Source organism: Callionymus lyra, chromosome 1 (genome assembly GCF_982586985.1).
Source record: "Callionymus lyra chromosome 1, fCalLyr1.hap1.1, whole genome shotgun sequence".
Taxonomy (NCBI): Eukaryota; Metazoa; Chordata; class Actinopteri; order Syngnathiformes; family Callionymidae; genus Callionymus; species Callionymus lyra.
This window is the reverse complement of record NC_141818.1, coordinates 18,399,534-18,648,502: the sequence shown is the minus strand read 5'-3', so window position 1 is coordinate 18,648,502 and position 248,969 is coordinate 18,399,534. Positions and strand designations below refer to the sequence as shown.

The 248,969-nt window shown below is 37.6% G+C and overlaps 4 protein-coding genes across 5 annotated transcripts; 2 read left to right on the top strand and 2 right to left on the bottom strand.

Moving 5' to 3' along the window:
• The first annotated feature begins 2,378 nt into the window (after positions 1-2,378).
• adamts13 (ADAM metallopeptidase with thrombospondin type 1 motif, 13) lies at positions 2,379-16,098 on the top strand. Its single transcript, XM_087795948.1, has 29 exons — positions 2,379-2,474; positions 3,553-3,610; positions 3,680-3,813; positions 3,886-3,969; positions 4,041-4,165; positions 4,223-4,369; positions 4,434-4,568; positions 6,155-6,305; positions 6,366-6,470; positions 6,531-6,682; positions 6,744-6,807; positions 8,433-8,559; positions 8,618-8,766; positions 9,723-9,843; positions 9,919-9,999; positions 10,067-10,251; positions 10,321-10,468; positions 10,522-10,651; positions 11,551-11,730; positions 11,796-11,994; positions 12,051-12,153; positions 13,037-13,166; positions 13,268-13,444; positions 13,510-13,714; positions 13,798-14,080; positions 14,913-15,056; positions 15,122-15,301; positions 15,603-15,778; positions 15,848-16,098. Exons 1-29 carry the CDS (start codon positions 2,397-2,399, stop codon positions 16,001-16,003), a joined length of 4,107 nt encoding a protein of 1,368 aa, XP_087652074.1. The 5' UTR covers positions 2,379-2,396; the 3' UTR covers positions 16,004-16,098.
• LOC148088283 (carnitine O-acetyltransferase-like) lies at positions 16,055-24,583 on the bottom strand. Its single transcript, XM_087795957.1, has 14 exons — positions 24,436-24,583; positions 22,940-23,209; positions 22,673-22,791; positions 21,269-21,322; positions 21,016-21,181; positions 20,781-20,955; positions 20,528-20,706; positions 19,327-19,427; positions 19,143-19,262; positions 18,957-19,079; positions 18,729-18,864; positions 18,603-18,665; positions 18,396-18,533; positions 16,055-16,346 (listed from the first exon to the last, which is right to left on the bottom strand). Exons 1-14 carry the CDS (start codon positions 24,460-24,462, stop codon positions 16,143-16,145), a joined length of 1,875 nt encoding a protein of 624 aa, XP_087652083.1. The 5' UTR covers positions 24,463-24,583; the 3' UTR covers positions 16,055-16,142.
• A 1,442-nt stretch (positions 24,584-26,025) lies between these two features.
• On the bottom strand, positions 26,026-27,288 carry LOC148088282 (immediate early response gene 5-like protein). The gene has a single exon (XM_087795934.1). It carries the CDS (start codon positions 26,969-26,971, stop codon positions 26,093-26,095), a length of 879 nt encoding a protein of 292 aa, XP_087652060.1. The 5' UTR covers positions 26,972-27,288; the 3' UTR covers positions 26,026-26,092.
• A 28,439-nt stretch (positions 27,289-55,727) lies between these two features.
• LOC148088281 (transmembrane protein 132C) lies at positions 55,728-240,927 on the top strand. 2 transcript variants are annotated; one of them, XM_087795911.1, is made up of 13 exons: positions 55,728-56,097; positions 57,133-57,308; positions 57,519-57,625; positions 57,697-57,805; positions 57,880-57,966; positions 101,419-102,307; positions 149,279-149,425; positions 183,262-183,448; positions 214,916-215,059; positions 222,638-222,846; positions 231,880-232,153; positions 236,584-236,775; positions 239,458-240,927. In XM_087795911.1, exons 1-13 carry the CDS (start codon positions 55,988-55,990, stop codon positions 240,610-240,612), a joined length of 3,786 nt encoding a protein of 1,261 aa, XP_087652037.1. In that variant the 5' UTR covers positions 55,728-55,987; the 3' UTR covers positions 240,613-240,927. The 2 variants fall into 2 exon arrangements, with proteins under 2 accessions (XP_087652037.1, XP_087652029.1); XM_087795903.1 differs by lacking the exons at positions 55,728-56,097; positions 57,133-57,308; positions 57,519-57,625; positions 57,697-57,805; positions 57,880-57,966 and adding an exon at positions 72,075-72,445.
• Positions 240,928-248,969: the final 8,042 nt, after the last annotated feature.

The window sequence follows — 248,969 nt, the reverse complement described above, 5'->3', positions numbered from 1 at the left end:
CCATAAGTTAGACACATGACCACACAAGGTAAGTGACATCATTTGAAGCTAATTTGTTATTTAAACAATGATCTCATAAGATTGTGTGCAGAGCTTTATTTCCATTGCTTTTGCTTTTGTTGTTTCAGGGAGAAAAATAATTGCTTCTTTTCTTGTGGTTTTGTTTTTCTAAAGCAATTGAATAAATCAGACTAACTACAAAAGCAACTTAGCTAAAGATTCTGTGACGTAAATTCCTTTTAACATACATTAATTAATTTATCACTTTTGAGAATTGACTGACAGAATTGAAACTATTTGAAGCATTTACTTGTAAGTCCTCAAAACCCCCCATCGTGATGAATCGTCCAGCATATTTAAAGATTTTCCGGAGACTTTGAGTTCAGTTTCACTTTCAAGGGGATCATAATGAGCTCCTGGAGTTCAAAATTTCAAACAACCCCCTCCCCAAAAAATCATTTGTTTAATGACTGAAAAGTTAGTTTTTCAAAAGTTTTTTCCATAGATATGGTATTAAAGTATTAATAAAGGGACAGGTAAAGGAACTGTTAACCTTTTAAAAAATGTATCACCACAAATCTGTATCTTTTAACTAAATCCAGTGCAACACTTTCCACTTCGGAGTAACCCACGTCGTCAATTCTTGAGGGGATATAACTACACCACTGAGAGATTTCTGCTCGTTGCAAACATTTTCCTGAGGCATCATCTGTTGTGCCCGCCTGCGTAGCCCATATGGCAAGATATATATTATTGAGTACATCATAAATACACAATCTGTACCCTGTTCACAGGAGACGGCGGTTCGAGGATCCCTCCCTTATAAACAACCTATAAAGTCTCAGGGCTCAGAGGTCTGCGAGGCCTGTGATATCCTGCTGTTAACTCACACTGACACCAGCCAGATATCTGGCAGACTAATGGCAGATGGAGCTTGAATACATCTTTTATGGAGATGGACTGTATCCCGCAGGAAGAGTGGGAGGAGTGTGGCACTGGAGGAGGGAGGGGTTGATCACGGATTTCTTGTCACCCGCAGTATTGAGGGACCAAATCCCCCAACGTAAATCACATGGTTGTAAAATAAATCCTCACAACATTTCTACACCAACATGTGAAACATGTCTTGCATGCAACATCCAATATATATGTATTAGTAATCTCAATTGAAATTAAATGCTTCTAACCATTACAACCACTCACACACAAACTCATTCCTATGGACAATTTTACCCAAGTTCCTCATCAACCTATATATGTTTCTGGTCTGTGGGAGGAAACTGGAGTGCCCAGAGTATTAGTAGTACTACTTTGTTATTGTACTAGTGGACAAAAACCTTCACAAGTAGACACAAATTTACGTACTCAAAAGACTCTACTGGTACTACTACTAAACAACCAATGTTTAGTTGTGCTTGGCTACTAGTACTGCTAGTTGAGCTAAAAGTGGTTAATAATATTCCATGTAAACCTAATGCAAATAGACGGAGAGGGATTGTTATGGAAAACTGTTTGGTCATATTCAATAGTAGATATCAATAATAACAACTGTGTTTTAGCTCTCCTAGTACGCAATCATTGGTATACTAGTTTGCAAAAAAGACTTTAGCAGTAACACTAAAAAAAACACTATTCATTATAAATACTTTAATACAAATGCTATTTGCATTAAGACCACTATATTACTACTAGTAACCACTTTTCTTTTGGTTTTGAATTACTGGCAATACTAGACAAATAATGCTCTTATTCTCCTTGTCAGAATTTGTGTTTTATCAGTGTCACTAATACTCTAAAACTGAGAACCCATGGAGCTAAAACATGGTCGGTAACACTGATATTTAAGATTAAAGACATATCATAATCTCTGAATGGTTAAAATGTTTTCAGGAGCCAATTGGAAGACAGAACTTTCCCCTGCTGCCTTATTATCAGATCAGTCTTACTTTTAGTTACAGTGAACGTGTTTTTGTTTAATAAAATTCAGAAAAAGTATACAAGTAGTACTAATGACGTTTTATATGTTTACTAAGATGACTGATTTCTATGTGAGAGTGCATGTTTGTGCCGTCAGTGGGCAGGAACAAGTCTGCCCTCTATTGACTTTTAACAGCAAGCACACACAGTAAAATAACCTTGTATTAAGATAAATATAACATTCATCAACTCTCAATTGAATTGCTTTTTATATCTTTTAAAATACAAGTTTGATTTCTATCATGAATCCAAATGATGATGTTCTTGTAAATAGTTAAGGAAGTTACTAGTTACTCATCAGATCTGCCTCAACTATTTACACAAACTCACTGTTGGCTGTGACCCAGTCTGTGTGAGCGGATCACACGCTGGACTACAAGTTCACCAGAACACTTATTTACACAAGCAGGAGAGGAAACATGATTTTAATGCGTCTGCTGTTTCTGCTGTTACTAGATACTGGATCTGTGGCTCTAATGACATCTCCATTGGACGGGGTAGGTGGAAAACAAGGGGGACTGCTGAGGTTCAGTCCTTCCACCGCCTCTGCTAAGTACATTGAACTCTTCAACTTTCAACTGTTTATTGTCCTGTTAAATTCCTAGTCGAGTAAAAGTACAATCCATTATTTCAGTAGTGACTTGATGGAGTTACACAAACCTAAGAACATGTTTTATATAGTGACAATATTCTGAATTTACCTCACTTTCTTTTCTTTTTTTTCAAATATCTAAACTTTTTCTGTTGTTTAAGCGCTTTGTGACCCTGGTCAGAGAAAAGCGCTTTTCAAATATAAATCACTGATTTACTTACTTACTTGTTATCACATGGATTACATACTGTATTTACCTCCTGGACATACTACTTTAGTTTGTGAACCTGAGCTAGAATATGTGGAACTCCATCCCATTCATGAATATACAAGAGAGCTAATCATGAAACTTGAAAGTATTGTGTTATAAGGCGGAAAGCCCTGGTACAAGAAGAACAACCTTCACCTTACATTTTTGTGGTAAATTAAACTAAGCCAATAAAGAAAATATAGTTTCAAATGTCAGTGTTTCAGTCTATGATGTACTGATGAGCTTATATTTTATACAAACCTGCTGTTTCAGTTTTGAGAAATCCCATAACTGTTATATTTTGTTAATAATTAGGGTTAAAATTGGAACTGTTTTTCTTTAGATCAACACAAAAACAAGATTGAAAGCATTGTTTCTGGCTACCCTAGTGTCAGAACAGTGTCGTGAAACATCCTTTGCGCTGTTGCCGTATACCCGCAAACAGTGTATTCTATTTGTCTAAAAAACGAGATGAAGCTCTTGCGTCAGTTTGTACTTTTATCCTCATGGTAACTTAAAATGGCTCTCAGTACTTAATAGAAAAAGAAGTATCTGACTCACCCGTGGTCACATGACACTCAAAGAAAATGCGGTTGTTATTACTATTAATAGTGATCGTGGGTCTGCAAGAAATACCTTTGAATGTTATTATTCTGAGTATTAGTTGACTAAATAAATGTTTGATTTCTTAAATATTTGTATAAAAAACATGATCTCTTTGCTGTATTAACAGGAATTAAATCACTCCAATGATGAACTTAACACTGAAAATTCATCTTCAGAAGTTTCAGGTATAGATATAAACATAAACATTTGAATCCATGTACAGTAATGACTGTTTTATTTTGTTTGTAATCCAGTGAGTGGTCGTCTACGTCGCTCACCTGTCGTACCAGACATCACACACCTGGAACTGCTGGTGGTGGTTGGTCCAGATGTCCAGCAGGTCCATCTGCAGGACACAGAGCGATTCATCCTCACCAACCTCAACATCGTGAGTTGGGCGCCTGTGAACTGGTGTCATCGCTGACTTTGATGAGAGTTAGATTTATTATCCTGCCGCCAGGCCTCGGAGCTGCTGAGAGACACGACACTGGGCGCCAACATGAGGGTGCACCTGGTCCGCATGATCATCCTGTCAGAGCACGAGGTCAGTGGGTTCTGCCGTCGAGTAACACAACACTTGGTAGATGAAGAATAAATGCGTTTGTGATCTTGCAGTCAGAGATCCAAATGTCTCCCAATATTACATCTTCCCTAAGAAGCGTGTGCGACTGGGGACGAAGGATCAACCCCTCCAATGACACGGACCCTCTTCACGCGGACCTGCTTGTCTACATAACCAGGTTTGCAGCAGAATCCAGAATCCATCAAGAGTTAAACCTGATCTTCTACACATGTAGGTATGACCTGGCGTTGCCCAATGGGAACAAGCAGGTCAGGGGTGTGGCACAACTGGGCGGAGCCTGCTCCGGTGAATGGAGCTGTGTCATTGCAGAAGATACGGGATTTGATCTCGGGGTCACCATCGCTCATGAAATTGGTCACAGGTGGAAAAAAAATGAGAGTAAACAACATCTTTGGACTGAATTAATGTTTATTAAAATTACGTAGTTTTGGCGTCAACCATGACGGAGAAGGAAACAGCTGCAGCAGAGGAGGCTTCATGATGGCTTCTGATGGAGGATACAACAGTGTGGACCTCAGCTGGTCGTCGTGCAGCAGACAGCAGCTCATCGCATTTTTCAGGTGAGATCAGCTGCAGTTTAATATACGTGATGATGACAGTATTGGCATTTAATCCAGTAATGCCTTAAGTTACAGTACTTTATACAGACCTTATGTTTTATTTTTATTTTCTGATTATTCAGACCAGGGGTCTTAAACCACGAACTAGCGGGGGACATTTTTTGTGGAGTCTGGGCCACGGTCTGATGGTACTTTCCAGTGATGATCTGTTGAAGCTTCATGGAGCAGTGTCATTATTTTCAGAGGCCAGTAGATGGCTCTTTGCAATATTCTCCTTAGTGTTAAACAGCTGTTCTAATGAAACATCACTTTATTTTTTTATCTGATGGCGCCACCCACTGACCTCTAAACAACATGACACTTCTTCATGAAGCTTCATCACTAGGGCTGCGTCCAAAATCGTGCACTTCTCTGAGTACACTGGTTTATAGTACAATATGTACAATAAGTACACATAAGTGCACGTACTTGGCCAGAATTTTCGACAGGGTATTACTGTCACTACACACTTACCGGAAATGACTTGACAGCTTCTTCTTCTACTACTTTTTAACGCTGATTGCAACCGGAAGTTTTGTTATTACTGTTGTTGTGTTAAATGAGTGTTTTCTTGAGACATTTACACCAGTATCTGCTCCGCAGACCCATCGTCAGTGACGTAGCTTCCGTTTAGCGTCATCTACGTCACTAAGATGGCGTCAAGGGTGCAAAGTGTCCATCGATCCACAATTCCATTTTCTGGGCTTTTTAGTAAACACTACATTTTCGCACACTGCTAAGTGTTTTTTTGGTTTCATTGTTCACAGTCTGGGCTGTATTTGTTAATTGTATGTGTTGTTTAATTGTTTTAATCTGGTCCATTGTTACTATTTAATCAAAGATATACTGTATAAATGCTTACATTTAATGTGTTGATCTTTATTCCTTAACCGTCTGATATAATAAAAAGGGAGTCCCTTGCTCTGCCTTCACACAACAAAATGTATATGACAAGAGAGCTGCAGGATATCACAAGACTGGCTGCAACAGCCCACGGCCAGCAAGTTTGAGATAGATGATTAAGACAGAAGAAAATAGCAATATTCAGCCATACTCGGGGAAAAAAAAATTCCAGGTAAAATTTGTTCAAGTCTACAATAAAACGTCATTTTTAATTTTACATCAATTATTCTCTAGAATTATTATTTTTTTATTTTTATTTTTTAAATGGAATATTCATTAAGCTTTTCTCTGCTATTTTTGGTGAGATGAAAAGATTTGAAAAAGATCTGTTAATTTCATTTTTGTTATTAAAGATTCTAATTTCAGACATATCGAATATGAGCCATGACCGTTAGAGCCTTTAACAAAACTTTTTTTTTATGTGTTGACACAAAAAGATCTTCGGTTTCACATCTGGTAAATCAAGCAGCGTGTTAGTCCAGTGTATGTTTCTCAACATAATGAATAACACAGATATATGGTCGGCTCACTAAATTTATCTGCAGCGCTTTGAAGCTTAAGCTCTGTATTTGGCCATCGTCTTGCACGGAATGTAATATTTATGTCTGAGAAAATAAGAAAATCAAATAGAATTGCATTCACAGCGAGGGCCAGGCTGAATGTGTTAAAGATCTGCCGGCTCTGGGAGGATCTCTGCAGGACTGGAAGCCCGGCCTGTACTATGGAGTCGATGACCAGTGCAGGATAGCGTTTGGAAGAAAAGCACGAGCCTGCACCTTCTCTAACCCTGACCTCGTAAGATAACTGATGATATTTGAACTCATCAAAACACTCACCAACATGTTCTTCCACCAGCCTGTGTGCCGGGTCTTGTCCTGTCATGTGAACCCAGACGACGACAGCGCCTGCAAACGCCTCCTCGTACCCTTGCTGGATGGGACTGAATGTGCACCTCACAGAGTATAAGTCTGATGAGTACCTGTGGTGTAACTCTTGAGAGTCTGACACTATGTTTTCTAGTGGTGTCTGAGGGGGCGATGCGAGTCTCCAGACGACCTGGGTTTTGCCGCGTCTGTTCACGGGTCCTGGTCCAGCTGGACCGAGTTCTCCCCCTGCTCGCGGAGCTGTGGTGGGGGAGTCGCACACCGCACACGCCAATGCAACAACCCCAGGTAAAGTGTTCGACTTCCCATAATGGCTGTATAAATATTATCCTGCCGTCTCGTTTTGCAGACCCGCGTTTGGAGGCAACAGCTGCGATGGAGCAGACATTGAAGCTGAACTTTGCCACCGGCAAGTGAGTGTTTAAAGAGGCCCCGTCTCTCAAACTCTGCTGTTTGTTCAGCGTCTTATTGAAGCATGCCACTGAACACTAGAAAAAAAACAATCATTTAATTACATTTTATTGTCAGTTTTATGCTAAATACAAGACAAAATATTTATATTTAATTGTCCAACCAGTATCATTGAATTTTGTCAATGTCAAGATGGCGACGTATCATAGTACAACTACAGCTCCTGCTTTGATAGTTAATAACAGAATGATTATGGGCTGTTTTGATCAACTACAGTCAGTTTGGACATTATAGCTCCACCTGAGCTCTGAAAGCAAACTGGCTAGCTGCAGAAGCTAAATGCTAGCTACTGTCAATAACAAGAAACCAGGTTAAACAACAACATGTTAGACTGAGTATTTGATGGCCTACAGATCTTCCAGATGGAATACTTCTAAGACTACGATCAGCCTATTCAAGGATTTTTTTTTATCATGGAATCTTCTTCATTACCAGGCGCCAGAAACGTTGCTCCATTCCGAATACCGTATGTAATATACTGGATTATAGGGCAATGAATGTCAGTGTATGGTCTAACTTTGGAAGTTTTTTTAGAAAATGAAATGCTTTTAAATGCACCTTATGGTCCAGATAATACAGTAAATGCCACTGCAATATTAGAAGCGAACATTGAGGAAAGAAAAACAAAAAGTTCTGGTGTTGCAGCCTAATACCACACAGTGATGGATGAGGTGATAATGACTGTTGATATTTCCTGAGTTTACTTACAATAATCCATCTTCCTCTCTTCAAAACTAGCTGATTCTTTCAACTTCAGAGTATAAAGTTAAAAAAATGTCAAGTTGACTTGCTTCACAGATGAGCTTTGCAAGGTAATGGAAGTAAGGTTGAAATTCACCTTCGCTCCAACGTGCTTCCTTTCCACGTGTTCATTTTTCACAAGGAAAAAGAAAGAAAAGAAACATCCACAACAACATCTTAAAATGGCTTCAGGTAGCTAATAATGGACGAGAAAAATAAAAATACATGGTAGAGTTTCTCGGATTTCTTTCTAGTTTAACTGTAATTATGGGTTATTTATTTGGCTGGAGTGCATGAGGCAAAACTAGGGATAAGCGCCTATTAGAGAGTTTTTTTTGGGTGTGTTGCTTTTTAAAAAAAAACATGTTGGTGGAGCCAGTTTTATTAACATTTTTTGCACTTAAATTTGTTATAATTAGATACATTATCCCTTCAAAGTGTCTGTCCCTGCAATTCTGTCTAATTCAAGGTTTTTATTTCTACAGTTCAACAATTAATACAAGATTTCATCATAATTTGCAGTACTTCTTAATACTTTCAATTGTCATGTTATTTATACTACAGTGACTTCTATAGTATGAACATAAAAAAGGCATATCGCAATTGCAATATTGTTTATTTTGAATCGCAATAAAAAAGAAATTCCCAAATCGTTCAACCCTAGGCAAAACCATAGTTTTATTTTTAAACATATCAAAAAGGAGGTTTTTCTTTCTGTATTTTGTAGTTCAAGTCCTTCAAAAATCCCCCCAAAAAACCCTTACATTTGAAGCATAATAATTTAACCATGGCTAACAAAAGACTCTTTCTTCGTCCGTCACTCTAGTCATGTGAAGGCTCCCAGCTGGATTTCATGGTTGACCAGTGCTCCCGAACAAACCTCCAGCCGCTTTACCTTCAAGCAAACACTGCCTCCTTTTATTCCTGGATCCCCGCCGTCGGCTTCACGCGAGGTTAGAATGTCTTGTTGTTTACTTTCAACAAGAATAATTGTGACCCTGTCATCACCAGGAGATGAGCAGTGCAGACTCATGTGCCAAGCGAGGGGGGAGAACTTCATCGTGAGTCGTGGTCCTCAGTTTGTGGACGGGACCCGCTGTGAGTCAGAGAGCCCCCTTTCTTTAGGGACTACAGCTGCGTGTCTGAGAGGCAAATGTCAGGTAGGTTGGACAAAAATACATATATTTCAATTGTACAGTAACAGTTTCACATTGGCATAGTCTTTAAGAGATCAATAGGGGGCGCCCTCAGTTTAAAAAAATATTTGAGTTTTCAATATGATAAGTCAAAGAGGTGGATTATATTTGTAACCTTTATTTGTATTATTTAAGATTTTGTCAAGAGTCATTTGGTCTGTAACGTATAACGTGCCTCTAGAAGGCTATAATTTTTCACAAAGATTCATTTACGCGTCACCAGTCACAACAATTTATTTTTTTTCTCCAACTAAAAATCTGTCCCATTGTAAAAATGTTTTTATGTCCCTTTACAATTAAAAAACTGCTCATATTCTGCTTAAATATAGTAGTAAATGTATATATATAAATAAAGTTATTTGAGTTTGGAATAGTGTCCGAGTCTGAAAAAGTATATAAAAAGAAGTAAATATAAATATGCAAGTTGCAATGTTACATTCAATATTTTTTAGCCAATATTTATTTTTCAATGCCAATTTAAACTGGCGCAGTAAATATTTGACGAGTATTTTTGGACATTTTAAAGGAAGCTGGGATTCCCTTTCATTCTTTGAGCAGCCAACACTGCTCAGAATGTATTATAAATGGTTTTAGTTTAATCTAAATTGGGGGTATTTTCACTTTCCCTTTGCACCCCCTGGACAGACAGATAGTAACATCTAATGTATTTAAATATATATATATATATATGAGTGTAAATATAGGGGCCGGCGAGGATAGGTGGGGATCTGCAAAGTAGTTAGGGGGGAGGTGGAGGGGCCTGAGAAAAGGGGACTGCAGCCAGACTGTCTATCTGTTCGGGGGGTACAGTAACCCACCGTGGCAAACTAACCCTCTAACAACATAGTCCTGAAGGTAGAGAGCAGCAGAAGGATCATTATTGGAACATTTTTTTTCAAAGGACATTTATGTCTCACCAGCTGTTCGGGTGCGACGACCTGCTGCACTCTGGGAAAATGAGGGACGTGTGTGGCATTTGCGGCGGAGATGGGACTTCCTGCGTGGCCAGCTCGGGGTCGTACAGTGAAGGTCAAGCCAGAGGTAGATGATACAGTTCGAGGGAAGATGCATCATCTGGATGAACCTTTACATGTTCGTTTAAATGTTTTTTTTAAGAATACACCACTTTCCTCTCCTTGCCACTCAACGCCACACAAGTCCACATCGTCAACATGGCGCCGCTGTTCACCCACATGGGTCGGTATCTGAATCTTTGCGTGAATTTTCCATGAGACATAAGTGTTTTTGTCGCACACGGTTGCAGCGGTGCTGTTCGGGGATCAGTATATTGTGTCTGGAACGGGTTCCATGGACCTGAACGTGACACATCCCTCGCCGCTGGATGACAGCCGGCTGCAGTACCGCCTTTATCTGACCTCTGACCTGTTGCCGGAGATGGAGGAGCTGGTGGTCCCTGGACCGGTGCAGCAGCAGAACATAAAGATTCAGGTCAGCGCTGCTGGAGGAACGAGTGTATGTTTCTATGGTTACCATTATAATGGTGTTTATGTTTCACAGGTTTATCGGAAATACGGCCGGGAATACGGAGAGAAGACGAATCCGAATATTACCTACCAGTTGTTTGTTCCAGTTCAGCACAGGGAAGCGACGCCTAAAGGCAAATGGAGCATCCTCTCGTCCCCCTGCTCGGCATCCTGTGGCTCCGGTATGTCACGCGTCTCTCAAAAGTAAAAATATAATTTTTCTTCATACACTCAGGCCTGCAGACACATACGCGGGTGTGTGTCGACATAAATACCAAGGAGAAAATAGTGGAACATCACTGTGACACACCTCCTCCAGCTCTGCCACTCCATACCACATGTCAGGCTCAACTCTGCCCCCCCAGGTCAGTCTGATACTGCACTGAAATTCAAAAATCTATCACTGCCCGTTTCACTCATGTGTGTCCATTCCCTACTTCGTGATGTAATTCCCTGCATTATACACACATGGTTGCATCAGATCATCTAACAAATAAGTCAGTAGAGCCTTAGACAACATCTAATCACAGAGTAGCAGTTTGTGTTCTTCATCTGTCCACTAAAGACAGAAAAGAGACATTTTTTTAAATACATTCAGTATTTTTGACTGTATTTTTTGAAGTTGATCATTAATAATTCAGAATTATTTTTGTTATTCTTTAAAAGTTAAATCAAGAAAATGTGCTGGTTTGTAGTTTATAATATAATATTACAGTTATTCTACCCACAGTGGAGACATTTTAAATTAAATATTACTTAAGCCTGGAAATATTTAGACTTATAATCATTATAATACACATAAATTCAACAGTAAATTTTTTGGACTATGGACTAAAAGAGGATTACTTAAATAATAAATAATAAATAGAAATATGTTGTGTGCGTGTGTATGTGAGGTGCGTATAGTAGCTGAGTAAATGTAATAATAATATTGAGAAAAAAGAATGTATATTTTATTAAATCTTCATTTCTTTAATGTCATACTTGTTTTGAATTTGAATCTTCCAATTTTTTGTTCAAATTGAACTTTTGTTATAACACATATTAGAGTATGATTTTATTTTATTGACCAAATAAATGTACTATTTTGTGTTAAATCATTCAGATATTTTAAAATGTAGATGTTCTTCAAATAATTTAATTATTATAATTATTATAATGCAATTATCTCTATTACTTGAATATCTGTGGTCAACTTTATTTAAACCTTAATAACCTAAATAAAGTAATAATTTAAGTAATAATACATTTCTAATTGTTTCAGTTGGGAAACAGGAAAGTTTGGACCCTGCAGCGCCTCTTGTGGCGGAGGGGAGAAAGTGCGCCCTGTATTCTGTGTTCAAAATAATAATGGTGACATTGTAAGACTCAAAGATTCTGACTGTCCGGAAGATTCTGCTCCAAAGTCGATCGAGAAATGCAATACTCACATCTGTCCAGCCAGGTATGGAAATTAAGGGAATGTGAATTTATTGAGTTGTTTTAATGGCTGTGGTTCTGAGTCTACAGGTGGAATGTGACAGACTCAGGTGGATGTTCAGCAGTGTGTGGACCTGGAGAAATCAAACGCACCATATCATGTGTGAGCTCAGTCTTTGGCCAGGAGGTAGAAGTGGACCCGAGTTTCTGTTCGAAGTTACTGAGGCCTGCTGAGTCTGTGCCGTGTGTGGTCAACGTCTGCCCTATCGGGTGGGAGTCAAAGAAAGAGGTGAAGTGAGAGAGTATTGTTTTATAAAATGTTCTTACGTGACCTTGTTTCAACAGGACCAGTCGACTTATAAGTCAGGATTGATGCCGAGAAGCAGGCAGAGCCGTGTGTATGTGTGGAGTCCGGTGATCAGCCGGTGCTCCAAGACCTGTGGAAACGGTAGGAAAATATATATAAGAAACATTCTAACATTTTCATTTTTATTCATCTTCATTAGGCTCTATGATGGAATCTAACATTTATGTTTCACTAAAAATATAAGATGATTTAGAAATTGAACTATGTCAAATTACATATCCTTTTGACAGTTTTACATTAAGTAGTGATACTAACTTCTTAATACAGAAACCTCTTATTGTGTCAGAACATTTTTTTAAACTTCCCAGAATTTTGAACATGAATCTAAACTTATAATAAGTCATTATGTTCATATATTTAAACTAAAGTGAAGCCAAGAAAAAATATTTTGCATCCTTATGATTTGATTTTGATTTTCAAGGAGATTTAGGAAAATAATATCACTTACTGTATATTTGTGAATTATATAACATAAAATGTGTTTATATTAAATGTTGATTTATGAACAAATTGGCATTTAATCAAAATATTTTAAAGAGCAGGTGGAATATTTTTGGATCAAATCTGGGAAGAGCCATTTAAAAAAATATATATTTTAAAGATCAATTTGACCAGAAATAAAACCCATCTTTGGAAAAACAGATTCCCGTTGATTAAAAAATACTGTATATCCTTTTCTTTATCAGTTTATCTGAAGAATTAAAATCACATCAAATCGTGTGGGAACTAGCCTACTCAAAACCTGGGCTCCTGCACAGGGTTTGAATCATTTAATCTGCTCTGATCAGTTATGTCAGTCTTTGTAATAGCCAGAACATCTAAGAGTGGTGCAGTGTGTAAAACTGCAAGGCAGAACTCTATTGTGATTTTTAGAGAAAGTAAGTAATTTTTACTTTTAACCAAAGCAAATGGCACATTTTAAAATACATTTCGACACATGAGGTAAACCTTAACTGACCCACAGGGACCATGGAGGTGTGGTTTACCTGTGTGGACCATCAGACAACACTGGGAATACCTGACGCCTACTGTGATGCTTCAACTAAACCTGCTCCTCATTCTGAGAACTGCAACTTGTTTCCCTGCCCTGCAACGTGAGAACGTCCTCATTTAACAATCCCGTTTCTTCTAAATAAAAAAAGGAGCCGTAATGAAAAATGCTTCTGAAGCTACACCGTGTCACTCTAACCACTAGGTGGCGGTCTAAGCTCGGAGTGTGCAGTTCCACGTGTGGAGGAGGGGTGGCCAACAGAGTTCTTTACTGTGCCACCCAGACAGAAGGAGAAGAGAAGGTTCTGGATGATGCCAAGTGCAGTTTTTTACCAAAGCCTGCAGCCGTGGTGTCGTGCAACACACACAGATGCCCAGCAAAGTAACACAATTAAATATATTAAAAAAAATGCTTTAAACAAAATCCCTGTTCCATCTTCTGTGCAGGTGGAAGGTTGTCAAGAATCTACCGTGCTCTGTGACTTGTGACTTGGGCGTTGCTCTGAGGGTGGTGACTTGCATGCAGTTCGTTCACGGCAAAGAGACTGCAGTGGCCGAGAAAGCCTGTCAGGCCGGCGTCAAACCCGCAACCTCTGTGCCGTGTCTGGTGCAGGTGTGCACGTTCAGGTGGGAGGTGAAGCCGTGGACAAAGGTACTTTGAATGAACCTTTATCGACCGATGAATTTAAGCGACAATAAAGGGACACGAAGGGGTTTATATTGATTTTCCTCCAGTGTTCAGTCACCTGTGGTTATGGGATCCAGTCCAGAGCCGTGTCCTGCATGGGTCCCTCCAGGTCTGAGCCCCTCAGCCCGCTGCTGTGCATGCACATGCCCAAGCCCATCACCATCCAGGGCTGCTCCATGGACAGCTGTGCAGAAGTTCTACCCACCTTTGGAGTTCCTGCTGGAGGAACATCCATGTCACCAACTCTGAGCCCCACATTTGGACCACATGGACTGGCAACACAGGCTGTGACCGACACATTTTCAGCGACCAGTTCTACACCCAAACCCAGTAAGACCTTCTATTGGAGAAAATTGGTGCGGTCAGAATATAGAATTGTTGAATTTAGCATTTAAACGTTTTAATGTTTAATGTTTTTTTGTTTAATTATTTATTTGACCAGATTCATTAAATATTTTCCTTTAAAATTGAACAATCTAATGTTAGTATTTTGAATACTAAAAATTTGAATTTGTGTTACTGAATAATTTGATTAAATATTTTTGAAATTAAATACTTTTTTTTAACAGCATAATTTATGTTGTTTTAATTAAATGATTTACAACAACAAATTAATAATTTTAATATATACAATCTTTTAATTCACTTCAATGTTAAATTAAAATAAATAAAAATGACTTTCAATATACAAAGGATTAAATGATTATGTATTCCAAAAAAAACAACAAAAAAACTTGTTTGAAAACAAATGTACTTGTTTTATCCCTTGTGTTGCTATTGGGTCAAGATTAAAGACCTCCACCTCAGAAGTATTTCTGGAAGCCAGGGAGGTCGTTCACCTTGGACCTCCGGGTCACCCTGACCCTGAGATAACACGAGGGTTAAAAACAAATAATAATTAAAATCAAAATGTCAACATTTGAGTGATAAAATTCAACCATTGAATATTCTGGCTCTGATCCACCTCATTCAGCTCCTGTCTTAACCCTTGTGTTATCTCTGGGTCAAGGTGACCCGGTGTCCCCGAAAACAAATGTGTTTGAGGTATCCCTTAGGTTCTCTCTACCTCAAACACATTTCTTATCAGGCCAACGGGTCACCTTGAACCAGAAACAACACAAGGGTTAAACATCTTAGAACATCTGTAACTGTGCATTCTTAGGTGCATGTGGACGCCTGCTAGTGGACGAGTGTGGCACCGTGGACTTGAGAAACGTAACAGGACGCTGCAAAGTAGCCATCGGTCGACCTCTGGACGAGGTCCTTCACATCAAAATCGAGTCAGGCTCATTAGACTGTAGAAAAAGTGAGTAAAAATATATTCAATATTCCTATTTTATATATGAACCTGCCGGTCATGTTTCCCCTCAGATGAATACGTGGGCTTCTTCGACCGACTGGTGTTCATGAAGAAGTGCGAGCAGGTGTCAGGCAGTGAGCTGACCAGCCGAACCAACGTCCTCCTTGTCGGTCAGCATCTGCTCACATCTGGAAACGGGGTCGTTTTCACCTTCAAATCGATGAAGAACCCCAAAAGAGGCCATCACCAAGGTACGTGCGGAGTCAAGCTATATATGTCTGCGAGTGAAAAATGTACAGAAAGAAAAAAAGGCTCTGCAAGTGTCTAGTCTGGTTTTGTTGTTGTTACAGGGGTTAAGGTTAAGATAGGAGAACTACCTAACTACCAAAAGATAAAAATTATAATCAAATTTGGGACTTCTGCACATTGGAAAGTTGGCCAAGATTTTCTTTTTTCCTTTTTGGGATCAAATGAAAACAAAAGGAAAACTTTCGAATCAAATAAAATATCTTAAATGATCGTCTGTCTTAAGATCACATCTGTTCCCTTTAGATTGCGACATACAGATGTTTTCCCCCAGCGGTGCGTTCGAGAACCCGACGACCTCCGGCACCAACCACACCTGCCGCGTCCTCATCAACGCCCCTCCCTCGGTGAAGATCAGAATCCAGGCGCTCCAAATATCGTTCCCCTTCAACGCCACCAACCTCCAGTCCACCTACATCATGGTGTGATATTATTCATGTGCTCTGACCGACGCTGACCTGACGAGGGCGCTCTCCTCTCTTCTGTCCCAGATACGAGACATGGACGTGCTGAAGACCAACGTCTTCAAAGGACCGCGGCTGTTTCAGTGGCAGTCGTCCGGGAATATGGCGGAGATCGAGTTTCACGGCGACTACTTGAGATCCAAAGGGAGTTTTAAAGCCGAGTACACGTTCAGACGTCGTTGACACAATCGTCCGCTTATTTTACCTCAAGTTTGAAGAAAGACGGCATGTTGTTATTTTGAACTTTTATATATACACGTATAAATAAAAACAATATATTAGAACAAATAGAACATTTCGTGTCTGCTCCGTCCGTCCACAATCACTGACTGTCTTCCAAAAGTGCTTTCATGTCCAACAGAGCGTCTTCGACCGCCTGGGAAAACTTGGCTGCGTTGGTCTCCTCGCAGCTGTTGAAGGCGGTGATGGCGACGTTGAAGTGATCATCCATGGGATTGTAACACACGCCGTAGCCGTCCGGCACCATCGGGCCGAAGCACATCACGCAGTCCGTCTTGGAGCCCACCTGGACACGCCAAACAATCATGGATACTTTGATACTGTCACACCAATCTTTAAATCCAACCAATCAAATTAAATCAATAGAGTGTCCTTTGTAGGCACATACAAAGTGCAACCCTTAAATTATCATTTAATAATGTTATATGTTACTTAATATTTAAATACTTTAAGGTCTTTGCTTTCTTCTCTCTTTTCATTATTTTATTTTCCTTTTAGGGGGATATTTCTAAGTATTTTCTAACATATTTTTAAGATGAAATTTATTTAAAAGAAAATATTACTCATAAAATATATTAAAAAAAACTATTTAGCTTCATTTTATGATGTCACTTAACCTTTTGTTTTTTGTTATAAGAAAAAGGCTTTTCTTTAAATAAAAATGATGGAACATGTATATAATGCATGAAATTATAGCTTTTTTAAATCATTTTTATTACTAGTTTTTTATTTTACATTTACCCATCAAGCTCCTTTCACAGTATATAAAGTACAAAATATGGCCCTTGAGAAAATCTTATTGCCCATTCTTGACCAGGATTGATGGTAAAACTTCAAAAGAAAAATACTTAATTAGCAAGGAATTATATAATATATATGTAATATTTTAAATGCCGTGCATAAGGCTTTAACAAAGTGTAATTAATAATAATAATAATAATAATACATTTCATTTATAAGTTGCCTTTCAGAACACACAAGAGCACCATACAAACAGATTATTAAACAACAAGTTAAAAAGACAACAGTAAGACAGATGTTTTAGAGATAAGAAAGATAAAAAAAAGTTTCTTAAAGGGAACTATAAAACAGGAAATTATCGTGTTACAATGAATAAGCAAGTTTAAAAGTCATGTCAGTAAATAAACAATGTTAAATTTAGGTTTTATACTATATAATTAAATTGAATATACATTTAAAGAAACATAAATAAATTTAAAAAAACTATAGATTTCCTTCTATTTATTTTGGGAGACAGGAAAAAGAAGTCCTTAAACTTGAGCAAAATATATTTGGTGTTGAATTCGTAATGATTAATAAAAAAAGGCGCAAAATCAAATAGTATTCGTCAAAAACCTTACACATACAGTACATACATAAATGCCTCAATGACTGTGAGGGGTGTGTCTACAGACATGCTGGTACAGGTTAAGCAGAGACAGTTCAGTGCTTGTAAGTCTATAGAGGTCAGACTGCTTTTCTTTCTTAGAATAAGTAAAACTTGAAAAGTATAACGACAAAACTATTAACATTAAAAATCAAATGCAGTATGGTCAGTGCAAATATTAAAATAAAGCAAAGACAATTGATTATAATAATTGCAATAATTAAAATAGAGCACTAATAATATGGAGCTAATAGGAATATGAATTATTACAACAATAATATTTATGACGATAATCTAAGCTCTAAATTACAGTATATTGCCAGTAAATACAAATAGGATATAAATAAAAACAACAATATAATAATCAAATACAAAGCAAACTATTGAATAATGAGTTTAAATAAAGAATGTTTTCTGGGTTCTATTTGTTGCAATTAATACCGTTTGTGTTTCTCCTTATAAACACATTTTTGTTTCATATACACTGCATGCACTTCCTGTACCAAGATGGATGTGTGCAGGTGTATCAATAAATATGTACTGTATATATATTTAATGATTGATACTAGTTGATCAATTTCATAGTCTGACCGCAAACCTGTCATCAGAACCTGCTGTTATCCTTCCCTGTCATTCTGCTCTTTCAAGTGAGTCTCAACATCTATTCTGCATGGTCTTCACCTTCTTACCCTCTTCTCCAGAATTTCAGTCTAAGAAATAAGAGCTTGTCTACAGGATGAAACCATAGCAGAACTTGCTGCATCATGTTCGTCCCTCCTCCTCCTCCCCTTCTACTGCTCCCCCTCCCTTTCATTTTCTTCAGCAGCGCATTCTCTTTCTGTTCTCCTGATGATGGTTCATACTTGAAGAGCCAAAACTATCGTTCCTTTTCTAATCTGTGACTGATAGTACAGTACAGAAACATGTCCTTTGACTTCTTGCTCTCACCTGGCTGGTGGAAAGGTTGTAGTGGTGGGCGACAGCATAAGAAGTATCCATGAATATTTCAGGCATGGAAGTCAGTTCTTCAATACTCAGCATTTTCAGTCCCAGAAGGTGTCGGTCTATGGCCTGTCCATGAATGGCCTAAAAAAAACCCACAGAATTAATAAAAGGAAGTGGACGTAAGCTTGTTGTCCAGATGTTGTATCTCACGTTGTATGCGTTGTTCTTGTGCGTTTCAATGGCCTTCTGCAGCACCGACAGCTTCTCCGAGCTCTGTAGAGACACGTCAAGTCAGCCATGTTTAAAAGGAATTACCTGGCAAGTGTGAACCTGCACCTGCTTTGCCGGGTCTTGCATGGCTTCCACAAACTTGCTCGAGTCCACCGTGGTACTGCGTATTGCGTCTGTCCGACCCAGTTTGAACATTCGCAGAGACGAACTCTCGTACGTCGAGCAGCACACGTTATACATCCTGCATGATGAACACAAAACAAAAATAAAGTGATGGAATATTTATGACACGGAAGTGCTGCGTTCAGGGACATAATGAATAATAAGTGTTACCTAAAATATGCAAGTTGGAGAGCCATTTGAAAAAATGAATCTGGACTAAGTTTGTGTTGTTTTGGTAGTTTCTTTCCAAAATGGGAAAACATGAGGACCGTCACATCCAAGTCATGAACCATCCTAGCAACACAGAGTAGAAAACAATTAGACAACAAGTCAAGATGTTCCTGTGTGTTGACGCACATGTTCATGTTTTGTTTGGCTTTCTCAATGTCCCTCTTGATCTCCGGGGTGATGTTGAAGCGCAGTTTCTGGGGCATTGGCAGAGGAACCATTGGGGAGCGGACTATTTCTGTCCTCTGCCTGTCAGAAGATTCATAAATGAAAAGTTAAATACATTAAAATATATATTCTTTTGTAAACTTACATGCATTTGACAACGTAGTCTATCAGGAAGACGATGGGTGGACCTTCAGCTGGAGAATGTTCGTACACAAGACCACACGTTCCATCTTCACCAACAATGAACTGCAAGCAATATTTTAAAAATATATATTATTTAATACTTTGAGGGAGGCAGGAGGAAGAGGAAAGACGCAGGACGTAGAGATTGTATATTACAGTAGTATACAGATTGAACATTTGGGATCCATAGTAATAGATCTAGGGAGGTGAAGAAGAGAGTGAAGTCAGGGTGGAACAGTCAGATAAAGTTTGCAAGGTTGATCTAGAATAAAAGTGTAGCAACTAGATTTAAAGGATGATCGATTTTTTTTTTTAACCCTTGAAAAACAAATGTGTTTGTGGTATCCCTTGTGTTGTCTCTGGGTCAAGGTGAACGACCTCCCTGGTTTCCAGAAATACATATGCAGTTGTGGAGGTATTTTATCAACCAGAGACAGCACATAGGATACCAAGAATTTGTTTTGGGTCACTTTGACCCAGATTTAAGAGGGTTAAATGTTCTTAAAAGTTTTTTGCATTATTGTATTATTTATTTAAATAATTACATTTTAAAAAGTATTATTATAATAGGTTGAATTTGTGTTCATTTAATAATTTTAATATTTGGTATAATATAGGGTTGTTGTTTATTGAAAAATAAAATTTCAATAATTAATAATATATTTCCTGAATTGAATATTTATTAACCCTTTAAATTCAATGTAAAACTGTTGTTGTCACCAGACAAAACTGCTTCTTTGTAATCCTGCTTAATGAAATGAGGCACTGGTGCTCCCATGTCGTCACATGATCGTCTGCGTGTCTCCTGATTGGCTGATAGTGGCTTGGCCTATTCTGGTAACGTTTGGCGGCACTATTATACCAACATTTTTTGGTATAATAGTTTTTTGTTGTTAATAATAGTTTTAGAGTTTACAAGGCTACAAATGGAAACATATTGAATTTTGGAAGAAGATTTTTGGTTATAATTATTATAGTCAGAATATTAAACTCTATGTGTAAAAAAAAAATCATTAATTTGGAAAATGTTCAATTTTATAAAATTCTATTAAAAAACTACTGAAAAGTAATTAAATGCTTGAACCCTTTTTAATGAAAAAAATCAGCTATAAAATAATTAGTTGTCACTAAATCTAAAGTCATGAACAGAAGAGTCAAATGACCTGTATAGTCTTGTCGAACCAGCGGTTGCCACTGTTCCAGCGCGACCCTCCCCCATGCAGCATCTGGGCCGCCACGCGACTCTGGTACTGGCCGTCTGACACGCGAGGCATCGGTGCGTCCAAGCACACGGTGAAGATGCTCTTCTGAATGGCCCGCACTGACTCTTTATTGGTCTTGTCTGTGGGAGGAACCCGACACATGTTATTAAAACATGTATTTCCAGTCGTTTGGAAATAAACCATGTCTGCTCACCGTTGATCAGATTATTGTAGGCTTTCCCCCACGTGTTGCGATGCTGCGACGTCAGAATACCGATCGGCTCCTTGTTTGTCTGCAGCGAGGTGTTCCAGATCTTTTCCAGCTGCATGTAAATCTGATCCACAGTCAGAGGCGTCCCATCACTGTTGTACACGTCCAAGACGAAGAACTGAAGGAATAAAATCAAGTCACGAATCTGCCGATTTAACGAAGCTGATGATATCAATACCTGAAAGTTGTGCACGACTGTGATGTGCGTCGGAGGAGTTTTCCCGATGGCGTAGTTGGCAACAGTGTCTCTCTTTGGACCAGGGATGCGACACGAGGACAGGATCTGGTAGTACTGGTTCATACACAGCGGCTTCTTGCTCAGGAACTCAACAGGAAGGGTCTCACTTTAATAAAAAAAATACTTTTAATTAAGAATCTGAGAATCTTTGTAAAAATAATTTTGAAAAATATGCTGTTTAATTTGAACTCACGTGTCGATCATTTTTTTGAATTCCAAAACCCCTGCAATCAGTTTGGCAGCGAATCTGTGAAACAATATCATTTATATTATCATAACAAACAATTTTCCTGATTCAGGATTTGTTTTTATACATAAAATTCTTGCTTAAAGTTTTTATGTATTTATTGAAAAATATAACAAGGAAGAAAATTCATTTTCCAATATGACACATCTAAATTATGTTTTACACTAAAACAGTGTCAAAATCTGAAAATAAATGTATAAACAAGTTTTTCCCAAACTCTTTAATACTATAATAATCCCAAATATACTGAAATGGGGAAATAACATTTAATTAATTACATTGTTATTTACTTACTTATTTACTTACTTACTTACTTATATTTAATGGCATAAACATGATTTATAGCACAAAAAACAAATAAAGAAAAACATTTTTAATCAAGATTTTATCCACTCGAGCCTCCAGATAACTACTATTAAGCGCCTGTGCATTCTTAATTCCCACAGCTAGTCGGTGTATGTGATGTTTTAACTTACTATTATTACTATTATTACTTAATTTTATAAAGCCAAACATTAATTTCTTTTTAAGCCTTGTTGAATTACCAGTGCCAAGTCCTGGCCCTGCCCAAACACTCTGCAACAACTGACCTTTATTTCTGAATATAAATAAACAACACCGATTTGAACGAGGCCAACATGTCCACTACATATCCTGTGGGTCACAGTCATTGAAAACAGCTGAGCAATGCTAGGGAGAGCCAGAGAGCCGTAAATAGCTGCTATGTGAACGGAAGCCTGTATAAAGGTCGGCTCGCTCCAGTCCATTCTGTCGGGTACTGAGCTACAACAGAGCACAACAAGTTGACTACGTCCATAAATAAATGGAAATTCACACAAAAATACCAGTGGGAGAAAATATCGATAAACTGATTTTTTTTTTTTACAATACTGTAGTATCAATCTTAAATGCTTTCAAATAACTTTTATTTTTATTTTATTGCAGTTTTTTATGGTTTCGATTTCAATAAAGTGTGTATTAAATTGAGTAATTTGTATTTAAAATTAAAATGCAAATATTCACAGCATTTGTTTGTTTTTGTGTTGCAAATAAACATCCAGCTGCTAGATGGCAGCAGTTACTACGCCCTCTTAAGCATGGCGATGACTGAGGACGAGAGGATACAGTCGATTCATTAGCAGATTTTAAAGCTGATGTTTGGAGAAAAAAAAATGAAAGCACTCAAGACTTTGTCAAGAGTCATTTGGTCTATAAATTCTCTAACGCTAGAGTAAAGTACTCGGACAATACTACAAATATACATTTGTTCCTACAGTATCATATCATATCGCCAGATTCTTGTCAATACACATTCCTGCTCGAAACACTAGTGGGTCGCTGGACTCTCACCTCATCTGTCCCTGGCGATCGGTAAAGTGCATACGAGGAAGGACCACACCAGGACTTGTGTAGACTGCGACTGGCATACGGCAGTCCAGATAGGCCGACTGCATCCACCAGTCTGATAACTAAATCAGGAAGACAAGAACCAATGAATGAAGCTAAAGATTGTCTATAGTCGTCTCTCTATGTACAATCGTTACACCAGAATTTAAGGGCCATGTTGTAAATTGATCGATCTCCTGATATTCACTTTTTTTTCCACTCAATGTTTACCCAGTTCTCCGTCTTCCGGGCCCGACGTTCCAGTCCCTTCTGGAGCCTTTCCCCAACACCCCCTTTGAGGAACTCCTTCACGAGCTCCCGGGTGTGATCCATCTCCTCCTCGCTGACCAGAGGCTCGAGGGCGGTCAGGTAGCGCTCACACGTCTGCTTCAAGGGTGGAACCGGTAGCTTCGGCAACGCCTCCTGGTGAATCGTCGACATGTCCTGCATCTGGGTCACGGGTCTGACCAGGTGACATGGCTTCACCATGCCGGGCCGCAGCTGCAACACATATTCTTTGTTGAAGTCACTGGGCTCGTGTTTTTACACCCGCAAAAACTTGTTGAAACATGAGAACATGGGATCTTTTCTGATGACACTAAAAACATCGGTGCAGACCCTGAACTATGGGTTAAGACTTATAAATAGAGTGTTGGGACTGTTGAACTTTTGGAATGGAAGTTAAAACAAACACACATGAAGAGAAGTCATATGAACCCGAGCGTACGTGTGGTTGCATAATGCTAAATGCTAACAAAGACGCAACGCCATTGTCAACAGTTTTAACATTTTAAGTGGAAAGAAATATAGAGATAAATAAAGTTTGACATCAGTTTTTTAACAAAATGTAGTTTGTGATGAAACATTTCTTTGTTGAAATGTGCTGGCTAATGTTTTTGTTGAATTAGTAAGATTTGTATTATGGTGCTAACGTCAAGCTAGCAGCTAGAACAGTAGTTGGCACTACACTACACACTACACTTTCCATTCATTTTATTTAAAGACCATTAATAATAATATTATATTTCACATATTCTGTAACAACATGTAACACAAAGAATTAAGGGTAGAAATGCCATGAAATCTTAAAATAAAGGAAAATAAGGCTTATTTTATAGTTGAATATTTATTTAACACATATATGATTTAATCACTTTATTTTCCAAAATATATTACAACTAAAAAGGACAAATAAAAGACGATCTTAAATAACTAAATGAGTTAAATAATATGAAATCACAGGAATAACTGAACACGATGACAAGATCATAAAAACACTTTATCTGTTGGTATTTTCAAAGTAAATCAGTTCATTTATAAATACGTGTAATCCCGCGTGGTTATTATGAATAAATTATAAATTATTATTCACAAAATAACATAATGACCTTGAGTTTAAGCCACCATCGGTCAGACGTTGTTTTGGTTTATATTTATGTCATCTGTCTGACGTCATGCTAACGGCTAACGGCTACGGCTAGCTACAATGTCGCACTCAGTCAGCAGTGGCGATAAACAAGAATATTTGACGTTTTTTCCCAAACAGAATCGCCGTTATTGACTCTCAATGACACACGTTTAAGGATCCAAACATTTAAAATAAATAATGTTGTTGTTAATACACCACAGCCCCTCCTCCTCCTCCATGCATCGGTCCAACTAGTACTTGACTCCGGATATTTAAAGTCCATTTAAAATGAGATAAAGGGTGAAAAGAAGGTACTCACCGCGGCTCTGACACAAACAGCCAGCATGATGTCAGACAGATGCACACAGGTCGCTGTCGATGGGACACCTTCGGGCAGTCATATCTCAAGGACACACGGGCTGTCTATTCTCAGCCGCCCCCACCCCCTCTGACAAGTGTGGGACCACCACACTCCTGCAGGACCACCACACTCCTGCAGGACTGACTCTAGTCAACACTGTCTGACCGTTACAGTGACCCGCGTTTATTGTGCTGTGTGTTTGTAGACATGGCGTTCTCAAAATAAAATAATGAAATTATTAATTCGGGGGAAAAGGATTTGGAAACTTCCACCATAATCCAAACAGATTATTAAATACAGACTTCCTGCTCAAACATTTCCAAAGTGGTCCTGCATGAGATGTTCCTAATAATAATAATAATAATAATGTAAATCTTAAACCACTTAAAAGTAAAGTGTTTTCCTTCATTGTGGTCATTGAAATTAAAAGATTCAAATAAGAAAGAGAAGTTTTGAAATCAAACAACCTGCTATTTTGAATAGTCCTAATATTTCAATAAAGTATGTGTAAAATAAAATGTGTGTTGCTCAATATTGGTTTGCGATTGAACTTTCCACTGCTAGATCAAACTGTGTTGCGTGGAAAAATCCCTTTAGACTAGAACTACCTTAAAAAAAAAAACAGATCTGAGGATCTCAATTGGACTTTTTCGGTTAAATAAATGTTGAACAGGTAAAGAAACAATTAAATCCTGCAATGTCCAGGTGATGACTGAGGACGAGAGGATACAGTTGACTACAGCAGCTTTTAAAGCCGATGTTTGTACATATTTTGTTTTTTAAAACATATAAAAGCAGATAGGACTTCACCAAGAGTCATGTGGTCTGAACATTTTGCAATGCCAGAGTCAAGTAATCGAACAATACTACAAATACATTATTGATCCTTCAGTGTCCCAATATATTCTCATATATTGTATCGTTACCCCTGTATCGTGATACGCATCATACTGCCAGATGATTGCTAGCTGAGGACGGATTTTTATCTTGCATGCAGCATTGTTTGATCGTGTCCCTAAAAGATTTTAAGAGATTGGATTGTTTTCTTTTTGTTTTTAAATGTTTGTAAAAAATATATATATTGTTTAACTTGAAAGTGAAATAAGGTTTGGTAGATGAACATCAGTGCAAACATTTGGTAATACATGTGGGGATATAAATTGAAATATAAGAAGGAATTTAAATAAAATACATTTTAATTAAAATATCTACATTCATTTTTCTTCTCTTTTGTATTTCCTTGTTTATTTACGTCTTTATTTTCTTAATTATAGCAGTGGTTATATTCCATAAATGCGGGAACATACTTTGCTGCCATGGTACAAATCCATGCACAGTGCAGCTTCTAACACTTGATGGCGCTCTTCCAACGTCCAGCTATTGGAATAGTTGGTTCACTTCTTTCTAAAGGAACCAGATACTGGCGAAGTCGCAGTATTTTCCAACATCTTTGAGTACAATAGTTAAAGTTATCAAGTTATTGTTGAGCAAAACATTTAATTCCCCTGCATGGTGGATGTAAATAACGGGAAAAAGACATACTTTGATTCCGGTCATAGTTTATTTTAAAACAATACAAATGAAACAATTCCAAAGAAAAAACAACGGTACAACATCAGAATGCTTCGATGGCTCTCGTCCAGCCGCTACCTGATAACAATGTCTGTTTCAAACAAATGGTCTGAGTGGTGAAAATGTGCTCAAGGTCCGTCTGCTGCCAACTCACGAACTCACAGAGTCCACCTGAACCCAGCACCGAGATCAGGTTGGAGATGTTGGTCGAGTCCAACTGCTCCGCGTCTGAAAGCGCGTCATCGTCGGTCCTCATCCGCTTGCACGGCACCGGCGCAAAGTCACAAAAATAAAACTCTGGATCAACAATGTGGAAACTCGTGTCCATCTTCCGCTTCTTGCCGTGGCACTGGTGCGCGCCCTGCGGCTGTTTGGGCTGCGCGCAACAGTCCGAGTGGAAGTACCCGTTAGTGACAGTCGTCACCACATGCGTGTCCAAGTCCAGGACAGTCTTTTGGTTGGCTTGCGAGTTCAGGATAGGTAACTCCCACGACGATTTGTCCGCGCAACTCCAACACGCGTCAGAAACCATAAGGTCAGCGTCACTCGGCGCGACCAGAGCGCACGCAGACGCGTCCTGGTGCGCCACCTCCGCCGGCTGACCGCCGCTGGACTGGTGCGCCCCGCAGTGCCAAGTGTCCGACTCCAGCCCGGTAAAGTTACAGTACAGGTCATCCGCCAACTCCGTGAAGCTCCCCGTCAATTCCAGACGCTTCTCGCGGACTGCGGTGCCATCGTCGTAGTGATGAATCCTCTGCGTTTGCGACAAGTTTTTGCTCATGTACAACTGCCGGGCGTTCCTCAGCACGTAGGTCACCAGCAAGTTCTTGTGGAGCTTGATGCCTCCTCGCTGCGTTCGGGAGCTTTGGATTTTCCTCAAAGAAATAGAGATCAGGTTCTGTGCGTCAAAAGCACACTCCATTCTCACCCGAGGCCAGCCTCTCAGTGCTCCCCTGTCTTTCAAAAAAGCAGCTCTGCCTCTCAGAAAGGAATATGTTTGTCCTCAGTTGAGAACCGTACTTGATTCTGGTAGACTGTGTCCATGGCGCTCCATGTCTTCTCGGTAAGGGCATGGGTTTGCAACTCTCATCTTTCCTTGCCACGCCCTCGTGGAAACATTGTCCAATGGGAGAGAGGCGGTGCTTCTGTTCTACGCAAATATCACCACATGCCTAATTCAGAATGCACGTAGGAAGAGACATGCTGCATTTCTCCTCTGTTTTTAAATCCCCGCGTGGACAGGAGTCATCGGGCTGTAGTGTCAGTGTGCAATTGCGCACCACAGAGGGCACAAACGGTACATGATGTTTGTGAATGGCTGTGGAGGGAAATTGTGGCGTTGTGAGTTTAAACATAAACTCTATACAGTGAAAGCATAGAGCAGCTTTGGTTGATTTAAAATAAACACCTATTAAATTGACCAAGCTGTAAAATCTACAACATAAAATAAGATTAACACATTTTATAACATTGCAGTGAAACATATTAGAAATAATACACACATACGAATAATAATAAACACAAATGTATCAATCAAAGTCGAGCAAGAGAGACCTTATATATGTATTTATTTTTGTTTCAATCAACTAGAAATACATTATTTCATTATTAAATTAACTTCATCATCATCGTCATTTTTATTTTTACCTCAGTGTCATTTTTATTACTCTGTTACAGACAAGATTTGAGACATAAAAAACATATAAGACAAAATTCTATACTTAAAAAAAAAAAAATCCCCAAACTACTAGATTTGTTAATCCGTTTAAGGTTTACTGAATTTAGATGCGGACAAATATAACAAGGTAAACATAACCTCATAGTAACTGAGACTGTATAGAATAGACTAGAATATCTAAGCAAGAAAAGTTTTGTTAAAAAAAGTCATAATGATCAAATATATATTATTTATTCAAATAAAAATATATTTCACGATCATATATATATATAGCAGTACACAACTGAAAGATAAAGAAACCTCCTTTTGTGACACTTCAATAATACTATATGATACTATACTATGAAATGCTTATGTTATTCAAAGATCTTCTATAATAATATATACTATATATTCTATACTATATATACTATACTATACTATACTATACTATACTATAATATTTCATACCCTACCCTACCCTATATTACCCTACCCTACCCTACCCTATATTACCCTACCCTGACCTACCCTACCGTACCCTACACTACCCTACACTATACTATAATATTTCATAGCCTACCCTACCGTACCATACCCTAATATACTACACTATACTATACTATACTATACTATACTATACTATACTATACTATACTATAATATTCACTACCCTACCCAACCCTACCCCACCCTACACTATACTATAATATTTCATACCCTACCCTACCCTACCCTACACTATACTATAATATTACATACCCAACCCCACCCTACATTACCCTACCCTGACCTACCCTACCGTACCCTACACTATACTATAATATTTAATATCCTACCCTACCTTACCCTACCCTACCATACCCTAATATACTATACTATACTATACTATACTATACTATACTATACTATACTATACTATAATATTCACTACCCTACCCCTCCCTACACTATCCTACCCTACACCACTATACTATACTGTACTATACTATACTATACTATACTATACTATACTATACTATACTATACTATACTATACTATACTATTCCCTAAACTACCCTACCCTACCCTACCCTACACTACCCTACCCTACTGTACCCCTCCCTACCCTACCCTACCCTACCCTACACTACCCTTGACTACCCTACCCTACCCTACCCCTATTACACCACACCACACCACACCATCATAGGGTTGCAGGGCAATAGCTTCAGAAAACAGCTTTAAACAACAGCTTTTAACCCCAGAGGAGCTCCCAGGCCAGTTTAGAAGCAACATGTCCCGGGTGCTCTGAAGTACACTAATTTCAGCATCTTGTACCCACATACTTTGCTTTCTTTCAATAACTTGTAGATCGACTGGTATTAGTGTTTAGTATGCTATGCTATGCTATGCTATGCTATGCTATGCTATGCTATGCTATGCTATGCTATGCTATGCTATGCAGTATAATGCTTTACTTTACTATAATATTTGCTATAATTCACTCTATTCTATGCTATACAGACCTATAAAGTACAATATGATACTATGCTACGCTGGACTTTGCCTTTTGGCTTAACTCTTTTACACGAAAGATTGTACAACCTAACTGCAGACACCGGCCCAATCCAACTGTATGTCTCACACTACAATCTTCCCTCACTTATGAACAAGACCGAGAGATAATTGCACTCATTCACAAACCAACTGTAGTATACTGTGCAATGCTATGCTGTCCTACATTATTACTTTTACTTTTACTATTACTATTACTATTACTATTACTATTACTATTACTATTACTATTACTATTACAACCTACTTAAACTGGCTATACTATACTATACTATACTATACTATACTATACTATACTATACTATACTATACTATACTATACTATACTATACTATACTATACTATACTACACTACACTACACTACACTATAGTGTATAGTATAGTATAGTGTGCTGTACAGACGTCTGTGAAAAAAGTTCCCCATAACAAAGATATTAAAATGTCAGTTTTCTGTCATCATAAATGTGAAATCTATTCTATTCAATGTATTCATGTTAACCTAACTGGTTGTTTAAAAGCATCTAAATCATATATGATACTTGGAAGGATGTTTGTATTTAAGGGAGGGAGAACTGCCTCCCTATACTTCACTATACAGTCCACGTTTTCCACTTGCATCAGAAGCTTTGTGAAGGGGTTCCAATGGTATGCGTTATATAAGGGTTTCAGCTTCAGAGCTTCTCTCCTTCAGGCAGACCCTAACCCTCGCATAGAAGCCAGGAGGAGGGGGCTCCGGTAGTATTCCACTGCACTGCACAGTAATGTATCATGGTTTGCTACATGTTAGTATCTGCATTACAGAGAAAATATCCATGTTTAAATCACCTGCCTGTTTTTGAAACATGAGTAATGAAAACAAAAGCATTGTCTCAGAATCATGACACAAGCTCGCTCTGCATGGAGGTATCCTGTCATCCCACATCTGTTTGTGTGTACACACACAGATGGCTGACATCATACCGCACACCTGGATGTGACTTTGATTTCCTGCCAAATAGGTGAATCAGGAGGACAGCCGCTATTACTGTTATCATGTTCTCATAATGGTGTAAATGAAGCGCCGCACGTGTGCTGTCACCAGAGTGTGGCGGGGAGGAGGTATTGATGACGGTGTCATTGTTTGCTCGGGCCTGAGCCATCACAAATAAAGTAGAGCGATGGTGACGCCGGTAAAAGAAGCACATGCTCATTGAAGCTTTCAGTTTCAAACCTAATAGAGAAATGTTTTACTATATGTTGAAGAACTCAAACCCAGTGATGATCAACATTATCCCAGAAGATTTTTTAAAGAGGGCCACATTTGATGAAGAAATAGCATTTAGGAATTAGGATGAAGATTTAACAACTTCACTTTGTGGTTTTTTTTAGTTGACTCATGATCCTGTCGTAAAAAACGAAAGAAAAAATATATATATTTTCTTCTCTCCAGTTAAATAATGCAGAAAATCTGCTTAAGGGAAGCAACATTTCAGGACTTTGGCCCAGCCTGACCTAGCGCCATCTATTGACCAAACCTGCATTTTAGACCTCACATGGGGAAGTCACAAGTTTATTCATAACTTTCATGGTTTATTAAGTCGATTTCAGTGATAACAGAAAACAGATTTGAGTAATTAAAGTAATGGAAATTAAATATTAAACGATTATGGGAGTTGGAAACAGATGTTTTAAATTGTCATCAGGGTTAACACATTTTTTAAAAATGTTTTGCTGTCTGTGGTCTAGAAGGAGCTGATGCTCACATGTCGTACAGTGCAAATAAGAGCCAGAAGGCTATTTCCAAATGCTGACTTATTAAGGTCATAAATATTCAGGGTGAAAAATAAAATAATGAAAATTCTATTTCAAATATATGCATTACTTTTAGTTTCTTTACTTAGTTACTCCTGGATTACACCCAATTCTATATAAACTTTTTTTTGTGTGTGTGATCAACATGGTTTCCAACATCCCAAAAGCATTATATGTATAAAAAATCTTCATCATATTTTGGGTTTGAATTGTCCTGAAGATGTTACCATCTACTCAGATAACGAAAAAAAAGTAATTACATTACCTACAGGTGCAGCTATTTCAAAGTTCAAGACCCAGTGATCGGAACAGAAGAAACAAACGCTCCAGTGATAGCACATTTTCAGACAACTGTCATCTCTGACCTTTACCTCTCATTTTGAATACGTTCCCACACCATGCCGTTGTGTGTACCTTGTCGTGCATTAATTTGTTTGCCTGTTTGACTAAATGAAATCTATGCAAAAAAAAAGGAAACTCCACAAGGCGGAGAGGTGCACGAGGTGAGAGCGAGGCTTTCCTTACAGCTTTCTTTTCACAGACAGAATGCAGAGCGTCAGTTCAACTCCTGGTTCATGCGTTTGTTAAGAGAGAGGGTTTATAAAGAGGAGCATCTCCATATGGATAAATGAATCTGCTGTGCTGAATCTGCAAACATTAGGATTTTTGAAGATATTAGATCCGATTTGGAAAACACATTGAGCGAACTGCATTTTGAATTCAAAGATCCCCGTCCTGCTCGTTCAGTCGTGGGTAAAAGGATCCAGAGAGAAAAGCTGATGCGGCAGAGTTTATACAGAGAGTGTTTCTCCAAACTGTGTTTTGCTGGTGTAGTGCTGGATACCGCTCTCTTCCTCTCGTAGCTACTAAAGAACCAAAAAATGAAAGATTTCAAAATGTGATAAAGTCATAGCAGTACTGTTTTTGCTGCTAGCTTAGCATTGCTATATTCCTGTTTTTCTTTGTTGTTTTATCCTCTATAACAAGCCGATCCTAAATGGGTAAATATTGCTTTGTACCGTTGGTTTGTACCCCATATTTATAAAGACAAATTATTTGTCAAGAATAAAGATGGCCACCATCTAGGGAAGTAACTTGACTTGTTTTTACCCCGCTAACATTTATTGTTAACGTTTTCTTTGGGCCTCTGAATTAATTGGTTTCAATCAGGGTCTAAGGGAGGGGGTTAAGTAATGTGGTAAAATATGTTCTTTGAAATAATACTGGACGCTAGATTTAGTACTGTCTACAGTACAGTTTCAGTGTATCTGCCAATCAAATATGGTCTGAATAGGCGGATCTGTTGTGAGGAGTCCCTCAAGGTTCGGTTTTGGGTGTGTTTTATTTTTGCTGTACTTGATTCCCCTGGGTAAAATCATTCAGAGATTTCCCGATGTTTCTTACCACATTTTTGCTGATGACATCCAGCTCTACTGCTCATTTGATCCAACTGAGCCCCAAAGGCTGAACAGTTTAGTCAATTGTTTCCTAGAAATCAAACAATGGCTGAGTTTGAAACACTTTGCAGCTAAATGTGTAAAAAACTGAAACCCTGGTTATTTCGCCTGATGAGGTTCCAGGGTTGAATCAGTACTTAGGTGACTTAGGTCAGTCTGTCAAACTGAGCCTGAGAAACCTGGGTGTTGTATTTGACAAAGACATGTCTCTAGTTCAACACTGCAGGAAACTGACCAGAAACTGAAATTTAGGAAAATGTTGTCACAACATGATCTGGAGTTTATAATCCATTCGTTTGTGTCTTCTCGTTTAGACTATTGTAACAGTTTATTTTCGTGTCTGAACAATGAGGAGCTGTCCCGCCTGCAGTTAAAACAAAACTCTCCAGCGAGAATTCTTACTCGCTCTAGTAGAAGAACTCACATTTCCTTAAAACTCTTCACTGGCTGTCAGTTTCTTTCAGGATCCATTTTAAAATTCTGGTTCTTACTTTCAGATCTGTTCATGGTCAGACTCCTCCTTACATCAGTGATCTGATCCAGCCTTACACCCCAGCTTGGGCTCTGAGGTCTGTGGATCAGAATCTACTGATGGTTCCTGAACACGCTTCCGGACCAGAGAAGAGAAATCCTTCCAGGCTGTTGCTCCCGAGCTTTGGAACAATCTTCCACTCCCTCTGTGTTTGATGGATCTACTGACTCCTTCAAGAAACATCTTAAGACATTTTTATTTGTGAAGGCTTTTCCCTGATTTTCTGGGACTCCTGTCTTTGTCTTATGTGTCTTCATCTTTTATAGTATGTAGTGTTAACTGTGTATCAACCTTAAATATTAAGAGAAAAATTCAGAATGAAACGTTTTTCCATACTGTGTATTGTTTTGTTGTTTAAGTGCTTTGTGATCCTGGTCTGTGAAAGGTGCTTTATAAATAACCATTCCTTACTTACTTCCTTTGTTTTTCCAATGAGTCATTTGGAGGTGGAGAATTATGGGATTGGTGCGGTGGCAAACCCTGATGCTTGACCAATCACAGCAGAGTGGGCGTGGTTATAGCAATCACTATTTAATCTCCAGAATATGAAAAGTGTTTTCAGTGGGCGGGGCTTAAGCATATTTTCTAATGTAAATATTTCAATGAAAATAAAGTTTTGTACAAACAGACACACACTGATACTACAATAGAGGTCCAAGATATATTTAAGACACACTTAAATCACACTTAAAATGAAGGCAGTTTTGTATTTGAGAACTAATTAAGTCTTCCTTTGTAACTCTCTTGTGAACCCCCGATCACTGCAGAGACTCCTGCAACTAAGAATCAGAAATAAACCATTGATGTTGTGAGTGACTCACATCCTTCCAGGCTACAGTGGCGTGTGACGGACCAATCGTTGTCCAAGCTGTTAGCTGCGTGACTCCGTTCACTAGCTTAGACCTCTTTTCATCAAAGGCCGAATAATATCATGCTTTGTAAGGATTACCTTTTTAAGTGAGTGACAAACACTATGAAATTAAATGGATGCCGGATCTAGTGAGAAGCAAACCAAACCAATCACAATTGTTGCTTATGGTTGAAGTGCATTAATATGATCAAATATTCCACTGATTCTTTAGGCTTATGTTCTTCGTGTTTAAAATGAAAGATGTAATCAGGACAGTGGCTGTGTTTTTGCGACTGGTGTTTTACTCCTAATGTGAAAAGTGAGTTAGTCATTTAAGTATGTGCATGGGCTGAATTTTTAAAACCTCGGCAGTGGCATTCTAAAACCTGGTTGTGTGGAAAATTCCAGCCCCAGTTTTTAGAGGTTAATTGAGCTCAGAATGAAATTAGCTTGAGTTGAAATTCTCTTTTTTTTAATTTTAGTTAGGGAGGCCGGACTCCATTTTAGAGGAGAGACAGTGGGCAGGCTGGACTAAGAATGGGTAAAAGAAGAAGAGGAAGACAACCTCGGGTCCTCGGGTGTGCTTAAATGAGGACATGAGAAGAATAGAAGTGACTTGGGAGGATGTGCAAGATGAAGGTGGAGGAGGCTCACTTGCTATGGCAACGGCTGATGAGGCCAAAAGACCGAAGCAGACATAAATGTTTTTTCTATAATTAACAGCGGAGGTTTTTAATATAGTAAACCTGAAACCTTATAGCAAGCAATCTTAAATGTCTGAATTTATGTATTTAATGACAGAAACTACCATTACATTTCCATGTATGTGAATTAATCTCTTGTTTTTATGTGACAACCAGAGAGTATCGATTTGCTCCTAGGGAAACTTTTCATTTGTTTGGTAGCTATGAGAGCAGAGTTTATTCAGTACAAGCTTTGATTTGGTAAGTAGGTGACTGAAACCAAAGATTTGTTCAAATCATTTAAATGTATTTTATCTTTCTTTTTTTACATTTGAAAATTACAATATTATTTTTCTTTTGGCAAATGAAAAAGTGGAAAGTCGTAAGATAAGTATTTTAGGCATATGTGTTTCTTTTAAGTAAGCCTTATGAACATCAAAAAAAAAAAAAGGTATAATTTAAAAAAGAAAAACATGTCCTCATAAAGTTTTGATTTGGTTCGAGATGAAAATTGTTTGATATTGAAACAAAATCATGAGCCTCAAATATCTAACATTAAATATTGGCAAACATTTGCAGTAAACATTATTTTAATAGCATCATAGAAGCCTTATGCCAGAACTATCAGGATTTTAGCTAGTCATTCAGCTTTAAATCTACAATTTTAAACATTTTTTTGGTCAATATTTCCTCTCAATTTGTATCATTTAAACTAAAGTTAATAATGAATTTTATTTTCAGGATAAACGATGAGTCTACTCAAATTAAATGAAGGATAAAACTGCATAAATATAAAACAATAAAAGAGCCTAGCTTTCGTTAAATAATTCACTTCAAATTGAATGTATCTTCGATTAAGTGCACACATGAATTCAAACTACTAAAGCCAACAAAAGGTAATGAGTTAAATAACTGATCATGCAGTTCTTTTAATCAATTTATTAATATTTAACTTTATCTTATTAATTTGTACTTACCATTACTGTGACATATACCTGATAAATAGTGCACATATGCTCTTGATCTCATTAAAAAAAAACAATACAAATCATATTATTTATTTTGGGCAATCATTTTACAAATGAATGTTGGTCAAATAAAGTAAAAAAAAAGTTATTTAATTCCAAATGTAACTAATGATATGTATCATTTCATAGATGCACGTTCAAACTTTGAATGTTTAGTTCTTCGCTAGTGTGGATTATTCATCATTAAATGTGGGATTTGCATGTTTTGAAAGATGATAAATAAATCAGTTTTCAACAAAATAAGAAACAAAACAAGAGGTAAAGATAAAAAAAAAGATATTAACTAGTTAACGCAGGTGTAAATGTAATTTACATCAACAGATTTCAATTGAACACACTAGAAAAGGCAACAAAAGGGTCCTCCGTCTGGACGGCGCGGCCTCTTAAACAGAGCGCAGATCTGCGGCTCTGTGGAGGATGCACACAATTACTTCAGAGGCGTGGTGCTTTATTTACATATGCAATATGCATAAGCAAGGTTACTGCGAGGGTGAAATAACCGCGAGATGGAAGGAGAGAAAGAGGGAGGGGTTTGCTCCGTGTGATGTGTGTGCTGGATGTGCTGGTGTGTGTGTGCTGCTGACGGAGAGAGAGGGTGTGTGTGTGAGGAAAGCAGAAAATTGGTGTTATCAATATTTAAGCAACCCTTCCAGCATATTTATGGCAGACAATAGCGCCGACATGCAACTGTCTCATGTGAGTGGAAGTGTATTTATTACACTTAAAATCCTCTAAATAGTGTTCATTGACAGATCGCTGCTGCAGCCCGTGAGCCAGGCAGCTCTTATAAAACCTCTCCAGCTAAATATCTACTAATTGTTTCTCGCCACTGTTGAGAAATAAAATTGATCATTAGGAATGCACATGTGGAGAACAGATGTATAGAATTAAAGCAGTTCATGAGAAACAGATGCCAAGAAACTATCGAGAGGAAAAATAGTTTTTTTTTTCGGTCGTCTCTTGAAGACTCACGGCCTCCAAAAAATGTTTCCATGTGTTGTGTCTGAGCAGAGGGAAAGCAAAGAAGGAAAACATTCTCTCCTCCAGACCACATGCAACAGATTCTTTCTCAAGCCAAATAAACCGAGGCAGTGTTGCAGATCATGTGACAGTTTGGGAGCTTTGTGTTATTCCCAACGTATCCGGTTTCCAACCCTGATATCACAACAGCACGAGGGCCACATTCAGAGTTTCCACATCCTGTGCGTGAATTCACCTGTGCAGACGGATGCCGCGCTGAGACGGGGACGTGCTCGGGCAGGAAAACAGGAAAGGGAGTTCAAGAGAGTCCAACTTGAAATACTCGCTGTGTGAGGGAAAATCCAGAGTTCGTTGCGACAGCCTGCAGGCTCTTAGTAACTTCATTTTACACCATTTTTTTTTTGACGGACTATTTATGCAGACGTAGAATCAAATCTCAGAGATATATGTTTGCCAGTTGAAACTCTCGCAGTGGTTTATGAGACGTGACTTTTTGCTTCAGTTTGCCTGAAGACTGGTTCTTTAGGGAGGATCTAGTTCTGTTTACCAACAGCTAGTCTCCATTCATCAGAGAACAAAGGGTTTGTTTGTATTTTGAGGGCCAATGGGGGCCAATGGATACAAAACCACAAAACAATTTTATTTTACTTCTTTTATCTAGTTCATCTCTACTCCTCAACATAATATATTTTTTGATTGATATATTATACAATTAATTTGAATGAATTGAAATTTCTTCATCCCTTCCTTCTTTCTGCTTGGCCGTCCCTTACAGAGGTCACAGTATAGAATGTGGGCCCTGAGGAAATGGAATTCCTCACAACTCATCTACCTACGGAATCAGTCTTTTTGGTCCATTCAAGATGATTTGAACAGAACTGTTTTTTTGCTTTTTTGGATCTCATAAAAAATAGGCCTCTGCTTTTCCCGTGAAGGGCAGTATTAAGGACTATATAGGACTGATTATTTTGGGGGCATTTCTGGTAACATTGGTTGCCCTGTGGGCATATTTCCATTAAAGCAAATGGCTCCCCATCCCCTTTTATAACTGAGACTGAAGTTAAGAGAAAAATACTTAAGCGAGTGAGCAATATACTGTATAATTTAAACCACACTTAAAACACAGGGGCCAAAACCAGTTGGCTCAAGGTAGTCAATGTTCATGTTGAGGTTGTGACTCATAAATAATCCAGTTTTAAGCCAAGTAAGGAGCAGAGATGATTTGTGTCAACAGCTATACAATTCTAAAAATAGTCAAAATGACTGTGATTTGATTGTAGGACAAACAATGAGATGATCCAGGCTCGTAATTCCTGTTAGGAATGTTTAGTGAATACACATTTTGTTTGTCCCCGCAACTAGACTGCTAAATTATTTTTATCCTCCTGTGTGATTGAAACCATGCATTTCTGTTGTTTTTCTATCCCGGCTTCATAGGGTAAGAGGCAAGGGACATCCTGGACATAAAGCACAAAGAAAAATGTAAAATATAACAAGGAATTTACTCATACAAACACATTTAGAATTAAACTACAGCCAGTTTATAATACGCAAGAACATATAGAAAGGTCACAGGTTAAATCTAAACTCAGAGTTTCCTCAACCTGAATCCTGGATCTTCTCGCTCTGAGGCCACATTGCTAACATGCAAAGAACAGAAAGATATAAAGGTGAAATAAAGAAGTGAATAATCTTCTATTTAGAATAAGAAGGTAAACATGGCTAAAACATATTAGTTTGATGCGTAAGTCTTGAATCAAGATGAGCCATGATTCGTTCCCTCTTTATGAGGTGTCTTTGAATGCAGCGCGGTTGTTTCATTCACACATTTACATACAAACATAATAATTCTTAAACACTTTCTGAAAATTCTTAGTTTTCTTTTCTGCACACAATATTTGGGAATCACTGTATTATCATGTACTTACCTGAGCACTTGTTGTATGATCTTCGTCATTGTCACATTTAAACACAGTTAGTATTTTTAACTTTAATTCTGAAGTCACAGTATCTTCGTCTGTACGCATAATAAGAGCAAGGCTGAACTGTGCTATGACGATATTTTTCCTACCATCTGCTAAAATTAAAATTGTGTATTGTCTGATTTTAAAATGTGTGTGTTATCTGGTGACATGTGATTTGTTTTTGTTTTTGCCACGTTACACCGTTATGTAAGATGAACCATTTTATTAATGCGGACAAGATGATATAGAGTTTCAAAATATTTAATGGAAGACTTTTACTTCCTAGCCCTAGAAAGGTCGCCAGGGCAGCAGCTTCAACAACGAGGCCCAGATGTTACTCTGCTCTGCAACTTCTTCCAGCTCTTCCTGAGGGACCCCAAGGTCCCCAAGCAGGCTGAGAGACCTGGTTTCTCCAACAAGCCCGTGAACCCCCTACTTGTGAGGAACACCCCAAACATCTCACCAGCGAGCAGTCCACTCAAAACTTCTTAAACTTCAAAACTAATAGAATATTTATTTTTTTCTATGTGGTTAGAAGGGCAGCATTACAAACAGTAAAACATGTTGCTGAGCTAAGCTAACTACAATTTTCTCCTCTTTATGTTAAATGTGTGTCATTCTGTGGTGAAGATCATACAATACATGATTTTTTGCAACAAAATTATAGAAGAAAATGTTGTTTGCTATTATTGGTTGGTAGACGATTAAATGTATTATGGGCATGAAAACTAGTTTCTATTGTTTCAATGTTAAAACTGTGATTTTCTTTGAATATTCTCCTTCTCAGGTTCAAAACCTCATCATTTTATTCCAAGCCAGTAAGCAAATAGTTGTCTCTAGTTGGTCACTATGATGTTTTCCACAACTTGATTTAGCCCCCCTTAAACACATGTATATCAGGTGTAAAGGGGAAACTGAAGGTAAGTCGGTAGGTCAGGGAGAGTTTATCTATGACCAACATTTTATCTAAAACAAGTAATAGTATGAATCATTGATCACATTAATTCTCAAAATCAGGGCATTTTGTCTTCACTTTTGTCAAGTTGAAACATGACACCGTAATTTCAGCGATGACTAGGAGCTTCCGAGAAGAACCACGATTTGGATGGACACACTTTTTTACAACTCACAACTGCATAACTCACTGCATTTCTCTAACTTCACAAGCTGGGCAAAAAATCCCTTTCCCTGGAACACTTTAAAGTGAAGTTTCACTCCAAAAAAATTTACTTCACTCATTTTTTACTCACCCCCACTCCCCTGTGGACTAATGTTGGGCATTATTTTCAGAGTAAGAGTTTACTGTGAATGTGTAGACCGGGAGTGCTTACGATATTTACCCAATGTACTTCCTGTCTGTGTATTATTATAGACGTTAAGCTTCTGCTACAAACAAGCTTAAAATAAAGACCTTTAAAAAATACTTGCAGAAAAATTCCTCGTGCCAAGGCTTCATTACAGGAGGGACGTTACAGATGAGCAGTATGGAGGTATATGGATGTTTTTAAAGGTCTTTTTGAATGAAGATGAAGACAAATAAACCTTAGCTACCGTCGCTACATTAAAATGGAAAAATCTTTCCATATAACTCTTAAAAGGAACAAATTACTCTGAAAATAATCCCAACCATTAGTCAACATGTGGGTGAGTAGAAATAGATTGAATTTTGGGTGAACTATCACTTTAATAATTATCTTGATTCAACCACTAGATTGTATTGATTCATTTTCCTTGTCATCTTTCTTAAATTGATTTTTTGAGACTGAGTATTATAAATAAAGTTGTGTTTTTTAATGCAATGCACATGCACACGTGGATTACTGTTTTTTCTAGCTCATGTACTACAATACTAACATACTCTGTTTTATGTCTGAATCGGGTTGCCATAAAAAGATGGCGAATCAAGACACACCAGCCTGTTCAGGGATCAGGCCGATTTCCCTGAGCGTATACTCAAACACTCTACCATGACATCCAAGCATATCGCAACAATAGCAAACCTATGCAAGCAACTTCTATACCAACCATTTGTCTTCATGTAGGATTCCCACTCATACTTCTTATGTTGTCTTTGGGCGTTTCCTGTCAGGAGTTGCCTCTACATTACCCAGTCTTAGTCACCGCCATCCTCTCCACTGAGCTGCTAAATATAGTTGACTTTCCAATAGACTAACTAGTCCAAGTGTCGTAACACTTTGGATGGTACGCCACCCTGATCAATCCCTCTTCTTTTCTTTGTGGGGTAGAGCCGAGTTCCCCCAATGCATCTGACAGCCCACCCTAGCCCATTTGCTGTCAAGCGGGCTCTGCTCACTTTCCTCGGAGCTCAGATGCAGATTTATGCCAGAGCAATGCCGGTTCTTGCATATTAGATGAAAGCCTTGTTTGCATATACCCGCTCCCCCCCCCACCCCCCGCCTCCCACCCCTCTACTCAATTTCCCCCCCTCCCATCCTTTTTCTCTCTTCCTTTTTTCTGAGGCGTCACTTTAATATGTATGCAAATGGGCTTCGCTCCACGGGCAGATATGTGTGGAGTCCTGTCCTGCAGTCAGGAGGTGTAGGAGAGATTGTGTTTGTATTTATGAGGCATGGGCCTCGTCGCTCTTGGGAGAAAATGCTGTGTGTATCATGGTGGTGGAAGCTCTGCAGTGCAGGCGGAATGCAGATATGCCAATAACAGAGGTCACGGCTGTCACTAATGATAAGGGAAGACAATTAGAGTATAGTAGAGCTGTAATGTAACCTCCTCTACACGCGTGTGCACATAAGTGCGCACATATTCACACTAACCCTGAGCGGCGTAGTGTACACTGATAGGATTGTTACGAGGATTCCTTCTCCCCAATGTTGGTCCACATTTTTTTGGTCCTCATGGGTGATGCATGAGAGGAAAAGACAAATCTATTGATCCATGTATCCCGGAGGGAGGTGAGGATCACTGTCAGGGGCTGAGGCGGGGAAGACAAGGTCGGGTCACCCTTAACCCACTTCATCTGTCTGATGCGTCCCATCAGACGCTGCTCAAAGGCGCGTGGTCAATAAAGTCCTGGAAGCAGTACAGTCCAAACAGAATAACAACTCATGTCTTACCTATGCATGGTATAGAAAAGAAGGTCCAGGTGTTGCTGTAGGTAACGTGACTATTGGGTCAATTAAATCCTTTTTGTTTTCTCAAATATCGACAGTACGTCTTATGTATTCGTTCTGATTGTGTTTACTGACCTGGAACCAGTTTTAATTTTTGTACACTTTGGCACTCAAACATTGACCAAATATTTTGGTATGGCTTTATTGAGAAAGCTGCACCGGGAGGCCCCGAAGTGTTACCTTGCAAGGCTCTGTAGTACTACTCCACGAGGCTCCACCATACCGCGATGGTTTTTGGCTACTGTATCAGACTTTTCGGCACACTCAAAATCCTTACATATTTGCCAAAACTGACAATGCTTTGTATAATATGGAGATGTATTAATTCTGGTACACTTGGCTCACATTGGTCAAAACGTTTTACTCCAACTTTGGTAAGCTACAAGGCCACATTGTGTGGTTCCATTGTATTACTTTGCAAGGCGCTGCAGCACCACAAGGCTCCATAGTATTATTCTGAGAGGCTCCGAAAAATGTTACTCCCTGAGGCTCCGCCGCACCGCAGGTCCAGATATTGTTTTTTGATACTGTAGTACTATAAGGTGCACTTAAAATCTTGGAAATTTCTCAAAAATCAACATTGCACCTTTTTTTTCCGATATGCCTTATTCATTTTGGTTTTACTTACTTACTCGGTTCTAGGCGGTACACAGCACCCAAAATCGGTCAAAATGTTTTTATGCAACTTTGGTTAGCTAGGAAGCCGCAAAGTGAGGCTCTGTAGTGTAACTTGGTGAGGCTCCGTAGTATTACTCCACAAGTCTCTGTCGCACTATAAGTCCAGATATTGTTTTTGGATACTGTATCGGACTATAAGGTGCACTTAATATCCTTTAAGTTTCTCAAAGATCAAAATTGCGGCTGGAGCGCCTTATGTATTCATTCTGGTTGTGTTTACTGACCTTGAATTGGTTTTTGCGTGGTACAAGGCACTGAAAATTTGGTCAAAATGTTTTAGTACGGCTTTAGTAATTCTAAGGACACTTAAAATCATTTAATATTCCCAAAAATTTAAATTGCACCTTTTATTTTGATACGTCTTATGTGTTCATTTCGGTTGTACTTACTGACCTAGAAATGGTTTCATAAGACACACAGTACTAATAAATTAATTTAAAAGTTTTAATACAACTTTTGAAAACTACAAAGCCACATTTCAAGGTTCTATGGTGCCGTAGCACCGCAAAGCTACGAAATGTTACAACCCAAATGTTAATGCCACAATACAAGTACAGATATTGTTTTTGGCTACTGTAGTACTACAAGGCGCACTTAAAATCCTTTAATTTTCTCAAAAAATTGACAGTGTGCCTGTTCATTTTGGTTGTACCTACTGACTTTTAACCAGTTGTCTGGGATAAAAACCCCTTAAAAATCAGTCAAAAAGTTTGACTTTAACTTTGGTAAGCTACTTTGTGAGGCGCAGGGCTCTATAGTATTATTCCGAGAGGCTCCGTAGTGTTCTTTGTATTCTATGAAGCTGCGCTGTACCACAAATCCAATATTCTTTTAGCTACTGTATCATAATACAATATATAAAATCTTTTTTTTTTCTAAAAAAAAATCACATTGCACATTTCATTCTAATATAGCCTTATTTGCTCATTTTGTCTGTACTTGTGACCTCAAACTGGTTTTATGTGGTACACAGGGCACAAAAATCGGTCAAAATGTTTAGGTACAACTTTGGTAAGCAACAAAGTCGCATCGAAAGGCTCCTTAGTGTTACTTCACAAACGCTGCATTTCTGCAAGGCTCCGTAGTATTATTAAAGGAGGCTCTGAAATGCATCTCAAGTCCAGATTTTTTTTCTGGCTACTATATGTAGGCTATAATACACAGATAAAAACCTTACATTTTATCAAAAAATTAACGGCGCGCCATATAATTCTTACGGTTGTACTAACCAACCTCAAACAAGCTTTATGTGCTACACGTCGCTCAAAATCACTCAAAAAGTTGAAGTAAAACTTCGGCTAGAAGCTATGAAGCTGCATCTGAGAAGCATGGCAGTGTTACTCCTTGAGGCTATACCACAAAGCATGTCCAGATATTGTTTTTGGGTACTGTAACACAAACCTATGCAGCAATCCATTGCTAAGTTTGTTCAGTAGTGTTACTCCTCTAGGCTTCAACTCATCTCAAGGCTCCGTAGAATTCAACCACGAGGCTCTGTAATATTGGCAAGACTCCGTATAATTCCTGTGTGAGGGTCCACTGCACCCAGAGTCTCTGTAATATTGAAAGACCATTTGAGTAAGGGGAATAAAGAGTAATAATACCTAATGGGCACTGTTTTTTAGACATAATATTATGGTGTGTGTATAAGAACCGCAAAATGGCACCTGTTCAGGGATATTCTTTCAGTCACGTAGTAGAACACCATATGCATTATAATCCAGTGTAACATATCGTCCATATAATATGAAAAATCTTACCCTAGCTCGCTTGCTAGCACAAGTAGCATGTAGCAAATAGCAATAACTAATTTTACCGCATATTCCTTTCAAAACATTTCACAAAAAATTGAAGTCACTATAAAACTAGTACATGTTTATGTGTTCACAGAAAACTTTCAGTAGATCCGTGATCTGACTCCGACACAAACAGGCGCGTGCACGCACACACACATACATGTAAGAAACACACATGTATGAGCAAAACTGTGCGTAAATCAAATGTTCCTCTCTTTTCTCTCTCTCTCTCTCTCTCTCTCTCTCTCTCTCTCTCTCTCTCTCTCACATCCCTTCCTCCATCATGAATAAACCATACTGTGTCTATGACTCATATACCACCCCCACATCCCTCTAAACTCACTCCCCCTATTCGCCAGTAGAAACGCTAATTAGCGTGATGGCTAGCGCCGGCTCCTGTCAGCAGCTTGTGGGGGCCTCTCTCTCAAGAAAAAAAAACCCATCCCCGGCTCCTCCAGTCTCTGGCGCTCACCGGCGCTCTCTCTTTCCCCGGCCCTCCGTCTCAGGAGGAACAGGGGCCCCTCATTTATATTCGATAGCAGTCATAGGCACCTGGAAGCAGCCAGCACTCCCACCCCCCCTACCCACCCCGCGCCATAACGTCTATCAGCCCCCCAGCCGAGCCCACCTCCTGTCAGATACTGCATCCCACCCCCATCCTGCCTGCAAAACACACACACACACCCCCCAACCACACACACATACATTGAAGGCCGAACTCAAAACTCCATTTAGGAGATGGTGTGTCTTAAACCTCCATCTAGGAGATGACACAACCCAACTGATGGGTTGAATCACCCAACGCTAGGAAAGGGAGGAGGAGGTGGAGAGAGAGACGGAGGGATAGAGAGAGAGAGAGGGAGAGGAACTGCCTTGCTGGGCCAGTTTCGGTAACTATAGCAACACAGCCAGGAGAGCGAGAAACAGGAACATTCAGAATGTGTTTCTGCTGAGACTTGCACATGTGGCACAGTACTGCTCCTCCGAGAAAGAAATGAAGGGAGGGTGTGTGTGTGTGTGTGTGTGTGTGTGTGCGACCTTATGAAACATACATAGCTGCCTCTCATGCGAAACACCTCGTTTAGTCAGAAAAGATATTTAAGCAACATTTTCTAGGCAGAAACTCGTTGGAAGAAGAAGAAAAAAAAAAACAGACAGAAAAAGAAAAGTCTCCTCCGCAGCCTGTTTTCTTTCCCCCTGCGCCTGCTTGCTGTTCCCCCCTTTTCTGCCTGTCTTTTCTCTTCCCTCTCTCTCTCTCTCTCCCTCCCTTCTTTTCTACAGGCTCCGTCTAACCTCCCCCTCCCCTTTCCTCAAGGGAATAAAGGTCGTAACGCAAATGATTACTCAAACCCGAGTTGCCATAGAAACGGGAGTCACGTGACTCGAGCAGGCATGCATAGACCACAACAAAGAAGGTTGGATCAGGAAAAACCGAGCTGCTGGGGAAGAGCTGTAGCTCGCCTTGCTGGTGCCTGAGTGCATTTCACTTCAATTCATTCTTCTTTTTTTTTTAAAACACAAAAATAGGCTGAAGACGGGAGAGAGAGAGGAGCTCAGAGAACGACACTCTCAAAGAGTCGGTGGGAGACGCTGGAGCGAAACTAGGGCTGCAAACACTGCAGCGCGCCTCACCAACATACCAAAGGGTGTTTCCTATTCAGCTTGTCCTTCTCGAAAAAAGGCAGAGCTCAGGCGCCAGTTGTCTGGAATTTCTGAGAAATGGCGTCAGTCGTAGGATTGAAGAGTGCGGTGCTTTTAAAGCAGCAGCTGAAGCTGTTGCGTTTTAGTGAGATGATGAAAGTTGTGGCGCTTATAGCGCATTGAAAAAGAAAAGTTAGGATTAAAAAAACTTTTTTTTTCTTGTAAAGTCAATAGAGTTTCACAGAATGATAATTTAAAAAAAGCCTACGTTATTAATAAGATGTAAGAACAAGTCGTGATGTTGGGATATGGCCTATGGTGTCATTACTTTTATTATCAACCAGAGAATGAAAAAAAACCATTGTTTTTTTAGATTGTAAAAAGTTTTTTAAACGTCAGACAAGCTATTAATGACAAGATCCTATTAAAACACATCAAATTGAAGTTGCTAAGCATTGTTGCTGATTCTTAAGAGCACATGGAAAATAAGTTTTAATTGAACTTAAATTATTTTTGTTGCCTACCGCATTTTGCCCCAACTTCTTATGAAATGTCTTTTAACAGTGGTGGAAAATAAAATGTCCTCAGGGGCGACATTTTTTACAGTGGTTGTTGTGAGGGGCTGTCGAACAACAATACAGGTGATAAAGGGAGAAAAAAAAAGCTTTTTTTCATTATGTAAAAGCATTTTTTCAGACCTATTTGTATGTATCTAAATCTTTTTGAGGGACAGTAAATATTCCTTGAAAAACATTTAGTTTCAACATACTTTTTTGACATCATGAGGGCAACAGAAATACAGTCAAAGGGCCATAATGTCCAAAAACAGCAACTATAGGGAAGTAGGGATTCTACAAATAACACCTCAAATTGAAGGTGCTAAGCATTGTTGCTGATTCTTAAGAGCACATGGAAAATAAGTTTTAATTGAACTAAAATTATTTTTGTTGCCTACGGCATTTTTGCCCCAACTTCTTATGAAATGTCTTTTAACAGTGGTGGAAAATAAAATGTCCTCAGGGGCCACATTTTTTACAGTGGTTGTTGTGAGGGGCCGTCAAGCATCAATAAAGGAGATAAAGGGAGAAAAAAAGCTTTTTTTTCATTTCAGACCTATTTGTATGTATCTAAATCTTTTTGAGGGACAGTGAATATTCCTTGAAAAACATTTAGTTTCAACATACTTTTTTGACATCATGAGGGCAACAGAAATACAGTGAAAGGGCCATAATGTCCAAAAACAGCAACCATAGGGAAGTAGCGACGCTACAAATAACACCTCAAATTGAAGGTGCTAAGCATTGTTGATGATTCTTAAGAGCACATGGAAAATAAGTTTTAATTAGTAGTTGAACTAAAATTATTTTTGATGTCGACGGCATTTTTGCCCCAACTTCTTATGAAATGTCTTTTAGCAGTGGTGGAAAATAAAATGTCTTCAGGGGCCACATTTTTTACAGTGGTTGTTGTGAGGGGCCGTCAAACAACAATAGAGGAGATAAAGGGAGAACAAAAGCAATCAAATCAAGCTAAATATACTCACATTTGTTTTTTTTGTATTTTATATAAGCTTTTTTCATTATATAAAAGCATTTTTTCAGACCTATTTGTATGTATCTGAATCTTTTTGAGGCACAGTAAATACTCCTTAAAAAACATTTAGTTTTAACATACTTTTTGACATCATGAGGGCAACATAAATACAGTCAAAGGGCCATAATGTCCAAAAACAGCAACTGTAGGAAAGTAGCGACGCTACAAATAACACCTCAATTAGTTTAATTAATAAGGTGTTGAACTAGATGGAGTTAGGGTTAATGTTAGGGTTAAAGTTAGGGTTCTTCATTCCAACGGCATGATGTCACTGTCAACTTCTTATGACCTCATTACATGTGGCCCTCCTTGAAAGAGGCACCATTGGTGAAGCTACTAACTTCCAAGAATTTTTCTAATTGTAAAAATTTGTATGTACATTTTCCAGCGACCGTAGAGGTATAAACATAATACACAGTTGTTCGAAACAGTGTTTTGCGATGATAGCTGGGATTTAAACTACATAAAACGTGGAGTACTAAATTGCTCAGTGTTTGCATTTCTTTTTTTTCATTTGTTTTAGTCCCTTTAAATAGCTCATTGTTTAAGTGAAAATGTTATTGTAACATTTTAGTAATATTCATACTTAACAAACAGTCAAGACTCATAAAACTGTAGATATTATTTTTAAAAGTTACACTTAAATAAGCAGGAAGGCACCACAAGGCCCACACATTGCTCTACAGCAGTGGGTTGGAGACGGCGGTTTCATTCATTTAAAATGATGGCTGAACTACTGAGAGAACGTCTTTATGTATGTATATTTAGGAGAAAGCAAACCAAAAACAAAATCATTTCTCTCATTGTGTAAATAAAAATGCTTGACTGGTTTGGTTCGAACTGTGGGGGGCATTAACTCTTGGCCTCTGGGTCACCTTGACCCTAAGATAACACAAGGATTAAGTACAATAGTTCTTGAAACCACTAAAGATGTGAAAAAACATCAAATTGACATTAAATTGATTTTCTGTTCATTCATATCAGCAAGTAACATTGGTATAAACTTATTTAAAGAGCTTTGTCTGTTCTTGTCAATGAATACCAATAATGGTATGATTTCATTTTACTGGCTTTCTTTCTTTTTTTAAAAGACTCAGGCCATTTATTATTTTATGGTGTATCAAATGTGGCCCTTTCCGTTTCACATTATTTAAAAGAAAGTACAGATACTTGATTTTCATTCAGAAAACAAACTATAAAGCATCAAAAATACTATCATAGTGTGATATAAACTATATGTTCACTGTTGACACTGTGATGTTTTTCTGCCGGAACAGGAAGCAACACCTGGAGCAAAGGAGAAGGTTGTCTTCAGGAATCAGCTCTCCACCATCCAGTCCACCCCCACCGAGATTATTCCTGTTCCCCCGGTGAACTCGTCGACCTGCAGCCATCCCTCAGAGCTCCGAGACCTTCCAACAACCCCCACAACACAAGCAATAAGAACTACAAGTTAAATAAGAATGAAAATCTTTGGTTAAAGTCTGTGAACCCACCGTCCTTTTTTCCAGCAGAAAATAACTCGTTTTATTTGTGCGCTCACCGTCGGCTCCATCGCAGGCTCCAGGACGGGGTACATTTTTAACTGATGAAGTCACCACATCTGCGGTTAGGAACACTTGGTACTGTGTGCTTCGAAAATACGCTCTGCTCGCCTGCTCTCCCACACACACAGGAAGCCTCACCAGCAAAGAGCTCGCACCAGCAAACATACAGAGTTTGATCTCCAAACAAACAAACACGTCGTCTTAAAAAAAAAAGAAAAAAAGTGGGGGGTTAGCCAGTGTGACCCCCTCCATGATGGCTGACCATTTCTCTTCTAGTCCACCTTCAACTCCCACGAGGTTTTCCGGCAGCAGCTGAGTGTTCAGTGATGTCTGCAATTATCCCGTGTCTAGACGATGTCTAGCAGAGGACCAGGAGATGCTCGGAGATGTAAGGGGAGTAGACGACATTGGTCTTTGCTGGTTGGGTGACGTGGTGCTAAATTAAATGCAACGGTACAGCCAATACACATGAGGAAATGTGTAGAATCGTATCCTACTTTTAATTTGAGCCGATGATCTGGCGATCTGAGGGGATTACCGGAGTTATTTTCATGCTTACTCTTGTTGAGTTAAAGTTTCAGTGACGCTTTCTAAGCTCGAAAGGTCCTTTAGCAGTGGTGGAAAATAAAATGTCCTCAGGGGCCACATTTTTTACAGTGGTTGTTGTGAGGGGCTGTCGAACAACAATAAAGGAGATAAAGGGAGAAAAAAGCAATACAATCAAGCTAAATATGCTCAAATTTTTATTTTATAGTATTTTTTTTATATTTTATATTCAAAAAATTTTGTATTTTATATAACCCTTTTTCATTATTATAAAACCATTTTTCAGACCTATTTGTATGTGTCTAAATCTTTTTGAGGGACAATAAATACTCCTTAAAAAGGATTTTAAATACAAAAAAAAATTAATAGTTTCAACATAATCTTTGACATCATGAGGGCAACATAAATACTGTCAAAGGGCCATAATGTCTTAAAACAGCAACTATAGAAAAGTAGTGACGCTACAGATAGCAGTTCATTACATATCTATTATTTTACATCATAAAAACAAAGCCGGTAGCATGATTGCAACAATTTATTTACATCAAAATATGCGCCAAAAATGTCGAACATACGCTTTTCAGTAAAAAATGAACAGTAGAATAAGGAAACTATCATCAAAAGCTGCATCTTAAGCTGAACTTTTAAGCGTTAAACAAGGCTTGACATGTTAAAATAGGGACATAAATTGGAAATGGAGGTAATAATGAGACTTCAGACCCAATCAGACTGTCCCAATGAGAGGAGCAGTGACAGCCATTTGGATAGTTTTCTCAGGTTTCACATCCAGATGCTGGAGAAAGACCGAGATCGGCAGTAAAAATATTGGCTTATTCATAAAAAATACATGAAAATAAGTGCCAAACTCTCGACTCAGGGGGCAATTCAAGCCCATCGAGTTATTGTATCTGGCCTATAGGAAGGTTTGATAAAAAATACATTTAGATTAAAGTCCTACTGATATTGTTACCAATAAATGAAAAGTGTTGAAGACGAGATAAGAGCCGAAATGATTGTTTTCCACAATTATACAGAAACTTCCAATAAGAGAAAATGTGATGCTGAAGATCTGATTTTCTGGGAAAGTTTGGTGAAGAAGGACAAACAATGATGTGACGAAGACAATATTAGACTTCCTGTTGAAGAGAGTTTAGTAAATAAACATCTTGTTCGGCCGATGACCTTGACCACTAAAAGATATTTGGCCCCTTGGGGGATTGAGTTTGACATTCTTTCTTTATAATCATATCAGAATTACATTTGAAAAAAAAAAAAAACAGACAGATAGTGATTGTCTAACTTAAAAAGAGTAAATTCAACTTATGGTTCATTTTAACTTTGGCCTATACTTTTTGAAAGAATGCTCTCTCTACCACCTTTGTCAACACCAAAGAAGAACATATTGATAGATTTTTTTTTGTTTTTGTCTCTTTAATTCGAATATATTCCGTTAATTCTTCTTTTTTTATATATATATATGTTGCTGTTATACTTAGACTAGTGCTGCCTGTCAAGAGATTAAAAAACAAGATATTCATTTACAATAATCTGAAATTAATTGACCTTTTTTCTTTTGTTTAACCTTAAAACTGACGCTAAAACCCTCAATTCATTGTGACAAATCATAATATATATATATATAAGGAAAAGTATATTAAATAAAGTTATGTATTGTTTTTGAACAAATGCAGTTTTTCTCATTCAGATTCTGCTGTAGTTAAGACTAGTTTGAAAATACAAGTCAAACATCAGGTCTTATATAAAGTTAACATATTAAAAGAAAAATCAATGTCCACTTAACCCATGTTTTATTTCAGGGTCAAGGCGATACCATACCATATAAAACAACAACAACAACATTTGTTTTCAGGCCTTCGGGTCACCTTGACCCTGAGATTACACAACGGTTAAGGGTGTGACTGATCATTGTTTTCACACTAACAACTAAACAACACACAAATACATTGTACATACAGACAACATTCAAACAGAAACAATGGATACATTTAAAAAATAGATGAATGTGATCAAATAAAATAAAGAATGAGTTGAATCTTACTTTAGTTAGCCTATTTTAAATGATATAAACTACAGTGTTGCACACACAGTGTTGCTACATGCGGAAACTTAACAAAGAACTTTACAACACTTCCTTGAAACACGCCCACAGTGGGGATTTTCTGTTGCTCCGGAGAAGTCTGTCTGGTTTAGATTTCTCTGGTAACTGGGTGGAGTGTGTATAATTGGATACGCTCTAAACTGAAGTAGCATGGTCCGACAGCATGTGACTGCTCTGATACGTACAAGAGAGAAAGAAGCGAACAATCATTCATTTCATCTTGAAAAAGAAGGAAGTGGATTTTCATTAATATATAAATACATGATTAACACTTTAACATGTAACCTTTATAGTATATAGTGGTGAGGCTTTTTTGTTATTGTGTTTCTGAACAATAATTAGGGAAGAAGAGACATAAAAGTACATAAAAATGGTTCTTATTACTTTGCTATTGGGTTTCTACAAAACCATCTTATCATTTAAATATTTACATTAGAAAATTTGATTAAGCCCCGCCCACAAGAAGTATGTTTTTCTGGTGATGAAATCTTGTTTACCAGAACCACAGCCACTCTGCTGTGGGTGGTCAAGCATTGAGGTTTGTCAACATGTGTCATCATTCCAGGAAGTCTCCAACTCCAAGTGACTCATAGTATAAACAAAGTGGGGTATGATCACAGCTGGCTGGAGGCGGAGTGAAGCCATTATTACGTCGTAATGGACTGTGCTCTCGTTACCACTCGTTCACCAAGATTTCAGACGAGAGAGAACTTTATAAAGTAATAAATTCAAAACATGGTCATAATGACGGACTTACGGCATCTTGGAGAGGAAGACTTGAAACATGTGAGTGAGTCAGAAAAAGTTATTGGTTTTGATGTCAGTTGCCCTTTCGACATTGGTTTAGTTTTTTTAAATCACAACTAATGTTGTTTTTTTTACGGCAGTGGGCCGACAATAAACGAATGCAGATGCTGGATCCGGCAGTGGCGCAACAGGGATTTTACTGCAATGCAGTTACACTTTTCCGACACCAGGGGAGCCAGAAACCATCTTTTAAAACTTACTTATTGTTGCTTTAATGGCAAACCTTTCAAATCACAATTCCAAACCACCACCACTATCAACTCTTCCTGAAATTTCGGCCGATCTACACGTTTGTTTTGCTAAACCAAGACAGATTTTGACAAAAACATTACCTTCCTGACACGTATACCACATCTGGGAATTAAAGGATAAAGTATTGTGGGAATCACATTTAGGGAAGTAAACATATACAGCAGTGTGAGAAACGAGGTGAGAGACCAGACTAGCTGCTGTGAAAGAAAACGCTATGAGAGAATAAGCAGGTGTGGTGGGAAAGACCTATGGGCTTGAGGGAGAGAATAGATCAATAACTAATTTCAGTACCAAGCTTCACTCGCACTGTTTTCCAATAAATGCTGGACTGAGAGTATGGCTTAGCCCTCCCCCCTACTATCTCTATTCCATCACCTTGTGCAAGAAAAGGAACTGGGAAAAGAAGCCTTTCTTTTTTTTTTTAAAGTGTTGTGATTGGTGGTTGTGCAGATTATGTTCCCCGGCAAGTTTTATTGTCGAGATATAATCCCACGTTGTGCTTTCCATGTGTCCTCTCGCAGTCATATGTCATCTGTGTATCTTTCAAGTCTGGCTTTTTTCCCCCCCTTCACCATTCCGCCTCCCCTCCCCTCCCTCTCTCCCTCGCTCCCTCATCCGACTGGGGCCAGTGTTGAGGTTTTGTCAAGACTATGCAGGGAGATTCAGACGGACAGGAGAGTGAAGCGAGTGTCATGCAGGGCTGCTGCTGCTGCTGCTGAGCCTCTTCTCCTCAGAGGCTGTGACCTAGATAACCAAGAGGAGCTGGAGCGCCTGCAAGCCTTGGAGCCACTCCAGCTCCAGCAATGTCAGGAAGGGGTTAGTTGTGTAACACAATGTCCTATTTAGTTGGCGTGTCACACACAAACACTGGCGTACCCCGACGTTAATGGCAGGGGGTACTCCAGTGGACGACCAAGGACGACGTGAAGATTGGATGGGTCTCACAGCACCATTCGAATTTTAAACATTATTAATAATGCTTGGTCGAACTTTCCACACCAGCGGCTACATCTTCATTCACTAGAAGTCTGAAGGTGCAATTCCCCCCCCCTCTGGATCCACATATAGATGCTCTTCTTCTATACAAGCTGCAGTTCGATCAACATATCCCTGGCAATGAAACGGGAAAAAAAACTGCTGAAACATCTGCTTGTCTCAGACATGGCGACACCTTTTATGGGTCCATCTTCTGGTGGAGCAAGAAGATCACAAGTTTCACAGCACATAACCATCGTGTTCAGGAGATAAAATATAAATGGTTCCTACAGAGCTGGAACAACTTTAATAGGCTGTAGTGTGAATAACTGAATTTCTGACCCCAACAGCTGTATTGCATCTAGCGGGCCGGAGCAACACTGCCATCTGGTGGACAGAAGTCTTTATTGAGAGGAAGACGCGTGTTGGTACAGAAGCTGCTAAACTCAAACAAATCGTAATACTGCACTTCGGAGAAGCAAAAGGAAGACATAGGTCCCACCAGATATGAGTGCATTACTATTTTTTTTATATTTTACATCTTTTATTTATCAGGATTATTATCTTACAAGAGAAAACAATCGTATATCTAATTATATTTCAATTTATTACAATCTAGTAATTTATCAGTTAAAACAGTTTGTTTTATATTCATCCAACATATACAATTGTTACATTTTCCTCAACCAATAATAACCTGCAATCAACTGATATCAAAAAATTTTAAGTCGATCATTCAGGATGTTTTTGAGAGGAGAAGAAGCAGAGAGATTAAGTGTTCTTAACATTCCTTTCTCCTTATTCATACTTTTCCACTTCATCGAAAATAATGTTAACTTTATCCTTTAATTTATTTTACTATTTAGCAGGGAAGACCAGATCATGACTGCCACTTGCTAACTCAAATAAAAATGTATTTTTAACAACTATAGCAAGTAGGCATAGAAGCAATTGAATCAAGGGCAGAAATGTATGTAGTAATGACATTTTGATTTTAAAATGTTTCATTTTTTAAATGTACATGTTATTGTGTATTCTATTTAAGTTTAATTTTCAACATGTGTAGTCGAGTCTTGGCATCACAATGAAGATCCCGGGATCATGTAAACATTCATTCTCAAGAGCTGTTACTTGAAGCACCTTGAAAACTGGAACCTACAGATCTAAAACAAGATGGCCATGAAAGGTAAACAATGATTCCACACTTAATTGCCACAAGATAGCACAGGTAAAATTATCCTTTCTTCAGTCAGTTAGGATACAATATGCACTAAATCATTGCTTGTCAAGCAGCAGTTACAAAAAGTGAAGTATTCTCAGGTTTGGATCTTCATCCTGCTGATAATATTGTGTTGTTATGTAACAATAAGCTCCTACTCAGTGGAAGAGAACAACGGAAACAAGGATAAATTATTAGTCATAGAAGATTTTCATCTGTATGTTTTCCTCCTTCTAATGATGATTGAGAACCTGTCAATGAAATCCAACCACGATGGACTCACATATTCCATTTTTTTTTAACAAATTGATCTAAAAAGTTAACCCACTGTGAAGAAAAGTATGCAATAAAGGAATATTTTAGGAATAATATAAGGAACAAAAAATCCTAAAACTCTCATTTGTTTGTTTGTTTTTATGCAAAATAATATCCCCCAGTTGCTGCAGATGAAAGCCCACAAAGAGCTTTAGCTTTATGCAATTTATCCATGATACTGGTGAAATTTGGGGTTCATTTAGATTCAATGAATAACAACAAATGCAGGAATAAAACTCTGGATTCCGGTCAGAGAGCATATTGCAATGAAAGGTAAACTTCCAAGTACGGTTGTGAGTCTCAAATTAATATTAAATAATGACAAGTAGTCGTTTTTGAAATAGTGATTAAAAAGCCATAATTTAATAAAGTAAAATTATTATTTATTTGCAACTAGTTTACTTCAACTGTACTACATTTTAAATCCACATCTAAAATAATCAACAACTAAAGTTCAAGTCGCTCTAAAGTTTTCTCATTTCTTTTGACCTAATAGACTCGCCGTAGTCACTTGTCTCCAAACAGCCACACTGCGCATGTGCACACGATGATAACCGAGTCCCTTAGTTTGTCTCGTTTACAACAGCAACTACTTTTAATTCAAGTATAAACGCTTCATGTTTGGTTATTGGAATAACGTCTAAAATGAGGGAAAATATTTTGAGAAAATGTTTTTGTTGAGATATTTTGTCGATAGAAGCTTTGAGTTGAGTGTTAGCATAGCCTCCAATAGCTAACCTAGTTATCCACGCATGTTTGTCTAGATTCTGTATTTTATTTCTTTATTTAAGAAGCAAACATGGCTTTTCTTCACGGCTTTCGAAGAGTTACTTACGACTACCAGCCTCTGGTCGATTCTATCATGGCAGTGTTTGGTTTCGAGGAAGGAAACAACAGCACAGCTGAGCGGTAAGGAACTCCAAACATCAGGTTAACTTGACCCTTGACCCTCAACATGCTCGTGTTCTTATCCAGAAATGGATAAAATCGATTCCCAATTTTGAAAGGAACATTTTTAGTAAGGAAATGCCATAATAACCTGTAAGAACACGTAACAATCATCGGAACAACAAGTGAAATATTTATATTTATTTATTTTTAATGTGCAAAAAAAAACCCACACTATTTTGAGGTTTTATGTTGTGCAAATCTAAATATTAGGCAATACAGCAAAATTGACTTAAGCTTTCATTCCCTGACATTGCTTTACATTCATAAAAATGATGCAAACTAGAGGGAAATGCATGCCTTTGGTGTTTGCTGCTTGGTACGTTCTTGGTATCAATACTTTGACATTAAGAATCATATCCTGATACCACATCTTAGTGTTTATACTTTTTGAGTTTTAATACTTTTGACAATCCTACTGATGCCAATATTTTTACTTTGACACTGTTTACTGAGTGATCCTTTTTCTTCTGACACCAATTTTACAAGATGCATTCAAACAAAAAGAACATTAATTTGGCACAGTACAAATCTTGAGTTCTATGTTGAACCTTTGGTAATATATATATATATATATATATATATATATATATATATATAAATCTACATACTATAGATGCACTGCAGTGTTTCCTTAACTAAAGGGGAAAAAAACTTCTCCCATTACACACAATTACAACGTGAGTACCAAATGTAGATCTATATACCACTAGATGCTTCAACCTTTAATGGTGGGAAAACAAACCTTGTGACCATCTCCGTCCCTGTCTGTGGGTTTAAGCACAAAACGTATGCGATAAACACTTATTTTTCCTGCATGAGAGAATCTAACAAACGTTGAATTTAATCACGGGCAGTATCAAATCGTCATCACATGATCAACCTCTGGGTGCTGGATCATTAATTTGCCTTTGGAACGGTCTCCCACAATTGATCTCAATCCCTGATTAATCTTTGTTTTGTACAATAAAAAAATTTTTTACCCTCTTTTTTCAGACTGCCTGAGGAGATTGAGGCAATGTGTAATTCCCTCGTTGAGCTTCTCGAGCAAGAGTCCCAGTCTGAGTTTTTTTCTCAAGGAATCAGCTGCGCTCTTTATAAGATGGCGGAAAAAGGGATAGTCGAGGCTGCAGAAATCCTCCTACGATATGGAGCAGACATTCATTTTGAAGGTGAGTTGGACGACTTATTCTGTCTTTGAATTCGCACTGATACATTTTTTGTTTATCAATTCCCATCAGTATGTTTCGTTCTTTTAATTTTCAGGACATTATCAGCCTAAACGAATGTTACAATATATTTGAACACAACCAGCATAAAAAGAAACATGGAATATAATGCAGAATAAGTTTGATTAATCTAAGTATTGTTTTTGATTCCAGATCCGGTGTCTTACTACAATCCTCTTCACGCTGCAGTTTTTAACAAGAAGCCTGAAATGATAAAACTGCTTGTAGCAAAGGGTGCTGATATAGAAAAGAGGGACAGGGTGAGATGTTGTAACTTTGCAATTTTGACTTGTATCTGTTCTCCATCATCCTTAATCATTTTTCTTTCTAGGTTTATGAGAGCAGTCCCTTAGATCTTGCCTCGGAGGAAGAAGACAAACTCTCCTGCATGCTCACTCTGCTGGATCTGGGCGCCGACGTCGATGCCATTGACAAAAATGGTAAAATCCCCCAAACGGCTGTAAATGGTCATAAAAATTGACTTTTTTAAAATCTGTCCTCTTGTCTCTTGAAGGTAAAACATCTTTGCTTCATGCCATGTTTTGCGTCGTTGGACTGATTGTGCACAATTCTGAAAACATCAAGCTCTTACTGGAGCGAGGTAACTATTGTACATAATTGTGTGTATTTCAGCAGTATTTGCAGCAGTATTTTGTTATTTCATGTTTTTTTACATTCCCTGTAATGATGGTTTACTTTCAAACAATCTTGACTTGTGTAGTAGAAGTCTCTAGCTCTTATTTTAATGACATTCTTCGTGACGTAACTTTGGTTAGAAACGGGTTTAGTGAAAGACCTAACTTAACAGGAAGATAAAACACGAAATCGTCACAATAAGAGCCTTTGTCTCATTGCATGAACTAATCATATTTTTATATTCAATATATAAATAGAGATTATTATTATTATTATTATTATTATTATATAATAGTTTTATAAACTTGTTTCAGTGATGAAAAACTGATATTTTAGTAGTTTTGGCCTAAAAAGACAAATCATCAGACAAATATATTTGGTCATTTGCTGTACATAACAATAAAGGGTATATAACCATATAATTGAGAGCAGATGTACCTTGTCTCACAATAACCCTGATGACAGAAAAGGGCTTTTAATTCCATAAATTTTCTTTTGATGGTTTTTATTTAATTTAGCAGATATTTCTATTGTTTTAAATGTACATATCAGGTCAATTCAAAATTAGGTAATAATTCCGTAAATGCATGACTGTGGTCTAGAAAAGCGCTCTACAAATATTACTTACTTACAGTTGTATGTGGCAGTAGCGCTTACACTTTTCTGACACGTGGGGTCGCCAAAAACAGCAATTCTTGTCTTGCTTTTTTAATGTTGGTCCAGTATCTAATCTCGTTGACATGATTCTAGACACAATTCCATAGGAAAATAAGACAAATCTGTTGATTGTGCAGGTGCGGAGCGGTACGCCGCAACATATGAGGGAGAATCGGCTGACACCTCCTTATTATACATGGTGGACGAAACGATGACGACGAACGACGAGGACGTCATCGAGATGGGAAAATGTTCGGTGAAAATTGCCGAGGTGCTGTTTGCCCACGGCGGCGATCCGAGCTATTGTTTTCCTGAGGGAGACGGACTCTGCGTGACGCAGCTGTGCATGAAGAACTTTGACCTGCTCTTCCCTATGGCCAAGCTGATTGTCCACAGTGGAATGCCTCCACATTGCACCTATCACGGCGAGTCTTGTTATACCATCGAAGGACTCATTTTCAAGCGCCTTGAAACGGCCCTGCGTAGGTGCACCGATCCCAATCACGCCTCGGACCTCCTGTTCCATGCGGAGATGCTGCTGGATCTGGCCAGGATCAACACTCCTAAACTGAACCTACCGTTGAGGCCACTGGTTTCCTCCTCAGGACGAAACGCTCATCCTTATGCAGAAGCTCTGATGGACCTGCATAGACGAGAGTCGGACCAGAACATGACCCCCCCGCCACTCAGATTCATGTGTAGGACATATCTCCGGAGACGTCTGGGACCCTGGCCCATGGATAAGAAGGTGGACGCTTTACCAATACCAGACAAAATCAAGAACTTTCTCCTCCCTGAGCGTACAGTCGTACCCAGACCTGGCTGGGATCACTGCAAGCGCAAGGATGCTGACGACACAGACTGAACATCTTGTGTGAATGAAAACAGTCGCTCTCATACGTGTGTCATTTCTATTGTGTATTTCCAAATGTATATCTTTGAGTTTTGAGGATCTCAAGAGTGTTAGTTGAGTGGTTTTTATACTTGCTGCTGTACTCAATATGATCCAGCAGGGGGCATTGTTGTTCCTGCAGCTCCAGAATCGCCAGTACAAAAGTGTGTCGACCATTATTCATCAGAAGGTGACGCTATATCTCATCGTGTGTTGTTGACTTTCCTATATGTTCTGAAACGTGAACAAAAAAGAACTGAATAAATGTGGGCTTGATAGTGAATCGGTTTGACTTTCTATTTTTAGACCGCCTGTTATTTATGTTAATATGATTATAGTTGTGTTCAAACAAACTACAGCATATTTAAAATGTCTTGACTTTCGAACGACTTCCCAAAATCACCCCCTTTGGATATTTGGAGATCATTTGAAGTGGTTAAACTTGAATCTGGTTTAATAGGCAATACAATAAAACATAAACCATCTGTTGCTGGATTCTGAATAATCATGTTTGTTAGAAACCGAGATGTCATAATTCTAGCAGGATCTGTGTATGTCTAGCAGCCTCTGAATTTGCTTCAAGAATGAGATAAACTGATGGATCAAGAACATTATTATTATTATTATTTATTATTTATTATATAAATAGAAATTGTTGACTGGTCTGTTGTTTATCTTGTCGCCACAGTTACATACATTTAATTTAATTGACATTAGACAGAACATCAGCTTCAATAGTCGGACTTCATTATAGACACTGAAAGGGAGAAAGAAATCAGTTGTTATTCTTTCGGCCTCTTATTCTCACTTTGTTTCTAAACAGAAATGTGTGCTTCTTAAGTTGATTTTGTTTCTGTTATCTTTTTGGTTTAAATTTCTTGTTGCTTTTCTCTTTAGATTCTCTTTACATTTTTTACATTTGAAGAGTCTTAATAAGAGTTTTCTTGCAGGTTTTTTATCAGAGAGAAGTATTTAAAAAACATTCACGTTTGACTTTAAAAGAAAACTCAATTTAAATTCTTAATATGTTTGCAACAATAGGATATATCTTTCTCGTTTTTTAAATTGTTTATTTTCAAAGCAAAATTTATATCAGAATTGTTTCTTTTGTGTTTGTTTGAATATTTTGTCAATAATGTGCTTTATTTTCCACTAGTACACTTTATTAACACAACAATTCAACAATTGTTTTGAAGCAGCAACACAATAGATTTAAAATATTGTTTCTGCTCCCCATAGTGTTAGAACAGTAATGCAATGTTCGTTGCTACACATTGCATGTGTATTCGGTTACAAGATGAGACAAAGTGTTTCTCGTTTTACCTTTCTGTAGAGTTCCAAAAGTCTCTGAATACTTCATATGAAAACACTGTCTCTGACCAACTGACTCAGTTATGTAGTAAAAGAGCCTTGTTTAAATCATTGCTAAAGTTCTACTATATGAGTCAGTATTTGTTCAAATCATTACCTGAAAACAACAATATCTACGATCATTTCAGACATCAGTCAATCCTGATGATTTGACAGTTTGGTGAGAGAAAATAAAGCGCCTGAACCTCTGCAATAATGTCAGAGCTCCGGCATCATTGTGCACAGCAGGTGATAACGTCCCTCTCAATGCCTTTCATTATGAACGCCTGCTGTGGTTGAAACCTCTTATTTGACTTTAAATAAGAGAATAAGAGCCAAAGCTTTATCCACTGAGCTCCACAAAGTCAGAGACTTTCCACAGCCTCAATAATCTAACCTCCCGCATTGCTGTGTGTGCTGAGCCAACTCTTCAAGATTATAGGCATCAAAAGATAATGGCGGGAGCTTTGTAAAAAAAAAAAGTATCACCTTTGTGCCATTTTGTCGTTTTCCTGCCATGCCATCCAATTTTGAGGGGGATTGGTGGGGGGCGGCGAGGACGGGAAATAAGGGAAAGTGGGTGTGAGGCAACTACAATTCCATTATTATACCACCTTACCAGCAAATAGACTCTTTATTAAATTTAGGTCCCATCTATCAATACAAAGAGTGTGATCGAAATTACTTTGTTGGCCACAAATGGTTTGCAATAGAACAAGCCTCTCTTGAAACAAGGCCATCCTTTATCCGCTTCACATTTCCTACTGAGGTGAAGGAGAGATGGGCTTTTATTTTACCCAGAGGTGACCAACGTGACCACAGAAGGCTTCTTGAAAGATGCTTCGACTTTCTGGTCGATCAACAACAAGAGGTCTTTTTTAAAAGCAGCCGGTCATTATACTAAAAGAAAGCCACAATATGTCAGTCACCTGGAACCGAACACATCTTATGCTCCTCCGTTGCTACACCAGTCTTCTTCCTGTCCTAAATCGTGTCTTCCTGTTCTTCTCTTACACAATAGATTGAATGTAGAAAACTAGCTGATCTCAGTAGAAGCAATGCATTCAATGATCGACGCGAAAGGGATCAAACAACCCCCACTGGAATTCAACTAACTACCTGTGGATGTGTGCCTTTTTTATGTGCCTTTTTGATAAACAAGAGGAGGAAGGACATAGAACTTGAAAAAGAAATGGAAAGACATTGTAATTACTTACGTTAATGGAGTATAAGAGGATCTGCGGCGAACACAAGATTCATGATCCCTTCAGGCCTATGAACACCATAAGACACAAGCGGGTCCATCCCAAATTTTATATTATTATTAATTCTAATTTATTTTTGAAAAATTTTACAGTTGTTTTTGTAAACTCTTTTTTGAATTTCAATTATTAATATTGTCGCAAAAATATATATTTCATTTGTTTGTGTCTGAATATTGGGTCCATAATGAGTTACCAGAAAATAGTCACATGTTAACAATTGTTGCAACACCTAAGATTTAAATTTTTGTTTCTGCTCCCCCTAGTGTCAGAACAGTAATGCAATGCAGTGATTACACGTGTGTATTTGGTTACAAGATGAGATAAAGTCTGTTTCTGGTTTTACCTTTCTGAATAGTTGAGTTTTGTTTAAATAATCTCTGGAGTTCTACTACATGTGTCAGTATTGTTCAAAATGAAGGCAGACATTACAGGAAAACAGCATCTAAATGTTACATGTCGCTGCTTTAACTATCTCTTATCCTCATGGACTTATTTTCATTCTTCTTTTCACGATCATTTCAAACATCAGTAAATCATGATGATTTGACAGTTTGGTGAGAGAAAATAAACCCCAGAGAGGAAAAAGAAGCCATCTTTACTAGGCTGGAAAACCCTTCTCTTGTGGGGGTCTGAGTATAACCTCTCAGCCACTTACGATGCAGTGCTGAACTCTCTCCCAGGAAAAAGTCCCCAAGGAACCCCAACAAACATGACGGTCACACCTTGCTGGACCGTGAGCGTCAACGACCCTCTCCAGGTGTTAACGAACCTCACCAGGCCTCGGCACACTAATGGGTTCTACTACCCTCGAAAGGCCAATCACTGTGATGGGTTTCAGCCCATACATTGATTTTAAACCCTCCCTACTGTTCTCTGTTCCTGCCCCTAGCTGGACGTATATTTGCTCCTAACCCCAGCTCATTTGGAACTGAAACGTCTTCATAGAACTGTGGGGATTTTGTGTTCCGATGAACCGACCCCTCCCCAGCCTCGTACGTGGTGGTGGAAAATGAAGGACAGACACATTGATGAGTTTAAAAAAAATGCTTGTTTAGTGAATTATGCAAAAAACGTCTTTGAATTCCAGAACGCAAAGATCTTACAAAATGGTGGATCTTTATAGTACAATATTCAGGTTAACGTCTCTAATCAAATGTGAATGTAGGATTGGTCAGTAACTGTAAACACTTGATTCTAAGATGGCCGTCGCACGTTGTCGTAGTGGAAACTTACCAAAGGTTGTTGTCTATTCTACAGAGAATCTGTTCCCAGCGACTTGCTGGCCTGTTGTGTCTTTCAGTGTGAGTTCTCTAACAGGTGTCCAGAGACTTGCTGGGAATCTGGGATTGTTTAATCTTTCTGTGTGTGTGCAAGGCTTTGTGACCTGGCCTGTGAGTTGTGAACCTGAGTAGTTTGAGTTTAGTTTAAGTGAATGCAATGCAAGACAATGATTATTTAATATGAATTAAATATGAAAGATTATCAGTTAATCAAGTGACTAATTGAAATGTGTGTTAAATCTAGATGATTGATTACAGTAAAGTTGTCATTTCCTTACAGAACTCTACACAGTCCGGTTGGCCTTGCTTTTGAATCACTTGGATAACCATGACCTGATAGACGAATTGGGTCGGCATCAGCAGTTATGCAGATGAAGAACCAAATTTTGGTGGTGAAGAGAGAGTTGACCCAAAAGCAAAACCCTTGCTATACCAGTCGATCTAGTGACATAAAGAACAAGATCATGTCTATGAGCGAATAAAAGTCTGGGCCATCCTGCTGAAAACGATGCCACAGCGAGCCTCAGATTAGTGAAGATGATGAAAACAAAAGTTGAAATCACAACATATGAGTGAAAATGAGCTGCTTGGCTGGACTCTCCACATACAGAGTGCTCTTCTCAACTCCTCGAGTTTGACGAAAAACTTGAAATTGAAAAAAGTCATGAGGACTGAATCACTGACATCTGCAGTGTGTTTTTGTTTTGTTTCTGAACAAGCGTGGAGTGTTTCAACCACTATCTGTCCTGAGATTGTATTCTTTGCGTTACGCTTGTTTTCTCTCAGCATCGTGCTCCTTGTAGTCTGGAGCGGTAAACAATGACACGGTTTGAAACACAAATGCTTGTCTTGTACCGTCTGCACTGTAGAGCAAATATTGTTTTTTAAGGTGAGAACACGTTCAATTAGAAAAAATAAATCGGTGATTGTGTAAAGACACCACAAATATCTATATTTCGGCTTTAATTTTATAATTATTGTTTATTTTCTAGTCTGAGTAGATGTCACTAGTTAAAACGTTATTTTTAAAAAACTTTTTTCCAACCTCTCGGACAGACGAACGTGGGAAATAACGTGTTCTTTTCTGATTGTTATTCAGGAATGCTGCCGGGGTAGGCTAGGGAGGGCCCCGGCGCAGAGGAGATTTACAAAGCTAGTAAGTATTTTAGGGTAAGCAAAGATGTGTAATTCATCCCCGGGGGCTTATGCATAAAAGAGAAGTTAATTACTGTGGCTACTAAGTACTTTATAGAGGTGATAAACCAAAACTCCTCTAGACGGAGCTGCACACCAGGGCGAGGGGTGGCAGAATGCCAATGGCGAGGTGAAGGTGGAGGCAGAGAAATAATAATGGAGCGGGCGACGCGCAGTGGTTTCCTCTTCTTCCCGCTCGCTGAGCTGGAATTATCGGAGCCGCAGGTCTGGCCGTAATATTCTTTTGTGCTGTCGGCGCAGTGCAGAGTGGAGATTGTGCGTGGCAGTAATCAGTCCTTTTAAAGGTCAGGGGAAGTTAAGCACACCTATGGTAGAGCGTGGCACATTCTCTCTGATAAAAAGAAAAAAAATAACTGTCTGTTGAAGGAAGAGTTCACCTTGTACCATTTATGCTACTGTGATTTCCTCAACTGTCAGTCTAAAGTTGGAGCTGAGATAGTGAGTCTGAACACACTGAACTTTTCCTGGCGAATATGATGTTTGACGTGATCATCGCAACGACTATTATTTTTTTTTCTGTCATGCATAAATTATTACTCAATGTTTTGGTCATCCTGATAGACAATGCTCATGATGCCACGAAAATAAAACCTCTCTGTTGTCCTACTGTGGTCCGATGGCTAGTAATGAGAGTGAGTAAAAGAATAGAGGGAAACCTTTCAGCTGCTCTCAGAGCATGTGCGTCAAACTCATGGCGCAGAGAATCGATGTCTCAAAATAAAATTAGATAAATGTTCATTCTGATTTGGTGTCTATTCAAAATGCAAGTGTTTAAGATAAGATAAAGGACCGAGATGATTGATGTCAACAATAAGAGTCAAATTGATTGAGTTTCTCTCTCACAAAGGCGACCTTGAGAAAGACCTTGAAAATGTCTTCAACCAGTACCCTTAACAATTTGAACTTTTTGCCGTGACCAGCGGAGACTCAAGTCGCTGCCAGGTTCGCTAACTAGTCTCAAGGCCGGTGAGATAGGCTGCTTGAAGATGTTGGTCTCTCGCTGATTGAGTTTGACACCCATGTCTTATAAAGCTAGAGAAAATACAAATCTCTTTCCAATCTTTTTTAAAATTTCTCCACCTTGCTTTGCGGGTGTTATCATTAATGATTTATGTATTATTTATGTATTTTCTATTTTGTAAATATGTATAATGTAAATACGTCAACTTGGGTTTGATGGTTATTAATTGAGAAGCGGAGAAGTGGTAGGTTTAAATAAGCTTATGCTTCATCCTACTCCTTTTCGGACATGTTGGGTTAATATTATTATTGTTTTGACTATCGTTATTATTGTTTGACTAATCCCATTGGTTGTTTGTTTAAAGTTTACTTTCTTATGTTTCCCTGCACGTGTTTGAAATAAAACAAAGCAAAGTCTGGTCCATTGAAATCCTCATTTTATCAGTCCATAAAACCATTGCAAAATCATTCTTTAGATAGGTCTGTTCATGTATTGGCACTCTTATGTTCAAGGCCCTGTCCCATTTATCTCCTTAATCCTGGAGCTCATTCCTCAAGCTCAAAATCTGCATATCGGCTGTCCCAATACTAAAAAGTTGAGGAATGAGAAACGAGCGTAAGGGCCATAGAGTCTTAATTTTTATGATTCATCTCAGCCATTCCAAGCTGTTTTTTTTTCTTACCAGAATACAACTCAGGGAATTTGTCAGGACTGGAAGTCAATGGGTCAGTTACCTGGAGCTTCATGCTTAACATTTTGTAAATTAAAAGTCTTCAGATATTTATTTCCACCCCCTAAATGTTTTTTGCCTCGCATGACCACATTTTGTTGAAATTTAGATTGTGCTGCAACTCTAGAAATTACATTTTACAAACCTCTGGAAGGAAAATATTATAGAAATATAGTGAACATCCTTTGCATGGTCACCTCACCTGGTTATCCAAGACTCCTAGACCAACAATATATTAAGTCTGACGTCACTTAAATGCTTAGGAAAGTGAGGAAACTTTTCTACAAAAACAACAGCAGCAAAAACAATCGAATCGATAAGTATTTTGTTTCTCAGCCGCAAACACAAACCAATGAGTGTTTGGACGACATGAAGGTCACCTTCAGACCTCCCCTCAGGACGTCGGTCTTGAGTGACAGGCTGATAAGTAAATACACTTTTAATAGGCGGAGAATGGCCGCCGGTAATCTGAGCAGACCAGCACCAGACGCGGCACAGAGGGCGTTTTTATTAACGCGATCGTAGATCAGATAGGCCAGAAGAGTGAAAGGTGGCAATGAATTAAGGTTTGCTGAGGGATGTGTGCCCACAGCTGGGCGAGGTGACGAAGGGACACATCCTTTACGAGGAGCCAATCACTCAGTTTGTAGCTGAGCAGGGCAGCCTCTTCTTAAATTCCAAATACTCTCTTTAAATGCCTTGACTTTCCAAAGAATGAAGTGAGCTTTTGCCTTGATTGAATGAGGTCCACATTGAACCCAATTACATTTGATGTATTCATAATCCATAAATATATTTGGTCCTACACTTGCTTTCTTAGTTTTCTTCTATGGTTATTTTCACCCACTTTTCAAACAATCATTGAAAGACTCCATCCAGTCGATGATCATGTATAATTAAGAAGTCCTTGTTAAATAATTAAGTCTTTAAGCAGCAATATACAAGATTCAATATGCAATGTGCTGACTCTTACGTTGCACTGTTGCAACATACCACATGTACATTTGTGACCAATTATTATATTTGCATGAGATAAAGTGGTGTCAGTTCTTTATACTATGTTGAGTATATAGTTATCGTCGCTCAAATAATAGTTAAATAATGTTATGCATTGCTATAATAAATATATATAAATACACAGAGCTGCACTTGAATGTACACCTTATTTATATGTTGTTGCCATATGGATCAAGTTTCTGTACATTAAAAATGATACACAGAGTGTTAATACAGTGGATTTTAGACCAATACATCTTTAGTAACTATTTTATACATGAAAATATTGCATATTCAAAAGGTAAATACAAATACAATATCCAGGTTAATAAATACATTTGAAACTAGCAAAACCAGAGAAAAAAAACACATGCAATACCAAAGTACAGCTCCATTTATTTGCAATTTATTTATTTTTAAAGTGTCCTTGTTAGCATTAAACACTTACCTAAACACAAAGTATTTGAAAGTCAACTTTTGAAGATGCATGTCTGTAAAATGTATTCTTTCCTGGACATTATTTCAGGAACACTTGAATCCAACTTGGCTTCTAATCTTTTCAAGAGAATAATGTCATCCAGATTAACTCAAAGCGATGCAGAGCCATTTTATTTTACAGAGATCAAAGTAATAATAAATTCTTCAAAGAGCTCTGCAGACTTCCTGATGTTAATGCTAACGTTTTTTCCCCGTCTATATATGTTGTAAACGTTTTTTCCAAGTCGTTTTAAAAATCCGTTTCAATCTTTTGGTGAGCTTTGTTCTTGTTTTTGTCTCAACGATATCGCCCAGAAAATGTCTTTACCACGGAAGGCACGTTGAGAAGTCATCAACCATCTTTAATGACTCACAGCTTCAGGACTGTAATCTAACCTCCTTGAGTCTGGCGTCCTCTGACTTCCACGAGCTCACAGCGGCGTGGGTGTCAAGAGGACGACGTTTGGAAAGGAACCAACCTTTTTCCTGAGCGATCTTCCAGCCCTGCACCTCAACACGTGTGTCTCCCACTTCTCTAATGGCTTTCCCAGTCGGCATCGGGTTTCGCATGTTTAAGAGAAACACGGATCTTTAACCCGTGTGTTGAAGTCGGAGTCGAGCGTCGACCAATGAAAACGTCTCAAAATAAGGACACATCTGGTGTTGAAGTTGCCTTTAAGCTTCTTATCCATCATTTTTGAAATCACGCTGACAATTAACTTCTGAATAATGTGTAATGCGATCTGCAGCAGGGCTGGAGGCCCCGGCACGACTCGGAGTCCATGTGTGGAAATAAAACTGTATCTGAAGGCAAATAACAAATGTTACCGAAGTTTACTTCTTTAGGCAACAGGCAACATTTAAAGTCCCTTTAAAAACTTGTTGTTTTTGAGGTGATCTTTTTTTAGCTCCATTCAGTGAAAAAACAGACAAACAAAAGGAGCTGTCATTCACATTCAAGTTTTCATGCATAGAGTTTCTTCAAAGACTGCCCCAAATGTCACTCAATGAATTATTCCAAACAGCAGGAGTTGTATTCCCATTCCGCAGCTTCAGTGTCAACTAAACCTGCTGGATATGTACTTGTGCTGATCCAGGCAAATACTAATTTAATATTTAATATTTTCTAAAGAAAGCTAATGTAATAAGTCTTTCTCTCCAAGATGCAGTAAGTCTCTCATCATGATCATGTTTTGTACTTATTACTTTATAAAGTTCTCCCCTGTCTGAAATCTTAGCAAACGAGAAAGACAGAAAAGACAGAAAAAAATGGACTGCAATAGGACAAATACTAGAATTTCATGTTTTAATGCTTAGTGCGGTTCATCCACTCACTGTAAGAATATATATATATTTTTTTTGTTTTACCTTTGAGCTATTTTGAATCTTTCCTGAATTTTGTAGTAGTAGTCATCAGTAAGCAGAGAAGCAGATGGAGTGCACGAATGCTCTTCCCCAGATGCAACACTAATAGACTCAGGGACTCATTCATTCCTCGTGCTATAAGGCTGTTTAATTCTGAGTTTGGGGGCAGGAGCGGAGGGAAACCATGTTAAACTTTGTATCCTTTTCTTTCTTATTTTTCTTTGATCATTGTTCTTTAGCTTAAGATTTAGATTGTGTCATCTTGCACTTCTTTTTATTGCACTTTGTTCTTGATCTTGTTTTATGAATCTATCGACAGTGTTGCTGTGTGCTGGAAAAACAATTTCCTGAAGGAGATCTCCAGAGGGATCAATAAAGTCTAATCTAATCTAATACAGTACAGGTATGTCATCTTCTGGTTGTGTGTTTAACTTGCTTTGACTGATTAATACATATCCATTTGTGTACTTTTCCCTGGTCAAGTTCATTTATCGGCCGTGTCCTTCTCCAATTTTAACTTATTTTACTTTTGTATACAAGAAAAATGTCCAAATTAAAAAAATCTCTTACATGGATTTGTTTTTTCTAGACAACAAGCAGCCACTCAGACACTGAGATCAATTCCGAATTAAATGTTTTACTCGAGGAAACATCAACAAAAAAAATGATAGCAAAGACTACCTTAGCAGGGTGAACTTTCTTGGCGTCTGTGATTTAAGTAAAAAAGTAAACTTTTTAAACAGTTTTTTTTATAGATCTGGTTAATTAAATCACAAATATTTTTGCTATCTAATATTATTATTTCATTTACATTCTTGTATGAAAAAAGATGTAGTCATTAATTATACATTCCTTCTACTTAGAGTATACTACAACATATGTACCAATCAAAAAGAAAAACCAACATCTAATATTGTTCTTTGCAACATATTTCCCCGTGAATAAATTGACTGCTATGAATATTCCGTGTCACCAGCGCAGCTGGAAAGACAGAGAGTCTGTTAAAGCATGATTTGGCAGGAAATGACTCAGGTGGTATTTCTGTATTGAACATCATTGGATCCGTTCCTGCAACTAGAGAACAGACATATTTTGGTTTTATTTCACAGGGATGTTCAACTCAACTTAGAGAAAGTCTGTGGCAGGTTGTCATTTAAGCGGATTTCTTTGTTCTCAATAATCTATAATTGTAATGTTCTAAGACCTACTGTCACTCATACTACACATCCCACAAGGCAATGTGCTTTAATATTCTCTAACTCATGTAACTGTGGTTATGATTATTTTTGCTTAAATCTTTTGTTTTTTTCTTTATATTACATTACATTACACCCCAGCTCGGGCTCCTAGGTCTGTGGATCAGAATCTACTGATGGTTCCTCGCACACGGCTCAGGACCAGAGGAGAGAAATCCTTCCAGGCTGTTGCTCCTAAGCTTTGGAACGATCTTCCTCTCTCTTTGTGCTTGATGGATCTACTGACTCTTTTAAGAAACAGCTTAAGACGTTTTTATTTGTTCAGGCTTTTCCTTGATATTCTGGAACTCCTGTTGTGTTATCAGTTTTATCTTGACCTTTAAAGTATATACTTTATTGAATATTGTTTTGATTGTTTAAGCGCTTTGTGACCCTGGTCTGGAAAAGCGCTATACAAATAAAAATTACTTACTTACTTACTTACTTACATTATACTAATATCATTATATCAATTTCATGAGCTAACATTTACAAACCATTTGATTATTTTTTTCTTCCCCTGTATTTGTATTTTTAGAAGCCAGGGAAGTTTGACCCATACGCAACACAGGGGATACCACAACCACATTTGTTTCCGTCCTTCGGGTCACATTGACCCTGGTATAACAGAAGGGTTAAAAAGATTTGTGGATCCAGATGGTAATCACCGCACAAGTGTTTTCTTTCATTTTGGAGTTTTAGAAGATATACAAATTAAAACCATCAAAAACATTAGCTTTTAAGCTTGTGGTGAAAATCAGGCTTGCTATCATAATCCAACCCATGCTACTTCTTCTTACTGATTTTGCTCCTCTAATCTTCATTAAATACACACTATTTTACGGGTCCTTGAGTAAAGTAGTTATGCTCCATTTAACTCACAACACTTCAATGAACAGCCGTGATCATTTAAACATTTTTTTTAAATGTCAACATTTTATCATGAAATGTTGTAAATGGACGTCTAAATGAAAACAGTAAAACACATGATCTTATACTAAAGGCAGCATGATGCCTTTTTTAAGATGCGTTTCCCTGGTATCTCAGCTCTGATCGCAGTGTACACATCTCGTCACACGGGTGCGCTGCTGGCCTCCAAGTTAAACCCCAACACAACCCACATTTGGCTGATAACTTTCCCCCCCCCCCCTTCACACATGGGGGGCTGCAAAAACTGGACACGCACTTTAATCTGGAGTGACATCCATGTGAATATCACGCATGTAATTCCAGTGCTCGGTTCACAGACGAGTGGTTGAATCCAGGGGCCAGAGACTGTGGAAGTGACTGTGTCATCGCGCGCGTGTGTGTGTGTGTGTGTGTGCGCACGCCTCCTGACGCGTGTGTCAGTGCCACTTATTGTCACAACCGCAGGCTTTTTTTTTTCTGCTGCCTCCCTGCTCCAGACGTCGGTCCGGATGGAGTCCGGGAACAGAAAGACCCACCTCGAGAATATGAAGTGAGTCCGGATCCAGAAGTGGACCTGGTACCAGCGGGAGATCTTGCGCGTGCTGCTGCTGGATTCACCCGGAGTTAGTGAGGAGTGGATGTTTTTATTCGCGGTCTGTTGGAATCGAGTCCCTCTCCTTCCTTTCTTTCTTTTCGTTCTTTCTGGGATTTTTTTGGACTTTCTTCAGAAACGGGATGGGCCACGAGGTCCCGGAGTTTTGTTGCTCCGGAGAAGAGAACTTCCAGGTCCAGATGATGCGGAGGACGCGCTGACAGACAGAAGAATCAAGAGACTTCAACCCAAATAACGAGACTTTAAACGTCAAAATAATCGTAACTGATTTTTAAAATATGATCCAAACAGTGAAGTCGCTTCAGAGAGGGATGATCTCCCTATAAAACAGGGGTTATTGGAAGTTTATTTGACAGATTTAAAGTGACTGGACATTTTTTTTATTTTCTTTAAATCAAGTTGGAATTTCCATTTGTTTTTTTCTTTTAAGTTTCTGATTTTTTCTCCAGAAGAAACATGTTGCTTCTCCTGGGGCTGCAGTGGCTGCTGGCACTCATAGGTAAGTCAAAAGAAGAACATGTCAGTGTTTGCTAATACGAACATGTAGTCAGTTGCATCACGACAGACCCTCTGGCTTCGCAGCGACGCCTCGAGCTACCCTGGACTTTTGTCGAATGAATATTTCAATGTGACACTTCTATTCGGTTGTGGAACAGAAAGCTGCCACGGGTTTAACAACCTCTCAACTTGTATTGTTTCCCCCCAAGATCATGATTATTTCAGAAGGAAAAAAAAAAAGTTCAAGGAGGATAGAGTTATGAATAATTGATTGACAAGATGTAGTATGTTTGTTATACGACATCAGGGAATGAGTGACGTGAATAGTGGTTTGAAGTTTAGTCTTATTGTTTTAATACATGGCATGGTTACTTATCCATTAAGAAAAAAAGAATAACTTTACTTTCAGTCTTGTGGGTGAGTTAGAAATGAGGTGGTAGGGTTAAGAAGTTTAAGAGGCTTTTACGCAAAACTCTTGATAATATTTCTTTGGAACTAAAAAAACACTTGATCAGGAACAATTCAGGAAGTCGGAGTCGTTGTTCTTGAATGATCAGGATCATGCTGGGCTTGAAGATTTATTGTGATTTTCAAAAACTTTGGTAAGGGCTAGGACCAAGAATTATGAGGATAGTATAAGGTACGGTGTTATGCTTTAGCACAGAACCTTTCAGGACTTTTCAAACGATATGATGTCTCTAGAAACTACAAGATTATGCTTATATTTATAAGGATTTCCATAAAGAACTATTTAGGTTTATGAGGACTAAAAGGATATGAACAATAAATGGTTGGAAATATTGAAGAATTCTCAAGATTTGGTTTGGTACTTTGGTAAGAGTATGACAAAGTATTATGAGAAAAGTATAAGGAACTGTTCACCTTAATGTGTGGCGAGAAGCTGTCAGAATATGCCAACAAAATATAGGGTGTATAAGGTACGATATGGGAAGTACTTTTTTATTTTTTTTTGGTAAATGATGGACTTGAAAATGTTAGGAATTGTTTATGCATATAAAGATCTTTGTTCTGAACTGTTAAAGATCGTGATTATTGATCTTAGGATTTGTTTAGGGATTGATCTTCTAAATTTGTAATTCAAATTTTGTCGCAGGTTGTCAATACGTCACTCATAAGGACAATTTATTCAACGGTAGCTACGATATATGAGGAAACACAAACAATCCCCCTTCTTTGATTGACGCTGAAGCAAAGACGGGCGACTGCATCCGGACTCAATGAAAGATCACAAGTCAGACCGTAGGTTGACAGCGCCTCGATTACGGCTGCTGACTCACCGGCTCCAGTCCTCAGTGATGGTGTTTGCCATATGCTTGAGCCCCTCTCAGTAACCAAGCCCAGTATGGTGCTAATGGAGAGCTGTGTGTCATAAAGCTGCAGGACACGGCGTCTCGCTGTGAATAGTGATGACAATTGATAAGATTCTCCAGGAGATGAAAGGATCAAATCCATATGCGAAAATGCCTGCTCAGCATATAGTCGGCGCAATAAAGGGGGGTTAGGGGGGGGAGACAGATTCTAGTGTTCTGGTGGGACCGTGGGGTTCTTGTGTTGTTTTGCTTAGAGATAAAAATCACAGCAATGAATTATCAGACATATAAGCAGATTTTAATTGAAGCCGCTGGGTGTCTTCCTGTTCGAGGCTTCGGTGGGGGGTCTGGAGGAGAAATCTTCTTTTAATATCCCTTCATTTTATTCCTGAGCTTAACAAGATCCAGGGAGGGGATCATGCAAAGACGGCCCTCAGACTAACACTCCTTTCTCTGCTAGTATTCATCTGTATCCATGTCGGGGGATTGGGTTTGACCTGCTAGATTTACCTTCTCAGACACACGCTCCATTTATACACCTGCAGAGATTGTGAGACTTTCTCTCAGCGGAGCGGCTTTATCTGAAATTGTCCTCAGATAGATCCCGGCGCTGAGGTCCGGCTGATGTGGCACGTATCCAGCTGATGTTATTTGCTTCTGGCAAATCGCCGGCAAACTCCGGTCCTTAAGCTGAAACAAAGCTTTCAAGGAAAATCGTGTGTCTCTAAAAGCAGCCGGGGAGGAAAACACGATGTGAATCAATGAAGTCACAGAGGTAGCGGAGCTTTGAGAGACGCTTCGGCCTCTGTTAACTTCCATCTGATATTGACAGACTGATCACGGTGGTCGTTATGCTTTGCCGCCCGTGTTCGATGTAGAACGTGTTTGCATCACCGCCCGTGTCTCATTACTTTAGCTCGCACAGCTTCAAATTGAAATGAGCTATCAGCGCTCCACTAAAAGGCCCGGTTTCATCAACGGTTCAGCGATGTATGTTCTATTTCACTTTGCTATGCATAGCTCTGCATCGCTGTGGGTATTTCTCAGGATGTCTCGTCCAAAGCTTTTAATCCTCAATTCCCTTTCAATCCACTGACATCTTATCAATTATGCTCGTGGCAAGAACACATGTATTTTAGTGGATTTAGAAAAATCGCAGACTCGACAAAGCTTCAGTTGGACTTGCAATGTCATATTCTGTCAGTGGTTGAATTCACAGGAACTCTTGGGTTTTATTATAAATGAGAATTCATCTGTGAGCTGCTTATAGAAAACGTAGCTGTGAATGTAGATCAGTTTCCATGTAAGACGTTCTTTTTGATACTGAAGCATGGGATTGTTCGGACTGGCCACGAATCCCAACGACCATATAGTTAAAAAACAATGTACCATGACATTAGGAAAATAGTCTTTATGTCGTAATATTTAATTAATAAATTAATTTACTTTTAATTGAATACTCCCAATTAAAATGATGTGAAGAAGTGGATATTTTGGTATTAAGTGGTGAATATATTTGCAAACATCTGAATACAACACAAAAAATAAAATAAAATCAATAAGTGTTTGTTTAATGTAAGATACAAGAAATAAGGGTTTGTATTACATAGTATAATAATAATTTACCGACACCACTCATGTAACTATTAATGGCTTTAGGAAAAGAATGAAGGACATAATAGAAAAAGATAGGAAAGACCAAATTAAGTTGTAACACAAAAATGTTCTTGACAAATAGGAAAATCAAGTTGCTGTCATAGTGAATTTAATTATTTCCAACTGACCTCACAAGGGTCAAGTCAATACATGCAAGGGTCTGTAATGGACCTTGCCTGGGTTTGAACTAAATAAAGCTAGACAAATTATTATATGTTTTATACATATACAAACTATAAATACCAAAGGAATATTGATAGGAATATGATTCAATTGAAATAAATATGTATTTTTGAATTATTTCTCCATATTTATTCCTTCTTATTCTCATCATCCTTTATGTATTTCGCTTGAATGCAACTAAAAAGTTAAAAGAAAAATACTACCAAACCATTTTACTGTAAAATACTTGTTGAATAAAAGTGACTCACAATAAATGTTGAGGATTTAAATACACCAGTTTGACAGTTCAATGCCCCGGTGAACATAAGAAATGTACACATATACAACCTCAGGTCGCACACACTTTTTTTTTTAATAACAAACGAAAAGAGAGAAATTGTTTATTTTGTTATCATAGTCTACTAGGTGTCAAAAACTTCACAAATACTGATGGTAAAAACTACAGCAAGACTTTGAACTTACAATGTGCTTGTATAATTAATTAATGTATATTAAAATATTTTCCAAAGTTCATGTAGATTTGTGCAAAACACTAAAAATGCACTCTTATATCTTATAACATATCTTAACTACTAGACCACACATCTCGCTAAAGTTATTTATGTAGAAAGTATTATCTATCTTGTTGTCATTTTAATACTGTCCTTAATTTCAATAAATTCTGATGATCACATAACCTCATTGGCTGAGATAAAAAATAATTCACGTATCAAATACATTCATGACTAAACAGCAATTGCGAGGTCATGCAAAAAGTTTCAGAATACAGAATTATTTTTTTGTATTTAGACGTAAAGTAAGCACCAAAGTTGACATTTTGCACGTCTTTATGTTTTTATGTTTCTCTACTTGAAAACAAGTAAACAATGGAATAATTATAATTATGATTATAATGTATAATTCAAATTTACAATCTTTGTGTTACTGTTTTCATTGGCTCCTGCAAGGAATGTTTGATAAATTATCATACTCGAGTTATCAGACAATGAAAATTTAGTATTTTGCGTTAGATTCAATAAAGACAAGAATGTGACTAGACTTAAATCGCTCTGTCCTTTATAATTTAATCTTCTTAATAGTGTTTTGCTATTAAAACCTAACATCATTTTTTAACTGAGGGCGTCACCTAAAAGGTAGGACAGTGCTTCATGAAGCTTCATCTGTCATGGAATCGAGCGAGAAAAAAAAAATTGAAATCCAAAACGTGTCAAGGAAAGAGTCCAAAAACAAAACGTTTCTCGGAACAGAAAACAGGCGCTCAGACGGGAGGCAGGTCACGGCTGACCGGCAACTTGGTCAGGAGACCTAATACTCTTTTAAATGGGAATAACCCGCTAATCAATCACACCCAGCCGTGCACACCTGCCTGCACAGAGAAAAAACGAAAAAAATAAAAGCATTACATGGTCACCATGACATCATCAACTCATCTGGAGGCGGCGGGTATTCAATAGAGAAGAACGGAGCGACGGAACCACATAAAGTGAAAAGCAGTTGTCTTTAAAACTGCTTCTATCTGGAGCAGATTGGATCATTTTGGCAGGAAGTGAGACACATTGGATTTTTCAAAGTAAAACACTGGTTTAAAATTCATGCTGAAACAAACAATAATAACAAAAAGATAACTGTTAATACAACATCGCATTTATCGGTGAATAACTTTAACACCAAATTTGTAATAAACTCAAATTTATATAAACTAGTCTTTAATGCAATAACATGGATCGTTTAGAGTAGAACGGTTTCCTTATTTGATTATCACGATCCTGGGGCTCTGAAGACATGCTACATATTAATTCAAAAATATTTTAAATTATTGATTTATCATTATTATTATCACCAGAATTGGTAAATGCATCGTTTTCAGACCACCGTCAGAGGGATCGTATGTCACTGTGTTTAAATTGGACCCTGCTGAGAAACATCTTAGGACGTGTCACTTGCATGTTGTAGATCCAACCCAACATGCAAGAGAGGATTCTGTTGACCTCATTCATCATTTAATAGTCAGAACCCTGTTTATTATCTCTGAATAATAGCAGTGATTTTACATCCCTTTTAATCAAACTTAATAATTAAACAAACGCGGGTCGATGAGCAGAAGTTTGTGTGTGTGTGCGTGCTGTGTAGAAGTGTGGGTCTTTGTGTCTCAAGGGTGTGGGCTGCGCATTTGCAGGGTCAATGTAATAGGCTAATTGACAAACATGCTGATGCAGGTGTCTGAGCAGAGGACCTCCTCCTCATAAATTCGCCGGCAAGTTCACCGGCAGAGACACTCCCGACGCCTCGGACCGAAATCATTTCCATCACTTCACAACCCGCGGATCGTTAAGTCACATTGAGAATGAAACGTCATTCGAAGTAGATGTTGTTGTTTTCAAACGTGAAAGAAGCTCTTGTGTTGAAGGCGTGCTCTTGACGAAAAAAACTAGAAAGGCACGTAGCCAAGTGTGAGGCTGCGTGAAATGTGGAATGAAGCGACTTGAATGCCAACATTCAAGGACGTGCACGTCCATCCAAGTGGAGTATCGATCATTCTGTCTAATATTATCATGTGGTACATTTAAGACAAACAACTTTAGATTACACCATGTGAAGTGACTATCCTCGTTTATGAAAAGAGTAGTTGTTCAATATCTTCTTATTTTTCATTTTTTATTTTTCACCCGTTCACGAAAGCGGATTATAATATTTGAATAAAACAATCTAAATCTAATCTAATCTAAGAACCCTATTTCTCAATGGTTGTTTTCATCCGTGATGCTGTGGATACAGTTCATTATTCTCAAGAAAATACTGTTGCAAAAAAATAATTTAAAGAAACACATTGGGAAAATAATGAGGAAGGCACGGAGAGTTTAGATTTACCCTCCATGTTACGGTTTTCACTTTATGTTATACATCTTAATAGTTAGATTCAGTGTTACTGCAGAATTGTTTCTGTGTGTACATTTGTTTTCAGAAACATATACTATTGTTGTAACAGTTATGTTTTAGCTTCCTGTTAACTTCAGAAAATCTCCCAGTACAAAAAAAAACACAGTCTTTGACCCACTGTTGTAAAACAGTTTCATGGTCACACTGAGAGTTACGAAAGTAACGTGTTATATCGATACCAAAATACATTGTAGTATTTATTTCCACGATACAGTATCGATATTAGACACCGCTTAATCGATGAATTGCGGAGCTTTTAAATAATATTTAATTTCATTACATTTTAATTTAGTATTTAAAGTAAAATAATTCGATTTTATACTCACAATTAACCTTCAAATATTCACAAAACGTGTTCATTATCGTGTTGCAATTAAACTACGGCCACTAGATGGCAGCAATCATTACTTACTTCAAAGCTAAAGGAACGATTAAATCCTGTGAGATCACGGTAATGACTAAGGACGAGAGGATACAGTCGGCTTTTGGGTTTATTTTGATGTCAAAACAAAGCAGTTACAACTTCGTCAAGAGTCATGCGGTCTGTACATTCTGCAACACCGGAGTCAAGTACTCGTACAATGCTCCGAATATATTCTTGTACCTACAGTATCACGATATATGGTGTTGTTGTCTCATATCCTAACAACAGATTCTTGAAAAGACCCACCTTTAAAAATTACGCAGTTAAAGAATAGCTAGAGACATGAGTCAATATGAAACCATTCATAAAATAATAACATCCAAATGTTACATATTTTCTCTTCAAAATGCCACTGAAATCCAGTCGGTCATGTTGCAGACAGATAAGTGGCGCTTCTCAGCTCCACAGGTAATATTTTACAGTTCAGAAAACATACAAATAAAGTGTTTGTTGAAGACTGCAAACACATCATTTCGCACACGTTTGCGCCTCACCACTTTCCAGCAGAGTTTCCTCCTTGTCCAAACACATTTGACGGAATGTTATCTCGCAAACATATGTTACTAAATATATTGAGAGTATGAAAATAGAGCCACACAAACACAAAAGCACGTTAGACGTGAACACTTTTCCTGCATCTGGCACGACTCTTGAGCCGGAATGATGAAGCATGAGAAAACGGTTTTGTTTGGTGTTTAATAAAAGCTGCATTACGGTTTAAGTGATATTTATGCACTCGGTAAGTGAGCACGGAACATTGCATACACAGCTTAAATTGCATCATTCCCACAGGAAATGCTTTTTTTTGTAGTTTCTGTACATTTTTCAGGTCACTAGAAATGGTTCCGGTCGGATGTATGACTCAGAACATTTAGATGCAGGAAGTCGAACAAAGGATTGTCACTTCATTTGAGAGAGTATGACGAGAGCTTCCGTGTAGAGCTGTCTGTCTTCAGGAACATTAGCGCTCGCCGTTGATCAGACAGGTACATCGAGTCAAGGGCCATTGACTTCGGCGCGCCGCTGACGGATGGCGGCGACGGCGTTGAAATGTGAATCTCGCAGCTATTTGTGATCGAGATTGAAATAGCCGCGTTTGCGTTTGAGTTCAAAACGGCAGCATGACACGACGAATGGATTTCATTTCCAAATGTATGGCTTTTCTTCTGTCAGCAGTCCATTTTTTTGATTTGGTGAATAATCAGTGAGCCCAAGCCAGACCAAAGAGTTCGCTCCGTTTCGCCGCCTCGTGACGGCGAGGCAAAGCTGCTCGGAGAATGAATTACGGCAGACGGCGAGGCGCCTCTGACACAGCTCATTATCGAATTTAAAACAAAGACCGTCACACGTACACAAGCCCTGCCACAAAAGAAAGTAGTGAAATTCAATTTCACCATTCATTTCTTGTCACTTTGAATCCTGTATATAAGTAAATATTAATTTAAAAAAAGCATTTTTCTTTGCCGCCTGAATCCCTCGGGCAAAGACAAAAACTCAAAAGTAGATTAAAACACCTGAGAGGTTTAATTTGACCAGTGTTTTTATGGACTCGTGTAATTTAAATGGCAATGCATGTGCACATAATCAATCAGTCTTGACGCTCAAAATCACTTCCAGCATGTGTGAAATGAACCAATCACGTTGTCGCTTTGTTTATACGAGTGAGCAGCCTTTGTCTGCTTTAAACTCATTACACAAATGTTAATTGTTTTCTTACCAGCAGAAAACTGCAGATCACATTTGATACCAGCTGGAGTAATTGGAATATTTTCAATTATAGCTAAGAAACAGAAAAAACTAACAGTATCTGCCAATAATTAGAATAATTGAAGTCCAAAGGGCTCAAATGAAATTCAAGTCCAAGATCCAATAACTAAAAGTATCTTATTAATACATATCCAAATCTAAGAAGGTTAAAAAGCCTTCTTCTTGTGTGTCTTCTTCTTTCGTTTGACAGGTTGCAACCATGACTTTGAAGCTGCATATCGCCACCTAGTGAGGGGTTGGTCAGCATCAGTTAAACTGAAACTGAATCATGTTTTATACTTTTGAAAGGTGACTAGATGGCGCTGAAAAATGAAATACAAATATACAAACAGGATGTTGTCGATAATAAAACTTGAGAATTTACAACAATGCAGTTACACTCATCTGACACTGGGGGAGCCAGAATCTTTAAGCATTATGAGGGAACGATGAGGCTTGATTCAGATTGAAAATGATTGGCGGATGTACGGTATTTGTCTTAAGGGTCAATTATGCCGAGCATATCCCTTGAGTTGCCAGTCCTATCTTCACCTTCATGAGCTTTGAGTATTGACCAAAAGGACAACATGTAGGAAGAAACTAATGATGAGTTTTCTTTACAGAAAAGCCGGACTTTCTTACAAAATAAGTTATTTTTTCCACAGAGACTGCTCAGATGGCATTTAAACACAATGTAGGCTGGATGTCTCCCTGGTGAGGTGTTGAATGAGTCCTGGAGCGTTCACAACTTTCACCTTAATATTGAGTCTGAAAAACCTGACAAAGAATGTGCAGAGAGGAATATTTGAGCTACTTCAGCTATTTTCTTGCTGCCTGGTAAAGAAAGTTAATACCTTATTCTTACTTTGATATTGTGATACTTTCAACTTTTGTTTTCTAGATCTTCTTATTTAGTTTTGCCTTTAAAATTCAGAAGTTCTTGTAGACTTTTTAAGTGAGAAGGAATCATAATCCCTTTGACCCATCGAGCCTCGAAAAGCACATATTTTGCGCTTCTTTTTATGTTTTTATGTTAACGGACTTCAGAGCATCACAGCTATTTGAACAGATTATCTTGCAATTGAAGTGGTTACTGAGGCAGTTGCTCTGGTCTGACATGTCAGATACCACTCATATTTCAAAGATAGACACTTTATTATACTTTATTTATTATGGATCACATATCCAAGCAAAATTCAATTTAATGCTCAAATACTCAAAATTCTCTTGACCATTTCATTTTACATTATTTATTTATTTTTTTACAATTTTTTTTTTTTTATGTAATTACAATATCTGTGCAACTCTTGCATTATCTTCAATCTTAATTAATCACATGATTTCCCTAATTAATCATGATGAATCGTATTGTATACCCACAATCCAATAGTGAATTCAATGATGGCCCCTCACAACAAATTTTAATTTTAGTGCTTTTTTACTTTTTCTTAAGCTGTAAATCTTATAATTTAATTTGTTAGGATGAGATTAATATTATGTTATAACATTCTTCTTAAAGGAAAGATGTGGCCCCCAAAATAAAATTTGAGATGGTTATATATTGTATGTACTTGTTTTGTTCTTAAGTGACTTATGTTTTTATCAAAATAATTATTAATTAATTAATTTTCTTTGCCGCTTATTCACTTATGGGAGTAAATGGAATCCTATCCCAGTTTCTTCGAGCGTGAGGCGGGGGACACCCTGGACAGGACAACAGTCCATCGCAGGCACACAAAGACAAGTTATATAAGCTTATATCTACGGACAAGTTCCCGATCAACATCTTTATGTTTTCGGACTGTGGGAGGAAACCTAAGTGCTCGGAGTAATCTCACACAACACAGGGAGAACATACAAACTCCACACAGAAAGGTCACAATTTGACTCCAGCCGGAACATTCTTGCTGTGAGGTGATTGTACTAACTACTGCACGTAGACTGGCCACAATAAATGGCCACTTTAAAATGTTCAGTTGTATCACACAGCACTATACAGATGTTGCAAGTTTTAAGGGAAGCATGCAATTGGCATGCTGACACCAAAGCTGTTGCTTGTGAATTGAATGTTCATCACTCTACCAGCTTCCAAAGGCATTTCAGAGAATTTGGCATTAGATCCAACCGCAGACCACGTGTAACCACACCAGCCCAGGACCTCCACATCCAGCATGTGTATATACAGACATATGTCAAAGTAAATATTGGAATCCCGTAGGATCTGGAGTCCTACTAGTACAGATTGGAATTCCAATCTGCCCTAGGAGGATTCCAGATTCTACTAGTGAATTCCAATCTCTCCAAATAGAGATTGGAATTCATCTCTACTTTGATATAATGTATGTACTTTACATCATTGTTTAAGAAAAATTGGGGGCCCCTGAAACAAAATTACACATTATTTTAGATTTTATATATTTGTTTGGTTCTTGATTGAGTAAATATCAAAAATAATAATTTGCAATATACATTTTTCTAATCCATATAAAATCACAAAAAAATTACATTCTATAATAAAATTGAATTTTTTTCCAGTTTCTTCTTGGTGATCCCCACAAAAGGAAACCTAAATCCAAGCGCAGGAGATGCTCCGTCATCTCGTCCTTGCAGCGCTAGCGTCCTCCGGCGCCCTGAGCTCTTGGCAAGCTGACCGCGTTGATGCTGCTTTGTGTCCCACGCCGGAGGATGTTGAGCTGTTGATGACGGAGGATTAGATTTCTCTCGTCACAACACAGACAGCGTGGCACGCATAAGTCATCGGCCATGTGGTGCTCAGCGGCGTCGCCCCGGCCAGGAGGCACGTCGCTGGCAGCCGTCGCATCCTACCACAGCTTGCTCTCCACCATTATCTGCTCCTGCAGATTCTCCTTTTCACCCACAGGCCCTCAATTTCACACAAATTGGACTCAGCCACACCAAGCTGAGTGGGAATGACCCCAATTGATAAGAGGGATTAGCTAAAAAATATTTCAGTTTAATTTGAGCTGGGAATAAAACTGTACCACGATGTTAATGCAATAATGATTGTCTGCTTGACCACCTGCTTATGCTTTTCATTTAACTGGGTATTTTAGCAATTTTTAACGAAGGAAAATGTATTTTACGACGGCAGAAGTAGTTCGCATGTCACGCTGCTTTAGCATCAATCATTACCACTTCACTTGTGAACAAACAAACCAACTCTTTAAATAGTAAGTCGACGTCAACAGGAATCACTGAACATGTGTTAGTATGCTACTGGAGGAGCTCATGATTTCGACGATTGTTAAAGTTTTAAGCACGGATTTAAAGTCAATCCAGATCATAGGAGCGTTCAGCCGCGGCACAAAAAGTTTCCGATAATACAACACTATCGCGAACAGCACATCCATCTGCCAAATGAGACACGAACTCCGCCGGCGATCCATATGGTCTTTTCATTCAAATGCTTTGTGTCAACACCCGCCACAGTGTTGGAGTAGGTTTTAGCTCAGAATTCATTCCAGCGAAGTGGTACAGATAAGTGCTTTTCCCAAATGGACCACCAACGACCTCATATCGTGTGTTTCCTCTACCATTTACAATAAGCCTCACAGTTTGTTTTTTTTCTCCCTGCGATGCGTGTGATGAAACATTTAAAAAGCAGCTGCTCTCTTCACCTCATTCGTTCGGAACCACTGGCATGGAAGTGGGCTTTGATGTGATTTGTTCAACGGACATACCAACTATGAGTTCCGAGATAAGAGGGAACCGTTTGCAAATATATCTGAACCTTCCTGAACTGCATGGGAAGAAGATTTTGGTTTCAATTTGGGTTGTTATTTGTTTTTACTGACAGTAATACAGATGGTATTTTGATATGAAGTATAAATCATTTAGTCATAGTTAGTCTTAGAAGCCAAAGGTGTCGAACTCATAACACAAGGGGCCAAATTATTTTACTAGTTTATGCTTCAGGCCAAAGAAAGAGATATTTAACAGGAAGTAAGAGTTACATTTTTGAAATTGCCTTTAACTATTTGAGGCTCATTTTATCCTTATCATCTCTGTGTTTGTCTTCCTTTGCTAAAACATTTCCTTTGCTACAGTTTTACTTCTATAGTTCACACCAATTTTCTCATTCCCTATTTTATCTTAAATACTGGCGTCTTAAAAGGCCCCCAAATCAAAGTTAACATTAGCTTGATAAAAGTCACCTAAGCAGTTCGATGTGATACATATATTTTATTTATCATATACTAAAAATCATTATTACATCACTTAATAATTTGTTTAAAATGTGTTATATCTTTTTGCTGAAAAAAGTGACATAATCTGTATTTATTGTTTAAAATAAATAGATAAAATCTCATTTTTGTATGTAGCTATACTGTATATAGAGTGATAACATTTTATGTCCGAAATAAATCTGTTTGGTATCATTTCTCATGACTGTAAAGTCATTCTGAATACGGTCATCGAAAACTACTACTTTACAAATAATAATTACTTAATTGTTAGTTACTATTAAAGCAAACATTGTAATTACTTAGTCAGGGCAATATCAGTTAAAAAAAACAACAGGTTTCATTGAGTTTGTAGATCAGAGCTAAACATTATAATGCAGAGAGTGCCATCTATTGGTCTTTCAAAATCATGACACGGACTCATGATTCAGCTCCAACAACTGATGCTGCATCATGAGGCCTCATCAACCCATTACTAGTGTTTATGGCTCTCTTTAGTGTTAGAATAGTGTTACTGCAATGTCTTAAATTCTCTTAAGTTTTTCTGTGTACATTTGTTGACAAAACAACAAACGTTTTTTTGTTTTAATTTCTTGGTTACTAAGCTTGTATAATAGGTGATATTATGAAGTTTATCACAATGGTAACGTATCCAAAATGAGATCCAAATGTCCATCAATCGGTTCTTTCATATACTTAGATAATGCATCTTAATTGGAGCAAGATGTTAAATGTTTGATAAGATTCAGAGCACACCATCATTGAGTCTCCCTGCTTCCTCCCGTCTGTCAGTCAATCCAAAACACTGCGTCAGTAAGCGCTGGTCCACGGTGCCGCTCTGTCAAACCCATACACGGCACCGTGAAAGGAGTCCATTACTAAAGTTACTGGCGGCCATCGAAATATGTCAGATTGTGAACAGGAATCGATTCGTCAAATGTGAGCTGTTTTGCTCAGAATTGATGGAAGGAGGGCAGTGGTCAGCTGCTGGACGACATCAACGCTGATCATGGGAGCTGATGAATACGATAACATCAGCGACATGAGGGACATGAAAACATGCAAGATTGTCTCAGTGAAGAAATATATTTTGAAGTCATATATTCATTTTATGGGGATTGTCGACACCAGAGGAAATATCTGCTCATTTTCTGACCTGCAGTAACAACAGGAATATGAAGTGACCAGAATGGCAGCTGAACTAAAGGAGGCGTTTGATGGCAGAGACGGAAAATCAAACATATGGCAAATTCTCTTAAAAAATAAACAGCAATAGTATAAGACAGAGATGAATACACTGTTTAAAAAGAAGGTATAAATATATTTTAGATCCGATCCTTTATTTGATAAGCATCTAGAGTCACTGAGATAGAACAGGTGATTTATTTGTGTTGCATCTGCCGGTGGAATAGATTACCTCCGAGATATAAGCTTCGTCATTCATCAGGAACCAGTATTTGTTGTTGTTGTTGTCCACCATTGAAATTCAGCTTCTTTTTTTTCTCCACAAATAACTTCAGGTTCAAGTCAGTACATTAGTTATACCTCACTAATGTTAAATACCATGACACTTTGAATTAAGCCAAAGATTATTCTTTTTATTTAAATATGATATACAATTACTTTATAATAAATATTTGCTCGGAGTAGTCTTTCAAACTATTTATAGGGACTAAATATACTTAAAATGGTTTGCCTTACTGTCGTAAAAATGTCATATCGATGGAATAGTTTACAAGTAAAGTCAATGTGGATTTTGGAATTTAATTGTGTTAATGTGTCAGTACATTTACAACCTTTTGTCACGAAAATAATCTTCGTGAACATCCATCTGACTGGACCAGCCCCGCCAACTAGTGTAAAACTGAACCAGCTTTCTTTGTCTGAGGCCGGCCCATTGAGTCGCGTCGCTAAAATAATTCATAAAATCTGCAAGCTGTCAATCAAAAAAGCTGAATCAGCGTTTCTTGGATCGCTGGATTAAACTAAAGAAATGTTGTGAGCAGACGTTATACACAGAGGGATGCGTTCTGATACTTTTTAAATTTCATTGTACACACTTAACTTCGAACCCTCATTCATCCTGCATAATCCGATAAACATCTCTCCTGCGACGTGATGTAGATAAATTATAAATCAATCCTATTTTAGCAACGCTATTCAAATAGTCAATAACAGTAACAGAGTCTAATATCACTCCATCCAGGCTGTATCGTATAAAATCAATGTGATTAATCCAGATACTAAAGGAATTATCTTTGTGAGGATTTCAAAGTTATCTAGCCAAGTTTTATTTTTTTAACGGTCATTTTCACATCTTTGTCAGAAGACTGTAGGAGCTAAAACGTGGATGTCATTGTACAAAGAGGCATCACCTTCTGGACTCACTGAGCAGCTGCCATGTTTCATGAAGGTCAGTTTGGCCAATGGGTAGAAAAGCTGTTGTTGAATGAAGTTCTGTTGTGTATCAAGGACTAATATTTTTTCAAAAAGAACACCTTTATCAAAATACGGAAGCTCAGAATATGTCCTATTTTTAAATCTACGATGACATTTATCTTGTATATACTTCAATAATGTGAACAGCCACATTTTGAGAAAGATATGCTGATAAAACTTGTAATTCCACATGAATATCTCTTCATGTTGTGTCTGTGTTTATCACGAATAAAAGGTATATTGTCCCCGATTTGATTGAGGAAACAAGCCTTCTGTTAGCGACAGCATCCTTGTCTCATGTTCTGATTTAATACAAGCGATCACGCTGACATACATGCCGTTTATCTACATTCCCGACCAACATTATTGACTCAAACCACAACACAAAGGTTCTTCTTGGTGACTACTGTTGTGACAAGCCTGTTGCTGAATGTTACATTGTGATGTTTGTGCCTTTGTATGGTCAACCTTGAGTCTGGAGAACTTAAGAAAACAAGTTTGTTATAAGTTCTATTATGATCTTCTTTCCCAATGTGTTGCTACTTTAAGAGGGCGCACTTGTTTACACTTGTTTTATTTTCTTCATGTAAGGTTCATTCAGAATCAGAATAATTCTGCTGCTATCAGATCCAGGTTTCATAGCATCACCTAAAAGTCCCAGAGTTGTATTATTGTTAACGATTTTATATTCAAAGCACATAGTTGAACTTTTCAATGAATTCTTTAAAGATCTATGAAGGTTCATGTGATTGCACATTGTGATTTTCACCTTTATTACGAAAGAAAAAACGAAATTAATAAATGAAACAAGTCATAAAAATGCACTTCATCTTCAAGAAATAACACTTTTTAGTGGCCCTTTTAGGCTTTAAAACAAAATTGATGACGTAGCAATGTCTCCTACAGCCTTGCTTTTACTTCATAAATTCTAAATATGATTTATTTCATATATTTTTTATAATTAATTAGAAAAAAACAACTTCTTTCCCATTTTCTGCGTAGCTAAATTAATTTGTTTAAAAAAACCCTGAATGCTTTTGAAAAATGCAAGGATTTTCAAAATGACATTGACATGTTGCCCAATTTATGCAGTTGCACATATATTAAGAATCTTCAAATAAATGTAAAAAATAACTAGTAGTAATGCTTGTTTTTACTGTCGACCATATAAATAGTTTCTCAGTTTTAATACTAACAAATTTTATTTTTGACTGACCCGACATTAAACCCCATACGACCCCTGTCGCAGAAACTTCTCCATGTAGGAATATACTTTCAAGCATGTTCTGAAAGTTCATGAAGTGTCCATGAAGCTCATTTGCCGGTGCAGCTCAACCAGCTTCTCTTGAAGCCAAGGAGCAGCGTTTCTAACCTTGACCTCTACCGGATGATGAAGAGACATTTTTTGTGCCTTTTGGCTCATCTCCTATCCTTCTCAACGACAGACAGAGACACTGATTGATGAATATCTAACTCTCTGTCCTTCCCTTTACTTTTGAATAAGAGTCTAACCTTTGTTTTCCACCAGTAGTGGAAGCGCCACATCCCGGTATTCTCCAGTTCTAACTTGATCATTTGAAAACTGCCAGTGAAACGGGGACGATAAACTGGGACATGATTATTTGACTTTTTTTGTACCTCGTCTCATGTTGTCTTCCTCATTTTCTGTGCAAAAATGATCTCGCCCACGATGCCACGAATCAATTACTTTGTTTGTTTTCGTCAAAAATATAAAGTTTGAAAAACCTGTTTTACTTTTTGCTTCATTTTCTACCGCTCATTCTCTTAGCAGGCGTACAGGGGAGCTTGAGGTTATCCCAGCTACTGCTTTGGCATGGGACACCCTGAACCAGGGAGACACAACCCTTTTTACACAATCACAATACGGACATTTAACAGTTCTCGAACCAACCCAAGGAAACATCCAAGCTTTATGAGGCAGTTTTGCTAACTACTGCACTATTGTGTGCCCACTTTGTAAAATAACCAGATTCCACCCGTGTCCCTCCCTGCTCCGACGATCCACTCTGCTGTGGATTGACAGGGTCAGACCGCCACACAGATAGAAGGCTGACATATTTCTAGCGAAGGGCTGCGCCTCAGAGTAGCAGCGGCACAAAATTGTGGGGTTTGGGAACAATGGTCTTGAACTGAGAGGATCCTCACTGTGGTTTCCCCACAATTGTCCAATTGTCCTTGGATTTTCTAATAGCTCCTGGACTTCCTGCTTTTAAGCAAAAATGAAAACCCTCCTATGTGGAAACCAGTCTTAAAATGGTATGTAAGGTCCCATAAATGAAAGGATAAAGCTCTATCCTTCACGGTTCTTCTTTCAGTCTTCTTTTCAGTTGCAGAGGATGGAGGCCAATCACAAAGCTCCAATCATTCTGCAAAAAAAATATATATAATCACCATCTAATTTTAAAGATTGCATGTAGGCTTTTACTGTAAGACCAAGGGAACCATACTTCGCAAACTCATTTTCCTAAGGCACTTTAGTGCTGCAAAAGCTATGTGTTCTTTGTAGTTCTCTCTATTCAATGGAAGCCCTTTTCTTCCAGCCCACCATCATCGGAGCTGAAAGACCAGACACAACTTTCCTTTGAGAAGCTTTGTAGGGAGCGATTAATGTTTTGAAAACATCCAGAGAAACACACCGTTTCATCTCTGTTCACCGACACCAACTATTCACAGATAACAACAAAGAAAGAAAGAACTGGGATTAAAAAATTGACCATTAATCTTTAATCCGCCGGCCATGTTTGGATGATTATCATCTAGCTGTATAATCGGTTGGATAATTGTGGACTCTCAACCAAACCCAGCAGGATTTGTGTTTGTACACATGGTCGTACATTCTAACTCTCTGAGTTTGCTTTGACTGCCTAATGTTCCTCCAACTATTAGAATTGGACACAGCCTCTGTGTTTAGTATGACTTACTGTGTTGTTCTGCAATTAAGGCGGGAGTTTCGGGGGGAAGAGACCCATTAGGAAGATACTTATTTTACTCACAAGTCAAAAAGATTGCAGAGAAACACATTTGATACACACTGTATATGAGCAAGCTAATCAGAAAGTCAGAAAACAGTTCAGGGATTTACTTTTCTATAGTTGTTGGGTAATGACTTTGGTAGAAAAGTTGAGTCGTAAGGTAACATTCTCGATATATATTTAGACCTCCTTTAGTGGGTGATCATAAGAACAAGGTCCTTCGTACTTGTGGCTGAATTAGTTTTCTCCACACTTTGCCTGGCCTTAAAGGTAGGGTTAGGAGCTGGGTAATCCAAGAATGACTCAAAGAAGAACCATTACTCATGCACATACAATACCTTACTTAAGGTTTATTTTGATAAATACAGAGTCTCCTGGGTGCATCTCAATATTCCACTAGGAGTAGTCCTTAGGAAGCGCTAGTACAAACTATTCCTATGCTATACCAAGTACCAAGTATTGAGCAGCCGTGAACCTTGAGATGCTTGGACTTTGGGCAGGGTTGGAATTTCAACCACGTAAATTGCGGTGACCGTCCTCCACACTGAAAAATCTACCCTCGTTTACGGCAACAATTTGCCGTGATCACCCTTGGCTTTTCACTTGTTAATAAATACTAGTAGTATAATTGTTTCGTCAAATGAACATAATAAAATCGTTTAATAATCAAACCGTAAAAGGTAAACAACATGGGCAGCCATTTCGGAAGCTTGTGTCAAAGGTTAACTTTAAAAATGCAGGCAAGGAAAGGGTGAAAAAAAGGAAAGACGAGGAATTACAGGCTGTTGAGAAAACCTAGCAAATTACACAACTTTTTTAGGTAAGTTTATTTCATTTTTTAAATGTTTGTTTTGTTTGTCCTGGAAACTCGCCATTTCCTGAACCTGTCGATGTTGTTTATGTGTGCCTATTTTGTTTCATGGCTGTCAGCGACCAAGTGTGTAACATACTGAAATGTTTGCCGTGGTGCCCTAAAATGTATGCTCTTCTTTAAAAGCAACACTTGCCTTGACCTTAAAAAGTTTAAATTTGAAGCCTGACAGAGGGAGGTCAGACAATTTTCAAAACTGAAATAGTTTCAACCAGGAATCTCTCAGGGCCTTTACAGCAAAGTAGCTGGTATTATGACCACGAACATCTGTGCAGATGGAGACCCTTAGGCCGGTTGCAAGAATGACAGGGACTAGATCTTACTTTCAGATAGAGACAGACAAAACGATAATGGACCACTTACCGGACATTGAGATCTGATCGTAGAAAAGCAGCAGAGAAAAAATGTATTTGTATACTGTGTACCAGAGAAAGAAAGAACATGATGAACTGGAAAAGTACCAGGTGTTCAAAGAAGGGCCAATGAAAGCCTGGAAGGTGAAGACAACAGTAGTGCCAGTGGTCCCTGGACAAGTGGCTCCAATAGTTCCCTAAAGACATCACTGTCCAGAGGCAAGAGCCAAGATGGCTTTAATTATGTGATTTAATGTAAGAGATTACCTTTCCCAGCATTTCAAATGGTAATAAACTATTGAGAGAAATGTAGATTGATATACAGTAGGCTAGCAATAAATATTAACCCTTGTTTTGTCTCTGGGTTCGAGGTGACCCGGTAGCCTGTGCGGCCACTACATAGGTATTTCTGGAAGACAGGGAGGTCGTTCACCTTGACCCAGAGAAAAGTCAGGGGATACCTTGAACACATTTGTTTTCGGGGCCACCTTGACCTATAAACAACACAAGGGTTAAATATATTATATATTTTTTTAATTTTACCCTTTTTCCCAATTATGTAACACAAGTCAGTTTTTTTTTTTACATTATCAAAACAAACAAGAACCGAAATAGGAAAATATTTACTGATTTAAATGCTCAATAATTTTTTCGAAAATGATTATGATTCCCCTGAATGTGCTGTTTTCACACCAGCTGAAAAAAAAAACGTCTTCTTGAGTCCTTGCGTAGTTTCGGCCTCGGCCTGTTCCCTCGCTTGCTGCGCTGCTGGGATGTATCAAATAATGTGTTGTTGTTTTCCGCTCTTAGGAACATCTAGCTCCTCTGCAGCCTCCTGCTGTGGTGCCAACATCTCAAACATGTCTAGCTTTTAGTTTCTGGTACCTGAAGAGCTTTCTGAGCGTGAGTTAATGACGTCCCAGCTGACCCGCCCAGTCACAAGGAACCAGACACATTTGTGAAGCTTTACAGTTGCGGCTCCTCAACGGTCAATAATCTGCAATCCCCAAGATGATGCTTTCTCTCATGCCCTCAAAATAGCTCTTCCTCCTCACCAGTGAGCCCATTACTCTTCATTAGCTTCTTAAATGTGGCTATCCATTCAGAATGCAACAACCATCTCTGCTCCTGTCGCACACACATAAAGACTAATTTAAATTGACCTGAAATCAAGACTTGTAATTGCGCATGAATTAAGCTGAAGAGGGCGATAAGCATTCACCTGCGCAGCACATTCTCCTTCCAGAACTTTTCATCACGGTGCTAAAGCCTCCTGTGATGGTTCTTACTTATCAGCTACGAGGGCGCCTCAGACCTCTGTCTCCCTGAATGATTCCTCTTCTATGGAGGCTGGCATGAAGTAATACCGTACTGTGTCATGTATTGATTTCTTCTCCTCTCACTCCCTCTTTACTGAATTTCTCGGTGGCTCAAAGGCATAAATCATCCACAAATGATCCTTGAAGGAAATATTGTATTTATTATTCTTGACGCATGGTCAAAAATCCAATAGCTGTTATTAATTGAACATGGTGAGAAATATGATATGGATAATTCAATGAGACGAGGGAGCCTTTTGTCATCCCTCATGCTTAAGGCCATCTTCCTCAGCATGCAGGGCAAAGCACAGAAGGCTGTCGGGCCAAGATGAGAGTGTCATCGCCATCAGACTGCTAATAAACCCTCAAACTCTAGCAGAAATTGGTAATAGTGCCACTTTTTTCTATTGTATCCCAACAAATACTTTTCTGTAGATATGGGTGTAGAAAATGCTGCGGCTCATCAAGTGTCAACTTGAGACTTTTGCAGCATTAAAGGGCAACTTATGTGTTGATTAAATGTGTCTTAAATATATCCAGCACCTCTATCATCAGTATCTGTCTGTTTGTACAAAACCTGAAATATTTACAGAAATAGAAATGTGTTTAAGCCCCGCCCACTGAAAAAGCTTTTTTTTTCTCAAGCTAAAGTCTTGTTCAACATAACCACACCCACTCAGTTGTGAGATTTGTCACAAAGCATCATCAATCCAGGAAGTCCCCTCCTCCAAGGGGCTCGTTGTATAAAGAAAGCAGGGCGTGATTACAGCTGGCTGGAGGAGGAGTGAAGCCATTATTACATCAGAATGGACTCCACTCTCGTAACCTCTTGTTCGCCGAGATTTCAGTCAGGGGAGAACTTTATAAAGTAATAAGTTCAAAATCACGTCATGATGAGGGACTTAGGTTTGAAACATGTGAGTAAGTCGGGAAAGTTGGGTTTTCACTTTAGTTGCCCGTTTAAAAATTACATTTACAGCATTTAATACATGGCTTGGATCCTAAAAACTTTTAAGGTCACGTTGCACAGCAGTTTAATTTCCTTTTCCTTACAAATTTAACCCTCCTGAAGTGTCACCTGACCTGAATCTGGTTGAACTGAAAGTTCACATTTCCGAGATTGTCCAAGACTGAAGATTGGCTTTAAAATCATGGTCCAGTCACAGATACTTTGTCCTTGTTTTATATGATCTAAGGGACCGCTGTAAGCTGCTCATCTAATTTCCAAAATAAAATAAAAGTTTCTTAAAATACAATAATATTATAAATAACTTTATTGTTAAGACATCCTCTACTCTAAAAGCCTTTTCATTTGGCCTCCTTCTAATTACATCAGTCATAATACTGCCCATGATTCCTACTGCGTCATAACAAAGAAAGAAATACTAAAAACTGGCCTCATCAAGCTGCCCCTCATGTCCTTATCCAACCTTATAATTGCCCAAGTGGACAACATGGCCTTTTCTTCCCTTGTGCCCACTATTGTACTTGTTCATTCTCTCAGAGTGTGAAGCCGGCTGTTCGCTTGGTCAGTTTTATTTCAGCTCGACACGATTCTCTGCTGGGAAGTGGGAATGTTCAGCTAGTTAGCCCTCATTGGGGGTTCAAACCACTTTCTTTCTCCACCTCACCTCCTAAAGTACGAAATGGGTTGATTTTATAGGTAAATTCATCACTCAAATTGGAAAAATAAATCTAATACTAATCAATGAGGTTTAATCATTTTATAAAACTCTTTTTCATTTCTATCTAAATCTTAAATCTCTCTAAAATTAAATTCTTGAGATCAATTCCTTCATTTTAAACTTTCTTTAAAAAACTTTTTTTATGTCGCATTTATATTAGATTTTTGTGACTGTATAGAGGTAGGACAAGTATGTGGTATTGATGGGTTTATAATTTAAATGCTGATGAGATTTCATGAAACTACTTTTTCATTTTAAAGCCTATTAGATGGTACTCTTTGCTTTGTAAGCTTAGGCTTTGATCAACTAATTCAACACTGTATCATGAAACCTCAGTCATTATTAACTTCGTCTCGAGGTTAATTTAGAAGAGAGTTACTATTTGAAGAGGGTATTCAGAGAAAAGTAGGAAAAATCACCAGATTTGCAGTTTATTATAACTTGAAATTAAATAAGGGAGTGAAGGCCTCGTCTTTCTTCCCCGATATTTTTGCCCTAGATTTAATACATAGACGGAGCCCCACACAATAAATGGCAAAAAAAGTACTTGTGGCCACAAAATAATAAGCTGATAATATAAATTAGTTTATCAATGGCTGTTTACCCTATGTACATAATTTTTGACTTTCACTTTCGCGTCTTATTATGATGCGGCTATTTATATATTTTGGCATTAATCACAATAAAATGCATTTTTTAAAGAAATAACTTAACCTAGAAGAATTAGCGTTTTTGTCTTTTTGTTTATACATTATTTATATTTTCACCTATGATGATTTGTTGGACTAGAAGAGAGATACTAGATTGTGCTTTGTTAAAAATCTGAATATTCATACATCATGCAGTGTGCTTTTTTTGGAGGTTTAAAATATGGTCACTATAAACATAGGTATAATGTGAGCAATATCTTACACCTTCAATACCGTGATACCTTTCCTGGACAGCTTGGTAAGCCACAACGATAGATAGATCTTAAACCATATATTTTAAGACTCCTGGATCCAGATCATAACTTAGAACAGCACTTAAACATATCACCTGTTTAACAAATGAAAGACAAAAAGCACTAACCACTCAATACCAACAGTTATGCGGGAAGGAAATACAGTTAACATTCAGTTAAATTATGTTACAAATCTAAACCAGGAGTTCAGCCATCAAACAGTTAATGAATAACCGTCTGACTCTTTGATCCGAACAGCAAGTGCATTATTATGACCCAAACCAGTAATAACTGCCTGCATGCCGACACAACCAGCTTCTCAACCTTCGCCAATAACATTTAATGAGGAAACGTTCTCAGAGGTCTGAGGTCTCATCAGTGGGAACCGCTGACAGTTTTAGAGTGCGTGGGGCGAAAAGAAAGAAAAAAAAACCAGCATCGCTAGATGAGAGCGCAGGAATAGTGTGTTTTATTAAAACTGGGAGATGAAACGATTTAAACATTTGAATTCATCTACCTCAGCGAAATGCTGCCTATCTTTTTACAATTTAATTCCACTCGATGGGCAAAATTAAATTATACATGAAGTGGATCATATAAGTGCTGAAATAGACATTTTCTTACTCAATTATCATTTATATTTCTTTTGTCTGCATTTACAAGCTTGTTAAAAGTTTTGTGCATTCAAGTGCATGTTACATTATAATTGACTTTAGAAAAACATTAAGCTTTATAATTATATTAACATCTGCATGTCTTTTTTACGCATTGTTGGAAACATCACATTGATGTTGTGTTTCTTTTTTTAATCTATTTTGATATATTGGCTGTTTTTACAGAACCAATTCAAATACCTCGGAAATGACTGGCTATAGCGAAGGTTAGTCATTAAAATAATGAATACAATAAAATTCAAAACCAAGATGATGTTATTTCCAACCTCACTCTGCAGCTAAAATAAGGAGTGGTGTTACTGAGAGGTAGAAATAAAGAAAAGTGACACATCCTGATTTACATTTTGTCCTACTTTTTTGTTAAGAAAGGATATGGATTCGGTAGAACCGACCACTTGAAGACTAGAGGGCTGATGCTTTGCTTTTGACTATTTGTTTCAACAATGTACTGTTTACGATCTTGACATTCTTTAAAATGGTCAAATCTTTATTTTTTTAATTTAAGAAGTGCTGGGATTCAAAATGTAAAAGCAACAGTGCTTGTACAGTTCAAATATGGATAAAGCCATTGCGATACTTTGACTTCCGACATAATCAATATTTGATTTTATAATAACCATTTGTAAAAACTAAAATTCTTATTTTTTTACTCTTATTTTAGCAAAGTGGGTATTCAAACAGAACTGTAGATGCCAAGATAATTTTGACTTAATTCTTTTCATTTTTACTAATATTAGTTAATGATGATTTTTAGTTAAATATGTAAAAACATAGATTTCAAAATCATGGCCTAGGGTCCAAATGTGGCCGTCCAAGTCATTAAACTGGTTGGCTGTAACCAAAGTACATTCATGTTCCTGATGATAACGTCATCTATAAATATGCCAGTGTTTAAGATAAGATAAGGAACATAACTTAGCAATGCCAACAATAATACAGAGGCTTCCTATAACAGTAAAACTAACATTAAAATAAATTAATTTGCTTGGTGGTGAGACACTGAGATATATTTAGCATCCAAGCATAAAAAATAATATCACAAATCAAAGTTTGATATTGTACACTATTCAATATATACTTGTGATATTTTAATACTGTTGTCTAGTGATCCAGGTACAAGGTGCATATCGCATGCTCTTCTAGAGGCCGATTCTTATATGAACTGGTTTTACCACAGAGACAAATGTTATAGTAGACATGGATCACTGCCTTCTTTGACATGTGGTTAACACAATTGGAACTGGTTTGACTAGATACAAATTATTTTGTCAAGAAATTTGTTTTGAATCTTCAATGTGTCGATGTCTCTCACAAGCAACTTTAAGGTTTTGAGCTAGAGTATAGTAGAGCTAGAGTAGAGTAAGGTCTAGACCAGGGGTCACCAACCTTTAAGCAAATGGCTACTATCCGTTTGTAACACACCATTGAAATTACTTAACATACATTATTATTGATATTAAATTATACTCCTGTAATACGCTAATCATGCTATTGAATCTCCAATAAATGCCAATGGGGCAACAACAAAGGAAACACAAAGTCAAACTTTATAAGATGTCTGATCATCTTTTTTGGACATACCCATAGGGTTATTCCTTTGGGACTCCACTCTTAAAAAAAAACACACCATAAGTGATCCTTAAAGAAACATTTGGGGACTTTGTGGTGAATCATAAAATAATTTTCCTTCCAGCCCCAGCTGAGAATATCCAGATCTATTTCTGTAACTGTCCAAAATGTGTGACAGAAACAACAGTGTTGGTCACAGCTGGAGAAGGGCAAAGGTTCAAAAGGAATGGTTTTATTTCGTGGAGGGCCTCGGGCAATATCATCTCACAGAAGGCCCATGTACAGCAGCTGTCCTTCTGCTGAACAGACAAACTCACTTTTAAAAAAAGTAATTCTGTTTTTCCTCTACAAGCATCTATTTTTCAAATAGCTCTGTATGTTTTCTAATTCAGAAGGATTACCTGACTAGATTCGGCCGGAGATGGGATTATTCTCCAGATTGATGCATTGTGGCAACAAACATGGATTGTGAGCTTATCGCTAAACCACTAAACACACGCCAGCAATTTCTGTATGTCGATGAGAGTAATCATTTTAATAAAACAGGTTTCTTAATCTTCAGTCCATTGGTACAACGTGTTGTGCTGACGGTTGGCTCTGGAAGCGTTTCAGCAGAGAAAATGAAAAAGCGTTAAAAGATTTTTATTGGATTCAATTTTCTTCTTTTCACTTGACTAACGAACCGTTTTATTAAGACATTGATTTTATTTGTACGCAGGCTTTTCTTCTTCACTTTGCTCTGTTGGATTCCCACATAAATGGTGCATTGGGGCTCGGAGCATTGTATAGGTCCTTTTTTTCTTTTTTCATGTAAGGGGGTACACTTTACTAGAACAAATAATATATCTTTATGACATACTGATGTTTTGAAATGTTTTTGTAAATTAAAGTAATTATGAATTACTCTGTTTGTAATTCAATAAATCTAGTCTGTTGGTTTGTAAAGTCAAAATAAGAAACATAATTTGTCATTATTATTGTTAAATCTGAAGTTAACTGGAAACAAAATTGTTCACATCTAGTTCAATCCTTTCATGGGACCATGAACTTCTTTGTCTTGTGCGATTTCGATAAATAGTTTTATTTTAACCTATTATTTTGACCTTAATTGTAAGGTCATTACTGTGGCGTAGCAATGTTGTTTATGCTGCAACAATAACAGAAATATAATCTGTTTCTCATTTGTAGTTGTTGCTGGGATGGAAAGTTATTCAATTTTTTCCATGATACAGAAGTTTGAATAATCTTTGTGCCTCTCCCTTCTGTCAGAAAAGTGTAATTGCAATACGGTATAATCTCTGTTGTGTCATTTCCAAATACGGCAACTCCATTTCTTTACAAAACAAGATCTCTTGTTGGGTTTCTCTTATTAAACTTTCTGGTCATTTCGAAAAAAAACCTCAGTAGTTGATATGAAAACACGTTTATCTCAGACTCACTGATTCACAAAATATGTTGTGAAGCAGTGTGTATTGGTTTTTAATCATTTAAATAAATTCTCCTAGTGTTCTATTAGAAATTAGATCTGGCCTCAGCATGACCACGAGCTAGTCCTGCATTGCGACAGTGAAAATTAAAAACTCACGCACACATAAGAACCATCACATGTTGTATTTCAGAAGTTGTTTTTATCTTTTCTCTTTTAGGTTATCGTGAGCGTGAATACTCGCACGTATGGCTGCCAAAAACAACAGATTTTGAAGCTACAGTGATTAATGCTCACAGCTAGTTCTGGCTATCAACTCGGTTTGAAAGTACCTGTGGGACTAAAAAAAAAAATGAATGCGGAGTGAAAGCGACACAGTTCTCAAAAGATTAATCTCTAATGATCATGAAGTTAAACCCCTGGTGTATTGGAAAACAACCTTCAACCAAGTTAATTGAGTGGTTATCCTTTTGTAATCTGATGAACTTCATCAGATTTAAAAACACTGAAAGTTTTGGACTTGGTCTTGTCAACAACACAAATCTGCAAGTTTTTAATTGGTCAATTTACTTTATTTTGAATGAATCAACCAACTTAAAACGTCATTTTTCTGAATATAGGTGACAAACTGTCTCAATTTATCCTAATGGAAATGAATGAACTCCAGGGTAATAGTTGAATGACGCTCATTAATGCAATATTTTAGCATCTATGGACTTATTTGAAGATCCCAATTTAGAATTTTTCGACAGGTGGCTGAAAAACAGGTCTCTGTCGGCATCTTCGTCTTTCCTTTATGTGAGATATTCTGCATCCTGCTAGCCAGAAACTGTCTGAAAGAAGGAGATGGAAAAAAGCACTAGGAGCCTTTTAAGCACAGCAAGGAACTTTGCATGGAAGCATTTTAGGTTTGGATTGGAATCAAAAGAAACAGTGTCAAGTGTAAGAAAAGTGTGCTCCAGGGCTAACATGAGCGCTATGCTAACATATACTACGATATTATTGCTACAAAAGGCAACTGTACCTGTGAGGAAAACCGCTCACAGCTTGACTCTATTAAAAGACAGTGTTATTTTTTGTTTATTCCCATGTTTAATAAGGAGCCCATGAGTGTACAGAACCTCCAAGATAGTCTCTTTATTCTATTGCTTTCATCTGATTCTTATTTTTCCAGTTTTAAAACCTTCCAGTAAATTAAGAAGAATAATTGAATCCTCCCCTAAAGCTTTTATTTTTTTCCACATTTGTTCTGGATTACCATTCTACAAGTAGTAGGAGTCTACTTTACTTTTGTTTGTTTCGTTTTTTGTGTTTTTCTGATCACCCAAGAACCCAAGAACCGGCAGCAGATATGGGATAAATTTTGCAAGTGGCCGGAGAAATGATAAATCTCAATCTGATACAAGAACGAGACTGTCAGTGATTTATGGGGGGGTGAGAAGAAAAGAAATCATATCGTAGCTACTGTGACCGTCTCTGAGTTGAGATGTAAGCTCGCCGCAGATTGCTTTTTCAGAAGACGCTCGCCTTCTGACTCTCGTCGTGATGGAAGTTTGTGTCCCATGATGTAACCAAACCTATATATTAGCAGGGGCAACCAAACTGAGGTGACTTGGACTTCTTGTCGGAATAGTACAAAAACAAAACATAACAAAACACTGTACTCTACATATATATATATTTTCTTGTCTCATATTATCTATATTACACAATAAACATGATATAGTTTGATATATACTGATCAGATATGCAATTAAATACATCATATATACACATATACTATATACTATTATTATTTAAACAAATATCTATGATAATATATTCCACATACTGATGTATTTGAGATGAAACCATCAACACTATTATTTTTTAAGATTTTATCCCTTCTTTCCTCTTTATTATCACATTTGCTCTTTCATAATCTTCTTTAGAAAAAAATATTTTTTACATTTGTTTAAAGGGATTTATATTTGTACTTATTGTTTGTTTTTTCTTGCCAATCCAAAGATAGGTATGCAAATGCTTTATATATGTATTCAAGCATTTGGATTATTATAGTTTAGGTCTAATATTCGATTAGATTCCACCTCCTTTTCCATTTAGATTCCTTGTATGTTTCTTGGACTTGTCGCTCAGTGTTAAACTGCTAAATTCTAAAAAATTAAGTTTAAATTCTGACACATGAAGTTTCTGTTTTGACCGAGTGTTCTTGTGTTGCAGGAGCCGACAGTCGAGGTCTCGAGGGGCTCCAGCGATACGCCCCCCTCCCGACGTACCTGCCTGTCAACTACCAGGTGCTCAACGCTGACTTGGCGTTTTTTCTCAAGGAAACGAATCAAGACTTTATGAGGAACTCCAGCCTCATGTCACGGACCGAGTCTTTTTTCATCTACCAGGCCAGGAGTCTGCCGGTCGTCAACTCCAGCTACGGCCCTCTGTCCGTGGAGCAGCCGGTCCCGCTGGAGCTCCTCCAGAGCCCGGGGAATTTCCCAGCATCCTCTCTTTTCACTTTTAACTGGAAGGTGCAGACTTTCATCATGAACACTAAGATCCACCTGGTGAAGCCCAGAGTTCAGGTCCTGTTCTACGTGGTGGGCAGGGACTGGGACGACTACAGCGCCATCGACAAGCTGCCGTGCGTGCACATGTTTGCGTTCCACGAGACCCAGGAGGTGCGGGGCACTTGTCAGCTGAAAGGCGAGCTGGGCCTGTGTGTCGCCGAGCTGGAGCCCTTAGCCAGCTGGTTCAGTCCGCCCAGCGTCGTGCCAGGACGCCAGCGGAACCTGGACGTGTCAGAAGGCACTCCCGTGGAGCTCTACTACACGCTGCAGTCCACAGAAGCCGGAGAGTGCCACTCAGAGGAGGCCAGGAAGGACAGCTTCATCCGGTCAAGCCAGGAGGGTTTGTTTGGCTCCTTCACTTCCACTCCTCTGAAGAGGATTGGCGGCGTGCGGCTCTACCAGAACACTATCCCTCCGCAGCTCACTGAGCACCGGCTGGATAATAACTTCATGGTTCTTGTTCCTGGAACTCCGATGAGACAAAGGGAAACAGTCTCCACTTTCATCTCTGTGTCCGCCCACTCTCCTGTGGAGATGTTTACACTCAGGTAAGATGCATTTTTTATACCGGCATGAAGAACATATGAATGTTTCAGCAGCTCTACCAAATATTGAGATGATGTATTCATCAAAAATATATACTTTTTAGAAATAAAATAATAAACACACTTTATATTTTCTGCCTTTTTTCACTTAAAATGTTTTACTTTGTTTACATTTAATACATAGTCTAAGGCAGGATTGGGCAGTTTAATTTCTAAAGGGGCCACATTATAAACTGTGTTTTGAGGGGCCCTTAAGTCATATATGAAAACATATAAATACTGAAGTTATAACAACAAAGTAAAAAGATCAAATGTTTAAAAAAGTATAATAACTCCATGATATCCATTATATAGCCATTATTTAAAAATGTAATATTTTTCCAAGTATGACATTAACGAACTTTTCAACGTTCTCTAAATGTTTTTTAAGGTAGAAGACATTTTTTGAAATTAAAACGTGTTACATTTAAGTAAACATTGTGGATCAAATTCAACTCCCTTAATAATAACATGATATTAGAAAAACATAGAATTTATTGTATTTTAAATTCTCTCTAAATGTATTCTGTAGTACTTTAAATATAAAAAGACATTTTTGAAAATGAAAATTTATATTTTAAGCCTCAAGGATCAAATAAAAAAGTTTTATTTATTTATAGTACATATTATTACTCCCATTATAATAATTCCATGATATTACAAGAATAAGACATACATACATACATACATACATATACATATATATATATAAGAATAAGAAATATGAAGAAAGAATAAGTTTATATAAAAGTTATACAAACTTGTATAAACTTTTATGTACTGTAGATCTTTTTCATTTTTTTTTTAAAACAATATGAAATGAAAGTACTTCAAATTTTCTCCAAATGTATTTTGAGGAGCTACAAATACTCCTCTAAATATAAAAGTTATATTTAAGTTTGAATGCTGTGGATCAAATTAAAGTGAGTTCAAAAAAGAAATGAAAAAAATGCAGGACTACACTGTCTTGTTTAAGGCACAAAATAAAAAAATATAGTCTGATTGCATTGTATTCGATTCTTTTTTCTCTATTAGGAGGCAATTTGTACAAATTAAAATGTGTGAATAACTTGTTTGTAAGCATGAGGAAACAACAACAACAACTAAAATGATTCATCAGCCATCTTAAATGGTTTGTTTAGTAAGTGCATGATTATGTATGAGATACTGTTCACAACAGTGATGTTAGTGTGAAGGAGACTTCCTCCTTTATGAATAGCATTACTGAATTCATGGAGGGCAGATTTGGAGACACCAAGGTTTCTTCCTAGTGAACCATGCATGATATCAACTTCATAAACACGTTTTTAAACAAGGATACAACATGAAACCATGGGTCAGCAAATTAAATGACACATTTGAGGTTAAACACAAGGCAGTTTAGGAATTTATATCAATTTGAATTTGAATAAAACTTAATCAAATGGATGTCACTCTACGTTGCACTCTGGCAGGAGTAAACAAGCTCCCATCCACTTTACTATGTGTTGTGCAGCTCCGGTTGAGTGGGTACATGACAGTTTTATCTCATATACAATGAAGGAAACCTGATTTACATTTTTTCCAACTGCCAGGTCGAGCTTGTTCCACTAGGAGTCCTGTTCAATATAATCTCCGTCTCTCTAATTTACATGCCGAGGGTTGCACAGGTGGACAATGTTGCACACACACTGATGTGTATTAAACATATTATAGATGTGCAATTGTTTATAGGAGGAAACAGAGAATATAAGAAGTAAGAACGTTTGCGTAAAAGAAAATTGGGTTCAAAACAATGACTAAAAGATCTACAAATTGTTAATTAACATTTAAAACGTAATTTCATTCACAGATATACTGTACAGTAAAATATGCAGTTAGCTATTTTCCAAGAAAAGATTATCTTTAGACATTTCCCAGTTTTAATAATTTATAAGTTCTTTATTATCCTTGCAACAAGTACGAGATTGAAATCGTGTTTAACCGAATTAAGTAGTAATAAAATAATAATGAATATTAAATAATATTAATAAATATTATTAATAAATAATAACAAATCATATTAAAAAAATGTTGTTACAACATACACTCAAACCCAGATAAGGACATAAATATTCAGATTTTTGAATCTGAGCGTGACAGGAATTAAAGCACTTTTCCTTGGTTCATCCAAGTCAACGTAGAATTCGGTGGGGTTCACCTCTTTCTACATCTTAATTTCAATATGTCAATCATATTTAAATGAACCACAAGACCCGATCTACTCACAACATCTTTGCTGGATCCCAACTTGGTCACATCTTCCACTGCCATGAACTTTAGCTCCCCTGCCATGCTGACGACACCCTACCAACCACCTATCTACAAAACCGACTCCAGTCGTTCTTCGGCTTCATGTAAAACAGCGAATACATTTCAAGATCCTCCTGACCACCTAAAAAGTCTTAAATAACCTTGCCCCTTCTTACATGACAGATCTCATCCAACGCCCCATCCACAGCCACCGAACACACTCCTCTGAGACCAATACCCTCACCCCCATCATCAGGACCAAATATCGCATCATAGCGGACAGAGCTTTTGCCATCGCCGCCCCTACCCTCTGGAACTCCATTCATAACGCTGATTCACTATCATCTTTTAATAATAATCTCAAAACCGATCTCTTCAATATCAGCTTCAACACCTGATAAATCATTTTCCACCCTATCGCTTTCTTTTTTCCCTAGTCGTTCTGTATGTATGCAATTTTTATTTTTCGTTCTATTTAAAGCGTCTTTGTGTACTATGAAAAGCACTATAGAAAAAACAATGTTTTACTATTATCATTCTTAAAAACACAAAAGATTAAACATTTACATTATATCAGATGTCAACGTATCGGTGTATTTTGTTTTTATGTAATTTAATACCTCAACAATACACAGTTAAAACTATATACTATAAAAAGCTAAGACACATAAGACAAACACAGGAGTCCCAGAAAATCAAGGAAAAAGCCTGCACAAATAAGAATGTCTTAAGATGTTTCTTGAAGGAGTCAGTAGATCCATCCAACACAGAGGGAGAGGAAGATCGTTCCAGCAACAGCCTGGAAGGATTTCTCTCCTCTGGTCCTGAACCATCAGTAGATTCTGATCCACAGACTTCAGAGCCCGAGCTGGGGTGTAAGGCTTGATCACATCACTAATGTAAGGAGGAGCCTGACCTTGAATAGATCTGAAAGTAAGAACCAGAATTTTAAAATTGATCCTGAAAGAAACTGGCAGCCAGTGAAGAGTTTTAAGTTAAAATATCTTAACTAGGTTTAACTTTGCTAACACATGATAGTAGGATGTGGTTTATTGGGTGGTCAGGACTGCAGACTGTCAGGAACAGCAGTCATTCAGCTGTGTTTTAGATTATCAGTCTTAACCTGGTTCTCTGCAAGGGTGGTGTTGAGTGTGGAGTACAAGAGAAGACCCACACCAAAAAGTCTTGAGACCAAGACTAGCGAGTGTCAAGATCAAGAACCTAACAAGACCGTTGAGTATCAAGACAAAGACACTACCTAGACTTGGGAAGGTGAAACCCAGACACTTCCAAGACCAGATGTGTTGAGACCAACACACAAGCAACACTTTTTTTTTCCAGATAAAGACCAAGACCAAGATTTTTTTTTGATTACAAAATCACAATTGATAAGAGGATTAGAAGGACATGGAGACGGAATTCAATAATGATTCCGTTCAGGTCGGAACACTACTCTCTAAATCCATTAGGATTCAAAGCAGGACAGGAGAAATGATAATTCTACACTTTTTTATTGGAACTGGTAGAGGAGGACATGTTAAAGCTAGTCTTGAGATTTAGACATAAGTGGATTGCAATGGAATAAACACAAGTTATGACGATTCCACTTAAGTTATGAAATGTGAGGAATGGATCAGGGCTGGAAAAAAAGGCTTTTAAAGCTTGGATTTGGAATTTAATATTAGGTCCAAAACATGTCAGAACCAGATTTTTTCAATTGATCCTGAAAGAAACTGGCAGCCAGTAAAGAGCTTTAAGGATCAGGGAAATGTGAGTTCTTCTACTAGAGCAAGTCAGAATTCTCGCTCCAGAGTTTTCTATTAACTGCAGGCATGAAAGCTCCTTCTTGTTTAGACATGAAAATAAACTGTTACAATAGTCTAAACGAGAAGACGCAAACGCATGGATTATAAGCTCCAGATCGTGTTGTGACAACATTTTCCTAAATTTAGAGATTTTTCTCAGTTAAAGAAAACAGTTTGTCCTCAGTTTTTTGCAGTGTTGAACTAGAGACATGCCTTTGTCAAATACAACACCCAGGTTTCTCAGGCTCAGTTTGACAGACTGACCTAAGTCACCCAAGTACTGACTCAACCCTTGAGTATTATCATATCATATTATCAATAACCAGAGTTTCAGATGTATATACTGTACATATATATATATATATATCATACATATCATACATTTGATATGTATATAAAAGGCATACACGTTAAAACTTTCCTTATGGTTAAGCCCTCATAAAAAGTTGATTTTAAAAGAGAATCTTATCAGTTATAGCTCTTTCATCTGACAGTTCATGATACAAATAGACATAATGAGTTTTAAAATGACACGCTCTGTACCTGGTGGATCCATTCCTTCTGGAGACATGAATCAAGCGATCATACATTTCATGTAATCTCATCTCGACTGCGGCGCCAGGCGACATTAGAATGAAGTATTTTTGATTGAAATGGCTCATTCAAGCTGCAGATGTGGAAAGTAATTACAGCCCACAGATGAAACAAAATGATTGGGCTAATTAACATGCGAAGCAAATGATGATTAATTTAAAATGCATTTCCATTAGTGTAATGACTGAAGATGATCCTAATCGTGCTTGTAGAACATTTTTAAACCGCACGCGTCATGCTAATTTGTGCAAAATATAAAAGTGTTTATTTTGTGCTTCTACGAAAACACTGCTTAAGCAGCGCTGTGTTTATCGGAAGCCGTTCCGATGAACGTTGCTGATAAAAGTCGTTTTCTCAGCTGGAAGTGATAACTTTTGGCTGAAAAATAAAGATAAACTGGAAAGTTTAACAAGTCAAACTAAATTTTCCCGACATTTGTCCTTCTGTGCACCTAATTTAATCATCACCTGCAGTGTTCTGACATTCAGAACTTTTTTTAAATGGAGAAATTTCCCTTCAAAAAAACAGAATGCTCTCTGAGGCGGCGCCTGTAGTGTTATGATTTGGCAGACTGGCGCAAGGCGGGCTCAGGTCGGCAGTGTGTCGGAGACAGATATGGGAAAATGCCTCTTTGTGGACGAAGTTGATAAGAATTTGAACGCACATGCACTTGATGGGCCACTTCATCAATGTGCTAGAAAGACTTTCATCTCAACATTTTCTTCCTGGTTGTAGTTTTTTTTGACAATACAGTTCACTCCCATGTCGCTTGTTTTTGATTGTGTTGAGCTAAGAACTACTTTTGTATCCAACTAGCCGTACAAGCTATTCCTCAGCTAGTTTGTATTTTTGTTTTAAGCTTTTCTATTTTTAGCTATCGAATTGAATGGAAGAGAAGTTTAATCCTCATTCACCCTCTCCCAAGTGCCTACGTTTGTGCCCAAAACCTTTCATAACACAACCTATAAATCAACCTCTTGATTCTATAGAACCTGGGCTAATGAGTATAGGGGCTCTGGCTCTTATATAGTGCTTTTATATGCTTATTCAGCACCCAAAGAACTTTAGACTATGTTATGCATTCACCCATTCACAAACACAAAAACACACTGATGGGAGTAGGCTGGGATGCAGCACGCCAGCTCAACCATCAGAAGCAATCAGGGTAAAGGGTCTTGCTCAGGGCAAAAATCTCATCCAGAGCTGGGATTGAACTTCTCCAGCCACAAGCCAACCACTCTACCGTCTGAGCTATGACACCCCTGCATGTTTTCTTTCTCTTATACCTTCACTTATAAGTTTAAATATCTTAACTAGGTTTTAACTATGCTACCACATGATAGTGGGATATGTTTTCTCGCATGGTCAGGACTGCAGACCGTCATTCCAGGGTGTTTTACAATATCAGGCTTAATCTGGTTCTCTGCAAGGGGTGGTGTTGAGTGTCGAGTACAAGACACGACCAACACAAAAAAAGTCTTCAGACCAAGAATGGCAAGTGTCAAGATCAAGAACCTAACAAGGCCGGTGTATATCAAGACAAAGACACCACCAAGACTGGGGAAGGTCAAACCAAAACACTACCAAAACCAGAAGTGTTGAGACCAAGACACAAGCAACACTTTTCCAGATAAAGACCAAGACCAAGATTTTTTTTCGATTATAAATCACAATTGATAAGAGGATTAGAAGGACATGGAGATGGAATTCAATAATGATTCCGTTCAGGTCGGAACACTACTCTCCAAATCCCTTAGGATGCAAAGTTGGAAAGGAGAAATGATAATTCTACACTTTTTTAGTGGGACTGGTAGATGAGGAAATGTTAAAACAAGTCTTGAGATTCAGACCTAAGTGAATTTCAATGGAATAAACACAAGTAATAATACCACTTAAGTTATTGAACGTGAGGAAGGGATCAGGGCTGGAAAATTTAAAGGCAGAACATCATAGACCCACCCAACAACCAAGGTTCAAGGATGAATGACATTGAACTTTAGTGAGGCAAAACACTCAATTGAGTGTAAAGAAGACACAATTCAACAGCATCTTACTAAGCATTAATGAACATAGACTACCAGAGGTGAGTTTTTCACACATGACCCACAAAAAACTTCAAACAAGTAATTTCTAAGAAGAGACCTTGTTATCTAAACAGAGTAAATTACTTTCTCCCAAACCTTTTCTTTTTATCAACATTATTCATCTCTGGTTTTCAAACACCCGCTCTGTCACTAGGATCAAACCAACAACCCGTCTGGTTCCTTTATGTCTTAAAGCTCCTTTAAGTTAAAATTCACTTGGAAGATTTAAAACAAAGCAACATGGAATGTTTCATCTGAGAGAAGATCCAGAGTCTTCTTCTTCCTAAAAAAAAAATATATATAAAACAATAAAAACAAATCAAACATATTCTTATGTTGAATTTTTTCATATGCTTGAAACTTTGAAAGCTTATGAAATAAAAGGCTGGTAAAATCAGACTTGGAGAAAGTTTGGATTGAATTCTCGGTGTAGCACTCAGATCTAAAGTTAGCTATGTTTTAAAAACTAAAGAAGACCATCAAAGATTAAAATTGCTTAAAGAAATGTGCCAAAATCACAGCCTGAAGACCAGATCTGAGCTATCAAGTCATTTAATGCGATGTTAGCTTTTCAGTTTTTAAAATGTACCAAAAGTCACCAAGAACAGGACGCACAATAATTACACTACTGATGATGTGTTGCTTTCAATTCTCCTATACTATTGGGTGAATAATGGGTTAATGCAAATCCATCACTCTCTTTGTGCCTCAAAGAGAGTGATGGATTTGTTAATCAACTTATGATAGTTAAAAGGAAAATTGGTATTAAATACTGTTTTAATTTCCTGTTATAATTGTATCCTGTCATGTAATTTACTTCTGTAGACATTTAGACATCCACTACAACTAGTGCTGTTAATCAAAGAAAACATTTAAATCACATCAATCACTCATATGGGCTGTGATTAATCATAATTAAATGCACTCATACCAGGTAGTTTTCACACAATACTGTTTTTCAGTCCAATAAGGAGTCGCAACACGCATCACGCATTACGCTTAGCAAAGGTTGCGCAGGTGATTCCTTCAAATCAAGTAAATGTGACCAGACTTTTCCCTTTGAAATGCTTTCTTGGTGCGTCAGACAGCAAACTCGGTGAAGGAGACGGTTTTGGTAGAACCGAGGAGTTATTCTGTCAGACTTCTTTTTAAAAAAAGCTTTGGGTTCCTCAAAGAGGGAACTGTATTTATACAATCTTTTTCCTGCCTTTGAAATGTGCCAAGCTGAAATCCTGTGCTGCAGTTTTATTCTGGTGAATGCTTTTGGACCATTTTCTATCACACATGAAACATTCATTTCAAACAAAAAAATAATTGTTTTCAATCTTATAATTTTCCAAGCCTCTGATTGTTCGACTTTCTGGTCTGATGGTGATTGGCGATCCATAAAAAATCAGTGAAAAAAAGTGTTGTGCTGTAGTATTTGCCCATTAAAATTCATAGTAATTACCAGCAATATTAGTTCCTATTGAAAAAAAGACTTATATAGTAGTATGACGTTACTTTTATTCTCTAGCATTACCCTTGATTGAGAGGTTGGAAAAGAAATCAAGACTAAAGCCTTCATTCCTCCATCTGCTGTGAATCAAAGTTCCTTTCGCTTCTTTGACTTTGATATCTCTGCCTTGTTGTTCTGGATGAAACATCGAATCCCTGCCTCATCTTTACTGGGTCCCTTTTTTTTTTTTTAATCAAAAACACCAGTAACTTCTGGTAAATGTCTTCAAAGAATAGAGTCATTTGTGCCTCCCAGGTACAGCTGCACAGAAAGATGCTTTAAAAATGCTTTAGGCTGTTTTTAAAACCAATATAATTAATTAGCAGACGATGTATATGATGGAGTCGTTTGCATAATGTGTGTTCTATATTACAGAGTGAGCAGTTTAGATTACTGTTTCATGACATTGATAATTCATTAGAATCTCTGTTAGATAGTTGAGATGCAAATCAAATGCAATGAAGGAAATTATATGAAAGGGATTTCCTTCTTTTCTGTCTCTGCTTGCATAAATTGAAGAAAAAATAATTTAAATAAAAAAAAAGGAAGCGCTGATCCCAAAAGGAAATTGCTCTATTATCTGTCCCGAGCGCTGCCGAGACACATCGTGCCTAGAGTCAGGATGGTGAAATACTTCTGAGTGGAGACACAAGTGAGAACATGGAAGGACTTTTTTGATTGATGTAAAGATAATTAAAAGCTCAAGATTCAATCTGCCCAGACGTCAACAGCAAGTTGATGTTTTGCATTAGAATTAGGCTTTATCATTTTATTATCAGCGCACACAGGAGGTGATTGCCTGCGTGAAAGCTTCATCTTTAAGTCAATTTTTGGTCGTGGCCATCTTGAAAAAAAGGAATTCTTGCAGTTTTGCCATAAGTTCAGGCAGGCTGAAACCTGAAGGGGCGATGAAAACTTGCTAATTTAGCAAGACCATGAGGCGGCTAATAGACGCCCAATTTGAAGGTCAAATAACCACGCCCCTAATTTTGAAAATTCAAGAACATTTAATGATAATATATTCAAATGATAAATGGAATAAAAGACAGTCGAAGAATGAACAAGGTGTCTTAAATAGAAAGTACAGTTGTAAAGACTATTCATTTCTTTATTTATAATAACTAAAATGATTTTCCTGCTCAAAATTCAAACACATTCAAAAACCTTTTACGTTTAACGGGCAACTAATGTGTTGCTTTAAGTGTCTTAATTAATTAAAACATTTATTGATGTTGGACTCTATTGTATCATCAGTATGTGTCTGTTTGTACAAAACTCTCTTTTCATTGAAATATTTACATTACAAAATGTGCTTAGACTCGCCCACTGAAAACATTAAGTTGAATGTTGTTTACCATAACCACGACCACTCTGCTGCAATTGTTCAAACATCAAGGTTTGTCACAGCATGTCATCAATCCACCTCTAAGGAACTTGTTGTATAAACAAAGCGGGACGTGATTACAGCTGGCTGGAGGAGGAGTGAAGACCATTATTACGTCATAATGGGCTTTGCTCTCGTAACCTCTAGTTTGCTGAGATTAAAGACGGCATATAACTTAAAAACATCATCATGATGAGGAACATCTTAGAGAGGAAGACTTAAACATTTGAAAAATGCAAGTCAGGTGAGTTGGGTTTTTACTTGAGTTCATTTAGCCCTTTAAATGCTTATAGATAACCAAACATTTTTTTTTATTTATCACTGTTTTATTCAAGATTGAGCGGCTCTTTGTTGTTACCTTACATTTCAGTAGGTTCATGGTGTTCTATTTCAGATAATCTCACACCAATAATCTTAACGTTTCTCAAATTCACCTGATCCTATGACATCTAAAACAGAACCAGCAGAGTGAGTGTGACAGTTATTTCCAGCTTCCCTGTTCTGATGCTCCTATTGAGATTTAAAGCGAGGAAACTGTCTGGAAGGAAAAGATCTTCCCATCTACTCTCTTAGACCACAGCACTGCAATCTTTTCTTCATTTATTCATAGCATCGGAAATGTTCTCAGGCTCTGGTCAGGGCGTGGGTGTGTCTCAGTTTAACTGGCAGTGTTAACGTTTAGTGGCCATTTTGAACATTACAATGCAGTTTCAATAAAACCAAGATGCCATTTGGATCGTTTGTGTACATGAAACCGCCTTCTATCTGATTCAGCCTCTTTATCTAGCAGGTTCCACGTTCATACATCTAGACTATATGCCTTTATTTTGCTATGGTTACACAAAAGAGTATGTGATAAAGCATTTGAACTCCCTCTGTGTTTGCCTGGATGGGTTTGTCCCAGTGACAAATGTTATAATTAGGATGTATAATTGGCTAATTTCTTTTAATTAAAGTCATGCTATCTCCTTTGAGTTGAAAATAATGCATGGTCTGAAAAAACAAGGAATCTATTCTGAATCCTGCCTTGATGAATTACGTTTAAAGATAGCCCGGATTAAAACATTTAAAAAAAGGTTGACGGAGAAAAAAAGGCTTCTTGTTTATAACTCTTTTCATGACTCAACCAATGTTAGCTTATTTGGAGTTAGTGCTATTGTTGTGCAGCTGACTTCACTATAATAAATATTGGTTTATAATTAATAATGCATACCAGTAATTGTCTAGTTCAGGCTTTCTGTTTAATATCCTCTGAAGATTTTCTCTTTGTTTGAGTTCAGTTCTTTACGCTGCCGTCTCCAGCATGTCACCATTAATGAATTGAAGCCAGGCTTTTGTGCAGCATTTCAACAGCCAAATCATTCTTTAACTTAAAACTTGACTAACATCCTTTCTATGTGTGTTTTCCATCATGATGCACACGTTTAATGTTTAAACAAAATCTCATCTTGTATCGTCTTCATCTTGTTGTTTAATGACCGATTGATTCATATTTTGGATTTGTTTTACTGCCACCTCTTGTTCTGGTAATGATTCCCCTTTGAATTTTCTCTCTATATCCTTTTCGCTCTTGCTTCCTGCAAGCCATTAACATTTAGAGATTATCCTCATCGTTGTTTAAGCCATACGCACTATGTTCACACTGTTATAGATGCCAATGTGGGCATAACACGTAAACTCACAAAAAGCATGATGATAATGTTCTTGCTCAAGGATACTTCGACAGCAACTGGCAGAGAGCAGGTCTTAGTCAATCTGGCTTGAGGTCTTAAGCTTTTACAATCTTACTGTCATCACTTAGTTCTGACTCTCCATACTGGTGGGAGATGATTATCAAGATACCAATCATATTAAAACTGTTTCCAATGGGAAAATATAATAAATCAAAGTATAAAAATGATCTGAAAGGATATTTAAGAATCCAAACCAGATCATAGTAGGTGGTAAAGGATATGAATGCATTGACAATATATTATGGCTAAAATATATGTTTTTAATAACTTAAAATACAGGTGAATATTTTTACAGTTTTTAAGGTAAAATGTAATTTTATTGTCTATCAATTAATTGTGCTAAAAAATAAAAATACATAATGCAAAAACACCTTTCAACCCTTGTGTTATCTCAGAGTCATGGTGACCCGAAGACCCGGAAAACAAATGCATTTGTGGTATCCCTTGTGTTGTTTCTGGGTCAAGGTCCCCTGAAAGGCCCGAAAACAAATGTATTTGTGTTATCCCTTGTGTCCTCTCTTGGTCAAGGTGACCCGAAGGCCTGAAAACAAATGTATTTGTGGTATCCCTTCGATTGTCTCTCAGTCAAGGTGAAGGACGTCCCTGGCTTCCAGAAATACATATGCAGTACAAATTTGAGACAATAAAATGATTCACAGGGAAAGATTGTGAAGGAAATATATGTTGTTCTTAAAAACTATCATCAAGGAATTTATAAAAAAAAGTACATATTAAAAAAATATGTAATTAATTTAAATGTGTTTAGTGTAAAATGGGTAATTGAATTGGAATTAAGTAAGCTTACTTAGAAAAATAGAAAATTATTTTTACAAGAAATATACATTCTTTATACAATAAATACATTAAACCTGGAAAAAATGTAACAAATAAAAAGGGAATTTTACTTTATACATTGAGAAATCTTCTGTTATTTTCATGACTCAACCAATGTTTTCTGTCATTTTTTTCTCTGTTGTTTAATAATTATCGCCACAAAAACATATTTTCACTCAAAGTCAGACTTGTGTTGATCCTGGCTTCAGATCTTACTAATGAAAACAACACATGTTGCCGAGTGATCCTGCTTTAATACATTAAGATCTTCCTTCAGGCACCGCAGCGGGAGATACAAGGTGTCAATGTCTCTAATGCTGAGCTCACCAATTTCAATTTTGCCCCTATTATGTTGGTTACATTTTCATTAGCTAGCAGACGTACGGCCTTGCCAGCGGCTGACTGAGGTCCTGTTAACAAACACTGCACCAAAGCTGGATACACGGGGAGGCTGTAATAAAGTGGAGCGGCTCCTGCAACGTTTCAGAGCGAGAGGTGGGGGGGCAGCGCTCTCCTCCGAGATGCCCTCCGCATGGAAACCCAGTAATTGACAATGATGAATAAAGTGAATGCAGATCCAGAGCAAAGAGATAACGGCTTGTTTATGCTTCGGAATGCTGCTGATCTGTAGTGTCTGAAGTCACTGGATGGAACAATAAATCAATGTCAGTCCGCCGCCTACTACAGTTTGACTAAAAATACACAATGTTCATGTTTATCTTACTTTCGCTCTTCTGATGAAATGGATTTGTTGTTGTGCAGTTTCCAAAAAAAAAAACATCTTTACTAAAAGGATTGCCCAGAGTTAAAACGTCTCTCTAAGGATTCAACATGTTTTGTTCCCAGACTCCTCCATCTATTTGAACGATAAAGGTTTATTAAATATTCTGTTTTTATTCATTCTTTTTAATTGTATCTTACCTTATTATAGACTTTCTTAAATTCTTGTTAATATTGTTTGAATAAATTAATTAAAACCTCTCTATTAATTGATTAATATTTTCAATCATTTATAATAAAAAAACGGTTTTCAGTCAAGAGCTCTCTCTTATAAGGCAGGTTCATCCAGTTCCCTTAGACATTTTTATTTGTTCCTGTAACCAATAGTCATTGAAAATAAATGTGCCTGATAGCAGTGTTGTATTTTGATGTGCCTCCAAGAAAAAAAAGGAAGGAACCTAATCGGTTTAAAATCAAACTGGGTCAAACATTGTTTAATTCTTCGTCTCCCGGCTCCTTCATTCCCTTAAAACTAATCCAAACTAGGAAGTGTGTGTTCCCAAATTACCTCAATTTCCTCTCAGTGAACCCAAGGAACAAGAATCCTCAGCTGTCAAAGTGCTTTTTTAAATTCCTAAATCTGCTGCAGTCTGTCAAAACCGACCAATCTTTCATTTAATTGCCTCCAGATAATCTGTAGGCTTTATCCTGCGATAACATACGCTAAACCAGAAACCGCGGGTGGGATTAACATTCTAATTAAAGGTGAAAGAATATCAAAATACATTGAACTTGACAATCAAACATAGCATTGGCCGTTTAATAGAGTCCACGACCCGAGAGCTGATGGAAGGTGCAGACAAGAACCGAATCTCAGGGATTACGATGCGCCTCTTTCTCTCTGGGTTTCGTTATGAAGATGTAATTAGTTCTTTGTAGAACGTCCAAATTAAATTACCAGCACTTGTCCGTCCGGTGCTAATGAATAGGTCATCTTGTTTCCTTCTCGGTTCATTATAAAACACTATCATTTGCACATCACACTGTTTTATGCTAAATCATGATCAAAGAGTTAAACATGACGACCTTCTTGATGTTTGTAGCACACGTCTTAATCACTCATACAATATATATTTCAACACACGTTTAAGACGTTTCCAGATGATTAAAATGAAGATATTTAATTTTTTTCAGATGTTTTAAGCATTTATATTCTACTAAGGAACATCAAAATTAACTATTACTTTTTTTTAGGATGCAATGCATTCAATGTATTCAAACACGTTCTAAAACATTATAAAAAACAGCCTCCAAAAAAAGTTCTATCAAATGCAATAAAGGAAATTCCTTAAAAGCTCAAGGAGGTGATGGAAGCCGTACATGTTCTGTGGTTCCCAGCAGCCTCTGTGGAGATCTTGGTCGGGCAGGATTGCCTCAGGGCTAACCCCAGCTGGATGTACGGCAAAATGGTTCAGTGTTAAAACAGCTGCTTGTAAATGTTTAAAGACATTTAAGACATTAAAGACATAGAAAACAGGTTCAACTAAAGTTCCAGAATAAGAAAACCCCTCTTGTTATTTCGATATTATGGGAATATACAATATATCAAGACAGTATTTGATGGTATATGAAAACCAAACAACAAAAAACAACTAGCTGAAATACCCTGTGTGCTCAGATATAAGAAATACATTTGGATAGAAGAGAGAGAGAGTTCAGACAGATTAGGAGCCTAACGAATGCCAGAAGATGCAGTAATCATGGAGATTAATCATATTTACCATTGAATAAATATGCTTTAACTTTAATGGAGGGTCCCCTGCCTCCATTAGTGTCCGGATACAATGAAACATTGACAAACAGACTATTTGATTTATAGAGATCAGGGTTTAAGTGCATGTTTATTAAGAAGGAAAAGTTACCGTAGTTAAAAAGGGTGGAGGCTTGTTTTTCGCCAGCACTCTCAACATAACATAACCAAACTCAGATAGTAGCGTAAAACTGTTCCAACCAAACAAGATTCAAACAAGACAGCAGTATTCTTATTTGAATATTTACTTCTACCCTCCATCAGGAGTTATTACAGGGCAACTATTGTGAAAACCCAACTCTCACATGTTTCAAATATTTAAATCTTCCTCTCCAAGATGCAGTTAGTCCCTCATCATGACCAAGTTTTGAAGTTATTACTTTATCAAGTTCTCCCACATCTGAAACCTCGGCGAATGAGAGGTTACGAGAGTGGATTCCATTATTAGTAATATTGGTCTTCACTGCTCCTCCAGCCAGCTGTAATCACGCCCGCTTTTTTCATACAATGCTGTCTGAAAAACCTTTAAGCCCCTGAGGGGGCTTGGTTATGGTAAACAAGATTTCATCTTGAGAAAAACGAAGTGTTTTTAGTGGGCGGGGCTTAAACATATTTTCAATGTAAATATTTCAATGAAAATAGAGCTTTGTACAAACATACAAACAGACACATACTGAAGGTAGAGGTACAAGATTTATTTAAGAGACACTTAAATCAACACATTAGTTGCACTTTAAGATCATCCATCCTCTAATGAAACTGAACAAAGCCACTTCTACTGTCAAGATATATAGTAAGTACCATTGAAAAAAGAAGAAGAAAAATAAACCTAAATTTGGAGTTCTCACAGAAATACAGAGTTAAAAGGCAGCTGGCTCGGAATCAGATTAAATAAGTGTTTTTATTCATATTTATATGTGGTACATGGTAAATGAATCACTTGGACAGTACATCAATATGCTACAAAAACTGAAAGCAAAGTTTTATTAGTTTGTTTTGCTCGACTGGGTTTTCGCCCCGTTTAATATTCAGCACCCTGGACAGTTACAAGTTATAATCGGGAAAGATGAAAATCTGTTATTTTGGCCATCTATATTTCAAATATAATACCTTCTTGGTATATCCAGGCTTAGTAAGGGTACGATTATTTTCTTATGGGCCAACTAAGAACACAGTATTTTTTAAGAAAAATGTGGAATGACAGCTGGTTAGTCCTGTTGTGAAAGTGAAAATCATGAAATATCTTTAAAATCATGAATATCTAAAATATGTTTACCCACCACACCATCCATCAATCAGGATATATATTTAAATATGTAATAACATGCTTACTCTTGCAACTAGGCATGAGATGAGCACTTCGTTCCTCCACCTCTCCTGAAGACAAATGGTAGACATTAATGTTCAATGGTATGATTAACGACGGCACACCTGGACATTACCCGGCTAACATGTATCAATTACCAAAAGATCATTTCTGTCAAATTATATGGTTCTTCTTGTGCCATTCATGAGCAAAGAACAAAAGTCGCATTCTTAAAACCAGAGTGTGGCTCATAAAGCGTTGTAAATAAAGTGAAATGAATGTTGTCATCCAAAGCACCTGCTCAGCGTGAAATGGCTCTTCTCACCACATTTGTGTGTTAAAATTAGGGGAAGTAAATGGCGTGGTATTTAACTGCAGGACTTACTCTGGACAATTTATATGCAAATGAGTCTAATTGCAAAATAGAAGCGCAGTTTGAGAGGAATTATTTCTGTTTTCATGATTTATTTTGGAGTTTCACCAAAGTTCGATGACAAAATTGTTTCTTTTCTCTCTCGTGCCAATGGTATCATTGAGCAATAGATTAAATGATTGCCGTTAAATTCATGATTTGATCGCCTAATATCTGGATATATTAGACTTTCACTGGCTTAATTCTGAATAAATCTAGTAGGACACATATTTGTGTATTCTTAAGCGGGTGCACAGTGTTGTAGAGGTTGCAGGTTCAAGCTTTAAGGCCAGAGGTCCCCAACCTTTTTTTGTACCGCTGACCGATTAAATGTCAGGATTATATTCATGGCCCGACATTTAGATTGAAAAAGTAAAGTAAAGATACAATAGCATGACCTGATAGACATAGATTCTAATATACAAGGTTTGCTTGTTTGCATCTATTTCTCTCCTCTGGTATTATAAAGACGCTAATGTTTAACATGAATAAAGGAAGAGACACTACTGATGTCAACAATTATAATTTAATAATTATTATTTGAAACAAAAGAAACTGATTGGAGTGTCTGGTGAAAAGAAAACAAACACAAAGATAATTCAGATAGACTGAGCCTCCGAGAGTGAAACTATTAAACATCTTGTTTGGTACTTATAAACTTTGGTCCCTTTGTTTGAGACTTCTGCTGTGATCCCTTCCTCTCGTCCTCAGTAGCTGGGATGGGGTCAAGATAGGCAGGAGAACAAAACTGAATTAATTCAGCTTAAGATTTTCCTGCTGTTAAAAAATGTCTGAACACAGTTTGAAACTGGAGAAGCTGTACACCATCGATTATCCACATCAATCTGGGAAGGTGCCTTTTTTTTATGATGCTCAATCCCTCACCACTGACACGGTGGCCTCAAGCACGGTAACAATTTGACCTTTGACCCTTAATCATGTTCCCTTGGCTGTGAAGCATCTAGGATGTCAAGACTCAATTGTTTCCCATAATAACCTGACAAAACTAAAATTGGGTAGCTGCTGCTTTAAATCATTAACATTTTCAATTAAAACAAAACATATATATATATATATATATATATATATATATATATATATATATATATATATATATATAATATTAAAAATAGTTTTACTACCTTCAGGAATCAATGATGAAACCTTGTAGTTCACCAGTTGCTCGACATGTAAATGTGTTCACTAGTTTCCAGCAGCAGTGTGAGGGGCATTCAGCAGCTGGCAAATGTCAGATGCAAACACTTCTTCTGTCATTCCATTATTTGATTATGGATTCAGATCTATATTCCTTTAGTCATCGGCTAATTTTCAATAGACAACTTCCTCTCTGTTGCAGCATTTGTTCATGCGTTTCTTTTCATTTCCCTTCTGTGGTTTAATCGTGCAGACATCCGACAACACAGATCAGCAGATTCATAATTCTAGAATCTTCTGAAGATGTTCAATCAGAGACAACTGTTGCTGCACATTGTGGGATTAGTTGAACGAGTGGTGCAACTGCTTTACACTTATTAAAGAAAATATAGTCAAATCATAGTTTCTTGACACAAGTTACCCTGGAACATCAATTCTGGTTGTGGTCTGGTCTTTCTTAGATTTAAGTTAGTTGTTCAGAGGACTCACACTTTTGAATGCCTGTCAAGTAATCACAACTGGACATACACACACATCACTCCAGGACCTTTCAATATGTATACAGTTGTTATAGTAACACTTGAGAATAGGGAACACATATTAACTATTAATAAGCAATTTATTTATATCTGTAGTCACAGAAATTTAGCCACTTATTACCCACTAAGTACTAACGCACACCTTTTCCATTGTGTAAAGATTTCACCCGTTATAACATGATTATTATTAGGAGTTAACACTGAACAACGCCATAATTACTGATTATTAACAGGAAATAAAGAAGTAATTAAAGATTGACTTTGGTTAAAACTAGCTTCTCTCCATCAACCCCTTACTAGTTATAAGTACAATTAGAAAAGTAGTTCACTGTTTATAATACTGGTTATTTTAAATTAAAAAAGGGAAATTTATACTAGTATTAACATCATCCGTAACATAACTACTCAAGAATAAGTATTTGTAGATAATTGGGATGCTGTTAAAACTTGTAGATTGTCGTTTTTGCCCCAGTAGAAAAAAACATTTTTGTTATACTTTTTATATATGAAAATTGAATGAATAGGCTTCCACTTTTTTTTTCAAATACTTATTTTTGAGCAATTAGAAAGCTGTGATTTTTTTTAAACTCTAAAACAGACATTATTAGTAATAGTGTACTACTTTTCTCATTGTAATTACACTTAATAAGGGGTAAACAGTAAATACATTTTTAGAAAAATTAATATTGAATTACTTTTTTTCCGTTAATAATCAGCAATTAAAATGTTAACTCCTAATTATAGAAGTATAATCACAATGAAAAAGAAAGGGTTACTACTTTATAATGGTTAATAAGTGGATATTTTGCTGTTAATAATTCATATTAAAGTAATAAAATGTCAAAAAGGGAAAACAGCAAACATGTAAGAACATTTTTGGGGCACCACAATTAGTGACGTCGATCACTGATCTGCCGGAAGTTGTGTCCATATATTCATCTAGTCTGCATATAAACCAAACATCCTCCACAAAAATACATAATACCATTATAAAGATAATAAAAAAAATTCTGAAAGGCTAACCCTGTTGTGCACAAAGACGCTAAATAATGATTTTCTTCCATTTCCCTGTTATTCCATTTTGACTTAATGATCTGGCCTTTCGGTAAGTGCACCCACGTGAAGAACACATATTGCACAGATGGAGAGCGAGGTTCAATGAATTGAAATTCCCATGGAGAAAAAGGAGGACGGCTTTTTAAACCTGGTTCGCGACCGTGTTAACTCGATAACTTAATGTCCTGCTCTTTGAAACGTTGTTGCTGAAATTTGCGTCTGAGGCTGGTTTATCTCACTGAAGCAGCAGACTTACTATTTTTAGCAGACTTGCTTTATCTTCTATCCACTCTGACGAAAATTCTGGCTTTTCCGCTTTGTTGCAAATCAAACAGGGAATCTTGGCCCCGGTTCTGAGATTCTCAAATGTCAAATTATATTGTTGTTGCTTTAATCTATTTATAGTCTGGGGAAAGTTTTCTGTCCCAAAAGCGGCCTCAGAGTTCATTACGTCTCATCTTCCATCACTCATGTTAACTTGGTTACGAGCAGATCATTTCTCGTTGTTTGTTATTAACTAGAAAAGACAGTTCAGTCACAAACTCTAGTTTTACAATTAAATTTGAACAATAAAAACACCTATACTTGATCGCAAGACACTTCTAGAACTCTGTTTGAGTTACCCTTAGAATAATTCCATTTTCATTGTTCCATTTAAAAAAAAAAAAAAAAATCTTAATTTCTAAATTTAGATTTAACGTCATTGTGAAAGGTTCATTAGATCGGGCTTTCAAGAAGTAGTAGTTAGAAAATAACATTTTCTCAAAGTTGATTATTTAAAAGATTTTTGGTGGACGTTCTGCAATCAATGTTGATTCAATGATGAAAATCAGTTGTTGAATAGACATTGATTCACCATAAGACTACCGTATTTTTCCGCACTATAAAGCGCACTTAAAAGCCTCAATTTCTCAAAAAACGACAATACACCTTATAATTCGGAGCGCCATATAAATGAACATTACCTGGTGGGTAACTTGTTTGTTTCATGACTCTGCGCCGACTGAGCCGACACACCGTGGGCGGGATAACGTCATTGCGTCATCACAGGGTGGGATTAACGACACACGTCACATCATCGTCGGACGTCTATGGAGTAAGATTACTGCCACCGGTTTGAGCGAGTGCGTCTTGGTTGTTGTACACACCAAACTTTTTTTTTGCGCAAAATCCCTCTGCTGTGCGCTCAACCAGTCATACACATGGGTTCAACATGTCATACACGCGCACTCTAGCTGTCATACACGTTCTCAACTTCACTGTCTACTCACAACATCCCTCTCACGCGCTGCTGCTTGAAGCCTTTCAAACATCATTTGAACATCGTTCCCATGGGAGTGAACGAAGTTGTCAGAACGCTTAATAAAGTTTGAGTTTATCTGACTGTTATGTTGACATTCCCTTTAGCACAACTTTATCTAGTGGAAGCATAACGCAACATCAGTCAACAATGACTGTATCTTTTATTCTATGCGCCTTATAATCCGGTGCGCCCTTTTTATGAAAGCAGTTCTAAAATAGGCCATTCATTGAAGGTGCGCCTTATAATCCGGTGCACCTAAAAAACGGTTATAGATTTGTGGCGGTAATTTGGAAATCTTACGCCAGTTGGGGACATAGTTTGGGTCTCAATGTAATGCGATTTATATAAAGTTCAAACAACATTAATTCACGGTTGGAAATAGTTGAAAATTAAATATTGATCATATCGAGCACTTTCAATGTTGTTTCAATATAAGATATCAATGTTGCCTGACGATTTCCCTGTTGACTCTATTCAGGGTATGCAGTGAAGAACATATTAATAATCGCTTGGGAGTTCTACTACATGAGAGATGACTGTTTTAAATAAAAAGAATATGATAAAAATATGTCAAAATATTACTTAGTGTTGCTCTAAGGGTTTATAAGACCAACAGAATAGTCTATAGAAGACTGTTATAACATCATCATCATAGGCCAAGGTCATCATAGGTTAAGTATATTCCTGACCTCAAGATGACCTTCCTTGAAAAATTGGAGGAAAGGTTGGCACTATAAAACACGTTTGGGTCTCTGTGTTATCCCGGACGCTGATCCAGGGATTGTGTATGATTTACTAAGATTCCGTAACTTTTGGAATCATTGAAATAGTCAGAAAAAAAGCAAGATGAGTTTCCTGAATTTCTCTGGAGCTATATTCAATATATAATGTACATTTTCTCGGGCAAAATTACACAAAATGCATTAAGGTCCCCCATATTGCACGCATTTTATGTTATGTATTGCAGTAATTTACCCATTCATTCAAAGAAAATAAGAGTTGTTTCACAGACAAATATCTTTCAAAGCAGTTTTAAATAAAATAATCATCTCTACCATAAAAGTTCCAAAGCTCAAATAAAAAAGATAAAGAAAAGAGCAAAGCCAAAATGTAAATAAAAATGTCAATGGCGAGTGAGAGTAATTCAATGGGGATGGTGCCTCAGCAGTTGAATCTTTTCTTTGTCTCATTAACATTCTTTAGAAAAGGATATGGTGTCACAAATGTCCTTTAAATCAAACACTTGAGCTATATTCATTTTAGTGTCTTATGAAATGTTGCCAAATTAATTCAGCGACTCTCTCAAGGAAGGTTTCCAGCGCGCTCATTAATAAGTGACTGACTGCGTCTCCAGGTATAAACTATTCTGCCAATGAAACTAAATCATTAATTTTTCATGTTTTTTTTTTTAAGGTATAGAGTTATATTGCTTTTGCATAAAACCTTAAAGAAGTCATTCGACCTTAAAAAATAGAAATTTAATGTACACATGACCACGGAAAAGTTCCTTTGACCTGATGTATTATTTTCAGCTGTTTGTATTACTTAAGGAAACTCAGGAATCACAAAAGAAAAAAAAATCATTATGATTATATGATTAAAACAACATAGTTTAAGAGGCAAGCGTATAGAAATGAGTTGAATATTCATAATTAGGTTAAGATGTTTTAGACAAAGCCTTCCTTCACCCTCCTGCTCCGCAAATAAGAATAGTTCAGAGCTTTCTTTTATATTAGATTCTATTCTTCCTTTAATAATCTTTGCAGAGAACTGCCATTAGCCTGAGGAGACACTGCACCGGTAAGAGGAATACGATAACACAAAGTATAATCTGCTTAAAGATTGAATTTGACGACAGAATGTTGCAGAGGAAGAATCCAATTTTTGGCTTGCTTTGCACTTCCTAATATTATATTCACTTTTTGATGTATATGAATATAATTAAACATACATATGTTGAATGAGAAATGTAGTTTTTTTTTTTTTTATTATCTAATTGTTTTGAAGAAATCAGAGGTCAGTCAAAAGAATAATTATTTACTGTCAAATTTATCTGTTTGGATAAAATTCTAGGAAGATTATTAGTAAATATTGTGCTGCATTGCAAATGTTTTACAGATCTGATAATGTGAATAGAATTTTATACAGTTATCCCTTTTCTCTTTAATTAGAGTTTATTGTATATTTTTTATACAGTACGATTAAACCAAAACATGTTAATTGAAATCTTTATGTAAGGTAATTTTGAACCAAAATGAATCTTTTTTGGAACTTTTTTTGTGTTCGTTTTGAGAGGATGACCCAGTGTCTTCACTTACATTCACTGCTTGTTGTTCTTTATATTCATTTAGTTTGCCTTTCTGTATTTTGTTGGTTTCAACTTCACTCAACTCTCAACTCAGTATGTAAGTGAGCGTCATCCTTTACATCTACATGTTTCTTTCTCTCTTTTTAGACTTTTAGTTGGCACTCTGTGGTCAAATGTTATCCTCTTCTAAAGTGATTTTTCCAGCCTGCCAAGCTTCTCTGTGTACTTTGAATTGCAATTTCTTGACGTAGCCCAGTTGAGTATTTCTTTGTTAAAGCTTGAAATCCAAATGTGGCAAACGTTTATTCTCTTAAAATGTGTTCCCCCTGTTTGTATAATTATTTAAATCCATTTTCTACAACATTTATAGCATGAATCTTAATATTTTGATTCAGCAAGTTGTGTTCAGGAGCGCTGGCTTCTCGTGATTGACCCAGCTCTCTAACAGTCTAGCTAGAGTTCAAGATTTTTTTCCTATTATTCATTTATTTTGAAGTCTGATTTTTTTGTTATATGTTTTGGTTTAAAGAGAAACATTTGAAAATGTCTTCATTAGAGCTTCAAGCTGTAAATAAAACTTGATGTTATACCACTTTGAAGCCCAAATACTGTATCACATCCATCCATTTTTCATTTTTCGAAACCATGCATTTCACATAAGCATCCAAATTCGTGGATTTTTTTTTTTTTTCAGACTGTCTGGCATTTCTAAAGGCAGTGACCTTTTCTTGTTCATTTGCTGCCTAGATGTCAGTGATTCTATGTTCAACAAGAGTTTTCTTTTTCCCGAGCTGGATGTCAGGGTTCCCAGGCATTGTTAGCAGCAGACGATCAATCCTCTGCAGGGTTACTTTGATCTTTCCTGCCTGTCATTCCGTCCCTAAATACCCGTCGTCATCGATCGATACGTTGTCTGCACCAAATAAGCTGATAACCTCTGTTGATCAAAGCAAGTAATCCACAATTTCCATGTTAACTTCCACCAAATCTGCTCACTTTTCCTTTAATGTGATGGTCCTGGGGTGATCATCTCTGAGTCAGAGATAATGGTTCTCATCAGAGTAAAAATAGGCGGCAATTTCCTGCTAAAGTGAAGGCCATGTGGTTACGGACCAAAAACATGTTATTTTCCTCCCACTCTCTGAGAATGAAGTGTTAATAGTTACTTAATCCTTGTTATGACAACATGGTTACAGCATTACAAACAATGCCACACATAACCAAACGTCAATACGCTGTAAATGTTGGTGGGCAGGCTGAGGAGGACGAGAAAGACTCTGAGTTGAAGGCCCAATAATAGTACATCTTAAATAAGCGTTGATGCATGTCGACTGTATTTTGGTGAAACAACTTAACCACAGAGAAAATTTATATTATGAAGCGCTGGATCTTCTACACTTAGCTAAAGATTTAAAATAAAGTTAAGCTACAAAGTGGTGTGTAATCTATGAAATGTCATTTAACTAAGACAACCGCATGTTTTTTGTAATTTTGACATCTTTATTAACAAAAAAAATACTTACATTTGTCGCTCTGCATTTTCCTGGTTTTAGCGGCCGTTGATTTCAGATGTGATGCGCAAGGCATTCTGGGATATCCTTAATACCGATGAAGGTCCCGGAGAATCTCAAAAGTGAGGCAGCAACGGACCTCACTCTCTTTACTCACTACAAGAAGAAAAGGCACTAGTGGGCCTTCGTGAAGTGTTGCTACTCTTGGGAAGGTCATTGTCGAGCCGAACGCCTGCCTGGATATTAGACGTAATGTGTTCCACTATTGTTGTGGAGACTTCACTGTACGACCCCTGTGGTTCTTTAGGGAGCAGCTGTATGTAGGCTGGGTAAACAGGAGGGGGCTCAACCTTCAAAGTCATATTTTTAATATTTACACTGTTTATCTAGGATTTGAATGACATCGTGTTGTATTAGGTTCAATACATTTATAATCACATGTCTATACTTCAACATTGAAGTGGTAACAAATGCTATTGGCTGATTGGAAGGTGACAACTCTTGCAACTCTGCAGAATCCTGACACTGGCAGCAGCACAAAAGGAAACTGTTCCTTCTGAGAGGCTTAAGTCTACAGGAGATGAACCTTGATGGCCTCTTTCTTTTTTGTCGTAGAAGCTCGCAGCCTATTTCTGCAGAGGGAAGGTTAGGGATTCATCATTGATCAAAAAAAAAAAAAAAAAACGTGCGAGTAAGGGTTTGTGGGTGTGTGTGTGTGCTATCTGGGTGGATGGCCTACTGCCGGGCTAAATGGAAGACTAATGAGTGGTGTGAACAAGCCTGACGGGCTGGAAGAGTTCTGCTTTCTCTCTCTCTCCACTTGTCATCCATCATGATTCCTACGGATACCAGGAGATAGCTGTCCCTTCCTGGTTGGGGCTGATGTGAAGGGTCACAGGGGTGGTGGAAATCAGTATTTGTTAGCTGTTTGTACCAGCACCCTGGAGAGTAGAACTATTGAAACGACGAGCACAAAAAGCAACAACTGTATTTTGTGTTACTAACAAAAATGATAGTTTCTTAAAAAAGAATGATCTTTTTCTTTCAGCCTGAACCAGACATTTATAATCACCAACACTGTTTTTTGGAGACACAGAAGAAGCCTGTTCACCATGAGCAGCACTGAATACATACACCCTTGCACACACACACTCACACACACACACACACACACACACCAAAATAGCCTTTCAGTCCTTTCAGCTCGGAGTTCTTTTTCAAGCGCATGTCACCTTGAGGACAAAGAAAGAAGAGAAAAAGGGAGATCATTTATTTATTTATTTTTATCCAAGGGTTCACTTGGATAAGGGATCTTTACCTTGTTGAACCGTGGAAACTCAACAGATAATACAACCCTCAGCAAAAATCAGTTGAACATTGAGCTGCACTGCACTGTGTCGCGTTTAAAAAGATCCTGGCTGATATAATTTAAAGGTGGCAGATGGCTGAAAAGGATGAGCAAATATAGTTCAACCTGAAATGTATCCCGGTAAAGGGTAAGAGAGTCATTTGCGATCCACTGGCATCGACCTGTCCCATCACTGCAGTTATCTAGAGCTGCTCCTGATACTAAATACAGATATTAACTCCTTATTCTGTCCGTGTCATGCCCTGCTATCGTCCACCAGTGGGTAATGGAGAACCAAAGAGAAAGCCACATGTCTTCACCTCCCGAAACAAACCTAAATGTTGATCTACATGTTTTTAAAGTAAAATATAAACCTCTATAGTCTACATTTTGGTTGAAAACCTGCCATCTTGTAAACTTAATTATAGTATTACCATTGGCGTTGAAGACCAACTTAACTTTATATTATTGTTTCAATACCGAAAACAGATACATTGTTTAAATCAAGATATCATCAATTTTAATTGGACTTTTGTGCCTTACAATCAAACAGAGATTTTTCTTAGTGATTGTTTATTGTTTTTTTAAGAGACCACAAGATGGCACTCTCCTATATAATTCATAGTCTATAGTCTACACTCTATGTAACACAACCCCTAATTTTGTTGATTTATTCTGTGTTAAAATAAGTAGATCTCCTGTCTTCATTTCCACAGGGAATCTTAGTTATTCAGTGGCAATCCATGGTTCAGCCTCACCCTCAAAGCTCTGTCCTTTGGTCCTTTATAAATCTGCCTTTTAGTTCTAAGTTTCCGTCACTTTCTTCGTTTTGGCCGGGGTTGCTTTTCCCATTGTTGTTGAGCTCAACTTTCTAGTTTTGCAGAAGTTCTTCCCGACAGTTAAAGAGCTCAACACGGCACACTTTAGCTGAGTCGGTGTAAAATAGAAAAAGCTCTGCAGTAAAAACTTGTGTGATGTCTCCTCCAGGGATTTGTGTTGCCCGCCGGTTCTCATCACAGCCAGGATCCGCGCACACATTCCCTCTTTCACCTCTCACAGCTTTTCACAGTATCATTTCGCGTGGCATTGGCTTTTGACACTTGTGTGTACTGTAGCTCTTAAAATGCAAATTTTACAGGATTCAGTTTTTAACTTTTCTGTGGAAAATTTGCTGCGTGACGTTCCTGCTACGATGCTGCAGAGCGGAAGACATGCCAGTCAGCAAGATTCATTCCTTACTGGTTTTGATGCAAGCTACATTGTGGCAACTGCTCAAGCCACAAGTGATATGAAAAATGAAACATGCAGGATTTACTGTGTTAACATGTATCAACACAACAAGTACACTAATCTCGTATATGTCATCATAGAAAGCGAAAAGTGTGCCACAAAAATAAAAATAAAAATAAACAGAAGCCGTTAGATTTATGGAGTTGTTTGTTTCAAGAAATGCCATCATGTTATTGTAGCATATTTTTATTTAATCTGTGTGTGCATGAATGTAATCGACAAAACATGTGAAAAGAGGACATGAGGAAATTGCAAACTTTGGAATTTATTTTCCTGCTACTACCACGGATATTTCTAGACTGCCATTTCATTAATCACCTCTTTTATCTGTGTGTAAAGTGATAAATCTCTCCGAGGTGGTTTGTTTGTTCTGTTCTGTATTCTCAACAGCTTGAACAATAACACATGCAGTGACTATAAATCTTATGAATTACTTTTAAATGTGTCATTTGAGAAATAATTGATTGATCAAACACTTGATATCATGTGCATAAAGGAAAGTTTGTAAGTAAGTAAGTTAAGGTTATTTGTAAAGCGCCTTTCTAGACCAGGGTCACAAAGCACTTTAACAATCAAAAACCATTCACAGTTAATATATATACTTTAAAAGGCCAATATCCATGAGACAAACACAGGAGTTCCAGAAATTCAGGGAAAAGCCTGAACAAATAAAAATGTCTTAAGATGTTTCTTGAAGAAGTCAGTAAATCCATCAAACACAGAGGGAGAGGAAGATTGTTCCAAAGCTTAGGAGCAACAGCCTGGAAGGTTTTTCTCTCCTCTGGTCATGAACTGTGTTCAGGAACCATCAGTAGATTCTGATCCACAGACCTCAGAGCCCGAGCTGGAGTGTAAGGCTGGATCAGATCAGTGATGTAAGGAGGAGTCTGACCATGAATAGATATGAAAGTAAGAACCAGAATTTTAAAATTGATCCTGAAATAAACTGGCAGCCAGTGAGTTTTAAGGTTTGGAGAAATGTGAGTTCTCCTACTAGAGATGGTCAGAAATTTCGCTGCAGAGTTTTGTATTAACTGCAGGCGAGACAGCTCCTTCTTGTTTAGACACAAAAATAAACTGTTACAATAGTCCAGACGACACGACACAAACGCATGGATTATAAGCTGCAGATCATGTACTGACGTCATTTTTTCTAAATCTTGAGATTTTTCTCAATTGAAGGAAAGTTTTTGATCAGTTTTCTGCAGTGTTGAACAAGAGACATGTCTTTGTCAAATACAGAACCCAAGTTTTTTCATGTTTAGTTTGACGGACTGACCTTAGTCACCCAAGTACTGGCTCAACCCTGGAACCCTGGAGCAATAACCAGAGTTTCAGTTTTGTACGCATTTAGCTGCAAATGTTGTCTTTGTCTTCTGTGTCAGCAGACTGGTGGCTAAAATATATTATTTGTTGAACTAATCAATTCAATTCAATTCAATTGTATTTAAAGGCTTCATGAAGCAGTGTACTATTTTTCAGAGCTCAGCAGTTGGCACCCTCCATTTTAATATATGAATGCTCAATAGAAAATCTTTTCAAAGCAATAGGTATGGTAAACGGTTTAATGTTGTTGTTTTTTACATCAAATGGCAGCACAGTATCCAACCTTACGACAACATTTACAGTGTGGCCACAGACACACACAAATATAGATTACAAAAGTGCTCAAGAAGTTTGTTAAAACAAAATATATATTTTAAACAAGGAATAAAAAAGGACTTTTTGCCTTCTTTCATTGCCACAATGGCTCATTGTCTAAGTAATCACTGCGCTATTTGGATTTGAAATGTAACATGATAGATGTTGAATTGTATTTCTTCTATAAGACTGCAAATTGTGTGTTAACACCGCAAATAATATATTTAATTTAGCAGACTTTATATCGATCATAAATTCACAAGTTTAATTTTAAATTTCACTTGGTAGCTTGCTGCTAAGGGAGTGATGGCGGGGGAGCCAATGGTGACCATTTATCTTTCATAGTGAACGTAAATGTTTTTAAGACACATTAGTATGTAGGATATTCATGAACATGAGCAGGAGCCGATATGATATCAGAATTAAGTGCGTGCGTGTCAGGAAAGTGCTTGAGTATCTATGAGGCGGTAAAGGTCGCGTGTCGCTGTTAGAATAAAAAAGAGCCTTATACATCGGACGCCGAAGGAGGCTTCTGGACAGGTGATTTCATAAACAACCCTTGGCTCTGTGGCCACACACTGGGGGGGAAGGACACGGTGTCATACACTGTCATCGCCTTCATCGCCTGTCAGTCACAGCTGAGTAATGTTCTGTCAGGTTCACTGGCCAAGGGCACAGGCAGCTGTGTTGATAATTAACTCTACAGAAGACCTTTGAGTCAAATAATAGGGGTCAGGACACCTCCGTGTAATCGTGTCGTCAGGAAGTGTAGATTTTCAATGAGCGACCAGGTGATTAAACTGACACACCGTAGCGTGTCGGGTTTCTCTGGCGGTCTGAGTGGCAGCCAAGTCACTGACCGTGATATTGTACGTCATGTGAAACAAACTGTGTTTGTGATTTCTCATTAACACTTGCACATGAGGGGTTTAGTTCCACTCTTTGTCAATTACGGTTGTTTTTTTTTACTCATTATGTATGGCAACTAAAATCTTAAACCCTCCGTTTTATCATTGTCAATTTGAACCAAACAAATGTGTTTGAGGTATCCCTTGTGTTGTCTCTTGGTCAAGGTGAACAACCTCCACCACTGAATATGTATTTGTGGAAACCAGGGAGGTCGTTCACCTTGACCAAGAGACAACACAATACTTAATTACATTTTTCCATGCTTTACATATGTTAAAGATAAAACAAAACAAACAAACGATAATCAGAAGAAAATAATAATAAATCATAAAAACATACATGTTGCAAATGTCTAACATTAAAAGTACTAAATTCATTTAGGAGTGATGGTGTAAAGGAAGTCCAATTTTTCCATCGCCAGTTACGCACATTCTTTTCTTCGGTCTAAGTGTATGTATGTGATTTTGAACGATGGCCACTCATAAGGTAGATCTCCCTAACTTTTATTTCAATGATGCTCTTTACTTATTCAATTTTGTCTTTTTACCCACCTGGAGAGTCTGTCAGTGTCATGTGACCACCAAACTGCTTGACACCAGTTGGTCGGGGACAATGTTGTTGTTTTTGTCAAAGCATAGCACTGAGACATATTTTGAAATTACCAGGAAGATAAAACCAGAAACTGACAATACATGCCTTTATCTTAAGTTTGCAAGGGCTGTGGCATATCCTTCTTTTTTCCATCTTCACAAGAGAGAACACATTGTTCCCGAGTGATTTACTAGTCAATTATATTTAACCTTTATTAGAAGCTTTCAATATATATATATATATCTAATGCATCAGGAATTCTGGAATATCTTAAGAAAAACACAAAATGGCAAAACATAGAAATGGAAGATGAAGACTGACTGCTTTGTATATGAAGAAGTGAAGAGTCTTTCAAGCAACTGATTCTTTGTGTAGCACATTTAACAAAACTATCTGATTCAGTGATCCAACAGTTACTTGTGTTGTGTGTGGATGTGTTTGGATGTGTGTGGATGTGTGTGTGTGTATGGAATTCAACAAAAAAAACACTGTTGTTTTTGGAGCCGCCAGGGTCTGAGTCAGTAACACATTTTCCTAAATAACCAGAGTTTCTTCTGTCTGTGTTATTCTTTTTGGAAACACTGCTGATTGTTTCACAGTTGTATCGAAGCCCAATTAAATGTTTTCATTTCATTGAAGACCTTAAGAAAAGCAGTTGATCACTGAGTCACTGTAGTGTAAATATGAAAGAACAATGTTACTCTCTGCGGCTGACACGACAAGAGGAAGAGTGGATCTATGGTGCTCATTTAAGGTCGTGTCTTCTATAGGTCTCACTGGGGGGTGTTGTAGCTTCAATGCTAACCATTCAAAAGAAGAAATCCGTAACAGAAAAGTGTTTATCACCAATTGTGGTGGTCGCCACAGAGAGCTTACTGTCGTTGTGAATAGAATCCGTAGATAAATAATCCAGTTGTAACCAAGAAGGAAACGTTCGAGCCCCGCAAATTATCCTCGGAAGGTCACGCTGTTTCCAGGAGTGATCTGAGCCTGTGATCTGAGGTGAGGAAGCCGCGGTCTGCTTACACAAAAGAGGTCTCGCATTGTGGCAGATCCTCACCTTCTGTTCAGAGAGCGATGAGGCTGCACACATACTCAGTTCACTTCACCCCATTATTCTTGTGAAATCTGGAATTTCTCTTTGACTTTGGCATGTTATTGTCTTAATACGGTAACATTTACACATTTATTACCAATTTTTGTGAAGGTCCAGCTCATTGGTCACACTAGTTATTAGAGAATTCACCAATGGACTGCTTTCTTTGACTTGCCAGTTTGTGTATGTAATTTACATTTTAAATTGAATTAGAGATTATTGAATAAATCAATGAAATGTTTTTTTTGAATAATTGAATTCCATTATTTCTATATACCAGGCAGGATTGATTTTATGCCCTGAAAGTCAACAGACCTTATAGTGTGTAAGCCGAAGTTAAAATAAAGACACAATTCATCTTCTTTATTTTCTGTGACTCGGAAATATAGCTCCCTTTATTCATAGTGTCGAGTAAGTTAAGCGAGACTGTCACAGAAGTCCGTGTTGATGCATGCGCTCAGGTAATGAAGTCATGTTTTCGGTGTTACGCCGACAAATTGAGTTTTATCTTTTAGATTCAACCGACGCACTTTACTTTTATCACTGATTTCCTGCCTGAACAAGATCTGCGGCACATGTCGATGCGGAAAAATAACGAAGTCAATCCTTTTTAAGCAGCACCCGACGGAGCCTGTGGAGAATAAGTCGACAAGTTGACGGTTGCAGCTGAATTTTTAGGACCTCAGATTTGTTTGAAATATTTCTTAGAGCGACTTTATTTTGCTATACTTACACGTTATGGTTAGACTACAATTGTGTGTCAAAAACTGGAGGAAGAAAACTCTTGCTATAGTGAAGAATAAATGACGACAGGAGACGGCGAGTATTTCTTGGCTGACGTCTCCCTCTCATCCACACGAACAGATAACAGGAGAGACGACTGCCTTAAAGACAGAGATGAAGACAACAAAGCCAGAAACAAATGAATAATGTGGACCAGGATCACTGACCGTGACAAATCTTTATCAAAGAAAAACATTCCGCTGTCATCCTTTCTTAGACGCCGACATTGTTGATGTTTTTTTTTGTTTGTTTTGGGCGCCTTTGTTGATGTTTTAAGTAAAGGTCAGCGTGTCCTTGATGGTGATGTTTCAATCAGCTTCCTGACAGCTTATTTTCATCAAAGCACCTGCAGGTGAGGAGGACATGTCCCTCAGCGCCTCGGCCCCCAGGGCCGCTTACATTCAAGTCTCTCTTACTGTGTTTCGGATAAAATTGTTGTTTTTTTTCTTGGAAGTAAATCTTAACGATGCAGTTTTCTACACCAATTAAAAACATTTCCTCCAGTGCTAGACTTAACCAGACTGGGAGCCCATTAGTGCAGTTCATTACCTCATTGTGTGGAGCTGTTTGTGCTTCGGTCTGTGAACGCCTGGGTGTCTCAATAATGCTGATTTTACTCTGTAAATGTGTTTATACAATCACTTTATGTGTGTAAACATTGCCACTAGTTTTATTTGTTAATAAACAATTATAATAATAGAAGTTCAAACACAAGTAAGACCTTAAAAACCTTAATTAGATCTTAGATTTTTCTTTGTTGCTTTTAATTTCCAAACAAAAAATCATGCATCCTCTCTCGGAATCCTTTCCGTTATGGCTGTCCAAGGTAGAAGGGAGATATCTTAGTGCATTTTTCACAAAGGACATGGTACCCATTTCTGCCCGACATAGAAGAGCCAAACAACTTGACTACCTTTCAGGTCACCAGGACACAAGGAGTCTGTGCTACCATGGTAACAGGTGCATTTCACTTAGCTTGGATGTTTTTCTGAATCGTTTTTTTTCTTTTTTTTGGAAAACCTCCCAAGTTCAGGGCAAGGCGTTTTTATTTTAACAATGGTTTTAAAGTTTGACTCCACAAAACAAAACAAATGAACTATTGTTTAGTTAATTCTATCCAAAGGGTTGCTTTGAAATTATCTTTTTTAACAACTCCTTCTGTCTTGCCTTGGGTAGCCAGTACCGTAGTGTATCCAGTACTGTGTTGATGTTACCTTTGGGTCCTTTATTCATACTTTGCATTATTTTTTATCATACACCCATGTTTGATGATGACTGCTCATTTTTCTTTACTTACTTGATGGCTTCTTTTCATTAAATTACTTATAATGTGATTGAATAGGGCTGTATCAACCACCACATGCACTACACAACTAAGTAAAGGCAAAAAGCCCAATAAGTAACCCTGAAAATACACGTATGTGAAATAAAAAACATGTCAGGTGACTATATTTTAAAGGTCATCAAAAGAATGCCAAAAGTCTCCATAGAAGTCATCAGAGAAATAATGTGCTACTTTGAAGAAACTAGAATATAAGACCAGTTTTCATTCATCTCACCCTTCTTTTTGTTTAGTCCATCATTCTGCATGTGTTCATTCATAGTAGTTTCAGGGAGAATCTATTCAATAAATAATCATGAAAACAGAGAAAAAGCATTAGATGAGAAGGCGTGTCCAGACTTTTGGCCTCTACTGTCAACTGTATAAGTAGCGACGAGAAACAATGTTTTAAAAAACTCCTTGGTGTTGCAATATTTGTCATGCTGTCAAACTCTATTTTAATGGAAACATTCTGGGATGGCAGCAATCCCATGAATACCTCATGCAGGATTTGACTATCTCCCTCCAAGACTCATTCCGCACCAACACTATAGATAATGTAATTGGAAGGACTATCTCCATACAGAAGGCATTTTTCTTTCACTTGTCGACTTGACATAATCATGCAAAGCTTGCTGGCTTATTTTGAACTGGGAAGTCAAGCTGATGTTCCTCCTGGCATGAAGGGAAAACGATTGCTTCTCTGCCACTGTTGACACTTATTCACTCTTGAATTGACATGTTAGTGAAGAGTAATCATCATTAAATTTGGTTGCCTTTGGATTCTTGTTCCTGAATATCCTATAGTACAACTTAAAGCTTGAAACGAATCAATAATGATTTCTTTAATTCACGACAGATGATGGCTTTGTTACTATTTACTATAATTTAAACATCAGTATATTTTATACTTAGCTGTGTTTATCCTCTAGTGCAGGGTTATTTAACTAAAACATTTTCAGAGGGCCAGATTATCGTAAGAATCGTATTACCATTTCTAGTTGAATGTTAGCCTAACAGATACACAATAGATACACAAAGTTCTGAATCCTTGTGTACTGAGGTATTTAAATAGCAACAGCTAAGTGTCTCCTCACGTTATATTTCTCGTTGACGGCGCAAACATTGTGACTCAAAAAGCACATGGGAATGCCTCTGGCATCATTCAATCTTTTGTTTCTCTGTCAACTTAACATCACTGTGAGCATTGTTGCATTGTCTAAATTGGAGCTTCTCTGTTTACCATAAAATGCAGCCTTTGCCAAAAGAGTAGCGCCAAGTGTCGAGTATCAGATATTTTAAAAATAATTCGGTTTTTCAATAACATAAACAATTTCCCGAAGGGATCAATAACGTTTTATCTATCTATCTATAATTCAATATACAGTATATGGTTTGCCGGATTCTGCCCGCAAGCCTTGAGTTGATTAGCCCTGCAGTGAGTCAGTGTTGCCACGGGTTACTGTAAATGGGAAATAGATGTCACAACACGATCTGGAGCTTATAATCCATGCGTTTGTGTCTTCTCCTTTGGACTATTATAACAGTTTATTTTCCTGTCTAAACAAGAAAGAGCTGTCTTGACTGCAGTTCATACAAAACTCTGCAGCAAGAATTCTGACTTGCTCTAGTAGAAGAACTCACATTTCTCCGATCCTTAAAACTCTTCACTGGCTGCCAGTTTATTTTAGGATCAACTTTAAAATTCTGGTTCTTACTTTCAGATCTATTCATGGTCAGACTCCTCCTTACATCAGTGATCTGATCCAGCCTTACACCCCAGCTCGGGCTCTGAGGTCTGTGGATCAGAATCTGCTGATGGTTCCGTGCACACCAGAGGAGAGAAATCCTTCCAGGCTGTTCCTCCTAATCTTTGGAACGATCTTCCTCTCGCTCTGTGTTTTATGGATCTACTTACTGCTTCAAGAAACATCTTAAGATCTTTTGTTCAGGCCTTTCCCTGATTTCCTGGAACTCCTGTGTTTGTCTTATGTGTCTTGGCCTTTTAAATGATATATTTTATATTTTACCTGTGAATGGTTTTTGATTGTTAAAGCGCTTTGTGACCCTGGTCTAGAAAGTCGCTTTACAAATAACCGCTACTTACTTAACCATTAGAGGGTGATTGGAAACTTGGGGGAATTGACTGTAGGTATGAGTATGTGTGTGAATGTTTGTTGGTCTTTGTGTGTCCTGTGGCAGACCGGAGTCCTGTCCAGGGCGTCCCCCACCTCACACCTGAAGAAAAACTGGGATAGGCTCTAGCCCCCCTGCGATCCCCATAAGGGAATAAGTGGTAAATAAAGTGAATATATGAATGAAATTTCACTGGATTACTTTTTCCGATTTCCAACATTCTTCCTCTCACATATCTTGTCTTTCCACTTGTTCACTTTGTCTCCAAAACTCTCAACGGGAGATTTCCCTCTGATATTCACATTTCTGATCATCTAACTTCCTACAAAATCGAAATGAAAACTTTTACATCTTGAACTCACTCTCTTAACATTCCTTCTTGCTTTTGTCTCTGCTTCTATTTTGCCTTAGATCAACCATGACACGATTCTCTTCACCTCCAAATTCAAACACTACCTTTTGTCTCTGAGTTATCCTCTTATTAACTAGCTTAATTAAGTCTTTCTTCTCCAGTCGTTCATTTCTCTTCGCTCCAGCCTCTCCTCAACCTCCTCCTGACACACGCCCTTAATCACTGTATCATAAATAAACCTCATAGTCCACGGATACTGACTGAACATCGTCTGTCAGTTTCTCCATCACCATCGCCAAAAAAAGGATGGACTGAGAGCTGAGTCCTGATGTTATCAATCTTTCACCCCTCAATCTTTCCGTCCCTCCTATAGCACACCTCACTACTGTCTTCTAACTGACGACAAGCGCTTTGTTCGAGTTGAAAAGGAGGTTTTTTATGAGCTTACTACTGTGCTTGAGATTGATAGATCAGACCAGGTGCATAATGCAACATAACTCTCAGTGTCATTGGAATTCTCAAACCCCTGCACCACGTAAGCTTTCACTCTGTTCCTTTAATTTGCTGTGATCCGGAAAGTTATAACATTTTTAAATTGTTACTCGAAGATATTGCTGTGTCAGGCGCAAGTATCTGCAAACATTAAATAAAAAAGAGTTAGTGTCTTTTTTAATGTCATCTTTGGAAGCAGGAAGTGAGCGAGGGCAATATTCTTTATTGGAATAATTAAATGGTAGGTTGGCCCTGATAGACAAATAGAACGTCTTAATGAACAGATTTTTAATTACTTTATATCCCACCTGTCAAAATATCAGAGTGTATTCAAAGACTGTGTATAATATGGACATAGTATTTTGTCACTTGTTTGTTACCGATCCACGGTTATCGAAGCTAGTTGATGGTTGTAGCCATCTTGGAAATGTAATCTTTTGGCTCAGCCAGAATTTTGATTGGGCAGAGAAACTGCACCCATTGCAAGATCTCTTTAAATAAAATTTTACGTTAGAAAACAGACAATGTGCACAAAAAACACACTTTTTCTTGAGAAGAGATCTCATTTATCATAACCACACCCACTCTGCTGTGATTGGTCAAACAATGAGGTTCGTCATCATGCATCATCAATCCTGGAAGTGTCCCCCTTTAAGCTTCATAAAAAAAGTGGGGCGTGATTACAGCTGCCTGGAGGAGTGAGTGAAGCTTTCGTAACCTCTTGTTCGCCGAGATTTCAGACGAAAGAACTTTATAAAGTAAAAACTTCATCATCATGATGAGGGACTTAGTGCATCTTGGAGAGGAAGACTTCAACATTTGAAACATGTAAATGAGTCAGGAGAGTTGGTTTTTGACATTAGTTGCTCCTTAAGCAGTGGTTGCCCACTCCCCAGTCCGGGGACCAGTACCGGTCAGTAAGGCATCATATAATTTCTGTTCTATGGATTATTACTCTCTAAAATGTGTTTTGTTTTAGAATAAGGATCTTACTATCCTTAGCCTGTGACTCTTGACATGTTAAGACACTTTTTTTCAGTAAACTTTAGTTAAGAAAATTAACCTGCATACTGTGATTGTCCAGTGAAGTCTGAACCATAGAATGTTAGTTGTTCACTTCATGTTATCTAGTATATTGGATGTCATGTGTAATGTGACTTAATGCGGAAACTATAAAACATTCTTGCAAGACTCAAGCACCTTGTTCAGAGGAGAGAAATCCTTCCAGGCTGTTGCTCCTAAGCTTTGGAATGATCTTCCTCTCTCTTTGCACTTGATGGATCTACTGACTCCTTTAAGAAACATCTTAAGACTTTTTTATTTGTTCAGGCTTTCCTTGATTTTCTGGAACTCCTGTTGTGTTATCAGTTTAATCTTGATCTTTAAAATATATACTTTATTGAATATTGTTTTGATTGTTTAGGCGCCTTGTAACCCTGGTCTGGAAAAGCGCTGTATAAATAAAAATGACTTACTTACTTACTTGTGATGGATAGTAAAGGTGGAGGGTGTAAGATCGCTTGACCTTGTTGTTTAAAAAGCTTTATAACAAAGATAGCTGCTGACATGGAATTCAAGCTTTGTTGACCTGAATCAAGCAGTTGTCTGTGACGTCACATACGGAAACTGTCACAGTTGTGCATTGCATTTGAATCACTAACGCTGTTGTTCCATGAATATTTCATCCTGATTTTAACACTTCCTCGGAGCACCGACTGCTTTGGTGAGTGGTGGGCTACGATGGCTTCAGCTCGCATTTGTTGCTGAACGAGCCAGATGAGCAGCGCAACAGGACGGATTTAAGTGACTGCAGGTTGCACAGTCACGCTCTGCACCTTCAAACACAGCCACTCAACCCTTCGCCCAGCCTCCTGCTTGTCTTGCTCATTTCTCTCCTGTCTGCCGGTTGAACCTTCAACCCAAACAAGGTGTTTAGAACACAAGATGATTAGAGAAGCTGAGGGCAGTTGAGGCAGGAGTAAAATTCTTCTCTCTGCTCCAAATAAACATATTTTTGTCAGTGGTTAACTGTTTAAGAATAAATATAATTATGTCTTTATGAATCAATCCCAACTATTAAAAACTGAGAACATTTGTTTTGCATATTTTAACTTAAAAGCCCTGAAGAAAAGGTGCTAAAAAAAATAAACACCCGGATTTCAAAAATGGACGGATGAAAAGAGTTTTTTTCTATTGTATGATGTGATGTATATCTGTATTCATTCATTACTCAACAGTCGCATTTTTTGTTTAAATGAAAAATTTGTGGACATAGCTTGATCGAGTATGATAACAATAGATTTGGTTAAATGGTTAGTTCCACCAAATTCTATTCACCCTCAAGGGTTGGGATGATTTTCAGAGTAATTTGTACCTTTTTATAGTTATAGGCAAAAATGTATGTCTATTTTACTGTAGTGACTGAAGCTCAATTGTCTTGTCATCTGAATCTTTGTCCAAAAAGACACTTAAAAACATCCAAATACCTCCATGGTGCTCATCCATCTTGGATTGAAGCCTTGACGAGAGAAATTGATACAGAAAAAATCAAATAAGTCTATATTTTAGGCTTGTTTGTAGCAGAAGTTTAAAGAATAACAAGCAGATAAATACAGGAAGTACTCTGGGTAACTATCCCAAGCGCTTCCGGTGTAGGCAGTAGACTCCATGCACTCTGGAAGCGATATTTACCTGTCGTACCAGGTTTATTCTGCTTGTTAATTAATTGTCATTTCAGACGAAGATGTAGACGAAGTCAACTGAGTGGCAGTCGCTACATTATAATGGACACAATTTGTGTCTATAAATCTAAAAAGGAACAGATCTCAACACTTAGTCGACATGAGGCTGAGTAGAAAACGAGTGAAGTGAGAAATTTGGGTAAACTATCACTTTAACTTTTATTTTTTGGTAATTTACATAGTTAAAATGAAAACAGGATCATCCTGTTTTTTTGGAGTGTGGTCTCCTAAAATCAGGTAAAATTAATATTGATACTCGGAGCTCTACCCTACATCCGCCTGCTTAAAATATTTGTGAGAGTTTAGGTGTTAGCCTAGTAGCAAGCTATTTCTGAAGTGTCCTAAAAACCTCTACCATACACACTTTAAAGCTCATTTCTGGGTTGCAATCTAGTCCATAAGAAGTGAGTTAAATCCAATATAAAAATAAAAACTTCCCTTGATCAACTTTCATTTTGTGATAGGTTTGTTTGAGCAATCTTGTCCAAACTCTGAAGTAACAATAACTGTTTGGTGATGTTGGCCACTTGCCTATTGTTCTTGTGGGGAGAAACATTTACATTTTTATTTTATTGATTTATCCTAGCATATCCAAAAAGGATTTCATTACTCCTCAATCTTTTGTTAAGGTAGGACAGGGGTCTGACAGCTGTGGTTCTGCACTTTGTGATTAAATTGTTATTTAATTATGATTCGTACGTTAGAGTCCAATACGAGAACAACCTTCGGTCACATGCTTTCATGAAGTTTAGGGATCTGTGTCTCAATGATGGACGTATATCATCCACAGAGTGAATTCTGAAAACATGGAAAACTATTTTTTAATTTAATGAAAATAAATAACTTCCGTGTTGCACTTTTTCATATACTAAGACATAGGCATATTGTACGTCTGTATATTTCTTAGTCTATAGACGATAGTGTCCAACGTCATAGTTTTAAAGATTGTGGTATTTTTTTAACTGATGTTGTTCATTTAATCTGTAGTTTAATATCGTAAAAAAAAAAGTTATCTCAAGACACTTTACAGTTTAAATAACACAATATGAGACACAATATAAAAATGTTCCCAGCGAATCTTAATGAGGAACAGAGACGAGTAGAGACTTCCTTTTCATTGTCAGAAACCTTGAGCAGAACCAGACTCTGTATTTTATATATAGTCCTTCACATATCTAGGTTTTTAAGTCAAGAGAACAAACTCAATGTACGATATAATATAAGTTCATACTGAATATGTTTGGCTAGTTCCAACATAGAGTCAGGGATCCTTTCAATCCTTTTCATTGACAAACAAACCAGCCATACTAAATGTGTCATCAAATAATAAATATATACAGTATACACCACATTTTACTTTGATAGTGACACACATTTACTGTGGCATTATTATAAAAAAACTTAAAAACAAATCAATTCGAAACAATTTATATGGTAAATTGTACTGTTCAATATCTTTGTAATATGAAAAGACTTTTTTTTTAAAATTATAATTAATTATTTTATTCACTGTATCCAGGTAGTCAGCTGACCAGCAAACATCCAATCCCATCCTTTTTGATTTCCTCTTTTGTAATTGTACATATATCCTGTCTTTTAACATCCCATTGTGGTACAGTGTTATTCAACCATTGATCACATTTAAGATTTGAAATACATGTCCATTTCTTGTTAAATGATCTGTAATTTATTTTGAATTTTTTTTAAATACAAAAACCTGATTAAATGGATGACCCTTTTAGTGGCTTTATTGTACATTGCTTGCTTTTCCAGTTTTGAAAAATAGTGCAACTTTAGTGTCTAGACTTGCATCAGTGTTACACGGAGCTGCAGACTCATAGAAGGTGCACTGTTTAACTCCTAATTGTTCTCCTACTGTCTCGTTGCCATTGATTTACGCTGCAGTTACAACCCCTCTGTGTCCTCCCGTGAACTGCTGCAGCTGTGTGTTTATGTAGACAGAACGGCGCAATTAAAAACGAAACGGTCCTCGGGGGGCAACATATCTTAGATGTTCGGGCCTCAGTAGCGAGAGATGGTCAGAAAGGTCACAAGCTCTGATGCATGTGAGCCCCGAGCGTCCAAGCGGTGGAAACGGCATGGGGGTCACTTGACACAGTCCACTGGCAGGCGACCTTAGTTACTCAACCTGGACTTCATTCGGTCGCCTCTTAAATGTTCATTTCCTTCACCCCTTAGTTGACAAGCAACCCTCACCCCTTAGATCAGTGCTATTTATAAGTCAGCCCATAGAGTGAACCAGGGCCCAGAGATGGAGGCTTCACAGCAGAGAAGGCCAAGTGCGTTTGAGTCATGGCCACAGGACTTCACTTTTTGTTCAACGGAAAGGTTGTGGTGACATGAAATGGCATAAGAACCAGAAATGGACCATTCTGTGCTCTGTGATTGCCTCGGCGGTAGCCTTATTCCCCGTCTTTGTTCGGCTCAGTTTGGCTCAGGCGCACACTGGTGCCGCTGAAACCTTGTCAGGGTCGCCGGTGATTGCTGACGGTTTTGCAAAGTTGGAGTGAGTAGAACTGAAAACTGTCAGAGAGAAAGCTGTTATCTTTTTCTCGCTGTTCCTGTTCTCCTCTGTGGGGGCCAGTAGAGTAGGAATGGAGTAAAGCTATGCTTAAAAGTAAGCATCTCTTTTTTTTAAGTTTGTCTTTTTAGAAAATCTTCTTTTCTTTATTAATCAATGGTTAGAAATACACACTCTTTTCTTCGTTATTTTTATATACCTTAATATAATATCTTAACTTTGTAGAGGTAAATAACAGAAACGTTTATAGTTAATCATCTTAACTGACTGATTAGTTGAAAATGAAGTCAAGTTGTTATTTTTGTTTTTTTTATCATTTATAAGAAATACTTTTTTTTTTTTTTACAATAGAATCATGGCTTTATATGATATTTGACAAGTTGATTTCATTTGATTCGATACACATTTGGGGAATTTTCGTAGTCACAGCTGTTCACAACAAATAAACTAATTATATAGTTACATATATACACACATAAACATTAAAACAATGACAAAAACAAGGATACATAAGAAAACATGAAAACACAATGATATAATAATTAATAGAAATTAAAAATAATATATGATGCAATAAAATAAACAAAAATAATAATAAACAAAAAGGAACTAGTTAGTGTTTTCAATATTTAATAGGTACATTTGATTGATTAAAAGATTATATTTTATCTAAAATTCAACTGTACAACTGTATTTGCTTATATGCTCCCATTAAAAATCTTCTGGATCAAATTCAAACTTAAGTTAACTTAATTTCTGAGTTAATTTAATTTTAATAGTTAAGGTTAGTTCATTATTTCATACTGATAACGTATTGGACAATGAAAAAAATTGAAAACAAGAGAGTTTAACTGAAAAGACACTATAATAATTCAAACATGTATTGCACAAATCTAACAATGATAAGGAGTTACGGCCCTCAATGTTTTTGATAAATCCCAGATTGATGTCAGGACATCAGTTAAACTGATTCATTTACTTTAGAGTTTAACATTAAAAGCGAATGCTTGCAAGAAGGGTGTGATTGCTGTTTAACCTCCATCAGACTCCTACGCTAGCCCAGACCAAGACTTAATTGACCATTAAGCCAATAAATACACTCCATCCACACTCCGGATACGGCTCCGTGGGCTCGGACATGGTCGGTGGAGTAATGACTTCTCTCCCTCAGAGGTCTGACTGTGTTTAAAGCATTTAGAGGTCTCACACAAGTCCACTCATGGACATCCTGCTTACTGGAGTGCAAAGAGTCCAGATAGAAAAAACAGCTAGTACCGTTGGGATGCGGAAACATAGATCGTGAGTCAAGCCTCGGGCAGGATTTTACAGTAGGTTAATGTGTGTATGCTGCTTTATTGATCGACCATTTGAAGACCATCAGAATCCACAGTTGGAAAAAGTCAGTTAAATACTGTCGGTAAAACAGAAAAACACTTATACAAACTAAAACTTATAAAAATAATTAGATTTTGCTTATTTGTACAACAACCAATTTGTATTAAAATACAATAAGAAGGTTGTTTTTTTTTCATATAGGATGAAAAAAAAGAAAATACAAATGTGATATAAAAAATGCATTTAAGAAATGTTTTACTATATTTGTGCAATTACACAGAATAATTGAATGTATTTTCTATTTATTAAAAATGCATTTACAGATATACGTTTTAATGAATGCCAATGAAGGTTTTTAGAAGGAGGGGCAGCTCAATCATGTCAGGGAAAAGGGGGCATGAAGAGGGCAGGAGACCCAGTGAAAAAATAAAATAGGTCATTTTTCTTTTATCAAATTTAAACCATATATAATCAATACTAAATGAGGGATATTTCAGCTTATTAACACACACAGCATGATTGGCCTGATAAAAAAATTTCATATTAAAAGTAAGAAAAAAACAACAATGTTTTATAGTTACAAACTGAAGTCACACAGGCCACATGTATTCGACACTTCAAAAGTAATAGTCTTTAAATCTGAAACTATCTTTCTAGTTCCCTTCTTTAAAAGACCTCAGTGAGAAGCAGCATCTTTGAAGTCATAAACAAATAAATGAACACATGAGCTGTGACAAATTGTTTTATTGTCAATGTGTCTTTATTTGTTCACAAGTCCTGAAGGAAAACAGCTGGCCTCAACGCGCCCAGCGTCTTGACAAACAGACCCAGCGCAACGTTTATATCCTTTAGTGAACGGAAGAAGACCATCTGTCATATTACACTTTTTCACTTTGGGGGGAAACGGCTCTGCAACATGATAAGACACCACATCAAAGAGGAATCTCGACTGGAGTCGGCAGATATGTTCATTGGCATTCAGACAGGCAATCCTGTCGCGCACGTTAAAGTGCTGAAACAAATTCGAGATGAAAGCAAAGGCCTATCTTTGGTCTCATCTTCTTTGGCCTGGATAGGTAAAGTGATTGGACATTCGGGTCTAATTTAGACGTGGAACTTTGCTGTCACCATCAGAATCCCTCACACCTTTTTAAGAAGTATAATTCTATATCCACACTTTTTTTTCCTTACGTTCTCAGTTGACTCACCCTTCATTGTAGGTGACGTCTTCGTGTTTACTATTTTTTTTCTTATCTATCCCTGTATTATCGCTCCAAAGGATCCAAGGTCATCCATGTTGTGAATGGAAGCAGTACCTGATAGTCGTGGGTGAAGTAGTGATCACTAGCGGTCGAGTGTTGTACATTTACTGATGATTAAGAATAAGATTTCATCAATAGTTTCTGATAATTCTGCAGCTCCTAAATTATTGCTCATTTTCTTTGAATACAATTCTACCATATATGTTTAGAAGATGATTTGTTTTTGGAATTTTTAGGAGTCTTCAGGAACATGACCAATATTGTTAATATGGACAAACATAAAGTCCATGTAAAGCTGTGTAAACACAAATTAAATGAAAAAAATCAATCATCAATGTTCAATAATAACCTAGACATATATATGCAAAATCTTATCCAAGAATTATATTATAAGCAAAAACATTTCATTCAATCTTTAATGGTTCAGACAACAATGGAGATGACATAGTTGAGTATTATCACCAGAGGCTTCCAATCCATTTCTCTTGGTGTGATTTCTATGAGAAAAATGACTTGTGAGAAATCGTTAAAACTGAAAAAGGCGCTCAAAACAAAATATATATCAACCAAGGAGTTAATTTCACGTGACTTTAATAAAAGAAATACACATTAAAATTAATAAAGCAACATCAAAAATCGCAAGCATTTTATTGAACTCACTCACACGATTAAAAAAGGATCGCTAGGGAACAATTGAGTTTCATAGAGTGATCCAGCAACCTTTTCAAGCAACCCTAAACCAATGGCGATTGAAAAAACTCCACACATTTTTTCACAAGAAATGAAGTGACACTCCTTTAAAACCTCTTGCAGACAATTTAGAACATAAAAAAATGGATAATAGTTTCATCAAAGTGGTTCCATTCCCAAATATCCGTAACACAGTAACATTTGAACATCATGACAGCTACAACGATGAGGGTGAGATCCACATGCAAGGTTACATTAGGTCACATCTGAACAAATTGAAAGTTTTAAGCCACAGATGACAGTGAAAGGGTCAACCTTTCTCCTAACAGTTCCGATGTTTTCTCCCCTGTCGCATACTTCAATGACAGAAAAAAACAAGACAGGGATGATGACAGTGTTGCGACAGGATGTGTGGGGACAAACAACTCTAGACCACTGTCTGGTTGCATCCAGTCAGCCTTGTTCCTCCAGACAGTCTTTCTAAAAAAATAAAATTGTGCCGAACTGACTCAATAATCTCATGTTAAGCCTTATGTAAAAATTATGATAAATAAATGATGTCTTTGAAAAATTATAATTAAAAACAGCCATCAGAAAAAAAAATGTGTGTGTGTGTGTGTAAACACAAGAAAGTAGACTAATGAAATAAAAACCACATTGATTTCAAATTAAATCTGTTTCATTTTCTAATGAAGCAAAATTCAATCTGCACTCGTTTTCTTCTCCTCTAAGGGTTGGCACTGTTTTCAGAATAATAATAAATAAGAGTAATCTGTTTACTTTTACAGTTTTGGCAATAAGGTATATTCATTTTAATGTAGTGACTTAAACAAGTCTATATTTTAAGTTTGTTTGTAGCAGAAGCTTAAAGGCCAACGTCCTGCACAGACAGGAAGTACTCCTGGTAAACGTTGTGAGCGTTTCCAGTCGACCTTCTACTCTAAAATTCCTTTTTTCGTGACTTCAATACAAGATGGACATAACAGATGAGCACCATGGAAAACTTGAACTCCAGTTACATTTTTGTCTATAACTATAAAAAGGAACAAATTACTCTGAAAAGAATCCCAACAATTATTCGACATGAGAGCGAGTAGAAATTGAGTTAAATTTGAATTTTCACTTTAATACCTAAGCTTGATTAAAAAAAATTGACAATTAATTATTTGGAGGTGGATAAACCACAAAATTGGTAAAAATGTTTTACAAATCGGAAAGTAGAAATGCAAAAAAAACCCCTGAAAAAACAGTGTTGATTGAGTTCAAAAGTAGCAACTGGGGAAAACTAGGTGTACAATAAGTGATAACTGGGAAAAAACACAACAATTAGATTGAACATTTTCCAAATATGCTGTAGAGAAAAACTCAAACCCCTAACCCCTAAAACTAACCCAAACACTAACCCTAATACCTGCCCCTAAACCTAATACTAACCCTAATACCAACCCCTAAACCTAACACTCACCCTAACACTAAACCCTAAGATTTACCCTAACCCTAACGTTAACCCTAACCCTAACCCTAACCAAAATATAACAGAAAACCATTCAAACAAGTATATCTTTATTAATAAAGCTAAAACAACATTTAAACAGTCCCAAATCAGGAGCATGTGAGCCTGGATGTACTTCCCAATATTTAGCTAATCAAAAGAGCAATGTTAAAATCACCTCAGATAGGATGGCGACAGCTGTTATGTGGTAAAATAAATCAGCTGCTGATTATCACATCAATCACAAAATATCAGGTCCGTCCTCGAATCTTCAAACGGACTCCTGGCCAATCGTATTGATCACGCCGCACAACAAAGATCGCGAGTCCTTCGGGGTGAAACAAGAACTTGATCAAAACCAAGCGAACAGCTGGGGCATCTTTTCAAGACCTAACGTTCCTGATGAACCATCTGGTTGCTACACTGCAGCACAGCAGACCAGCACAAGCAAAAAAAAAAAAAAAAATCATTGTCAAAGTGTTAGCAGCTGCCACGTGAGATCAGCCGGTGACGTCCACACACTGTGACCAGGACGTTTTGAATAACAAAAACCAGAACTAAGAGACATCTGCTCATTTTTTTTCTCCACAGGGTGAAGTTGAAAGAAGGAGTGACGTTTCTCGGGGCGCGCCCCACCAACCCCGCCCAGTGGATGGTGAGCCAGGACGTGAGGAGCGAAGGCCACCGCGTCGTCACGCTCCACTGTCGGAGGAAAGAGTCCGGCTACGACCAGCAAAGGTCAGTTTCAATGAAAGCAGCGTTCGATCTTCACGAGCTGCAACTCATCAGATTTAGAGGTGTTATTAAGCAGGGGTCACCATCATTTTTCGTACCCCGGATCTTTTTTATGTAGGTGTTTTTTCAGATGACAAAATTTAATTGCATGATCGGCAACAAATACCTACCATTGCAACTGAACAAAAAATACATACAGGTATGACCACTGAATCAGTGGGAGCTATGGGCTAGTTTATCTGTAACACAAATGGTTCCATATAGAGCGGACATGGGCAAAGTGCAGCCCAGGGGCCACTATGACTATGTCTTTGTGGCCCCTCATCATTTAGAATTGATCCTAATTGAACATGTAGCAATTATTTTCTGACATTAAAGCTACCAGAAATTCATTTTTCATTTGTTTTAGTGTATTAACTCTAAATACAACTTCTTCAAAACTATTTAATTAATTTATTTTCCTTTTTGGCAAATATTTCTTGCCCCCTTAAATAATTTGAGTGAATATTAAGATTGTATACATTTTTTTTATCTTAATGAAAAGGCATACTAAGGACTTTTTAATGCTTTTTTAAATGTTTTCCTTCATATGATGGCTCTTCGTTCCACCCTTTTGGCTTATGGGCCCCTCAGAGCAGTCACAGTATATAATGTGGCCCCTAATAAAGATTTAATTGCCAATCAATGATATATAGTTTGTGTTTTAATAATTTCTACTACATTTAAATATTTTTTTAATAGTAAACTTGACAAAAAAAAGCCTCCTGATGTGTCATTTACTAACGGGAAATTATGTCCTTTAAAATAAAAAATATTTCTCAAAATAATTCAGACAGTAATAATGAATAAATCATAAATTATTATTATAACTGTCTTATGTGCAGCTTGGAATTCAATGCCAGGCCCTGGCCCTGAAATTCAAAACGTCTTCTGTAGAACAGTAGAAAATCCATGTCTTTTTCATTTTACTTTACCAGAATTCAATCATTTTGGAAGAGTTCATAATATGAGCAAGTATTCAATCTCTACACAGTGATCTCCTTTTAGGAATGACAGACTTTGGCTTTCTAACTTTTATGGTGACAGGTGTAATCTAATGGATTAGCGGGAAATTAAGGATCATGGCCGCAGTTCTGCTCCGCAGTAATTGAACTGAAGAGGCAGGAATTTGTTTTGTTTAATCGCGTTGGCCATGTGATTTGTTTAGACGCGCTGCCATTAGAGGAGCACTCCCTGAAATGATTATGCACACTGGAACCGCTCATAAAATGGAGATAACTGCCGCTGCCATTATTTGGGCAGTAATAAAGGAAGATTATAAAGATTTGCTTTTCAACTGAAAAGTAATTACCTGGGTTGTAAATTTCATCTTCACATTAAAATCTCACAAGGATGTCAACACTTTCCTTTTTTTGGTGATTTTCAGATTTTTGTTTCGGTTCGGATTCAAACATGATATCAAAATCATTTATTGATTATTTTATATAAATGCTTTTCATGATTTGCATTAAAATGGCATGTCACTATTTTTAGAACTATTTTAAAAGTAAGTTGCACATCGTCCCAAGTCAGCATTTTCTCTTTGTGTCTTTCTTTGTCATATTTAAGAACCTCATTGGTTTCATTGGCCACTTTACTGAAAATATCTGTGGTTTTAGCAATATTTACTTTGAAAATATAGAGAATATTAAACTTATTATCAGGAAAATCACAAGTACTGCTTTTAAAGCAACACTACGTAACATTGTGACCCTATTGTTTTCTCTAATGATTTGCACGGTTTAAACTCTGGCACTAATGTAAATGACTTATGTCTAATAATATTTGACGGTGCTTTTGCCTGGGCAACCCGACTAAGAAACTTCACGAGACGATGGTTCCATTCTTTTCTATGATGGTCGTGGAACTAAGAGGTTTTTTTTGTTTTTTTTTCAAAGCTTTCAGGAAGAGAAAACTGACCCAAAAGACCTATCTCTGGTTCTAAGAAGAAATTAAATTGTGGACTGTGGCCGGGCTTCAGTTTATACGAATCTGGTCTGTTGCAGTTACACTGTTCTAACACTGGGGGAGCCAGAAACAACTATGTCAATTATTTTCTTGTGTTGCTTTAAGGTTTTAGCAATGATGTTGCCTATCTATCATGTTGCCTCGGTCTCCCCTTGAGGTTTCCAAAATATTAGAGTCTATTTCACAAACCTATTCTTTGAGTCAAAGCCACTGTCTCTAAACCATATATTATATACTATACAAAGCCTCCCTGTCTCTTCTTATTAACTTGTACACGTGTTTGTAAAAACATGTGTACTGGCCTGGGCGCTGCTGCACAGATGATCTTGCTTTGGGCTGCAGTGTGTATCTAAAAGACTGTTGTGATGCTCTGAGTCATCCATAGTGTGTCCCCTGAATGTGGTTGCTGGATAAAGCGCCTCTACATTTGCTACTCTGTTTGGTCACTGCACATTCCAATGGTTGATTAGTGTGTGATATTGTGCAGTGTGTTCTTTCAACTGTATGACCTTTCTTTGTTTAATATTGGTATTGTTTTTAAGTTTTGACTGCTAAAAATTCAATTCTGATCAGCCACTTTCAGGTTGGAATAATCAAATTTCAGTCAGTTTAAAGGAAATCCAAAGATTCAGTTGAATGAAAAAAACATGCTCATCTTTAAATACTACATAGGCAGACTTCTAAAATACAACTTTCAGAATCACATTAGTTGAAACTTCATAATATGAATATGCATCTGAAATCCAAGTTGACTTAAATCTAAGTGGACAAGCTACTTTTTTTTTATTTTATTTTTTTAATTTAAATTAATTGTGTCATCCAAATGTAACTATTACTTTGAATTATATTAGCTTTGTTTTTTTTGTTTTAACCTGTTAATACCTCTTATTGTTGTAAAAATTTAAACAGATTTTAAATATAGATGCAAAAATAAAAAAATAAAAAATAAAGGTTGTAAACTGACAATTTTATCAATGTACTTGTTTTTTTTTCTTATACATTTGTATTAATGCATCAAATCGGTCTTTCAGAGATGATTAACCTGCCACCTTCTGTCTCCAATGAAACCCAGTTTAAACATGGTACACCTCAGGTGTGTCTCATGTTAGTAAAAGGACACAAATTAACAATAATAAATGCCTTTTTTTTTCAGACAACATTTAGTTGCAAGAGTTTCGTAGAAACAGTTGAATTCTTCACGCCTGAGGTAAAAGCTTATCTCCCCATCTAAAAGATGCTACTTCAGAGATAGTTATTTCGTCAAGCAAGAGGATGTTTTTGTCATCATTTTGAAAGACAGAGTTGGGAAATTAGACATCATTTAATTGATTAATGGTCAATTCCATGAAAACTATCTGTAAAAATTGTCTTCTGTTTCCATCAACCATTTTTCATGATATTTAACTAACAACCCTTACTTACTTCTAAACACCTTTATTTAAATAAATACAGACTAAAGCAAATGGAATCCCACTTTTTTTTTGTATGACAGAAGAAAATCAGACAGCGCTGTTAGATGATCAGAGTTGCTTAGGTTTTTCTTTGACACTTTTATTCTGGAATACGAAAAAAAAAAGCTTTAAGGACTCCCAACAGAAAAAATGATCTTGTCTAGGGAGTGTTTGGCGAATGTATAATCAACAGTTTCTGCTCTGACTGAGGATCAGCGTCTCCCAAATATACCCCTGAAGTAGTAAAACACTCTTAATTCATTAAGTAAAGAAGCTGGAGCCAACAGTGAGCATATTTAGTCTAATCCCTGCTGTTTGGGCCGTGTACGATGGGCCGCTTCCTAATCCCCACAGCTGTCAAAGTCACTTCAGAGGGAGGACCAGTCATCCCATGATAGTTATACAATACACAATGCTCCATTTTTTTTCCCCATCTTGTCCTCTCCGAACCGAGTCATTTCAATGAAGCTCTTTTAGAAAAGGATTAGATGCTGCTATCTCATCTGTCGAGCTGTCATTCAGCCAGCTTTACTCCTTCTGCTCCCTCCTCCAGGACCCGGGGATGAAGAGGCGCCTGACTACTGGATAGGTCAAACAAATGTGATTTCTTTTTTTTTATTAATTCCGCTTATAACAAGGTTACCAGGGGACATGGTGGGGGGGGGGGGGGGGGCGCTCCAGCTGTTTTACTTCCACATGACTTGTTTTTCATACTCCAGAATAAGATGGTGCTGAGCTGTCTAACAATGTTACCGGTCTGTCAGGGATGTCTCCTGTCTCTTGCTCGAGGATTGCTACTACAACACTATGTGGCAGCAGCCAGGATAAGGTTTACAATCAGGTTGTAAATTGGATTACAGAAACTTAATTTTTACCTTTTTATGGTATTTTCTGTAATGATGATTTTAATTTTAGTCATTTCTAATGTACTAGAGCTCTATAGCAATTTTTTTCAACTATAATTTGAGGCAATGTCGCAACAGAGAAGCCACTACATTGCACTTACACTGTTTAAGCACTATGGGGAGCCAGAAACAATATCATCAATCTCAGGTATCGTTGATTTCCTGCACGTATTTGTTGCCTTTTTGATGACATAACAAGTTTTTTAAGCCTTTCTGCACCTTTACCCCCAGTATTGTCTGGGTTTACTCCGGGCACTCTGTTTTCCTCAAATAGTCCAAAAACATAGAGGTCGATTGGGAACTTGGCACCTAATTCCCCACCCCAGAAACTCCATAAGGAATTAGGCGGTACAGATAATGAATAAAGCCTCTGTGCGGAGAGAGAGCAAGTGAGACCCCTGACTGAAAATAACACTGAGAAATGAATATGCCTTTTTATAAGAAATGTTAAAGAATTAACAACTATTTTGTTTACAGTTTTTTTCTCTTTTATTTGGGGGGGGGGGGGTATGTTATTAAAACTGATATGAAGGAAATCCGCAAAACAGTGACTATTTTTTACCATTCAAATACATGTTAATTCCTCATATATCCTCCAGCACTCTTTATAAACATTTTCCAAATAACACTAAACTTTTTTTTGCATTCTCATAAACTTAAGACTATCTACAAAAACAACATACTTTAACAACATTAAATTATTAATGATTACTCGCCCCGTTTAATAAACACAAAATAAAAAAATAGTTTTATTTTTGGATTTTCAGGTTTTCTGATTGCGCTGCTTCCCCACCCTAGTCTGTAATGTCGTTTCCTCCTTCTTCTTTTTTTATATACCAAGCCAAATATTAATTTATTTGATATTACAGAAAGACAGCAAAGGGTGAACTGTGATATGGCAAGAGATCACTGTACATGCTTTAACACCATGTATTTTTTTTAAAGATATTCACACCTGGTTTTCTTGTGTGAGTTTTATTTTTAACTGAGCGATTTGATCTTTAGTATAAGGTTTTTCCCGCACCTTTTCACTGGAACCAACCGAACAATCAAACCATAATACACGTCACTACAGTAGAATACATGTGTCAGTAATAAGAGAAAATAAAAGCACTTAATGTTTGTTTTGACAGATACAAACCTTTTCTGCTATTTACATCAATATATTTAACAATTTAAAGCCTTGTTAGAGTTCCTGGTCATCACAGTATTCATAAATAAAGGAAGATGGTTTTGCTCAAGATTGCGTCACTTCTTCCGCAGTTTTTCCTGTTACTTTCTTTTATGATGGTTTTTCTAAATTTCCCCTCAAAGGAAGTCCAAATAGCAGATGAGATTATGGTGCCTAGTGTATGAATTCAGACTTACCACGATATTATTTGAGCTGGTGATGTTCCAAGAAGCTAAATATAAAACTAAACAGAACTTGACCTCTTTACTAGCGTCTTATCAAGCTGTGGGATCTCCATGGAAATGAAGCGGCGAGGGTTTGCTTCTCTCTCTGATGAAGATTGAGAATTCTTTATTTCTTTTTTTATTTGTATTCTGCATGTGACTCTACTTTCTCGTGCGTTATCGTCAATGTCAATCAGGGTGACGAGAGAACCGACCTGACAGCGACACGTATCAATGGTCACTAATCATCTGAGTGGTTATTGATGATGTGTGTGTCGTCATATATCAGCAAGAGTAGTAAGTGGATGTCACAGGTAACTACTTCAATGATTGCGGACATATCGGGTTTTTTATCTTCTCACACAGACACACACTGGACAGCAAACCTAAATATATTTATCTTACTGACAATTGACATTGGGTTTTCAAGAAAAAAAGAATCTGTGGTGAACATTCTTTATTAATAAATCAACCTGGAACCTTTTTTCTTATAATAAATGCATTTGTTAGATGTGACGTCCAAACCCAGAAAATGTGTGTAGGAAGGATTACATTAAGACAATGTCAAACAGGGCAGTGTGGCCCTATTCATCCAAAAATAATATCATAAAAATACAGCTACTGTAAAATTAATTTTAGCATAGGGTCGCTGGGGCAGCAGCTTCAGCAGGCAGTCCCAGCCTTTCTTCTTCCCAGCTTCATAATTCCAGGGTCACCCCGAGGCATTCTAAAGTCAGCTGGGAGTCAAAGTCTCTCCAGCGACCCCTGGGTCTCCCTCATGGTCTCCTACTGGTGGCAGGTGCCCTGAACACCTCACCAGTGAGGCGTCCTGGAGGCGTCCTAGTCAAGCCACCTCGACTGTTTCCTCTCGATGCGGAGCAGCGGTTTTACTCTGAGCCTCTGCCGAGCTTCTTACTCTATATCTAAGAGAGTCCAGCCACCCTCATGTACCCACGATCTTGTCCTTTCGGTCAATACCCACCACACATGACAATAGATGAGAGTGGGTAGGTAGATAGACTAGTAAGGCAAGAGCTTTGCCTTTTCCTTAACTCTTATATAAACTACCACAGATTGCTTGGCTCTCCGCATAAATTGTCTCGAACAAGAGGCTCACGGATTATATGCGAATATCTTAACCCTTGAGTTGCTTTTGAGTCAAAGTGAACGTCCTCCCTGGGTTCCATGAGTACATATGCAGTGGTGGAGGTGGTTCATTTTGAACCAGAGGCAACACAAGGGATACCACAAACACATTTGTTTTGGGGCATCCATGTCAATTTAGCCTAACGATAACACAAGGGTTAGGAATAATTTGAAAGGGCAGGATTCAGGGCACTGCAAATAGGTTGTTGTCACATATACATCAGCTAATCCATCCTCATCGTAACATTTGTCACTGGAACAAAATAGAAATGTGTAATAACTGGTAGACACAATTTTGTAGACTGTAACATACATGTTCCATAGTAAACTGGTTTCCAAATAGATGATTGCAGACTGGAAGGAAATCTATCCCATAATGTCTAACAACAATAATACATACATTAAATAATGTAGTTTGTAAGATGGATTGTTTTTTTGCAAATAAATACATATGACAAAGTAACAGTTCTCTATCAGATAAATCACTATATGTGACTTAATATGATTATAATTGTACATCTATATCTATTTGTATCATGTTTCATTTTAAATTTTGCCTCAAGAAAGAAGGGAATATGTATCCAGGTTATTTGTATATTAAAACGTGTTCATTGTTCATAATCAAAAGAAGACAATCTTATTCCAATGAAAGATGTATTCACATACTTTTTTATTATTGTCTTAATTAAAGAGTTTTATTTACAATGCAACTAATACTAGACTGAGATACTATTTTTCTTAATGTATTATTTTAAATAATAAAACAATACATTTCAACATCTATTGCAACTCAAAACCAGAATTCTATAACTGTTAATTCAAAAAGGAACTTGAATCCAAACCCAAACTAATTATTATATTCAAGGAGTTACAACCCTACTGGTATTCTGTGGTCTACTTGCTTAAAATAATTAAAATAAATTAAGATGCCTTGTGATTCCACAGCACAGATAAATGGGCTTTAAATAGTCCAGATTGTGTCAATATCTTTAATCAGATCAATAATCTGTGTAAATGCCTTAATTGTGACAGTCCTATTGTGGATATATTTCATCACATGCAGGCATGTGTGCGTCAGGTCCGTCCTTCCACGAACATAGAGCCACAAAGCCGTCAGGTGCACCTTGTGTTCAGGTTCTATCAGCCGCTTGAATCCCTTCACACAAGCCAGCTGTACCGTTTCTCTTCACGCCTGCTGATGCTCTGGCCACACCCTCCCCGTCTGTGAATCCACGTCTGGCATCAGTCCTTCTGCACACAGCCCACTAAATGGCTTTACATATCTGCAAACCTTTCAAATCTCCAACCCAGCCAAGCAGATATTAGGATTTCCCTGTAGGAGCCCAAACCAAAGAGCATATCTCAGTCACTTATAAAAGTGAAAAATGGAACTTTTATCGAGGGGTGCAGCAGGGTTGAGACAGATTTCCTTTCGGTACTAAAAAAAAGGAGTATAACACATTATATTGTAGCGTAAACTATATTATAAACTCAAAATTGTCTCTCTCGGTTTTTAATTTCAATTTCAGGAACGGAATGCTGTTTTAAGCTGGGTTTATTTTTAAGCAAATTATGATGTGACCGGATTCAACAGTGGAACAAAGTGATGGAGCTGTTAAATATCTCGGGAGAATAAGAGAGTTGATTTTATTTGGCTGCTGAGTGGATGAGAAGAGTTCGGTGCAGATCGTATTTAAACGGAGCAAATGAAGCTTTAAAGTTGTTAACAAGGTTTTTGGTCTGATCCCTAACATCGGTTCTCGCTCTGTTCCCTTGATTGCTGCTAATGTTCTAATCAACTGAGTGAATACAATGTCCAACTGTTTCATTAAATCTAATATTATAAGCCAAATAGAATAAATGGAAAGTTATTCATTCAAAGCCAATTATTTAAATTTCTGGGCTTTGATTATTTAATCAATTCAATGTTTATTGACAAGCAATCTTAATCATTTACTTCATGTTTAAACATTTCAAGAAAATAAGTGAAGTGTATTCCTAATGTTTAATTAATGACGAAATTTGGCAAATTGTCACACATACAAATGTATTTTTTGAACTTGTTTAAAAAAGTAAAACAGTCCTTGACATGATGTTGGAACTATCCATAAATATTAAGAACAAAATGTTCTTTTATCGTCCACAAAGTTCTGTTGAACTCAAACTCTCAACACATAAAATGTTTTAGAAATGTATTCAAAAGATGGATCTTCTTGATGCTTTGTACAGAAGTCATCTGATTGATTTATTTCAAAGTAAACAGCAGTTCAGCTTCCATATAATGACCCGTTTCTTAACGTTTCATAAGCTTTACAATCGCCTGAGAAAGATAATGTCTGTTCTCATCCACAAAAGATCCTGATCTTTAAATAAACATAATGCAGGTTTTAAAGTGCTATGTTTTGTTATGTGGTGATCATTTCACAGTGTAATAGTTAACAGAAAATTGACAGAAGATTGTCTCCTAGATGCCACAAAATGTCTTTATTTCTATGATAGTCTGGAAGATAAATCGCTTGTTCCCATTAAAAAATGAATGAACCAGACGACAGATGTTCTGTCCGATATGTCCTAATGGCGAGTCTCAGAGTATTGTGTAGTTTAATAAAGAAGCACATACACAGAATCACATCTAAAAGACCTAAATAGTTTCATTTATTTATTGTTTCATTCAACAGAATCAACTTGTTTTAAACTTAAAATTGTCATTAAAATAACTAAAAATAAAATAAATAAATAATAAATAATAATAATAATATTTATATATATATATAAATAATAAAATATTTATTATTGTATTTATTTAGTTGTTTATGTATAGTACCAACATACTTTATTGACGACTTTTATGATATTCGAGTAATATACACAAATGTTTTGTTGTGAATGTCAAATATTTTGTATTTTGCCACAGGTTGTTTACTATCCATCAATATTTTAGCTAATGCGATATTTTCCTCCCAAACCCCTGAAACCACATCAAAGATGTCGGTTACACGCCAGAGCAAAATAGCTTCTTTAGATTCAAAGCAGTTGTGCTAAAGTGCACTCTGATGTATTGGAAAGTTCACTTTGTCGCCAGCAGAGGAGACTCTATTCCAAAACAAAAGCAGCTTTGCTTTCTCAGCAGGTCATAGGCACTAAGTGTTGTCGCCGATGAGCGAGCCGTGTCCGGGCCTCGAGAGTTCATTAAGGATTGCTGAGTGCAAAATGTATCTCTCTTCATTAAAAGCTCAAACCGTGGCCGCCCAGGGTCCACACTTTCACAGGAGAATCAGTTGAAATGAAAACATTTGCTCGTCTATGTGCCATTTCAATCCATTTAATTCCAATACATTTAGGCATTTGAAGTGGTCTTGTCAAATTGAATTGCTCTGAATGGCGAGCAATTCAAGGCGGAGGAAAATAAACTTCATAAAAAGGTTTTAATCATAATTTCAAAGGTAATCCCGTGAGAACATTTGTGCATCCATAGTAGTGAAGGCAGGGAGGACTGAAGGAAAAGAGCGGTGGGGAGGAGGTTATAGAGCAACAACCACTGATGAAATTGAAAGGATATTGAAGAACCCCTTCAACCATCTCCGGGATGATCTGTGGGAAATGGACTTTCATCCAGAGTGTCATCATCATATCATGTACTCTGTCCATATGTATAAATCACTAACTCATAATTCACTGCTGACTGTTATATAGTTTTCTATGCATGTTAATGTTTGCTAACTGGACAAACACAGTTCACACAGTTGTAACTTTGAACTCAAGGTCGTAGTACAAGAACCGTCTTTTAGAATTGATTTGGATAACCAACCTATAATGAATGATGAATTGATCGATAAATGAGTGGATGGATGGATGGATGGATGGATGGGTGGATGGATGGATGGATGGATGGATGGATGGATGGATGGATGGATGGATGTATGGACCGCATTTTGTAATAAATGATGACCCTTGTGTTTATTTGTTTGTCATTTAAGCAAACTTTTAAGGAAAACCTCTTCACTCTTAGGGGCTTTTATATTCTATCTACAAATTGTCAGGTGATCACAAAACAAAACTATAAATATATGATAAGCACATTTTCTTTCTTTGGCTCATCAGTCTATTTCCGGGGGAAGCTTGTGATTTTCCTCCATCTCCTGACCGAGACTTCACACATAGGTCTGTTTAATGGTAATAACACTTGATTGCCACTTCTTGCTGGTGCTTTTATACCTTAACTGATTGCTGAATAGTTCAGTAGCACGGAGGACGAATGGGGACTTAATTTTGACAAACTTAATGTTCACTTTCTTAATAATGCATCAGCTGTTCTCCCGATGGCCTCACTGAACCAACAACACTCGCTGAATCCTCACGATGCACATTTAGAAAAAGGGGCATCTGTCTTAACTGCTCTATTTCCTTCTTCATCTCTAAATAATAGAAATGACGTAAATCAGAGGAAGCTGCTATATGCGTGTGTGTGGGTGTTTGAGTGTGTGTGTGTGTGTGTGTGTGTGTGTGTGTGTGTGTGTGTGTGTGTGTGTGTGTGTGTGTGTGTGTGTGTGTGTGTGCATGCATGTGTGTCCTACTGCTCCCATCTGATGCTCTTTTTTAAATCAAATATTACAATGACATTTTGAATCGAGAATGACATGAAATTATATTTATTAGAGGCAATTTGTTTTTTCTTTTGAAATATGACGCCTATTTACTGTCTCCTTAATAGAAAGAAAGGCTGCAGAGACAAATAGGGACATTGTCCTTATTTTCTGGGGGGAAAAAAGAAGAAAAAAAGGCAGTTTCTCCTTGAAAACTCTTTAATGTTGCATGCTGGATCATCACCTGTTATAACCCTGAAGTAATATGGGGATACACTAGAGGAAATAAATCATTGATCCCTCACTTTTTATCTAAGTTTGACCACTCACGAAGAAATGAATGGTCTATACTTGGAGTGGTAGGTTTGTTTACGGTTTGTTAAGACACTGAATGTATTCCTTAATCAAATATTGCTTTAGTAAATGGTGGAGAAACTCTTTCTGGCAAGTATAGAGGTTCGATTTAATGTAGATGATAAACAGGTTTTGCTCTCAGGAAGAATCAGTCCATTTCGAAGATCCTATCCATCCATCCTTAGGTTCCAAAATGGCCATAGTTAGGTTATTTTCCTTTTTATTGAATAATGTTTTTTAATTTTTACTTTTCATACTATTTTTATGATATATTTTTTAAATGAAATGTGACGGAAAAGGGAAATATTACTAAATGTATTTTATGGCATAATCATTTTTTAAGTATTTTCTTTTAAATAGTAAAATATATGTTTTTTTCCTGCTTTAGAATATTGGAATATGATTTTTTTGATCATTTTCAGACTAGAATTTTAGTTTAAATTTTCCATCATAATGTTTCTTTGTCCCTTTCTTCTTTTGGCTTGACGGCTCCATATAACAGTAAGTAATGTGGCCCCCCAAGGAAATGTAATAGTCCTCCCCTGCCCTAGATCGTAACCAAGCTCCCCCTCCTGTGTCGATCTGGGTTGATCTCTCACCTCTTGAATGATCATTGATAGCCCACAGATTGCTGAAAATTCAAAAGATGATTTCCATAGTTTTAGATCCTTTCTGCAATTGTGACGCTGCATAATCCTGCTAAGGTTCTCTCTTCTCTGCAACCCCTCTTTTTTAGTCATTTGGTTTTCAAACATATTTTTATATCCTGACAACACTGTGTTCTTCAGCTCGTCTTATAAAGAATGGAAGAAACAGAGTTCAAGAGCAGGTCATGATATTTCATGACACACTGACACGCTGCCGTCTAAAACATGACCTGATTTGTAAGTTCAAAGTTGTGGGATTTCGTGGAAGAGAGACAGATTGCTGCTTGCACTGGACTTCATGTGTTTCAGATTTACAGAGGTTTACGAGTGAATATCCGGCTCTTAAAGGTTAATCCTCTGAAGGATTACAGCCATTGTTTGTGGGATCATATTTCCATTTGTTCCTGCTTCTTACAGTGGAAAATCCTCTGATTGCTATAGTGAAAATGAAAGCTACTTTATGAAGAGTGACGTGTTCATTGGATTGATAAGAATGCTAATGATTTGTATCATGTTACCTTGTCTTGTGACTTGAGACTGCAATCAGCCTTAACAACCAGCCTTAGCAACCAGCCTTACTACACAGTACAGTTGACTCGCTTTGGAACCTCTGATAACCATGACCTGGACAAATGAGAACCTACAAAGTAAAAAACAAACAAATCAACTTCATGATATTATAATCAAGCTCCTTTAATTGGGCCCCACTGTCAGTAAATGGAAAGCAGGCTAAATTACCACTGTCCAAAGAAATGTTCTCTGCTGTGGGTTTACTCCGGGCACTCCAGTTTCCTCCCACAGTCCATAAACATAGAGGTTTATTGGGAACTTGGCGAAATTGTCCTTAGGTATGAGTGTGTGTTTGAATGGTTGAGTGTCTTTGTGTGTCCTATGACAGACTAGCATCCTGTCCAGGGTGTCCCTCGCCTCCCACCCGGAGAACTGGGATAGGCTCCGGCCCTCCACGACTCCCATAAGGGATTAAGCATAAAGAAAATAAATGAATAAATGAAAAATTGATTCAAAACCATCCTCTTAGAGACAATGAATTTATTTGTATCCTTGTTGGGTACGACTCCCATTTTTACTCTATATTGTTTACATAGCTAATGAAGAATACTTAAGTACATTGTTTGATGAAATATTTTTTTGTTTTTCTGACCAATGGGTGGTTACACCTTCCAAGACGTTTTTTTTAGACCAAAAGATGGAAGTGGGTCAGTGAACCTGACCTTTTTTCTTATGATCATCGCTGTGGTCGTCTTAGCCGTCTTGAACATCATCATAAATAAATCATGAACAATCCAACTGGATGTCTTGATATGTCATGTGGTGAGTCAGGAAACAAGTTCCTTAGGTTTCTTTAAAAAAAAAAAAAAACAGCCAAAGTTGTCAGGATTTGATAGAAAGTGATAAAATGTTATTGGTTTCCTGAAGTATCCAATGATGAGTAAAGTCTTAAAGATTTAAAAAATGTGAAATTAACTCCTTGGAAGACGTATCTGCTGTGTTTTTCTAATTGTTTTGTCTATTTATTATGATTCTTATTGGTTTTAAGTTGTGTAAATATTGTATTCAACAGCTGCACTTATTTCCAGTCAACTTATACTCAATCATTTTAGTTATATATACTAACTAAGGATGTTTGAGCTACATTTGGCTCCAATGAATCCAGAAAGTTCACCCGAGGGTTTCGTTTCTTTAACCTTCTCAAGAGTCTTAATGAGCCCATTAAAAGATTTCCGTCGCTGTTGAGGAAATGCAGAGTTGTCGTTCGTGGAGGAACTAAAAAAGGCTGCGATCATGAACGGCTGATAGAGTGGAATGGATGGCTGTGCTCCACGATACTGTCAGTCAACAAGATGACAAACACGTGCGAGTGAGTGCGAGCTCCACGACCGCCTGCCGCCGTCGCTCCTCGTCAAGCTGATCCGGGAGCGGATGAAAGAGGAAAGAGCAGACACACTGATGCTTCACGTCTTCAGCCTTGTTTCGGCTAAACTTACCAACCCTGACACACAATCAGACCATGTGGAGACCCGAGGCTGTCCGTGGGGTCGGATCAGAGGAAAGGACCTTAAGAAAACAGCAGCATCGGACGTGTCCGTGCATCCGGATGAGATGTCACATAGTGTACGCCTCACTTCTTTCTCTTCCGTCCCGCTCCAGGAGCAATCAGACTTATAGGTTTTTCCCCAGCGGACCTGTGGACTGTTTGGCCAGGATCGCAACAAGCATATTTGTGATGTGAAATAACAATAAGACCTGTGTGTATATTCGCTGGTGCAGATTCTTGCTCTGAGCATTTTCAAGAGAAACTATTGATTTGAACTACTAAAACATCCCTGGGCATTATCGGTACGTTTTTCTACCTGCCTTGATCAAAAACTGTCCAATAATGTTCTCCAGGTGAACACAAAAGTCAGATGATCCCCATCACATTAAGGTCATTATCCTGGAATGAAAATCCAATAAACACATTTGCCAAAAAATATGTTTGTTCGTTGGAACATTGTAATCCTGTAATGTGGCTCATTCATATGCATACACGCTCTTAGGTCTTTTTTTTTTTTTCCGGCCCGACAATGAACCCCTTGTAGGCGGATTTATAAGTGTAATACAGGGGTCTCAAACTCAACAGACATGGAGGGCACCAGAGGTCAATTCTTGTGGAGATTTGATTTAATATTTTGTTTTAATGTGTTATGGATTTTTGTGCGGTTCACTCATAAAAACATGTGGATAACAAATCAAGAATATCATCTGATCGGCCACAGAAGTTGCTGAGCCCTGCTGTTAAAGTTCTAATATTTGAGACAGTTTTACAACAAATTAATCAAAATGATATGTATTGTGCGGTTTCAAGCTTTTTATAAAATGTATAGTAAGTTTAAACTTGAACGTTCTTCTTTACATCCGACACCACACATGAATGTTCAAATCTCATATAGTGTGAAATTAGATGTATTTATTTATCAGATAACTTATAGATAAATACTACTTGTTTCATATATATTATAATACAAAATAATGCATTTTATACAACAATGTATAAGCTCTTATTATCTGAAATGGTTAGCTACATTTTCCTTGATTTTCTGAAACTCCTGTTTTGTATCAGTTTTATCTTGCCCTTTAAATTATATACTTTATTTAATATTGTTTTGATTGTTTAAGCGCTTTGTGACCCTGGTCTGGAAAAGTGCTATACAAATAAAAACGACTTACTTACTTACTTACTTACTTACTTACTTACTTACTACATGTTAACAAGGATGTCCTCATGATCAATTTAAAACTATTTTACATTATATTATTTCATTTTTTTCAATATCTCTTCAGGTCATATTCATAAATGCATAAATAAAATCCTACTCAAATATATAAGAAATTAGTATTTAACATCTTTATCTGTTGAATATATGTCGTTTTTCTTGAATTATGTGAGGTTTAGACTAGAGCTGGACCCAAGTTAAGATGCAAACTACCAAACAACAGACAAAAATGGAATAAATAAATAAAAATGTTTAATCACAATTAGGGCTGCACGAGATTGGAAATAATTGCGATATTCGATATTGGTGTCTTGAATTGCGATATCGATATTAATGCGATATTATTTTCTTTCACTTAAAAATGTAGCGAGTACTGTAATGGAGGTCCGGGTGTTTGGTTAAGGAAAACTATGCGATATTTCCCTTTCGTTTATTTCCACCGATGCTCTCGATGTCACCAAATCAATTATAAATAAAGTTTCCATATCACAGTTCAAAGGAAACCACAAGTACAAAACACTCAAGGAGACTGCAAAAACAGAGAGCGGTGATTAGAAAAAAACACGCTGGATAAAACGACAAACAGAAGGTTCTTGCAAAAAGAGGACAAAAACACCAAAAAACAAGAAAGATCTTCATAATAAGGGGAGCACACCAGGGAGTGATGATTATAATCTGGCGCCTGTTGCTGCTGGAGAAGTGGCTTTAGGCTCTGCTGCTGAGGTGGCGATTGTGTGACGAGCTGCAGCTGCTGTGAGAGCAACAGGCATCATGGAACTTAGAAATGACAAAAAGAACAAGATAAAATCAGGCATGACAAATTATTTAAATTACTTCATCGTGTGACTCCTGATATTGTGATTTGTGTTTGACTGTTTCAGCAGACAAGCAACATTGCTGGTTAGTTCTATTAAGGCCTAAATGTTTTTTATTGTATAATACAGTTTATCTGTCTTTTGTGCAACATAATAGCTTTGAGTCGCAAAAATAAAATCTATTTCTGCCTGAGAAGCGTTTGAGCTTTTGAGAATTCCATGAACAATTCAGATAAAATTAAAACACATTTGGTGATGCAACTGAAGCATTTCCAGAAACTTGATACTTTAATTCAGCAAATGCCAAACACCTGTTATCTGTAATGAAAAACATTCATGAATAGTAAATTAAACACTTTCCTGCTCTCATTTCAACATCACTTTTCACCAAACAAATATGTTAAATTTGCTTTTCCAGCAGTGGGTCAGAAACTTTGTTTTAATGAAGTACTTAGAGACTTTTTTGAAGTGACCTTTCAGATTAAAAACACAACAAGAGTCTTTATCTTGTTTTGAACCAACACATGTTCATGTGGTATTTGGCAACGGCGCATCAAAGATTTGCAGCTAAAACTTTCTGACATGCATAGTCGCCAATAACAACAAATAGAAAAAAAATTATTATAACTTTAAAAAACAAAAAAGGACCATTCAATTCAAAATCTTCTATTGTTGTGACTCTTAATGTCTGATTTTACGTTATGAGATGTTTTTTGTGTCTGATACCTTTCCTATTGTGAACTGTTTCTAATTTGTGTGACCAACCTGGCACCGTGATTGGCTGCCTTCACCACAAATAAAAAATAAATCTGATTTCTTTTTACATCATAGGCAATAGTCATGATTCTGATCTGATATAATGTATAAAAATCCGTTTTTATACCTTATTTAGTATAATCATAATCATACAAATTCAAACATTCAGAGTACAGCCAATCATCTTCATCTTGTGCGGGATCTCTACTCGACTCCAGACTGAAGTCGCTCAGCATCGCCGGAGCCTCTCGCTGAATATGTAAATGGGGCCATTAAAAATCTTTTACTTTAATTAGTCTTTAGATTTCATGAGTGAGTGCATCCAATTATGGATCAATGTCTCATTTCAGCTTAGGGACCTGGGAGTCCGTGGAGGCGGACTTTTCTCTCGTGAAATCTTGTAAAAAAGTCCTCCCCGTACAGCTGATCGATGAGAACTTCTCCGACTCCTGTTATAACCGTCCTTTATGTTGTGATAACCACGAAGACATCCAGACATAAGGTCAGCTCATTAAACATCAGCTGAAGTCCCAGTGCCTCACACAGGCTCGACAAGTGTGTGTATGTGTGTGTGTGTGTGAGAGTTTAATCTCTCTGGTAGTAATTTGGCACCAAGCTCATTAAGAAGTGCATGAAAGGAGCTAAATTCCTCTTAATACCTAATGCACTCTTGACTGTGACTTGTATACTTGGAGGAAGTGCTGACGAGGCGCTTCTGTGACACTAAAATGCATCTTGCTCAGTTTTAAGCCTGTTTCACTTGCTTCTTTGCCGCACTAACAAGGATGCTGCTGGCCCTGACACGGCTTTTTAATGCACATGTAGTTGTCAACGCGTGAACGTGTTACTCCGGTGTTACCTTGAAGTAGCCATTAGGTTGAGTGAGGAATTGTCGGAAAGAAGTGCAAAACTAATTAAATTAGAGTGCAATATTCCCCATTGAATTTTCAATCCAGTCAGCTATAGCAACCCTTGGATCTTTGTCAGTAAATTTTCATATTTTAATGATAATTTTATATTGTTTTTTTGTCCTTCTTATGATGGATAAAGTGATGGTATCATTTGTTTTGTTCTTTCATTTTGCTGTCAATGCATGTGTCATAATGAAGCATTTGTCTGATGTTCTTATAGTTGTAAGTGAAAAATATTTGAATTCTTCACTTTTATTAACGATTTATTGACAATACTTCCAAGATATACCAACATACCACATGTCTGACCGTCTGACTTCAATCTGGAAATGTAATTGTTTTTTCAAACATAAAAAATGTAATTATTTATACATTAATAATAAAGTAAAATTAAATGGAAAAATAACAAAAGAATGTAGTTTGAAAAAGCAATTTAATTATGATAATTATTCTTCAGTTGGTATCAAACTGTCACATTTTTCTTACACAAATATGCATAGAATACAAAATGTATACGCACTCATAGCTATACATAACATATATTTCATCTTGCCTTGTATTTTATTATTATTATTACTATATGCATTTACTGAGCAGATATCCATTTAAATACATCATATATACACATAGGTACTACATTCTTATTATTATTCCCGTACTTTTACACCATATATTAATTAAATTGCAATATACAAATCAACACCATTGTTTTTCTAGATTCATCCCTCCTCCATATTCTTATTTAGAAATGTTTTTTGTATCTTTAAAAAAAGAAAAATCATAATTGTAATAGATTATATTCCACCTCCCTTCCATGAACAATTCCTGTATGATTCTTTGTAATTTATTATTTCTGGCTTCTGCTCATAAGTCAAGAGAATCTAATGTTGCTAAAATATTTCAAAACACATGCAGGTGCAGTGCTGCATTCAATGAGAGGGGTCAGGGCAAAGAGAGAGCGTTGTTGAAGCACAGGTTGATGAGTTGCAATGAGCTGGAAAAGTGAATTTTGTTTTACTTTGTAGGCTGGTTGAGCAAAGTTCCTTTTTTTAGGAGAGTTTGAAAAAATGACAAGACGATATTGACATTACTTTATTCGCATTGGTTTTGACATTGAACAAAATGTCAACCTTCAGTATTTACCGTACTGTGTCGTAAAAGTGGATGTTATTTAAACTGTGATCGCTTGAATCACTGCCTGGTGTTGAGAGTGTGATCAATCTTGCGAAAAGTCAGCCACTCAAATTTACAACAACACAACCATCCACAGATTTGTCTCAACTGATTATAGATACATATTTCCATATTTACAGAGAGTTTTATCTTCGCGCAGGTGTTTTTTCAGGATGTTTGGAAGGCAATTTAAATGTCAGTCTTGTCTCTAATTTGCAAACGTGTGGGTGAAAGACTTGATTTAAAGCCTCTTAAGGAGCCACTAAAGGTAGGAAAGGTGAAGAGGCTTCTCACCCTCAGATCTGTGGGAGCTGCATTAACACCGAAACCCACCCCCAGTGTCTTCCCTCTGTCATTAGCACCAACATAATCCCCCAGCAGAGTCACTTATTTCAAATCTGTGCGTGTGTGAGAGAGAAGCTTTTTGTTGTGCCGTCTGTATTTAGTCCACAGCCGAGGTCAGTTAATCTCAACCGCCCTCCGCAAAAACATATTGAGCTACAAACTGAACCTCTCTGTAACTCCATCACCTCCCTGCTACTTCTCTGAGTCAGAGCTTAACCTTTAACATCCTAAAAGAAACCGGGCGAACAAAAAAAAGAAAAAACATTGAGAAAAAAGTGGAGTGATATGCCTGCCCTCTTGGTCACTGACTTGTGTGTGTTCGGCGGGTTTTTGTTGCTATGCCAACTGTGGCGATGCTGAATGGTAGCAGGTTCTGTATGTCTTAAAGACTTTCCCATGGAAGACAGACGCCTCCAGTGTTACGGCACCTGCAGCTGGCGGGGAAAAGGGAGCTCGGGAAAAAGTCTCATGAAATCACCCGCGGATCGACCAGAGGGAGGCCGGGAAAGGGCAGGGATCCATTTATCTTCTGCAACATTTGCATGGCCGCCTCTGGCTCAGTGTCTGCTGCCACCTAGTGAGTGTGCAGGAGCCATCAGCTGCAACTCACATCCTAAGAACAAATGTCTCCTTTGACTGATTTCTTAATAATAAGACAGATATCGAGTGATTTTGAGCTAAAAAAACAAAAAACAAAAAGGGTCAAAGAGCCAGCCAGTGATGATCAGAGTCCTCATCATGAGAGCATTACACCATGTAGCAGCACGCCGATGGACTCTAATGTTCACGCACTGCAGAGAAGCATTTAGTTTTGATTAGACAATTGTTGGCATTCCATTAGCTCGTGATGAGATTTCATTGTCTGGGGATTGTTTGGTCCTGCAAAACACACTCGCTGTGTCTTGTTTTTCCTCCGGGCGATCTGCAGGGAGCTCACCGGCAAATGTAATGACGGTACATTCCCTCTTGACAACTTTAACTTTTTAACACCACTCTTTTCTATTTTATTGCCCCCTAACTGACCCTGGAATGACTGTAACGGCTTTTGTTCTAATACCTACACAAGCTTTTTTTTTCATGTTTGACACTTAGAAGAAAATGAAATCAAAAGTCAAATGATATTGGACAATTAATAGAGTATTAACAAAAGTTTCATGGAATACAAAAAAACAGATTGTGTTACCTTGTCAATTACTGGAAACTAATTACACATTTATTTTTAAAAAATGAACAAAAAAATCATTCAAAGTTTTCCTGCGTATCATTAAAACTTTTCAATTATATTTTAAGTTAAAAGGCCTTAATTGCTATCAAAGTTTATTAACTTGTGTTATCTCAGGGTCTAGGTGACACAAAAGCCCGAAAAACAAATGTGCTTTTTTTACCCCTTATGTTTTCTTTGGGTCAAGGTGATCGGAATCCCCGAAAACAAATGTGTTTGTGGTATCCCTTGTGTTGTCTCTGGTTTAAGGTGATACACATTATTTTTCCGACCTTCGGGTTGACCCTGAGACGACACAAAGGTTTGCATCTTTCCGAGTTGCAAAATTACGCCCTCAAGTATTTTTCTTCACCAGATATGCATTTGAATTATATTTGTATGCGTTCATCCTGGAGAAAAACATAGATTTCTTTATACAAAATACCATGTACTCGCTGACTCATCATGCTTATTTAAAAAATGTAAGCGACGTAACTCATTTTTCTCCCTCCGTGAACTATCCACTCTGTTTCGAGAATGATTTAAAATAGTAAGCGACCAATACAGAAGACCGGAAACACTTACACAATTTATTATTATTTTTTTCTATTTCCAAAACCATTATACATTCATTTATTCATCCATTTTCTTAACCACCTAATCCCTTATGGGGATTGCCGGAGGCCTGGAGCCTATCCAAGTTTCTTTGTGAGGCGGGGGACACCCTGGAAAGGACGCCAGGTCGCAGGTTACCCAAAGACACACAACCATTCACACACACACTCATACCTACTACAATAAATTAAAATCGGATCCTAATTTTAGGGTAACAATTGACATCTAAATCTATAAATAATGAGTGAGTTAAAAGAGAAACGTGAGAATAGATCATAGACACACACTGTTATCCAAATGTCCCTCAAGCTCAACTAAAGTGGATTTCATTCACTGGTCCATTTAAGGAAACAGTTCCGTGTGCTTCACTTTTTTTTTTAAAGACTTTGAAAGGTACAGATAAGAGCTGAGGAACACCGAGTGGGTGTGGAATATTTTAGCCGATGAATGCCGCAGAACACTAGTAAGCAAATCGGAAATTTGATCCCCTTATTAGTTTTCAAGCACACAAGCCAGAAGCCCTGGGTGTTCGCCCACGGCTCATTATAATCGTATAATTAATGGTACTCAGCCTTTTTTCTTTGTATGTGTTAGAAGGGGGTAAAGAATAAATGATTACACTAAAGGACATCTGCATCTTATTAAAATGTTTTTTTTCTTTCTGGCAGTATTTGTGAACCTTCTGGATTAATCGACAAAAAAGGGTTTTAAGTGGAAATCTGATATTTTAAGGCTATTAATGGTCGTTTTTTACTGTGTATTTACCATAATACAGCTATTTTAAGAATTGTTACCATAACCACTCTGGATAAAAAGGCCATTCAGAAAATTATATTTAATAAGTCGTACTGAAAACAACAGTAACTATTATTTTTATTAAATGAATTATTTTCCAAATAAATGAAGGAAAGTCGAAATCAATTGAAGCGATCTGACATGATGACCATTATTCTCATCTTTTTAAGTAATTAAATGAAATTTAGAACACTTTAAGCATATCAAATGTATTCTTCAACAATAAAAAAATAAAAATAGTTTCTCTCTTTAAAGCCAAAACATATTCGCTTCCTCCTGTCTTTCATTTAATTTCCTTCGCCATTGATTTTTCTCTTGTTGGACATTTATTGCCTTCGCTCGTTGGGAAACAGCCTTTTAAACACTTAAACAAAAACGTTAAGTCTGAAAAGATACTTGTCGCTACTAATGCTGTATTGACGTCTTCATTCAAGAAACATTGTCGATTGAATTTTTGTCGACCCAGTGGAATGAAAACGCTTGTTTCAATATGTCTTGAAAAAAAAATTCAAAAGCAGAGATCATGGAACGTTGATTTCTTTCCATACTCGGATTGACTTATTCTCATTTAGTAATATAATATTTTGAATTCTTCCATTATTGACTCAAACAACATTCACAGTAAGTGCGAGCAATAGAAGGAGAGCTGCTGCTCAGTGTCAACAAATTAAGGAAACCTTCATAAGATTCTTGGATCCAGACGGAAATTCTTAAAACCATTCAAACCCCAAAACCTATACTTTGATCCTGATACCTCCTTGGTACACAGATGTTTGAGAAGTATGTACCATAGTTATCAGCTTTTCAATGAACTATAACTAATACAATCAAGTTTGTTGAATTAAAAGCAAATTAAAACAAATCCCCACTAAATTTAAGTTAGATTTAAAAAAGTGATCCTTATATGGTGAGGTACAAACATAAGTATCTGTGGAATACAAGGAGGAAGCAGCCATTTTACCTGTGCAATACTTATTTGGTGAGTGGAATCTTCCGCAGGTCTAACCTGGCTAATAGGAGAGCAATCTGTTTCCGGGCTCTGTGAGGGGGAAAATATCAGTGGTTGGGCAGGGAAGAGCATTCTCAGGACTGGTGTTGGGCTTCAGACAAGGAGCCATGGTGACAACAGGAAGATTGGAAAGCTGTGTGTCGGGGAGCAGAGAGGCACAAAGGTGTGTTGTGGCGTGAGGAAGAAGCTGCTTGTAATCAACAGTGCTGAAATCGAATGTGTGAAAAGTAATATCTAATAGAGAGACTGCTGAAACACGCAATTGCTCTGGGTACACACACACACACACACACACACACACACACACAAACACACACACACACACACACACACACACACACACACACACACACACACACACACACACACACACACACACACACAGGATGGACTGGTAGTGAGAGATTCTGTCTCCCACGAGTCATAACTGGCTCACTGGTTAATTTAGGATTAAACAGAGACAAGAACATTCATTTCTTATTAAGGTGTGACCTGAAAACAACATTTAGCCATGAAAAGAGGATTATTGTATTTCCATCCTTTTTTTCAAGAAATTCTATTAAAGCTGGAAGCTCGGCTTCTTTATCTGGAACAGAAGGTCGCGTGTGAGGTCGGAAACATGCTCAGGAAAATGTTATTGTGTCGGCTCATTGGGGTAGTGGTCTCAGATGTTGGACCACCATATTTGTTTGCCGCTATGAGGCGGACCAGAATCTGTCAAGTTCTTTAAACTGTCCTGCCTGGTGTTTTCTTGCACCAGTGGAACAGGGTGAACGGTGACAGACCATTCGTCAAAGGTATTGGTTTGGTATCTGGGCGGAAATGATAGTGACAAGAAGGATTGGTTTGGACTTCATCTTCCGTCTGACTATTAGTAAATTGTTGGCAGGCTTAAAGATTATTGTGGGAACCTTCAGAAATGCTGGTCAACGACCCCATATATTCCATACCCAGGGACATTTTCATTGACTTTAACGACAAATGTAAACTAGATGTTGTATTGACGGCCATTTTAACCTTGTACAGTACAGGCAGTACAGTCATTTAAGGAAAAGAATAATCCATTAAACAGAGAATGATGTAAAACATGTGAATAAATGTTTTGTTTCGTCTTTGTTCTTTGTAAAGAATTAATATTTGACCTCATACCCTATACATCAAATACATTCTCTGATCATTTCATTCCCTTCTTAGTGGGTTAACTGATCTTGGGTTTTCTTTCACAGGCAATTTATTTCTTCATTTTTTCTATTTCTTTCTCAACAAAATTGTTCATTTTTACATGAATGGTCGTGTGCTTCTGAGTCTGTTATAAGGTCAGGAAGGATTTTGACATTATAATGGACACTAGTGCTCTAAAGCAGTGTTCCTGAAAGTTGAGTTATTTTTTATGAAGGTTTGCAACATTATTTGGCCAAAACAAGTTGACTTATGCCCTTGCTTCGGGTCACTCTGATATTAGTAAATATTGAGCAAGTTTTTTCCTAACAAATGCACTACATTGTGTAACAATTGTTTGCTGGTGCTACTGAATGTTCATCTTTTAGATACGATCTGTCCTTGGTCTTTGTTTTGGATTTTTGAAAAGAGCAAATCTAGTCAGATTTCTAACAATGATACAATCGGTATTTTTTTTTTCAAACACTGATTTTTATGTTCAATGACGTGCTGTCGCTTCTCTCAAGGTCATGATGTCAACCTTGGAACAATCATCTTCTATTAACATGGAATCTATTCTTCTCTTTTTAATGCAAAGTTTCAATTAAGATAATTATGGTAGGATTATGTTTGAAAGAAGCCAGCGACGGCAGCAGCTACTTTTGCTATCCGTTCATCCATTTTCTCTTTATGTCATCGGTCCGATCTTAAGGGGCTGCAGAGTTTAAAACTTCTCTCTTTACAAAATCCCTTCTCCAGCATTCCCAGAGACTTTCAACGATTCTTTTTAAGACATAATCTCTCCAGTGTGTCGAGGGCTGGCTCCCACTTAAAGGCCTTCACTAGGGAGGTGTCATGGACACATTCGGGTAATTCGACCATCTTGATCAGCTTCTCTCAATACACATTCTCTCCCAGATGGCCAAGCTTATCTCACTGTCACTAAAGGGAAGTCCAAGAACCCTTAGTGGAAACATTTCTTTGTGTCTATTTACAAAGCTGGAGACACAACTTAGCGTAGGACTGTCAACTAGTGATGGGTTGTTGAGGCCTCATGATGCAGCATCAGTTGTTGGCACCCTCAGTTAAAAAATGACGCCTAGTTTCATTGATTAAGTTGATAAGAGCCAAATATTAAAATGGTATTTCAAACTATTGACGCTGAATCATGAAGTCGTTCAACTTGACCCAGGGACAACACAAGGGATACCACAAACAAATAATTGTATTTAATTTATTTCAATATCACACATCAACACTATTTCACTGAAAACATAATGGCGAGAGATCTGCAAAAGTTCCCTCCATAGTCAAGCCAAATTAATAAAGATTTGCATGAAAATTGAAGGAAACCAGTCAAACTCTCCATATGTAGAAAGAAGTTTTGGCAATTTGACACTCAATAAAAGTAGTAATAAAGATAATAATTGTGTTATTAGAGATGCACGGTGGGGCAGAGATAAGCGCGATTGGCTCACAACAAGAAAGTTGCCAGTTCGTTTCCAGGTCGAGAGGAAGCCAACCTTTCGGTGTGGAGTTTGTATGTTCTCCCCGTGTTGTATGGGTTTACTCTGGGCACTCCGGTTTCATCCCACAGTCCAAAAACAGAGGTTGATTGGGAACTTGGGGAAATGTTCCATAGGTATGAGTGTGTTTGGCTTTGTGTGTCCTGTGACCCACCGGCGTTCTGTCCAGGGCGTCCCCCGACTCACGCCCGAAGAAACAGGGATAAGCTCCAGCCCCCCCGAGAAAATTAATGAATCATATTATTAAGGCAACTGTTGAAATAAAATAACATCTTTTCATTAATATAATTTATTTTGATTACCAGTACAGAAGTACTAGGACTTTCAACAAATGTCCATTTGAGCAAATGACTGAAAAAAAAAGAAAAATGTAAAAACTAATTATAACAGCCATTGTCCTTGTTGTTTTGTCTATTCTCTTATTATTTGGAAAACTAATTAATTCACTCTTGTTCTTATTGACTTTGTTACAGATTAAAAATAACAATGTGTTTTTTTTTTTAAAAACAATGATTCCTAGTAATCGCTGCCTCAGCATTAATTTAAAACATCCAGGGATGAAGTTGTTTACATGATCAACTGTCGACACTATCAGCCTCTAATGATGAGTCTCATGCGGAGGACACATGGCCGGCCTCTAAGCCTCATGGGAAACATGAAAGAAGCGTGGGGTGGCTTGACAGGGTACATTTGTCTCCGGTGAGTTACATGAAGACACATTAGGTGTGACGGATCCAATACACGAGGAAAGTGTCATCAAGTCGCGCACATGTTGTCGCTTTGATTCAATGTGAAGAGTTCGAAGAAAAAAAAATGGTTCGAACTCCAAATTATCAGCAAAGATATTCAAAAATAATGAAAATAATAACCACTTTTCTGGTGTTCCGGGTTGACGCGCTGTTTCTTTTTAAATATCGTGATAAAAGATTAAATTCAAACATTATGACTGTGTCTCAAGCTGAGTGTGTTCTAGACCAAGTCAATTAGCTTCATCTCTTTTTCCTTCTGTATGAATTCAACTAATTAAATACACAAATTGTTGAAATAGAGTTGGTTTCATGCCCGAGTGTTTCTCTTCTTCCTGTGTGTGTGTGTGTGTGTGTGTCTGGTGTGTGTGTTCCTGCCTCTGTCTGCTGACTGGTTTATTGCTGTTCCAGGTGATGGAGCATAAGAAAAGCAGAGTTTCAGGGGTGCTGTTTTCAAGCATCGCTGAAGCCACAAATTTGATTTTTTTTTTTTCCTTTTTCACACCACCATGAGGGGTTCTGAGAAAACACGAGGTCGGAACATGCATGCAAACACACACAGTATCAGCTCAGATTATCATAAACAACTTGTCGTGTGGTTCCACTGGATTGCGTCATGTATCTTCATCTTCTGTGCTGTTCAACATCTTGTTAGTGCGATTCAGAAGTTGTAGGTCTGCGGAGGATTCACTCTCTTGGTGTGCGTTCTACATCTGACTGTGTACGTGATGCATAAAACAAAGTGTTTGTCCGATGTTTCTACCACAAAGTTAACGTCACAATAATTTGAAGATGTGAAAGATGAAGAAATGAATCGAGCTCTACGTTATCTTTGTCAGGAAGGGAAAGTGGACCTGTTTCTTCAAGTGTTATAATGTCACAGTGGCTATCGTAGTTGAATAAGCTGAACCCTCGTTGGCTACATAGTTTCTCCTCATAGATTTTAACTAAATCTAAACATGAGGTGAAATTAAGATGTTATGCCTGAAGTCTTTAGCATTGTGGATTGGAGGTTTTGAATCTCCTACATTCTTAATTCATTCTCCATTACAAGGAACCACCAACCATTTATTTGCACCACAGACCAGTTAAATGTAGTCATTATTGTCATGGACCTGCCTGTGTCACAGAGGAAAACAGCAAATGTTAATAGCAGGAAAAAAAAGCGAAATGAAAAACCGTCAAGTGCCTAGAAAATACAATTCAAACAATGGTTTGTCTAGACCACTGATCTATAAGACCAATATATACAGTATAGATCTAGCAGTACAACCACTTTCCTTTAAGCTAATGATGGGTAATAAGTTAATTACATAAGCAGTTAAAATAAATACTTTAAAAGGCCAAGATAACATAGAGTCAAACACAACAGCCCGGAAAAATCAAGGAAAAGTCTGCACAAATAAAAATGTCTTAAGATGTTTCTTGAAGGAGTTAGTAGATCCATCAAACGCCAAGGGAGAGGAAGATCATTCCAAAGCTTAGGAATAATGTTTATTGTAGTCCTTCTTTAGATACGAATGAAAAATGAAAACATATTTAAATTATACTCTGACATACATCATACAGAAACTAAATTATTAAATAACGAAATAAATAATAACTAAAGAAAAGCTTTTAACAACCTGTCCTCTGCACCAGAATATGACAGATACTTTCTACCGAATGATCACAAACACAAATACACTGCAAATAAATGCAAACAATTAAAAAGATGTTTGTGTTTTTTAAATAGAAATAAAATCAAATTTCTAAAAATGTGAGGCAAGCTACCAATTAAGCTAACTGATCTTTAAAGTGGTAGAAAACATTTACTACTATGTATGACAATCATCAGGGTCGCTTTGACCATATAAAGTGGTAAATACCAATACTTTAATCTGTCTGAGACGTGAGGAAAACATTATGGCCCGGCCATTCCTCATTTGATCGTACTGTCCTGCTTGTAGAAAACCAGAGAAACATTAGTTCATTTGGTGTCATTTTTTGATAATATTCTAATTTAATAAAAATAAAAATTGTATCTGTTGCTCAGAATCTAGAAAGATTGCCTTGCACATTATGAATACATGCTAAAACAAAGGATTAAAATATTAAGATTAATTAAAATCCTACATTTAACATTATCTTGAGTATGGAATAGAGTGTCAATGTCAAATAATTGTAATTTATGACAATCATTATCAGACACAAAAAGAGGAGAGGTCCCTTAAAGCAACGCATCCACTCACCATTAGTCACATCTTTCCAGGGCAGTAGTCGCTGCTTCTGAAATCAGATCCAATCTTTTGTCTTAGAATCATACTATTTCAATTCCTTTTTTAGTTTCATCCGACACACAGCATCATCAGTTCAAGAATGGGTTAAAAAAAACAACACCTTATTGAACTGAGTAGTTTGAAAATATTCTTTTTGCGACAGCATTTATTTACAGATATTTATTTTATTTACTGTTTTAGCAGGAAGGTCGGCCATGAAGAGAACTTCAACCTCCTGAGTAGCCTTGTTCAAGGATTGGATTTCAATTGCTAGTGAACATATATTTTTCTATTAGAAACGTATTTCAGTGCTCAAATGGGGTCCATTTTCAAAGCAGCAAGAATGACAGCGGCCCTTTTTCAAGTCCATTAGAAACTTGATGTTGACCATTGATTTCCTCTCTATGCATGTGCCAAGTGCATGTTTCCAGCAAGTCATTAAGACTTCATGCTTTGCCGTACTTGTTCAATACAGGTTGTCATTATTGAATCACACTTGAAATAATTACAGGATTTCTTTTCACACACTATCAATCATAGCATTGTCTCATAATTGCTTTTTTTTGACAGAAGCATAAAGGAAATATGTTTTTGATTCAATACTCAGTTTTAGAGACATCTGTGTATCCTGAGCGGACCTCAAGTGAAAATCCAAGTCTCCCGACTCACTCGCATGTTTTAAATGTTGAAGTCTCCTCCTCTCCAAGATGCTTTGTAATAATAATTTTAAGGTTATTACTTCATAAATTTCTCCCTCGTCTGAAATCTCGGCGAACGAGAGGTTACGAGAGTGAAGTCCATTGTGACGTAATAATAGCTTCACTCCTCCTGCATCAGAGAAGAACCTTCCGCTTTGTTTATACAATGAGTCCCTTTGAGGTGGCAACTTCCAGGATTGATGAGGCACAGGTACAAACCCAGATGCTTGACCAATCACAGTAGAGTAGATGTGGTTATGGTTAACTAGATTTCATCCACAGAAAAAAATCAAGTGATTTCAGTGGGCGGGGCTTAAGCAAATTTTGTAATGTAAATATTTCAATTAAAGAGAGTTTTGTACAAACAGACATATACTGATAAGTACAATAGAGGTAAATGATCTAGTTAAGACACACTTAAATGAACACATTAGTTGCTCTTTAAAATGAAACTTCATAAAACTTGAGGAAACATTAGATTTTACAATGTTGCATCAAAGACTAAAAAAGAAAAAAAAAGCAGGAGAAAGATAGCGAAACTATTTAAGCAAATAAAAAGAATATAAGCTGATTTCCTGGAAGCTAAGGGAACAACTGGTGTGAATTCCAGGTCTTGGCCTACAAAATTTAATCAAATTACTCCAACAAGGGAAGATGTTTTTAGACTACGGATCTTTAAAACTACCTCCTTAACCTTTCTTTAGGGTTATCCTGCGAATAAACAGGACCAAAAAACAGAAATCTAATTGTGGGGCTTATTAAATTCCTCACCACCTGTCACATCAGGTCCTTCCGAGGTTGCTGGTGTTTCCTGGATTATTATCTCTCTCTGAGTGTGGCTCAACAGCATCTTCACTCATCTGTCATGAGTCACTGCCGTCTCGAGCAGCACCTTGTCGAGCCTGACATCCTCTCTCGTCTACTCTAACCCCCCCACTCTACCCCCCGGGCCACTAGGCTGGTCGCTCCTCGCTCCAAGGATTACAACCCCCTCACCCTCTCTCTCTCTGTCGTCGCTGGAGGTTGGTCCGGCCTCACATTTCACCAAACAGAGGTGAACAGATAATGATCCGGCAGAGGCCAGCTGTGTGGCACGTACGTGTGAACCCTTTGTGGCTAATCGAATTAGACCTCATGCTGGAAGTGACAGCCAAATGAACACTTTTCCCCCCTGAGAGCCACGTCATTAGCAAACTTAGTGAGAGGAGGTCAGCCCGGGACGCCGTGCTGCTGGTGCGCTTCCTGCGTTTAGCTGCGAGCCAATCAACACGTTCGGTGTCAACCGGAGATACCTTTGGAAGAGAAAAGGAATATAGCGCAAGTGTGTCTGAGACAAGGAAGCAATTGTTCCCTTTACTAGATATAATCCTGGAGTAGTATTTGTTTAATGATAAAATAAAATATTCCTGTATCTTATACAAGATGTTTTGTATTTTGGATTATGTTTTTGAATTGATATAAATGAGACATTAAATAGTGTAATAGCTAACCTAAGCAGTGAATCCAGTAGTCATAATCATCAATAAATGAACTTTCCTCAAAATCTCACTTTTGTGAATGATCTGGACAATAGACAGATGACACTGGAGAGTCTAAAGTGTAGCTTTTGTCAAGTTTTACTGTAAACATTCTTTATAATGGTAGAAAAACAGGACATGACTTTAATAACATGTTGGTTTCAATATTATATAACAATTCTGTAAATTTAAAATGTTGTTTATACAGTTTAAAAATAAAAGCGGTGCTAAGATTCATTGTCATTTCCCCGTATTCCCTCATCTCATACTTGAGTGGTACTTGTGTTAATGCAGTGATACATTAGATTGAATAAAAAATAAAATGTTTCTGGCTGTTCCGAATGTTTAAACAGTGCAATTGCGATGTCGTGGCTCCTCCGTTGCATTGTTGCCACATGCCCCATATGGCTTTTGTTGTGTCAGACTAGTGTGGCTGCTACATAAGTCATAACTGTTTTATTTCTGATAATATGATAATATGATTATACATATAAATGGACTTTCCCTTCACAGCGACGACTAAACCACGACAATTGGATCATGTGGAGAAAAAATAATCACATCTCAGAATCAGAAATACATCTAAAACAGGCATATAAATAAATGCAATAAAATGTGTTTTGCTGTATCGTCCATTTTCATTCTTCCTCTCGGCTGTTCACCAATGGTGTAAGAATTTAAGTAGAATAATCTTTCTGCTTCTAAAGTGCGCTGTAGAAAGTAGGTCGCGTGGCTCACAGGTCCCGCGTGTCGCAGTGACTGTGTCGAGCTCAAAGGTTTATTTCTGGACATTAGGTGCATCATCTGTTGAAGTTTGTTTGCTTGACAAAGCTCCTGGCTGAGATTAGCATCTATCTCTATCACAGTTCTGTGCAGCTGTTACGTAAGTCTGCGGCGTTGCTCTGTGCTGATAACGGCTGGCTGCTCTAATCAGTTACGCTATGAAATGTGACACGAGTTACCTCACTGTCTTTTTAACTATTTATACTCTCCTTTGTTGAACTTAACTAGGTGAGAAAATGAACGCAAGGCACGTTCTCCAAATACATATGAATATGTGTAAGAATGATACGGAATCATTGTGTCATTGTATTGTCACTGTAAGAAAACACAATTGAATCGATTTATTTCTATTTTTACTTACAAGTTTATCATTTGGAATGTCACTATTTTCAACTTATTACCTTATTAAGACATTTCTCATCATCTTTCCATTTCTATAAAAAATACAAACTCAGTAGGAGTTCTTTAAATTAAAATAATTGAAATTCAATTAAGTAGAAAAAAATAATTTAACGTGACAGGAAAACATTAAAAAATACTTGAACAACAAAAAAAACAGAATTATGCCATGATGTAAATAACAGCTTGAAATGTATATTTTCACATATAATCTGGGTTTGTTTGTGTTTTAAGTAGAGATTCCCAAATACATCACAAATATCTTTATCTTTACTTTTGGCAAAGTACTCAAAATCTTATTATTTTAATAATTCTGAAAAATTTTAATTATCACATGACACACAGTTCATGTCATAATTGTGAGTTACATCAATAAAAACAATGATTAAATAAAATGAGTGGGAAGTAAGTAACTAAGTAATTAATATTTGTAAAGCGTAAGTTAACCTTTCTCCAGGGTCACACAGCGCTTAATAAATCAAAAGTAAATATTCTGCTGCAATTGAATCTCTAAAGGACTTGTTTGTCGTCAAATGATGGTAATAGTAGAGACTTGTACAAATGTATTTAGTGTTAGTATGTATGTATATGTATTGGGGATAAAATAAAAAATGAAAAATGCAGACAAAAAAAACATTAAAAAAAATCATAAGATTAAACACTTGAATTATTAAAAAATAGATTTTACATTGAGTGTTGTATTTTATAATTCATCGGTTGTTTTTGCACTCTGTCCACATAAATGGTGGTAATGTGGCCCCAACGGCCACACTCTGCTCATGTCTGCAGTCCACTTCTTTTGGAATGAAGTTTATAAAGTAATGAGAATGTATTTATTAATTTATTTGCAGCAGAAGACTCGCAAATGACTACTTGTCTACAACACAGTGGCACATATAACCTTGCCTGCCTCTGGGCTGTGTTTAGACTTTAGCAGCATTGACTTTCCTGAAACATTTTCTTTTTTTTCTCAATGTCAAAGATCCTACCCAGGCATGCAGTACATATAGATTCTCTAAACACAAACAGAAGGCTAAGGGACACTTTGCTGGGTGTAAATTCCAGTGAAGCGTTCAGCGAAACCTCAACGATTATGGCGGCGATCACCAGTGCACATCACACACCGTAAATCGTGAGAGGAATCAGAAAAAATGGGTGACATTATTCCACCAAGGGAAGCGTTCGCCTCAGTGTCAAGCACAGAGGGACTTGACATTTAGTTGAGTCTTACCTGGAAAAAAAATTGACAAAGTTAGGCCAAAGACATTTTTCCATTTTGTGTTGATTAAGGCAGACTGCACTCTCAAGCTCTGACGGACGTGTTTCATGCCATCTTTGACCATTAACTACAACCCTCTGGCTTCTTGGCAGGTATGTGATGGAGGTTCAGAGGGTGCTCCAGGTGGATCTAAAAATGGAAAGCTTCCCAGAACTGCTGGGTAGCCGATGGATGGCCTGGCAGGTGGAGTACCCCAACAGTCGTACCACCACGCAAGAGGCAGAGACTGAAATTCAGCTGGCACAAGAGGACCTGGTGGGCATAGTTCCGCTGGCCATGGTGAGTGATTCCAAACCATGCATCCAAAAACAAGCCTGGAATCTATTTAATTGAGATGTTGGACGCTGCAGAAAGCTCTATATTTTTTATCACATCTAAACAGCTTGAATGCAGAAGCATTCAAAAATGGTTAATAAGCAAACTTTCAGAGGAAGCCTCAGATGGCGAGTCAGATTGAATGTAAAAATGGAGAAGTTATTTAAGAGAAATAATAGAAAGTTAGTGTATTACTTGACCACTAATTTCAGTCGTATGTCGTTATAGATTAATGATGTTCGACAAATTTCACTTGACCTTGAGATTACAGCGCACATGGCTTATTTGACAAAATGTATAACTCAGTTTTAGTTCTCCAAACACACTGATCATCAGTTTATTAAGCAATACCGAAGCAACATCCAAGTTGTGTAAATCATCACAATCTATTTAACAAAATTGAAAGTGGGCAGTATCTGGTAGATATACTGTATCTTCGTTGAAGTGGAAATCCTGGTTCGCTTCTCTCCTCAAAGATCTTGAATAACAGGCTCTTTGGCAAAAACGTCATAGTCAAGACCGCCTGAGACAAGACCAAGACAAAATTAATAAAATAGTACCCGTTATATATAAATGCATATTAAAAACGTGCAGCGTTAAAGAACATTAGATTCATGTTTTCATTGATGCTGACCACATTCTGTCAATTATTATCTCAGAAGAAAAATTTAAGAAGGTTTGCTAATGTTTTTGTCAACTGTATCACTAAAAGAGTGGACAATAATCAAGACCCATGATGCTTTGCAACCTCTATTATGGCCAGAGACTAAGTGAGTCAGAGAGAATAAAAGGCCAATACAAGACCGAGATAATACATCGTTGAGACTAACACAGGAGCCCCACGATTGAGCCATGACCTTAAGAACAATAACACTGCTATGTTTTATAATCCATTTTTGACTACATTGTAATTTGTTGAGAAAAGAGAACACTTTTTCTACATGGTGACCGCAGTGTCTGTTTCCCAAGAATATCAAGAAAGTTTGTTTGTGTTTGTATATGTTTCTGTTATATCAGTGAGGAAGAGACATCATAGAATGATGGTACTGGTAACTGGTTCCGACTTTTAAGGTTATAGAATAACACTAAGATGGTGCATACCTCCACGTAGGTGCTTGTCCCACATGGCACTAAAACAACTCAACACAACTTAACTTAGTAAAGGTTCACTACAAAAACTTACCAATATACCTGAATGATGATTACTAAAAAAAATGCATGCAAAAATGCAAACATTTCATTAATGCTTTTTGGAAATACGTTGTTCAAAAAAAAAGGAACCACAGTCAGTGAACCCCTAATCTCGCTAACAGAGGACATTCAATTTCCTATCTTTTAGTTTTGTTGTCCAGGGTGGGTTTGAAGCTTGTGCAGCTACTTTTGATCTTGGGCTGGTGGGCAGTCTAAGACATCACCCAAACATAATTGAAAGGAAAAGTCGAAAATGATTATCTGTTTTATGGCTGTGGGAGGAACTCAGAGTCTTTGGTAAAGTCCAAACCAGCAATGGAGAATATTGAAGGACCATATCCAGAGGTTGCCTATGGTTAAATTGGTATGCGACACCAAGAAAAAAAAAGAGCACTGAAACAGAAACACTGTGACATGGACACAAAACAAACTCTAAATATCCACAGTTTCCACAAAGACAGCAGAGGACAACTTAGAAAGGATCTGAAGTCCTTCTCTAGCTTGAGGAGTCGCCCGGGGCTGTGTGTCATAGTTCTTGGTTGTGTTGATAAACCAACCAAACCCTCGAAAGAACCCTTCTAGCACCCGTGGGCACAGATTTAAATCGGGAATATTCAGGTGAAAAACATGGGCAACATTGATGGTGTTGACTAAAGGGAACGACACACTGATTACTTAAACAAAGATTGCATTCATTTCTATTTCTGTGCCTGTGATCTGCACGTCGCAGACGCGCCTGCTGCATTATTCTCCTCGTGTTGCTTGTAGCTGTGTAGATGATAGATGCCCGTGGGCGGCTGTTCCTGGATTCGGCGGAAAAAGGACGCATCCTCAGCTGCTGATCCGTTCCCACGGTAATTGAAGTTGTGTGTTGAATGCTGCCATTCCTTCTCTCGCATCCTTTTCATGTCACTGATGTATGAACAGCTCCGTCGCTGAACTCGCGGAACATATGGATTTCTTTTCACACAATCAACTTTAAATCTAAAAGATGTGATTTGTACGGCTTTCCAGTAAAACACGGGAATAGAATCAAGCATAAGAAGAATCGCAAAGCCCTCGAAACAATGTCTCAAGTCAAGTGTATTGTCAATATTACAAAGGAACACATGCTAATGATTCTGACAGTTCATTTGTAGTTTAAAATCCATTCAGATTTTTTGTTCCCTCAAATTATTTCAATCCTCCAACAGGCTTTATTGTAATTTTGGAAAGGCAGTTGACATCGAGTTCAAATGCATCACGATTCAATTGTTGAGGCGTTTGATTGGAGGTGTGGCTGTAAGGTTCTATCCTAGAATCCTAGAACACACTAGTGGACCCCTGTGGTCAAAAGAAGCCATCAGGCTGAAGAAAGGAGCAGGTTCGGGTTGTTGGACTCCTGAAGCAGCAAGCTGGTGTTTGCTGAGGCAAAAATCCAGTTTTAAGAGGCCGTGTAGAATAACTTCAGCACGACTCTGAAGAGGTTCTGGACCACCATCCAATGTCTCCATATGCTAACTTTCAGAGAGTGCCTCACATTAAATTAAATTCAATATACTTTATTGATCTCCATTGAGAAATCCCACAGGGAAATTCAACATGTGGTGCAGTGGAAAAATGCGAGACAATCACAAAACTTGAATCACATGAAAGGTGAAATGGAAGGTGGGGGTGGTGTGGTGGAGAAAAAAATGAGTCTCTGCCCTGTTCCTGAAGGGGGAGCAGTGCACGGATACAAAAAAAAAAACACAGCTCAAACACAGACACACAAACACAGACACAGACAAAAGAACGTAGGCGGTGAGTTGTAGGAGTACGTGTCCATGAACTTCCTCAGTCTCTGCCTGCAGGTGGTGTACGGCCTTGGAAGCTGGTCCCGAGAGGAATTCAGAGCCCATGGGCGTAGGGGGAATGGTAGCGGAGCGTCATGGTGACATGTCTTCCACGGAGAAATTTGATTTGACTGGGGCGAGTATGGATTTAGAACAGGCTGGAATTCTCCACAAACCACTCAGTTTTTTCAGTGCCCTCTCCGTCGATTCCAAATGCCCGAATTATGCATCAAGCCTGGCAGACATTCTCTCGAGGATGGTACCTGATGCACGGACGAGGTCATAAACCGCAGGCGGTCGGCCATTCTGAGCGAGAATGGCATCCAGTTTACGACCGTGCTCGGTCAGCACCTCAATCAGAGTCCCGTCCACCTGACGTCGCATTCACTATTCCAATCCCTTGTCGAGCTTCACCTATAACCGGAGAGCTTCAACCAAGTCCAGCAGCAAGGCAGTGGACACTGAGTCCAAATGCGTCACAGTTCAATTGTTGTGGCCTCTGATTGGAGGTGCCTTTGGGGCAGAAATCCCAGAATCCACTGGCGGACACCAATTTGAAGGATGCCGTCAAGAAGAAAGTGGCATATCCTTAAGGATTGTCAATGCATTGTCAACACTGCTGTTGTTCGGTATAGGGCGGATGGGGGGAATATTTAAGACCTCCTTAATCCAACCAAATTGCCTCCCCAGGCTTGCAACCATGTTTGAAGCAGCAGGGATTAAAATCTGTACCTCTAAATTGGAGTCAATGTTACTTAGCCGAAATAAGGCCGGGTCCCATCTCCAGGCTGGGGATGAGATCCTGCCCCATTTGTTGAAGCATCTCGGGGGCCTTTACACATGTGAGGGGAGAACGGAGCGTGTGATGGACAGGAGGGATTGGTCCGACGTCACCAGTTATGCATACGATGCAAGAGAGTTAAGTCGAAGCGTTCAGTATTCCAGTCGATCTACATATCTACCCTCACTTTGGTCGAGAGCGGCCGGTGGTGACCAAAAGAAAAAAGATAATAGATAAAAGTTATGAAATGCAACTTGAAAATTTTTACATGGGGTCTCGGCTGCCCCTTAAATATAAGATGAGAAGCACAGTCATAAGGGAGAGTCTGAGAGTAGAGCTACAGGTCGCATTGAGTTAATTAAGTTGGCTCGAGAATCTGATTAGAATTCCTCCAATATCTGGTGAAATGTCCAGGGCCATGATCTACTGGTGGGAGACCACAGTGGAGACCCAAGATAGCTGGAGAGGTAACACCTCGGGTTCCCCTTCAAAGACAAGACGATGTAGCTGTAGAGAGAAAAGTCTGGGCCTCTTCGCTAAAGCTGCTGCCCCCACGACTGGACCCCAGGAGAAGACCATGATAAAATTAATTTGATATCTAAAAATCTTTTTTATGGACACTTATTAATAATCATAACTGGGTTATACATAATGAACTACTTTGAATTTGAAATTACAGTAGTTATTTTCCTTACCCTTTCACCCCACCCACCACCCCCTTGAAAACTTTCAAAATAAAATGACCCGAAAGACATGTAAAGAGGTAAAAAAAAAGAAAGAATCACTCCAAATATGAGGCCATCAATCATTCTCAACATGCCTGCTTTTCAATTGCCTTATTACAGAGAAAAGTCATTTTATGGCTGATATAAATCATCTAACTTTCATCAATGTGGCAAACATCCATCAAAATTAGCCTGATATTAGAAATAATTTGTAATATGCAGCAAAATCAATCAGGTCCGCGATGATTTCAGCCGCACGGAGGAGGAGGAAGCCAAGATGGATTTATATGAACACCACAAGGTGCTTGTACTCACAAATTTCCATTTTAATTTGTTTCTCTTTCTAGTTGAAAGGCTTGTGAATCCGTAAATATCGAATTAAGTCGTTGTTTTCCTAAAGTCAACGACTTGTCAACCCACTGACTCAAGATGCTACAATTTCTAATTAATACTGTGATTTGTTATATATACTTTTTTTATTTTATAGGCGAATTATAGCAAAATATATTTCTTGACAATTAAATAAAGTTTACAAACTAATAATTATTATTCAGACTTCAATATCAGAACATACACAATCAAAACATTTCCCTTTTTCTTATTAAAATTCAACTCAATGCTTCCCAGGTGGAGAATGTTTTCACGTACACACTCCACAACAACACAACCACTTACACATGCAGACGCATTCAAAACTCATTAACTGTGTCTGTCCCCCTTTGCCCCCCCTTTCTCCCCCTGTCAGTGCCGTTCACACACACACCTACACACACCCGTAGTGCCACACTCGGCTTCTACAATCTGCATGCTCCAGTATATGAGAAGCACACAAGCGGTGAAAGGCGAAGGCTGAATTAGATTACTTGGGATCACTGTGGCATGAAAAGCCCACAGATAAGTTCCTCAGCCATCCCTGGCTACACTGGTGGATGATAGAAAAAAAAAAGGAAGTAATGTAGGAGTAGCCCTGTCAGAACCCTCGTACACACACCAGCGCCACCTTCTCTCCTGCAAAGGATAAACAAACTCCAGTAACACACACACTGGACTGAAGTCACACATGTAGATGTGGACCACGGATGAACATTCTATATGGTAATTACATGCCCCGGTAAAGCTGGAATTCATTGGGATTGTATATTAGCGTGACGTCAAGGGGGAGTGGAATTCACCTGGAAAGAAAAAATGATTGCGATGTAATTTCATAGAGCAAATAAATTGCTGAGAGATAGAACATTATGCGTTTCTGTTTGTGGCGAGGAAAATATGATTAGTGTGGAAACCTTGGGTTTGAAATGAGTGACGTTTAGATGATGACACACAGTGTTCATAGTGTTGTCTTTAAAAAGTTGATGCAACTTTGTAATTGTTGTTTTAAAGAAATGGAAAATGGAAATTGACTCTGACTCATGGAAACATTTTCCACGCCTACTCAACAATTTAACAAATGACACACACACACACACACACACACACACACACACACACACACACCCCCCCACATACACACACAAACACACACACACTGATTGCAGTAGGCTGTGATGTATGAAGTAGGTTTCATACTTTATATATATATATATATATATTATAAAAACAATTATTATTATTATTATTATAAAATAGTCACACTATAAGTAATATGGTTTGTTCTTACATTAGATAAATGTTTTACTTACAAGTAATTGTTATTTTTGATCATAATTATAATAATTCAATTAAAAATAGATTATTAACATCAATAATTTACCTTTACAAAGTTAAATTTAAAACCCCTAAATATAATATAACCCCTTTTTTAGATCATATTATATATAATATTATACATTTGTCTAAATTATATATTGTTTCTTAAAGACTTGAACAATATATTTCAGCTCCTCTAATCACACTGCGTCCCTTCCCCCTTCTGAAATGTTTTTTATCCACAGAACATTATTTTCCTTATTTTTTTCATACCTGACTCTTATGGAAAAACAAAATGCAAACCATAAAGTTTACAATTCGGACCCAAAACAATTGGTTGATTCACACATTTAGACATAAAATATCAAAAGTACTATTTAAATATTTAATTATAGCTAAATACGCAGTATTTTATGCTAAAGACAATCTGTGAAACTGCAAGACCATATAAGATGAACTGTGATGTAGCAAGAGACCCCTGTAGTTGGACATGTGTGTTGCAGAACAAGTGTTATTTACATTTCAAAGAAAAAACATATAGATGCTTGTTGACGTCAAACATAGTCCGGACTACACATGAATTATTACAGAGCAATTTGTCTTTCTTAGATTGTAGATTTATCTTCCACAACCGTCACACAAACCGTCAAATTCAGGGTATTTTTTTCTCTTAAGGATTATTATAGAAATAATGAATTGGTTTAAAGTAATGATATTTAATTCATGATAACAATATGGCGACTCTTGATAGACTGAAGAAGCTTTATAAGGCGGCGTCATATTTCTCAGAGCTCAATATGTGGCGTCCAAGATGCAAATAATATCTGTCCAAAGCCAAATATACTGTATAAGAGAAGAAAACAGGATAAAGTTTCATGGAGCTTCATCATTAGCCCTAGTCTCTGAGTTAGTCATTTTTATTCTGATATAAAAAGCAAATCTTGTTTACTGACATAGAAACAAATCTGCACATAGTAGTCCAATAAGAGTCTAAATACTTGACAGTAAAAAGTCTTCTAAATAATTGCAGAAATACCACGTTGTTCTGTGGAATCTGTGGTTAAAATAGACATTTACAACTTGTGGTACTCTGTATTTATGAGAATATTGTATTACACTATCCTGATTCCTGAATGTAGATGAAGGAATACAAATAGGCAACATCACTTCCTCCACAAAGCCTACATTGTTTAATTAATATATTTATTTATGTTTGTATTTATTCTTTATAAAAGCAAATTAGGACATAAACAATACGTTTAGCATAACCTAATTAAAACACCTTTTTAAATGAGTCATTACTGAGCCTTATCAAGGTTGGAAAGGCGTATTTTTCTAAGTATAAAAGACGGGAAAAAAAAGGTCTTGGAGGGATAACGGGAAGCATTTTCCGGAGATAATTTTCAAATCTCTTTTAATCAGGCTGAGCGAGCCCGCTAAAGGCTTGTGTTGACAAAACGCTTGTGCACTTTTGTTGCTGCCGGCCCTTTCATCTGTGATTAGCACTAATTAGCCTAATAGGCTAGACTGTATTTCGTCGCCACGAAAAAAAAAAAAAAAAAAGCTTCTGCGTTTTGACCAGAATTAATCTCATAAACCGAACAAGGATCTATAACGGACCATGTCCAGAAAGGTTGTAATGTAATATTGCTAATGACTGCTGGTAATGGGAAGCTTATACTGCGTTTGATCGCATTTACGGCCTGTAACTCAAACGGCTCGTCAGAACCATTCTCTTCCCATTTACGGCGTCTCGTAATATACTGTGCCCTTGCTGGAATTGATTATTATAAAAAGCTCCTTTCATTGCATTTCCTCGGCTAAGTAGGGGGGCTCCTCTTTGGGTGACGCCTCCTGGTGGAGCAGCAACATTCAAAAAGAGCTCCTTTTTGCAGATGTGGCCTTTGATGAGGGCTCCTCCTGAGTTTTCGCCGACCCTCGTTAATGAGCTCGGGGCCAAGCGCAACACTTTGTCACCAATTTCCAACTGTGAGGCAGGAGGTCTGTCTGTTCAGCAATTATTCCAATGAAATAAATGAGAAGGCTGTTGCCTTAGGTGAATTTAGGTTCTTTGAGTACTTTCTGAGCCATGAAGGTTTGGTCAGAGAACATCTCGGAACCGTCATTTAAGTTCCTAGTTGTGTGAATGCTGGGAAGCGTTCACACAACTATCTGTTTTCTTCTGACCTAAACTTTTTACCAAATCTCCTCCCACAAATTCTATCTGTTTTAAACCATTCAAACTTTTATCAATTCAGTTTGTTTCCGAAATGCGGGCTATGTTCTAGCTTTCTTTTATCTCTTCCACTCTTTCTTTTATTCCTCTTTTTCTACTTCATTCATTTCAATGTGGAAAATCTTCAACTCCTGTTTCAACTCTTTCCACTTTGACCTACTACTTATACTTCTACTACTAATTCCACTACTACTTTCACTACTACTTCTACTACTTCTAATTTTAGCACTAATTCCGTTTTTCTACTTTAACTACTAATTCCACTAATACTTTCACTAATATTTCCACTTCTACTTTTACTACTACTTTTAATTTTCTACTACTTCTACGTTTACTACTAATTCCACTTCTTCTACTTTAACTACTAATTCCACTTGTTCTACTTTAAATACTAATTCCACTACTACCTTCACAGCACAGCAGGGTCAGCATTCACACTGCATTTTTTTCAGTAAATGCACTCTTTCTAGTTAAGTACTAAGCATGTGTTGTATTTGGTGCTTCATTACCTTCTCCAAGAAGTCTGCTTTTTTGAAATGTTGATTATGAAACAAGGAAGAGAAGACTACCATCTGGATCCATGAATATTTTTTACGATATTTCTTGCTGTTTTCATTGTAATTTGTACAAAATAGGCAAGACTTTATAAAACAAGAAAGCATACAATCATTTAGATAAAAACGAATCCATGTCATTGCCGTGTGAACTGTGCATTGGTTCATTCAACATTTTTGTTGGGTTTCTAGGAAGATAGCTGGACGTCTTACACCACTGGAATGCAGCAGTATTTTACTGGCAAGTAACCATCTCTGCAGCCTTTCAAGGATGACCTGTAAATGTCGGACAGTAATAGTGGGCAAAGAGAGGAAAATGATGTCTGAACTCAATGGGTGTTTTTTTTCACTTCCTGATGTGCTTGTGTGGAAATCATCGACACGCTCACATTTCCTGCTACAGCACAAAGTCTTAAAAGTCTAAATGATCTCGGATGTTCTTTCTATAGATGCCATGTGATGTTTTGGTAACCTGTCCAGGGTGTTCTCTGTCTCTTTTCCTGAGTAGCTGAGACTCCAACCACCTGAATTCAATGATATAAGCAGTACAATGTATCTGTTCTTTTTCTAACATGAGGACAAACCCTTTAGTTGAAAATATTTTTGACATTATTGATATAAAACCACTATTGACAATATCTGCTTATCAGTGGTCAGGTCCTGGAAACCTCCTTCAGATCATTTAGGATAGACTTGTCGAACATTGTTCTTCTAGAAAGTTATTCCCAGAAGAATTTACAAGGTAGACAATCAGGAATAAACCTTAAGATAAGATAAGATACACCTTTACATATTCGTGCTACACTGAGTGTATTCCGTGCACCATAGACCCTTTCTTCAAAAATTGCAAGTGTATCCTGGATTGCATTGTATGGAATAAGATCAGTGCCATTAAAATATTGAATTGTTTAATAATATAATTTAATGATTTCTATATTTAAATGAAAGGTTTAATTTATTTATGATCGGAAAAATCAATTAAATAATTTGAAAATTAATACATTTTCATTTACACATAGAGTTAAAAATGGTTATTGTCATATATTCTTATATATTGTATTTTTGTTAATTATCAAAAAAAAAAAATCTTAATTAAATACTTTTAATTCATAGCCTTTTTAATTATTCATATATTTTTTATTCAAAGCCCAATGTAAAAATGTTGGCATAATAGTGCCAATAGCAAAAGAGTACTGAGCTACTTGAACCAACATTCAGCCAATCATCTGACGCATCGGTATTGTCAAGACAACGTGACAACTTTGTTTGGACGTCTGATCTCAAATAGCTTACATTACCTTTTACGTTCAATCAGTAAAAGTCAAAGGATTTCGTCAGGAATGCTGTAATACGCAACATCTCTGATGCGCCGAAAGCCCCGCCCAAAAGTTTCATATAGCTCAGTTGGTAATGACACACGTTTGATCTTATTGAGGTTGCAAGTTAGAGACCCACATACAACCTTTTTTCATTTGTCAGAATGAGCTCATCTCTGGGGAGACGGAGTCTGTTTATAAAGCTTCCTCACAAAAAAACCTTATTGTCTCTGCAGAGAAAATACAAAGAAAATAGGTTTTAATAGAAGTTTTTACAGGAAGTCTGTTAGCAACCTAGTGGCTGATAACGTATATAGGGAAGCGGGTCTTTTACCGGACTGGTTAAGACAGCATATAGCATTTATTTTTAAGGCTAAGTCTCTCCTAAATGCATCTTTGGTTCAATCGTTCTTTTACAGCATAAGTTGATCTTGCTATCATTGTAGATTTCTCTTGAAATAAATGGCATAATTATAGATTGAAATATATACAACATATATTTAAGGTGAAAAGAGTTTATTTTTACTCATATTTAATTCCCCTCTTGAATCTAAGATAAATATATACTTTTTCTCAGCATCGACCATTTCACTTAAAGTGTGAAAGAGCAGTGGTTTTTGGGTCATCTTGAGATGGATCTTAAAGGCAATAATTGGATGTCTGAGCAGCTTCCTCTGCACAGTAGGAGGCTGCTCCATTATCTTTCACCATAGTGAAGTAATATGCTTCTGTCCGGGCCGCCCTCATCATCGTTTCCCATGCTGTGGAAGCCCGGTGATGGAGAGGAAGCGGGAGGACAGAACATACATCATATCGGGATTCATCCGTCTCCCTGCTCCGAGCCAGACACCAAACTGTGCTCACTCACATGAGCATTTGTGGGCATAGAGATGAGGAGAAATGAAAGCAGCCGTTTGCATTCATGCGCCGCTTCAATGTATCGTTAAACAATACATCATCACCCCGGCCTCCTCTGGCCACTTCTGTTCCCACATGATAAAGCCATCTATCAACATCCTGCAATGAATGTTTCATTTTACTCTTTTCGATTCCGTTCCTTCTGTCGCAATGCACATCCTCTCTGCCAGCTGAGTGATATCTCCAGAACCATTTATCAAGCCCCGTAAACCACACAGAGTAAAGACTTTTCAGGCTAATCCTTCTGAAATTTCACAGGCACACAGCTAATATTGTGCAAGCTGTTTATCGGGAAAAGCTTTCACGACACACCTTGCTTGAAAGTACCGTTTTCCGCCTGTTTTCCCAAATCGTTTCCCAGGTTCTGCAGTTGTTTTGGGTGGTCTGTGGCGGCGTCTTTCTAATTGTATGACTCACAAAATTTACAATAAGGGAGTGATGGATCGTTCCTAAGAGTGCAATCCATTAGTTCCTACTATAGCTGGAGGGGTGATGATGAAGTGGGAGCACTAATTGCGGCTGCTGAAGTCTGCATGTGGAGCGCTGCACATGTAAATGCTAATCGGGACAGTAAACAGTGATGAATGTGCGGCTCATGCAGAACGCTGTAGAGGAGAGAAGTGTGGGCCAACATTTCCTGAAATCTTACATCACGTCAATTCATGTCGTCTCTTCCTCTACTGGAGGTTTGGCACCGAAAAAGGTCTTTGACTACCTTCCAAGCGAGGGATTGCTAGGAGCTGATGTGCATGTACAGGATTAACACAATTACTGTATTCGCACGAGCATGCGCACTGGCCTCCATAACTCCGTCAGCAACCAGACAGAAACAATCGATCACAGTTCAGATCGCAATATTGTGACGATGTTTTGACGGATGTCACGTACGAAATATCGTTCAAAAATGCAACTTCATTGGAAAAAACTCATAATTAATGTAAACTGGCTGTTTTGTGCAAGTTTATTCGTTAACAAAACACTGAACCATTGTCTTTATAATAACATTTGATGTGCAGTGAGGTTCATGAATGAATCCTTTATATATTCATCCAAAAACATGCAACTCAAGTTTATTTAAACTTTGAATTCAGTTGATTTAAAACATTTAAATTGAGACTTTCCATCAAAATGATTAGGAAAAAAAAGAGATTATTCTAGATCGCTGGTAACAGGTCATTGTTTTGTTTGTAATGATTGAAACTAACTTTTATATTAAAACTCATCATTGTTGATCTAACGAGACTCATACAACACATACAACAACAACACTGACACACAGTGAAAACAAAACAAAAATCACAGCGTTTTACTTTACTTTAAAACATCGTCAGTTTGTAAATACTGTAATGAAATCCGAAAATTCTTCGATTGCCTCGTTTTTGAGTGAGAGAGGCCAGTGAACATACTCATGTGAATACTGTAGTTGTGTAAATCCTGTACTGACAGTGGACCCGTGGTACTATTATTAGTTTCTTTCTCCTAACATTAAAAAACATAAATACTATTTACCATATTATCTGAACTATACGGGGCACTGGATTATAAAGTGGATTAAGTCAGATATAGAAATGTATAAATTGGAATGTATTGCTTATATTGTAAAAAACACACATAATTGTTTGTTGTCTTGTGGACTAAATTATAGAATAGAATAAATAAAATAAATATAAAGGAAGTGAGATGAACTAAATACAATAAATATGTGACTTGCATTGTTTGGAAAGTTCACTTTCTATGCGAATTAGTTCAAAGTTCAGTTCACCAGTTTTAAAATGTAGTACTAGTTTAGTTCATAGTTAATCATTCAAAATGTTCTAAAGCCTCCAAGTTCACATTCGTCTTAAGTATTAACTTCATACATCTGAAGTGTTTATGATCTGGACATTTCATTTTGAACTGTAATTAACAAGAGTTGAGCATCTCCTTCTACAGTATTCAGCAGCAGTGATGAGTCCTGACGTGCAGTTTTTATTTTTTAAAGTCAGTGGGCAAAGTCTAAGAAATGTATAATTGTTTTATCCGCGACATAGTCATAACAAATTGTTTTGGTTTTTTTTTGTCTACACGCTTCCCTTTGCTGCTGACATTTGTTGTACTTAACTTTTGTTGCACAATTGGATGTTTTTCCCCTCGTTACAGTAACAGCTGTTTACTGTGTGTTTTGCCCTTAAGGCTTTGTAAAAATCAGGTAAAGATTGGCTTCCATAAATACATATGCAGTGGTGTAGGTCTTCCAGAGGTTCACCTTGACCCAGAGACCACACAAGGGAAACCTCAACCACATTTGTTTTCGGGCCCTAAAAAAAACAGTTGTTTTGATTTCATCACTAGCAAATACCTACTTTTTACATGTTAGATAGTTTGTTTATGTTTATCAGTAATTTAAGGCTTAAAAACACTTCCAACTTTTTGTCTATAAAGCCTCTGCTTTGGTATTTATTGGCGCATGACTGCCCGCTGTAAAAAAGTGTCGGAGTTAGTGGGATTGATCTGCTGCGACCTCTTTGCTCATATGATTTGATAAAAGCTTTATAAAAGTATCACCGGTGAATATTTCTCCGAACGGTTGACTTTTATGTTAGCATCAAAATATTACCTGTCTAAAATGTTTTCTGGCGGCTTTTTGAAAGGGTCAAATCAATTTCTGGGCGCCTGTGTCATTTTTCAGAAGATCTTTCTGCAGCAATTACATGGTGATTCATCTGTTTTGATGGCCCCTTGCATTTGTTCTGTTTACATTCCGAGTAACTTCTGGAGAAAGGAAACAGCCCAGGCGTGGATTGACACATTTTGCGGTGTATCTGCCCGACCACGTATTATTGACGAGTATCCACTTCTTCCTCAGTCCTGTCCGGTTAATCCTTGTCCACTGATGTGTAAGAGAATTGTATTTTTATACTGACTTTTCATTTGAACTGACCTGTGTGCTTTTTTGCCCGGAGGGTAGCTAAGCCAAGCTAAGCCAAGCTAAGCTGGCAGTATAGATCTCGATCACAGCCCGGTGCAGAAATCAGCCTTAGATCAGGGGGTCGTCCCCCCTGTGGGCATGCCCGGTTGTTGGTGGAGAAGTCATCATCGATCGACCGAGCGTGATGGATATCGGCGTTAAATTGAGCAGACTGGCATAGACAGGGTCACTTCCTTGCTGGCTGGCCTCTGGGCCTGGACTCAGCAGGCGAACAGCAGGACACAAGCCAGCGTTGCTGTTCCATTATCAGTCAAAGCTGCTGCTCGCCGCCTCCCCTGTGTCCCCGCAGCCCCCCTCGCTCATCAGGTTAGCGCAGCAACGCTCGCGTCCCCGGTGTCTGACCTTGATTCGTTCAAAGTCTGCCGAAAATCCACTAGAGACTTTCGCTCCTGCGGTACCAGCGCCCCTGATCCAGACGTATTACAGGACCGGTATTCATGAGAACAGCTTCGTTGTATAAAGTTATAAGACGGTAAGTAAGTACAAGTATGTTTTATTCAGAAGCTCGTTTTCACAGCGGGGGGTGACATTCCTGCTCACTGAGATGGAGAGCTGTGCTTCTTTCTCCCTTTATTTTCTTTTGACCTCAAAAATGTACGAAACATTATTTAAGAATTACGTTGGAAAATATCCAAGTTCCAGGATTTAGATCACACCCTCATCCAACTCTAATGTATTTCATCATAATCAAAGGACAGAAATGAATAATCATAATTGACCAACTTTACTAATCCAAATTAAAACCGATACTGAAGAAAAAGCACTGAGAATTATAGTGTATTATACATAAGTATAGTGAAATCAATAAGATATAACCAGAATAAAAAAAACAATCTATTCATTTTTTCCATGTTTTTATTTTGACAACTTATCCAAATTGTTGAATTATTGAACTCATGAAAGTAAAGTAAAACACTAAAATATTCAGTCTGGTTTAGTGGTCAAAAAAATCAGTTTAAGTTTAAATTTAAAGAAATAGTTCACCCAAAGTTTACTTATTTTCGACTCTTTTCTGATGTGTTCATTTTAAAAGTTATAGGGAAAAATATAAGTCGATTTTAAAGTAGCAACTGAGTGTCTTTGTCTTCATCTGCATCCAAAATGACACACTTACAAAGATCCAAATACCTCTATGCTGCTTGTCTATTACTTCCATCTTGTTTTGAAGCCTCGACAAGAGGTATTATTCAGAAAAAAAGTGAATATATCTATTATATTTTCAGCTTGGATGCAGCAAAAGCTTAAAATATAACATTCTTCACAGACACGAAGTACTGTAGGTAAATATCATGAGCGTTTTCAGTCCACTCATTTTTTTTTTACCCCAAACTTAAATATAGACTTTTAAAAGTTCTTTCCGTAATAATTCTTCACATCGAGTCTTCAATACAAGATGGAAGTAACAAAAGAACACTAAGGTGGTATTTGGATGATTTTAAGTGTACATTAAAGTGAACATACTTTTTTGCCTATGACTCTAAAAAGAATCCCAAACCCTACTCGACATGAGGGTGAGTAGAAACTGAGAACATTTTTGTTGAACTAACCCATAATTACACCATCTGACTAAATACTTAGGACTACATTAAATAAACAAAAATATATTTTCCATCTGTAAATATCTATCCATTACTTTAGCTGAACTGCTTCACATTGAGGCGATGACGGGCCACATATGGGAAAGATCAATCGATTTCTGGAATGCATCATTTAGTGGAACCTTTTGCTCTAATGTAATTATGAAGAAAAATCTATATATGAGCCTCTTTAAACAGTTTACTCGCGTGACATTTTATAAATCGTATTCATCATATTATTGACAAGTAATGCAAAAAACCTTAGTCAGCTCAATAAAGACATGACAGAGTTGGTTATTTATGGCCACAAAAAAGGCATTAAAGGTCAACACCTAACTCGTCTCGCTGGGAGGTTCAATGTTAGTGTGTTGGAAGATCACACAGAAAGTCTACTTAATAAATCTCAGAAATATAGTGACGGTGAGTTGCAGAAGTCCTTACTCACAAGAAAACTGGACCACCATTCATTAATTTCTTAATTTTGGAAATACATTAAATCTCTTTGTTTACACATTTAAATAATAATCATAATTATAATTTCCCTCTCGTATTTGGTTTATCCCTAATTATAAATTCTAGACCATGTTTTGTAAGTAAAATTGTACTTAATGTTGCCAAATATTTAATTAATTGAGATTCATTTATTACATATCAATACACATTTCTCACCTAGATTTTGGTTTATCCATTTACTTCAATAGCGTCTTACCTCTGCTTCTGAATCTCTTTCTGGGGAATTGTGGACATTTTTAGACACAAAGATCTCTTGCGTCTTCTCGTTCTGCTGTTTGGATGCCAACTCTTTGAAGGATAATCAATTTACAATCGAGAGGAGCAAAGAAGAGTCAAAGGCTGAGGAGGTCACAGGAAGGGGGGGATGTGAAGAAGAGCACGGTGAAGGTAAATTGTCGCAAAGGAATATGAGTTGTGTTCCTGGTGGTGGTTTAAGAGTGTGTGAGGCATTGCAGAGGCAGGTTTGTCATCAACTAGTAACACTTTGTATCTGTACATGATGTCCATCTGAGTGATCATTCTCTTGTCTTGTTCAACCTGGACTTCATCCCTGAACCTAAGCCTTTGAAAGTTAGGTCTCAGAGGCGTGTCATCTCAGCCGATACTGCAGACAGTTTTTCTGCTATGTTTGACCGTCTTTCCTTTGATGACTGTCCAGATGTGGACAGTTTGATTCACTGTTTTACTGATCATTGTGTTGAAATACTAGATCAAGTGGCACCTGTTAAATCGAACTTGAAAATTCAGAAAAAACGGTGCCCTTGGACAAATGAAGATCTCCTGAGTCTGAAGAGACTTTGTCGAAAGACTGAGCGTCTCTGGAAGTCCACTAAACTTGAGGTGCACAGACTTCACCTCAGGGATCTGTTGACTTCTTACAATGAGATGGTAGAAACTGCTAGATCTGATTACATCAGAAAACTGGTAGCAGCAAATAGGAAAAACCCCAAAGTTTTGTTTGACACGATTAATTCTCTCGTGTCTCCTGCTCCTCAAATCACGCCGGTCTTCTGTGAAGCTGACAGCAATGCATTGTTGAGATTTTTCATTGACAAAATTAAATTGATCAAAGAGAAAATCTCTCCCCCTTTGTTGGGAACCCCTACTGTCTCTGAGCCCATCTCCTCCTCTTGGTCATCCTTCTCTGCTGTATCTTTGGGTGATATTTCAGCACTAGTGAACAAGATGAAACCCTCCTCTTGCTCAGATGACGTCCTTCCTTGTAGGCTTTTTATCAAAGTATTTGATGTAATTGGCCCCTGGGTTACCAATATGGTGAACCTCTCCCTTTCCACAGGGGTTTTTCCCAATGCATTTAAACATGCCATTGTGGAGCCTCTGCTCAAAAAACCAGGCTTAGACCCAACTGACCTCAGTAATTTCAGGCCTATTTCTAAGCTCCCTTTCTTGTCCAAGATCTTGGAGAAGGTGGTGTCCGAGCAGCTGTCTTTGTTCTTGGATCAGAGCGACATCCATGAGAAGTTTCAGTCTGGCTTCCGTAAACATCACTCTACGGAGACAGCTTTACTGAAAGTGTCCAGTGACATCATGATGTCGGCTGACTCTGGTAAATTCACTGTTCTGGTTCTCTTGGATCTGTCGTCAGCCTTTGACACAGTTGATCACCAGATCCTGCTGAGAAGACTAAGGGATGAAGTGGGACTGTCTGGGTCTGTGTTAGAATGGTTCTCATCTTACCTTTCTGGGCGCAGTTTTAGTGTATCTGCCAATCAAATGAGGTCTGAATCGGCAGATCTGTTGTGTGGAGTCCCTCAAGGTTCTGTTCTGGGTCCTTTATTGTTTTTGCTGTACTTGATTCCCCTTGGTAAAATCATTCAGAGATTTCCAGATGTTTCTTATCACATTTTTGCTGATGACATCCAGCTCTACTGCTCTTTTGACCCAACTGAGCCCCAAAGGCTGAACAGCTTAGTCAATTGTTTGCTAGAAATCAAACAATGGCTGAGTGAAAACACTTTACAGCTAAATGTGGACAAAACTGAAACTCTGGTGATTGCTCCTGATGATACGATTCCAGGGTTGAGTCAGTACTTGGGTGACTTAGGTCAGTCTGTCAAACTGAGCCTGAGAAACCTGGGTGTTGTATTTGATAAAGACATGTCTCTTGTTCAACACTGTAGAAAACTGACCAGAAACTGTTTCCTTCAACTGAGAAAAATCTCTAAACTTAGGAAAATGCTGTCACAACATGATCTGGAGCTTGTAATCCATGCGTTTGTTTCTTCTCGTCTGGACTATTGTAACAGTTTGTTTTCATGTCTTAACAAGAAGGAGCTGTCTCGCCTGCAGTTGATTCAGAACTCTGCAGCGAGAATTCTGACCCGCTCTAGTAGAAGAACTCACATTTCTCCGGTCCTTAAAACTCTTCACTGGCTTCCAGTTTCTTTCAGGATCAACTTTAAAATTCTGGTTCTTACTTTCAGAGCTATTCATGGTCAGGCTCCTCCTTACATCACTGATCTGATCCAGCCTTACACCCCAGCTCGGGCTCTGAGGTCTGTGGATCAGAATCTACTTATGGTTCCACGCACACGGCTCAGGACCAGAGGAGAGAAATCTTTTCAGGCTGTTGCTCCTAAGCTTTGGAACAATCTTCCTCTCTCTTTACGCTTGATGGAGTCTACTGACTCCTTTAAGAAACATCTTAAGACGTTTCTATTTGTGCAGGCTTTTCCTTGAATTTCTCGAACTCCTGTGTTGTTCTCGGTGTTGTCTTGATCTTTGAAGTATGTACTGTTTTGAGTATTGTTTTGATTGTTAAAGCGCTTTGTGACCCTGGTCTCGAAAAGCGCTATATAAATTTATATTACTTACTTTACTTACTTACTTACTTACTTTTGGATCGTATAAAAGTATGGATGTTGTATCTAAAATGTCACATGTCTGTTACTGAACCATAGCTCGGAAGGTCTTCTTGTTTATCCAGACTAAGAGACTAGGTGAGCTGAATTATGATGGGGCAAGAAACAATGTCCATTTAAAGAGGAGGTTCGGAAGCTAATACACGACAACTTGTCAGTCAAGGCAATACCTTATTATGCAAACTCATGAAAAAAAATAAAATAATTCAAAAAGTCAAGTAACTTGGTAGCCTGTTATTTGAAACTGTAGTTTTGATATTATAGCATGTAAGCTATAAGAAGTACTAGCTCTGTAGTTTTTATTTTTTATTTAATAAAAACTTCCTCCAATTCAGCCAATCCGAGTCAGTCACCTTCACTGAACTGTGAACGTCTCTGCTCACTGATTACAGTGTTCAGAGGATGACTGTCATCATCCTTCATGGACAGTAGTTTGTCCAGAGATCTTCTCTCAGCAACTGTCACCACTGAGTCCAGCTTCATGTCAACCACAGAGCCAGCCCTCCTGATCAACATGTCCAACCTGTTGACACTCACATTCCCACCCCAACACACCACAGCATAGAACAGGACACTGGCCACCACAGACTGGTAGAACATGCAGAGGAGCTTCCTGCAGATGTTAAATGATCGAAGCCTGCTCAGAAAGTACAGTCTACTCTTAACTTTCTTATATACATGGTCTGTGTTGCAGGACCAGTCCAGTTTACTGTCCAGCCACACACCGAGGTACTTATAGTTGTGAACTATCTCCACCTCGTCACCTCCGATGGATGAGAGTTTGTCCTCGACATCCCAAAGTTCAGCTGCAAGTGGTTCCTCTCACTCCAGTCCACAAAGTCCTATATTAGACTTCTGTACTCTTCCTCGCTTTTGTCCCTGGTGCATCCAACAATGGCAGTGTCGCCAGCACTTCTGGACGAGACTCAGCTCAGGGTTGTAGCAGAAGTCTGAGTATATATGGTGAAGAGGAGAGGGGCCAGTACTGTCCCCTGAGGTGCTCCTGTATTGCACACCTGACGTGATGTCCTTCAGCCAGAAGTACTGTGGTCGATCAGTGCGATAGTCCGGGATCCAGGAGACCAGGTCGAAGTCGACATGCATCTGTGTCAATTTGTCCTGGAGCATAGTGGGCTGGATAGTGTTGTGATAATATTACAGTATATCCTGATCACTTCTGCTATTATAAGCAAGGTTCGCTTTAAAGCAAATTTCTTTTTTTTTTTTATTCGAGAATTTGGCGTTATTGCAAGCCTTCCCCACTAAACATTTAGCGCAACCTACAACTGATTGAGTATTGGTTAATGAAAGTTTGGGAAAGTGCAAGGAGGGAGTATGAGCCATAAGTATTTGAAATGTCAAAAAACTTCAGTAAATCCTTTACAGTGTGTTGATAGTAAACTTAGTGTCTTTAGAATCAGGCTGTAAATATTTTTTTAATTCCTTAAAAGTCAATTAAAATATTTTTTGTAGACGACTTTCGTTTGTTTCTGAAGCCAACCAAAATCGGTCACTCATTGAACGGCAGATTTTTATACTGTACTTCACTTTTAAAAACTGAATCTTGCCCTTTAGAAATCCCCCCATAGTTTGTCAACGACTTTTGATCAACAACACGTGGGATTCCAGTCCTCTTAAGTCGAGGAGCTGGTTAACAATTCAAGCTGGTTTCTCTTCACACAAATGCAACCCGTAGATAGCACGTGTACAGGAGTGGTACTTTCTTCGTCAAAGTTAAAGAGGTGGGAAATAATCCTCAAAGAAAGGTGGTTTCACAGGAAGAAGGAGATGAGAACATTTCGCTATATCTGGAGGTGCCAGTATTGAAGAATGAATTGAATCTAATTTGTTATTGTACTGTCGTCCCTGACTTCATCAGAAAAGGTCAAACCGGAGAAGTTTGCCGGGAAAAGTTTTAATATTTGAAAAGCTGCACTCGTTACTATTTCACTGGCAGCCATTTGTTTCCGCTTATGGCAGCTCAGTCTTGAATTGCATAAGACGACCTTTCCTTTCATCACCAGCCAACATTATTCTAATCCATCTAAATCATTGACCAGCTGGTGAGCCTGAAAACACCACCTCATTTTTTAAAATACTCATTTTGTGATATTCAACCTTGTCTGCTTCTTGGTTTAGAATAAACCTTGTTCCCACCATTCACGGGCTCAGACGTCCGCCTGACACTGTGTTCTTTTTTTAGGACGAATAAAAGAATGACCACCTTCTTGTTCTTAGTTTAGCTTTCCTGCACTGCAGTAAACCTTATTGCAGCAGATGAGATAAGGATAGAGAAGTGAAATGCACAAGAGGACCGGGTTCTCTCTTGGACAAGCACCAATAGAAAAGGAAAGAGACGGGAGAACGAGAGACTCATTAAAAAGCAGTGTCTTGGCTTCGCCACTGTCCCACCACTTCAATACGCTGTCATGCATTGATGTATCACTCTGCATGGTGCTTCCAAGGCCTTTATTCCCACTCTCCTCCATGTTCCTCACTTCTAGCCAATTAAACGCCCACTGGAATAGTCGGGTGGAAGTGCCACATTGTGCTCTTGCCCCATTCTGATGAAAGAACATGTTTTTTTTTTTCAAGTTTGCTCAGTAGCTCCAGGACAGTGTTTGATAATGCTGCTTAATCTGTCGGCCACATTTATACGCTTCTCCCACCCTTTCAGTGTGCAAAACCAACAACATCAAGGAACGACAGCGCTCCCGCTCCCTCGAATGTCATATGAGCCCCAGTCCTGTGATCAGTTGTAATTTCTCTGGCCTGGAAATAGCCACAAGACGTTTCAAATGAGAAGCCATCAATCAACATCTTGTAGCACAATTTATTTTTTTGGCTCTCCATGTGTCCATATGTCTTTGAGATTTCCCCAAAAGTTAACTTTGACAGCAAAGTCGCTCGAGGAAATATAGGGTACGAATCGATTCACTTCATCAACGTGATTTATAATGATGTTTTGTATTATTTACCTGATTTACATTTGTATTTTGACAGTGGTCTCCTTTTGACTTTGACTGCCACCAATCCAAAGAATAAAGAAATAAAAGCAATAAAGTAAGGGAAAACGATTGAGAAAGATAATGTTTTAACAAGTATAAATATAGTATTACATTTTTTTTAATGACTTAATAGGGTTATCTTATTCTAATTTTTTTCATTGTATATACATTTTCAAAAAAAATCTAAATACAAATGAATAACTATGTACAGATTTTTTTTTTTAATTGTTAAATAATAAAATAATAATAAATAATGGAAAAAAAATAGATGTGATTTAATAACAAATCCGATAAAGAAATATTGACACAAATTAGTTGAAAGAAAGAGATAAATAAGTTCTAACTTTAGCAAAAGACTTCGATGATTAAAAATGACTGTCATAGTTATTTTTAAATTATGTAATTTCAATATGACCTCAAAAAAGGGCAAATAAATATAGACTAGGAAAAAAGTAATTTTTCACATTTATGTTTATGTTTATGTTCTTAATAATTTTAAACAGGAAGGAGTGATTTCTATGGGAAGCGTTATATTTTCTTATTTGGTCATTCACTTGTATGGCTCTGCAGCAAATGGACAAGTACATCGATGAACTAGCAAATACTGGAGTTTAAAACGTGATATGTCCACATGTTGTCGTATGAAAAAAACGCTAGAATGGACCGAACTACCTCGTGGTGGAGTGGTTGCCTTCCACGCAAATGGTTTTGAGTTGAGATCCTGGTCGAGTCACTTAGTTCTGAAGTCATGTGAAATGAGATCCTTGGCAAAGTTATGCGCCATTGAAGTGCTCTCTAAGTTTATTCTGTGGCTCAGTTCTGTCAGTCTGCATCACTAATTCTGGAGACTTAATTCAATTTAATAATTATTTTTATTGACAGCAGTAGTGGTAAATCAAAATAATCAAGTCTAAATTGACAAAATAGTGGTTAAATTACAAGACAGTTTAAAAAATAACACTTTAAAACACAGTTTTCTTTCCACTGACCCCCTCAACTGCTTGCAATTCCCAGACATTATTAAGGATTTCTCCAATTCTCTTGGGAATGTTTACGTCAAATAAATTCTATTCGCAGTTATAAGAATATGCTGCATGAATAATGCGAGCCCCCAAATCCTTCGACTCTCTGTAGTGCTCGTGCTGTTCATTTGCTCCGCAGCGAGGATGATCGCGTGGTAATGCGGATGCTCCAGTGTGAACAAGTCACTCAGCCCAATCGCCACAGCAGGACGGGCCGCTCCGCTCCTTCTTATGCCGCTCGTGTCACTCTGGCTGACACCATAAATCTCACTTATTTTCAGATCCAAGCCAGACACTGGCAGAAATTACGGCCCAGAACACATTACCAACCCCTGCAGTGTTCTGAATACTAACAGAAAGATCCTTGATAAAGCAGACAGGCAGTTCTCCCACGGATTATTGAACAAAGAGAGCTCTCTGGGAGACTTGAAGCGGCGGATTGCAGAGTAAGTCAGGCACAAACACGGCCGTCAACAGCCGAGGATGGAGTCAACTACAAAGTATGTTGCGCGTTGACGCTCCTTCAAGTCTGAGAAATATACAGAGCGAAATAGAGAAATCAATAAGGATGGGGTTCTTCTATGTAAAGGATAGTGTGCTATTGAAATTGAAATCGCTTTGCAATGATAACTGAGGTCTCATAATGGCAACAACATCATTATAATAACATCATAACAACCACAACAATAGAACTTCTAACCGTCATATCATGATAATTGTTTTCAACATCATCCTTTGTGTGTGTGCATCTTACTTCCAAAGGAAAGGAGTAACATTTTAGTACAATAAACAAGGTTATGTCTGTTGCCTACATAACTCAAAAAGAATCAAAATTACATTTCGGTGTTGTGACATATTAGATTATACTAGATTAAATATATTTATTAATCTAATCTAGTTCAAATTTATTTTTGATTAATTATCTAATCTAATATTCAACCTGGAGTGATAAATAATCAACAGTGTTTATCATAATATAGAGTTATCAATTCATCTGTGAAATGTCTTGGACTGTGGGAGGAAACCAGAGTGCCTGGAGAAAACCCAGCAAGTCGAAGAGAACCTTTAAAACTCAACACAGACTGGTCACAGAGGTGGCTGTATTTTTTATTTTCTATTAACTTTCTCTTCACTTTTTTAACACCCAAAAATGTGAACAAAATAAAAACACATTTACATCACACAGTTTGTATTTTATCATATAAAAATGTCATTAAGAACATTTTTCCTGTCGTACTGTCTGGTGTTATTTGAAAAAAAATGTTTTGATTATGTTTTCTATCAAATATAAGTCAAACACAAATTAAAGTGACCATCTTGTTGCTTGGAAACCAGTCAACGGTTCCCTTCCATGCACTTAATGTTCATTTTCCTGCTGATCGTGCTATTTTATTTTCGCTGTTTTATTCTAAAGACAGGTTTTTTGAAAATAATGCTGACGTTTAACCGGTCTGTGGTGCTCTGTGTATGTCTCTAGTCAATGATGTACTTCATCGTTCCTTAATAAATGAAAAAGGGACAAACCTTTCCTTTAAATTCTTATGTCAGCAAAAGGTTCTCACAGATAAAATATATAAAGTAAATTTACATTTTAATATGAATTTGTTTTTTAAGCAAACATTTATGGAAGTATATCAGTTTCATTAAATGGCAATCTAACATTGTTTAAACATTATTTTATTTGATTAAGCATGCGTAAGATTAAGCATTGAAAAATTACAATTGATATATTTTTAACACTGACACTTATATACTTCCGTAAGAATGTATCAAATGTATCTTTATGTTTGTGTCTTCTCCTTTAGACTATCGTAACAGTTTATTTTCGCGTCTAAACAAGAAGGAGCTGTCTCGCCTGCAGTTAATACAAAACTCTGCAGTGAGAATTCTGACTCGCTCTAGTAGGAGAACTCACATTTCTCAAATCCTTAAAACTCTGCACTGGCTGCTAGTGTCTTTCAGGATCTGGTTCTACTATAAGAGCTATTATGGTCAGGCTCCTCCTTACATCAGTGATCTGATCCAGCCTTACACCCCAACTCAGGCTCAGGATGTACTGATGGTTCCTGAACACGGTTCAGGACCAGAGGAGAGAAATCCTTCCAGGCTCCTAAGCTTTGGAACGATCTTCCTCTCCCTCTGTGTTTGATGGATCTACTGACTCCTTCAAGAAACATCTTAAGACATTTTTATTTTTGCAGACTTTTCCCTGATTACCTTGAACTTCTGTGTTTGTCTTATTTGTCTTGCCCTTTTAAAGTATATATTTTAACTGTGTATCGTTTTTGATTGTTCAAGCGCTTTGTGACCCTGGTCTAGAAAGGCGCTTTACAAATAACCCTTACTTACTTACTTACTTTTTTAACTACAGTGTACTTCTTTCACCACTGACAACCTCAATGTTTCCTGTTTTAAGAAATAATGATCAGTGGAAGATCTCATTTTGGTCAACATCGATATGAATAGAATTTTGCCTTTCTAAGCCATGAGCATAATCATTTAGACTTGCATGTAAATAATTATAAGTCATCTCTAATGTCTACATTTCCAAGGGAGCTTTGACCAGAGAATGACGTCAAAGTTCCACACAACTGCTCAAGTGCAGCAGACTTGAGTTTAGTACTTAATTGCACTGTCCATCGTCTGAAAGAGGCATCGCTGCATCACCGCGGGCTCCTGCTGCGGTTAATTAGTGCGGCGACGGCTGCAGGGTCATCTCCCGCAGCTACAATCTTCCCTCGGCTTTCTCAAAAACTCATGTATCGCAGGCAACCAAGTGAGTACGACGAAACCTGAGCAGCTTTTAATTTCAACCAATCGTCGTCGGGAGGATACTCAGCGCCGCTCTTACCAGTGTCGCCAGAACACCGACACCAGTCTGTTAAATTTGCATGAAAATATGAAGTGTGTTTTGAGATTCATTCACATGTCTTTCCTCCATAAGTAATCTTTCACTTCTAATTCAAATGGACTCTGTAATTGATGCCCCCAGGCTCCTGTGGACCCGCCGTAATCCGCCTTTTCTCTGAGTCTAAATGGCTGTGATTTGCAGACGCGCAAACACTGTCGAGGGAGTGCTTAGAAATCACGCGGGTCTGGTTCAATCCCACAAATCCTGCATGATTTTCGGAGAACTTGACACCGCAAACTGAATTCGTCTCGTCGTTTCAGCTTTTATCAACTCCACCGCAGAAAGATGTGAACATGTTGTTGTCAGATGACGGGTTTCACTGGGACAAATCTGTTTATTAAAACGTTAAATATGAATAATATGAATTCAGTCGTGCGAGGGTTTTTAAATATTGACAATGAAAGAAAACCAAAACGGAAGGAAGCTCAGAGGAAAAGTAATTGTCAAGATTATGGCTAAAAAACAGGTGTTGGTGGTAAATACAGTATAAATACAGACGTGGAAAAGCACAATCTTGTTTTCTTTTGTGATTAAATGACAGATTTATGTATCATAACACAACAAATGCTAGTTTTCTAAAAATAGACGAAAACATATTCAGTAAATCTACCCTTTTGTGTGACTTCTAAAATCTTCTTCTTTATGTGTTTTGTTAAGTATTTTTTTAATGTTTAAATCAACATTCAACACACATGAATCACATCATAACCTGCAGAACTCTTAATACCTAAGATTTTTTTTATTGTTCTAGTCTTCTCGTTTTTAGATTGAGGAACCAAAGGACTGAAAACAAATGTAATTGTTTTATCCTTTGTGTTAATTTTGTGTCAAGGTAAAAAATGTGGGTCTCACAGTATACGAATCAAGCTGTGGCACAACATTTTCCAAAAATCTCACCTTTAACCAAAGCCTTTATTATACTTTATATATATTTATATATATTTATACTCCTCATCAATAAAGTTAATCACTTCCCCTACTTTAAGGATCATTCTAATATTTCTCCTGCTCAAAAATGATACCATACTTGGCTAAGATGGAAATAATGTTTTCATAAGTCATTCCTAAATGAAAATAAATGCTGAAAAAGATGCTCCCGGTCCATAATTTAGACCTTCTCCTCGCTTTATCGTGGCGTGTTGTTCATTTAAAAAGAGAGTAATAATATATTATTAATACCAGCAAAAATTTACAAAACCATTTGTGTGCATAGTAAAATATATTTTCACATGAAAAACGTATTAAATCGAAATTAATATTACATTTAATTTTCTTTAATCAAGCACTCAGTCAGAAAGGAAATTAACTCTGCTTGAAAACCAGGCAGATGAATTAACTTGATTGGCATTACAATCTCAAGTCAGCTGAACACTATGTTCTGAACGCTCTCACGATGACAGCAAATGTTTTATTTTTTTTTAATATTCTCTCCAGCAGGTAACTCAAGCAAAGGAGTTAAAGAAAAGAGAGACTTAAAGGTAATAGGGCAGTTTAAAGAGCAGTCATTTCTGTAGGGTACGTTAATTGGCACCAGTTATCTCCCACTATGATCACGGTTCATGTGAGCAGTGAAAGGTTAAGATTTGTGTAAAGAATAATGAAGTGGTATGAAAACCTGAGGAGAAAGGTCTGTGCAGATAAGGCCCGCCATTTATCAAGGTGAAAAATGTAGCAACGTAATGAGGCTTTGGATGCGTCGCTTCAGCTTTTAAAGCATGTTTTCATGTGAAATGTGTTGTACATTTGCCTCATAGGACGAACCTATTGTGAAGAATGTGGAATGATATGTGGTTTTGATACGATAGATGAAGTGAATATAATAATCCATCTAAACATTTTTAATAAAATTATATTATTTTAATCTAAATTCCCCAAGAGAGGTTTAAGATTGGAGCCAATGATCTTGTTTATTTAGCTTCTTTTTCAATTAACGTTGTCGTTGTCGATGTATTTTTGTGTTATTCAAAGTTATTGTCAGTGTTTTTCTATTAAATGTATTAACATTCATCCTTATTTTTTTATTTATATTCATACAACTTCGCTTTTAAGTTCCACCCTAGTTGCTTCTACAATTAAGACAAGACGCAAGTGATGCCTCAAACACATTTGTTTTCGGGCTTTCGGGTCACCTTGACCCTTATATAACACAAGGGTTAAGGCAACAATGCATTTATTTTAACCCCTTGTGTTATCTTTGGGTCAAGGTGACCCAGAGACCCAAAAACAAATGTGTTTGTGTTGTCTCTAGGTCAGGAGAGTAAAACTCCAATGTTGTAAATTCTCTGTCGCACTGTTGCCATTTTTGTTTATAAACGAGATAAAGGCTCTTGTTGGATGTTTGTTTATTAATTATTGCGTTATTATTCTTACTAAAAATTATATAAAAACACTGTCTACTCACAGAAGTAAAACAGTTTGATGGTTATATGGATTCCCACAAACTTGAACCAAAAACTTGTTTCAAGTTCAGTTCAACAATTTTAAAATTAACTAGTTTCTTTCAGAGTTCATGCTGATTTTTTTTTTTTTGTTTAATTCGCCAGGCAAAGTCTGTTTTTTACATCCATATCGATCCTTGTCTAAATGATAATAGAAAGAATCCTGAATATTTGTCGAGTCCGTCGACTATATGCTGCTAGAATCACCACAATGCTCTTTTTTTGATGGCGTAAGTGGTTGTGCTCCACTGGTGGCTGGTGTTGCCAGTTAAGGGATTTTTTCCGTGATACATTAATACCTGTTTATAGTATGTTTTAGTGGGTTTCCGCCTGTAGATATCTGGCAACCTACTGGACGAAGATGAATGGAGAGAGTGAAACGTTTAAGGACCCCGGAATGAACGCGTTAACAGAAGCAGAAGTTTACGTTCATCCAAAATATGAAGTAGTTCATGAACTATCATTCAAAGAACTACTTTGGTGACAACACTCCATGGGTCGCCTAGGAAAGGTTACATAGAGCGTAACAAAACTAAATGTTACATAGTTGTGCATTAGGACTAGTCTTAAAAAAAAGGTAGCCAGTATGGACCTTAAGGTGAGATATGTGGCAGGATATGCTGACCCTCTATAAGGATGATAGAAGATGCAGTGGGCAAGTAGAGATGTTGAAAGGGAGACATAATACGCCATGTCAGATTCTAGAAGCACGAATGTATTGTAGAGATGGAGGCAGAATGATTCACATTTTTGGAATGACAGAGAAGAAAATTATCATAATCCAGCTGCAAATTTGTGAAATGTAGAGCAACATGAGAACGTATTTGACTGCAAATTTTTTTTTTTTTTCAAACTTTCAGTTTCCACGTGATTGTTTATCGTCAACAGGTTAATTTCTGGCGATGCGTTTAATATGGAAGTTATTGTGCAAAACAAGTCCACTCACCCCAACACCACACTCGCCCATGCCAGACATGTCCTGAATCCTGAGCAGTGACGTGGCTCGTATCCTCACATACCCTGCAAATAACTCCCACATCAGTGGGTCACCCTTGATTTAATCCACAGTGGCACTCACGTCGGTATTTACATTGTTAATGAGCTGTTTAGGTGCCAGCGCTGTGTGTCACAGCAGGAGAGACCGACTAGATTGTGTTTGTAATGAGCACTTGCATTCTTCATTAGACCGAGTCTTAACCTCCACAAACATAGATTACAGCAGGTTCTAGTTCATCGCTCTTTCAGTGTGGATCCATTTCAAATGAATCTGGTGATTATTCTGAACTTTCTCATTAAACAACAACCTCTATTGAATTAGTAAGGATCTTGTAACTAACTGCTGAGTCCTTACTTAGAACCGAAACAAAGACAGACATCAGATTAAGTCTAAAGTCACGGTAATTTAAGATGTACATGTGAGAAAGAAAAACAACATCTTAAAGCCTGACCGAATTTGACACAAACATGAATGAATTACAGTTTTTCAAGGTTAGGGTCATGCGTTCACTCCTGGCACGAAGTCATCTGTAAAATCACATTCCTTTCCAACACAAGCCGTGATTAAAAAACACCAGCAGTAATACAATATAAAAATATATAGTATAATATAGTAAAATAATAATTATACATGTTTTTAATATATAACTATATCTAAATATCTGTGGATGTTAAATATCATGATATACTTTTAGCGCAGCACTTTTCCATAACTAACAATGGTTCATCTTTTAAATATATATTTTTTTAATTATTTCCTAATGACTCATGGAAGAAAATGTTCTTTCCATTGCTGTTGCTGGGTTGATGATAATCAATATGTCTGTTGATATTTCTATTGTTGTTGACAGCTTAAAATAAATAAATAAATCTTGACCTTTAAAGTATATACTTAATTGAATATTGTTTTGATTGTTTAAGCGCCCTTTTTACCCTGGTCTAGAAAAGCGCTATATAAATAAAAAATACTTACTTACTTTCTATAAAACCAAAAATGACTATGACTGATTTAGTCTTGGTCTTTGATGGATGATTTTTATCTGTGTCCTACTTTTTGTTAGTTATAAGTTCTAAAGGTGTTTCGCTGTAATTCCCTGAAGTTCTGTTTCCTATTGTATGCTCTCTGCATTGCTGCTTATAAAAACTACTACTTACCCAAGGAGAAAAACTTCATTAAACAGCATACAATTGATGCAATAAAACAAATTAACTTCCATGAAACTGTTGTGACAAAATGTATTATTGTTTCTGGCTCCCCTGCAATGCTGTGCAATCTTTGTTGCGCTATTGTCACATACCACATCAGCATCTGTTTATAAAACGAGATAAAAGCTTTTGTTGTGACGCTTTTTGTGGTTACGTTAACACTCCAGCAAAGTTAGATAGTTAGGAGCATTGTTAATATATTAGTGGGAAAAATCTACAGTGAAGTTCATGATTGTTCAAAAATTAAAGCAATAATTACAGAGGAATTGGAAAAAAAGGTAAAATTGTACAGTGTATGCACAAAGGAGATATAAGGACTTGTAATGTTGCAGTTGCAAACACAGTAGTTGCAGCCCTGCGTGTTGGAATCTTAAGTTGCGAGTGTAAATCCCTTGTATTTACTTGATTGTATGATGGATGCGTAATGAGGTCCTTGGCAGAACAATGTCCTGTTTCAGTGCTTTCTAACGTTGGTGGCTATCCAAATCTCATGGCCATTAGGTGAGCGCAGAGAACATCAATCGACCCATAAATCGAAAGCTTTGACTTCCTGTTTAGCTCATCCTTCTTCAAGGACAGACCGATACAGAGTCCTCTTGACAGAAAACACACGATTGTCTGAAGTTGAACGTCCGCCATCTTGAATAAGAATGAAAGAAAACTCAATCTTTTACTATTCTGTCCTTCAGGACACCGAGATCCTGAACACAGCCGTGCTGACGGGGAAGACAGTAGCTGTTCCAGTCAAAGTGGTGACGATTGGAATCGACGGCTCCACGACTGACGTGTCTGAAGCGGCGACGTGTCGCTCCGTGGATGAAGACGTGGTCAAGGTGAGGTGGACCAAAAGTTATTCTTACAGAAATAAATCATCCTCAGCGACGATAAATATGATCAAACAGACCGACAATACGGCATTCTATGTTTAGAACGTCTATATAAATCTTTTTGAAGGGATAAACAAACAACGTGCAAGTTTGTGTGTTTGATACGCAGTGATTGCTCATTTTATTTTTGTTTATATACGTATTTTTAGAACCTGTACAGATCTAAGTGACTCAGGTTGTTAACACAGATGTAAAGTGTTTTTTATATCATTGTAAATAGTCAAATAAAATAGAGAAGAAAAAAAGGAAGACACGTATGACATTTAGATGTATAGTATCAATGAATTGTGACATTTATTAAAATAGATCGATAAAGAAATTGTTTCAAAATCTAATATAATTGTTTTTTACTTTAATGGTTTCCTTACTTTATAATATTATATTTATTGTTTGCTTGTATATGTCAAAGAGGGATGGAGAAAAGGAAGAAGGAGGATACATGAAAAGAAGAGAGGATAGTAAGGAGTAAGGCAGCAGAGACCAGGGAGGGTCAAAGTGGGCGTGGAAATCTTGATCCATTGTTATTGTTGTGGTGGAGATCCTGGATCCAGCAGCAGATCTGGAGGTGGAGCCCTGGAGCACCGGGAGAGAGGAAAAGTATGGGTTTAAACTGCACAGTTGATAAAAATGCAGGAAAGGATACCCAGAGAAAGAGTTTGATATCTAAACAATCCTCATCCAACAATCTAAGCCTATAGCAGAATGTGAAAAAACAAAAAGGTCTAGCTCAGGCAGAGCCCGAGTCAATCCTAACTATAGGCTTTATTGAAAAGTGAAGTTTTAAGATTACTCTTAAACATCGAGTGTGTGTCTGCCCTCCGTTCTCAAGAAGAAATCATTCAACTCCAGACAAGGGGTCAAAAGTGAACCCACTTCTGAAGGATCATCATTATCAAAAACAATTAGCTGATTGATTTAATACATGAACTGTTCTTTTGACCTTAAGGAGAATAATAAAACTTACTGATAAGAACAAAAAATTGAGTTTAATCATCAGTCTAGGAAATTAAAGAAGAGCTCACAAAGGGGCAAAGATTATATAATTTAGTCCTATCTTTTAAATTATAAAAATGAAAAGTATTTGCAGTATTTTTATTCTTTTACTCGGATTAAAATCAACTTTGTAAAAATAGAGAAAAAGAGAAATGTGATGATTAATTATTTACACACAGGAAAAATTCAGTACCATTTAAAAAAACAAAGATAAAATCACTTATAAAGGTTATGATTTTTTTTATTGGTTTAATGTTGTCTGAAATAAAAAAAATGATTTATTTAATGTTTAGTGTTTAAATATCGGAAACCTCTGCAAAGAATCAAAGAGATCATGGATGGGCCAGAGCAGGAAATATCAGCTTTGAAACAAATGTACCTCCTTCATAAAAGAGGCTAAAACTGAATTTGATATATGAGAAACTACCAAAAACTTAAATGATGACATTTTTGGATGCTGTAAAAGGTGTTTCTGGTTCTAGTAAACTGACACTTTTATATTAAAGATGATGTACAGCTGACTTATAAATGTGCCATGATAAATTATTTGAACAGAGCAGGGCATTTGTTTGATTCATTTGTGCCTTCAATTTTCAAAAAGTGTATATTTCTGTGGTCTGTAGTGCATTGGAAAGATTAAATGTTGAAAAAAAACAGCTTCTCCCCGGTGGTTTGGATCCACTATTTTGCAAAGCTGGCTTCTGATGATATTTCTGAGCCTTAACTGAAACAAACTTCCTAAAATTTGGAAATCTGTGATCGTCCTCCCACTGCTTAAAACTTCAAATGTAAAACAATTAGATGCCTGTTTCAAAATTATGTTTTCCAGCTATTTATTCTACTAGCTTTTTTTAAAGTATTTAAAAAATTGATTTGTGATCCATTAAAAGTACTTTTTAGAATTCAACAACCTTTCAATATTATAATATTGTTTTCCTTTTCTTATTTACTTGATGAACAACATTTACTGAGATAACTTAGTTGGTTAGTTTAACAGAAAATGTTTTTTTTTTTAATTAACACTTAGAAATGGTCTAAATAAGATTGGGTGTGGATCTGAAGTGTATTATTGATTTAGTTAGTATTGAAAGTTTTGCCACGATGTATGGCTGTTGTGTACTTCTACTGGTAAGAACCTAAAAGGGCAAAAACTTGACCCTAAAAATATATAGCGTGAACGTGATTATTAGGGAAAAGTGTGTACTTCATTAAAAAAAAAAAAAAAACTGAATCAATCAGCTTTGATTCAGACAAAGGTTTACCTGCTTTACACAATTATGGTAAGAAAAATAAAAGCTTTATTTAGTAAATGTTGTATTTTCATTAGGCTAATTCCCCAGAGAAACCGCCTATACTCATGCAGCTACTGGCTAAAACAGTGAATACTGTGAATAAATAATAAGACATTAGGTCATGTTTACTGTCATAACAAAGTGAATCTCATGACCATGTATACAACAAGGATTCATAGTCTTCAGAATCACTCGTGTTATGTGCTTTTTCACTGCAACCAGGGGCAATTTTGGTCCGAGATCATCTGCCTCCTGCATCAGTGTTTGTTTTAATTAGCGTCAGACACAGTCCACCTTCATGCCACCATCTCCTCTCGCTCCATGTTGTGCACCTGTCTGGTGAGTTGTTAATTTCCTGGGCTGGATCCAGAGACAGCCTTAATGCCCCCAGTAAGTGTTCCCCTGTTAGGCTGCCTAATGTGTCTGATTAATGTGCGAGCAGATCCTCGCGGACGTTTATGATTCTTCAGGCAGTAAAGAGAGAGAACGCTTCATTCACGGAGAGGCTTCCACACACGTATGTCACGACACGGATCGGCTTCAAAATAGATATGTTGAGATCACTAAGTGCTGAGAAAAATGAAGTTCTCAGATGTAAACTTTGCTTTTCTGTCATTCATCGTGCAATAGATGAAGGTCTGCCTGAAGCTCACACCACCTCCCACTCAGTCCATGACCTAACCAGAAGTTGGTACATGAGATGGAAATTCTGTCTTACATGTTGCGGGAAGCTAGAGATCATAGCGTAGTTGATGAGATATCAAGTTTAGGGTCAAAACTCAAACTTATATGGTGCGCTTAGATATTTCATATTTAAAACAAAGCCTTTTTCTCTACATATTAAACTAATTCCTACTTCGTCACCTATGAACTCCTGTTGTACAATTTAACTGAACATCTTTAATAAAAAACTTTTGGCAGTCATTTTGAATCCCTTTGATTTATTAACCGCTTGTAAATAGTGGGAGTCTCTCTTTTCAATTGTAGGCTTTTTTTCATTTGATTGTACCTTTTGAGAAACTGTGACCTTGCGGTAAAACAATTCTTTACCATCACTCTAAAAATTTTGGAAAATTTTGGTTGTTTGCAATCCATGTTTCGTAATACAGTAAGGCATTTAAAGCAGCAAGAAGTTAAAATAGCATTTTAGGTGTGAGTACAATGCAACTGAAATTGTTGTTGTCAAACATAACATGGGATTTATTTATTTCGTGGTGTCAGTGGAGAATATAAGATGAAATAAGATAACATATAACAACAATATCATACCAGGATTTTAATAAAAGGCTTTTTTTCCAAATTCTGGTTTTATCTTCATAGTTACTTCAAAAATTCTCTCGGTACTTAAAAAAGTACATCATAAGTAAATAAAGAAAACACTGTCTTTGTAAAGCAGTTCGTTGGTCACATTACACTCACAGACTCCCCTGAAGGGTCGCCCGGACAAAGTTACGTAGTCAAGAACATTGTTAACATTTCAAGTTAGAAATTAATTCTGAAAATTACTTAACATGTTGATTTAAGTGTCTCTTATATGGATCTTCTTACCTCTATTGTACTCATCAGTATGTGTCCGTTTTTTACAAAACTCCCTTTTCATTGAAATATTTACATTAGATGTGCTCAAGCCACGCCCACTGAAAACACTTTTATTTTCCCGTGGAGATTAAATCTTGTTTATCTTGACCACACACACTCTGCTGTGATTGTTTAAGCATCAAGGTTTGTCATGCGTCAACATCCCGGAAGTCTCTTCCTCCAAGGGACTCATTGTATAAACAAAGCGGGTCGTGATTACAGTCATAATGGACTCTGCTCTTGTACCTCTTATATATAATTTTATGAAGTAATAACTTTAAAACATGCTCATGATGAGGGACTTACTGCATCTAGGAGAGGAAGACTTCACCATAAGAACCATGTGAGGAAGTCAGGAGAGTTGGAGTTTGACATTAGTTGCCCCTGAAAAGAACACAGACCTCCAAAAAGATGCTCAACAAGTAGTAGCAATTATAAAATGAAAACTCTGCATTACGCTGCATTATTTAATCTATAAATCTAGATCGTTTTTTTAAATCACATTTAAAAGACTGCAGAGCAGTAGGTGTAAGCAGTCAAATGAGCTTGCGCCATCAATCCCTCGGAAGATTTGTTGAACCAGCCAGTCTTTTTTTTGTTCCATTATCAACATTCCTGAAAAAATAAACACATAATTGGAGCCATTATGCTTACAGGTGTTATTTAAGTGAGATTAGACAGATATGCTTTTTAAATGTAAAATGGTAAACTGAGATAAATTCAAAGCAGGTACACCAGACTGGAGGTGAAGAGAACAGGTCTGGCACTGAGGGAACTTTCACGATATGGGATCTGCCTACAAACAAAGAAAAAAATCCAAGATGTGAACACACGTAAACCGGGCTTTGGCACCAGACTTAAGTCCATCTAGATTCTAGAGAGAAGGTATTCTGGCCTGGGTTTCAAAAAGGAAGGGAGCCCAGCGGTGTGAGAAGGTCCACCGTTAGTATCCCTTTTCAGGTATTCTTCGAATTTCGCCTACTGCACAGCTAACAAAGCAACACGGCGAGAGATGTGAAGAGGCACTGTGGGGGGTAAAAAGGCTCACTGCCAAGTCCACAGTGTGAAACCACCTTGAGCCCAAAACTCATAGAGTCAGGTCAGGTTCCATAGGCAGGAAAGGGAAGCGTGTTCAGTATGGATCAGCTGGATGTCAATTGGTTTGTATACAATGACTCTGGTTGGTCATTTTGTCTTTTAGAAAATAGAATATATTTAACGGTAATAGCATTGAAGTCTTAGTAGTGGGAGAAGGAATTAAAAAAATGACAAATGTCGTTTTTTCAGATGGGAAAATGTTTTTCTTTGAAAGAAAGTAGTAAAGAAACACATTAATTATCTTTTATTCACCTCATCTGTGTTCTCTCCTTTTTCTTTGAGTCTTCAGTGTTGACTTCAGTCACCCCAAAGATTGTTGCTCCATTGAAACAGAATTAAAAACATTTTTTTTAACTAGTTCAAGGGAATCTTCTGCTATTCAAACCTAATAATCGAAGAAATTACTGGAAGCGTTTTCGAGAATCTTAGTGACTGCTGTCAAAAGCACTTCAGTCTCCTCACATTTTCCACTCTAAGAAAAAACAGCAGAACAAAAAAGGCTGATAAGGAGCAGCGACTCGTCTGACATCTTTATCAGTTCTCTCACATTCATTCCGGGAGTGCTGACAGAACCCAATCTTCTCCATGACTGGCTGCAGTCATGGGAGTGACGGCATCTCTATACAGATGTTCAAAAGCTTCATTAAGCAACGTAAGAGTATGTAAGCCTGCAGTAGCATGGCTGGGAAAATAACTTTAATTTCTGTAATAACAGCAACATCTGAGGTAAAAGGGTCATGATTGAATCTGAATATTTGTCAATAATGTGACATTTCTATTCAAAATATAAGCAGTTTGCTGAACTCATTCAGTATGTTACACATGTGGTTTAACATATTTGATTTCATCTTAGTGGGGCGTCACTCCTTTGTGCCCACCCTAAAGCCTTCGCTTGTCTACATGCTCATTTTCGATAGTTTTGTTGAGAGCGTATAAGTAAAGGCGGAAACACACAGGCACATAAATTAATAAACATATTGTATCTGTAAATTCTTAAACTGTGAATGATGTTATTTAAATAATGTACACTTTGAATTTCACTTTAAATCTTCACAAAAATAATATAATCTATTATTAAATTCTAAGAAGAGAGGGTTTGTCATTTAAGAAAACACATTTTTGCTTGATTTATTCAAACTTTAGTTGTTTTTGGAGTACAGTTTGCTCTGCCTCATAGTTCCAAAAATACAGCGACTCTATTTCAGAAAAACTTTGGATTTACTGGTTAAATTTCTTAAAATCTGCCAGGTTTTTTCAAGTACTTGGTTAAAAAAAATGAGAAAAAGCATTGTGGTCGTCGTCATTCTCTTAGAATGTCATCTGTTTTTCCTTTAATATTATTTGATGAACTCTCATTTTTGTAATAAGGATCATTTTTTGATAGTTTCTTGATGATGTAAACATGAATGTGAAGAACTATATTGATATTTGAAGCTATATAACAGACGATAACATGTATTACTGCACTTTGAACTGAGTAAAACACCCTCCATTGTTTTTCCTTTCACACACGCTTGATATGAGTTCTGTCTGAAAGGAACAGAGGTTGTAATGTGACTGTAAGAATATTGAACCGAGGTAGACCTGACTTACAATCGACTTTTCTCGGAGGAAAAAATAGATTTATTATCCAGCGGTCACACTGGCTCTTGAGTGCTGATCTGCTCATCCAAGGCAGGAAATCCTAGAATACGTGTGACTCTTACTTATAGAATCCGAACCAATTTAATTTCCCCAGCATGAGGAGGTTACGCTGGTTCTACTCTCCGGCTCCTGGAAGGTAGTTTAAGCAACAGAATATGTCACACATACGTTCTCCTTCAAGTCGCAGAGGAAATCTCGCCGTTGTCTCATGATGAATGGTTGTTTATGGTTTTATCTTGCGGTCTCAAAATAACTTTGCAAGGGGAGAGTGAAGAAAAAAAAAAGACGTCCCGTCCTGATCATCTATTTCCATCTGCCTTCAGCCTTAGTAGTTGTTGATGCGATGGGATCAATAGGATTGACTTGATGCCAAAAATAAAAGAGGCTATCTCTCCTGAAGACATGCTGATTAATTACCTCTGAGAGTATGTGAAAGCCCCTCTTGAGAGTTTCAAGCTTTTTTTGCGTGTGAAGTGTGTTCTTTGTGCATGCAAGGGCGTCATACAGCTTTAAAGGACGTGGAAGCTGCTCGAGTTAAGAGATAAAGAAGTTTCGGCCCAAATAATGGAAGTCTTGTTGTGTCTTCTTAAGGCGACTAATTGGCGTTTTAAAAGGATGTCAGGATACAGATGGAATCTGAGATTTTATCTAGAAGTCTCTGGTCCGATTGGTTTTTGTTGGCTTTAGGTAAAGCAGCGTTAGAAGAGCTAGACGTTGACCTGATTTCCCTCAGGGTTCAAAGTTGCCTCGCGCCGCTTTCATCTTGTTCAAAGTAGTTACAACAGCGGTGCATCAGTGCAGGCTGCAGTCTTGTAATCAACTTGCTCGGCGCCGCGCTCTTTTGCAGAATGTCATCTACTGCAAGGCTCTGAAAAAGCTGGACTCAAATGTCATCACTTTCCCTTCTCCTCCTACTCAGGTGTCAGAAAGGTGTGACTATGTCTTCGTGAATGGGAAGGAGATGAAGGGCAGAGTGAAGATGATGGTGAACTTCACCTACGGGTACCTGAGCGCTCAACTGCAGCTCAACGTGTGGATCCCTCGACTGCCTCTTCAGATCGAAGTGTCCGACACGGAGCTGAGCCAGATTAAAGGATGGAAGGTTCCTATCACGGCAAGTGGTCAGAGGTACGATTCCACACACACGTTGTATACACTTGGAAGTCGATATATGACACGTGATTAGAAAAAATTCTATAATTTTTTCACTCAAAAATCTGCCTGAGAAAAAAATGTATTAGGACAATTACATTTTTTTAACTTGTATTACTTGAGTTGCAAGGGTTTGAACCACAACTCTGATTTCCTCCCACAGTCCAAAAACATACATAGGTTGATTAGGTACTGGACCATGAGTACATTTAACAGGCTGCAAAGACAGAATAAAAAAATAAAATAATCTGTTCTATTTATTATTATTGCGTGGGATGTGTTTTATTTTGAAAAAACACCAGATTCAAATTTAAATAACAATTGAATGTGACTCAAAATATTCAGAAACAAAACTTCTGTTTCAGAGGCCTTATTCCATATAAATAGTGCTAAAACACAAATTCACACATTGGAACAAAGTCTCTAAAAGTTGGAAGACACACACATACATAACACCATCATCAGCATACAACCAAATATACATAGATGCAAAAACACAACCATCTTGTTGTGACCTGTCCAGAGCTCTTGCTGATTCAGCGTTATGGTGAAATTTTTCATGCAGTTTGAATTTGTTTTGTCATGCTATTGTATTTTTATTTTTTTCTATCTTAACGTCGGTCTGTGAACATTATCCTGACTTTTAATCAGTCCATGGTTTAAAGAAAGGTTCAGGACCCCTGTTTTGAGTATGGGTTTGAGAGGTATTCAGGGTGTCGTCCACCTCTTGTCCGAGACAGATGGGAAAAATCTATTAATGATTGAAAATCTTTCCAAAAATGTACCATCCCTCATCCGACACTATTTGACATAGGACTGACATGTGTTTCCTGGCCTTGAACACAGATTCTGACACAAACATTCTCCATTGTACGGGTTTGTGTATATAATTTATCCTTGTAGTGGTTCAGTCATTCAATAGTATGTTCTTTGACAATAGCATCTGATATTCTGTGCGACTGCTAGTGGCTCTTAATCAAGTTTACCTTCACGTCGAGAACAAGGATTTCTGTGGGACTCACACTTTGCACATCTACGATAGCCTCATGGGACAATCCTACCTCAGGCTCCAACAGTCGTAGAAAAGTATTTGCCAACTTTTTCTGTCGGAAACTAAATCCAGCCTTCTATCAGAGAAGGGAAAAGTTATCTGGCCCCCACTGGAAAAAAGTTAGGGGACCCCTGATGTATATGGTTAACTAGGTAATTTAACCACTGGTAGTACTAGCTAGAGAGTTTCCATACTTTCCTTCGCAACACGAAGCTTCTCTTTCTTGTCCTGCTTAACACACGCTGACGTTCTTAGTGACCAAAAGGCTGACCTTTGCAAAAACAACTTGTCATTATGGCTGTCTTAAAGGTGGCAGCGCCATCGCCAGTCTCTCACTTGTCAGTGGGCCGGAACATGATTAGAGCTGTCTGGAGGTCAGCTGTCTCCCATGGGGCCTCATCACTACCAGCACCTCAGCCAGTCCCTGGCAAATGTTGAAACGCCACAATTGATGGAGCACCTACACATTCAGTAATTACAACTAGTGATGTTCGACTCCCATACATCCCGGTGTGTCGACTCTAGTTATTTTCGCTTCCCTCCCTGAATGACACGGGAAGAGCATCCGAATAATGTTCGTCGTCTTCTCGGCTCTTATCAACAGAGCTGGAGAGTCGTGGCCATTGAAGATTCAAGGTTGTCTGTCGTTATGAAGGGATAACAATGTCACATATTGTTAGTGCCTGTTGAGAATGAGCCATGAGTCCATGGAGCTCTGAACTACAAGACCAAAGTTTGTTCTTCTTCCACTAGCCACACAATGGGGGGGTAAAGACATCGGGTGGTTATTGGATATGTTGTAGAAGAAATATGTTTTTGTCTTCTATATCTTTCTCATGTTCAATTCAGTCTTCTGAACCTGGAGCCAAAGTTTAACATTAAAGTTTCTGAAGTTGACTAACTTCTGACAAAAAACATACAAGCTCAAAAATCATAATTTTACTGGGAATTACATTCATTCTGGCTCCTAAATAATGTATTTTAAAGGCTTGAAGCTGTTTTGACATGTTGTGAATATTATTAAGCATGTTTCAATGTCCTTATAATACACATTTATATTATTTATATCCATGATGTATACAATCCCACCACGTCCAATGAGTCCACATATATTATTAATAACATTAGTGTAAAAAATAACTTATATTACGGTTGTGTTTTTCTATGTTTAAGATTTTAAATGATATACTTGATATTGTAGTTAATATTTTTCTAAATCCAAATAAAAAATAAACAAAAAAGCACAATTTATTGTGTGAAAAAAGGAATTTTGAATGGCGTCTACAGTTTTACACAAAGAGTAAAACATCGATGGATCGTTACCATCACTGCACAACTTAGTAGACGAAAAACTGTGAAACATTTTTATCACTTAAAATAATTAAATATTTGAAATAGATGTTTGCATTATGCCACAGATACACAGAAACTACATCTTGTCCATAAAGGTTTGTTCAAAAATAAATTCATCATTTTGTATAAATATATATAAATATATTTTTTCCTCATTATTAAATTGTTTGGGATTAACGTCTGAAGAGGGATGTGTCATATGTGTTTCTCTTGAATATCTAAAGATAGCTCGTCCTTTTTAAATTCAAAGAAAATATCTCCGTTTTTTTTGTAGAAACACTTTCTAGTGCTTCCAAGATGATCTATTTTTTAGACTGCAACATCACCTGTCCTACCAAACCGGCATTCATTTCTAGAGGGGTGAAAACGACCATTCTCTGTCCAAGTGCATTCTTCAGTCACCGCCATTGCTGAATTATACAGACACAACTCGTGCTCAGCACTCTTGGGCAAGGGTGTCAAATTCAATCACCATCTGTGAAAATACAGAAGAAAAGGATGTTGCTCTTGCTTTTGAACACAAAAAGATTCCTGAAAAGTAGACAGCTGAAGTATATTTACCTTGTATTTTCAAGTCAAGTGAATACAAATTTAACCATTTTTACATTAATGTTTCAATATTGGAAGTTCTTTTTTTTATATATCTGCTAAATTAAATAATAATAAACACTTTTCTTTAATTCCACAGCCTTTACAACAGTCAGATAAAAAATGCTGAAGGTGCAACACTGACTTCAGGTGACTTATTGTATAGATTTTAGATTTCACAGTCAATATTAAAACATTTTAGTGACCAAGAAAGATTTTGGAGGCTTGTGTTGATGACCTACTTAAACCTGACGTGAGCTCATATAAAAAAAGCAACATATGAACCAAATATTAAGATGTTAAGAATTTGTTGGCACACTTAAATATTATCACATTTCTTCGTTACATCACAATCAAATAAGAACGAAGTTTAGGCTTTTCTCTTTTCACCACTGTCGTTATAACATCCAATGTTAGAGAATAAGAGAATATAAGATAGTATTATTCTAACACAATTGAACCTGAACTTGCTTCTGCGCACATAAAATTTAGCGCCAAGATAATACTGACAGAAGATAAAAATACTGTAGATGTTAATAGCTTTTTACTTTGCAAAAATAACTCCCAAAAAGTTTGCATGTTTTTCATTTTCAAAAGAAGCCTTTAGCTTTAATGTTGGATCTGATTAACCAATAATTTTGCCTCACACTCCTGGAAAATAACTAATAACAATTCAGAAATTCATTTTTTAAAGACACATTCTTTTGTGACAATTTTTTTTAAGTTATTGTCAGTTTGATGGTTACTCCAGTTGTAATTTTCTACCGTAGGCACTAGTGCTTTGGAGTTTTAAGAATGACATCATCTTGAAGAATTGAAGTTTCAACAAATCATGAAAAAGCACTATTGACTGCTAATTTCTCTTGTTTCTTCCTCAGCAAGTAAAATCGATGGCTATATTTATAACAGAAAAACAACAACAAACAATTGTCTTTAGATAGAATTCCGTCTGTATATATAGACACAGCGCTGCCTATTCCTGTACAAATGACCCCTGTCGTGTTATTGAAGCAGAAAATAAAATGCAGCAAAACGCCAAAACAAATGCGGCCCACGATGCATGACGCACGGCGAAAATAAGCATGACAAACACATTAATATGCAACATCTCTTCTGAAGTCAGAGCAGTGTTTGAAAGTGGATGAAGCGGAAAGCAAAGATGCTTTGTGAAGCAGGTTGTTCCTGGTGCAGAGTGTGATTTGTTTATTGGATTAACCTTAGATTACATTTGGAGATGGATGCGCACTGACAGATCAGATTAGTATCAGTGGACGTGGTTGGAACTTTACTCTCGTCTTTTTCTTGCCTGAATACGTTACACCAAACTATTAGCTTGGACTTGCAAGTGAACACTGAGGAGCTGATAGTGTCTAGACGTGCATAAATATGACGGGAGCGATTTGAAGATAAGGAAACAAGCCTCTGGAAAATATTGAAGCTGAATTTGCACTGTAAAAACTTCTTATTCCATATCAAACACACGTTTTAGGTGAAAGTTTCCCCCATTTATTTGTTTATTAAACTTGTATCTCTCTACTTTTGTTCCTCATGGCCAAACTTCAGGAAATAAAATGTATATAAAACACCTTAATCAAATGCATATGCAGACTCAAGGCTGCTGAATCTTAAAAGCATCGTCCATTAAATGTGTCACTTTGTTGAGGTGTCAGCAGCCTTGATTAGTAGAAGAACCGTGAAAAATAAATCACTGATCCAAGTTTATAGTTAGAGAAAGATGTCTATAGGGTCAGTTGACATTCCTCTTGTATTCATGTAGGCCTTTAAAACTATTATTATTATTCTAGTATAACACTGCAGAAAACTGACCAGAAACTGTTTCATTCAACTGAGAATAATCTCTAAATTTAGAAAAATGATGTCACAACATAATCTGGATTTTATAATCCATGCGTTTGTGTCTTCTCATTTAGACTATTGTAACAGTTTATTTTCGTGTCCAATCAAGAAGGAGCTGTCTCACCTGCACAAAACTCTGCAGCGAGAATTCTGACTTGCTCTAGTAGAAGAACTTACATTTCCCCGATCCTTAAAACTCTTCACTGGCTGCCAGTTTCTTTCAGGATCAACTTTAAAATTCAGGTTCTTACATTCAGATCTATTCATGGTCAGGCTCCTCCTTACATCAGTGATCTGATCCAGCCTTACACCCCAGCTCGGGCTCTGAGGTCTGTGGATCAGAATCTAGTGATGGTTCCTGAACACGGTTCAGGACCAGAGGAGAGAAATCGATCCAGGCTGTTGCTCCTAAGCTTTGGAACGATCTTCCTCTCCCTCTGTGTTTGATGGATCTACTGACTCCTTCAAGAAACATCTTAAGACATTTTCATACTTACTTACTTATAAAGATGACAGGCATAGAACTATAAAATGTGACATCAAATCAGATTTCCTGTTTAAGTCAGAAAGTTTACCCAAGTGTTTGTGGGTTAAACAAAACATTATTACTAAAAACTAAAATAAATAAAAAATATTTCTGATTCCACATGTTAAAAGTGTAAATATTATCAGAACCCCCTCACTATTGCTTACACAACAACACTTGACAAGCATTAACTGAGTCATTATAAAGTTCATTAGTGACCAGACCATACTCGAGTCAGCACCTCTTACATTATTCACTTTAACTTTTTAGAGAGAAAAAAAATAGCTCATTTGCATCTAATTTAGCATCTTTTTTGCTCCTACTGGAATTCAAATGTTGCCCTTTGATTAGATGTTGTTTTCAGTGGTTACTGAGTTGAAGATAAACACTTGAAAAAAGATGAGAAGAAGAGTTTTTTTTCTGAAACTTACATAACCTCTATCTCAGATAATTAACCCAGTGCTGTGTTTCTCTTTTTTTGTTTTGCGAGAATAAAACAGAAACTATATATTTATACTTGGTTTGTTTTCTTTGCAGTGGTGTTGACAGATAATATTCATGAAATATTCAGAAAGCTAACTGTAGTTTCCCTCAATAAAAGTCTGTTAAAGCACTTCTCTGCTCAGATCAATCTTCATTTACATTATCCTTTTCATCAAGGCCTGTAGATTTGACATTTCCCATCAGCAAGGGAGCAAAGTTGACTACATATAAACACGTTGTGGACCCTTACTTGGGCTGGAGGGCGATCTACAGGTCCATAAAAGTAGCCTGTCAAAGCGTTGCATGAAGATCGCTCAACAACATTCTCAGCTGGCTGGGGTTTGAAAGGGCAGCGAAGAGGATAGTTGTCCAAAACGCCAGAGGAGCTGCAGAAATAGATACTAGGCGGCTGTGGATCAAAAGTCCTTACTTGATGTTGCTCACCAGACGCAGGTGTGGCAGGTTAGCCTCAGTGAGGGTGTAAAATGTTGTGAGACCCCAAACCTCCTATGACCACAGGATACATCCTGAGGATGAATTTCAGATCATACAAGATGTTTCTAACAAGAAACAAGGGTTGCAAGGAATACAATGAAAAATGCAGGAATAAACCTCTTACCTTATTTTTAAGCAGCTGCCCTCAAGCCTGAACAGAGTGGGATTACAATCTCATCACAACATGCTCGTTTACTGTGTTGTTTAGGTGATAAAAGTGGAAAGAAATATTTAATCGTAAATAGCTGCAGTTGTAAAGGTCAGGGATTTAAGGGTGCCATCAAACCAGTTTTAAGGTCCTGAGTATCAAAATAAAACCCAGCTCAAACCTTGCTCTAGGGGCAGTTAATCCATCCATCGATCTATTATTGCTGGTTTTTCCCTTATTGGAATCTCAGTTTCAATGGGGGAGAGGCGGGGGACACCCTGGACAGGTCGCCAGTCTGTTGCAGGGCACACAAAGAGATACAACCATTGCCACACACACTATTACCTACGGACAATTTCCCCAAGTTGCCAATAAACCTCTGGAATGTTTTTGGACTCTGGGGAGGAAGCCGGAGTAAAATGTGCCACCGTGCGCCAGATACAGATATTATTTAAGCAAAAACTGGAAACATCTTAAGTGACAAACGATATCCCTTGTGGGGAGGCAACACTTTCATTCTGAAAACTTGTCCAGAGTCGTTCACCAAGGGTGGAAGAAACGAGTAGCCACGGTTGACTAGGTTCATTCATTTATGCATTTTCTGTGACACTTAATAATTATAGGGGTCTCAAGGTGGCTGGAGCCTATCCCAGTTTCTTCGGGTGTGAGGCAGGGGACACCCTAATCTCTGGGCATTACACACAGGACAACTAAAAGGAAGGATTTTTCTCCTCTGGTCCGAAAGCGTGTTCAGGAACCATCAGTAGATTTTGATCCACAGACCTCAGAGCTCAAGCTGGGGTGTAAGGCTGGATCAGATCACTGATGTAAGGAGGAGCCTGACCATGAATAGCTCTGAAAGTAAGAATTTTAAAATTGATCCTGAAAGAAACTGGCAGCCAGTGAAGAGTTCAAAGAATTGGGGAAATTTTGTATCAACTGCAGGTGAGACCGCTCCTTCTTGTTTAAACACGGACACAAACTAAAATAAAATGTGCATGTTTTTTTAAGTAAAATATATTATAGTTGTATGTTATACATGTTTATTCACTTCAACCTGACGAGGAAAAGCCCTGAGGTCAGAAAAATGATTTTCTTTTTTAAAGCCACAACCGTTTAGGAAATTCTATTACCGTCCAATTGTCCTCGAGGAACGATGTCTCTTTGATCAGCTATCCTTCAGCCTTTAGTGAATTTGGTAACTCCATGAAGTATTTTAAGCCCTTGATTCCAAATCTCACCATCTTTCTGCTTTTTTTCTCCCAGTAGACATCTTTATTCCTCTGGCTTTGCATGCAATCAGATTTTCTCCCAGGATTCAGACAGAAAGAGACAAGCCGAGCGGATAATCGCTAGAAAAACAGTTTGAGATTAATGTCTTTTCTTTCCCCCTTCATCATGATCTCGACCTCGGCTGGCGGGTGCCTTTGTGCACGGAAGGGCGCAGAAGGAGCAAATAATGATGATGAGATTAAGAAGTTGGTCTACAGTCAAGTACCCCATGAGTGGTTTTGGAGACGAAGCACCTTTACAAGTGCCTCTATTGTGCCCAAGTGTGTTAAACTCAAGAGCCAAAAAACAGCATTTATTCACTCCAGGTGTTTAGATACTGCTGCATAACACCCCAGGGTGTCGTCTGTGTCAAATTGAAATAAGAAATGTAGTTATCGATAAACCCAACAATGGAGTGCTGGAGGCAGAGCTGTGTTAGTGAGGAACCTGTTTCGATGTTTCAATGAAGTTTTAAGGGAGTAATCAGGAGCTGTTTTGGGAATTCAATAACACTTTAAATCGGAAGGTCCAGTGAAAACAGAGTCAAATAGTTGTCATAAATGACTGTTAAGTCTGGATACATATATTTATAACCTTAAAGTAGGATACAAACAAGTTCCAAATATGCCGTGCATGCCGTTTTAAATGTGAGAAAATAACTTTCATTTATATACATTTAGCTTAAAGATTTTGTAAATTAAACTAACATTTTTATAATTTTATTACTGTCTTTACTGGGCCTCTGAAACCAATTGTTACTCAGTTCCTAATGAATAGAAAAGGAATAAATTAAATATTTTAAGATCTTTAGAAGAAAGGGTGAAATAAAAGAAACTTTAATTTTATTTTAATTCACTTTTTCAGATGCAGGAAGTTATACCAAAAGGTACGAGAATGTTTAGACACACAATAAGGAGAAAAAGTAAGAACAAAAACAAAGGTTGTGTTATATTACAGTTAAAATATCTATACAGCAATACTTTTCTACATCATATTTTAGTTATTATACAAATACGGGCCACATAGATACAGAGAAAGATGGTGGATACCTTCTATTAGCGTCATGATTTAGCTTCAACCATCAATCTACTAACCATATTTAATTGTGGCGGAGAATTATGTGTGGTTTTGAGTAAAATTGATTTTGGGAGTCGTCCAAGCCCAGCAAGGTTCAGTCTTGCAAATCTGCCAGAGGGAGGGTTGTAGATATTCAGCCTTCTTCTTTCTAATTGCCAGGTCGGCACGGAACAGCGAGGATGAGGAGGAGGACGACAGGCGAGGAAGAACCTGTACCCTGCAGTACCAGCACGCCACAGTCAGGATCCTGACTCATTTTATCGCCGAGTCAGCGGACTCCAGGGGCCAGACCAAATACATGCTCGGCACCGATTGGCAGGTGGACATAACGGAGTTGGTGTGGGAGTTTGTGAAGGTGGAGAACCAGAAGATCGCACAACTGCTGGACCGACGCACCTTGGTGGGACGAGACACAGGCATGACGACCGTGCAGGTACGTGTCGTCGCACAAACAAATGGACGTCAGGAAGGTTTGCCATTTCATTGACATTCCTTAGTTGATTTTCAACTTCACAAAGCTGGCAACCACAGACATTGTTGTGTGATTTCCTTTTTGCACAGAAGGTCCCGACTCAATTGATGGTAATGAATGTCATTAGTGATGAAATGAATCCAAGGTTGAGTCTTTATTTTGATCATAATGAAGCCCATTCAGCACAGACAAGGATGTCAGTCTAGAACTAATAAGTGTCACATGAAAAACATTTTGAAATTCTCAACCATTCTTTCAGTCTACTTCAGGAGATAATGTGGCTCGTCACAACAGCCTGAGATGAGCAGTCGGATTCTCACCACTTTATTGTTGTATTTATCAAGAGATTGTTGTTTGTCCTTCACATGTTGGACTAGCTTTGAACAAAATGTTGGTTTTGGAAAATAAAACTGACTTGAAGGAGCTAATATTGTTCACATACACTCCTACAACTAAAATATAATCCAGTTTTTATGTCTTGTTTCATTTAAAAAAATCTAATTTGAGTTAATGATGAGTGAAAAGTCCAGAAATGAGTCTCATTTTTAATATAATGAGATACAGAAATTACACTTCAATTACCGTTTTATAGTTTTTTTTAAATCCGCCAATAATGTTTCAATACGTGTTAACCCCATGACAACTCAAAAATCTTCAGAAAGTCAAAAATGTCTTCAGTATTTAACCCTCATGTTATCCAAGGTTTAAGGTGACCTGATTTTTCTTTTAATTGTTTGATGAACAATGGTATATATATATATAACCAGAGGGGTCATTATACTTGACCTAGAAGCAACACAGGTCACCTTGACCCTGGGAAAACACAAGGGTTAAAGAGGGTCCATTATATAATTAACAAACTAGACTAAACTATCAAACTATCATTAGAAATATCATGGATTATTTTTATATTCTGTTTGCTAAAATAAATATGAATTAACAGGTCTATTTTTATATAACATTAATGACATTGTCAAGTAGGCGATAGCAAGGTTCAGTTGTAATAAGTAGGTCAAACTTGAGGGGCTGTTTTGTGATGTAATAAGTGGAACCACAGATGTAAACAAGCAGACAGTAAACAAGTTGTGAGTAAGCAAACACATGAAACATTTGTGGATAGTATGGAGTAAGTAGATGTGGGGACGCAGAAGAGCGTAATACTTATTAAGACTGCAGACATATTTATTTTAAACCATTCAGGAAGCGATGGTGATTCACACATGTCAGATAATAAAAAGTAAAGTAAAGTTTACTTATGTTTTTGGTTAGTTAGATTTTGACTATAAATTAAATAATCATTCTAAATATTTGGTGTGTGATAAAATTCAATCTTCACACATTTTCTACTCACCCTCATGTCGACTAAGGGTTGGAATCATTTTCAGAGTAATCTGTTCCTTTTTTTGAGTTAAAGGCAAAAATGTTTATTCATTTTATTGTAGCAACTGGAGCTCAGATGTCTTCATCTTTGTCCAAAAAAGACACCAAAAAAAACATCCAAATACCTGCCTACTGCTCATCTTTAACGTCCATCTTGACTTGAAGCCTTGAAATAAGGAATTGTTCTGAGAAAACTAAGTCTGTATATTCAAAATTGTTTTTTAGCCGGAGCTCAAGGTCCAATTGTCAATGTACATATGAAAGATTAACATTGATAGACTGGGATCTTCAGCAAAAAACAATCATTAAATAAAGACTTGTTACACTTTTTTCTGATACAATCCCTCATGCCGAGGTTTCAATACAAGTTTGTCATTGCAGACCAGCACTAAGGAGGTACATGGATGTTTTTAAGTGTATTTTTTGGACAAAGATAAGAGAGCGCCAGTTGCTACATTAGCATAGACATTTTTAGTTTTCACCATTCCCTTTAAAAACCTTTTTCAGGACTAACTTCTCTTTCCAGTGTGTTTATTCATTAAATTTGCATTCTGTTATGAGGTAGAAGGTGATTTATTTAAAAAACTTGAAAATACAAATAAATGACAAAAAGTTAAATGAAACTGTCTAGACATCTGCAAAGAAGCTGATTCAAGTCCAAATCTAACACAGGACGCCAGCCTCGAACGAAGCCGCCAGCGAGCGACTGTGACCCCCGACTGTTCAAGTGTGCCGTCTGTTAAATTCATCTCCTTTGTAGTGTTAGTCTAAAGATGATTCATGATGAAACGGGAGTGGTTTATTCAGGGGACGGTAACAGATGGTGCTGTCAGTGAAAATTTGATTAGAGAAGACAGGTGTTTACAGGTGAGTCATAGATTGCTCAGGAGGCGTTCAGGAGTTGGCAGGAGAGACCGATGGCTCCCACACTCAGAACCGCATGAATATTGTAATGGCCGACCAGTTAGGTAAGACATCGTCATGGATTTAGGAAGTTGCTGGGAATATTTCTCATTCATAATGGAGTAAGAGCGACACACTGTAATGTTTCTGACATATATGCATTCTGTGAACCACAGTTTCTAGTCCGACTTTACATGTTCAACTGGCTCATCGTCACCAGTGCATCACGCCATCAGTGCAATGTGGGTTTAAAAGTGAAAGCTGCGTTCAAGATAGTGTCAAATATTCAGACTCTAAATAGTAAACCAGATTTTTAATTATGGTTGGAGATGAAGCGACTTCTGTGTGGGAATGAGATTTGGATTTCCACTTTGAAACGGATTAAGTTGAGCATGTCAATAAACACAGAAGGTGCTGTGCGTCGCTCCAAGAGAGCGGGTTGATCGCTATTACTTTTCGCTAGAGAAGATTTCCTAGCAGAGAAGCATGAGTTATCGACTCTGAAAGAGACCAGTACACAGATGAGGGCGATCGGACGACAGGTCCAGATTTTCGAAGGATCACGTCGCAGAAGTCCATCCCTGTGCTGAGCCCTGGTTCCTCAATCCAGCCAGAGTTAATGGCTGGTAGGAATGCTGGGAAATACTTTTGTATCATTGATGATGTGAAGGGAACACCAGGCCAGGAGTAATTGTTTGTCAAAAAGCCACAAATAGCAGGCAGAAGTGCAGGCGCCGCCTCCAGGTGGTCTGCAAGAGAAGCAACACTTTAATGTGTGTGGCCAGTGACGTGCTGCTCTGTCCTGCAGTAGCACAAATATGTACATTTTATTATTATTAAATGGGAATTAGGTTTTAAAACATCTTATATTTGCCTTCCAGATTCGTCTAAATGGTCTGTGACATGTATATGTTTATTGTTGTTGTCATTTACTGCTTCATTTAATCTCATCCCTTGTTGTTTACAGGGTGTCTGTAACTTTTATACAAACTTCAAAAGTAAACACAACCATGTATTGCAAACATACAATTTTTCATGTTTAATTTTGTGATTTTTCAAATGTATTGGGGGGTAAAAAAAAAAGTAAAAAGGCACTAGTACCAGTTGAACCTGGACCAGAGAGGGTTGATAAAACTGCCCACAAAAAAAGGACTTTATTTCACCTTTTATACATCTAACTTGAGCTCCTGACTCATCCAGGCTTGATCCATCCGATCAGTCAGTCTAGTCCAGCTCGTCTAGCTCGTTCACAAACCTTTGATTTCATTCAGCTACTTGAGCAATTAACACCTGGGTCATGGCTTTATGTTCATGCGATCGTATTAAGATGCATTACCCTGAAAGACGTTCCGACAATTTTTGATTTTGCCAAATATATCTACTCACTTTGTATGATGACACAGGTATTTATCAGAAGAAAAACCTGGTAAGCCTGACAGCTGGGATGATCCGTATCTACGACTATGGCGATGCCTTAAAAAAAATAAATAGAAGTCAGACCGACCAATGGCATTCATCATACACACAGTATGACATCCCTTCTTCACGGGTCAAAGCGGGTCTCTCCCCTGGATTACCAGTCGTAATCAAAGAGAATTGATCCGTACCTGCAAGAGCGGCGGCGACCGGGTGGCAGCCGGAGCCGCCGTTTGATGTCGACAGCCTGAGAAAATAGATAAAATAAAGAAGTTTGGTTTCTTGCAACATTTCGCATATTGCGCAGAAAGTCCGTGAGCCTTTTATGTTAGATGAAACGCTCGGCGAGACGGTTTTCCGAAATCACCTGTAATTCGTGATAATCTGCTTTTCCTCGAGTCGGAGACGTGTGATGTTTTCTACCCTCCATTTGCGAAGATTCAGCCGTCAATCAGGCAAAGTGGTCAGCAGAAGTTTATGTTTGGAAAGCTTGTGCGTCTAGATGTAGCCTTCACTTCTCAATCAAGCTGAAAATGTTTTTTCCTGATGAAAACTGTCTGACTGAGATATACATATACATGACGCCTTCAAAAGAAGGTATACACATACACACAAAACTAAAAAACATGTTGACAAATCTCTAGTTGACAACTTGTATGTCTCATTCGTCCGCTTTCTTTTTCCTTTCGAAGGTGTTGTCGCCCCTATCAGACTCCATCCTGGCCGAGAAGACCGTCACCGTGGTGGATGAGAAGGTGACGATCACCGAGCTGGGCGTCCAGCTTGTCACGGGATTATCTATGAGCTTGCAGCTCAGTCCGGGGAGCAACAAAGCCATTCTCGCCACGACAAGCACACAGGTGGTCCTGCAGAGCCCCAAGCAGGTCAGATATATCGGAAGATCGCTTCAAATCTCTGATTTCTCTTTTCATTTCAAACAGAAAAAGTTTTTTTTTTTTTAACGCTTTCACCGGCGATTGGTTTAATTTTGAAAAGTCCTGACTCGCACAGTAAAAATATCCGAGTATTGTTTTAATGATGCTCTTTATGGGCACACTTTTTGGCAAGCAGACCAGTCAGCATGTGATCAATAAACTGCTTTATGTGCTGTGGCTCAGAAACGGCAATTCCATTCATCTCAATTACGGCTAATGTACTGAGCGGCCTTTCAAAGCTTCCGGGAAGAGAAAACTGACCCAATATAGCCTTTTATTCTGATTTGTAAAAAAAAAAAAAAATCAAATGCAGACTGCAGCTAGGCTGGCAGAGCTTCAGTTTTCAGGAAATTATACTGTTGCAATTACACTTTTCTCACAGTGGGAGGAACAATTATGTGAGGACCCAAAATCTCGGCGAACGAGAGGTTACGCAATAATGGTCTTAACTCCTCCTTCAGCTAGCTGTAATCACATCCGCTTTGTTAATACAACAAGTCCCTTGGAGTTGGAGACTACCGGAATCGATGACGTGCGGTGACAAACCACAATGTTTCACCAATCACGGAGAGTGGGCATGGTTATGGTAAACAGGATTTAATCTCCATAAAAACCAAAGGGTTTTCAGTGGGCGGGGTTTAAGCACATTTTCTAATGTAAATATTTCAATGAAAAGAGAGTTTTGTACAAAAACAGACACATACTGATACAATTGAGTACCAAGAAATATTTAAGAGACACTTAAACCAACACATTAGTTGCTCTTTAATCTTCAGTAAAACTGCTTTAACTTTACATGTAAAAGCTATGATACTGTGGGATTTGTGGGGCTTCAGTCTTTAGCAGTTACTTTGACAAAAAGACGAGGTACACCCTAAACAGTTTGGGAGCCTCTCAAATAGGATAATCTATCAACAATTTTTCTTTTGTACTGTACGAAGAAATAATAGTTCCTAGAGAAAACCAGCAAAAACCCCCAACTGAACTGAACAAATTCTAAACTTTAGCAAAACACGTCCCACAGAGGTTTGAGGTCACAACAGAGAAAAGGGAGGGTTTTTTTTGAACACACAACAATCAAGGGGAATATGTATCAGGTGAGACGAAGCAACAGGGGACACAAATCAGGTCAATCAGGTCAGGAGCATAAGAGGAAGTTGACAAGACAAAGATCAGTGCTGTGTCTCAAATCGCATACTTCTCTTAGTATACTAGAAGCTAGTATGCATCAGGATAGTGTACATACAAGTACGCAAATTATCCACAGATAGTATGTCTCAAATCAAACACCGCCGCTACGCATTACCAGATTTGAGGCGACAGCTTCTTCTTCTACTTCTATTTAACGATGGTTTCAACCAGCTGTTTGAACGCTATCGCCGACACCTGCTGGCAGCACGTTTTGCAAGTTTGGAAAATGAAATAAAGAAAACATATGAGAATCGAAATATTCACGAGATATTTAAGCTGGTATCAGCACCGAAGACGTGTCATCCTTCTACTGCTGCGGAAAATACACCTGTACGTATATAATTATATATATATATATATATATATATGCATTTATATATGACGTACCTTCCGTTTAAAACGTCACTAAGATGGCAGCTGTTTAGGGTAGATTGTGTCCATCGAACCATACTCAGTTTTGTGGGCGTTTTAGTACGCCAATTTAGTGTGCATGGCGCACTAAATTTCGCATAATAAGAATTGAGACGCACTAACGCACTAAAAATACTAAATTTGAGATTAGTATGCGATTTGAGACACGGCACAGGACTTCACAATAAAACCAGGAAGTGAGACAAAAGGGAACATAAATGACATGGTATTGAGTAATAGATGTTGATTAATTGACCATTTCAAATGTATTTACATAAAGTCAAAAAATAAATAAAGTAGAAATGTGAAGTAGAGTAATATTAGTTATTTTCCAACTGTTAAAACATTCTGTCTCTGATTGTAAAGGATTTAAAAAAAGAGGAGAAAAGTGGGGCAGCAATCACCAAAGCAGAGATGGACAACCAGGCTTGTGATTGACATGTACAAGGCTAACTTGGGCATTTCATTTCTTGGAACATATGAGTCAGATAATTCCGTTTGAAAAGGCTTCTAGAGGCTGATCATGGAATTGAGCCGGTGTTTTTCATCACGTAACATGTAGTGGTCACAAAACGTTGAATTCTTCGGAAATGCTCTGAATCCCTTGAACTATTCTGTCGAACAAAACTCATGTTTTGTTAACGTACTTACTTGCTGAAGGACTATGAAAAATATTTTGCGGTAAATACGTGATTAATTGAGTCAATATTTGCCCATTATGAAAAACTCCCTCATGTTGAAAAACATACGAAGTGATTAGTCAAGAGAGTACACAATGATGTTTAAAGGCACATTTGTGTGTGTTTGTGTGTGACCTAATGTGTGTCTCTGTGTGACTAATTTACAACGTCCCTGCAGGAAGCTGCCAAAAGCATCTAGGGTTTCTAAACAACATCTGGTTGATGTTTTCATTTTGGAAAAAAAGTCATTTCAATAAATTATATGTGTTAATGCATTAAAGTAACATTCACCATCTGTTGCCGGTGCAGCTGGAAGCGTAACCTGCTTTGTTTGTACCTGTTTCCACAGGAAGCCTTGATCAGTGCGTGGCTGCAGTTCAGCGACGGCTCGGTGGCTCCCCTGGACCTCTACAACCCGGACTTCTTCGTCCTGACAGCCACCTCCCTGGCCGAGGAAATAGTGACAGTGCATCACGACCCCTCGTGGAAATGGCCTGTCATCGTGACAGAGGCGGAGGGCCAAGGCCTCCTCGTCCGAGTGGAGATGACCGTGTGCGAAATCTGTCAGAAGCTTAAGCGGCGCAGCGTTCTGGCAGCAGGAAACTGCAACGTCAGAGTGAGGTTCGGTTACAGCGACAGCGCGAGAGGAGGGAGCAGCGATTATGTCACGGACGGTGAGGAGATGGAGAACGCCGGGCGACCCAGGTCCGGCTTCGACAACCAGTACTTCGGCAGCTCCGTGTCCGACATGGAGGACGGGGTGTTGAGGAGGGTCACCACGACAAGGAGCACGATCATGCGAAGACCCGGCGGAGACAAACTTTCCGACGACGGAGGCCAAAACATCCCGATAGATTTCGCAGACTTCCCCGCCCAGGTGGACCTCCCCCGCGGACGCAACCTAGATGACGATCTCATCCAGACCACCAGAGGACTGACAGATCTGGAGATAGGAATGTACGCGCTTCTCGGGGTCTTCTGCCTCGCTATTCTGGTCTTTCTTATAAACTGCATCTCCTACACTCTCAAGTACCGCCACAAGGAGCTGACCATCGAGGGCCAGGAGAGCCTGAACCACGCGCACGACTGGGTGTGGCTGGGCAATGAGGCCGAGCTGCTGGAAAGCCAAATCAGTTTGTCGCCGCAACAAGAGGAGCAGACCTCCATGATAGACTCGAGCAGTGGACTAGAGGAAGGGAGCCACCTGCTGAACGGTGGCTCAGGACAAAAAAACGTGCAAGGTCAGGTGCACCGGGGCGTGGAGACCGGCTGCACAGCGAAGGACAGCAAGGGAGACTCGCCGACCACCAAGAGAAAGCGGGTCAAGTTCACCACGTTCACAGCTATCCCATCAGACAATAGCTACCCCACCGTGAACACACTGACGGGGGGCCACATGCAGGACATTCAGTGGGTCTGCCAGGACGTGGAACTGGAGGACTCCAAGGAACTGCGCAACTATATGGAGAGATTAAACGACAGCGCTTTAAAAGAGATGGCGTAATATTTTGTGTATCAGACTCACCTGTTTGCCTTTTATAGGAAAATCAGTTTGAAATTTTCGAAAGTGATCCTTTCGAGGGACTCGACTTAAGAATAACGCCAAACTGCCAAAGGGTCGTAACCTGAATCACAGACCACCACAATGGCCGACAATGAGACTCACTTAGTGAAAAAACAATGTCAACAACCAAGGATGTCTGGAGGCACTTTTTTTTTTCTTTTGTTTATTGTGTTTTATCGGATAATTTGTAACAGCCTTTTGTCATTACCAAGAAAAACAGGGTTAAGACGGGATCAAGTGAAGAACCTGTGAGCGAATAAAGGCAGATGGTGACGTATAGACCTCAAAAGATGAAACAATAGATGTTCCAGATATGTGTGCTTATTAAATTTTGTTTTTCTAAGATTTGTCATCATTTCTAATGTAATTTCTCACACTAATTCAAAAATTGGGACATGCTTTTATTGAATCAAAACATAATAGAAGGTGGAAGAGTAATAGGTATAATTTGCTAAAAAGCACCCCAGAGTCAGTCAGCACTCTGTCAGTGACAACAGAACAAAAACAAGACTGATACCCAAGTACACAAAAGGCTAAATGAAAATATCTATCAAGCAAAGACATTTCTACTTTGAAGAAGAAAACAACAATCTTACATTTTATACTTCACTCCAAAGGCTGTCAATAACGGCTAAAGTCGGGGGAAGAATTCTAAATAAGTAATTAACTTGTTATTCATTTTAATTGTTGAAATGTTTTGGTCGGTCCTGCCAGATGACAAGCATGATTCTTTCACATTCAAATAAACTGTATGTCCAAGGGTAACTATACATGAATAGTTATCATAAATTATCTCATATTGGCCACAAAGCTGGCTCCGTTGAATTTGACTGCTAAATATGTGAAAAAGTATTTCAAAGTTAATAAATATGAGTATTCTGTGTTGCACTTTTCCCGTACGTTTGTCACAGCTTTTCTCTAATTCTCTCGCATCTTTCTCTCGACCTTCTCTGAGCTGCACACACAGCGAGATGGTCGCTGAAGAGTACACACGACTGGATCAAACTTGCTTCATATTTTACAAAGATTGTGATCTTTTGGGGACGACAACAGCGTTAAGAACATTCGCGCCTGCTATTGTAAAACCACTTAGCAACAAAACACATATGTATATCTTGTGATCTGGAAGATGGAACTGCTTGTTTACATTGAACATGAACGAGTCAGCTAACAGAGATTTTTGATCAACTTCTAGATAGTTTTTCACCTGTTTAGGGGGGTTCATTCTTAAAGGGCAATTAACCAACTCTCCTGACTCACTCACATGTTTCAGATGTTGAAGTCTTCACTCCAAAATGCAGTAACTCACTTATCATGACCATGTTTTGAACTTATTACTTTATAAAGTTCCATCTGAAATCCTGGCGAATGAGAGGTTGTGAGAGAGGAACCCATGATGAGGTAATAACGGGCCTAATACCTCCTCCAGTCATTAATAATCCCGCCCCACTTTGTTTATACAACGTGTCCTTTGAAGGTGGAAACTGAAGACACAAAACCCTGATGCTTGACCAACCACACTTACAGCAGCCTTAGGTTATAGTTAATGAGATTTAATCTCCAGAAAAATAAGTGTTTTCAATGTGATTACAATAGAGGCCAAATATCAATTTAAGAGACACTTTCTTTAACACATTAGTTGATCTTTGATATTTATACACAGTTCATATATCCATTCACAGACCTTTTGTATGGTAATGTCATCTCCCTGAAGGTCACAGATGCAAAATAATTTCACATCAATACTCACAAATAAAGGGATATTTTTGTACGTCACAGAAACTAATCGATTGGTACGTTTACGAATAACACATTTCACTTTTATTTGGATGCACAGGAACCTGCAAACATCTGTGCTTGCCAGTAAGTACACTGATTGCACTTGAGCTCAATCACATAATAACACAATTTGACATTACTGCCAGTTTTTAAGTTTTTCGCCACTTTGAAATAAATACTTCACGGCTCATTAACCTCTCCAAAAATCTGTGAAACCACTGATTGGCTGACGCGCCTCATTGAGAGAACGTTTCTAAAATAAAAAGGAAGTCCAGTCAACGTGAGGAATGTTATCTTCTGCGACAATGTTGGTGTTTATCCAGATGACTCCATGAAAGTCTCTGAGGGACCAAAGTGAGTTACAGAATAGAAACGGTGGATTTCAAGTGTTTTTGTGTGTCATTATTTCCCCACCTTGCAACGTTATGTTCACATTAATGCTGCTGCAGCGTGGGGAAGGGAGTGGAAATGTTTCAGGTAATGACTATCCAAGGAGAATTCTAAGTGTCATTAAGTGTGGCTCAAGTCAGGGCAGAAGTGGAGAATGCACTTTTTATGCCCGGGAAACTCCTCGCGTAAGTGTTGCATGGGTCAGAGCAGATTCCATTAAATGTTTTGAGGGCAAATATGTTTAACCAAACAGCAATTATGAAGAACTGGAAGCTTTTATATTGTTTAAAAGGGTGGAAGTGGATGGAATAATTTGTCTTGTTTAAATATGTTTATTGTTTGCTTTATTATTTATCTAAAGTAATCATACCCCTCTAGAAAATCTCCTACTCTTTCCTTTTGAGAGATTCCTCAAGTAGTGATGGGCTGATGGATCAAAGTCTTAGGTGGTAGGTGGAGTTTTAAAAATGAGATCAACAGAATTGCTTTTCAAATCAATGGATGATGGAGCATAAAGCGCCATCTAGTGGCCTCTAAACAAAAATACGTTGCTTCATGATCTTATGACTTAAGGAAAAGGTCAGGCTGAGATGGTTACTTAGAACATTTGAAGGATAATTTTGACTTGAATCTGTGATCTTTCTTTTTCCTTCTTCTACTTTTTCACTGGTTTTAGTCTGTTGGCTCAGCTCTTTTCTCCCTTCGTCAAACCAATATTGTTTTCTCACGACTGAAGTTTCTCAAACAGCCTCTCAATCCTATTCTCCATCTTTAGAAATGGGGGATAAATTCAATGCTTATTGCAGTATGTCATGTAACATAGACAAGATTGACATAAAACATAGTAAAAACTAGTTAAAAATATTAAACACATTCTTTTCATATAAATAATGGGAAACATTGGGCTAATGCCTCAAAAACTGGAGCATAAACCTAGCATTTAAGTTGAGGATCTGACATCACAGCAATGAAACAAGGAGGTAGATACCATTACAAAGAAGGTCGGGCATATATTGAACGATGTGATTCAGCAGAATAAAAGAAAATTCAAATCAAAATCGATGTAGGCAGAAGAAGCAGTTTTCCCTATTTTCCGGAGCTCAGTAGGTGGTGCAATAAGTTTAAAGATCCATACTTTCAAAGAGCACTCAATGGCAGCTCCCTGACGCTTCACAATGATTATTTTAAACCCGAGAGCGACACCTACTGGACGACGGTGTAACATGAAACAGAATCAGATGTTTCATGAAACCTCACAACCCAGTACTAAATTGTTTTGAATGTCAATGAAAACCTCAACAAATGTTTAATGGAATGAGTGGAAAATATTATTTAATTTTATCCTAAACAAAATATATTGTCAGCTACTTATGTTATAGCCTGTAAAGTGAAATGAAGACAACTTACTTCCTCATCTATTAAATCCTCCCGAGTTGTGACGTGCGCTCTCCTGTTGCTCCATGTTAAAACTTGGATTCTGACTTTGCGCTGGGACCATGGCTACTCTGCTGAGTTCATGGAGCATGAAGGGCGAGGAGGACGGCAGAAGGTCTGGGAGTCTTCAACTGTCAGCCGAGAGAGGCGTGATTGATGGAGAAACTTGTGCAATTAAAACACCAGAGACCTGTTTTGAGCGTTTCCCACTGTCTGCTATCTCTTCAGGTAAGTAGGAAACATCAACTCTTTGGCTTCCCCACAGTCTTGAGAGGCTTTTAAACATCATTCCGAGCGGATTCCTTCACTTTTCGTTTCTCGGTGCACTAAAATCAAGTCTCCCCGGGCGTCAATCTAAAGCGTATTTTAATTAAATTGATGATGTGAGACCAAACAAAGTCTCACTAATCGCTGGCGGTTCTCCCTGTGGTCGTAATGCGTCGGGTCTGTTATTTCAGCGCACAAATGATTATTTGCTGCGTGATTTATAACTTTCTTTCGAATTCACTTTTTTTTAATCAGCTCACAGCAAGACGGCAGTTGAAGACAAGGTCAACGTCCCACTCTCGCCTAATCAATTTCTCTCCACAGAGTTGAATTGTTTTTCTACAAGTAAATAAACTGAGTTGAGCTTAATAGGCTTCGTCGCCTGTTTTTCAACTGATTATTTTCAAGTTTGAATGTAAAAATTTAATGTGAATGTTTAAATAAACTGCAATTATTGTATAGAATTCGACCAGTTCAATCCAACGTCTTCATTTTGTTTTGCTTCTCGCAGAAGTGAAGTTGCTGGTTGTGTTTTGGATCATTTCCCTGCAGCAGAACTCAGTGTCGCTACAGGTCGAGGTCATCAACATGTGGCCGGACATTCTCCTTTCATCACAGCAAGTATTCTCAACCTGAAGCAGAAAAAAACACCAAAAAGAAACATCATATCACAGTATTTCACTGATGGTATGATGTTAGTTTTATGACAGATCTAACGTGATGAACGCCCTTCAAGGTCCATGAGAGAAAAAGGAAAATCAGTGCTCAGCACTTCATGGTGACACGGCTGGTAGGTCACAGAGAATCACACAAACTTATCGACATTAACCCTTAATATAGGCTGTTCAAACAACACTTTACTTCCAGAACAAATAAAAAACTAAAGCTCAAACTCACCATAAACAGTAGGAAACTAAGATCACAGATAAATCTGACAAACATAAAAGCTGATTTTAAGAGGTTAGTCAATAGCTTTATTTAAGTCCACCATATGTGAGCTTTAACAAGTTTGTCTAATAGAATGTGCATTTTCGTCATTGTATATAAGAAACCAACAAATTATTTTTTTTAATACAAAAGTAAAGCAAACATTAATTGCATTTTATTTGTTGAAAATGCAACAGCAAAACAATACAACATGTTGATTATTGTTATGTGCATTACATTATTTATATTATAAATTGCAATTTACCTGAATGCTTTTTTAAATTTTAAGCTTTTTTGTCATTTTATTTTGTTACTATTGATCTATAACTAACAAAATTAAATGTCGAAAAGAAATGAAAATACGAATTAAATGCTTGCATTCACTAACATGAAATAAAATGTATCCCTAACCCCTCTTTTTTCTTCAGGAAGAACTCAATCTTTGTTATAAAGTTCATCTGTGCGCCCATTAGCTAGCTTACTGTTTACTGACCTGAGCGCTGATTGGCTCGCACATCTGCATCTATTCACTTAAAGCATCACATGCTGAAACGTGATTGGATAGGAGCTCTAATATCATATTTGACACTGGAAACAGTGCAACCAAGTGGCTATAATAGGACATAACATACAACAAAAAATATACTCTTCTGAGTATGTTTAGAGAATCCCTTGATGACCCTGACAGCCCAGAACTGAAGTGCTGAAAACAGAGTGTCTGTAAGCGTCACTTGTTAAATGTTATTGCTATTATTATTACCATTATAATTGTTATTATTATAAAGGTGTTTCAAAAGATTGCATGGTAACTATGGGCAGAAGTACACAAACTAAAATGCGGGCAAACACAACTCAAAAAGTCAGACGAAGTAAAGGGTCGAAACATGTGCATTTATTTCTTGTTGAAAGGTTTGGTTTTTTTCTAATTTCACTGTCGTGTATTTAGCCAGAAAATGTATAAAATGTTTGCATAACTGTACATTTTAAGACTCAGTTTGTAGTTTCAATCATAGACCTTAAGCAAAACAAATAATTCATTCATTCACTACATTACAATTACAATAATAATAACAAGAATACATTCATTAATTACATTACAATTACAATATAGATAACAATGAATACATCACTACTTTATACAAAATATATATATATTAAATGCATATTATGACAGTAAACCTTCAAATTAAACAAAAAAATAATAATTCAAATTACAAACCAAGAAGCTCTTCTCATGTGAAAAATCAAACACTGTCCTTTAACAAAACACTTAAAGCAAAAGTGTATTTAAACTACTGTGAAGGTCTTACAGTGCAATTTCTCGAGAGGTTTATTTTGTCTAATAAGCCTTTCCTGCACTACCTTCATATCTCGCCGCACAACTTTTGAAATGAGTAAAACTTTTCCTAACGACTGAAGATGAGCTGTAACCTGAACGCGGCGGTTAAATGTTTGAAATTCCACGGCGCCGCCATCAAAGTGTAAGTTATTACACAGACTCGGAGAGCTTGACTTCAGCAGAAACAAGTGGCCGCTGTAAATGTATGCAGACCGTGCTCGCTCCAAGGTGCTGTCGTTTGCTTACATCCAGAGCCAATAAATCAAGCTAAAATATTGGAAGGCCAGCGCTAAAACTATATATCTCAGTGTTATTGCCGCGCAATTCCCCCTCCGTAACCACTTGGATGTGTCAGAATTTCCTCTCAACATGAAGAACAAGCGGCGGCGCTAGAGTTATTACCCAGAGGCAGTTGTGTTTGGATCAAAAATCAAGCTGACTGCTCAGTCACGGCTGCTCCTCCGACCAGATTTAACAGGAAACAGTCGTCTTCCAGCCTTGTGGCGTCGACGCTCAGCATTAAAGAATGATCTGCGATGGCTTGCTGATTTCAATCTGTCTGATGAAACTCAGTGGAAATATCCGTCCTATAAGGATTTTCGAAAGTACACTGCTGTGATCGCAACAACTCTGCCACGGAATCTGACGATGGTCTTCATAATATAAATGATTCAGCCTCTTAAGTTTGCCTCCGGGTGCAGAATCCTGAATCATGATGGCTTTTGAGGCAGAATATTTCTGTCCTACATGAATATGCACACGGCTTACATCCAAAGCTCGGCCACACTGTGTGCTGTCACATAGAGTTATTAATGTTTACTGGCGCTTAACGTGCTTGTGTTCACCAGCCACGGAACACCATCAAATATTCATGTGGATGAATTGTTTGAATCATGGATCGGATCTGATTTGAGTCATATTTGTAAACAGTTAGGCCACATTTTGAATGGGTAAAACATTCCTGTCTTATTTTGAATGCTGAAGAAAACTTAAGCTATTAAGAGACGTGCACGGGTCGTGAACAGGGCAGATTTACAAAATGCTTATCGAAAAAAGCTTGAAGACACGATTCAGCTCTTACTGTACACTCCGGGTGAGCTGGGTTAACAGCATGGCAACTCAGCGCAATATTGTTCTTGATTAGTGTTTTGGCAAATTCCTCAGCTTTCATTAGCACTCGAACAAAAAGTGGCTTGACTAAAATGATTCATACACTTTGCAAACTGTCCATGTCTACAGGAAAATCCGAAATTGTAATCCATACCAAACAGTCTGAGCTGTTCATAATGACTCAGATTCATTGGAAAGAGCTGTTTTATACAAGCCAAAAAAACGCAGCTCTCTTCAGTTAGTTTGGAGAGAACAATGGCTAAAACAAAGCAGCTCCCTGAGGACCTTCTATGTGGCTATCACTGTTGCTTAACTGTTGTGAGTGCGTGAAATAATTTGCAAATATATACATGTATTTGTACAGAGATCCACAAATGCCTACCTCCATTCACGAACGTGTAACTCGATTTGTAAATGTGTCATTTAGAAAAACTGTGTTCCAGAGAGTTTATTCTAAAGAATGTACTAAAATGAAAAGTCTGGTCACGAACCCATGTTGAGGTTAAGTGTCGTGTTGTGTAGCGATGAGCTAAACTAGATGATGACGTAATCAGGGTAAAATGTCATGGATTCATTAAAAGATTTGGATTAATTCCTGATACCACAAGATCATTATTTCGTGTCCACAACACTCAGTATTTCCTGGCCACAAATTAAGATTCATTTTTTTTACCATGTCATGTCCAGGTTTCTCCATGTCAACTCTATCCAACTCTATCTGCCTCCTACTGGCGGGACAGTGTCATCGCAGCTGAGGCATTTGTTTACAAATCCTGTCACACATTTGCAAATCCTGAATTGTGGCAGGTTGCTGCAAAAATCATGTGGGCAAAAATATCAGGTTCTTTTTTAAAGTTGTGCAAAGTTTGCGATGCTTGAATTGTCAAAAGATTTGAGCAAACTTATTCTGAATTACACATTTACAAATCAGGGTACACATTTGTGGATCACTGTACAGATACACCTAAATATTTGCAAATCATTTGACACATTTCAAAATCTTTAGCAACAGTAATATCGCCATAACCTGTGGCTGCGTATTGTGGCTACT

Bases quoted from the DNA above. Each gene is read 5' to 3' on its own strand.
- LOC148088281 (XM_087795911.1), top strand. From the start codon at position 55,988: ATGGCTTTTCTTCACGGCTTTCGAAGAGTTACTTACGACTACCAGCCT. The intron at 57,806-57,879 runs GTAAAATCCCCC...TGTCTCTTGAAG, and splicing joins CGATGCCATTGACAAAAATG to GTAAAACATCTTTGCTTCAT. The intron at 102,308-149,278 runs GTAAGATGCATT...TTTTCTCCACAG, and splicing joins GTGGAGATGTTTACACTCAG to GGTGAAGTTGAAAGAAGGAG.
- adamts13 (XM_087795948.1), top strand. From the start codon at position 2,397: ATGATTTTAATGCGTCTGCTGTTTCTGCTGTTACTAGATACTGGATCT. The intron at 3,611-3,679 runs GTATAGATATAA...TTTGTAATCCAG, and splicing joins TTCATCTTCAGAAGTTTCAG to TGAGTGGTCGTCTACGTCGC. The intron at 11,731-11,795 runs GTATGGAAATTA...CTGAGTCTACAG, and splicing joins ACTCACATCTGTCCAGCCAG to GTGGAATGTGACAGACTCAG.
- LOC148088283 (XM_087795957.1), bottom strand. From the start codon at position 24,462: ATGCTGGCTGTTTGTGTCAGAGCCGCG. The intron at 19,263-19,326 runs GTAAGTTTACAA...ATCTTCTGACAG, and splicing joins GACTACGTTGTCAAATGCAT to GCAGAGGACAGAAATAGTCC. The intron at 18,534-18,602 runs GTGAGATACAAC...GGTTTTTTTTAG, and splicing joins ACAAGAACAACGCATACAAC to GCCATTCATGGACAGGCCAT.
- LOC148088282 (XM_087795934.1), bottom strand. From the start codon at position 26,971: ATGGAGTGTGCTTTTGACGCACAGAACCTGATCTCTATTTCTTTGAGG.